This window comes from Gadus macrocephalus, chromosome 15 (assembly GCF_031168955.1).
Source record: "Gadus macrocephalus chromosome 15, ASM3116895v1".
Lineage (NCBI taxonomy): Eukaryota > Metazoa > Chordata > Actinopteri > Gadiformes > Gadidae > Gadus > Gadus macrocephalus.
The window spans coordinates 1,557,639-1,834,330 of record NC_082396.1 but is presented as its reverse complement, the minus strand read 5'-3'; the positions used below and the strand labels follow the sequence as shown (position 1 = coordinate 1,834,330).

Below are 276,692 nucleotides of genomic sequence, written 5' to 3'. Positions count from 1 at the left end.
ATATGTGCTTTGAAAGCAGTTTCTTTTTTTTTTTCCAAACACCCTCACTGGATCCAAACTGCCTTGATTATTAAAGACATGACGTCCTCACATCTTTGACATGTATGTCCGATTTGTGAATGCATACATTTTCTGTAGTAAACCAATACATGTGTTTGGCAAGAAATAAATTCAATCTATTGGTATCTGGTGCGGGTGATAACTGAGTTGTGATACGTCGGAGTTCAGTCTATAGAACTCATTACCCACAAATTAGTTTGGCACAATAAGCTGTAGGGTGTACAGCTTATTATAAAATATAAATAATATAATAAAAATATATTATATTGTTTTTGAAGTGCAAAACCATGAATGTGAAGCTAGGTTAAGCACACAGCATTGACAGCCGTCATAGGACCTGCCAACCATGTCATCCTTCAATCTCTCAATGATCTGCATTTATACGGATCTAGCTTCACAACATTCCCCATGCTTACCGGCATGCTCACACACACACGCACACGCACACACAAACACAAAGACAAACACACACACGGTTCAAAATAGTTAATGGTTTGAAAATTACGTTGAGCTTATCATTAAAGAGTGCATCCTTTTTGTAACAAATTAAATCAACAATAAAACATTCAGCGATGTTCATATTCACTGAAAATATCTAATGTATATGTGAATATGTATGACAATAAAACGCTATGAAGGTATATGTCATTTTAAATAACATTTAAAGCAATTATTATTACCACAACTATATAGATGTTGCAATACAAAATAAAACATTGTCAAAATAATCTGTGGGACTGTATAAATAAAATGTCATACAATTATTAAGAACAGAGTTTGAACTGAAAGAAACCGAAAATGCGTCTAAAAAATGCAGACTATGATGTAGAAAAAGATGAAGGGGATTAAAATCTTCCACAACACAGACAAACATTCCCATGTGTGACTGGTGGGATGTGGACTAAGACTTTGCAAAACCATCCTGTATTTCTGCACGCATAATGCAGAATATAATGCTCTAATCTCTAAATGCCACCAATAAACTGGAGTCGTTACTTAAGGCTCAGTTATGGTTCCACGTCGACGCAACGCAATGACCACGCAGACGCTTCGACGCAGTCGTGAACCTGTATTGGTTCCGTGTCTGGTTTTTAGTAAGCGGACCAATCACAGCCCCTGTTGCTGCGTCTCCTCGACGCAAGGTTACAATTTTTGGGAGGCGCACGTCCGGCCCTTGCGGTGGACGCAAGGAGGGTCCGCAAGGACGTAAGGGGTCCATAAACCCCCTTGCGTTGCGTCGACGTGGAGCCATAACCAGCCCTTCAGTCATCCATCTGCTAGGTATGTCATTTGACACAGGTGCCAGTCACTACAGCCATGTTACTTTCACTCTAACTTTCGATGCATTACTTGTCATGTTTGCTACCACACAACGGTTTTGACGATGCGTGTTGCAGCGTAGAATCACAGCGAGGATCCGTCGGCCCAAACCCCACCAGAGCTCCGACCGGGGGCAGTGCTGTGCGTGATCCCGTTCGGCGGAGGCTCACAGCTCAGAGCTCGTCGCTCTCCAGCTGCGACTCCCGCGGAGAGCTGGAGAACAGGATGGGTCCGCTCTCAGTGGAAGGGAAAGCCGACTTGATGTCCAGCCCCTGGCCCGTGAGGGCTGCGTAGCGGGACCCCGTGCGCGGGGCCGTCTTCATGGGCGTGGGGATACTCTGGTGCCATTGGGCTGCGGACGACAGAGCGGACAACGCGAGGAGTTAGTGGCTTGGAGGGATTCCTCGGTGTTGTAAGAAAACATAACAATTATTTCAGAGTCCATTGCCCGTGTGCAAAAGGTTTGTCTCATATATTTAAGAGCTCAAAAGCTCTTAAACATCATATATAAAGTTCTGTACGAAATTATATATGTTGTTGGTTATTTAAAATTCTTACTGATATCAAAAAGGTAATATTGACCCCGTGTTTATTACGTTTATGTTTCTACAGACCTTTTGCATGTGAGGTGGTGATAGAAGGATAGAGTTTGGGTTTATGGATGTTTACCATAAATGTCTAGTCTGGAGGTGCATGACACTATGCCAGCCTCATTTTTAGCCGAGACCGTGTACCAGCCAGCATCCTCTTTCCTGGTTGGCTGGACTAGGAGACACACGTACCCAGTGGCATCTTGATGCATGCTGGATGGTTAGTATTTAAAAAAAAGCAAATGATCACATTACCTGTGAGTCATTATAATCACTTTTTTTTTCCTCAAAATACTTTTTGAGATTGTATTTTCAACAGCAGAACAGTATTTCCCGACAGACAGGGGATTGGTGCCCCATCTTTACATCCACCTACCTGAATCTGTCCTTATTTCTAGGGATCGTGTCATTGTCCTTCTTCCAGAACAGCGCCGGAGGAGGCATTCCCGACACGCGGCACTCCAGCCTAGCCGGGTTTCCCTCCGGGATCCCGCAGTTCTGCAGCTTCTCCACAAAGTGCGGAGGGTGCTTCACCTCCTTCTCTACGGGGGGACATGACTCGGGTTACACTGCCGTGCCGTTTCAAAACCAAGTGGCGAGTGGCCATGCGGTGACCAAGGCCGTTCACGTGGAGTGGACCCCAGCTATAGTTTCTACAAGGACCTGGGGTTAAAAATGAACCTAGGTTAGTGGTGATCGTACAACATTCTGGCGGTAGCAATTACCTAACACCTTCAGGTCTAGGCAGAAGGAGCTCTGGCCGGCTTTGTTGCTTGCGATGCAGGTGTAGACACCGGCATGGTTCTGCACCACGGGGTCGATGACCAGCGAGTGGACGCCGTTCTCCCGCACCAACATCCTGTGAAATATGTCCGGGTAGATCGGCTTCCCGTTGACCAACCACATCAGCTCCGGGTTGGGCAGGCCGCTCACCTGGGACGCAGAACAGGTGGGCGCTGATGAAGAACTTCCTCAAGGCTAAAAGCTAACCCTCAACAACCTTTAAGGTCCAATCTCCACGAGCTCGGTGCCTACCTTACAGTCGAGTCGGCACAGTCTCCCCTCGTGGGCTACCATGTCCCCCGGAGCCTGCAGGAAGTGAGGCTGAAAGAAGCGTTCCTGGCTCGGCTCGCCGTCCTCTACTTCCTGTATGCGGGTCTTCACCCTGTTACCAACGTAGAGAAAACTGATGTGTTAGGACACGTTACAAACACCTTGGGTCCAAGGAGGATTTGAATTGGGGACCACTGCACACTTAAGCCCAGCTCACCTCTGAGAGTGAATGGGTGTCATCCTGTTCCGGGAAGCACCCGTCTGGACGATCAAATGGCCCGAGCAGCTGATCCTACCCTGGTGGGGGAGAGGAACGAAGAGTCGGTAAGTGCACACAGGGCTGACGGACTGGGGGTGTAAGCTGGACAGGCTTGGGGGGCCCAAGGCAAAGGGGGGGCCCATGGGAAGTTTCAATTATTATTATTTTTTTTTAATCATTTTTTTAATTGTTGTTCAAATAGTTTAAGGGGGCCCCTCAGGACTTCTTGCATATAGGGCCCAGAATTTGGTGCTCCGCCCCTGAGTGAACACCAGTGCCACCGGTTGTTAGCTAACAAACAGGTTGATTAGGATGCAGTACGCTAACCCACAGATCCTGTACGCAGCTCTACCTGGGGATTAGCCGCCATGACGGTGTAGTTCCCATCGTCGTCGTTGGTGGTGCAGTCGATGTGCAAGGCACAGGTTCCGTCGCCCTCTCGTATCTTCTTATAGTGAACGTTCTTTCGCAAGATCTGCTTTCCGTCTTTGAACCAGTACACCTGAAGAGGAGAAGATACTGCTAACTTCCTTCGCATAATTATGGACATCAGAATGTTGGAATCGGTCTCAAAAGTACTCCTAGCTCTGAATGATTTTTTGAGCTGGGGGGGGGATAAGCGTCTAGATTCAGCAGAATGATCTAGAACCTAAACATCTATCTTGATTCCACCCCTCCCGTGTAATCCGTAGGCCCAACGGTGTGCCACAGGGCGTAGTCCTCCTACCTTGGGAATGGGGATCCCCACCAGCTTGCAGGAGAGCGTGACGGGCACCCCCTCCATGGCCCGGAAGTTCTTGAGCTTCTTGTCGAAGACGGGGGCGATGCAGCGGCCCGTAGGGACGGCGTCGTGGTGAACCTCGTCGTCCGACTCCTCCACCGGCGTGCGCTCCAGCCGGAACTCGATCTCGCTCATCAGCCGCTGCTCGAAGTTGGACACTTTGTACGCCTGGAGAAGAGGAGCGGTGTGAACCAGCACCAAGTCAGGAGGACGTCGGACATACTCTGAGCACTTTCAACGCTTTCTTTCGTGGCTTGAGATGAGGAATTAGTGGCATAAAATCATTGCATTTCCTGGTAATATTATAGGAAAACTGAAGGAAAACAATACAGATATAGACCCAAATTACAATCATGCTTAAAAACATATATACAACCGAAAATAGAGAGAACCCTTTGGTTTAAAGAAAAGGTAAAGCACAGTTAGTTATAGACACTAACAATACTTCATAGACCTTATTCCTCTAAAAACGAGATGGGAGGAGCAAAGGGTTTAATTTGTGGTGAAATGTTCGCCACAAATTAAACTCACTGGCTCACTCGCTGCTGGGGTCAGGCTCAATCCATCACGGTGAGCTGTGCAGGCTGCGTCTGGCTCCTGGCTGCCTGTGCACGGGCTCAGCCATCCCGTACACAGCTAGGACCTCTATATAAGGACTGGGCTTTGGCCGAGGAGCAGCGTACTTACCTTGTGACCTTCATTAAGATGACATGTTGCATAGTTTTCTCATTGTTGACCTCTTGGTTTTACTTTCTTGATTGAGAGGTTAACGATAGATGATGCCCTCAAAAGATAGCTAAACTAGCTACTGCTGACTGAATAAGGGGTGACATTGTACATTATTTTGACAATAAACAGAACTGTTAATTTCTGTAAATTTCGATTATTTGTTTCGGATTATTCATGCTTGTGATCAATTAGGTGAGGAAAGCTGCTATGCTTGATTAGAGCTATGAATTAGTCATGGTGAATAAAAGATAAGTCAACGGCAGTATTCCCACTATTTATAACAGACTGCATTTCAAACTCGTTCTGCCTTCCAACAGGTCAGTGCGAAGCATAGCTCTGGACAGAACACGGTCCGTGTACCTCATCATAGTTAAAGACATGGGCAGGAATGTTTGGTCCAAGGGATCGGCTGGCTGGTTTCCCCTCATTTTTCAGCTTCTATGGGATGACATGGATGAATGATAAACGCCCAAATAGCTGCACACACAATGTGAACGGATGAAAACACACCAGCAGACCACCACATTACACCACGCAGCCATGATCAGGTGTTAATACACCGTCGTGTGTTAATACGTAGCATAGACACATGGATGAAGGATGGATGAATGGATGAACGGACACAGCATGGAACAGTGACATCGAAGGGCCATGACGACCGACTATGGTAAACGGATGACAGTGACAGTGAAGGGAACAGTGATTTGTGATGTAATTGTCTCAAACCTAGATGGAGGGGGTTTAACGCTGGCTCTAAGGCTCGGATTGTGACAATCCTTGGCTCAATTTGAGTGACACGGATGTTGTATAAAATGTTTTTATACCTTAGAGTTTCGGTCACCATTGCATCAAACAATAAGCATTCATTCATGTGCATGTTCAGATGAGCCAGTGGAACTCAGGTAGGAAGAAGGCTGATACCACACTGCTGAGATGCGGATGACCTAGTACCTGTTGAAATCCAAAAGGTGAAGAATTATCGTTGAAGCGATTGGCGTTGAGCCTCCTTTCGATGTCGTTGAGGATCACCTCTTTGCTGGCTCTGATATCTTCAGAGGATGGCGTCCGCGATTTGGGTAGCCTCCTCAACTGCCTGCGTCAACAATGAGTCATCGAGTTAAACATCACCTCAGCCGCATGCACCAGTGGTTTCAGGTTATCATGTCACTCTGTGGTGTGGCATATCCTATGATGATCACTTCTACCGATTTGTGATATGACGCTCTATTTGCGAAGCAAAACATCTCCAGCTGCTATGCAATCTGTCCTGCACAATGGAACGGACTCAGTCTGACATCCGAGTCCGAGCATTCATATCTTTATATAGATATCACACACTTTAAACCCAGATCACTGTGATATGTGCTGCAGAACAAGAGCCTCCTGGAAATCGGCTTCATACTGAGTCAGGCCCATTTTCAATTCTAACTTTGGTTAACCTTTAATACTTTCCTGTTAAAAAAAAAAAAATAAAAATAAAAGATGGATTCATCCCATAATAATAACAACCCTACCCTGCCGGGGCGCTCTTGGGCAGCCCCATGGAGTTGGTTCCCTTGGCGATGTGCAGCGAGGGCAGGACGGAGCTGAGGAAGGCCACGGGGTTCTGGATGGGGCTGGGCGTGGAGCTGCTGGAGGCCGGGGAGGCAGCCTGCGGCGGCGACTGCGTCCGCCCCGCGAACACCGAGTTGAGGTACGGGGCGGAGATCAGCGTCGGCGAGGACGTCACGGACAGGGGGCTGGCGGGCGACCGGAGCACCCGCGTGGGGAAGACGCGCGGCGGGGAGAACGGCGGCAGGGTCGGGGAGCTGGCCGCCGACGACGAGTTGAACTCGGCCGCCAGCTCGTTGAGCAGCGGCACCGGGGACTCGGTCGGGGACGGGCTCGTCACCGGCGACAGCAGCCGGGCCGCCACGAACTCCTGGGGCCGGGAGTAGGCGGAGCTCGGCGCGGCGGGGCCCAGGTTCATGAGGGAGGCGTAGCTGCTCCTCAGCATGGGGGTGGGGGAGGTGACCTCCTGCAGGGAGGAGGAGAGGCTGCCCTGGGTGGTGTCCGAGGGGGTGGCGTGGAACTGGGGTGGGGGGGGAGAGCTGAAGTGGCCGGGGGGCGTGGACTTGGAGAGGGCGGCGAGGGACAGGTTGAGGTGGGAGGCGTGGATGGTGTTCGTTGGAGTGGCGGCCGCGGCAGGGGCGTCGTACAGGGACGTCGGCGTCGACAGCTGGGGCCTCGCAGGCGGAGCCATCTTAAGCTGCGGAGGGGAGGGGCGGCTGGTGGCGGGAGCGGGAACGCTGTTCGGCTGGGCTGCTGGGGCGGTGGGAAGAGTCGCCGCCGGACCGGAGGTCAGCGTTGGCATTGTAGGAGCCATGGCGTAGGCTGACACGGGGACCTGGGACTGCGTGGTTACACCGGTGTGAGCCATGGCGTAGGCTGACACAGGGACCTGGGACTGCGTGGTTACACCGGTGTGAGCCATGGCGTAGGCTGACACAGGGACCTGGGACTGTGTGGTTACACCGGTGTGAGCCATGGCGTAGGCTGACACGGGGACCTGGGACTGCGTGGTTACACCGGTGTGAGCCATGGCGTAGGCTGACACGGGGACCTGGGACTGCGTGGTTACACCGGTGTGAGCCATGGTGTAGGCTGACACGGGGACCTGGGACTGCGTGGTTACACCGGTGTGAGCCATGGTGTAGGCTGACACAGGGACCTGGGACTGCGTGGTTACACCGGTGTGAGCCATGGCGTAGGCTGACACGGGGACCTGGGACTGCGTGGTTACAGCGGTGTTGGTGTACAGCAGGAAGTGCTGCGGAGTTGGTTCCCGAGGCAACCTGGGAGACCAAACCACAGACTCTGATGAGATCTGAGGCTGCGATTGGGTCTGGACCTGGCTCTGAGCTGGTGGCTGGCATTGGGTTAGAGACTGGGTGTAAGGTGCTGGCTGATACTGGGACTGGCTTTGTGGTAATGGCTGGGATTGGGTCAGGGACTGGGCTTGAGGGGGTGGCTGGTATTGGGAGTAGATCTGAGGCTGTGATTGGCTCAGGGCTTGAGGAGGTGGCTGGTATTGGGACTGGGTGTGAGGCGCTGGCTGCGATTGTGTCTGGGACTGAATTTGTGGTGGTGGCTGGTACTGGGATTGGCTCAGGGACTGGGATTGGCTCAGGGACTGGGATTGGCTCAGGGACTGGGATTGGCTCAGGGACTGGGATTGGGTCCAGGGTGGAGACTGGGGTCGGGCTTTGCTGTGCGAGTGTGAGTCCCCATCTTGCTGCTGCTCGAGGAGAACCTGGTTGTGTAAGATCTGGAGCTGAGCTGGGTCCCTGACAACCAAGGACAAAACAAGAAGGCAAAGAATGAGTGACCTTAAATATTAACAAGGGCCGTCTTGTAAATAATCGAAGGTATCCAGGCACTCACCTTATAAGCTTTACAGTAAATACCAGTTGAGCCAGAAAAAAAAAGATTGTGCCTCTTGATAAATTGTCAGCCCATTTATGGTATACTACCAGCAAGCAGCTCCCAAATCAAATATCTCCCATGCCCAACATTGTCTCACTTTTACAGTCTAAAGAACCGCATTCACTCATCGAAGCGTCTCGATATAATGTGTTATCATTTTAAATCCCATCAATCTGAATCCAGAAAGGTCAGTCTCTGCTTCAAGAACAAAACACAACACCATAGAAACGTTGTACTACATCATCAAATACCTGCTTATATCTGAAACATAACCCAAATCGCCGCACATGCATAAATCCACAAATGACTTACAAATAGAAAATGCCATCCTTTGTTTTTGAAAGCTGGAAGGTCCACATGGCTGTGTCCAGGGTGCCTGCGCTGCTAGTGAAGTGTGTGTGTGTTATCACGCTGCATGTGGAGTACCCCTAAGAGGAGGAGCCCACCCAGAGACACATCCCTCGATACGGAAAATGACAGAACCAAGAGATTTCATATGTGATATGTATTATTACTAGTATAAGGTTGTTTTTTCGTCAACACCCTGCTGCACCGGATTCTGGGCTTCGCTCCTGAAAGCAAACACGGTTCTAGATGAACCACATTTTATAGGATGAGCGGAAACGCCGTACTTAGTTTGGGTTTAGTCACCATAACACTCGGGATGAGCGGGAACGCCGTACTTAGTTTGGGTTTAGTCACCATAACCCTCGGGATGAGCGGGAACGCCGTACTTAGTTTGGGTTTAGTCACCATAACCCTCGGGATGAGCGGGAACGCCGTACTTAGTTTGGGTTTAGTCACCATAACCCTCGGGATGAGCGGGAACGCCGTACTTAGTTTGGGTTTAGTCACCACAACCCTCGGGATGAGCGGGAACGGCGTACTTAGTTTGGGTTTAGTCACCATAACCCTCGGGATGAGCGGGAACGCCGTAGTTAGATGGGTTTAGTCACCATAACCCTCGGGATGAGGGGGAACGCCGTACTCACAGCTTGGGTTTGGTCAGCACGGGCGGCGGTCCCCTGGCCGCCAGCCCTTCCTCGTACGGCCAGCCGGACGGGTCACACGGCTCCTCGTCCTCCTCGTCCTCCGGCAGCCGGAAGGTGACGCGGAGGCCGGCCTTGGCGCTCGGCCGCGGCTCCCTGGGGTTCGTCGGAGCGCTCGACTTCAGACACGAGTTGGCCGGGGGGTCGGGGAGCGGCACCACGGCGGGGGGCGCCCTGACCTTAGGGGGCGGGCCCTCGGGGGCGGCCGGGCCGGGCGGGGCGGGCCGGTACGGGGGCGGCTCCGGCTCCGCCGTGAGGCCGAAGGGCTTCAGGTAGAACGGGGCGCCGTGGTCGACGCCGAGGGGCCCGGGGGCCGATTCCCCGGAGCCCGGGGGGTTCAGGTGCTGGGGGGTCAGGTACTGGGGGTCCAGGCGAGGGGTGCTGGTGTAGCTGATCCTCTCGCGGGAGCTGCCGCCCAAGGCCTGCGGGTCGAGGCTGGGGAGGCTGACGCTGCCGCTCATGCTGCAGCTGAGGGGGTCCAGACGGAGGGTGCTGGAGCTGAGGGGGTCCAGACGGAGGGTGCTGGAGCTGAGGGGGTCCAGACGGAGGGTGCTGGAGCTGAGGGGGTCCAGACGGAGGGTGCTGGAGCTGAGGGGGTCCAGACGGAGGGTGCTGGAGCTGAGCGGTTCGAGGCGGATGGAGCTGGAGCTGAGTGAATCAATGCGGTTGGAGCTGGAGTTCAGTGGTTCCAGGCGGACGGAGCTGGAGCGGGGCTTGACACTGGTGGTCACGGTCACCTCGGGGCGGTGCTGGGCGGCAGCCGAGACCTCGTGGAGGAAAGATTCCCGGACTTGGCCGGACTCCATCGCTGCGCCGCTCAGAGTGCTCGCATCGCCACCGCCACCGCCGCGGACGTTGCCTGACGAGAGAACGACAGAAAGACACGGCTGGCTCAACACACTCTCCGGTGGGTTGGCGTGTCTCCCTTTGCGATGCGACGGTACCTTTGACCCGCAGCCGCCCGAGACTCGACACCGTGGCGTACTTGTTGCTCGCCGTGCAGGTGAACATCCCGGAGTCCTCGGGGAACACCTCGGCGATGACCAGCGTGCAGATCTCCTCTGGAGGGGAAACACTTTAGACTCTTTACACATCACAGCATTGAGAGGATCGTCACAAACTAGGAACTTCGAATCTGATGCACCCTTTAAGTTCAATAGATACAGGTCAAAGCAGTGCAGTTGTTTGCAACCTTCTTATGGGGAGAGGGTAGGGGGGGGCTTTTTTTGATGTATTATATTTATGGCTGTTTGTCCAAGGTTGAGGGACTACCTTATATGGTCCTGTTTGGGGATGTGTGGCCCTGGCTTATGCTCAGGGTCTATAAACACTTGACAGTACTATGCGCTCAGAAGCACCAGAAGCTGCAGGAGAGACACTTTCCCCGTTCAGTCCTTTCTCTCTACTTGCATCTGGAAGAAAACGTTTTGAGTGTGAAGGCAAAACGCTTATTTACCTGATTCAGTGTGGGATCTGGGTTCTGTGAAGAAAACAAACGATCATCAAGAAACTATTTGATGCCACACATTTGTATGGGTGTTCTAATAAACACATTTTTAGCTTAAGCCAGGCTTTTATCATTTGCTCTGTTGGTTTGCATTTGAGACTTTGTACTTCTTCAATAGGAAATAATTACAGGTTGTCAAGTAATAAATATAATAAATAAGTTCTTCCGGCTGAACTCTAGCTGTTCAACATAAGACTAATAGTTTTTAAGGAAATTAATCCAAAGTGTAATGTCCAAAGTAACCTTGCATTAACTTGATTATATATACACATATAAACACATTTTATTAACACTTAGTGTTAATACAATAAGTTGTAAACATAATCCAGTTAAAACAAGGTTTTAACTTGTAAGAGAAGTAAAGAAACACAATATAACATTAATGCTTGATCCATAAAAAATATTGAGGGTAACAATGATTCCTTCTTATTAAAAGTCACATATTCGACAACACAACATAAAAACAATAATACTACATCCCAACAACATCAAACAGCAAGAAACAATCAAAACAGCAGAACCGAAGGAACACCTACTTTTCTGGAGTATCCTGAAATCAGGGGAGTCCTCTATGACTGTTCCCTCTCTGTACCACTCCACCCTGGGGGAGGGCACGCCCTTCATACGGCACTCTAGCACCACCAGCTGGCCTTCCAGGGCACTGACCTCCTGGAGGCTCTGCGGGGACAAGAGGGGCATAGCCTCAGTGGTGGGTTAGTACCCCAGAGGTAAATGAAGTGGGAAATAACGCTGTAAAATACAGAACTTTCAAAATAAGAGCACCATCTTTTAAACATTATGTGATGCATTGAGTATGTTATTATTCAGTGTTATGATCCCATAGTACAGAAAGCTGAAAATGATATTTTATTATAGTGCTGTCTCAATTATCACATCCAGCAGTAACCGGAACCATAAAAATGCACACACACACACACACACACACACACACACACACACACACACACACACACACACACACACACACACACACACACACACACACACACACACACACACACACACACACACACACACACACACACACTTTTTACACACCCAAATTTACAAAGAAGGAGAATAAGATCCAAACATTTTGCTCATCTAGATTCCAAAAGGCAGACGTGTCCTAGCTCAGAGAAGCGAGTCTCACCTTGGTGAACACGGGAGCAGCCATGATGGGCCGTACGTCCTGCTCCTGATGGGACAGCTGGGTGGAGTTCTGATTCTACAGAAAAACATCCAACAAATAATCAGAAACGGAAAATAGTTGGAAAATGGAAGACGATTAAAAAAAAGATACAATTACTAAATCACCTCAATCAATCTCTGCCTTATAGCAAAAGTAAAACAGGAACGTTAGGACTTTATTATTTCTCTGATGTGTTTTTATCAATTCTGCATATTAGCACTGAGGGGGGGGGGGGGGGGGGGGGGAGGGGGTCAAATGTACCAACATCAATAAAGAGCAGGCATTACAAATGCAACATGTACACCTTCTACCATTCACCTCCACGGTGAGAGTCTGTGACGGAGCCCCGTGACCGTAGGCCTCCGCCGGGGTCACCTCCACCAGACCCAGCGGCTGAGGACCCGCCCCGGGGAGGGGTTCAGGAACCGGCTCCTCCGGGGGCTCTGATGGCGGGGGGGCGGGGGCACACGGCGGGGGGGCGACGGGGGCCTCGGAGGGCTCCCCGTACAGAGACGGTGTGGCTGTGGTGGAGGAGCACTCCGGGGCCGGAGGAGGAGCTTCGGGCTGGACGCGGGACTCCTCTCTCAGCGTCCCGACGGGGGGGTGCTGATAGGGCTGATCCTCCTCTGCTGTGGGGGTGGAGGCGGCGGCGGCGGCGGCGGCGGCGGCGGAGGTGGGGGTGATGGAGACGATGGTGGTTTGACTTGAGGCGTCTGAGTCATCGGCTCCAACGTCGGCTGCCTGGGGGGACGGCGTGGCTGGATGCGTTTGTGCTTTCTGTACTTGACTGAGAAAAAACACACAAGCGGCACAATGTAAATCGTAAATTTTTTCCACGCGTAAACAACACATGTTCATCAGATTTCCGTGAAATCCGGTTCTGATCCGATCAAGTCTGCAGAGGAAGAAAGGAGGTCGACGGGGGCCGGGAACTCACCGGGGCACGTGTTCAGCGGGCGGCTCTCCCTCCGAGTCCGTGGACGAGGCGCCTGCGTGGGACAGAAACAGAACCGGAGGTTTTTAGTGAGCCGACCAATCACAGCTCTAGCTGCTGCGTCGCCTCGACGGAAGGTAAACATTTTTGGGAGGCGCACGTCAGGCCCGTGGCGGTGGACGCAAGGAGGGTCCGCGAGGACGTAAGGGGTCCGTCACCCCCCTTGCGTTGCGTGAACGTGGGGGCGTAATCAGCCCTTAAGAGGGCGGAGGACCCCCGGGCCTCACCCTCCACGTAGATCTCTGCCGACGTGGAGTCGGTGCCGTAGTAGTTGGAGGCGAAGCAGGAGTAGCGGCCGGTGTCTTCCTCGAAGGCCTCGGCGATGACGAGGGAGTGGCGCCCGGCGAGGGTCAAAATCTGGATGTCCGGGCTGTTCTCCAGCTCCTTGCCCTCGCAGAACCACCTACACACACGCACGCACGCACACACACACACACACACACACACACACACACACACGCACACACACGCACAGACACACGCACAGACACACACACGCACACACAGACACAGACACAGACACACACACACACACACGCACACACAGACACACGCACAGACACACACACACACACACACAGACACACGCACACACACACACACACACACACAGACACAGACACGCACATTTAAATGCTTTTATTTGGATCCAAATTTACAAAGAAGGAGAAAAAGATCCAAACATTTTGCGAAGAAATATTGATAATGTAACAGGTTCGAAGCTCACATGCCTTTACACACACACACACACTCACACTCACCCACACACACACACACACACACACACACACACACACACACACACACACACACACACACACACACACACACACACACACACACACACACACACACACACACACACACACACACACACACACACACACACAGTGCCGCATGGACACATATTAGGAATTCTGTTTGTTGAGGATTTCTCCGCTGATCAAATGACGGATACATTTTCAGATTTTCCGAGAATTTCATATCAGCAATTGTAAGAAATTTGCTGATCTAAAATGTTTGGTTTCAGATTGCATTCATAAAAGGTCTATGGGCTTCCCAATACAAATTTCAGGCATTCTAAATCTTAAATACAGCTTTACCAACGAAATGTGTCATTTTTTTGGTTCAGATGTTCGAGTTTGGTTCGGTTAACCACCTGTTGATACCATAAACCATCCTCAATAGAAAGCTCTAGCGTGTTATGCACTCTACACTCAGCAGTCCAGTAATACGGACGGGCTGACCACCAGTACATAGAGCTACATAGAGGTCAAGCGAAAGGAAGTGTATGATGAGCCAGGCCTATCAATTTACCCAGTATAACAGGAAACCTTGCTTACCCCCTTGCTGGTTATGAGATAAGGTATTTAATACTTAGGATCAGTGTATCATACTTGAGAACTGTTCCTCTGGCTGAATTAGTGGGAAGTTCATATTTTACACTTCACTTTTCACTGGCTACCTTTGTATTCCAATCGATCGTTTATTGACGAGTTCATTAACATGATTTAATCTTGTTTCCAAGCACACGTCACATTGATCCACCCTCTCTGCATTAACTATGATGCCGTCAATCGAGGCCTTTACAGCTTCCAGCCTTGCTGTCCTCATTCAACATTGAGCATCGCATGGGAGTGACTTTTTCGATGAACATAAGCTCTACAGTTTAATAGCCAACCCAGAGTGTATCACAACAACTCCCCGCTCTGGATTTTGACCAATGACGCACACCGTCCACCAGTGCCACGGGTCTGAGCGGGGTCTATTCTGAGGAGGTCGTGATACTGTGTCAGATGTACCCTGTAAACAGGCAGGATCACAGCAATACGCTATTATGTGGTCACTGTGAACAGCACCCAATGCTCCCTGGCTTACCCCTTCATAGAAGCATCCATACTGGGTCATGGGTGGTAGAACAATGGATTGATGCAAAATATTGCGTTTCGAAGAGGAGTTACGTTCAAATTTTCCCAGACTGTATCTGATACGTCTCCATGTTCGGTTTCCTGAATTTGAATTTGGGTCGCCTTTTAAATGCTATACATTGAGGGGGTATATTAAGTATCTACCCCCAGCCCACACAGACCCCCCCCCCCCCCCCCCCAGCCCACACAGACCCCCCCCCCCCCCCCCCCCAAGCCAGACAGCAAAGTCTCAGCTCATTCAGTTGACCTGTGACGTCACCCGACCTGCGTCCGAACACGCACATCTCGCACTCCCGTTTCACGGCAGCACGGCGACGCTTCGAGGAAGCTCTGGTGACGCGACCCCAACCCCAGCGAGCAGCGCTCAGGGCCGGCTCCACGGAGGGCCGTCCAGGCCGCCCGCAGCGCACGTCCTCCTGGTTCAGAGAGGAGGACCGGTTCAGGGGGGTGACGGCACCTCGCTGCACCTGTCACATGCTGCCTAGCAGACCCCCCCAAACAGCACCCCCCACTCACCGACCCCCACTCTGCTAACCCCCCCAAACCCCACTCAGCCCCCCTAGCACCCCCTCTCACCCACCCCAAAGCCCCCCCCAGCCCCCCCCCCAGCAGAGTGGAGGAGATCCCTGGAGCAGGGGGGGCTCATGGTCTCTACGCAGCGGGCTAAAGATAGACGGTGGATATGCACAATGCTATCCCCTGACGCACCAGCGCCGCTTAGCCCTCCAAGACAGGATGTACGCGCCAAAGTATGCGGACAACCGTCTGGCGTGATGGCCTGGTCTGGTCTCCTTCTCAGCCTCGTTGTAATGTGGCAACGGACTACATGTGATAAGTACACACATGGCACACAACACCCAATTCCTTGTTTTGCTTTTTACGCAGGAAGAAGGTCAAGCGGTTCACGGAACCACTTTTTCGGCAGAGCGAAAAAAAACGTAGGAAAAGAAAAGAGGAAACGAGGACTGTGTACTATGTCTTCGCAGGTTCTACTTCACCAGGGTGTTTCCTTCCACTTCCCCTGCTATTGCTGTATCAGATGGGACTCCATTGCTCTGTGGTTGTCCTCGCTAAAAATGGCAGAGAGCTAAATTCTCCCCACCAGAATACGTTAGCAGCTAAACAATGTTCAGCAGGTCCGGGTCCTACTGATGTGACCCCCTCAGAGCTTCATTCCCTCCCCATCAAGGTTTAGATCCGCTAATGGTGCCCACAGACGAGATCCCAACAGTCTCCTCGAAACCTTTCAGTTTGTACGATTGGTCCTGATGTAACAGCTTTTTAACCTCATTCTTGGTCCATGTTTGTGATCAGTAGCAATGCATGTAACCTGAACGCTGCTCGTGAAATAACCTGGAGCTTGTAGCGCACGCACGCACACACACACGCACACACACTTGTACATACACAAACACAAACGCACACACACATACCTAACAGCTGTTGGATATCGTCACTTGTCACCTTTTTCTGAGTGGCCTCAGAACCTTAAACACATCATTCATCTCAACTCACACCTCTGAAGGGACACGGTATTCATTCAAATCACTTGAGGCAGCAGCAGTGTGTTCCGTCTCTCCTTTACTGACAGCTTGTCAGTAAAGATATCAGGTAGGTCCCCAATGCCATGGATCCAGCAGCTCAGCCCGCTTCCAAAACTCGCTTTGACTTTCAAAACCCTTTGCATAACAATAATGAAACGCGTGGCTCTCGCGGTATGCAGCAATCGAATGCCATAGACTATTTATGAACCTGTGCTCCCGCTATACCACATTCTGAAAGAGTAATATCGAGACGCCACCCTCTTACCCTAGACACGGTGGCCTTCTCCATCCCGTCCTACCGCCTTCCCACGGAGATACATCCAAAGTGAGCCGGAGGAACACTTAATATAAATAATCTGGTCGGATACTGACCCACCACACATCCCAGCAGAGGGGACCAGAGGGAGTTGTACGTTGAAGCGACTTACCCCTGGTGCACCTGGTGGAGTGTTGAACTACAGTCAGCCAGCAGCTGACTTGATAACAATCACAAACACAAAACACACTCTGCGCACGCGGAGCCGGAACGGCCCCGTGCTGGCACTAGCCTCCCCCCGGTCGGTGTGGCGGGTGGTTCCCTTACCGGACCTCGGGAACGGGCAGTCCTGTCACGGTGCAATCCAGCTGGACCTTGCTGCCCTCCAGAACCTCCCGGCTCTTCAGCTTCTGGACGAAGCAGGGAGGCTCGCAGACGGGCTCCTCTGAGTATGGGGGCTCCGTCGGGGCAGGTCTCCCCGCTGCCCCCTCCTCCTCCTCCTCCTCCTCTCGCTGCCCCCCCCCCCCCTCCTCCTCCTCCTCCTCCACCTCCACCTGCTGGGAGGGAGGGTCACCGTGGGTCTGCTGCGCCCCGCCCGCTGGGCCGTCCTGCTGGGGGGGCAGAGGTTGGGCAGCCTCCCGCTCCGGCGGGTAGGGGGCGGTCCCCGGGCTCGGCCGGCGGCTCTCCACGGCCGCCTCCTCCGGGGGGCCGGGGGCCTCGACCGGGCGGTCCCGGTCCTCGGGGTCCTTCTGAGCGCGGCTCTTGTGCGTCTTGCGGCCGGACCCTTGGGGCCGGACCCTCTTGGTGCTGTTGGCCTTGAACAGGGAGGACAGCTCCTCGATGAAGTCCGCCGCCTTGTTCAGGAACTCCTTCTTGGACTGGTTCTCCACGCCGAAGCCCGGGGGGCCCCTGGCCGAGCGGGCGGGGTCGGGGGCGGGGGCCTCGCCCGGCGGCTTGCTGTGGCTCATGCCGTTGGCTGCCAGAGCCGGAGCGCTCTCCGACTTAGTGTCCGCTCTGAACGCCGCCGCGTGTGGGAGCTGGGAGGGCTCCTTCCTCACGGGGGCCGCCGGGGGGAGGACAGCAAAGGAGGAGGAGGAGGAGGAGGGGGGGGAGGGTGCAGAGTGAGGGACGGAGACAGAGAGGGATGAGGAGGAAGGAGGGACGCTGAAGGAGGAGGATGAAGGAGCAGAAGGAGGGACCGTGAAGGAGGAGGATGAGGAAGGAGGGACCGTGAAGGAGGAGGATGAAGATGCAGAGGGAGGGACGGTGAAGGACGATGATGAGGAGGGAGGGACTGTGACAGTGAAGGACGAAGACGAAGAGGCAGAGGGAGGGACGGGGAAGGAAGACGACGAAGGCGCTGAGCAGACGGTCGCCGTGGGGACGGCCGAGGAAGGCGTCGCCGCGGTCGGCGCAGAACGGGCCGCGCCTCGAGGGGCCTTCCTCTCCGCCGCCCTCTCCTCGCGGGGCTTGTGTCCGATGGCCTGGCACGCCAGGTTGACGCTCTCGTCCAGCTCCTCCTGGCTGAGGAAGGCCGACAGGTCGGGCCCCGGGGGCTCGTCGGGGGCCTCCTTGAGCCCCCCGTAGACGAGGCGGCGGGAGCTGCTGGAGTCGGAGCGGCTCATGTCGCTGTGGCGCTGCTGGGCGCGGGCCTCTGCCAGGTAGCTCTCCCTCAGGAGCTGCTGCGGCGGCTCGGCGCCGTTGTGGTCCTGCATGCTGGGGAGGGGGGGGGGGGGGACCACACGGGGCAGGTGATTGGTCGGAACAACTGGTGTAGGATCACAGCAAGGCTTAAGGGCGGATTACGGCTCCACGTCGACGCAACGCAAAGGGGGTGACGGACCCCTTACGTCCTCGCGGACCCTCCTTGCGTCCACCGCCAAGGCCTGGCGTGCGCCTCTCAAACATCGTAACCTTCCGTCGAGGCGACGCAGCAGCTAGGGGCTGTGATTGGTCGGCTCACTAAAACCCGACGCAGAACCGTAACGGTTCACGACTGCGTTGAAGCGTCAGCGCGGTCGTTGCGCTGCGCGAGCGTGGGCCCGTAATCAGCCCTTTACGCCCGCTGGTCTTCTTTCTGAATCACTGCACGCTTTTAGAGGCCCAATAAACATGTCGGTACGCAGTGAACAACAACAACAACAACAACAACAAGGAATATAACATATGAAGGATATGTAGTTTAACTCTTTTTAATGACTTCCAGTGTCAGTACAAAAATTAGCAAGCTGGAAAATACGGTGACAAAATCTGAAAAAGATTTTATAAAGGCTGCTAAATAAACAACTTGAAGTTGTAGACAGCTGATGTATTAAACCTTTACTCAAAACCATTACAAATACATTAAAAGTTAAAGTAAATGAATAAGGAATGTTATTAATATTTGTGCACCAGGACTGATTTTTTGTTCCCTGAATAGAATAAAATAGAAGCCAAGTCGAAATAAATTAGAACTATATTTCTATTTTGGCTCATTTAACCTCACACATTTCCTCAGCCAGGGGATATCAGTTTCTTAGCACTAGAACTCATGAAACGCAGACAGAAGTTACACCTCCCTGACAGCCTTTTCAGAAATTCTAGAAATGAACACTTTGCCAGAAGCCTTGAGTTCTTATTCAATGTAGACACCAGAGATGGAACACATTTGCGGCTGACACTCAAATCAGCTCAATTAAGGGAGGTAGCAATGCCCTCCAACAGATCTGTAGCCGTCACTGCAGCTGTTGTGTACATTAATCCTTTGCAAACAGCCTCCAAGCCCACCAAGTCCCATCTAATAATAGTAAGGGCTCAGTTTACATGAAGAAAATCAAGTAAAAGCAATTCCTCTCATCCTCTTCACTCCTATTAACAGGATCTTTGATCATCAGCCACACCAAGGATTAAGTTAAACTGCACAAGCAGAGTGGTTATATTATTAATTAAGTTTTAGAAAAGGGAGTGGGGCGGCTGGTGAGGTAAAACGGCTTTATGGTTCACTGTGAGTGAATAGACTCAGACTAGGAGCTGAATAGGCTACTCCCAGATGAGTCCAAATTAAATTAGGTAAAACAAACACTTTCGACTAAAAATAGAAGCCACATGCCTGCCAGTGGGTCATTGTGAGAGACAATTTGGAGGCGACGCACAGCTTTGATGTGGCTGTTGCTAAATGACGGGATATTTAGCTTGATTTACCTTACCTAATAAGCCCCCCAGCTGGCCCCGTCTAGGAGCGGCAAATCCTCACAGCAAACCTGGTCTTCCGGTGGCACCCACCTTGGGGAAATCCTTACGGTGGCAGCTGCCCGGCCTCTCACACGGAGAGAACCTTGGAGTTTACCGGAAAAAACATGGGGGCAAGTCGCTAGGGTAGGGTAACCCTGTCAGCAGTAAAAGTAGCAACATTTGTCAGCGCTGTAGTCTCAGGTTATTTTGGGGCGGCCTTGCCATGTGCTTGGGTGCTGTGCGTGCTCATTGGTCATGGGGGGCGGCTCTGAAAGGGGATTCCTCTCGGAGTGTGCGGCTCCTATGGGGGTCTGTCGTCCAAAAGCACCACTCCTCTGGCACACGGAGACAGACAAGTGGAGTGAGATTTACTGGTACGTGAAAGAAATACGTCTTCTGAGTTGCTGCAGAATCACTATTCATTTTATCAGTTGTGTTTGTATTTATTTAATATGGTTGAAGGTTATCCTTTGCTTCACAATATATATGCTATTGATTTTTTTAATATTCACAATAAATGTCAACCCATGAGAAACGACCATTTAGATTTTTTCTTTTTATTATTTGTGAAACAACCTGTACACAAAGAAACGTCAGAAACAATCTCCAATTTCCCCAGAATGAATCAAACAATATACAGCCAACCTGAGCATCCAATCAATTACACCTAAAACAGTGTAAACGAAAAACAGTAAACATGTAAACAAGCTGGCCAAATGGATCTGGAGCAGCAGCTAGGGTTTGCTGTCTGCCTTCCATGCACAGAGTAGTATTTACAATGCTTTACTAGCGTGTTAAACAATCACTGCATGTGCAAGCACAAAAAAGCAGAGTCGAATTATACACACGCACACAGAGACACACACACACACACACATTTATTGTGGAGCAACACAGAAAGGTAACCTGGATAGTAAGAATACATTTCTGCCAATTTCCGAATCTGTCTGGCACCTGATTGGACAGCCCTCAATGCCAACCGATCAGTCGGCAAGGTGAGCAAAGCCAATGGTTAATTGATTTTACAATTAGTTTCCAACTCAGTTCTGCGTGATAAGAAGACTGATCCTGTTAGTTTGAAAACAGCTCAGTAACATGTGACTGGCTACACAGCGTAGCCAGTCAGTGACCAGGAGAACACCAGACTCACGCATCACATGAACGCCAGTGTCATTATGAAAAGGAAATAATGGCACACTGTGAGATAGTCTTTGGGATTTGCCTGGATAAGGGTTTAACCAAGATAGTGAGGCGGAATTATCAGCAGTCAATGCAAAGTCACTAACTGTGCAGCTTCTGTATTTTTGCCACAGTATTTTTGTCACAAAACATAATTGGTCTATACACACACGACAGCAATCAAATTCAATGGAATAAGCTTGATATGACCCATTCTGTAAGCCCGCATTAGCAGTAATGTTGTTATGAACGGTAAAGGAAGAATCATCACTTTCAATTTGTACAAAACTATTATATGAATGAAAAATATTGAGTAGTATTTTGAAAAAATATTCTTAGTAGCGATCTTTCTAGCAGCAGTTAAGAGTCATTATCAGGGTGTTAAATTGAGAAAAAAACGTACGGAGATCAAACAGAGTTCATTTGAACTGAGAAATACCATCAAGTCACCCTACGGCGTGAGACCTGATTCCAAAGACAGACATGGAAGGCACTACTCCAAATGAACAACAAAAGAGCAGGGCAAAATCAACCCCAGCATGCACAGTAGTTCCCAACACACGACTACAGTTGGTGTGTATCCTAAATATGACTAAGTTTGCATGGAGTTCACGTTTGGAGGCGCTCCCGGAAGGTATGTGAACATTTTATTTGTGTTCAAGATAGCAACCCCCCTATACTTTGTGTGTCGTTCACAGTCACTTTGTGGGCTTAGGTTCCTGGCAAATGGACGCAACACAACGCTGACACACATGTATGTACCTACAATGAGTCAGTTTCCCGTCTTGGACACGGGAGCACACTGGGCAGATTGTGTTTTTAACTCGGACGCCACTGACTCGGCCTCTCGGTGTTAGGAGTCCTCACTGGACCGCTTGCGAGACTGGTCACCACTGGGAAGCGAGAATGAGAAGCTTGTGGTTAAAATGTGAAGGGCACAAGTCTCATGGCTTGGAGAGAGAAAGAGCCGTTTAGCAGCATAACATCCATTCAGATGTTTTGAATTTTCTGATTACAACAATTAGGTTTGAGTGTTGGGCATCCTTTTATAAAATGTTGCAACTAAAGGAAAAACTGATCGGATGTCCATCACCTGCAACTGACACAAAACACAAAATCTTGACAATAGAGATATGTAAAAAGACTCTCCCTGTGATTGACGCTTATGGTAAATCCTTAAGGGGGACCTATTATGCTTTTTTGACTTTTATGATCTATAAACGTTATTATAATGATTGATAGTCATGTTTAACCATACTAAAGTGTCAAATAATGACGTACATGCATTTCAACGTATTCCCTGCTGACAGTCTGGGGTGGCTGTGCAGAGCGCTAAACACTCGGGACAACGTTTGCGATTCACTTGTTCACATTTCCGGTAAATCATCTACGTAGAGGCACTCCTGCCGCGCCCCCCATATGCCTGGTCACATCTGCCCACGCGCGCTTCAAGGAAGGTAACCAATCACAACGGAGTTGGGTTGGCAGGAGGGGGGCGAGGGGGCGGAGAAGGACGAAACCGAGCGTTGACAGAGAATGCTGAAACCGCCCAGATGAGAGGAAGGGTTTCCCGAAAATCTACATCGTTTTTTGTGCTGTGATTCGTGTCAGGTTGCGCTATAGGAGTCATTAATAAGAAATTAAGACCAGAAAAGTAGTATAATAGGTCCTCCTTAAACCAAGCAGGTCTCGTAGCTCCACACCTGCAGCTCCAGTCACTCACCGTGGGAAGCCGTTCATGGAAAGCTCCAGCTGCAGCTTCTGGTCGTGGGCGGCGTAGTGGGGCAGCTGGGACACCGTGGCGGGGGGGTGGATTTGGGGAATGAATCCAGAGAAGAGGGCTGGGGCCAACTGGGCCCACTCTAGAGAAGGAATACACGTTGATTACACCTTGATGACCAGAACGGGTTGAATTTGGCTTGCTAGTTTAGTATTAGAGACATGGAGCACATGTATGTCATGCATGTCCCCAATACCATGTATTAGGTTAAATGGAAAAGTAAAACAGAAGTGATTACACCTTTATGACCTGAACAGGTTGAACTGTCGATTTGGCTTGCTGGTAAAGAGACTAGTATTAGAGACATTCAGCTCATGTAGGTCCCTGCTTGTCCCCCCAATACCATGTTTTGGGTTACATAGAAAATTAAAACAAAGTAATGGCTATATTAGCAATGATATAGAAAAGGGTTCTAAAAAGTAATGGCAATATAAAAAAAAATGTATGTGCATCGGTCTTCTATCTGACATTCATCAGTGCCACCAGCTCTATAGAGCCGTAACAACACATGGCTGGGCTTCCTTCAGAAGTGCATCCTACCTGGCCGGAGGCTGTAGAGTCCCTTAACCACGTTGGCCATCGTTGACGGTTGGACTTGGAAGGGCATGGAATGAGCTCTGGTGAGGAGAGCTGGGCAGGACAAATACATATGTACAAATTCATAAGCGTTATATGCCAAACCAAAAAGACAAGGCGAGGTTCTTAACCTTTTGCAGGAAAGGTAATCAAGAGTGATCTTAGATAACTGCGAGCTGAACTAAAAAAATAGTCACGAGCTGTACTACTCACGCATCAGGGTCTTGACATGTTTTTCTGCAACATAGTCAGCAAACCACTTCATCAGCTCCTCTCCCAGGTCCCTGTTTAACTTTGCCTCGATGTAGAATTTGTTCTTCGAGAATCACATGGGGAGGAATAATGGTGAACTTCAGGATAATACTCACAAGACCCGCGGCTGTGCAAATGTTGTTGAATGCACTCTGCATTTCAGGTAGTAACAAAAAGGTTCCCCTAGGGCAAAGGGTTGACCATTTAGCATACCAGACCATAAATACTGATACTATCGGCTTGAAGTGGTACATACCATGTACATGAATACTGGAACGATGCATTGTAGAGATGCTGTGTATTGGCTCAGGGCCAGGTTGAAGTTCTCTATGAAGTCCTCTGGTCGACTTACCTGGGGGTCAGAGGTAGACGTGAGTTAATAATGCATTGTGAAGTTATATATTCCAATACATTTGGCTCTAAGTCGATTTATTCCTTACTTCTAGACGTGAGGAGACCTGATTCAGATGAGAAATTATTTTCTGCGTCAAATCCTTGTACAGAAGCTCTGAATGTTGCTGACACACACACTTGTAGACGTAACTACAAGAGAAAATAAGCAAATTGATTACTGATCACAATTTAATTAGTGAATTAATACCATGTATCAATATCTCACCTGTATATCTGTGCATACGAGATGGAGATGTGGTCTGTTGGCTTTTGAATCAGCAGCAGATCAATGGCCTTCTCAAGATTTGGCCAGTGGTTTTTGCGGTAATCATCTACCGCCATAGCATTTAAAACTGAAAAGGATATGATGGGGAACATTTAGCTGATTTAGGTCTAGACATCAAGGTAACGTGTGTTTCGTGTGTGTGTGTAGAATAAGCAACATGAGGGTTGACACGCATCTGACTATCTGGTAGTTCAGACAGTTGAAAGGGCGCCTTATGGATCATTCAATATGCCCATTTGATGAAAACTTACGAAACTTTGAGGTAGAGTTGGTGCTCATTTTGTCTGCACCAGAAGCGGCCGAAGCTGGGATGTCTGACTCGCACACTTCACTACCTTCGCTGCTGGAGTCCGAGTCCATTAACTGCGAGTTGTTCGTGGCCTTCGGATGATTCTTTTCTCTATTCTCTGGTCTTTCTCGCACTCCACGGGCAGGTAAGTAAGGTAAAGGCTGAGGGAACGATGACGTTACATCTGTCAGCTGGCTCTTCCTAATGTCTGTGTGGACATCCCCACCGGCGGGCGCACAATAGTTGTGATTATGATCATCACTTACTTCAAACCTGTCTTCTTCCATGGACTCCATGTTTGTAATTAATCTTATGTTAAACCTGACATATATTCCGTCAAATTGGAAATCACACTATGAAAAAAGTGCTAACTGTGTTCTCCTTCCACCTTGCTTGTGTTGTTGCCTTTTGTGGCTGTCGGAATTTTTTGCGACGTGTCGCAAAAATGCATATACCGAGAAAATAGGGTGATGTAGTTCTGTATGCGTTGTAGTTCTTTAAATATTGACTCAACTGTACCATGGCCCATATCTCAGTAGGGTTTATTTGTAAAGAACTACAATAAAGTCTGTGGGTGTGTTAGGGTAGATAACACTATGTTCCAATGGAAATGATGGATACAAGTTAATGGCAAGGTGCATATGAAAGTAAATGCGTAATCAGTGTTTAAAGAGGCTTTTTACTTATATAATAATCATAATAAACCCAATTAGACATAATGAACAGCTCTAATATGTAGAACAAAATGTATTCCCTTGAACCGTAAACAAAAAATATATATATTTAAATAAAATGGCAGGTAAAATTATGTTGATGTAGACATGTATTTAAAACACTGGTTCAAATATTCAAATATCGAGCCAGTAACAATACTGAATATTGCGGGAAGCAGGATCCCGCATCTTATAGAACAATTTACCTTTCTGCTTTATCAAAAGTGAAAAGGGCAAAAAACCTGTGACATTCCAAAGTCCTTGTACTTATTACAAGATGGTTTGAGTTTCTTAAAGATTTAAAATGTCACCTACTCTTTCAGGAGTATGTCTCATGTTAAAGAGTATAAAAATAAGAGGCTTGACCGTAAAAAGTAGCTGCCACGTCAGAAAAAAACAAACCAGTATAGCGCCCCCCCCCCCCCCCCCCCCCCCACAAGGCGTAAATGACATGTTAAAACACAGAAATAATGTATAACTTAAAAGGCTGAGGAAGTGTTCTTTGGTTTTAGATTGGAAATCTGTATTTATCACCAGGGCCACCCTTTGACTGTATTGCAGCTTAAGACAACGCATTCAACTTAAGCCACCTGGGGACGCTTCACGTCTGGGTTATCTCATAATACCTGCTCTCTCACAGGCAGCAGGCTGAGAACGTTTCCTTGGGTCATGTCCATAAACAAGATGCAGTTGCAGAAAACAGATGATGGCACATTGTGGATTGATTTTGGTGGGGTTTGTTTCACTCTGTACTCTGGGCTGCATGTTGAATTTGCAATGGATTTAAGCTTATTCTACTTTCGCAATGGTTTTTGTTTGCCCCGCAAAGGGCACGCCAACACACACCATAGATGAGATGAACTACTGCTGCATCCGTTACCCAGTAGTCCACAGTATGAGCCTTCAGACAACATATGTGACCAAACCGGGCACAAAAAGGAACAAGTACATATTTGCTGCATATTCACACAAAATTGTCGTTCTAACTCAATTTATACAAAAATGAAAAGCAAGGTTGATGAGTCGAAAAAAGAATAAAGATAAGGAGGAAGAAGAAAAAAAGACAACTAGTGCTTTGTGGACTGGGTCGTTTTTACACCTCCAGATGTGTGGAGCTCTGAATGTTGCTTTCACAAGCGTTGTCCGTCTGCGCCTTCGCCGTGCCCTCGCTGGCGAGCGTGTAGTGCGTTATCGTGTCTCTGAGGCCCGGCTGGTCGCCCGGGGCCGGCGTGGCGGCGGCGGCGTCGGCGTCGTCCTCGGTGCCGGTGCTGTCCTCCTCGGGGTCGTCGCGGCTGCAGCTCGACTCCTCGCTGTCGCTGTCGCAGGAGCTGGACGACTCGTCCTCCGAGTCGGAGTAGACCTCGGCGCCGTGGAAGATGTAGTGATTGGGTGCTTGGAAGAGGTACTGGCACGCTGGAGGGAGGACAAGGACGACAGAGCATAGAGCGTTAGAGCGTGGCGTACGGGATGGATACCGTTTACATGTCGAAGCATTTTCTATTAAGACGCTGAAATGTAACATGTTTGCACGATTCTACAGACACTTTGCCTTTCATTCATACACACTCATTCATTCATTTTCTAGCAACATGGCAGTATATTTATAGTACATCGACTACGGGGATGATGTCACAATCTAGGGCTGGGCGATTTATCTAATCATGATTGCTATTTCGATTTTAGCGTCAAACGATCACAGAACTAATATAATCGAGTTAGATTTTTTTTCAGCTGGATACATATCGGCACATTATTTTAGATTTGAACATTTTATGTTTGACCATTTTGTGGGGAATGATATTTCTAAGGCGAAATTTCAAAGTTCTCGGTTACAAAGTGTTTTTTGGGGGAGAAATGCTGAATAAATATGTCATGCTTTCAAACTCAAGAACAATCGTTTAAATAATCGTGATTTCAATATTGACCAAAATAATCGTGAATACGATTTCTTCCATAGCCGAGCCGCCCTGCCACAATCCCAGGCTTACTCTCAAGGCGCTTGCTGATCGGGCTCCTGCCGAGACGACTCATCCAGCATCTCCTGCGAAGATCCAGGTTTGAGCGGCGGCGTCTGGGCTCCGCCTCCTCTTCCTTTGGCGTGTCCTCCGTCGGGTCCTCCGGGGACTCCGCGGTCGTGGCGGCGGCGGCGTTCTGGAGGGGTTGTTCTGCCGCCGCCGGACACGGCTCTGGAGGCGCGTGGTCGGCGGCGGGGACTGAGGCCTCGGCGACCGTCCCCCCCGCCGTCTCCTCTGAAGGCGTGGGCGGCGCGGGCGCGGCGCCCCGAGCCGTCTCCTCCTGCGGCGTCTTGTCCGGTTCGGAGGTCGTCGTCGTCGTCGTCACGGTCTCCACGGCGGCGTCGTCCGGTAACCGCGGCGGCTTCTCTGTGATCTCACTGAGTCTTAAGGTCTGGTCGCACAGCTGCTCGAAGTCTCCGCCCAGCCGGTGGCAGAGCTCGTTGACGATGACGTCACAGTCGCCCAGCAGCTCCACGTCGAAGTTCAGGTGGGGGAGCTGCTCCCGGTTGATGAGGATCTGTGGCACGTCGTGAGGGATGGAGTCTGGCGGCGGCACAAGGGGAAGGCGTTAAGGGCAGTCAGTGGTCAGCTTGGACAGGCCCAGGGAGAAACACATGATGGGCTACGTTAGGGATGCTACAGAAAAACCACAACATTTGTTTGGCGAACATACTTGGGATAAGAGCGACCGGTCGCACTTTAAGTGAGGAGCCGATGACTATCAACAGGTCCACTTCGTCTTTGTCTTGTTTCATGGCTCTGTGGAACAATTCTGGAAGATTCTCTCCGAAGAAGACGATGTCTGGTTTCATGATTGCCAAGGGGATATCTGCACAGTGTGGACACCGAGGAACCACCTGCGAGAGGAAGCTTTGTTTATTTGTGCAACTCTTAAAAAGGCATGCAAATGATATGGGCATGGTTCAATGCACCCCGTTTTGTTTTTTTGCATCAGATATTTGTATGCATGTAATTTATAATTGTTGAATACAATTTGAATACATTTTGACCATTTGTGACAATGTTCAAAATGTGCGGGATTAATACATTGGTTTGTGATTCTAGAGTTACCATTATATTTGTGGATATTGAGACTCTGGGTTAATTTGAATCACTGCGGTATGACTCCGATTTTTGTTTGTGAGGGATACCTGGTTGAAGATGTCTTCCCGGATAGCCTCACAGTCAACCGAGTGTTTGCAGACCAGACAGGACGCCGTTGCAAATGAACCTGCAGGAAAAACAAGCTTATTTGTTACGGGCCCACATTACTGTAGAACATGGTTGTGCAATCGACTGGGGTCAATCTCAAAGGCAACTTACCATGGCACTGAATAATCCTTTGTACACCTGCCACTTGTTCCAGTGTGTCAATGTTCTGGGTGTAATTGCGCAAAAGCTTCTCCTTCTTATCCAGCATGGATATGAATTTGTGACAGGGTGATGGCTGGAACTGACCGGGGTAGATCTCCTGCAATAGACACATGAAGTGAAAGCATTAAGTTATAGTTATAACATTGTAGACTAAATAGATTGTGGTCATCATCCCAACGGTCAAACGTAACGAGAACGGGAATTGAAATTTGAAACGGTAACGACATGGTGGACAAACCTTGGCAAACTTAAAGAAGGGTCGCGGATCTCTTCGAAAGTATTCAATGTCAAACATGGATTGAGGATCTGGAAGATCAGGGAAGTCCACAGCAAGCCTTGCATAAATACCATCGCGGGATCGGAAGTCTGGAATTCCACACGACACAGACACCTAGAAGAAAGTTACAAAAGTTAAATCAGACAAAGTGTCCCAAGTGAACCATACATTTATGTAGAGTACAAGAGGAAAACAACATGTTAATGCCAGTACATACCCCAGCACCGGTCAACACAAGGATCCTTTTACTTTCATGGAGAAGCCTAGCCACGTCCTCTAGCGTGTTAATATCCTTCCGCTTCTTTCTTTTCGGCGGCTCCGAGATGTTTATGATGATCTGCCACAACGTCATGTCATCCAGGTCTGGCGGGAGAGTAGTCTCTGGAAGCAGGTCCTTGAGAATGGTCCTAGGATCCGTCTCTCTCATTATGTGTTGCTGAATGAAACTGTAGGAACCTGGTTAAGACAACATGACACCAGCTGTAGAACAACACTTCCCAAGTTCTTAACAGTTTTCATTTTTGTGTTATTATTTACAGTTTGTGTTGAATGGGACTACCTACCTATTTGAGGTTGAGGTGTCCAGTCGCTGGAACTTGCGTGTGAAGACCTGTCATCGTCTTCGGGGGAGTCGCCCAACCCGTTGGAGGGAAGACCAAGAACATCTGACGCAAAGCAGAGTCGTTAGAATATGGGCCGCTAACTTCACCGCTTTCAAACGCCCAGAAGTCATGTAATACAAGTTCAATCACGCAAATAAGGTTGGTGCCAAACAAATCACGAATGCTGCTTCCAAACTCAGAAAGGTCGGAAGTGTTAACATCCTAGGGTACGATTCCCACCAAAACCATTGAGAGAAACGCTCCAAAGAACACGGGTTGTGTGTCTGGAGGCATCGATACTGGTCGCCTATCTACATTTGACAAATTACCCGGATAACCCAATAGCCCTTGCGCAACTCTTGCAGTCCCACGCACTGGTAGTTTACTATATTAGCCTGCTAGCCATGGTAGCTATTCAGAGGCTAGCTGCCTCACCGGCAAGTTAAAACAATAAGTTACTTGGACAACCAGGACAGCAGGACACATGGGCTTAAACACGACACCGCGGCCACCGCCTACCTGGGGTCTCGGCGACGATCCCGAGCGCATGGTTCTCGTCTGGTTTCACGTCTGTTTTGTCCGGCTCCAGGATCAGCAGGGCGACCCCATTGTCTCCGCCTAGTGCTACTGGGGCCTGCTCTACCGCCATCACCGGCTCAACCTCCTTCTCTGCTGGCGGCGGCGGCTGCTGCTGCACGGAATTCACCATCGCCTCCCAGCTGCCTGTCGCCTCCAACACGCAGGATATATGCTCGGTCTCGGCCACTTTGAATCCATAGTTGGAAATCATGTTGATTTTGGACTTTTTTGCAGCGGGCTCCTCCGTATCAGCGGCGCTAGCGCAGGCGCTGCCGAGAATGTTCTCTCCGTCCGCCATCTTCAGCCGTGTCGCCGCGGAGAGCCGTGTGGTGGTGGAGGGGAACAAAATTCTTCTACGCTCGACAGCTGGGTTATTTGCATGTCCCACGTGACCGGCTCCCCACCAATGGCGGCCGCCCAGGGTCCACCTCGGTAGGTCGATGACGTCAAACCATAACAAAATGTGTCATGTGGTTATTTTTTATTTCCTCATTTGAGAATCAATCCAATATCTAACGAAGCAGAACATACGAATCATTGTATCACGACCCCTACTATTTCATGCCAAGTTGTTCATGCCACAGCAAGGCCAATGCGCAGAGATCATGAAAATATGCTAAGACGTCGTTTGCTTGTGTTTTTTTTTTTGCATAAGGACTGAATATTGGTGTTTACGTCGTGCTCGTCGTTCAATGACGTCAATGAACCTCATGAGTCATTCGTTTCTGACGTCTTTCCTGACATCATGACTCATCCTCGCAGCGTTGCACGCGAGGGAAAGTGAGACCACCTGATGCTGACCATCAGTAAACAGAAGCCGCAGCGAGCCGTAGCAGTCAGCAGGGATTTGATAGGTACGATCTTAAAGTAGCAAATTTTTGCATTTATACAAACATTGGCCGAGTTGAGCCATATTCTGTGCATTTTATGGAGGCCGTTTTGAACAGTAAACGAGAGGACTTTGAGGATTACTACGGGTTACTGGGTTGTGACGAATTATCTTCGGTAAGTTCTGGTTGCACAGGCCCACTCTATTTGCTGGAAGTTTAAATGTTGAAACATTTCTCACAGATTAAAATAAGATTGAAGGTAAAGTAGCCCAGAAAAAGGGCCTTTATAAAAATGTATTATACCAGCAGTGATCGCCTGTAATAGTGCGGTTTCATTATTGTTTCGGTTAATAGCCAGTAGGCTACTACTACTTCTTGATTGCGTTTGTGAAAAGAGTGCACGTGATTTAAATCGATTCCAATATGTATATTCATCTAAAATGTACTACAGACCGAACAAATAACCAACGAATACAAAATCCGAGCCTTGACCTGCCATCCTGACAAACAGCCAGAGAACCCCAAAGCTGGTAGGACATTTTTCGTAAAACAAATGATGTGCAAGGTACATTTGGGATCTGTCCATCTGTTTTAATTAAAGACTATTAAGAATTAAGTAAGTAACGTGCATGCTTAGGAGCGACCATGTGCAAAAACCATATAGGCCAATAATGTAGGCCTACCTAATACTGCTATAACGTCCTAATTGTATTTTTGTTGTGTGGGAAAAAAACAGTTGCAGATTTTCAAAAGCTGCAGGAAGCTAAAGAGGTTTTATGCCATGAAAGCAAAAGAAAAAATTATGACCTTTGGACACGAAGTGGAGTCACTATTTCATTCCACGACTGGCAAGCCTTGAAGGACTCTGTGAAAACGGTAAGTACCTCCAACCAAGAACCCCACAACCTCTCTGTATCAAACAGAGACCTTCTTTCACGTTTCACACCCCTTTTTCAGTCAATGCACTGGGCCGTGAGAGCTAAAAAGGAACCTATGTTGGAAGAGGCGAAATCTGAATTTGCAATGAACTCCCAAGCCGAAGAAATACCTGTTGAGCAAAATGCATCAGAAGAGGACTCCCATGAACCGGTGTCGTCCTTTGGTAAGTGCACATACATTATGTCATATGTGCCAGCCCTTAATTGCTTATCATCAGCTTGCACAATCATAGCAACATGTGTTGCATTTGTTTTTTGTTCATTCATTTGTAAAACCTCAAACTGTGAATGCCTTTTCTACATCGTTGTCCAGGTGTCCACCACCGTTTCAGATGGGCTTCGGACTCCCCCTCTACTCTGCTTCAGAAGTTTAGGAACTATGAGATCTAAAAGTTCATCCCAGAGTCTCTGTATGTGTGGTTATGGTTACAATTACAATGTATCATATTACAAAGGTCACTGTTATATTCAACTATAACACACATTTTGTACGTTTTAAATGTGGACCAAATTTGCTTTTTTCAGTAATTCAAGTATTGTATATCGTTTTGTATATGCTTTGAATATTTATCAGCCGTTGTTTTACTGTGGTACAGCAGGTGGTACAATTAGGCAGATGAGGGTTTAGAATATATTAAATCATAATTGTTGTCATCATTAATTATGTCGAACACTGTGAAGTGAAGGGATGTATTGTTTCCTCTCCCAGAGACATGACTCACCAATGTGTAATACAGATTGAGCAGATATATTCCATTTTGCAAACATAATTAGAGGCACTGAGTCACCTCATCAATTCAACGACGTCTTAAGAAGCGCAGCATCCTTTAGGTGGATTAGGTAAAGGTTAACAAGGGGAATAGTGTTTTCAAATAGAAGGCTTTGACTACCCTATAAATGTGTACATTTTTCAATGAATCTACAAATGTTGCATACTTGTGACAAGTAGGCCTATAAGTTTCATAATAACAAAATTATCATTCATTTATTCAGCCAAAGTGTACTGTAATAACACACAATTACTTCAGTAGGTTCATACATTTAAAAATAATCTGACAGTCATTGATAATTATTTTGATTTTCATCTAGGATTTACATTCAGTGCTCACTACAGACTTGGTGTATTGTTATATTTTATGTAAACTGTTTGTAATATGCATATAACATACTTCAAGCGAGACCTGAATGGTTCATAATGTTGCCAGCAAACCAATGTTTACTTCCATAGCACAATAAGCACATTATTATTAACATTATTAAATACAAATTATTATTCCAATCGTTTTTGTATTTTTTTTTTAGACTTTAGTATTGATTATTTACAATGCCTTTTGTCATTGCTTACGAAATGTTTCACAATATGCATTCAGATGTGTCAACCTGTAATTTATAGCACATTGGGCCTACTTGTAATTTAGGTATCCTGAAGAGCTCCGTATTCCGTCATCGTCCACCCATTTGTCATTGGCCCGAGCAGCGAATTTTGTGATTTGACTGGACGATTGTCTGTCATTCAGCGGGTGGGCGGCGGCTATACGTTTGCTTCAGCCGCCAGAGTTCATTTGAGCGACTTGAGTTGACCCGCAGTAACAGAGAAGTTCCAGCATGGCAGGACGACATTTACTCCGAGCGTGTACAGCATTGCGGTTGGTGAATCAAAATGTTGCCGTTAGACCACTACAGCGGACCATGGGCACTCTGAAGGGTAAGGGCTATAGCAACAGTACAGAAATAAGTGCAAGTGTGAACCGAATGCAGGAGGGGAAAAAAACACCTGTTGCATTCATCGTCAAAATTATAAATACAACGAAATACAGCACTGGATAGCTGTAGTGTACACGGTGTCTCAGCGAGAGGCTCCGTTTCATATCGTACATTTCTTCAAACGACTATTATTTCCGTCGCCAAATAGAAGAGCCTTACAAGGAAATATGAAATAGATTGTGGCAACCTTATTTGCCTGCCTTTTGATAAGTTCCAAATAAAAATAGGTAGGCAAGTATGACTACTACAACGTTCAAATGTAATAACAAGGTCATTCGGGATTTTACCCAGAGGCCTGTGATAGACCCACCTCTTCTGGCACAACTTGTTGATCTGGTGCCAGTAGCCTGGGAAAGGGCATACGTAGCCTTATCTATTACTGCGCCCTGTTGAGTGGTGCGTACGTGCAGCACGCTCAGCGGCGATAGAGCAGGTAAAGCAAATCGAATCACAAAGTAAAACCTATTTCACATGCCAAATGCATCATTGACGCACACGCTACAATCCAAACGATTGATTTGAGTTTTGCACTGTGGTACAAATCCAGGGATACCAACTGATGACGAACAGGCCACTGGACTGGAGCGACGTGCCCTTCAGGCCCTCAAGAAGGGAAAGGTACCAATTAATTTTCACACACACACACACACACACATACTTTGATTGCATGTGTGTACTGATATTATCCATTTCAGGACCCGTACAGCATGCTGAAGCCCATGGAGTACGCGGGAACCAAAGCAGAACCTCACATCGTCCCCTGCATCGGCGCCAAACGGCTGGTGGGCTGCCTTTGTAAGTGCGATGCGATGGGAGTGTTTGCAGTATTACCCACTGGGCATGTGATGGATTGACCAGAGGTGGCTTTACTCTCTCTCCTCCTCCTCCTCCTCCTCCTCCTCCTCCTCCCCCCCCCCCCCCCCCCCCCCCTAGGCGAGGAGGACAACACGGCGATCGTGTGGTTCTGGCTTCACGAGGGAGATGCCCAGCGTTGTCCGTCGTGTGGCTCTCATTACAAGTTGATCCACAGCGAGCTGCCCCACTGAAACGTCAGCGTCGGACCAGGGACGATCTCCAGTCTCCTTATACTTTACCACATGAACCATAGCGTGTGTGTCGTTGCTGTTCCCCCTTCATTAAAATACAAACCTGAATGTTCGAATAATCCTATATTCTTCTTTTTTGTGGAGCTCTTGGACCTAAGCTACAAAAACCTCCTCGTCAATTGAATCAGAATCTTCCTGAATCAACATGCTACCTGAAACGTGGGAAAGCCTTTACACCATGCTGCTGGAAAAGGGGGAGGTATACATCAGGGCTTTAGGTCAAATGTATGCACACAAGGACAAAGCATCAAATTATAAGTTGTTGGGAGCACATGAGCATACCTTTTAATGGTGTGCCTCTTTAACGCTGTACTTCACATCATCTGGCTGATGAGGAATATTATGACAACGTAATAATTAACTGATGGCAGTGGTAAGTAGTGATAAAGCAATGCATTCTTAGCAGTTTCAAATAATCCCCCAAAATCCTACATTTCCATGGCCACACTATTATTTGTGGCTTGTTTAATTAAGTCTTATGCTTGCTGGATTTTCTTGGCTATAAGTATTAAGTATACATGACCACACTGTGTGGGGAACAATCGTCACAGTAGGGTTTATGTGATACCTAAAAAGAGCGCCTCTGTGTCAAAGTATATACCAACGTCATCAAACTATTCTTATCCACATGTGAATAAAAGTATATCTACAATGAATTTATCAAAGTATGTATCGTTGCTAAAAACTCAATTTAGGCAAGCATCAAAATACTGCAGGGGTGGAAAAAAAAAAAAAGCAAATACCTGCACTATTGCATAATACTATGCAATTTAAGCTTCATTTGGAAGTTTCCTCTCATAAGCATATAGTGAGTTACTGTGCTTCCCCCTGCAATGTTTTCCTTGGACAGCAGGGGACAGCCCAAGACCAAGGTCCGACCAAGCCCTGGATGCTAAAGCGTTGTCCTTCCTCAGGCGAGGTTGAAGCCTTGGTTGTGATCGATGGCCTGAAGGAGCTTGTCGCGGAGGCTCTCCATGCTGGGGTACTTGGGCAAGTCCAGCAGGTTAAAGCAGGTGTGTGCGACGGGCAAGTAAAGCTGTCCTCCACCAGTAGGCTGGATCACCAGCTTCAGGCTCTTCATCCCCAGAATGGGTATGCGGTCACTTCCCGTGAGAAATACTGCATACAAAACACGCATGTGGTGTTGGTATTCATACTGTGCCAAACAGACATGCTAGAACTCGTGTTAGGTCTGTAGTCCTACTTACATAAAAACTGTTTCTTCTTTTCCAAAGGTAGATTGTGGAATACATCCCAAAAAAACTTGATGGTAGGGTGTTCAGCCCAGTATTCGCCTTTGTATTCAGTCGTCTGAAGGTAGAATTAATGCATTTATTCAATACTCATTTTTGACTGGTTGGAGGTTTTTGAGGTTGAGAAAAGGACAAAAGTAAAAGTGATGAATTTACTCATGTTTGTACTTCGGTTGCTTTCGATACATAATTTTAAAAGCCAACTTAACCCACATAAAAGCGTTAGAAACCACGGCACTAGTACTGTACTATAAAACTGTTCGTAGATATTATCAAGAAAAAATAATCAAGAGCGTCAGTTTCTATTTTTATGTCAAAGGAAGAAGTGAGTTGTGTTTGATACCCTTTCAAGTTCCTTCCAGTCATAGTTGGTGTTGCCAATGACCATGGCCTGCAGTTCATTGGGCTGGAACAGCTCCAGAACCTTCCCACCACACACTTTGTGGAACCCTGCGTGGAAGGACTCAAACAGCGGGGCCACGGAGCGGTTGAACACGTAGTCCACATACGCCTGGACAAAATCCTGCCTGTGGGCAGAAGAGGGAATAAACAAAGTGCAGTGAATGAATCATTGGCCCAACAGATTGGATCAAAGTCCAAGTGGGTTAATGTCAAACATGCATAACAATTTAGCACGTTCGTTCTGGAGAGTGAAACTCTTCTGCTATAATTCAAATTTATTATCCAGAAGAGATTAAATATGAGTCATTTAGAAGGCAATAAATCAGCATTTACAAAATAGAGGCGTTGTAATAAAGGCACTTTTTTGAGAAAGCTTAAGATTTAAAAACAGACCAGAAAATTACGATAGGAAATGGAAAGAATGCAAAGTGTGGGCCTTTACCTGTTTGATTTATTAACATTGATATCGTCCCCGTTGGGCACGAGTTCCAATACTTCAGTTGCCCCAAAGTTTTCCTCTGTGACCTGAAAAGCAGTGAGTTTGCCATTTTCAACCGGGCTTCAAGAAATACCCATCTGTAAAGCTCTATCATTTCACTGTAAACCTAGGCGCTTAACCTACAGTGAAGTTTAGACAGAACGTATCCTCAAGGTCATCTTCTGTGTAGTCCAGGAGATGCTGCAGACTCCTGGTGTAAAGGGAAATAAGAGAATGGATGCCTTAAGTACACTGTCCTCTCCCATATCAGAATACCAAGGCCCAAAAAAGAGCATCATGGTTACACTTTGACAAAAGGTTCGGTAAAAAGGAAAAAGGTACATTCAAGTCCACAAACAAGGGCTAGTTCTGTAACCTTACCTTCCCACATCCGGCATCATCTCCTTCAGGTCGTCCAGTGTTGGGTTCCGCTTCAGCAGCTTCTTGTAAAGGGCCACGGGGAAACTGAGCTCCACGATAGTCAGGTTGTAGATGGCCAGGCCGCAGACCACACCGATGAGATGGAACAGGTCGATGTCCTCGAACGTCTGCAAGGAACCATACTCTTCAAGGATGTGCATGTTTTTTGTGCACAGAGTCGGTGTAGCAGTTACCAACTCAATCAATAAGGCCAACGCATCCTGGTCGTCTAAACCAAGACATCACATACATTATGGCCAGATCTGGCTTTGGTGTTCCAATGCTTACCTTATTCGAGAACCAAATGAGCCGGGACTCCTCGTGGTAACGGAACATCCCGTACTTGGGGTCCAGCAGTTCCCTCATGATGAGGAGGAAGAACTCTTTCCTTACGCCGCCCGCGTCGACCGCCTCCTCTCCCACGAAGATGACCTGCCACGAGCAGCGGAGCAGAAACACCAGCGTCACATTGATGTTATCCCCGTACACTAGGCCTGGCCCGAATACGCAATTTCAAGCTTCGGCCTCTAGCTTAATGGCTTGAGTGTCCTCATACCTCAAGGCAGCCGTCAAGGAATATTTGCTACCGGAATATTGGAATAATGTTTGAATATCCAAAACTAACGAGTGATGATTCGTGCGTTGATGTGAAGTGTCGATGTGAAGCATTCTCAGACGTCTAGCTCCCTTGCTTATATATTGACGAAATGTAGCTTAGCCTTCTAACCGCAGTCCCCAAGTATGCATAGTAGTATATTGCATTTACATTTTCTCATCAAAATAAAATGAATATCCGAATACTGAATTGAGATCAGAATACCTACCTAACCAAAAACCTTAAAAAAAAAAAGTATATAGATAAATCAAAGCGGTATTCCATACAAATAACCCATAAAGGGTTGTTGTAACTTTTAGAGGATTCAGAAACACATCTTGCCATTGTTACTCAAGTCACCCCCTATAGCCCCTTCAGGGGGTTGTTGTAGTCCACGTTCTTATCTCACCTTCAGGGGCTTCTTGTAGTCCACGTTCTTGGACTTCCGCAGAACCTCCATGGTGTCCTCCACGATGTTCTCCCTCCGAACGATGAGGATGAGGCAGGGGTTCACCGACTCCACCACGGGCATGAACATGGAGCTGTAGTTCTGCCTCTGGGCCTGGTCAACTGCCATCTACACGTTGGTACACAACATCTTAATGTGTTATCGTGCCTTTTTTTTTTTTTTTTGGTTATTTTGTTTTTCGGTTTCTGTAGCACTTTGAGATTATTTCACGAAAAGTGCTTTACAAATAAAATGTATTATTATTACTATTATGATTATTATCTAGAGACAGCATGCACCACAAATCAACCATAGCCGTCATCTCCCCTGTGGTACTACAGCCAGAGTCCTACAGGTAGGGTGGGTTACCTGCATTTGTATGACGGCGTCGGTCTGAAGCAGGGTGGTCTTGGCCTGGGCGTCGAACACAAAAGGATATCTGCACAGGGTGACCGAGCCCTCGTGGCCCTGTCGATACGACACACAAAGACATCAGAGTCATCTGAATGAATCGTGGACGTAAAAATGCCAGTTAAGGTGAAATATGCCATCTAACTGGTCATGCTAAAAATGTAATATTGAAATAGTTAAGCGACAGGTTACAATGTAATGGTCAACTTTACAAAAATGGAAGGTGTCTATGTATATCGGTCTGTCTGTCCATCTGTCCCATTGATTGTCTCGTGTAAAGTTGTTTGGAAGAGCATTTCTCGACAACGCTGCAAGCAGCAATACCGGAGTCCAAGCATCAGCCCGTTCCCAAAGTGCCCATTTTGATTTGGTACTGCCCTAGTGTTATTAAAGTATTCGCTATGAAAAGTCTCACCTGGGGAAACATCTGCTGCTGGATCCACGTGACATAGTCGTTCCTGATGTCTATCAAGTCGTCCAACTCGTGGATGTAGAACTTATCATACTGGATGATGTGTCCCGCCCTCTCGCTGACCTGAGAGCAACACACGACATCGTTCAGTTTCTAAAGATGTTGCGCTGCTGAACACAGGACACACCGGTGGTACGCGGTGAACGAACGCAGATCTGTCTCCGCCGCCCACCGCGTGCAGGATCTCCAGGAGCCGGAGGGACGTGTGCAGGAAGCAGGTGAAGATCCTCTGCTCCGCCTGGGGGATCCCCACCTTGTGCATCTTCAGCAGGTACACCACCACCTCCTTGTACAGCCCCACCAGCCTCTGGAAGACCGTGGGGTCCAAGGCCGACCACCATCTCCCTGGAGTACAAAACACAACAACAGTGCTTGAGATTGTTGAGCTCCCAGTCCCTCCCCTCCCTCCACCCTGCCCCCCCGAACTCTGGGCTCTGAAACCCCCTCCCATTCGCCCCCAAGAACCCTGGACAATTCACTATTTTAACTTTATTGTATATATACAGTTTTCTGCTGCCTACCTTTGAACCTTTTACCTTTGAATTATTTTTGCACTATTCAGAATTTATTTTGCACTATTTAGAATGTATCGATTGTAAATATTACTTATTTCATTTCACCTAATTTTCTTATTGCACCGTGGGTCAGAGACAAAACCTCCATTTGTCCGTCACACATTTTGGAATTGACAATAATGCAGACTTTTGACTTTTGACTTTTTTTTTGTTGGCAAAAGTTTGGATAAAAGTCAGCGACGGAATGAGAGAAGCCAAACGTCCCTAATGGACCTACCCAGGACCTACCCAGGACCTTCAGCGGCGCGTCCTTCAGGCTGACGAGGGCCTTGGCGAAGGGGATGGCCAGGGTGACGTAGGTGCTGGGGTCCCTGAAGAGAGGGCACTCGGGCAGGCTCAGGTAGAGCCTCAGGGCCTCGATGTCCGGGGGAGAGCAGCCCAGCCGGGGGATCAGGTTCTTCTCCAGACTCGCTGCGACCTGATAGGACAGGAGCGGGGAATTGCCTCTAAAGTCTACAATGAAAATGACCTGTTTTGCCAACTCAACCATAAACCATAATACTTGTGTGTAATTCACAAGGGTGCAATGTTTAAATGGTGTATTGCTTGGAGGAGATGATGATGGGTCATTTACTGGGTTTTGGACATTTGTTCCATATAATTATCATAACTATTATTAGTTCTAGCAATAAAAACTAGTAATCCATGATTACACTTAACAGTGGGAGTTGCTTACTCATGTTAGAGTAAGCAACTCACTTGTAGAGCAGGGGAAGATTAAATGCAACTACTCGCCATTATTCATTTACAAAACTGTGGCGAGTCGATCCGAAGCAAGCACCACAAACTCGGTTGCCCCTGAAAACGTACAAAAATCGAAATAACTCTAATAAAAATGTGGAGGCATGCATCGCCATGTTAATACAGCTTGTCAGAGCTGTATTGAAAAGTGAAAGTGAAAGTGATGAAAGAGACCTCGAAATTGGGGACAAAAAACAACAAGGGACTAAGATGAGTAACCCAATAAGCTTGGGTTATTTACCCCTAAAAAGCATGCATTAGGTCCGAGCTCACCTGTTGAGCTACCTCCGGGTGGTCTGGCTGGATCAGTTTGTGGTACATGAGCCGGGCCATGTTCATATCCACCCCAGAACATTTACTGCTGGTGGTGTAGTGGTCTGGATGGCTGTGGAGGACAGAGACGTTCGTCATCCGCTCAGAATCAAGCACACATTACTTTGTTGCACTTATAAATGCATCGCAATGTTCAACAACATACTGAACTGCCTTGTTTAGAACGTGATATTAATGAGATTACCTTGCAGCCAAAAAGGATCCATTGAGGCAACTTGCTGAGGAGAACACCAGGTCGATTTCACTGTAGGAGGTTAGAGATTGAAACCAAAGAAAACGATTAGAATGGAGCCACATTGACGTAGTTTGTGACATTGTTAGCAGAGTAGAACAGGTGAGGTCTGTTTGACCGAGCTCTTACTTGGAGGTTTCCTGAGGGAGTCTTCCAGGTGACGGACTCAGCCATTTGTCTATTAGCTGAGGAGTCAGTGTGCAAATTGTCGTGCTCCCGTTCTTGATCCTCCCATTGTCTGGGCTCTTGCGGTCCTAGGATTCATGAAAATATACAAACATGCTTATAGAGTCTATAAGGTCTATGACACATATATAAATATATAAAGATGATGAACCTACAACTGTAAAATTGTTGTACAAATCAGCAGAGTCGTAGTGAGCGAAGCTCTGGTCCCCGCCTGCATAGATCCTCTTCACGCAGTAGGCCTGCTTTGTGCCTGCAAAACAAAACAAACAACCCCACAAAAACCAACCAATTACCTCTCTGCCTGGAGCTCCAGTTAATTGAAGTGCATGCACCAACCTATTCAACTAATTGACCTGCCGGGATGGGTCACCATAGACCAGTGTAATCACCTTCATCTGTGGTGACGGGGCCGTTGGTGTCGGCCCAGGAGCCCTTCACAGGTGCGGGGCTTTTCCTGTTGCAAGTGGAGCGTGTCCCGAGCTGCCCGTTCCCTCCCAGGCCGAATGAGTCCATCTTCCCAGTGGAGGGAATGAACGCCAGGGTGTGTTGCCTTGAAGAGGCGAGGACGAAAAACAGATTTTTTTTACGGCCTTATTTGATTGATTGATTTCAGAGGCTTTCAATGAAGGGTGTGAATCTTTAGAAAATATTTGATTTAAATCCTAGACCCCCTACTTTCAATCTACGCTGCTCTGGTTGTTAACTTACTATTTCTGATGAATGACTCATGACTCACACAAAACAGTGTGCAGGAATAGCTCATGTAGCAACATGCAAATTAAATGCATGATTGGGATTTTACCTTCCACATGCAATCTGTGTGACTTCATTTCCCATCAGCTCAAACACTTTCCTGGGGTTGATCTCATGATTCGTGGAATTGTGTCCGAGCTGTCCATAACCGCCTGCTCCAAACGTAAACACACCTCCTTCCTGTAATCCAACACAACCCCTATGTTATGTTACAGGTATGAAAGGATTGCATTATGCAACACCCTAACTTGGTTATTGGAGAAGGAGGTGACTTTCTGTAAAGATTCCAAACCAAACAAGGAAACTTCTTGATGAATGACAAAAGATGACAAAGATAAATGTATCTATTCTTAGAGTAAAGGCTCATAATGAGGAGAAATCCATCCTCCACTACACACACTACAAATGTAAAACAACTATCGCCGAAATATACAATATTACAAAAACATTTATTAACCATATGCAAATATGGCACATTTTTCCACTCAGCCTCAATGCAGACGACACAGTGCTACCAAAGCGGGGCTCACCTTGGTCAGTGCGGCCGTGTGGTCCTCTCCACAGCACACGTATATAACCCTCTGAGACCTCAGGGACTTCAGCAAGGTCGGGCTGTGTCGATCTGAAACCCACCTTTAGAAGATTAGTTTGTCATAAAAAAAGCTGATTGATTCTCTCGTGACTTTAGATTGCGAAAATTAGATCGCGAGCGGTTTGGTTTACCATTGTTATCGTTGAGGCCCAGTTGTCCGAACTTGTTGCGGCCCCAACCGAACACAGCTCCCGACTGGGTTAGGGCAAAGCTGTGAGCGCCTCCTGCCGTGACCTGGGAAAAGGGAATGCCCTGTAAAGACTGCACGTGTTGGGGTGTGGGAAGGCCTTGCCTGTCCGTTCCAAGCCCCAGCTGTCCATATCGATTCTGACCCCAGGAAAAGACTTGGCCGGCTAGACATAAAAAATAATGTGAGGTAGATAGAGAAAATGAACAGGAGTGAGTCAATTATAAATGTACAGGAGAGAATAACCTCATGGTTTAAGTTGCTACGCTTACCTTTTGAAAGAGCGTGGGAATGCCAGTATCCACAGGCTACCTGAGTGATTTGTACGTCTGATAAACTCTTGATGTTTCTTGAAGTTGAAAAGGAAAAACTATTATGATACAATTATATTTGAAGTAAACAACAACAGTCTTACACTGAATAATGTCGATGCTGGGAAAAAGGGTGCACCACAAAGAAAAGTAGGATCAACCTTTCTGTAGAATGTGATAAATGGGCAAACAAAACATTAAATAAATAATGGCTTCATGCCAATAAGAACAAATTAGATTACCTTGGCACACGGACACATTCTTCAAAGTTATTAAGACCCAGTTGCCCATCAGAGCCCAGTCCCCAGGAGAAAACCTGTGCCTTGTCATTCAATGCAAGCGTGTGGGATTCTCCACAGGACACAGCCACAATGTTCTGCGCATCCAAGGCCACTACCTGTTCTGATGGACAACACAAATCTTAACCAAAATGCATGCATGACTGATTTTGTAGCGTCCAGGTGTCATGGTTTCAACCAACCTGGCTTTTTTCGCGACCTATCGTGTCCTAGCTGACCCAGGTCGTTGCAGCCAAACGTGTAAACAGTCCCATCTTCCAGCAAAACAGTGGTGTGTCTTCGGCCGCAGCCCACGTCACACACCTGCTTCCCGTGAAAGAAGTCACATTTACGAGGCTCTATGACTATCTCCTCGTCAATTCCACCCAAACCCAATTGCCCATAGGAAGCATTGCCCCAACACAACATTGTTGTTCTGTCCGTTGGCTAACCACACCAACCGGGTATCCGATTATCTGGAAAGAAATGACACACTTTATGTGGCTTATGCGTTTAAAAACTGGATGCAGACAAAGATTTTGTTGTCACCAAAGATAAACAGTGGCTGTTTTTCTGCTTACATGACATGTAACCATCATAATAAAAAGCGATAATGAATGTTCACTATACAACTGATGAATTGAACCATCTGTGTGACTGTACACCGTTGCTAAACCTCCCAAAGCTAACGAACTCGTTTCATCCATTTTGCTGAAGGGCACTACAAGCATGTTGACACTTGTACCAAGTCCCAATAGCCCATTCTTCCAGACATATTTCACCTGGCTGTAGTACAGTGGTCTTAGTTAGCTCAATCATTAACAAACCCCACCACCACCACCGCAACAGCCCTCAACACCAGCCCAGTGGTGGAACTTTGCTACCTAAGTTCACTAAGAGGTGACAGCGAGTCCCTTGTAAAAGCAGGTCTTACGTGAACATTACCTGTTGCAGTAGGTGAGCCCAGCGGGTTAAGACAGCTAGCTAACATTAGCTGTCTTGCAGCTTTATGGCATGTCTTGCCACAGTCAAACTGTTATGTTCACTCTCACGTCACGTGTTAGCCCCAGCGAGTCACAGCAGAGCATGGTATGCTAGATATGAGATAGTATTCGCCCTGGTCGCTCAGAGCTATGAGCCATGGACGATCTAACGCCTAAATTGGGGACTCCAGCTCTGGTGTCCTCCTGTCAACAGCAACTGGCACAAGTGCAGCCAGACGAACGTGAAGCTAGCGAGAGAGCGGACACGCGTGCGCATTGGGTTCGTGTCCCGTTTACAGTAAAGGTTCTTCATTCAAGGTTTGTATTCATATCTACGGGTCAAAATAAATGAACACCATAAAAAAATAAAAATATGTTCATCTTAATACAATTAGTCTTTATTTAAATAATGAAAATGTTTATATATTTCCGTTTATATTTTGACCGCTTTTATTTTGAAGGTAAAACTAATGTGCTACAGAAGCAACAACACTGCTGCAAATACTTGACAGAAGTGAAGAAAAGTCGCGAAGCTTGGAGAACCAACAAGATCTACTAATTCTAGATCTAAATTGGGTTAATTATCAGATTTGAAGTAAACGTTCATTTGAAGGCTGCTGTGTCTTGGGTTATTTACCCCTGGAAAACATATGAATTAATCATAATTGTATTTGATTTTATAATTATTACATTGCACTTGCCATGATTAAAAGAAGTATTGGCCTACTATATTTTTGAAAAACAAATAGGCTGTAATATATTGCTTCTAGTGTGTTGGGAATATTTGCAATGATCTTTCTTTAGACTGTATTTGATTGTTTACTTTAACTTTTACTTTAACATAGGCTACATATGAGATCTCTACCAATATCTGTGGTAAAGAAACTTTGTCTATCCTATATGTATATGTCCATTCAAGGAACATTATGGTTCATTATCGTTCCTAGATTAAATGAAATATAATATTTGTCTCCCTCTAGTGGAGCGAGTCAATACATACAATCATAAGAAACGGTGTAAAATTCATGGACAGGTTCGGGAATTAAATACGCCTATTCTGCTGTGCCCTCTGAATTAATTAATTAATTTAAAAGGATTGATCGAAAACCTTTCAGACTGTTGAGGTTGAACCTCTGAATGTAGTACCTAGGCCTATCTGAAAAATAGTGTTTTTATTATTCTAATTCTGGAGAGAATCTTATCAAAAGGGCGTCAATATGTGACTTTTTATGTTGGTCATGGAACAATCCGGCCCTCGTGATTGTTTGCATTCCACAAAGTCCACAAAGCCAAAGGTGTATCTGCGTAATAGCCTTCGTCACCTGTTTTATCAAGACATCTTAAGCTGTAGAAATACAGGCGACTGGAATGCTGCGTGTCTTGTATTTCTGGTTCTTTCTGCGTGTAGTCGTTTCCAGACGGTAGTATCTCCAGTCACAGTTCCTTGTTGTCTAGCAGTGTTTGCTAACCTCACACACGCACACACACATACGATTCAGAGTTGCGCTCACGGATAGGCGAGAGCCAAGAAGAATACAAATGCTTTACCTACTAGGAGTAAGTGCTTTGTTCCTTTCCTCTTGCTCTTTCTAGGTGTGTGTGTGTGTGTGTGTGTGTGTGTGTGTGTGTGTGTGTGTGTGTGTGTGTGTGTGTGTGTGTGTGTGTGTGTGTGTGTGTGTGTGTGTGTGTCTAAATCAGTGTTCAAATGTGACTAAATTACTAATGGCCGCTGTTTTCCCTGTCTTCCTCAGATCATCATTGGCATCATTTTCATCATTATGTGCTTTTCAAACGCCCTGAAGCCGGTAAGGAGTGAAGATTGTGTTCTGTAACATTTATGCAACTCGATTTCATTTGTGGTCCTGTGTCTTTCATTGATGAGCAGTTGACCCTTCATATCGTTGGCTTTTACATAGATGATTAACTGTTTTTTAATGTTTCAATGTTTTTTGGAGAGTTTATGTATAGGCCTACCTTATAAGACCACTCTTCATGTGCGATGCAGTTCTTATCCTATAATAATAGAAAATAAACGCACAAAAAAATAAATTAATAATAACTACTAAGCAAAAATCCAGGACGAAGATAATTAAAAAACAGGATTCTAATCCAACCAGCATCTAAAATAAGGAATTTGTAATCTGTTAAGTATAACATGTCTTTCCATATCACAGGGAAAAGGCAAATCGGATTATAACTCGGTCAACAGCAGAAAGGTAAGAAGCCCAGCAGAGAAGCTGTTGAAATGATTCATGTTCATATCCGACACAGACATTAACACAAACATATTTTCATTTCGGTAGAGGGATTTAAACGAAGAGGATCTACACTTGTTGGCTAAAATCCTATCGGTTGGACTGGTGGATGCAGATCCCAACTACCTTCAACATCTCAAGTGCTTCAGGGACTTGCATGGAGGATCTACCTGATCACATTACACTGGAGCTTACGGGAAATCATCAATCTTCTGGAGGAAGTGGCGCATAGATCATGTTTTACAGATCGGCGGATATGAGACGAAACATACAAAACAGGTTGAACCAACTAGCACTGTACACTGCTGTGCACTGTGTTATTGCAAATCCAGCTGTTAAACTAACCCACGTGCTATTGGCAGAACAGGCTAAATGTGGGCAGAAGCCTTTGCCTTGATCAATAATGTCCCTGTCAATGAAGTGGGACCAGGGACTTAATGCTGTAGGCCGACTCAAATTGGTCCAGCTTGAGTCTGTAGATCTACTATGGCCTCTGCCTCCTAGTGTTATTGATGTGTAATTGATCACTGATGTGTAAATATGTAAAACACTTCACATTTGTGTAAATGCTGGTTCAATATCTGCATTTAGAAAAAAATATAGCAACATATGAATATGCACAGTAGGAGATGAGTAATTCAGCACTCAATTGGACATGGTTTATTCAATTGCTCATGCTATTTATAATGAAATGATTTGTACATCTTCAACCCTTTTTATGAAAGTTGGATATAACTTCAGAGGTATACATGTTCAAGCTATTCCTTATTTTTATTTATGAATGGCCACAAAATCTTGAGGTAATGCAGCAAGTTGATAAAGTCAAACCAGAAGTCTTGGAAAAACATGCAACGTTGTGCAACAAATTCATCAGATTGTAAATAGAAGCTCACAATCACTTTTGTTTAGTCATTGAATTCTCCATTAGTTCACCTAGAAGTGAAGAGAATAAAGAACATGTGAGAAATGAAACACAGAGAAATAAGTTATTTATATGTTTTACACAATTAAATTGTCTGCCCTATACATTTTTGACTAGGAGTCAGTTGTGCTTTCTGTTGTTGGAGGATAGTAAGTGACTTACCCCAGACACAGTAGTTGAGCTTTTCCCCCAGCAGGTAGAGCAGGGTAACCACAGACATGTTAAAAACGAAGAGGCACAGCAGTCCACCGTGACTGAATAATCCCAGCAGGGGATACACCCAGATACCGACTGACAAGTACACCCAAATCACCCTGCAGAACAAGTTCACAGCCGCATAAAATGTGTTAATAATGTTTGTTTCTTATCAAAAAATGTAAGTGAAACATAAACTTGTTTAAAATGATGATCAATTGTATTTTAACCTCCCTGCATGAAAGCCTGAGTCTGTGATCGTGTGGTGGTAAAATGTTGATTTTATAAAACATACTCTGTTTATATTAACATTTACAGCTATTTTTTCTATGTTATGGAAGCCATGGCAATAACAAGATGGTATGTAGTAAGCAAAGTGCCTTTAGTGCACCGAAAGCCTAGGCACGCACGAGTTCAAGAACAGTGGGTGTTACAGTATGTTTTAACCCCCCAAGCTCTTTGCAGTATTAACCAGTAATAACCAGTAGTAACTGGTCTGTTGGGCTTGCCTAGACCTATGAGCTTACAATCTAAAAACACTGTTTTGAACGACTTGAGGAAGAGTGTAACATGATCATCATCATAATTATCCTCATCATCACCACTGTATTAGGTGACATCTAAACCCAATATGGGTTTGTTCATGTGCGTGTGTGTGTGTCGTGCAACATACCAGCTGAGGTAAGATAAGCCCACGACTCCCAATGCTACTAGGCCATGCTTGGTCTTTGGGTAGACATGGGGCTGGACCAAGAACTCTCCCAGTAAGATAGGAAAAACAAACGTGTGCTGTGTATGCAGAAACACGCTTTAGGTTATTATTATGAAGTGGAAACAGAAGAGCAGAATGTTTTTTGCTGTGAGTAAGACTCGTCACTGTCACGGACCATGGAGTGATTCATCCAGGGAGGGAAGAAGGTATCGATGCTGGCTGGGTACACAAGCTCCCTGTCATAGGCAAAGATCATCCAGAACAGCAGGACGACAAACTAAAGAAAAGCAGAGAAAAACAAAACCAATCAAAACACATCGCCGACGTCAACATCTTCATCGTCAGCTTCAGCATCGGCATCAACAGCATCATCAACATCAAATTTTCGTCATTGTGTCCAAACTTTGTGTTGCATTGTAAAAGTGGTTTGCCGTGGATTCTCACCATGCCAACGGGGAATACAAACACAGAGAAAAGCAGATCTTTACATCTGTTGAGGATCTTTGACGATTTTTTTCCAGCCTGAAGATCAGTCACAGCAGCCAGGCCAAAGAATACCAATTGCAATATCTAAGAAAAGTGAACAATTCATCCATTCATATAATTCGAATAGATTCCGAATACAGTTCAGTGAACACACAGAACGACAGACAACACAACAGTACTTACCAAATTCAAAAAGGTGAGGTACTTCCATGGTCCCCCATAGACAAATATCCCAGGAGGTAAGTCCTCTCCATCTTTGGCAGCCAGGGACATTACGACAAAGGCATACCAGCCGAAAGCAATGACGTGGTACACCGTGCTCACCGTAGGCTTCATTTGGACGTGTTTTTAAAAAAATAAAGTAATAACACTGCAGATAATACTCTGCTGGAAAGTCCCGAAGACAAGCGACCTAAAGCTAAATTTGAATACATAAACAATCCTTGTTTAATTTGCTATAGTCTCTCGCTTCACAGTGTGTACCCTTTATTCATGCAAGCAGAGAAAGTCTATAGGACTGGAGGTTTTAAAATAGAAAGGCTTGTTATTTGAAGATTAGTGAAATATGCCATGGGCTTATTAGGGTATTTAATAGCAGTGAGAGGGAAAATCCTTCTGAGACAAGAGGTCGACTGTTGCTTATGACGCATTGGATTTCTTGTTGTTTCACAACCATTCAGCTTAAGTCTGGGCATGTTCTGCAAATTCAATGGTTAGATTTCCCTTTTACTAACATACTTTATTATACCGCTGGCTGTTGACTTATTACAGTGCCACAAATATGGACAGAATGTTCGAAAAAGCATATGTAACACTTAACGTTTCAACTAAGACCAAGAAAAAAATGTGCAAATAAAGGTTTATGTTGGATTTAAATATTGCACATTTTGCCTATTCCCCCTTAGGCCCAAATAGGTATAGAGTCAAGATGCGGAATCTAGACTCAAGAATTTTGTTTTGCATTTTTTAATTGCAAACAATACTTATCTCTACATTTCATTCCTTGGACCAACTGTCTAAAAATCCAGATCAAGCCAAGATTAGAATCTGCAATAGGACTAGAATGTAATGAATGCAAAAGCTTGTATGTTATGATTGGTAGGTTGATCTCCCTCAAACCTGTTGGAAGAATCCTTCAGTCAATAGCATTGTCATTAAATTATTCTTTAAAGTAGAGAAGAATGGCATATTGGCATAAGAGTCTATGGCTTAACTACCGATGTTTCACTATGTGACATTTCAATAAAACACATGCGACATTGCAATAAGTACAATACATCTACCTTGCACACAGGCAGGGAAGAAGAAAAGTGACCTTTGGGCAGGCTTATATTTAACGGAAGTTTTATTTACAAATAAATTGCATATTTAGTAGACAAAGAAAGTTATAATTAATCAAATGTATCTTCTAAAATATATGTAACAAAAAAAAGCCATAAAGAACAACAAAACATCCATAACGGTCATGCAAAATGTATGCAGCATTTGCAAATTCAGAAATGGAAAGTCATTACAACAATACAGGTTCTGGCTTTAAGGTAGAGAACATTAAGTACAGCTTGGAGGACAGCTTTGGCAAAGTAAGACAATGTTTGGAACTGAACTTCACACAATGTTTATGGCAGGAAATCAAAAAACACAAAAAAAACGCATAGTGCTTAGATATGTACAGCCTAATACGTGTTTTTTTGTTTGAATGTCAGGTTAAACATTTTTTTTTTTTTTCCATCATTACAAATAATTTCACACTGCCAATATTTCAAGAACTTAACTACGAACTAGAGATCCCATGTTTTTTTGTATTGGCCCATATTGACTATCATATAAGTAACCAGCACTAAAAATGAAATAAAAAATCGTATTGTTTATAAAAAAAGATCATAAACATGTGCAACGGGTATCAAAACGATACCACTTCCACCACATTCAGTGGTGCCAACCACATTACATTGCACTTTACCCGTGCAGTCTTGAGAATTGATTTCATCATACATCACTTTGTCTTTCCCTTTCGTGCCACAGCATTCGCCCCGTACACCGATAATTGCCAGATCCACAGTAGAAGGCCCGTATTCATCCATCTGATGCGTTCAGTACTGCATGCTTCGATCCCAGTTAGCACACATGATAAATATCCATAAAAAAATCTGAAAAGATTCTCACAATTTGAACCAATGTTTTTAAAGCACCTATTATTTCATGTCTCGAGTGATGCAGTCCAGACGTTGTTGTTGGATTATTGCCACAGATATGCATCCCTTCTTTAACCTTCTTGCTTGATCCCCTGCTATTTTGGAGTCTATTAAAAAAGTAGAGAAAGGCATTAGGTCAATCTGAGCTAAATTAACATGCAGAAGTCTCTAATGATATTAGGCTCTTTACAAGCAGCTACACACAAACATTGCGTACCTCAAACCGGCTGTACACTTTCCTCTCCTTTCGCATACTTTGGATCTTTTGAAGCAGCACTTCACGTTCCTCTGCCGTCTTTGTTGATCCTCTGACTTTATACTTGGAGCCTCCATCTTTTTGGCCTTTAGCCTTCTTGTCAGCCTCGGATTCCTTATCGTCATCTGTGACTGGCTGCTCCTTGGTGGGTTCGTTCCTGTTCTGGCTGTTGGCAGATATCTGTCCTAAGAGCAGCTTTGTGTCATCTCTGAGGTTGCTGCTCGAGATCACGCTGGCAGTTGAGGAGTGGTAGCGGGACTGGGAGGCTTTGGGCTGCTTTGACAGGGGGGACACAGGAACGGGCTCCTCTGTCGTAGTTGATTCTTTTTCAACTTCACAGGGGTCGCTAACCATGCTCTTCTCCATTGCTACTATTGGTTCTGATGGACAGCTTTCAGAAGCTGTCGGTTTTAATTCTATGGTGGTTTCATCAGCCCCTGTGAGTTTGGTTTGGTCTGGAGTTTGGGTGAGAATCACTTCTAATGCAGGTTTAGTTTGGTTTTCGGACAAAGTTTGTAATACCAGAGCGATTGGAGATTCTTCGGATAAAGTGGGTATAGGGGGCACTGAGCCACCTGAGTCAGGCGCAAGGGTAGAAGATGGTAAAACTGTTTCTTCTATCTTAATTTCATCAGCTGCATTCGACTTTGGTGAATCAACTGGTTCTTTTTCGACGTTATATATCGATGATTCAGAGCTTTCTGTTGGGTCAGCTGAGCATGGTTGTGGTAGGCTAATGCTAAGCGATGCATTGGTTATATCTTCAACGTCCTCCTGGGATGGACGCGCTGCAGTGGGAGAAGATGACTCCAGAGCAACAGAGTTGGATTCTGTTGGCGGAAGTTCATCTTCTGAACTGGGAGCACATGGTTCCTCCGGTAATGTCTCTGAGGGGGTCTGGATCGAGGTTGGCTTTGAATCGCTTTCACAAGCTTCAGAAGGAGCATCGGATTCTACATCTTCTGAAAGTGTTTCGGGGATCTCAGTTGGGAAACTAGTGGATTCGGGTTTCATGGGTTCCACGTCCGAAGATGATTCAGTTTTCGCAGGTGAGGACTTTGTAGCATCGTCCTCTGGGGTTTCGCTGCCGGTTGTAGGCGAGTCCAGGGAAGGGGGACAGGCAGCCTCCGCTGGCTCTCTTGTGTCTACGGATTTGTTATCCGTTGAGTTGGATTCTAATGTAGTGGAAGGAGCCATGGTAGATAACGGTTGACTCAAAGAGGGGGTTGGATCAGTAGGGGTGTTCTGCGAGGTCCTAGAATTAGCCGCAGTACTGGTTTCCGTGGGGGTAGGGGCGGGGGGGACTTCCAGTGATTGGCTGGAGATGGTTGACGGAGATTGATCCGGGGTGCTAGTAGATGCTTGTCTTTTAATTTTCTTCAGCTCAATCTTCTCTGAATCAGTAGTCACGCTGCCTCGCTCACTCTCACAGCCAGCCATGGGAACAGGTCCATTATCGTCCTCAACTGTCGTGGATACCGTTGGAGTTAATTGTGCTATATCCTTTGTGAAATATTTCTCCAAGGCGGTTTTATGTAATTTAGTTTCGCCTTCCTTGGAATGACCAGTGCCCTCTGCATCTAGTTTCTGAGCGGCAGGTTCCTCATTGTGCAACATGTCGATTTTAGAATTCGAGTGAGTCGCCAGCGAAACTGCGGCTGGGTCGTTTGTTCCTTCAGCCTTCTCAACTTTTCGTTTTGCTGCCAACTCTTTGAAAAACATCAGCCTGTTATCAGCATCCGTCATGTCTACTGTTGATTCGCCCGGCAAAGGTTGAGGTTGAACCAGCTGGTCTATTTTGGATAGCTCACAATGAGAGGAGCTAGGTCGCAGCACACATTGTGGAATAGCCAGTTCTACATCTGCAGCCTTTGATGCTGCCTTGCCAACACTGTTTTCTGGATGTTCAACTCCAGAGGAGTTCTCAGTTGTATCCACAGTGTCTCTCTTTTTAATAGTGGTATCAAAGATGGCTGACCTTACGTTACGGTTCCACTTGAAAGGTTCTCTTACAATGATGGGTCGAGTAGGATAAATGGTGACGCGTTTTGAAGGGTCAACATCAGATTGGATTTGCTCAGAAGAGCTTGACACTAATGGAACTGAAAGAGACAAACTTGAGTCTACTCCAACAGGGTTATGAGCAACGCTGGATTCAGATGAGTCGGGAATTGATGAAGATTTAGAAGATGCCGGTTGTTCTACACAACTGGGGTCACGGATAGAAGACTCCATCAGGGAAGATTCAGATTTAACTGACAAACTAGGGTCTTGTGTTTGGGTTTGGGTTTTCTTCAGCTCCAACTTCTCTGAATCTGTTGATACATTGCTCTGCTCCTTTTCACAGCTAGCCTCGACAACAGGATCACGCTGTGGTTTTTTCTGCGTAGGCTGCTCAATTTTCACAGTGGCGGTCTTTGGATCCATTTGAGTCTTCAGTACAACTTTGTCTGTGTTCGCATTTGCTGATTCTGAGACTTTCTCTGCTTTTCTCTTTGCAGCTAATTGTTTGAAAAACATGAGCCTGTGATCGGCATCACTCATATCTACAAAGGGGATTTCCATTAAAGAGTCAGAAAGCTGTCTAGGCTGGTCTATTTTCGACAGCTCGCAATGGGATGAGCTCGGTCGCATCAATGCATCCATAGGCGTTGATGCTGTCACTAGATCAGTGTTTTTATGATTATCTTTCAAAGGTTGAGTTCCTGAAGTGTTCTCTATGCCCTCTTTATCTCTGACATCATCAGAGTTTGAAGCGTCTGTCAGAGAGCTATCAAAAGTGGCTGATTTTGCAAGACGGCTCCAATCAAAAGGCTCTTTTACAAACGTCTTTCTATGACCCAAAACCTGTAAGGCAAAGGGCAATCTCGACTCAGAACCCTCAACCTTATCCGTGTCCTCGTCCTGTCTCCCTGTGGTAGTTCTGATATCTTGAGAACCAGGCTGGTCAAGTTGAGAGCCGAATAACAGAGAAGATCTTAGCCTGGAGCTTCTTGGCACCGCTGGATTAAATCTTCTACGGAACGACTCCTCTTTTGGTTCTTGTTCATCCATTTCATCCGTCTTATCTGCTTCGGTTAATGAAGACTCCGAAGTGGATGGAGTTAATTTGGCTTGTGCTGGAAGCGTCAGGAAATCCTCTGGGTAATGCTCAGTGAGATTGGATTTCCTGTAGCTGGGATAAGGTCTGTGCGGGACCTTGAATTCCAGAGTATTTGGAGGCTTAGCGGTGAATAAATCAGGGCCCGATACTGTGTCGTATGAGGGGTTAGGGGTCTCGTCAAAGGGGTCCGAGGCCTGATGAGTTGGCAGTGGCATGTCCTCCTCTCCTGCATTGTCACACGTGCTGAGGTAAGATTTAATTCTCCAATTCCTTAGCCCCTGCCTCACTGTTGGATCCTTGCGGTCCACGTTAGACCCCTGCTCAGGTTGGTTGGGAGGCGAAGGAGAGGGCTCACGGCCCTGTGGTTTGCCAAGACTTAGCCTTTTAGGACGAGATGAACCTGTCGACAATTCAGCCGCAGGGTTGAAATTGTCAGACATCTTGTCCATCTCTACGTCGCTTGTTGATGACAAGTAGTTAAGAACCAGGTCGTAGCTTTCAGGCTGTTCCATCTCATGTGGTAAGCCGGGCTCAGGGTGCTGATCCACTTGAGGATAAGCGTGGTTCTTGAATTTATCATAGGCACTGTAGACCGCATCAGTCCGCCTTCCCTGACCTTCAACGCGTGGCATTCCTGGTTGCTGCATTGGTTGATATGATGTTTGTTTGCCTTCAGCATAACTGTGTCGTTTGTAGTTGTGACCTTCCATCAAATTTGAAGGCTGGCCCATTCTCAATTGCTGGCTGGGGTTCATGTACATGTCTTCATGCCGGTTATGAGGCATATTTTTCCAGTCTTTATCCCCCCTTTCATCAAAATTGTGTCTAGACCTTTCATCTGGACCTGGGTTGTCTACTGTAGCATTTTTCCTGGACTCTCTGACCGACCTGTCAGTTAAATATTGCCTCTCAGGTAAAGGAACAAAGCTCTCTTTTGGAGCGGGTAAATTGTCCATTGTCATTGGTTGGGACTGGGCATATAAAATCCGGAACTCTTCATCAAAGTTAGAAACTAGTTGTCCAAGGAAGAGGTGTGCAAAACAGCGGTGTAGTTTCTCAAAAGACCACATGAAGCTGTATGGAGACAGATACAAGTATGAGTCAATTAAATCTGAAAGACTTGATAGCAATGATAAAATATCAAATTGATATGAATTGATTAAAAAAAAAACTGAAAACCACAACATCATAAACAGCCCAATCCCAATAAAATGAATTGATAGTAAATAGTCAAAAGGTAGTAAACAATACGGTAATCGGTGCTAATAAATACAGCTATCCCCAGTCCTATGTATCAACACCCTGTAACCTGTTACCTGTAGTTTCCACTGAGTACCGCCCTGCTGTCCGTCAGCAGGAAGCGACTCATCACCTGACCTTTGAGCAGCTTCCCCGAGCGGCATTGGTAGGAGATGCCGGACACTGTCCTGACACGCAACGACTGGGGACATCAAAGGAACAGCATGCTCAACAAACATTTCTGGAATTATCTAAATCCCAGATAGGTGGCAGCATTGCACAAGCAGTTCAAGCCATTAGGTACAAATTAGCCAAAATGGCCGAAATGCTGGCTCTTTTTCAGTAGACTTTTAACACATCCACTGATAATAAGGATAGTATAAAGGGAAAGGGTTGTTGTCTTTTAAACTTACTTTGATGCAGTCCAGGTTGACACGACAGTTTGAGAGCATGTTGACGAAATGATGAGCGTTCAGTTCATCGAGTAGGATATAGACGGCCACATTCCGCATTGCAGCATCAAGTATTTCCGCAAATATGTCAACGTCTGTAAACATGTCCATCACTATGGCAACCACCTGCAAAGAAGAAAACAAGGCTCCGATGTTTCAACATGATCCATGTTACTTTCACATCGCAACGGTAACAATAATACAAATGAATGATGTTGATTCTGATTTTCCATGGGTGGCACAGGCCGTATTCTTTGGACACTTTTGTTTTTTCAAATAATTATGAAACATAAATGATAGCCTCAGTGAAAAGTGTCAGTTCAGTTCAGTGATAACTGCAGTGCACTTCTAGATCGTTGTTCAATGAGGCTAATAAACTGAATATTCAGAAATAGTTTGAAGTGAAAGATATATTTTAAGATAGAAAGATAATATAAAATGTACTACGTTGTCCAAGACAGATGATCTTTCCCTAATCATAAATAATAAACAAGATAAACACTTTGTTATCCATAAAGGGCCTATAACATTCACAAAATGATCTATAAATTTGCTTCTGGCTCAATAAAAGCATTGGCCTTGCCTACAACATAGTTATGAGTCACTTATGTCTACAACTGTTCCGAGCTGCCCCCATGAAGTGACCCAGTGCCCGACCTGCTGGGAGGACCTGATCATCCTCCGGGCCTGCTCCTTGATGCTGGGCATGTCGGGCTCCGGCGGGTTCACCAGAGTGGTGACCTCGGTGGGGCCCACGAAGCGGTTCAGCTGGGGCCAGCCCAGGTCCAGGTCCGGGGCGTCCAGGTCCGAGTGGACCGGCCAGTAGGTGTCCGAAGAACTGTCCCCTCCAGAACCAGGCGGGCACCGCTGCTGGTCTCCATCGTTAGCCTCCCGGGGCGCCTGCACGGCGTTCTGGATGAACTCGATTTCCTGCGAGCACAGGAAGTCCACCACGTCCGCTCTCTGCAGGAAGTGGTAGTAGCCCTCGAGGTCCTCCTCCACGAGGGAGTCGATGGCCAGGCGGTACTCCTCGCGGTAGTGCGGCGGCAGGTAGTTGGGATCCAAGGGATTATCCCCAGCAGAGGAACACTGCGAGCGATGAGCCATTATTATTTGTTCTGAAACCCAAAATAGATTGAGAGGTCAGCTGTGCACAATGACAAACACACCTTCAGAATTGACATTGATTGATTAAAGTTTCTCCAAATAACACATTGATTTTAGCCATGATGCAATAACAAAACTTGGGCTCAAGATTTCTTCTTTCCCCTGTTGGGGGCTTGGGTCAAGGGGGGTGTCATGAATATTTGGCCTTTTAAGCCCTTTGAGACTGTAATGGTGATTAAGGGCTATACAAATAAAATGTAATGTCATTTAAACTATTCAATCTTTTTGACTCTGTAATCCATTAATTTGGTTTGAGCAAAGTTAGTAACAGTGTGACCAACAAAAGTAAATTGTAACATTTTCCACACAAGAGCGCCATATACATGAAAAGAAAGATAATATCCAACACAAGATACATGGATATGGGTGGGGCTTCGCCCGCTGGTCAAAAAAGCCGAGTCTCCATTTGCAAGTTAATTCCACTTGTATGCATTTCGCCAAAGTTGGAAAGAACAACAATAGCTATCTATTTCAACAATCCACACATGTAATGTCTTGGCAGATAAGATCGTGTCCCTCAGAAGAATCACAGCTGGTTATTTCGGACGTCATTGTTTACTATCAAATGAAGGCTATATGTCTGATATAGGCTACACAAGTTTTTTTTCGCACGATGATCGTCAGATCCAAGGAAGGCAAACATATGTGCCGCTTGGATTTTATTGCAAAAGTTAATACAACTTTCGTTCTAGACTAGAAGTCCTATTCGAGGTTCTAAATGTTCCACTTTTTTTGCATTACCTTGTATTACACGTAATCTTCGAGTTTTCCCTTAGTCCATCCCAAATCGGGCATTATCGGTCCCTGCTTTTAGTCCACCGTTTTGCTTCGCAGTCTCTTCGAAACGTGTCCCGTTTCTAGTCCAAGCGGCGCCCGTCAAAGAAGTTTCTGCTGCATTGCTTTCTGATCATCCCACAAAACCTGTTTATTGTCAGGCTCCAGGCATGTTGGCTAGAATGTTTGCAATGCGTACGACACAAAGTCAGAGAGCGACCCTGGTCCTGAAAAACTCTCTCGCCCCGCCTCGAACAAGACTCGCACAGATATTTTTCGCATACTGTCCATATCTTCCTCTCAGTTTAACTCTGCCCATCTGCGTTCTCGTGACGCCCGTCCTCTCAGATCAATGACACGTTCGGTGCGTCATATCAACTCTTTTTGCATAGTTAGTTGGCTCATTAAAAATATACATATATAATATTAGATATGGGCCCATATATTTCACTGAAATAAATAAATAAAATAAATAATAATACAAATAATACAAAAATAATGAAAAATGTAAAAAAATATACTTGTGAAAAACACAAGTTATAGACCGAAATGTAATAGTGACTGAATATTATTTATCTTTTTGCTTGTTATTATCAATATACTTTTGACCTAACGCGTGTGCTCCGCTTGACCGCGGTTGCCATGGAAACTTAAACAACGTCCCCGACACGCAAAGAGGACCCGACCTTCTTATTTCCCATTCATTCAAGTCTAAATTAATATGCCTCATGGTTTGACTAATAATGAGCACCCGCAACGCAAAACCATATCCAACAACTGAGCCAAAGGCGCAGAAAGGAGCAAAGAAGGCAGGTGAGTTGTGCTACTGGTTAGGGCCTGCCTATAGGTTGCAACATATACTGTGGCCTTTAACAAGAATCCACTGCGATTAGGATGATAGGGTTGATTGACATCCTAACAACAATGTGGTTGTGTGTTAAGGACCCGCCATTAATCGTGTACAAAGCAAGAAGTCAGAGGCGCCCCGAGGTGTTCATCGCGGAGTGAATTCGCCCGTGCCTGCGGGCAAAGCGACTCCTGCCAAGATGCATGTGCCGACGACGAATGCAAGTAGGCGATGGTTAATCACTTCCATGCGTTGCAAAATGTGTCCTCCAAAGGTTACTTTCTCACTCGTTATCTTCTGGGAAAATTTAACTTAAAGGCCAGACAGATGATGAACACACCCATATATGATAATTTACGCTGATCTCAGAGCCTCAGTCTCCAGTTTCCTTTATGAACTCTGTCACATAACGAATGGTATGCGGCAGAAAAAAGGCAGAGAAAATAAAGAAAAGGCTGCAGCATGACTAGAGAGTTTAACGCCACTAAAGAAAATGATGCAACTCCCGCTGTCAAGCCAGGACTTGAGGACAATCCCTCATTGTTTGGTCCCTGGCATGACCTACAGTACAGAGCAACTGCAAATAAAAGCATGAGTTACATTGTACACTTTTAGCTTCTAAAAAAAATTAAGATAATGGTATAAATCACAGCCTACCCCAAGGAAAGGTTATCCGTCTTTACCCCTGTGTCCGAAGCAAGTCACTACCCTGCACACTTTGCATGTACTACTCTGCCCATCTGCAGTCAGAGTCGGCAGTGATTACGAAACGCGTGCTTGTCTCAACAACTCTTTGATTTGAAAGGAACGGTTTTAGCCTTGATATCAACTCTGAATGTTCTTGTTTAAATACACACACACACACACACACACACACACACACACACACACACACACACACACACACACACACACACACACACACACACACACACACACACACACACACACACACACACACACACACACACACACACACCGGGACAAAATGGAGCTGTTGGGTTGTTGAGTTAAAGGGACGCTTATCGCTTAGTGCAAACAGGCCTCCTAGAGCAACAAAGGGGTGTACAATACAGCAGAACAGAACCCCTATCAAGGCCACATTCCCCGTAACAAACTAGCATGATTTCACTGAGTAACAACTTCTCTATGGGTTCCCAGAGGCAGTGCCTAGCACCAGAGAGGACTTGGCTGCTTTGGCCCTCCAGTGTGCCATGCGCCAACTCCTGGCCAGGCGGGTGCTAGCTCAGAAACGGAGGGAGAAGCAGGATCACGAAGAGCTCATGGATCGCTTGGAGAAAGAGGTCAGTGTGAACGCAAAGGGACGGGAAATCCTGATGAACTCTGATGAATATACACTGTTTGGTTGCTTAGAGGCTTTCCTTCACCTCACTTTGATCGATTGATTGATACACTTGAATGAAACCAAGAGTAGCATGTGCCTACTTGTATACGTGATTCAAACAAGTAGGACGATTGACACGCAAGACCATAGGAATTAAAAACACAGGTAAACAGCCTCCGAGGAGTGTCAAGTAGACTCAAAATCTGAGTCCGGAGGTGTTGTTGTGAAACGCTGGGCGCTGTGGTCACGTGGAAGACAGGAAGCAGTACTTTTTTAAAACTGAGGTGACTCAAAGGGGAACCAGATGACTGGTACAAGAAACAGCGACGCACAGTAGCGAGAGAAGGCCCATTACTGTCGGACCATAAAACACTGCTGAATGGGCGTGACCAGCCAAGAGTAGATTGGTGTAAGAGTGGATCTAAAGCAATCCAAACAGTGGCTATGTTGACCGTTTCTTTCTTCACACACAACTATCAAACATATTTCAGACCGCATTTTGAGTCCTACATTGTCCATTTCTAATGTGAACCTCAATGAATCCAATGGATTGACATCTGCCTCGATATTGTGTGTGTGTGTGTGTGTGTGTGTGTGTGTGCGTGCGCACGCTCGGTGTGTGTGTGTGTGTGCACGCGCGTGCGTGTGTGTGTGGGTGTGTTTGTGTGCACCACGCCCGCGAAGGCCTTTGTGGCGTTGGTGCGGAGAGAGCGAGAGGCGGCCGAGCGACAGCGGAAGGAGGAGGAGGAGGAGAGGAAGAGGAAGAGGGAAGAGCAGCAGCGACTCAAGCGCCTGCTGGAAGCCTCGTTTGACGGAGTGCTAAAGGAAGTCCTGGCCGTTCTCAAGGAGGTGAGATCACGGTGGGCCCGGCCATGAGGTCATAGCCTGGTCGATGAGCGCAGGCACCGGGGGAACAACAACACGCGTCTTTGTGTTGGTGACAGTGCCTCGATACACCCTTGATACACACACAGACTGCCGTGACACAATGAAGCCAACATCCTTTTAGTTTTCAGACAATAGGACACTGCAGCATGATAAGCGCCTAAGTGGACTGGATTCATACAGCGGGTTTAACCTCCTGTGGTCCAATCAAAGCGCTTAAATGTATGCCAAATGTATTCCTCACATTCAGTGATTGGTGCACGCATTTGGCCGCTGACGGCAGGTGTGAACTATGCAAGGCAACTACACGTCACACCCATGTTTTAATTGTACGCTATAAAAATACAAACAAAAAAGCCATCACTCCATGATACATGTACTCCACATTTCGAAGGCCTCCTTCTATGTTCCGATGCTGCGTTGGTCTGATCCCGACGCAGGTCTCCGAGAGGGACACGGAGAACGCCGTGGGGTTCGACGAGGCGGGAAGACGCCAGCGGCGGCTGAGCCAGCTGCGCGCGGTAAACACAACAGACGCCCATGGCAACAGCGCCGTGTCCGAGGCGGCGGCCGGCGGTCAGACGCATATTATCACCCTGTTGGCGGCGAAAGGCGCGGACGTTAACGCCAGGGTGAGAGACACCTTGGCTCCAAGAAGGCAGATGAGGCGCTATAAATACAACGGCACACGGGGTAGTTAACGCGTCGCACACGCGCGCGTGGGTAATGAGATTTCTTTCGGGGCTCTAGGGTGCGTTTGGGCGAACGCCGCTCTTCAGAGCTGCCTTTGGCGGCCATTTGGAGGCGGTGCAGACTCTGCTGCAGCTGGGCGGGGATCCCAGGCTCCGGGCAGGGGACGGTTGTACTCCAGAGCAGGTTACTGTTTGCATATGATTTGTTTATCTTTGGGCTTTTTCGTCTGCACTTGTTGTTGTGGTCCGGCCTGCGGAGTCCGTCTCCTTTACACACAAAGGGTTCAGTGTGTGGGGAAAGGGGGGGTATTTAGAGGTGACCTGTGGGTTTGCTTTATGGTGGGCGAGCGGCGACGCCCGCAGGTGTGTGTTTGGACTGCCTAGGAACCCCTCGCTCACACCTCATTCGCTTCATCGACAATCGATATCATCATAAGTGAATGCAAGTGCATTATTATTAATGTTAAAGCTATACTGTACGATGTGAGAGAGCTAGCATGATTTGAAATTAGCTTCTCTTCGGAGTTCCGTTTAACTCCTCCCCCACCCTTCAGGACTCCCTGCCCCAACCCCTCGACACAGAGCCGTGCACGAGCGCTAATGCTGCTTACGGCTTACTTCAACGGCAACCATTGCGTCACTTTTCAGGCCATTCAACTCCCTCAGCTGTCGCCATCGCTGAAAAGCAAATCCAATATTTATTCTTGTTTTTCCTCGAGCATTCACACAGAGGGGAGAGTACACAGAGGGGAGAGAACGCGCAGGCTTGTGATTGGTTCTTTAGATTCGGGTACAATGTCTCCGATTGGTAAGCATTTTAACAGGTTTATAGCAGATACAGAATTCGTTTTTTTTCTCGCTTCTTTTTCATTGCCCATAAGTTATTTATTAACATATTAAAAAGTGCATATCACTGAAAATCGTACAATATGCCTTTAATCAATATCACTATGAGTATGATTAGGGTTATTACTATGACTAGAAAGCATTAATAATTAATTTTACAGTTGTTGGTTTTATAACAGATAAAGGTAACGGGACAAAGTTTCATGACCTTCTAGAGGCATAAATATAAAGGCCTGTAGGCCTTTGAGACTGGCAATCCGGGCTATATAAATAAAATGTACTAGACTTGAATTGTCTAGTTAAACATTTAGTTGTACATTACGGTTTTATGAAGGTTTACTTGATCTGTACCGGATTTGAACACAAATGTGCTTTTATGGTCAGTGCGTGGACACGAAGCACGAAGCAAGTGTGAAACTAAAGTTGGTATTGGGACAGGTCCTAGGGCAGGTCGGATGGGAGGAAACGATGACGCAATCTCTGTAATTGTGTAACCAATGTCACCGTATGGCATTTTGGCCTTGTGAGTCTGTGTGTGTGTGTGTTTGTGTGTGCGCGCGCCCGTGTGTGTGTGTCAGGTGGCGCCAGAAGAGTCTGTGGCAGGTGTACTGCGTGGCTGGGACCTGAGCCTCACCGACTCTATGCTAACGACCATGGAGGCAGAGACACAGCGGAGAGCAGAAGAAGAGCAGGAGCACGAGGGGGCTTTGACTGATGGGTGAGAGCGAGACACAAACACTGCTGCAAAACTCCCTCTGGCCTATCCCCGGCCCATGCGCGGTAGAAGCATTCCTCAAGCCCTGTTCATAGTTTCCTCCCATTAAGAGTACAAATGTACACACAGTCACAATCCACTATGTCGCAGTTATTGCTGTCTGACAGTCGTAAAGCACAGCGCTGAAAGGGCACGGCAGTCACTCATGGCCCCGGTTGTGTTGTGCTTCTTCCGCTGAATCTGTCCATTGTCCTTTTCACTTGTTGTTTCTACCCTGCGAGACCTCCTTCCAGGCCTATTGTATTCTATAGCCCTTACACTTCCGCACGTCCCGGCTTGTAATGCCTGTGGAACAGTCCAGCACTGTAGAGGCAGAGCCAGAATGCCAAGGTGTTGAGTCAGGCACGGTGGCTAAGAATAGCCAGCGTTTCGTCTGTTTCACCGGCGAGCAACCCTCCACAACACACTCCAACTATGGCCTTCGCTCTCCCCCCAGTCTCAAGCAGGGGCTGGAGCTGGTCCAGAAGGAACACGAGCGGTGCCAGAGAGAGGTATTATGCACATCTGGAATCCAAAACGGAGTTCAGGCTACTGGCTCTCTGTCATCCGTCTGACCTCTGGTGTCACACGGCCATCTTTGGTGTGGGCAGCTGCAAAGGGCCCGCACCCAGCTGAGCAAGCGGATCAGTGAGCACGACGCCTGCTCCGGGAAGGGGATGGAGCCAGTCACCCTGCAGGTTAGTATGCTTCCGGGACCTGTGCCAGTAGTAGACGTAGTAGTCCTGTGCTCGGGAGGTTGAAATGACCTTTAAGTTGATAATGACAAGGCGTGGGTGTGTGTCTCTCTTTTGTGCTCCACGCTTTCATGAGACGGTTCACGGTGCCGAAGGCGTGCTGTCAGACGCCCGGGAGGCAGCGCGGCGCGCCTCGGATCAGCTGTCCCTCGCCAAGTTGGCAGTCAGAGAGCGCTCTGGCGGAGGTACAGGCCTGCGCTGTGCACATCACGACGCAATCACAGCATGTGGCCGTTCTGTTCTGCGCCTCGGTTGGTCGTTAAGGTTTTACGTGACTTTAGATTCCGTCACGGAGAACGGAGGCGTGCTCTGCCGCGTGCGAGATCTCGACGACGTTCTCTTCAAAGACGTCGGAGGCAAGATCAGACATGACGGCAGGTCAGGGAGACGTGTGAGCTCTACTTAGGTGCTGTGTCCTTAACTAAACCGGCCCACTCATCCTGATGGAAAGAGCAAACAAAGGAAAGATGTTCAAGATGCTACATGTGTGTGTGTGTGTGTGCGTGCTTGCATGTGTGCATCTGTGCGGTGGTGTGTGTGTGTTTGTATGTGTGTGTGTTTGTGTGTGTGAGCGTCTGTGTGTGTGTGTGTGTGCATGCGTGCATCTGTGTGGTGTGCGTGTGTGTGTGCGTCTATGCGTGCGTGTGTGCATGTGATGTTTTTGTGTGTGTGCATGTGTGCGTCTATGTGTGTGTGTGTGTGTATGTTTGTGCGTGCGCCGTATGCGTGTGTGCGCACGTGTGTGTGTGTGTATGCGTCTGTGTGTTTGGTGTTTGTGCGTCTATGTGTGTGTGTGTGTGTGTGTTTGTGCGTCTGTGTGTGTGTGTGTGTGTGTGTGTGTGTGCGTGCGTGCGTGCGTCTATGTGTGCGTGCGTGCGTGCGTGCGTGCGTGCGTGCGTGCGTGCGTGCGTGCGTGCGCGGTCTGAGGGCAGGTGGCCCCTGGTGGTGGACCCCGGCGGTCAGGCTGCCTCGTTCCTCCGCTACAGAGACACCAACTACCTGGACGCTGTCAGCCCTGGGGGCCTGCAGGCTGACCGGCTGAGGGTCTCTCTCCTGGGGGCTATCAGGTAGCACCACGGCAACGCCTTCCCACCCCTCCTGCTGTAGATCACCCTCTCGCTGCTATGACCGTTGCTATGTTCTCTATCAATTGATCGAATCGTTGAGGCGTTGACGCAATCTTTCGGGCCTGCGACCCCGATGTAAGGTCAGAAAATGATTGTGACTTCAACCCTGTTCTGATTCCTATCTGCTCTCCAAGCGACCTATAGACCTACGTACACTACTGGTTGCTATTCATTTAGAATTGGGCCAATGGCCTGATGATGGTGTATAGGATATGGGCCTCACTTAACCCTCTCTCAGTCGTGCCTCATGCAGCGAGTGAAGACGAGCTTAGACTATGTCCTTCCACCAAAGCATCCTAGCTATTAAGAGGGACAATGATATTGACTTTCACATACTTGGGTAGTGAAAGTTTGTTAAACTTGAGAAACCGATACTGATGCTGCATCGTTTGTGCTTTTTCGGCATCAATTGACGGTGGAAATGTATTCATTTATAAATAATGGAAAACAAAAAGTTAACAGAAGAACAGAATACAACGCATTAAGGCTCTCAGGCCTTCTGTAGGGCTACCGCGGTCAAATATGTATTCTCCGGTAGATCCTGTCGATTACTCATGCATTATTATCCCTGCTGAGTCAACACACAGAAAGCCAGCTCTTTTGTGCTCTTTTGTGACTTTTGTTTGGGGAATTGTGCGTGCGTTCTGATGGGAGTAAAACACCTAGTGGTTAAAGATCTGCCCCTTGGCGGAGGCATTGTTTCGTCTATGAGTAAAGTTATATGTGTTTTTTTCTATATAAAAGTCACTGTTTCTAACTGGGGCTGGCAACCACTGCATCCAACCCAAAAACTACGCCCATGATTTCCACCCTGTGACCCAGGTTGGGAAGCCCTGCGCTGACTGGAGTGATTATTGTTTGACAGATTTGGTAAGCCCCTGGTCATTGATATGAAGGAGGCGGAGCTGTTTGACTCGGTGCTGAGTCAGCTGGACCAGGTCATGCCAGGACTCGGCAAAGAATTGTTCAGTAAGGAACTTCTCCGGAAGGAAAGGTATGTGGCAACCAACCGCGGTTGGAAACCTACAGGTCATTCATTCATTCTGTGTGTGTGTGTGTGTGTGTGTGTGTGTGTGTGTGTGTGTGTGTGTGTGTGTGTGTGTGTGTGTGTGTGTGTGTGTGTGTGTGTGTGTGTGTGTGTTAATTTGTGTGCTGAATATCTTATCTCGCAATGGACTCTGCCCAATGACACATCGTAATCAACTATCATAAAATAATAGTGGCATAATAATTGATGTTATGACAATAAACGGTTTTGTGGTCTTGCTTTTGTTACAGGTATTTGAGCTTAGTCCGCTCCTCTGACGGCCCAAGTTATGCCAGAACTGAATTCCGGTCGGACCGCATTGAAAACTTCGCCCTGATAATTATTACTAAACAGCGCCACCCACAGGAACATTTACTAAAAACATTCTACCCCATTGAGGTCGAAAGCTAATTGTAACCTTTAGTAAGTGTAGTAACAGACAATGACAGTTTCCGACATGTGTGGAAACCAGTTTCTGTTGCAACCGTTTTTTGATTTAATGCTAACGTGTATAGCAACACCACAAAACCAGCAACCCTTCTTTTTTTTTAATAAATCAAATGTGTCATAACACTTTGGAATGTATGATTCAGTGGCCGACCCTTTGCACTGGTTAACCATTCACATTTTTCTTTCATTGATTGCAACTATAGAAGTTGTTTTGTTCAACAATGTCTATCTATGTTATAATTATTCTATTGTAATTGTAATGTTATTTGTATAGCCCTTAATCACACTCACAGTCTCAAAGGGCTTATCAGGCCACATATATATGACAAAACCCTAGCCCTAGCCCCCAATAGGGGAAGAAAATAGTCCCTTAAGAAGCAAGGTAGGATTCTTGAGAAGGAACGCAGAGCGGGGGATCCCTCCTTCCAGGGATGGTTTGGATTGCAATGAGTGCCGTAAGTGACACACATACAAGCAAACATTTTATATAATTTAGTTAATAACAATTCATTGAAATAGTGTCTATGGTGAGCGCATGCTGGCCGGTTACTTACACTGATACAGCAATTAAAGAACAGAATATGTTATACATTTAAGTATTAATAATCCATTTGACTACATACAGTATATTTACCACATAAAGAGTATTGGTGTATCTTAAATATTGAGACCTTATAGTCATTTTGTATGGTACCTTCTGTAGGGTTTCTCTCCTGTTTAGTTACGGATAACCAATGGTGACAGGCTGGCCATATTTACACACACACTGACTCTGGTCAATCTGCTAGCTGGGGCTTTCTTTGCGGCTCAAAGTCAAGTTTACATTGTGCCGACCTGGTTTGGTAGGTGGCGACACTTGCTAATGGAGTGTGTTGCCTAATAGGGTGTAGTAGGCATTTTTTGGTCATCAACACACAACAATGACATAGCATAATTAAGAATAGCATGCTGATGAAGCCTGTGTAGAAAGCAGGACAGATTTCATGGTTCTCTAACTCACCTAAGGTACACCTAAACGGAATACCTGACTTCTGCTTTGATTCTACTTCTGATGTACTTACTCAAACTATTCAGCAACTATCCTATGTCAGCCCACTTCACATCGGTACGGGGTGGCTAATATATAATTGGCCTTAGAAATGTGCGTGAGTGTTTGTTTGCGTGTGTTATTTTTATTTATAATATGATACTTCACTGTATGAAATAGAATAACCTATTTACCAAATGGCATGCCAACCACTAGATGGCCTCATGGTGTTGGGCAGAAGACGGAGCCAGACTGGACCACCTCATGTGGTTTTTAAACAACCATATCTCTAAATCATTCAGGAGTTGGGATTATGAAAATACAACCATGGCTCCGCACACGCTCTATGAACCAGAGGTCCTTCGGAAAGACGCACGTGTGGACTTACTGTACGCAAGAGGAGGCCGGTCGTCAGGGCAACCAGACGTCAGGCTGGCTCACAGCAGCCATGGATGGTGCAGCAGGCCCCCCAGGGCCAGGCGGCCCCCAGCCCTCTTGTTAAGACACCTCTTCAGGAAGTCCTTGCAGTCTGGAGGAGAAACGACCCGGGTTACAGTGGCGTCAGCCCCTGGCTGTGTGACAGGATGCCTGGCTTCGTGGGGTTCATGGATGCGTGCGTTTTGTTTGGATGCTTGCTCCAATGCGAGCTCATGCTTTTGTTTGTTTGTGTTTGGTTGTGTGTGTGTGTGTGTGTGGGTGTACGCACGTGTCTGCGTGTGTGTGCGTGCATGCAAGTGTGTGTGCGTGTGTGTGATTGTGTGTCTCACTTGGTGATATGTTACTCTTGATGCATGGAACCATTTTCCAGATGATTTGACCGCTGGTCTGGAAAGGGACGTCTCCCGTGAGCAGTTCGTAGAGCAGCACTCCCAGCTGCCACACCGTCATGGGGTCGGCTCTGTAGGACTGCATCGTGAACCACTCTGGGGGGATGTACGAGGCGGTGCCTGGAACACACAGGGTATAGCGTCACCACCCGGCTCCCAGGGCTGGGACAGGGGACCCCCACACAGGACAGAGGGGACCCCCACACAGGGGACCCCCACACAGGACACAGGGGACCCCCACACAGGACAGAGGGGACCCCCACACAGGGGACCCCCACACAGGACAGAGGGGACCCCCACACAGGGGACCACCACACTGTGGACCCCCACACAGGTCACAGGGGACCCCCACACAGGGGACCCCCACACTGGGACCCCCACACAGGGGACCCCCACACAGGGGACCCCCCACAGAGGACCCCGCTCCAGTGGACGGGCCCCTCAGGTTAAACGAGGCCCACCTGGGCGCCCAGGCCCCACCTCTTCAAGGGGGGGCCCAGCATATCGCCGTCTCTCCTTCTCTCCTCGTCCCCCCAGAACACTGACCCTCATCCATGCAGCACACACTCCTGACTTCAGCGTTACACACCTCGTTGAACCGTATGAGCCGAGTTTGGGATTAGGATGAATAAATGGTTTCAGTTCATATGGGATCTACTTTGTGGGATCTCTTTGAGGGGATATATAGATATACATATATATTTTTTCTTTTCAAAAGCCAGCTCTACTCTTTGCTGCTCTCTCTCTTCAAACCCTCTAAAGACCCCAGATGTCGCTACGGTGGCGAGTCAAACCACATGTTGTAGCCAGAGCCAGTATGAGTTTGAAAAGCTCACCGCTGAACTCTGAATACACCCCGCTGTTGTGGTGGCAGCCGCACCCCAGGTCTATGACCCGGACCCGGGGCGTCCCGGAGCCTGTCTCCACCAGGAGGTTCTCAGGCTTGATGTCGCGGTGCAGAACGCCTCTGGAGTGGAGCCCTTGGATCCCTTCCACCACTTGGTGCAGAATCATCTGATACAGAGAGAGAGAGCGCATGCACGCACACACACACGCACACGCACACACACACACACACTGTTCAGTCATCCTCCTGAACAGTGAACACACCTGAACACACTACTATCTGGATGTGTCCATCGTGCTGGGTGGTCCCGGCCCCCTGCCTGGAGCCCCATGAAGGCTGAACTGAACCCCCGTCCAGGCTGAGCCCCACACACCTTAGCGTCCTGCTCCTGCAGCCTGCCCCCCTTGCTCTCCATGTAGGAGAGGAGATCCACGCAGGCGCTGGGTCTCTCCTGGACCAGGATCAGCTCCTGGTCCAGCTGGAACCAGTCCAGCAGGAGGACCACGGTACCGGGGCCCCCCGGGTCCGGGCGGTCTTCAGCGGCCCTCAGCATCAAAGACACCTCCAGCGGGAAGTCCGTCAGCCGCCCTTCAACCGTCTGAACCACAGAGAGTAGATAGACAGAGGGAGCTAGTCCTGAAACACTCAAACCCAGCTGGTCTCGGCTACAGAGCCAAGACCAGGAGAACGGCAGTCCTCCCAACAGGTTGATTGATTCAACATGAGCATGTGATCGCCATCATAAGCAGAGTCGGAACATTACTGTAGGTAATAACACGATTAAAGCTACTCACCTCCTGTGTCATTGTGACCTTGGCCATGGGGATGTGCTTTATAGCGACCTAAGCAACAAAGACACAAGCTCACTGCTTTAGTGTTTAACAGAGGAGGCCGTGAATCAGACACATATGTGCTTCCACAGAGTGTGGCTTTCTGGCGTCACTCTTACAGGCAGACGGTCCTCTTTCCGGTAGCCAGCAAAGACACTCCCGAAGCCTCCCTGTCCCAGCTGCTGCAGCTCCTCGTACAGAGCGTCAAAGTCGGCTGAAACAACACAGACCGTTAGTGAGTCTATTAACCCATCCATCCCTCCGTTCAGCCCTTCATATCTAACCCTCCATCTGTCTGACCTGTGCTGCAGGTCGTCAGGCGGGTCCTGCAGGAGGAGGAGATACGGGGGGAGCTGTGGTCGGAGCGCTCAACACCTCCAGACGAGCTGAGTCCTCTGTCAGCTCTGTCTGTGTCCCGGGATCCGGCCGGAGACCCCGGCACCCCCGGGTCTACACGGGCCTCAGAGGGGTCCTCCGGCCCCCCCACAGCCTCCACATGGGGAGGTTGTTGCCCGTAGCTGGTCCTCAACCTCTTGGAGGGGCTTGGGCCTTCCTCGGGATCCTCTCTGCTCCTCTTCCTCTGCCTCACTCCACCCTCCTCTGAAGGAGGCGCGATGGTGAGCGAGGGAGAGGTTTCTGGTGTTTTAGGGACACAATAGAACCCGGTCTCCAGCAGAGTCCGGACCAGCGGCCGATAGGCCCGCTGCCCTGCGGTGGTCCTCAACCTCTTGGAGGGGGTCGGGCCTTCCTCGGGATTCTCTCTGCTCCTCTTCCTCACTCCTACCTGCTCCGAATGAGGCTTGATGGTCAGCGTGGGAGAGGTTTCTGTTGCTTCAGGGAAACAGCAGAACGGTGGCTCGGACCGAGTTCGGACGAGCGGCCGATAGGCCCCCTGCCCTGCGGTGGTCCTCAACCTCTTGGAGGGGGTCGGGCCTTCCTCTGGATCCTCTCTGCTCCTCTTCCTCACTCCTACCTGCTCCGAATGAGGCTTGATGGTCAGCGTGGGAGAGGTTTCTGTTGCTTCAGGGAAACAGCAGAACGGTGGCTCGGACCGAGTTCGGACGAGGGGCCGAGGGGCCCGCTGCGGTTGTTTGGCCATGATATGGATGAAGTGTGTTAGGTCTAGCGACTCAACAAACTCAGATCCGTATATAGCTAATAGTACTTATATTTCTCTCTGAAAATTGCAATGCAATGTCGCTCGTCAAGGTATATAAGTGCTTATGCCAAACATGTCAGTAACTATAGCGACCTGAAAAAGGTTTAGTTCTATGTTCTAAAATTTTAGCTGTGATGTCATAGAGCACGACGATTGTTCCATTTCAATTTGAGGAGTGTGCTTCCAATGTTCCAAATTGGCTGTTGACTAGCAACAGACAATATAAAAAAACAATAATTTTAATGCAATTGCATTCATTATAATTATAATCATCATGATATATCATATATTATATTACATATATTTTATACTTGCTTCCTGTTTTAAATACAGAAATACAAAAAAATATTTCAACTCATGTGTGTCAGTCTTAGTGTAGAGGCAGAAAAAACTCATTTTATTTCCTTTTCATACGTCCTTTATATTGCAATACATAGTATATATGGGCATATGGAAGGGTTCGATGTCAACAGCAGCAGAACTAAATGCTTATACATAAAATAACATAGGCCTACATAACAACCAATATACTAAATTACAATCAGGCAAATTTCATTACGTTTTTTAAGCAGGGATTTCAATGTAATGAAGAACATGTATGCATGGCAAATTGTGAACGACCACTACCTGCTTTCAATGACCCATTCACAACACAATCCCATTAGACAAGACTAAAATAAAACCAAATACACATCCCTATTCAACGGCAGACCCAACACACAGTCTGATGTTAGCACCATGCCTTTGATTTATGCAATGTTAAGATTGAATTACTCTATCCCCCCTTCTATAATCTCTAAATATAATATATAACCTCTATTCTATAAACTTCAATTAAAATATATTGAAATGATTGCGGCAGTAAAGTGCCAATGACTTGACAATAGTTATTGCTGGCTAATTGGGGATGACTAAACAAATCAAGCACTTCAGTGTAATGGGCCTAATAATTACATGCATTCATAGTGTTATGACATGCACCAATAATGTTGCTTAATGGTGATGGGTACAGCCAGTTCTGGCGGCACACTGTTATGTCACGCTCCCAAGCTGACTGCGGCCACGCCCATCAGGTCCACGGAGGACCTTCCATCTCGCGCGCCTCGGATGCTGAGCTCCACCAGTTGCTTCCAGGCTGAGCTACGTCGACCCCGGCTTCTGCCGATGTCTGTATGTCCGGCTTTGTCCTGCAGCTGGGAGCACAACCATAGGACTCCACACTCAATTGCCATTCAAAGTATTAATTGCTATATTATAGTCTTAAAATTTGTAATAAAATACTAAGTAATTAAACCTAGTTGAGTGACGTAAGTGATTAGGCGGCTAGCTTGCATCAGCTTATGCTTTTCAACTAGTGTTTGTTTACAATATAGCCGCTACAGCCACAACAGACGATTAGGGCAAAGACAGTAAGCAAAAATGGTAGTTGACACACCTGATTCTGAACATCTTTGCAAACACGCACATACACACGCACGCACGCGCACGCACACGCACGCACACGCACACGCACACACACACACACACACACACACACACACACACACACACACACACACACACACACACACAATGTTGCGTCTTAATTATCAAATGCTGAAACATACCAATCATTATCGTTTCTTCTTGCTAGGAGTAGAACCTCTCTACTTGCATGCGTTATGCATGCTTGAGAACACAACTTTATTACATTGGTATTGGTAAAACTTGAACTCTAAATCTCGTGGTTCTCTAGCGACCTGACACTGCCACCTACTGTCATGCATATGTAATAGCCGATCTATGTGCGCACAACCCAGTATCACGCTAGCCCCCAAAGCACATTCGAAGAGCATTATCACAGAATGCTGCTGTAACTTAATCAATGCATTATATAGATTGTTTAATGATATAATTATTTCTAATATTAATCCTGCTGCTATCTGTCATCTATCAAACTCAATCTGGAAAAAACGGCGGCGTCACTGCCCTCGAGTGGCCTGCCTTGGACAGTTCCCTTTATAAAGTAGATCATGTTGGTAAATTCGTTGGGACCTTGATTAACATTAGAAATCACGAGACAGCAGTAAAAAAAAAAGCGACCGGCAGAATCACTGTTATCCGGATATTGTGAGTAAGGGAGAAAAAAAGGAGGCGTGTGCAGAAGGCCGGGTTATTTCCCTCCCCAGGATTCAATGAAGCATTAAGCCGAAGTTTCTGAACGGGTGAAGATATACAGTTTGGACTACTAGGAATAAAACATGCAATACTTGGATTATTTAATATGTCTATACATCTTCTTTGGGGGTAAGTTTGTCATAACTACAATTTTCACTCTGATTTGTGTTAGTGTGAATTACATGTATTATCTTCAGTGGCCACTCAAGTGGAAATTCATCTTTGGTTTCACAGAAATACATACACTTATAAACTTAAAAAAGACATAGACACACAAACGAATCTTTCATGGATAACAATAGCCTACATAAGATAAACATTTAACATGAGTAAGTGGACCTGAAATAATAAACGTTTGGGTGGAAAGAACATGTGTTAATTATGAATCGTAAAGACTGCAGCAGTCACTAATATGTATATTTTTTCGGATGACAGAAGACGGAAAATCTTTAATATCTTTATTTTTCTTTTTAATTCGATCTTTCTCTTATTAATGCATGTTTTTCTAGGGACGTGTGTGGACAGCCTAAAGAAACTACCTCATGTGATCAAATATGAAACAATTACGCCTCAAAAACTACATAAACTATCTCAAACAAATACAGAACAACAGGTAGGCCTACACTCCCTAACATTTATTCGATTTTCTCTAATCTTTAATTTACTGTTGTCTTTGTCTGTATTCCAATATTTGCCTTCATGTCCCCCTTGTTTCTCTGTGTGTCATGTTTGCAGAAAACCCCTCCAATAGTCACATTCTCACTGGCCATAGATGGGCTGAACAGGACTCTCCACTTGGAAAGAAACATGTAGGTTACATGCCGTTAGAAATCGTGATCAAACTGGCCCCTATTTTCGTTTTAAAGCTTCGATCCCATAGCGATTATATGTAATCGGCCACATTTGTTTCCATTGTAGACATCTTATTGGGAGAAACTTCACTGTTGTACATTATTCTGACCAAGGCACTGCAGAAACAACCATACCAGATTATAAGGTAATAATGTCTAAACTATCCATCTATCTTTACATTTTATTATTTTGCTGTTCGTACGGTGTATCATCAGGCTTTTATTTACCCATAGCGTTTGTGACTGTTTAAAGTATACATCAGAAAAGTAGGCGGAAAAGTTTATCCACAGGTTAATAAAATATGACCAAGTTAAAACCACATAACGGATGTGGTAACTCATGCTGCATGTTTCGGGTGTGTGGGTCAGGATATCCTGGGTCTAACGTTTAACCTGTCATTAAGTCTCGTCAGAGTACACCCATCAGGTCTTCCTGCACACAGCCTTTTTAGGCTCTTAAATGATCAGATCTGATGTTCAATCAGCCGCTGTATTCTCTGTGAGTAGCATGAATAGGTGTGTCGACCGCACCGGGCTGTCAGTTATGACCACATTACAACAGCCCTTAAATTACTATAGGTCCTTGCCCCACGCTAAGGCAGGCCAATCCATAAGCAGACTTTAGTACCAACATTGTAATAATTATGTTTTTAATTTCTTCACGAATGATGAAGTATATATATTTGGCCTTGTCTCAGTGTCTCTTATTGAACCCTCCCCAGGACCACTGCTACTACCATGGGCGCATCGTGGAAGTGGAGGACTCCTCGGCCAGTATCGACCTCTGCTCAGGAATCAAGTGAGTGAAGCGTTCCCAAAGTGTCTTGTGTTCAGGGGAAATCCCCATCTGATCAGAATCCATGGTTTACTGCATGAAGGGAGACCCAGACGACCTCTGATAGCACCGTCAGGTCTGTGTTGGACCGTCCCTGAAGGTCTGTAAGCCAATCACCTGCTCACGTTGCCAAGGCGATGGCACTGAGACCAGGCATGCATGGCTTCTGACGAGGACTGCTGTAGTAAACCAAAGAACTCTGATGAATCCCTCTCAATTATTGTGAACAGAGTTAGGGATAGGATAGAACCATAAGGAAAAAAATGTATACTTTTATTTTTCATTAAATTGAATGCGAATCCTTTTGTACTTTTTACTATTTAGCAGCTCAGACAAACCTTAGAGAATACCTATAAGGTCATTAAGAGGCCGGTAGGAATGAGGCGTCTATCAAAGGGATGCCTACAGCTTGGTAGTAGACAGTGGAGATCGAACCCAGTGCCCTTTGTCTGGGGGACCTAACACCCCACCCAGACACTAAACGGATATCTCAGTCTGACCTCCAGCGTCCTCTCTCTGCCGCCACAGCGGGTACGTGCGTATCGAGGACCAGTCGTACCTCATTGAACCCCTCGCAGAGGAAGGGGAGACGGACCAGCAGGAAGGCACCGGAGAAGGGGAGGGGCTTCACGCCGTGTACAACTCCAGACACCTGAGACGGAAGAGGAGCTCCTGTGGCCATGACAACGAGGAGACCGTCTTTGACCACGGGTCGATCCCCTCCGGACTGTTCCGTCTCAGTAAACCGGTACATTTAAAACGTTGGCCAATCGAAACACAGGTTTATGCTAAGACTCGATGAAGACAGATTTTTTTATTGTTTCAATGTGTTTGCTTAAAGATGATGGAATCTTCCCTTCTTTTTCAGCAACATTACAATATTCATCACACTCTTACGAAACACTTACACAACAACTTCCCCTTGTTGTGTAACATTGTTATTTCAAAAGGCTTTTATGTGCGTCTTTTATTTATTCATTGCTTGTGCAGTTCCTTAATCATATTGTATTTTAACAGCTGAAATATTAAAATAAATGAAAGACAGAACATGAAAACTAAACATGAACAACCAAATATGTGCAACTTTCATTTCATTATTTAGAAAAGCTCTCAGCAGATGAAGAAGTTCCAGATCAGCAGAACCAGAACAGTGGAATTGGTTCTGGTGGTGGACCATGCAGAGGTATGGCCGCTGTTCCTAACGTGTTCTCATATTACTGTGATTATAACGGGTCACCCTCAATATTCATTCTCGTTTTGTGCTTCATTTCTAGTACAAGAAGTACGGCAGCAGGCAGACTGTGGCAGCGAGGATGCTTGCGGTGGTGAACCACGTGGACAAGGTACCAGCTGGGGGCAGCAGGGCCCTCCGGCCCAGACTGTATGAGGGGCTTTCTACTGTCCACTGTTTAGTGGTTGACAGTTATTAATCCACAGCGTTTTAAAATAAATTCAGAAATGGGCTTATGGATTGACTTGAACTACAAGCAAACCAAAGAAAAGTGGTTTGAAATTGTTCAAGGGAAGTTGAATGAAAATCGTTGCTGTTAGACGCTTTTATCAAAAGCTGCTAACAGTGGATTCAGATACTGTCATTCAGGAGCAGCTAGGAGTTTAGGGCGTCTTGCTCAAGGATTCCTCCTTGTAGACTGCACCCCTCTGGAAACTAAACCCAGTTCCCTTTGGGCAGGAAGTCAATCACCCCATGCCATCCTGCCCAGTGCCCCATGCTTATGATCCAAGCCTCTTAACGTGGACAGGAGAGTCTTCAGTACTTCCTCTGACATGTTCTGCTATGGTGTGCAGCTGTATCGTAGCCTGGGTATCCGCGTGATGCTGGTGGGTCTGGAGATCTGGACCTACCGAGACCAGATAGAGGTCAGCCCCGATCCCAACATCACATTGGAACGCTTCATGGCCTGGCGCCAGCAGACACTGTTACCGAGGACCAAGCATGACAACGCTCAGTTCATCACGTAAGACCCGCCGTGTTCATCTGTGAGTGTGACGTGGATATGATCCATCTGTTCATATTGGTATTAGGGTTATGGTCATGTTGAAACATCTCCCCTCTCTGATTGGTCCAGGAAGGTGGATTTCATCGGCAATACCGTAGGCCTGGCGTTCACCGGTGAAATATGTACCAGCCGTTCTGTGGCCGTCAACGAGGTAGAGAACCGTCGTTTCAACACATAGAAGCAGAGACTAGAGCCAGGCCCCATCGGCTGACGTTCCCCACTGAATGGTACTCAGCCGAGCGTCTGACTCATGAGGAACGTGCTGATCCCTTCGTTGGTTGGCTTTCTCCTCCAGGATCATGACGATAACGCCATCGGGGTGGCGACCACCCTCGCCCACGAGATGGGGCACAACCTGGGCCTGTCTCATGATGCTCCAGGCTGCGTCTGCCGGTCCTCCCAGCCTCAGAGCGGCTGCATCATGGCCCCGTCACACGGGTAGGGAGATCACCTGCCTCCTCAGAGCCCTCAGCACCACACGCGACGCCACAATAAGAGCTACTCCATCCTCAATTGGGTCTCCAGTTAGTCACGGGGGCAATAACACGAGACGGTTTACAATAATAACTGACTATAGTTTGTCTGTCTGTCTGTCTGTCTGTCTGTCTGTCTGTCTGTCTGTCTGTCTGTCTGTCTGTCTGTCTGTCTGTCTGTCTGTCTGTCTGTCTGTCTGTCTGTCTGTCTATCTATCTATCTATCTATCTATGTATCACCCTCAGAACCAAAATAAGGCCGATTTATACAAATGGTAATTTAGGTAAAAAAAAATATTTTGTCCCCTGAATGAAAAGTCCTGTGACAAAGGACTGTATGTGTTAGTGTGGGAGTCAGGTCTATGGTCTCTTCTTCGTGCAGGCATTTCTATCCAGAGGTGTTTAGCACATGCAGCCTGGACCAGCTCGCCCAGTTCCTGGAGCAAAAGGACCCTGCTTGTCTGCTGGAGACCCCCTCTACTGACCGCATCTTTGGAGGCCCCGTGTGTGGAAATGCCTTTGTGGAGCCTGGAGAAGAATGTGATTGTGGCACTGTGACGGTATGTTCATGGGGTGCATACTACTACTAGTAATTTACGATGTATTCATCTCAAAGCACCCTAGCCATTGCACTACCTTTCTTGTCACAGATACAACCACACACACACACACACACACACACACACACACACACACACACACACACACACACACACACACACACACACACACACACACACACACACACACACACACACACACAGGATTCTCCATCTCTCCAATTCACTTATTTTTAGTCTCTCTTGAAATTGGTCTTTCAGGAATGTAAGAATCCATGCTGCAATGCCACCACATGCAAACTCAACGCAGGGTCCAAATGTGCAGAGGGAGAGTGCTGCAGTAATTGCCAGGTAATGAACACGCATGATTGTGCGCACACACACGTAGTATAAATTCTACATGGTACACTCACACGTCTCACTTATGAACATATCAGAGCCGGTTCTAGCCGGTTTCATCTGAACGTAAATTCTGTCAGTATTACAGAACCGAAGAACCGAGATAGGCAGAGTTTGCCAGGCTATCTCGGTTCCCTTCCCACAGCCGGGGGCCATAACCTTGTCCTCTTCCCCCTCTCGGTGGCTGCAGCTGCAGCCGACTGGCACCAGGTGCAGAGTGCAGGCCACAGAGTGTGATATGGCCGAGTTCTGCACCGGCTTCTCAGCCGCCTGCCCCAAGGATGCCTTCACCCAAAACGGCCGGCCCTGTGACCGCGGGAGTGGCTACTGCCTCAACGGACAGTGTCCCTCCCGGGAGCAACACTGCAAGAGACTTTGGGGCCCAGGTAGGATTTAGGACGGATCAGAAGTCTGTACGTCACGCCCAATGTACGGTAGACCGTCGACCGATTGCTCTATGAATTGGATGCCTGCAATCACAGCACTTACTGATGATTTATCATTTATTTATTATTGTAGATGCTCAGGAGGCATCGGCGCGTTGCTACAGCGTTGCTGGCAAGTAAGTACTCATTTACAAAAAATGAAGATGCACGTCACTAGCACTCAATAGCCCATATTAATGGTACACTGTATGGGGAGATAAAACTGTGGATTTCTCCTTGCAGGGATCAAAAGTGTGGGACGCTGATGTGCTCAGGAGGCTGGAAATTCCCCCTCACTAACTCACGGACCACTTACTCTGTTCCCAATGGAGAGCCATGCTACGAGGCGTCCATAGATCCTAAGGACAACTTCCCAGCCGATTTGGTGAAGATTCCTACTGGGACCAAATGTGGAAGCAACATGGTATGCAGCACGGTGCTCTTCCAGTACGCCCGCTCAGAGAACAACGCTGAATCCTTTCGTTGCATAACAACACCAAGTTGGACCAACAGGGTTGTGTGGGTCAACTGTGTGTGACCAGGTCTTGCGTCTGTGTCTCAGGTCTGCTACGAACAGAGTTGTCAAAACAAGAAGGACATAGTGAGTGTCTACGGAACGGAGGAGTGCTCGGATAAGTGCAACGACCGCGGGGTACGGAAAACTTTTCACTCCGTGTTAACGGTATTCATCTCGCTGTAGCAAGGTCCCGCACAGTAGGAGTGACCGACGTGTGTGACCTCTTCCACAGGTGTGTAACCACGAGAGGCAGTGCCACTGTGACCCCGGTTGGGCCACGCCCTACTGTGATGTGAAGCTCACAGAAGGGTCTCCAGGTACCGTACTAACTGCTATGTACTAACTGTGCCTACTCGCCCCTGCTTTAATGAGCACAGACATTAATAAGCAGATAGGAGTTATTAGGCATCTTGCTCATGGATGGCTAAAGTTAGACTTGGGTTTGACCCTTGAACCCAAATGTATGTAACCATATAAATATGTTTTGTTATACGGAACCACTCTTTAGTACTGTACTCTACTGAAGACCTTATGCACATAAGTAATGTACTGTAACAAATTACAAAACTGCACAGTATCTTATGCTTTGTTTTGTTTAGGTCTTGTTTATGACCTCAGGGAAATGTTTGTGGTTGCCGGTTTTTTGTCTGCACATTCCCGACTATCAATAGCTGCATAGTTCTGTGTGTGTCACACGCTGCTTTGTATTCTCGAGACATGTATTTAACGATTTTCATTGCTCATTGCACCCTTTAAAACCCTTTTGTGTGTGTTCATGCAGGGATGAAACCTTCTGTCGCTATTGGTTTGTCCGTGGCCGCAGTGCTGGTTCTTCTGTTCGTCGGGTTCTTCGGAGTAGTGCTGTGGCGCAAAAAGAGCAGAGGCTCCCAAAAGAGGTGATCAAATATCCCCTTGCTACGCTCCGTTCCAACACTGTCTTCTTTTACCAACATTTGCAAATGCAGATTATACACTGACTTGCAAGTGTCACCCATGTCTGATTCGGGGGGTATCGTTTGTGTGTGTTTCCACGCAGACCTCGCCACACCTCCACTGGAGAGGTCAACCCCGTGTTTCAGTCAGGACAGGGAAGCCCTCGTCCCAGGCCACCGTCGATCGGCAAGCCCAAGTTTGTGACGTCTACGGCTTCTCAAGTCTCTCGACCGGCGACTCAGCCTCTCAGGGGGGGGTTAGTGCCCAGCAGAGCTGCCCCGGAGGTGAGAACCACCGCCAGTTGGTTTGCACGATCAGGTTAGGAAAAGGCTGATCTAGTGATTAGAAAGAGGATCCTTCATGAGAGTATCCGCTCTGCTGAAGTGTCCCTGAGCGGGCAGTAGAAGCTTCAAGGCAATGAACCCCAGTCCACTGACTGTAGGGCCCCAGTGTGAGTCCCTGTGGGTCATTCCTCTGAGCAAGCAGAATCAAGCAAATGAATCATCCGGCCGTTACATTTTAAATCAATGACACCTCTTTTTGTAAAAATGTTTTCCCAACGTCTTTAGAACAGTTCAGTTAGAAATTGCAAATGTGGTATTAAATAAAGAGGACAGATTTCATTGACATCCACTCTGTCTCCACCCAGCCTCCCAAGAAAATGGCCTTTGTGGCTCAACCGCCTGGGGTCCAACAGGTAGCCTGCCACACACCCTGTCTTCACGTGTTCTGGTTCTCGTCTGTTGAAGTTTACTGACAGTTCTTCCTTTCGTTTAGATGGTGAAGCTTTCACCAAGGGTCCCAAGCCAGGATATTGATTTAAAGGTGAAAATACATTTTGAAAATATCAATAGCAAATGTTCGGCTATTTGTATCTACATTTTTTGTTTGTTGATGATTCACCAATTCCAACGCATTTTATCTTCTTATCTATGTGTGGATTCAATAATGTATTAATGAATATTCATTCACTTGTTCCATAGAACAAACCGCCCCCACCAGCCAGACCGCTCCCACCGCTTCAAAGCAAAACGGTTCGGTTATCCCCCACACACACAGACACACGGACACACACGCACTCGCCATCTTGTATATTAAAGTGGCCGAATCTCGATTCTTCCCCTTGCCCCTTTTGCTTTATCTTTGTCTTAACCAAGACAAAGACAAAGACAAAGCAAAAGGGGCAAGGGGAAGAATCGAGATTCGGCCCAAGTGAGCTCTCAAATCATCTTAAAAATAAGGGGTACATAGCACTCAATCTTATCCCTTAATCTTGATCAAATTGGGTATTGAGATACCACTAGCTCTCGCATGAACGCGCAACTTCAAGGGTAAGGGGGAAGATAAGGGGTAAGGGGAAGTATTGAGATTGGGCCTTACTTTCTCTTCCTATGTAGGTCACAAAACCAACACCCCCAGTACCTCCCAGTAAGCCCTCTGGTTCCCCATCCCCGTGGACACATAATCAACTGGTATGTATTGAAAGTGGCTTATTTGAAACGGTTCCTTGGTAAATCTGAATTGAAAACACAAAACCTGCATGATTTATTTTTACCACATTTCGTTGTTTTTTATGTCCTTGTGAAACACTTCCTTTTCATTCCCACTTTCGACAATAAAGAAATTCCTTGTGTGAGTTAGTCAGCAAGTAGCTCTGGTTACAAATACATTTAAAATGGTGCGTCTCTGTCTGTGCTTGTGTGTCTGTCTCCGTCTGTGTGCGTGCGTGCGTGCGTGCGTGCGTGTATATCTTCTTCTTCACAGCCTGCCGCCAGAGCTGCTCTGAAGCCTCCCACCCATCTGCGATGAATGCCGGAGCGGTTGCGTTCCTCCGTCATGAGGAGACCTCTCATAGTGCTTCTTACGTTTGACTCATCCTGCGCCTTGGGTCTTGCTCATTCCTTCTCCGGATCTCATCGCACCCGGTTTATGGGAACCGCTCGGCGGGAAAGATCCTAACCTCGGCACATTGTGGCTATGGTGATTTTCAAATTCCTAAGGTGCTTGTGTGTGTTTTCTTTCAAAGGCGATGCTCAGAAGGAATACAGAATCTTTAATGTGACATCCGGTCCAACCGGACATGAGCACGGGGGAGGAATGAGATTTAATCAGCTGGATTGGTTACTTCTAAATAGGTCAGGGTACAACTGTGTTATGATTGGTTGACACAGGACTTTTGAGAAGAACATTTCAGACCGTAAAAACTGGATCTTGCTAAATAGATGATTGGGGTTAAACAGCCAAGGCAACATTTGAAAGATTTTTAACATTCGGCTATTTTTAAGGCTGTCAATCATTTATCTGTCTTGCTTTTTCTATGACTGCATTGCGAGTAAATGGGATTTCTGTAACATACCAGAATTGTTATGTACTTTTTTCTATGAATGATTTTTTTCTAATTTTCCCTTTTTGGTTAAAGAGATAATTTTTTTTTAAGTTGACGATGCCATGCACTATGACTGGAAGTATTAGACATTTATTTTGATGAAATTTGGTAGCTTTTGTTTTACTTTTTATATGACATTGGATGCAATACGTTTCCAACATTGAGTTGAAAATATATGGTGATGCTATAAAGCCTAATATAATATGTATGTATTATTTATGTTTAATATGCAACTGTACCTGGTTGACTGGGAAAGGGAATAAAATTGAAAAATGTGAATTTTGAACTCGCTTTGACTTCATTATCTAACTCGATTATGATCACTGAATCATTTCCCATGTCCTGTCGTCGTGCCTCGGTTGCGTAGCAACGGATATCAACAGACCAGTGGAGGAGATAGCAGCGGGCTAACTTGCACACATAGAGTCGAAGCATCTGAAACGCACCAAATGTCGTGATTACATTATGGATCACGAGTTAAATGAAGAGCAATTGCAGGATTTGTACGCATGGATAGACCAAATACCTCTGTCAAGACCCAAAAAGCACATTACACGCGACTTCAGCGATGGAGGTAGCCTTTCACTTTACTTTGAATGAAGGCGAGGGGGTCGACGCAGATGCTGCCCCTACAATAAAATGTCTCTGTTAACTAAAATACTGTAGTTTGGGTGCAATTGGAGACTTATGAACACTTCACTAAAGTCGTTTGTTTTCAATGAACACTCTTTAGTGATGGCTGCAGAGGTTGTAAAGCATTTCTTCCCGAAGATTGTTGAGCTGCACAACTACAGCCCTGCAAACTCCACCCAGCAGAAGATGAGTAACTGGAGCATTCTCAACAGGCAAGAGATGATCGGTGACATGACCACATGAGCTTTGTCTTACTGGGTCTTTCTGGTGCTGGTTACCATAGCCAGAGTATAGGCCTCTTATTCTGAATGTCTGTACTGTCTGTATGTATTCCTTTCTTATTTGTAAAGCGTCTTTGAGTATTTAGAAAAGCGCTGTAAATTATTGTATCAATTATTATTATTATTATTCATGGCAGACTTCAATTATATTTGAGGTCATAAACTCTGGCCTAAGAGGCGGCCGATATGGTTGTTGTTTAAGTGATCTATCCATATTTCTATCCATAATCCATGATCTGTGTATGCATCAACCCCAGTCCAAAAATAAATAAAATCAATTATTATAAAAATAATTATAAGTTGTATTATTATTATTATGCATTATTTCTCTAAAAAACATAAAGACAGAAATAAACAATAGCGCTGGCAGGCAGGAGGAAGCAAAGACAGACAAGAGCAGATATTTCTTAATACTGAGTAGGCCAATGGGTTTTGGTGAGAGATTTAAGCAATGTCCAAGATGGTGTCACATCAACTCAAAGTTAGCATTGCAGTGCAGCCTGAGAAACGTTGAATGGAGCCAAGAGGAAATGTCATCAGCAACACTGGGAGACTTGGATTGTATTCTCTACATGTTGCTGTTGTATAAGTGATGGTGTTAAAGGTCCTCGCAGTGATCCGTGAGAACCCATTTATTACACTCCCACTCGCTCCGTCCCTGGCCGCTAACACGGCCCACGGCCAACCTGAGATTTATAGTGAGTCTGTGTTGTGTACTGATCCACCCAGAACCCTCCTTTAGGGTTCAGGGTGGGGGGAACTGAATGCAGCAATCCCCATTCAGCTCCCACACCTAGTCAGCGTTTAGATCCAAGATGGCCTCCAGATGAATAAGGCCAAACCCCGAAGTAGTATCCCATCCTAGCCATGTGTTTCCCATTCCAAACAAAGACTCTGATCAACCCACATTCTCCCTCTCCTTCTGTGTGTCTAGGAAGGTGTTTTCCAAGCTCGACTTTGATGTCGGCGAGGAGAGGATCAAGAAGATAGCGCTAAGAACTGCAGGAGTGATAGAGCCAGTTCTGTTCTCCCTCAGAGAGAAGATAGACCTCAAACTGGAGCAAGTCACGGAAAACACCTTGGTGTGTGTGTGTGTGTGTGTGTGTGTGTGTGTGTGTCTGCCGGTGTGTGTGCGTGTGAGGGTTTGTGTGTGTGTTGGTGTGTGTGGGAGGTGCATTATCTTCCCCCCACAGATGATAACCATCCTTTGATCTGATTGTCAGGAACTTGAGTACCACAACGTCAACAACATCAAGAACCAAGAGACACTTCCACCAGGTAGCATATTTTCCTTTTACCTTCAATTCAAGTCTGCAGTCTGCCTCGATCATACTGACCTAATTCTTATCCCCAACTGTTTGTACACACGTCTGTGATCATCGCCGCTACATTCAGTGGGTGAGGTAACAGTGTGTTGTGGAATCACTGTGTTCTGCGCTGGTGGAACATTAGGGTGTAACTGACCTCCTGCAATCAAACCAGTGTGGGAAATGTATAAGATAACGACCACTGTGAGGAAAACCTAATGACCCTATATATATATATATAATATATATAAGCATATATTCTGCAACCTCTAACACCATATGGTGGGTGGTTTACTGACCTGAAGTTATCAGTTAAACAGGCAGTCCCAGGGATTACCGTGGCCACACACACACGGCTGGCACACACACTCACACACACACACACACACACGGCTGGCATGCACATACGCACACACACACACACACACACACACACACACACACATAGAAGCATTACACACACACACACACACACACACACACACACACACATACACACACACACACACACACATAGAAGCATTACACACACACACACACACACACACACACACACACACACACACACACACACACACACACACACACACACACACACACACACACACACACACACACACACACACACACACCGGCTGACACAGGAAGGGGAGCCAGTGACCCGTCTCCCTTATGTTTCCCCGCACCTCGTCTGTCCACCGGGGCCCTCCCCTCACGTTGACCTCGGGGTGGCTGCCCCCCCTTCCCTGCCCCGCCCCCCCCCCCCACCCCCCGGCCCCCCCTTCCCTTTCTCAGACACAGAGCCCTGGTGCTCTTATCGCGGTTCGTCACCAGCACCCCCCCCGTCACCAGCACCAAGCCCCCCTCTCCCCGCCCCGTCACCAGCCCCCCCGACCAGGCCAGACGCATTAAAGCTCCTCTGTTGCTGCTTCCTCCTCTGCTCTCCCGTGCCGCTCTGTTCTTCCTCTGCCCTCTCCGGATCACGACCGGATGCGTCGGCTCTTACTCATCCCCCCCCCCCCCAGACCTGGTTGTGGGGTTCGGGGGTTCTTCTATAGGTCATGTCAAAGGAGAGTGCTCCTCTGGTGCCCCCGTAGTGTGGTACAGGGTGGGTCATGCCGTCCTGGTGTGCACCGATTGGTCATTCCACGTTCCAACTGCTGTGAGACGGGCCGGTTCCCGGACTCAGCGACAGGGCCTTCTTCTGATGCTTTGTCTGCTGTGCTCGTCAGAAACACATGTACTGGAGGCCCTCATTCAGGCTCAGATGAAAGCCGTGGAGGGCAGCAAAAGAATCCAAAGGTTCCCGGTGAATGGCAGGTATTTACTGAACAGAATCCCTTTACGTCAGAAGAGAACAACTAGCTCCGCTAACGTCAGTGCTTGGGGCTTCTTTTGTTGCTCGACAGTAAACCCAAGGCCTTGGAGCGCGACGTCACAGAGATGGACCCTGCACTCCGGTTAATGCTGCAGGAGAAGGAGAGGGCTGTGAGGACGCTGCAGGAGACTGTGGAGGTATACTCACAGGCATGGCACACGCACACACACAAGCACAAACAAGCACAAGCACAAGCACAAGCACAAGCACAAGCACAAGCACACACACACACACACACACACACACACACACACACACACACACACACACACACACACCAGATTCCCTCTTCAGTTGCAGATGTAACATTCAAAGTGACATACAAGCTCTACTCATCCACTGGTTCAATCCAAGGATGTAACATCTCTCCACCTCTTTGTATTCTGTACACAAATAGCTGTCTGGGAAAGTTACGACCAGACACATTTTAAGGATTGTAGATGACTCGCTCAGAGTTGGCCTGCAGAAGGGGGTGAAACAAGGTCAGCCGCCGGGCGATGGTGGCTTGGTGTCTTGGTTTAGAGTCTTTTCTTGAACTGAATGTGTCAAATACTAAAAAAAGCATTTTGTGTATGATGATAGGTTCCTCTTTCAGAATAGTGCTGAGGCCATTTCCAAGCAGGTACATCAATGTCTGTATTCCTCTAGAAAAGAGAATTGTTTTTAATATCTGCACCAAAATGATGATCTTTTCTAGAGAACTGAATCGTCTTGTTTGACAGTATCTGACCAATACGATTGGCTTAGTTGGTATTTGAGTGGCCAGCAAAGCTTTCGGAGTGAACCAATCTCATCTCTTTGACCTTTGCGATCGACGAGGTCGTAATTATGGGCCATGCCATGCTGGAGTGTACTGACCAACCCCTGAAGCTCCTACCTTCATCAGAAGATACAGGGTTCCAACTGAGTCTTCTATCTCCAAGCAGACGATGAAGTTTTAACACAAGTGAAAAAAAAAATGCATAGGCTATTCTGTTTGTACTTAATTTGAAGGCTGCATATGCACAACTGATTACACTCAGTATATTTTTGCTCTCTGCAATTTGCTTACTTTCATGTTGTAATCATGATGGATTGAAAGTGTTTGTAATACCTGGCTGCAACCAAATTTTCTCCAGTGGCATAATAGCATTTTACCTGACTGGACCGAGCAAACGCACATTAGAACATACAGCCTTTACTAAAAATATACCACTGCTGACCGTTGGAATCTGCAAATAGACTTTGTTCTAATTCTGTGGTTAGTCTGTGCCTTGTGATACTTTAACGTTTAAAAGAGACAAAATGCTTGAGTTTGTGTGTGTGTGTCATCTGCTGCGTTGGCAATGGTCAAGAAGTGAGACGTGGTAAAACAGATTGATGTTTTAATCTGTAACGATTCTGTAATGCAAGTTGCACTCAGCTGTGAGATCATTTAATTTCATCAAGTTTCTCAGCCTTCCGGTAAACTATATACATGTGCCTTGTAGTGTATGTGTGAGTGTGTGTGTGTGTGTGTGTGTGTGTGTGTGTGTGTGTGTGTGTGTGTGTGTGTGTGTGTGTGTGTGTGTGTGTGTGTGTGTGTGTGTGTGTGTGTGTGTGTGTGTACATTTGTGTGTTTGTGTGTGCAAAATGTGGATGTCCAACATGTGTCATTAGCTGTGGTCTATGACTCACTGAGTGTTGAGCGGACGTGACTCTTACCTCCTCAGAGGATGAAACGTCCGTCTGTCGAAACCGGGGGAGCTTTCAGCTGGAGGTGTCATCAGCACTACATGACATCTCACAAATCGCTGAGACTATTTCTACTATTTCCCTTTTTGTCCTTTTGTGTGGCTGTGTGTGTGTGTGTGTGTGTGTGTGTGTGTGTGTGTGTCTGTGCCTATGAATGTGTTTGTGTCTATACCTGTGTGTGTGCCTGTGGGTGTGTGGGTGTGTGTGTGTGTGTGTGTGTGTGTGTGTGTGTGTGTGTGTGTGAGTGTGTGTGTGCCTATGAATGTGTTTTTGTGTCTATACCTGTGTGTGTGGCTGTGTGTGTGTGTGTGTGTGTGTGTGTGTCTGTGCCTATGAATGTGTTTGTGTCTATACCTGTGTGTGTGCCTGCGTGTGCATGTGTGTGTGTGTGTGTGTGTGTGTGTGTGTGTGTGTATGTGTGTGTGTGTGTGTGTGTGTGTGTGTGTGTGCGCCTCTGAATGTTGCCCTGTGTGTGTTCGGCGTGTTTGCGTGTGAGCGCGTGTGTGTGTGTGTGTGTGCGTGCGCTAGATCCTGCAGATGAAGGTGAACAGGCTGGAGCACCTTGTGCACCTGAAGGACGTGCGCATCGGGGACCTGACCCGGCATCTGGACTCGTACAAGGCCCAGGCCGGACCCGGCCGACCCTGAGGAACCTCCGCCTCCACTCACACCTCACCAGCGACGGCAGCAAGAGGAAGAGGACACCCATAGCATGGCTATTATGGCTAAGAGAAGTCGATCCACGTAAATGTATAAAACAAACCACGTGTGGCTCCTGCATGGCGATCAGTCGTGCATATGTCATCTAAATGAAGAGTTATCAACGATTATGCCGCATTATTGTCATGCTTCCTAACTGAAGCAGGCCTACTTGTTGCTATAAGTGGCTGTTTTGGACGTTCAGCCACGTACAGGAGTGTTGCGTACGATTAGTACAGTTTTCAACATGTTGGTGAATAACAAGTTAAGCTAAAAATGCAAAAGAAAGAGTGAAACAGAACCTTTTCATGATGTACCTAATTTCTGGATTTATTTAAATTAAACGGGTGTAAAAGTGAAAAAGAAACAAGGGGGTAACAGGTACCAGACTGAAACTTATTTGCGTTCTTAAACCTGAATGTAATACCGTACATTTACCATATTCTTAGCAAAGGCATACCAGTAAAGGGTACTGTGAAATCATTTTGTAATAAGTGGCTTTTTAAGCATTGAGAAATGTTCTTAAATGAATAAATGTGTTACCATACTTGGACATAAAATGTCAGATTCCCTGATATGACGTCTTTGGACCTAATGCGGAAGATGACGCTTATTTGGAATTATACAAAAAGGAAGTGTTACACAAAGTACCGCTTCTATCCTCTTAAACCTCTTACCTCTTTAAAAGTTACACGTAAATTGATTTGACACTGGAGTATTAATTATCAGAAGAAAAAACTATGTTGGATGGGGTGGATTGAACAAACTATTATTCACAACGGGTGAATGCGGGAATTGTGGCTTGTGAGATGAGGGGCAGCCATGTCAAGTTCAGACAAGCACGCTAACCAATAAGAAGACACGTCAGGCCCTGAGTAATGGTCGATGGGAGGAGGCCTGTATGTATGATTTACAAGGTCACATTAAAACAAAAAGTGTCCACACGCACACGGATTGACTGCTTCCTTCCTTTGTGAACAGCTGACGGGCCAAGTGAGAGGATATTGGGCCGAGGGGTCTGTCTCCTGGAGAATCAGCACACACACCAAAAATACACAAACAGCTTTGTCTGCAGGGTTAAGATTCCAGCTATTTGGGTCAGCATAACAAACAAGAGGCTGTGTGAAAGCTTGAGTGGATATGCATTGTATTTGTACTGAATCATTGCCATGGATTCAGATCCATCTAGCGTCATATCTGAGACTCATGAAACGCTAAAGCATGACCATTGTAGGCCAAGTCAAGCCAGGTCTTCCAAATTGCTTTGTTATAGGACCACTCACATTTGTGACATACCTGTATATGTCATGCATATAACAACAATCCAGACCGACTGGGGATTCATTTATTACTTAGAATTTGTTTAGCAATGGCTCAGCAGTAAGCTGAAGCCAAATAGAACAGTGACTAGATGTTTGTTTAGTCTTCTCTTTATCTGGCATGATCGAACGGACACACACATTGCCTGAATTTAATATAAGGGTCTGAATCCCCCCCCCCCCACGGCTACCCCCCTGAAAAATCCAGCTTTTTAAAAAAAAAAAATTGGCAAATTGGGACCATTATAGTGTCTATTTGAGTTTTGCCTATCGGTTGGTCAAGCCTTTCTTACTACACGCGTATTATTTGTTAACTGATTAATTACAACGTTGTTTTCTCAAACCCTACATCGACAAAAATGGGGAGGGACAGAAGTGTAAGCGCGCCCCCTTCTGGCAGCTATAGGTATGTTCAGTTTTCAGAAGGAAGAGAAAAATCGTGTCAAAAGTGTTATTAAAATAGCCTAGATTTTACTTTACATTTGACAACATTGTCCAACTGCATGAAATCATTTTCCATATAAACCTTTAAAAAAAGGAGACAATGTTTCCATTTAGGAAAGTGCACAAAAGAATCATTCACAAAAAGAACGTGAATCATGATCTTAACCAAATCACAAGGACAATCGTAACGACAAACGTCAACAAAACCCTCAATCTTTCACACACATACACGCACACTAGTCTGTTATTTTCGTTTCCTTATTAATTTTATTGTATGGCAATGTCTCCAATGTTTAGGCTCGTCAGTAGTCTTACTAGGCCACCACTTGAGTCAATATTCCACTAGTTTGTGCAAACCAGGCGACTCCTTGTGAAGTGGTTCCCCATTATTGTCGCTCTCTCCAGGTGGACTGGATATGTTAAGGCTTGAAATCTAAATGTGTCAGGCTATTTAAGTCCAACATGAAAGGCAAAGCGCTGCACATTTTGAAGAACAATGACACTAGGCAGAATGTAAACCACCTCCAAATTGCCAAACGTTTTGCCACGTAGCCTATATAATATCCTACTTTGGCAAGTAAGCCATAATTTAACATTTTGCATAAATTAAAGTACAAGCTTTTGGATAATTAGTAGCCATGTAAAGTACATTGCAATGGAAATCCTGACTGCACTTCTGCTATAAAAATCATGGATTAATTTTCAGATATAATATGATAGATATCTATGTATAATATGATATTATTTAGATATAGAGCTCCAGGACTCCCGCCGGAGCACCCGGTGTGAATATATTCACAGAACACGGCCAAAAGCTGAGTGCGCCTCGCCATTGCGATGCACCCCCTGTAAACACGAGCGCGCATGGTCCCGTGGCCTCAAGCTGCTCAGCTGCTCGTCCGCTGGTCCACAAAATCGTAGCTATGCTCTGATTGGAGGGGAGTGGGGAAGTGGGAGGTAATATTCAACTGTGCCGAAACTTACTCGCTCGTTTGGTAACTGTAGGCGGGTTACTTTCAGAAATGCATATCAATCTCACCCAAGAAATAATGTAGGCCTACGGCTTTTTCTGTTCCATTACCACATATATCCTCCAACACTGTCTAACCCCTCCCTGATCCATTGCCACATATATCCTTAAACACTGTCTAACCTGCACCCTCTTCCATTACCACATATATCCTTAAACACTGTCTAACCTGCACCCTCTTCCATTACCACATATATCCTTAAACACTGTCTAACGGTTAGACAGTGTTTAAGGATATATGTGGTAATGGAACAGGGAGGGGTTAGACTCTAACCTACATATTTCCTCCAACACTGTCTAACCCAAACCTGTTCCCACATTTATCATTAAGCACTGTTTATCCCCACCCTGTCCTGGCAGTTTGCATACAAATGTCAAACACAAGGAGGGTTTACATGTGAGGGCTGGCCGTCGGTCCACAGCCGCAACAAATCATAAAAGGCCACATTTACAGAAGAATAAGGCGGAGTTTGGATTTTTATTTATTTCTCTCTTAATATTATGACTTCAGTATCATTAATATCATGCATTTCGATTTCTCCATACAGTTATTAAGGACATAACTAGTGAAGTAATATGTGTATGGGGGAGGGAGGGTTAATATCATCAATTAACTTGTGAATAAAGTTCTCCACGTGCAGAGCTCGAGGAAACGCGCGGCGTCGTGTTGCGTTATTCAGAAAAGGTACTCCAGTCAGGATCGCTTTTTGCTCACTTCATTTGGCCTGGTTTCGGTGTGGTAAACATGAAACAATAGGAGGGGAATTGTATACACACGCGGAGCATCCGAGGTTAACCTGCCTCTAGTATCTCTGACCTCTTCTGGGACCTGCTCTGTATGGAGTAGGCGTGGCCTATATGACGTCCTACGTCCTCTGATTGGCTATGGTTTTGAGAGCCCGCCTCCGGTCTCCTCATTTGTGTAATGATGCTGCCATCTTGTTGTCATGAGCAGTAATTACAGCTTATATGTTTGGTGCGCCTCCCTTTTGGCTATGTGCAGATATTGCAGCTTATGTGCTTATTTGAGTCACAGTTCTCACATGTTGCTGCTCCACGCGATCCCCACCATACTTTTATTAACAATACAGTAAATCTTCCATCTTAAAATTAGTAAATTTTCAAGGTAAACCTATTTTTAATTCAGTGGAATTAACTGCCGTTCATTGCATTGCCGTGGGTACTACGGTGACGGCAGTGGTGTAGTGGTCCCTGGAGAAGTGGGTATACTCTAAATGTTTGCCCTTTTTTCAACGCAGCCCAGAAAAACGCCCTGTATTAGAAACAGTTACATGTGAGACTACTCTATTTAGCTTACCCAAAAATCCTTCAGTAGTATTTGTTCATTGTCACATAATTTCTGCTGCTTGATCTCAGGGAGGAAGGATTATGAAACTAAATCAATACTGGCCCACAGACTAGTGACAGACAACTATGCATTTTGAGTGACCTATTCCTTATTCCTGGAATGACAGCTATTCTCTCACTTGGCAAGTCAGTAATTTATTTTGTAAACTGTGTCTTTGAACAGCTGATTTGCAACACAGCATGCGCCGGAGTGGGCCACTATTATAAAATTAACATGACTTGATCAGGAGCAGTTTGTAGCTATTACTGGTCACACAGGCAGCCTGCATGAATGTAAAATATAGATGAGGCAAACATGGTGTTTCAGTAATTTTTTGAACATTTATTTAAATAAAATACTTCAGATCTGAATTTGACAATGCATCCTTGTTCATATTTCACCTTAGATTAAAAAAACGCACATCATTCTCTTCCACATCAATCATCTCGTTAGATATATATAATATCGGTGTATATATAAATATCATATGATGATTGAACATCATCATTCAAATTATTCAACAATCAAATCAGTAAAGGCAGCGAGTATTAGCCAATAAGAGGCAGAGTAGCGTGGGTCATGGCACACAGGGCTTTTGGCCGTGATATTATATATACTATTATATTATATACTATTATATATATAGAGCTCCGGGAGTCGCAAACGGCAACATTCACTTTCTCCTCCATGCTGCAGTTCACCCCAGACTGCACTGAGTTTGACGGTTGAACGCCGATTGCCTGTTACGTTACATATGTCACTCAGTGGCCACGCTGTTGAACACTGATTGGCTGTCATCACGCGAAATTCGCGTTAAAGTTTAAATATTTCAACTCGAGCGAATTTGTCGACGGCGAAAGTGTGACGCGACAAATCAAAACTTGTCGCCGGTTTTCTCTCGCGAAAAATTCGCCCGATACGCGTCTCTACGTTCACTTGTATGGGATCTTGTCGCCCCGTCGCGTTTGGTGTACGGTGAACGCAAAAAAGTGGGCAATTTGGCTGGCAGATACTACTGAATGGTGCGCATCTGGGGGGATTCAGAAGTGGGTATACGCAATGATGACTGAAAAATAAGTGGGTATACGCCGTATACCCGCGTATACCCTGGACTACACCAGTGGGTGACGGTTTCGGTGCGCCCTTATGGCACCACCCGGGCGTTTTCAGCTCCGTACCGGCTCCCGCGACTCCGGCCCATGCCATGAGGTCCCGCCCACCCTGGTTTGTGTTGTGATTGACAGCACTGTCAGGGCTCTCTGAGCCAGTCAGCCCATGATTGATTGACAATGACAAGCATAGACCAATAATATGCGTCGATGCTGGCAACACACTGCTAGCTCTCTGTAGCCCATTGGCCGGCCCAATTGGAGGGAATTTAGAGAGAGAGGAAAAAAGAAAACATAGCGGACCGGACCGGCCCACATTGGGTCAACGGCCCACCGGGACGATGCCCGGTATGCCAGATGGCCAGTCCACCCCTGCGTTAAGTTGAAGAAGCTGTTGCGAGCGGATAATCTACCAATGAGGGGACAGAGAAGGTCGAGATGAGGAGGAGCATGTGTGAGTAGTAAATCACATACTTTTACTTTCACTACTTTTGATCGGGCGTACTTCCAATCCCAGACAGGAAGTAGTTGGGCCTCTGTGCCAGATGTGTGTGTGTGTATGTGTGTGTGTGTGTGTGTGTGTGTGTGTGTGTGTGTGTGTGTGTGTGTGTGTGTGTGTGTGTGTGTGTGTGTGTGTGTGTGTGTGTGCCATGCCTGTGAGTATACCTCCACAGTCTCCTGCAGCGTCCTCACAGCCCTCTCCTTCTCCTGCAGCATTAACCGGAGTGCAGGGTCCATCTCTGTGACGTCGCGCTCCAAGGCCTTGGGTTTGCTGTCCAGCAACAAAAGAAGCCCCAAGCACTGACGTTAGCGGAGCTAGTTGTTCTCTTCTGACGTAAAGGGATTCTGTTCAGTAAATACCTGCCATTCACCGGGAACCTTTGGATTCTTCTGCTGCCCTCCACGGCTTTCATCTGAGCCTGAATGAGGGCCTCCAGTACATGTGTTTCTGACGAGCACAGCAGACAAAGCCTCAGGAGAAGGCCCTGTTGCTGAGCCCGGGAACCGGCCCGTCTCACAGCAGCTGGAACGTGGAATGACCAATCGGTGCACACCAGGACGGCTTGACACCCCCCCCCCCCCCCCCCCGCTCCACACTACGGGGGCACCAGAGGAGCACTCTCCTTTGACACGACCTATAGAAAGATCCCCGAACCCCACAACCAGGTCGGGGGGGGGGGGGGGATGAGTAAGAGCCGACGCATCCGGTCGTGATCCGGGGAGGGCAGAGGAAGAACAGAGCGGCACGGGAGAGCAGAGGAGGAAGCAGCGACAGAGGGCCTTGATGGGTCTGGTCAGCAATCTCTGGGTGCCCGATCCGGGCGTGTCCGACCATAAGGCCATCTCAATGGAGCCCCCCCCCCCCCCTCAATAAGCCCAACAGATAATCAGTTTCAGGAACCTTAAAAACATCAACCCGGTCCCCATGACTACTGACCTCCTCCGTCTCTCGCTGCCAGCCCCCCTTCAGTCACTGAATCTGTGGATCTCTACAATCCATCCCTCAGCCCCCTCCTGGACCGCCATGCCCCAGTCCAGCCCAGAACCGTCCCCTTCCCACGCTCAGCCCCCCGGTACACCAGTGAGCTACGACTGCTGAAGAGAACGGGGCGTGTCCTGGAGCGGCGTTTAAGGACTCAGGACCGGCTGTTCACAAACTAGCCTAGCGGGAACATCAGAAGGCCTACAGCGAGCCCCTCAGTGACACGGCCCCGGTTCTACCCCCCCATGATCAACCACAGCCCAGGTAACTCCAAGCAGCTTTTATCAACCGTACATCATCTCCTCAAACCTCAGCCCCTACACTCAGACAACACGCAGCAGCCGTGCAACAGCTTCATCTCCTTCTACACTACGAAGGGAGACAACGTCCATCCATTTTACTTTGCTTTACATTTTTAGCATCCACTTCCCATATTTACCATCTATAGTTTACTTTGTAAACCAATGTGTTTCAGTAACTGTGTAAATACAAAAAAAAGGGGAATTCCTTCATCCAAACAGTCTTTTTTCCTTTCATCACTTTAGTGCTTCAGAACTGCATTATTTAGCTCACACTGCCATCTATTGGCTCAGACACGCAACAGCATAATAACTAAGAAAATAAAGGTCACAGAATCTTGGACAGGACAAAAGAAAAATCGTGAATAATATAATACTACATAATACTACATTCACAACAGTGTTGTCTTTAACTCAGATGAAAAGGTTGAGTTATAAACAATTTATTTCTTCTTTAGAATAGAATAGATTAGAATAGAATAGAAAGCTTTATTGTCATTGTACCAAGTACAACGAAATGCAATGAGCAGCTCCATAAAAGTGCACACATGTTATTGAATATATAATATATAATAATATACAAAAGCAATATATAATATAAATAAATAAATAATTTAAATAAATAAAAATTTAAATACACAGTAAAACTTAAATACACAGTAAAGACCACAAACATCAGTGCAGATCTGAGTTCAGTATGGTGACAGCTTTGGGAGAGGAGCTGTTCCTGAGTCTATTTGTTCTGTCCTATATGGACCTGAAGCGCCTGCCAGAGGGCCACAGGTTGAGGAGATGGTAGCCGGGGTGGGGGGGGTCCTTCAGGATGCCTCTGGCCCTGCTGAGACAGCGGGAGCCCTAGATGGTGCTTCAGGAAGGCAGAGGGCGGCCAATGACTGCCTCTGCAGTCTCTTCCTGTCGGCCTCCGTGCAGCCTGAGGGCCACACTGACACAGCGCAGGGCAGCAGGCTCTCGACGGTGGACCGGTGGAAGGTCACCAGCGGCCGTGTGTTTAGATGCTCCCTCCTGAGCGCCCTCAGGAAGTGTAGCCGCCGCTGGGCCTTGTTGACCAGCGCCGAGGTGTGGACCGACCAGGAGGGATCAGCAGAGGACGTGGACTCGCTCCACACCGTCACCGTTGATGTACAGGGGGGGCAGGGGGGGCTCTGCTCCGTCGGGAGTCCAGGATGAGTTCCTTGGTCTTGGTGATGTTCAGTGCCAGGTTGTTAGAAACACACCGCTCACCAAGTTTAAACTTTAAGAGCTAGAGACGAGTTTAACTGAGGTTAAACTGTTACAAAAGGTCTGTGCTTTTCTGATAATAAACCAGCAGACTGTTAATAAATATACAATAGATGAACGTGGGTGGAGTAGCTCTTATTGTGGCGTCGCGTGTGGTGCTGAGGGCTCTGAGGAGGCAGGTGATCTCCCTACCCGTGTGACGGGGCCTTGATGCAGCCGCTCTGGTGCTGGGAGGACCCGGCAGACGCAGCCTGGAGCATCATGAGACAGGCCCAGGTTGTGCCCCATCTCGTGGGCGAGGGTGGTCGCCACCCCGATGGCGTTATCGGTATGATCCTGGAGGAGAAAGCCAACCAACGAAGGGTTCAGCACGTTCCTCATGAGTCAGACGCTCGGCTGAGTACCATTCAGTGGGGAACGTCAGCCGATGGGGCCTGGCTCTAGTCTCTGCTTCTATGTGTTGAAACGACGGTTCTCTACCTTGTTGACGGCCACAGAGTTGCTGGTACATATTTCACCGGTGTACGCCAGGCCTACGGTATTGCCGATGAAATCCACGTCCCTGGACCAATCAGAGAGGGGAGATGTTTCAACATGTACAAATGGATCATATCCACGTCACATTCACAGATGAACACGGCGGGTCTTACGTGATGAACTGAGCGTTGTCATGCTTGGTCCTCGGTCTCCGTAGGTCCAGATCTCCAGACCCACCAGCATCACGCGGATACCCAGGCTACGATACAGCTGCACACCAAGGCAGAACATGTCAGAGGGAGTAGTGAAGACTCTCCTGTCCACGTTAAGACGTTTGGATCATAAGCATGGGGCACGGGGCAGGGTGGCATGGGGTGTTTGACCTCCTGCCCAAAGGGAACTGGGTTTAGTTTTAGGGGTGCCTTGAGCAAGATGCCCTAAACTCCTAGCTGCTCCTGAATGACAGTATCTGAATCCACTGTTAGCTGCTTTTAATAAAAGCATCTCTTAAACAGCAATGATTTTCATTAAACTTCCCTTAAAGGTCCTATGGCATGAAAATGTCACTTTATGAGGTTTTCTAACATTAATATGAGTTCCTCTAGCCTGCCTATGGTCCCCCAGCAGCTAGGAATGGTGTTAGGTGTAATACGAGCACTAGGTATCCTGCTCTGCCTTTGAAAAAACAAAGGTCAGACTCGACGATTTGTAATTTTCCCTGTATGTAGTCACACGGGGACATGTTACCTCCCCTTTCACTGCTTTGCCCGCTCTCATAAGCCCGCTAATGACGCCAAACGTCGGGTTCTCTACGACGTCTCTGGTATGTCCACAACGAGACTCGTAGTGGGGGTTATCTCAGCTCGTAGTGGGGGTTATCTCAGCTCGTAGTGGGGGTTATCTCAGCTCGTAGTGGGGGTTATCTCAGCTCGTAGTGGGGGTTATCTCAGCTCGTACTGGGGGTTATCTCAGCCATGGTTGAGAAGGAATTGGGGGAAAGGAACATTGGCTCTGGCTCCTTGAAGTACATGAACCGCGACATGGAGGAGAAAGGGATTGTTGCCCGCGCTTGTCTCCCGCCGGAGCCCCGCTGCCCGCACCGTGGCGGTGGTGCCTCGGCAGCGGGCAGCGGGCGCTCTCTGCCCCCACGGGGCTCTGTGACCCCCGTGGGGGCAGAGAGGACACTGGAGGTCAGACTGAGATGTCCGTTTAGTGTCTGGGTGGGGTGTTAGGTCCCCCAGACAAAGGGCGCTGGGTTCGATCTCCACTGTCTACTACCAAGCTGTAGGCAACGCTTTGATAGACTCCTCATTCCTACCGGCCCCTTGATGACCTTATAGGTATTCACCAAGTTTCGTCTGAATTGCTAAATAGTAAAAAGTACAGACAATTCTCATTCAATTTAATGAAAAATAAAAGTAGATATTTTTTCTTATGGTTCTATCCTATCCCTAACCCTGTTCACAACGATTGAGAGGGATTCATCAGAGTTCTTTGGTTTATTACAGCAGTCCTCGTCAGAAGCCATGCATGCCTGGTCTCAGTGCCATCGCCTTGGCAACGTGAGCAGGTGATTGGCTTACAGATCTTCAGGGACGGTCCAACACAGACCTGAAGGTCCTATCAGAGGTCGTCTGGGTCTCCCTTCATGCAGTAAACCATGGATTCTGATCAGATGGGGATTTCCCCTGAACACAAGACACTTTGGGAACGCTTCACTCACTTGATTCCTGAGCAGAGGTCGATACTGGCAGTGTTGTTATTGTGTGTGTGTGTGTGTGTGTGTGTGTGTGTGTGTGTGTGTGTGTGTGTGTGTGTGTGTGTGTGTGTGTGTGTGTGTGTGTGTGTGTGTGTGTGTGTGTGTGTGTCTATGCCTGTGTGTGTAGTGGTGAGCGAGTTCAACTCCAAGCTGAAAGGTTCTGGGTTTGATCCCCAATGTCTGCAGCCTAACCTGTTTTATCCTATAGAGCAAGACGCCCCCTAACCGCTCCCTGATCCATTACCACATATATCCTTAAACACTGTCTAACCCCTCCCTGTTCCATTACCACATATATCCTTAAACACTGTCTAACCCTATATGAGGGCGGGTCGTCGGTCCACAGCCGCAATAAATCATAAAGAAATGAACCACTAAACCACAAACTTTATTTTTTACCCGGAGTCACTGTGTCGGGTCATTTTAAGGTTGAACATATTGAATGTCGCAAAGAAGAGAGAACATATCAACGCATTTTAACCTGCCTTTACTGAATGCGCCCACATTCAGGGTGTGAAGTGAACGTTTGAAACGTCGGTAAACCGTGGGGGCGGAGCCAGGTGTTAGGGGAGGAGCCTGGTGTTAGGGGAGGAGCCGGGTGTTAGGGGAGGAGTCAGGTGGTACGGAGAGGACGTCTTGTTCAGGAAACGAAACTTAAGGTTAATAGAGACCAAAGCCAACCGACGTGGAAGCAGTTCTCTCTTTCAGCAGAAATAGTTTGGAACAAATAGTCTGACAGACAGTATCAACTAGGTAAGTTAAAGCACACAACTTTGAGGCGTAGTTAAAACCTTGAGTTTATCATCTTGAGTTTGGATTTTTATTTATTTCTCTCTTGATATTAAGACTTCATTATCACTAATATCATGCATATAGATTTCTCCATACAGTTATGAAGTACTTTAATATGACATGTGATTGAATATTTATATCAGGAAGGGGGGGGGGGGGTATATTGCCACCATACTGTTATAAACAATACAGTAAGTCTTCCATCTTATACTTTGTGAATTTTCGAGGTAAAACTATTTTTAATTCAGTGGACTTAACTTCCGCGTTGCTGTAAGTGTTTGTTGGCTCTGACTGAAGGTGAACTCGTCGGCCTGGTTCGTCTGCCCGACCCCGAGTCACATGACTTGGTGGTTTTATGAGGTTAAGGTCTGGAGTCAAGCCTTTTTTAACTGCCAGTGTTAACTTAATATGAAATAATGATCTATAATGGCTCAATACATGAACCTTGTCCTCTGTGTCTAGGAATGGCCTGTGCTAACACTTCCTGGTCTGAAGAGAACTTTTCATGTTCCATCTGTCTGGATGTGTTCATCAGTCCAGTTACCACCACATGTGGACACAACTTCTGCAGAACCTGTATTAAAAAGTTCTGGGATGAACAAGTCCAGTACAAATGTCCTATTTGCAACGAGATTTTCCATACAAGACCTGATTTACGGGTCAATACCTTCTTATCAGAGCTGGCTGCTCAGTTTAGAACAACCGTACGAGTAAAAGAGCAGCCTTGTGTTGAACCAGCAGAAGTTCCCTGTGACGTCTGTACTGGGACCCAGCAGAAGGCTGTGAAGTCCTGCCTAATGTGTTTTACCTCTTACTGCCAAACCCACCTGGAGCCACATCAGAGAGTCGCTCGCCTGCAGAAACATCGGCTGGTCGAGCCTATGGACCGTCTGGAAGACAGGATGTGTCAGAAACACGACCGACTTCTGGAGCTCTTCTGCCAGACTGAACAGGTGTGTGTGTGTCTGTTGTGCACAGTGACAGACCACAAGTCCCATCCTGTTGTACCTCTAAAGGAGGAATATGAAGTGAAGACGGCCCAGCTGGGGAAGACGGTGACAGACGTTCCGCAGAAGATCCAGGAGAGAAAACAAAAGATTAAGGAGATCAAGAACACAGTGGAACTGAGCAACAAAGACGCAGACAGAGAGATAGCCCAAGGTGGGCAGGTCTTCACTGCTCTGATAGGCTGTGTTGAAAAGGGCCGGGATGAATTCAACCAAACGGTTCAAGAGAAACTGAAATCCACAGTGAAACAAGCTGAGGACCTCATCAAAGAGCTGGAGCAGGAAATAGAAGATCTGACCAATAGAAGCTCAGAGGTGAAGCGGCTCTCACAAACTGAAGACCACCTCCACTTCCTCCAGACCTTCAGATCCCTGAAGGATCCTCCACCCACCAGGGACTGGACCACGGTGGAGGTCCGTCCTCCGTCATATGTAGGGACCTTGAGGAGATCCCTGGATCAGCTGGAGGAGACACTGAACATGGAGATGAAGAAGTGTGATGCTGAACTGAAGAGGGTCCAGCAGTATGAAGTAGATGTGACTCTGGATCCTGATACAGCTCATCCCTGGCTCATCCTGTCTGAGGATGGGAAACAAGTACATGATGGAGGTGTGAGGAAGAAACTCCCAGACAACCCTAAGAAATGTACAAGGTATACATTTGTTCTCACGAGGCAGAGCTTCTCCTCAGGGAGATTTTACTTTGAGGTCCAGGTTAAAGACAAGACTGGATGGTGGTTAGGAGTGGCCAGAGAGTCCATAGAGAGAAAAGATATGACAGAGTTGACCCCTGAGACGGGTTACTGGACTCTTTTGTACTGCAATGGTCTGTTGTTATTTTATGATGACCCTGTTGTCGATCTCCCTCTGAGAGCTGAGCTCCAGAAGGTGGGGGTGTTTGTTGATTATGATGAGGGTCTGGTCTCCTTCTATGATGTGGAAGCCAGGGTTCATATCTACTCTGCTACTGGCTGTACCTTCACTGAGCCTCTCTATCCAATCCTCCGTCCACATTTACATAAAGAAGGTAGAAACTCTGCCCCCCTGATCATCTCACCTGTCAATCAATCAGACTAGGACCTTTGTTTGATAATAAAATAATCAAACGACCAAAACAACTAATGTTGTTTCCTGAATTAGAATCTCTACTATGTGAGATCTGAGAGATCTGCATTAATGTCATACTGCTGTCGTTTAACGCGGAGAATATTTGTATGAATTAACCCTGCAGTTGTGTAATATAACCCTTTATAAAGGGTTATATTACACTCCATTTATGTGACTGTTTTCCCTTTATTTATTTTACATGTTTAAAGATATACAATTGGTTGCAGTTATGTAGAACATGTTTAGAGGATTAACATGTATATATAATTATTTTTTTTAACAATCCTATTGGTTTTAATTTCTGATTATGTAACGACCAAACAATTCAATGTTCTGACACATTTTTTTTATTTTGGATTTTAATAAAAAGAAAAGGCAAATATTGTGTGTAGGCATACATTATAATTGTAATGGATCATTTCAGGGAAATAGAGACATTCCAGTCAAATAGTGTTCAGTATAAATACTGTTTCTGTGATAAAAAAAAGTGTGATACAAATAATAAAATTGTTTATTTCTAAACCCTTAATTTCGTGCGTGTGTGTGTGTTTGCGCGAGTGTGTGTGTTTTCAAAGATGTTCAGGTGTGTCGACAATTACAATTATTGTTTTTAATATAGTTGTGGATTATCTGTTGCCAGTCTACGGCCCATTTAGAACATTGGAAGCATATTCCTCCAATTGAAATGAAGTTAAGTTAAGTTAAGTTAAGGTATCCTTTATTCTCTTCTCTGCTCTTGACCCATCCGGGAGCTGGTGAACACACACGTGTAGGGGGGGGGGGGGGGCGGGGCCGGGGTCTCCGGCCGGATCCCGGGACACAGACGGAGCTGACAGAGGACTCAGCTCGTCTGGAGGTGTTGAGCGCTCCGACCACAGCTCCCCCCGTATCTCCTCCTCCTGCAGGACCCGCCTGACGACCTGCAGCACAGGTCAGACAGATGGAGGGTTAGATATGAAGGGCTGAACGGAGGGATGGACGGGTTAATAGACTCTATAACGGTCTGTGTGGTCTCGGCCGACTTTGACGCTCTGTACGAGGAGCTGCAGCAGGCTTCGGGAGTGTCTTTGCTGGCTGCCGGAAAGAGGACCGTCTGCCTGTAAGAGTGACGCCACAAAGCCACACTCTGTGGAAGCACACACGGGTCTGATTCACGGCATCCTCTGTTAAACACTAAAGCAGTGAGCTTGTGTATTTGTTGCTTAGGTCGCTATAAAGGACATCCCCATGGCCAAGGTCACAATGACACAGGAGGTGAGTAGCTTTAATCGTGTTATTACCTACAGTAATGTTACGACTCTGCTTATGATGGCGATCACATGCTCATGTTGAATCAATCAACCTGTTGGGAGGACTGCCGTTCTCCTGGTCTTGGCTCTGTAGCCGAGACCAGCTGGGTTTGAGTGTTTCAGGACTAGCTCCCTCTGTCTATCTACTCTCTGTGGTTCAGACGGTTGAGGGGCGGCTGACGGACTTCCCGCTGGAGGTGTCTTTGATGCTGAGGGCCGCTGAAGACCGCCCGGACCCGGGGGGCCCCGGCGCCGTGGTCCACAGCCGCAACAAATCAAAAAAGGTCACATTTAAACAAAAGAATAAGGCGGAGTTTCGATTTTTATTTATTTCTCTCTTAATATTATGACTTCAGTATCATTAATATCATGCATTTCAATGTCTCCATTCAGTTATTAAGGACATTACTAGTGAAGGAATATGTGTATGGGGGTGGGAGGGTTAATATCAATTATTTGTGAATAAAGTTCTCCATGTGCAGAGCTCGAGGAAACGCGTCGTGTTGCGTTATTCAGAAAAGGTACTCCAGTCAGGATCGCTTTTAGCTCACTTCATTTGGCCTGGTTTCGGTGTGGTAAACATGAAACAATAGGAGGGGAATTGTATAACATCGAGCATTCGATGTTAACCTGCATCTAGTATCTCTGACCTCTTCTGGGTCCTGCTCTGTATGGAGTAGGCGTGGCCTATATGACGTCCTACGTCCTCTGATTGGCTATGGTTTTGAGAGCCCGCCTCCGGCCTCCTCATATGTGTAATGATGCTGCCATCTTGTTGTCATGAGTAGTTATTACAGCTTATACCACGGTCTGCGGGAATACTCGATTCTGATTGGATGCAGGGTGTGCATTAACTCCTGATATACGGACACCTGGACAAGTAGTTCCGTCAAATTGTCTGTTTACCGTTCTCAATAAATGAGCTAGCTGGCGTATCGTCTCTAAAATAGTAGTAACCATAGCAACGGGAAACAAAACAAAGCTCAGCGGACTATAATACCTCCCGCTACCTCCCGTTCTAAAGTCGTAGCTATGGTCCGTCCTAATTACTGGAGGAGTGAACAACGTTTCCGTTGCATGAGAACCCAACGGGCGTGTAATGGTGGTTCCGGGTATTAGTCGGACCCTCAGGCGTAACCAGGGAAACAAATGTATGTTTTGTAGAAAACTTTATATTCAGATTGTAAAACGCATGAAAATATAAATTAATGGTCTAAATTTGGTCACCGTTGGCAAGTGACCGTGGTATAAGCGGGATAATGCCCTTCGAGGTGTCCATTATCAGGAATTAATGGACTTCGCGGAGGCAACCGTCCTCCGCTTCGCGTCGGATGGTTCACGCCTCCACGTCGTCCATTAATTCCTGATAATGGACACCTCGTCGGGCATTATCCCTTACTTATACAACGGGGGGCCTGAATCCAGCGATCTGATTGGTTCCTAACTGTTGTATAATGAGCGTATACATAACTGCTATGACGCCCAATCATTTTGTGAAAGTATCACTCCGCGCCTTGAAGTGGAAAGTGTCAAAGAATACAACCGTATTTTTACTAGTGTGTGTGTGTGAAGTCATTTTGCCATAATTTTAACAGTTGTATAAAAGCAATAGCACAGTTCACTGAAGTCTAAAATCGGCGAGTGAACTGCTCCATAGGATAAATTGCCGGCGAACCGCTCTATCGGAGCCTTCTCTCGGAGGGACGCTAAAGTGTGTTGCATAGCGACCGTAGATGCATAGCGGCAGCCAGGAGGGACTACTTTTTGGTAGTCTTTAATAAAACGGCTACTTTGACTTTCTTGGTTTCTTTTTAAATGTAGTGTGTCTATGACTTTCGTTTCGCCATAACAGTAACCGTTGTATATTCACCGGCACGGCACGGAACCGTCCCCAAACCGAAACTTCGTTTACGATACTTGCCTCTTCAATTTCTGAAAGTTGCCGGTTCGCTGCCGTGTCTCAGAACACGACTACAGCCAATCAGTTTGCCTTTGCTCATGAATATTCATGAGCTCACATCGATCCCTATACAATTCACAGGGTATTGTATTATACAGTCTATCTATGGTATCAATTAGGGCTGTAACGATACACAAATTCACGATTCGGTTTGTATCACGATTTTTGACCCACGGTTCGATACATCCCACGATTCTTTTAAATTTAAAAAGCATTTTATTTAAACAACACTTAAATACCAATTATCTTAATGTAACATTTAATAACAAATAATTTGGAACACTGAACAGATTTGAACCGAAAGAATACTATTAAAGTATAGCTAAATTAATAAAGAAATAACCAAAGATTGCAGTTGGAGGATGCTTTTTTCTGGTAGGCATAATAGGGCCCCTTTAACTGTTTGGTTGGTTTATTCAAATATCCTTATTAGCGCTTCTTATTAGGCTATGTAGCTTAAATAATGACATAATCAGGCCGTATAGAATGCAACATGTTTAATAGCCTAACTTTCAATAGATGAGGAAAAACATGAACGTCGCAATAGAGTGGCGAAGTCACGCCCCTTCCGGTAGGGCTCATGGGACCTATGAGATCGAAAAATATGAATGGGTGTCAATGGAGAGAAAATAATTATTTTCTGGTCCCGGTCTTTATATGCCCTGGATTACACATATGTTGTTTGTGGATTTAAAGGATAATTTTTCATGCAAAGAGTTCGACCGTTTATTGTGCAATTGTTCAGATAAAGGCTGCAGAGAAAACACAACGAGAAAGACTACACGGCTCGTATGTGACGTCACGCTCCCTGCGACTGGCGTGGAGAAGACCGACAATCTTCCCATCGGCATAACTGAAACTCTGCACGTGCCCCGACTTATAATGGTTTTCACCTCTTTCGATGCTTTTATCCTCCCCTTGGAAAAAGCGGTGAAGTGGGGCAGAGAGATCGCCATCTCTGTGCCGAGTTCCTAGGGCGGGTGTGGCGACGTATATCATATGCGTCGAGAGCAGCGAAGAGCGGTAGTTCACAAAGCGGCCTCACATAAAACCTAAAATTATCAAACTTCTTCACGAACATTTTTAGTTTTCTTTGCATGAAAGATTATCATTTAAATCCACAAACAACATATGTGTAATCCAGGGCATATAAAGACTGGGACCAGAAAATATTTATTTTCTCTCCATTGACACCCATTCATATTTTTCGATCTCATAGGTCCCATGAGCCCTACCGGAAGGGGCGTGACTTCGCCACTCTATAACGAGGCATGGTGTTACGAGTAGCATACAGTGGTGTAGTCTACGTGATACGCAGGTATACGCCGTATACCCACCAGGAACGCACCAGGATTTGCGTATACCCACTTAAAAATATGCACGGATACGTATCAATCGTCTTGTGACAGATCTTTCACTTCTGTGTTTATTTTTCGCAAATATCGGTTGTGTATAACTGCAATAAAATACTTTAAGCAGGGGAAGTTATCTCCTACATTCACACATTCATAAGATTCCCCCTGCGCGCTCGCGCTCTGCCCTGTCTCTGTTACGAAGCGCGAAGCTGCCCCTGCATCTCTGCACGTTAGTTGGCGGGCCGAGCCCCTCCTTCTCGCGTGTGTGTGCGTGTGTGTGTGTGTGTCCAGTCCTCCCATATTAATGTGTAAACCACATAACAAGTAGTCAACAGAAGACAATGTTTTAATCCCACTTTATATCTCCTTGTTACTTTTAGATGAGAACCCCTGGCCAGCCTTTCGGACTGGGTGTCAGGCTAGGGAATTTAAAAACAGGCATCCTTGGTTAGAGTGGAGGGAAAACAAGTTAGGTAAATGTCAGCCAACATACAGTTGGTATACACAATTGAAATTCATAATGTTAATCACTATGCAAATGAGAGTATAGCTAATTCATGGTCATTTTTAAGGTGCAGTAATTTCACACTTTTACACAATTCAATTACTGTATGGTATGTTAGATAACAGTAAGAGCTCAAATTAGAGCAATTGAAAGTGTGAAACATTAGTCTCCTGTCATCTCCTTCTCATAGCCATGGTTGTAAACAGTTCATTAAATTATTTTGCGTAGATTTTGTCCTTGTTTAGCATGTGCTATTGCTACTATAGATATACAAAGGACAACTTGTCATTGTTGCCTTCTATTTGTTCATACTGTTATTAAAACTGATAAACCTACTCAGCTTTCCATGATTGTTGATAATCGTTATAGGTCAGAGGGTTGTAGACCCCTGCGTTGGTGAGTGTGGTGCGACATCCCATAAGTGCCACACACGTACACGTACCGGTGGGACGGGTTTGTACGAGGCTGGGAGGGAATCATCACAGTATACCCACTACAATAAAATAAGACTACACCACTGGTAGCATATGTGTGTGCGGGAGAATGGCAGTGTGCGTATGCGTGTGTGAGTGACGTCAGCGAGTGAGTGGACGAGCGAGGAGAGCGAGCGGTAGCGCGTGTGTCTAGTGAAGAAGCGAACGAGTCCGGTAGAATAAAGTACCCATCCTGTCAATAATCGGTGGCCGCTTCATTCCGACCTATAAGCAGACAAACTGCCAGTCAAATCACACAAAACAATAGAGACAGGATTACATTTTTTTTCGCGCTTGGCCCACTCTGGATAAATGTCGTTCATATCGCATATGAGGACTTCGACGGCTGTGGAGAAATGCAATCCTCCGTAGCCACGGAGAGCTGTGATCACAGAGAGGGCATCTCGTCACATATTTACGGCATCGATAGGAGGGGGCGCTGTCAGCAGACTATGATTTAGACAAATTATTAGCAAATTTCAATCTGACAATTTGACCGAAGAGTTAGAAAGGGCATATCGCGCTTCTGCCTTCTCACACCGCGAGACAGGTTCGTGGCTTTGAGTATCGCGATTTTCGGTTTGATACGCGTATCGTTACAGCCCTAGTATCAATAGCTAATCAGTGGCAAAGAATAAATCAAAGTCTGCGTCGATGCCTCGCAAGTCCAGTGTCGCGAGTGGACGTTGCCATGACATCTAGAAAGCATAGGTCTACCGTATTTAATGGGTTATAATATTGATGCATATATATTATGTAGGGTTTGAATATAACTCGTGAATAATATTGTATGAATAATTATTATAATTATGTACGTCTTGAGCAGCCATAGTCGGAACGTGTCCGTGCCGCTTCCAGTGGGGATTGCACTACGGAACACGACACAGCCGGTTCGCTGCCGTGCCGCTTCCTATGAAGGTATTATTGTAGCAAAAGTCTTTAGCACCTGTAACTGCAGAATTTGAATGCGTACACTAAAGTCACAGTAAATTTGAAGTCGTATATATTTATTTTGCATGTGTACTCTAAAGTCACAAATGTGTAACAGTACATTTGTAGTCGTAAAAAAATATAAATATTTTTTATACCATTGTAAACACTAAATAGGGTCTACGAGTACGCTAATCTGTGTTACAGGTGCACAAATCCTTTTGCTACAATTATTGCAGCGCAGTTGGTGCAAAACACATTCGCACACCCGTGTTTCATAATCTGAGAACATGCCCAAAAGGTGTGCATTCGTAAACCCAAATTTGAACAAATGCATCAGAAGTTGCACATCTGTGAACGCTATGTTAATTCAGCATTTTAATGAGCGAGCACAAAACCATTTTACAACTGCTCGAATCTGCTCCTGCAAGTCTCAGCTGTGGGGTTTTTTGCAGGTTGTTTTGCAACACCCCTAGGTGGTAAATGTGTAGCAAAAGTATTCGTATCCGTAGATGACAGAGCGTCCGTGAGCGGGACAAAATAGTCCCGCCCATAATTTCCTAATCCAATGAAAATCGCCGGCAGGGATGCATTTCTCAAATTACACTGGGACCCACCCCGTGCCAGCCATGGAGCTATAAAGATCGCAGCATACTCAGCACGGGATACGTTTCTTTCTGGAGAAGTGAAGAGGGCGTCCTACTGAACGGAGATGGGTATCCTACATTATGTTAAATAAAATGACTTAGTTCAAGTGAATTCCCCCCAAAGTATGGGGGGAAGGATACCCACCTCCGTTCAGTAGGACGCCCTCTTCCGACGCCCTCTTCTGTAGGATACCCACCTCCGTTCAGTAGGACGCCCTCTTCACTTCTCCAGAAAGAAACGTACCCGCGCTAAGAATGCTGCGATCTTTATAGCTCCATGGCTGGCACGCGATGGGTCCCAGTCAGGGACGGCTGGTATAAATGGGCTAACAGGGCTAAGCCCTCTTACAGTGAAAATAAAAAAAATATTATTAAAAACTTAGAACATATTGTTTTAAATTTTGGTAGAACCTAAAGGAGCAACAGCACCAAAAAGTGACAGAAAAACCCAGGATATATATATCTTCGTTTTTTTCCTGTGAATGGGCTAAATGTATTCAGCCCAAGCGCAGTAGCGTAAGCTTCCATTGACGTTTGATTGACAGGTGCCCTGACACGCCCCCTTCATATGCTTCCCATTTGGGCTAAATTAGTTTAGCCCAAAGGCTGACCTAGCACAGTAGCTACAGTACAGTGTCCTTCGACTAATCACAGCACAGTAGCGCAAGTGCAGTATGGCGGGCGTTAGCATGAAAATGAATGAAGTGGATTATTTACTTTCTAATCGGTTTTCTTTAATGTCTTTGGAGGAAAAATTGGAAGTGAAAAGATTGGGGACACATCAACCAAACGATGTACAGATTTACTGTCAGGAGTGCGGTCAGAATATGGCCGGTAATAGTGCATTTGTAAGCGGGTCAACTACGTTTCGTATCGAAACATTAAAAAAGCTGTCTAAATAACCCAACATGACGTGACAAGTGTGTAGAGATAGTGGCCCCTCTCCAAACTGCATTTCAGCGACAGGCAGTAACAATAAGGTTCTCTAATGCCGCGTTTCCACTGCAGGGTGCGGAACGGATCGGATCGCAAAGGGGCGGTAGGGAGGGGGCAGTATAGCCCAGCTCAGTTCCGAGGTCGCGTTTCCACTGCCGACAGTACCCTTGGTGGTAGGCCGGATGTCAATCGCCGCGGCAGCTACGTAAACATCGTAAACAACGTCTTCCTCCGCAAGAATGCAGACGAACGTCTCCACCTCCTTGTTCGCCCAAGCAAGCTTTTTACGCGACATGTAAATTGTAAAGAATAATACCTTGAGGCTACTGTTTGTTTGTTTTTATCCCCGCGTCACCCGGAAGTGACGATTCTGTCGACCAATCAATGGAGGGGGGGTGTAGCTAGAATTCCAGGGTACCCTTTCAGGCGTCTGGTCTCGTTTTGGGTACCGCAACGGAGGAGTCCCTAGAATGGGGTCGGAACGGGTACGGCAAAGTCCGGGTCACGCCCACTTTTGGCGGTGGAAACGCGATCCGACCCGCACCTTTGCGATCCGATCCGTTCCGCACCCTGCAGTGGAAATGCGCCATAAGGAATCGGAAATGATCTCATTTAATGTTGCATACAACATTGCCAAAGAGGAGTTGCCATTCTCAATTTAAATCCGAAATTATTCTCATGAAGAGAAATGGATTAAACATCAACCCGACGTAGGCCTATAGCAATGAGATGGCATGTGCACAATTCATTGCAGTAGGCCTAATGGGCGACACCTTAAAGCAAAAGACAGCTGCGGACGTCGGAAACGCCACATAGGCCTACATGTCCTTCATGATTGACGGCGACACAGACGTCTCTACCAAAGAGTGTGTGATCGTCTACAGCCGCATTTTGCGCAAAGGGAGACCAGTCAACATTTTAATTGTGTAATACTTTAAGCACAATTTTTTTTTTTTTTTGCTTAATGGTTTAGTTCGAAATGTTCAATTTCAGCTCAGTGAAGCACTTTAAACACCTTATTTTTCTTTTTATTTATAATTGTGCTTCAAATAAAGAAATGCCTTTCTCTACACCTTAATCTTGTTTAAAAATCATACACATTATATGAAAGTTATGAACAGAGATATAAAGGTGACCTCATGGCGTCTGGAGCCCTGTGAAGTATTGATAAATGTAATGCATTCTTTAGCCCACCCACCCAAAATCACCACCAGCCGTCACTGTAATTTGAGAAATGCATCCCTGCTGGCGATTTTCATTGGATTAGGAAATTATGGGCGGGACTATTTTGTCCCGCTCACGGACGCTCTGTCATCTACGGATACGAATACACATTTACCACCTAGGGGTGTTGCAAAACAACCTGCAAAAACCCCACAGCTGAGACTTGCAGGAGCAGATTCGAGCAGTTGTAAAATGGTTTTGTGCTCGCTCATTAAAATGCTGAATTAACATAGCGTTCACAGATGTGCAACTTCTGATGCATTTGTTCAAATTTGGGTTTACGAATGCACACCTTTTGGGCATGTTCTCAGATTATGAAACACGGGTGTGCGAATGTGTTTTGCACCAACTGCGCTGCAATAATTGTAGCAAAAGGATTTGTGCACCTGTAACACAGATTAGCGTACTCGTAGACCCTATTTTGTGTTTACAATGGTATAAAAAATAAAAAAAATTTACGACGACAAATGTACTGTTACACATTTGTGACTTTAGAGTACACATGCAAAATAAATATATACGACTTCAAATTTACTGAGACTTTAGTGTACGCATTCAAATTCTGCAGTTACAGGTGCTAAAGACTTTTGCTACAATAATACCTTCATAGCTTCCGTGCCGATTCCAGTGGAAATTGGCCTTAAAGTGTGTTGCATAGCGACCGTCGTGCATTTTGAAGGCAGCCAGGAGGGACTACTTTTTGGTAGTCTTTAACAAAACGGCTACTTTGACTTTCTTGGTTTCTTTTTAAATGTAGTTTGTCTATGACTTTCGTTTCGCCATAACAGTAACCGTTGTATAAAATACCACTGTGGTAGGGGGTGTGAAGGGGGTCGCCGGCCCTCCGCTGCGCGTCGGGGCCGGACAACGCCCCTTAACAGTGGTATAATGAGCACATACCACAGCCTGGCGTGATCTATTGCTTGATTATATGTTTGGTGCTCCTCCCTTTTGGCTATGTGCAGATATTGCAGCTTATGTGCTTATTTGAGTCACAGTTCTCACATGTTGCTGCTCCACGCGATCCCCATCATACTTTTATTAACAATACAGTAAATCTTCCATCTCATAATTTAGGAATTTTCTAGGTAAACCAATTTTAATTCAGTGGAATTAACTGCCGTGCATTGCATTGCCGTGGGTACTACGGTGACAGTTTCGGTGCGCCCTAACAGTTGCTCCCGCGCCCCCTCCCTTCTCCGTTTGTTTCGTGTTTTTATATTAAGACTGTGGAGAAAATACTAGGCACAGTCAAAATCAAGTCAAATGTATTCTTACAGCTCTTACTCAGTTCGTCGCAACACAACTCACCACTGAATCAAAAAAAATATTTTTTTCCCGGGCTCTCTTTGTCCAATCTTTTTAGGGTTGAACATATTTGAATGCCGCAAAGAAGAGAAAACATCAACGCATTGAAGTAGCCTACACAGTGCGTGAATGCACCAAAGTCTGAGTGTGTTCATGGGGGCGGAGCCAAGGGTTAAGGGAGGAGCCATGTGTTAGGGGAGGAGAGGATGTCATATTGAGGAAACGAAACCAAAGCAACCCACGTCGAAGCTGTTCAACCGTTCAGGAGAAAAATAAAAGGCATTTTGGAACAAAAAGTCTGACAGTAAGAACAAGTAAGTAAAACAGCACAACTTTGAAAAAGTTAAATCCTCTCTTCCCATTATCGAATTAGAAATCTATAATTGCTCAATACATGAACCTTGTCCTCTGTGTCTAGGAATGGCCTGTGCTAAGACTTCCTGGTCTGAAGAGAACTTTTCATGTTCAATCTGTCTGGAAGTGTTCAACAGTCCCGTTACCACCACATGTGGACACAACTTCTGCAGAACCTGTATTACAAAGTTCTGGGATGAACAAGTCCAGTACAAATGTCCTATTTGCAACGAGATTTTCCATACAAGACCTGATTTACGGGTCAATACCTTCTTATCAGAGCTGGCTGCTCAGTTTAGAACAACCGTACGAGTAAAAGAGCAGCCTTGTGTTGAACCAGCAGAAGTTCCCTGTGACGTCTGTACTGGGACCCAGCTGAAGGCTGTGAAGTCCTGCCTAGTGTGTTCTACCTCTTACTGCCAAACCCACCTGGAGCCACATCAGAGAGTCGCTGGCCTGCAGAAACATCGGCTGGTCGAGCCTATGGACCGTCTGGAAGACAGGATGTGTAAGAAACACGACCGACTTCTGGAGCTCTTCTGCCAGACTGAACAGGTGTGTGTGTGTCTGTTGTGCACAGTGACAGACCACAAGTCCCATCCTGTTGTACCTCTAAAGGAGGAATATGAAATGAAGACGGCCCAGCTGGGGAAGACGGTGACTGACGTTCCGCAGAAGATCCAGGAGAGAAAACAAAAGATTAAGGAGATCAAAGACACAGTGGAACTGAGCAACAAAGACGCAGACAGAGAGATAGCCCATGGTGGGCAGGTCTTCACTGCTCTGATAGGCTGTGTTGAAAAGGGCCGGGATGAATTCAACCAAACGGTTCAAGAGAAACTGAAATCCACAGTGAAACGAGCTGAAGACCTCATCAAAGAGCTGGAGCAGGAAATAGAAGATCTGACCAATAGAAGCTCAGTGGTGAAGCGGCTCTCACACACTGAAGACCACCTCCACTTCCTCCAGACCTTCAGATCCCTGAAGGATCCTCCACCCACCAGGGACTGGACCACGGTGGAGGTCCGTCCTCCGTCATACGTAGGGACCTTGTGGAGATCCCTGGATCAGCTGGAGGAGACACTGAACATGGAGATGAAGAAGCTGCCTGATGCTGAACTGAAGAGGGTCCAGCAGTATGAAGTAGATGTGACTCTGGATCCTGATACAGCTCATACCAGGCTCATCCTGTCTGAGGATGGGAAACAAGTACATGATGGAGGTGAAGAGAAGGAACTCCCAGACAACCCTAAGAGATTTACATGGTATACATCTGTTCTCACGAGGCAGAGCTTCTCCTCAGGGAGATTTTACTTTGAGGTCCAGGTTAAAGACAAGACTACATGGTCGTTAGGAGTGGCCAGAGAGTCCATCAACAGAACAGATGCGACCTGGAGGATCCCTGAGACGGGTTACTGGACTCTTCGATACTACAATAATGTGTTGGTATTTAGAGATAACCCTTTTGTCCGTCTCCCTCTGAGAGCTGAGCTCCAGAAGGTGGGGGTGTTTGTTGATTATGATGAGGGTCTGGTCTCCTTCTATGATGTGGAAGCCAGGGTTCATCTCTACTCTGCTACTGGCTGCACCTTCACTGAGCCTCTCTATCCAATCCTCGATCCATGGTCCAACTCTGCCCCCCTGATCATCTCACCTGTCAATCAAACAGACTAGGACCTTTGTTTGATAATAAAATAATCAAACGACGAAAACAACTAATGTTGTTTCCTGAATTAGAATAGAATTAGAATCTCTACTATGTGAGATCTGGGAGATCTGCATTAATGTCATACTGCTCTCATTTAACGAGGAGAATATCTTTAAGAATTAACCCTGCAGTTGTGTAACATAACACTTTATTAAGGGTTATAATACGCTCCATTTATGTGTCTGTTTTCCCTTTATTTCTTTTACATGTTTAAGGATATACAATTTCTTGTAGTTATGTAGAAGATGTTTAGAGGATTAACATGTATAAATAATAATTTGAAAATTGAATATATATAAGAATATTGAATGACAAAACAATCCAATGTCATACATTTGGGATTTTAATAAAAAGAAGGCCTGCCTTATCATGTGATGGATCATTTCAGGGGAATAGATAGATTCCATTCCAAAAGTGTAATAAAAAAAAGTGTACTACAAAAAATAAAATTCCTTATTTCTAAAACCCTTATTTTGATGATTTCGAGATTGATGGAACTTTTTAAATCATTGAAGAAATGTAAAAGTTTGTAGTTGATGAACCAGTAAATTAATCTCCAATATACAACAACCCAACAACAACCATACTTTCACTTTTGATCGCTCGTACTTCCGGTCCCAGACAGGAAGTAGTGGGGCCTCTGTGCTGGATGTGTGTGTGAGCCGGAAGTGTGTGTTTGGATGTGTGTGTGTGTGTGTGTGTGTGTGTGTGTGTGTGTGTGTGTGTGTGTGTGTGTGTGTGTGTGTGTGTGTGTGTGTGTGTGTGTGTGTGTGTGTGTGTGTGTGTGTGTGTGTGTGTGTGTGTGTGTGTGTGTGTGTGTGTGTGTGTGTGTGTGCGTGTGTGTGCGTAAGTGTGTGTGCTGCTCCAAGCAGCGTGTGCGTGCCATGCCTGTGAGTATACCTCCAGTCTCCTGCAGCGTCCTCACAGCCCTCTCCTTCTCCTGCAGCATTAACCGGAGTGCAGGGTCCATCTCTGTGACGTCGCGCTCCAAGGCCTTGGGTTTGCTGTCCAGCAACAAAAGAAGCCCCAAGCACTGACGTTAGCCAGGGTTGCCAACAGTCACGCCCCTGGCGTGACTCTCACGCTTTCACCATCAATCTCACGCTGTCACGCACACGCAAGAAATGTCACGCCAAAATAAAAAATCCTCCCGTTCATTTTCTGCGGGAGCAGACAGCTGTAACATCTGCCTACCTACAACGTGATCACGGCAGTATTCTCTGATCGTTGATTCGCTGAAAACCACGCACCTGATACTAAGTTGCGTTTGAAAAGGTCAGAGAGAGTTCAGAGCCGGAGTCGGAGCCCACTGATGCGCGTTTGGGGATGGGTCGGTCGCGACCGATTCGTTCACAACGAACGAATCCCGAACGTGAACGACAAGAACTTGTTCCCCAAAACAAGAACAACTGGTTCTTTGATAACATAAAACAAAAATATGGTCACTTAAATAAAATATACAAACGAACAGAGCTTCGTCTCCCCGCGACCTTTTATCGATTGAGTCTACAACGTTCTCAAAGATTCAGCCAATGAGAGGTAGCAATGGTGTTGCCATGGCACCTGGGTAAACAAATGACAAGGTGGTACCGTCGAATTTGCGCGCTTTCTCTGTCTGACGTATCTTGGGTCATACCATTCGACGTGGGGCCACTCATATATCCCCCTACATTTCCGAAAATAGACTTGACCTCCATCTGTTTATTGGATAAACGCATTTCCCAATCCTAGGAGCCTTTGCTCCATTCTACGTCAATTGAAGAACAAACAAAGAAATTAAACTGCAGTTCGTATTTTTTATTTATGACCATGAAAGTTCTGTAATGCCTGAATTATGAAGAATTAAATGTAAAGTAAAATAAAAATTATAAATATAAAACCATGAATGACATATAGAGAGTAAGCAAGTGGTATAAATATTGGTGGACGTTTGATTATACTATATAGTATATCTTGTCGATTTTCACGGGGGGTAGAGCCTAGCCCTGGGTATATCTTGGAAATCTTAAGAATCGGGCAAGTGGCACTTTTAAATTCCCCAAATTATTCAAGGTGGCCCAGATTGTGTTGAGCATGTCTCACTCAAATGCAAATGCTGAGCGAACATTTTCATTGATTGGCCTAAACAAGACTGACACCAGAAACCGACTGTCCCTTGAAGGCACCCTGTCGTCAATTATGACCATGAAAATGAGCAGCCTTGAACCCTAATTCAGATACGAACCTCCTGCAGAGGTTGTGAAGCAGGCCAAAACTGCCCCTGTGGCATACAACAGGCCTAATATGTAACTTCTATGTTCTGCCTCTCCTGCGGAGTACACACACACACACACACACACACACACACACACACACACACACACACACACACACACACACACACACACACACACACACACACACACACACACACACACACACACACACAGCCCCCCACACACAGCCCACCACAGCCAGCCAGCCAGCTCTGGGGTAACTATTGTGTCCCTTTTTTTTTTTCTCTGTCTTTATTTGAGATGCCTGTCTTTATTTTGTAATACTGCAATCAATAAATGAATTGTACATTTTGAAAAAGCATTTCCATTCTTTAACTTTTTCTCATAGATGAGGGTTTATACTTAGTAAACGAGGACTATTTTGTATAAAACATTTTTTTAGGGTTAAGGGTTGTCCAAAAAATTTGCCGTTCACACTAATATTTTAGAGTCTCACTCCAGCCAAAGTCCCGAAGTTGGCAACCCTGCGTTAGCGGAGCTAGTTGTTCTCTTCTGACGTAAAGGGATTCTGTTCAGTAAATACCTGCCATTCACCGGGAACCTTTGGATTCTTTTGCTGCCCTCCACGGCTTTCATCTGAGCCTGAATGAGGGCCTCCAGTACATGTGTTTCTGACGAGCACAGCAGACAAAGCCTCAGAAGAAGGCCCTGTCGCTGAGTCCGGGAACCGGCCCGTCTCACAGCCAGGTCAGGGGGGGGACGGGGGACGGGGGGGGGAGACGAGTAAGAGCCGACACATCCGGTCGTGATCCGGGGAGGGCAGAGGAAGAACAGAGCGGCAGAGGGCCTTGATGTGTCACCAGCACCCCAGTTCATTTAAACTTTACTTAATTTAAATGAAGTTAAGTTAAGTTAAGGTATCCTTTATTCTCTGTCTCTGCTCTTGACCCGTCCGGGAGCTGGTGAACACACACACACAGAGGAGTGACCTTGTCCACACACACGGGGGCACACACACACACGGGGGCACACACACACACGGGGGGTACCCCGGCGTTCCCGGAGCAGTGGGCGGCCGCAGTGCAGCCCGGGGGCTTCAGGTGCCTTGCTCAAGGGAACCTCCTCTGTGGACGAGGACGGAGGAGAGTGCTGCACAACGACTCCCCCCGTCCACATAGCTCACCTACCGGTCGGGACTCGACCCGGTCACCCTCCGGTTACCGGTCCACCTCCTTAACCAGTAGCCCCCGGACGCTCAGAGGGAGGGGCAGTATATAGAAACACTGAGGAGCCCTATCACAGATAACATGTTTAGGGAAGTGAAAGTCCTGCTCTGAGGGAGCTAGTGTGCTCCGTGTGCGGATATGAAGGTATTATTGTAGCAAAAGTCTTTAGCACCTGTAACTGCAGAATTTGAATGCGTACACTAAAGTCACAGTAAATTTGAAGTTGTACATATTTAATTTGCATGTGTACTCAAAAGTCACAAATGTGTAACAGTACATTTGTAGTCGTAAAAAAAAAAAATATATTTTTTATACCATTGTAAACACAAAATAGGGTCTACGAGTACGCTAATCTGTGTTACAGGTGCACAAATCCTTTTGCTACAATTATTGCAGCGCAGTTGGTGCAAAACACATTCGCACACCCGTGTTTCATAATCTGAGAACATGCCCAAAAGGTGTGCATTCGTAAACCCAAATTTTAACAAATGCATCAGAAATTGCACATCTGTGAACGCTATATGTTAATTCAGCATTTTAATGAGCGAGCACAAAACCATTTTACAACTGCTCGAATCTGCTCCTGCAAGTCTCAGCTGTGGGGTTTTTTGCAGGTTGTTTTGCAACACCCCTAGGTGGTAAATGTGTAGCAAAAGTATTCGTATCCGTAGATGACAGAGCGTCCGTGAGCGGGACAAAATAGTCCCGCCCATAATTTCCTAATCCAATGAAAGTCGCCGGCAGGGATGCATTTCTCAAATTACAGTGACGGCTGGTGGTGATTTTGGGTGGGTGGGCTAAAGAATGCATTACATTTATCAATACTTCACAGGGCTCCAGACGCCATGAGGTCACCTTTATATCTCTGTTCATAACTTTCATATAATGTGAATGATTTTTAAACAAGATTAAGGTGTAGAGAAAGGCATGTCTTTATTTGAAGCACAATTATAAATAGAAGAAAAATAAGGTGTTTAAAGTGCTTCACTGAGCTGAAATTGAACATTTCGAACTAAACCATTAAGCAAAATAAAACTTTTTTTGTGCTTAAAGTATTACACAATTAAAATGTTGACTGGTCTCCCTTTGCGCAAAATGCGGCTGTAGACGATCACACACTCTTTGGTAGAGACGTCTGTGTCGCCGTCAATCATGAAGGACATGTAGGCCTATGTGGCGTTTCCGACGTCCGCAGCTGTCTTTTGCTTTAAGGTGTCGCCCATTAGGCCTACTGCAATGAATTGTGCACATGCCATCTCATTGCTATACGTCGGGTTGATGTTTAATCCATTTCTCTTCATGAGAATAATTTCGGATTTAAATTGAGAATGGCAACTCCTCTTTGGCAATGTTGTATGCAACATTAAATGAGATCATTTCCGATTCCTTAGAGAACCTTATTGTTACTGCCTGTCGCTGAAATGCAGCTTGGAGAGGGGCCACTATCTCTACACACTTGTCACGTCATGTTGGGTTATTTAGACAGCTTTTTAAATGTTTCGATACGAAACGTAGTTGACCCGCTTACAAATGCACTATTACCGGCCATATTCTGACCGCACTCCTGACAGTAAATCTGTACACCGTTTGGTTGATGTGTCCCCAATCTTTTCACTTCCAATTTTTCCTCCAAAGACATTAAAGAAAACCGATTAGAAAGTAAATAATCCACTTCATTCATTTTCATGCTAACGCCCGCCATACTGCACTTGCGCTACTGACTGTGCTGTGATTAGTCGAAGGTCACTGTACTGTAGCTACTGTGCTAGGTCAGCCTTTGGGCTAAACTAGTTTAGCCCAAATGGGAAGCATATGAAGGGGGCGTGTCAGGGCACCTGTCAATCAAACGTCAATGGAAGCTTACGCTACTGCGCTTGGGCTGAATACATTTAGCCCATTCACAGGAAAAAAACGAAGATATAGGCTATATATCCTGGGTTTTTCTGTCACTTTTTGGTGCTGTTGCTCCTTTAGGTTCTACCAACATTTAAAACAATATGTTCTAAGTTTTTAATAATATTTTTTTTATTTTCACTGTAAGAGGGATAGCCCTGTTAGCCCATTTATACCAGCCGTCCCTGACTGGGACCCATCGCGTGCCAGCCATGGAGCTATAAAGATCGCAGCATTCTCAGCGCGGGTACGTTTCTTTCTGGAGAAGTGAAGAGGGCGTCCTACTGAACGGAGGTGGGTATCCTACATTATGTAAAATGAAATGACTTAGTTCAAGTGAATTCTCCCCAAAGTATTGCATTAACATTTCTGAATTTATGTTATGGCGACCATTAAAATACATTCAAGGACATTTGCGGCATGTTAATGAAATACTTTGGGGGGAATTCACTTGAACTAAGTCATTTCATTTAACATAATGTAGGATACCCATCTCCGTTCAGTAGGACGCCCTCTTCACTTCTCCAGAAAGAAACATATCCCGCGCTGGGTATGCTGCGATCTTTATAGCTCCATGACTGGCACGCAGTGGGTCCCAGTGTAATTTGAGAAATGCATCCCTGCCGGCGATTTTCATTGGATTAGGAAATTATGGGCGGGACTATTTTGTCCCGCTCACGGACGCTCTGTCATCTACGGATACGAATACTTTTGCTACACATTTACCACCTAGGGGTGTTGCAAAACAACCTGCAAAAAACCCCACAGCTGAGACTTGCAGGAGCAGATTCGAGCAGTTGTAAAATGGTTTTGTGCTCGCTCATTAAAATGCTGAATTAACATAGCGTTCACAGATGTGCAACTTCTGATGCATTTGTTCAAATTTGGGTTTACGAATGCACACCGTTTGGGCATGTTCTCAGATTATGAAACACGGGTGTGCGAATGTGTTTTGCACCAACTGCGCTGCAATAATTGTAGCAAAAGGATTTGTGCACCTGTAACACAGATTAGCGTACTCGTAGACCCTATTTTGTGTTTACAATGGTATACATTTTTTTTTTTTTTTTTTTACGACTACAAATGTACTGTTACACATTTGTGACTTTAGAGTACACATGCAAAATAAATATGTACGACTTCAAATTTACTGTGACTTTAGTGTACGCATTCAAATTCTGCAGTTACAGGTGCTAAAGACTTTTGCTACAATAATACCTTCATATGCGGAGGGCTAGTGAGGGGGCAGAGGAGCAGAGAGGATCCCGAGGAAGGCCCAAGCCCCTCCAAGAGGTGGAGGACCACCACAGGGCAACACCCTCCCCATGTGGAGGCTGTGGGGGGGCCGGAGGACCCCTCTGAGGCCCGTGTAGACCCGGGGGGGGGGGGGGGGTCTCCGGCCGGATCCCGGGACACAGACGGAGCTGACAGAGGACTCAGCTCGTCTGGAGGTGTTGAGCGCTCCGACCACAGCTCCCCCCGTATCTCCTCCTCCTGCAGGACCCGCCTGACGACCTACAGCACAGGTCAGACAGATGGAGGGTTAGATATGAAGGGCTGAACGGAGGGATGGATGGGTTAACAGACTCAATAACGGTCTGTGTGGTCTCAGCCGACTTTGACGCTCTGTACGAGGAGCTGCAGGACAGGGAGGCTTCGGGAGTGTCTTTGCTGGCTGCAGGAAAGAGGACCGTCTGCCTGTAAGAGTGACGCCACAAAGCCACACTCTGTGGAAGCACATACGGGTCTGATTCACGGCATCCTCTGTTAAACACTAAAGCAGTGAGCTTGTGTCTTTGTTGCTTAGGTCGCTATAAAGCACATCCCCATGGCCAAGGTCAAAATGACACAGGAGGTGAGTAGCTTTAATCGTGTTATTACCTACAGTAATGTTACGACTCTGCTTATGATGGCGATCACATGCTCATGTTGAATCAATCAACCTGTTGGGAGGACTGCCGTTATCCTGATCTTGGCTCTGTAGCCGAGACCAGCTGGGTTTGAGTGTTTCAGGACTAGCTCCCTCTGTCTATCTACTCTCTGTGGTTCAGACGGTTGAAGGGCGGCTGACGGACTTCCCGCTGGAGGTATCTTTGATGCTGAGGGCCGCTGAAGACCGCCCGGACCCGGGGGGCCCAGGCGCCATGGTCCACAGCCGCAACAAATCAAAAAAGGTCACATTTAAACAAAACAATAAGGCGGAGTTTGGATTTTTATTTATTTCTCTCTTTATAATATGACTTCATGATCATTAATATCATACATTTTGATTTCTCCATTCAGTTATTAAGGACTGTAATATGACCAGTGAAGAAATATTTGTATCAGGAAGGGTGGGTTGTTTCCCAAGCATACTGTTATGAACAATACATTAAGTCTTCCATCTTATAATTTGTGAATTTTCGAGGTAAACCTATTTTTAATTCAGTGGAAATAACTGCCGCATGGCTGCAAGTGTCCACACGAAGCCGAAACGGGCGAAACCGTTACGGTTTCGATCTATCCGGTTTCGAAGTATCTCCGTAAAGACGAAGCCAAGCGAAACCGGATAGATCTGTAGAAACGCTGTAGTAAACATTCCAGGCCCATAAGGGGCGCTGCTTCTGGTACACAAATCCAGAAGAAGAAGAGGCGAGCATGCGCATAAAGGCTGCCCCCCGAACCACTAACAACACAAACAAACAGCTCTTCTACGATGGCGAACTAGATTCTCAATAAATAATGGCTTAGCAACCCAACAAGGGACATGATATGCTGCAGAACGATTACAAGCTTGTAGTCCGCCATCATCTTTTTTGTTGTGATTTCTGAGACTCCGCGGGCTTAAGAGCCATTGGCTAGGAGGTCGAGGGGTGGGGCGATGACGTCATGGTTTGCGGTTTCAGTCGGTTTCAGGCGTCCACACGAAACCAAAACGAAACCGGAAAGATTTGAAACCACCTCCGAGGGTGGTTTCAGAAGTTTGCGGTTTCGGTCAGCGGATTCGCCGGCTTCGTGTGGACGGAAGGCCGAACCGTACAAGACCTTTGCGGTTTCGCCATGAAATCGGCTTCGTGTGGACGGGTTAGTTGGCTCTGACTGAAGGTGAGCTCATCGGTATGGTTCGTCTGCCCGACCCCGAGTCACATGACTTGGCGGTTTTATGAGGTTAGAAGCTGGGAGAGAATCCTTATACAGTATCACTACAAGTGTTAACTTAATAGACTGTGAAGAATATACCAGGCACAGTAAAAAAAAATCAAAAATCAAATAAAGTCAAATGTGTTTGTACAGCTCTTACTCAGTTGCAAAGTCACAAATCACCACTGAATCACAAACTTTATTTTTTACCCAGAGTCTATGTGTCGGGTTGAACATATTTGAATGCCGCAAAGAAAAGAGAACATGTCAACGCATTTTAAGCAGCCTTTACTGAATGCGCCCACATTCAGGGTGTGAACGTTTGAAACGTCTGTAAACCGTGGGGGCGGAGCCAGGTGTTAGGGGAGGAGCCAGGTGTTAGGGGATGAGCGGAGAGGACGTCATATTGAGGAAACGAAACTTAACATTCGAAACCAAAGCAACCCACGTCGAAGCTGTTCTCCCGTTCAGGAGAAAAATAAAACGCATTTCGGAACAAAAAGTCAGAGACAGTAAGAAGTAAGAAGTAAGTAAAACAGCACAACTTTGAGGAGCAGTTGAATATGATAAGATAGATAAGATCATTTATTTATTGTCATTTCAGCCATATACACAGTAGGCTATACAGTGAAATGAAATAGCGTTTCCCAAGAACATAAGGTGCAACATAGAGCGACAATAATAACATCACCAACAACAACAACATGCTACATATAACTGCAAACCAGTAAAGTGACTGTGTGGAATTTGTAGTGCGGGAATAAAAATGTAAACATGACTGTGTCTGAGTAGTGCGGGAATATAAATATGAATATAATAAATATGAATATAAAACAAAAGTGCAATAGTGCATAAACCAAGGGCAACAGAGATGATCAGATCGCAGTCCCTTAGAGTTGAGGAGTCGGATGGCCTCGGGTAAGAGGCTGTACTGTAGTACTGTAGTAAAACCTCTCTTCCTGTTATTGAATAAGATATCTATAATTGCTCAATACATAAACCTTGTCGTCTGTGTCTAGGAATGGCCTGTGCTAACACTTCCTGGTCTGAAGAGAACTTTTCATGTTCCATCTGTCTGGATGTGTTCAGCAGTCCAGTTACCACCGCATGTGGACACAACTTCTGCAGAACCTGTATTACAAAGTTCTGGGATGAACAAGTCCGGTACAAATGTCCTGTTTGCAACAAGCTTTTCAACACAAGACCTGATCTACAGGTCAATACCTTCTTATCAGAGCTGGCTGCTCAGTTTAGAACAACCGTACGAGTAAAAGAGCAGCCTTGTGATGAACCAGCAGAAGTTCCCTGTGACGTCTGTACTGGGACCCAGCAGAAGGCTGTGAAGTCCTGCCTAGTGTGTTTTACCTCTTACTGCCAAACCCACCTGGAGCCACATCAGGTAGTCGCTCGCCTGCAGAAACATCGGCTGGTCGAGCCTATGGACCGTCTGGAAGACTTGATGTGTAAGAAACACGACCGACTTCTGGAGCTCTTCTGCCAGACTGAACAGGTGTGTGTGTGTCTGTTGTGCACAGTGACAGACCACAAGTCCCATCCTGTTGTACCTCTAAAGGAGGAATATGAAGTGAAGACGGCCCAGCTGGGGAAGATAGAGGCTGACGTTCCGCAGAAGATCCAGGAGAGAAAACAAAAGATTAAGGAGATCAAAGACACAGTGGAACTGAGCAACAAAGACGCAGACAGAGAGATAGCCCAAGGTGGGCAGGTCTTCACTGCTCTGATAGGCTGTGTTGAAAAGGGCCGGGATGAATTCAACCAAACGGTTCAAGAGAAACTGAAATCCACAGTGAAACGAGCTGAAGACCTCATCAAAGAGCTGGAGCAGGAAATAGAAGATCTGACCAATAGAAGCTCCGAGGTGAAGCGGCTCTCACACACTGAAGACCACCTCCACTTCCTCCAGACCTTCAGATCCCTGAAGGATCCTCCACCCACCAGGGACTGGACCACGGTGGAGGTCCGTCCTCCGTCATACGTAGGGACCTTGAGGAGATCCCTGGATCAGCTGGAGGAGACACTGAACATGGAGATGAAGAAGCTGTGTGACGCTGAACTGAAGAGGGTCCAGAAGTATGAAGTAGATGTGACGCTGGATCCTGATACAGCTTATCCCATGCTCCTCCTGTCTGAGGATGGGAAACAAGTACATGATGGAGGTGTAGTGAAAGAACTCCCAGACAACCCTAAGAGATTTACATACTATAGATGTGTTCTCACGAGGCAGAGCTTCTCCTCAGGGAGATTTTACTTTGAGGTCCAGGTTAAAAACAAGACTGCATGGTGGTTAGGAGTGGCCAGAGAGTCCATCAACAGAAAAGATAAGACAGAGAGGACCCCTAAGACGGGTTACTGGACTCTTTGGTACGACAAGCATGGGTTGGTATTTAGTAATGACCCTGATGTCCGTCTCCCTCTGAGAGCTGGGCTCCAGAAGGTGGGGGTGTTTGTTGATTATGATGAGGGTCTGGTCTCCTTCTATGATGTGGAAGCCAGGGTTCATATCTACTCTGCTACTGGCTGCACCTTCACTGAGCCTCTCTATCCTTTCCTCAATCCACATCAACATTATGGAGGCAGAAACTCCGCCCCCCTGATCATCTCACCTGTCAATCAAACAGACTAGGACCTTTGTTTGATAATAAAATAATCAAACAACCAAAACAACTAATGTTGTTTCCTGAATTAGAATTAGAATCTCTACTATGTGAGATCTGAGAGATCTGCATTAATGTCATACTGCTGTCATTTAACGAGGAGAATATCTTTAAGAATTAACCCTGCAGTTGTGTAATATAACCCTTTATATAGGGTTATATTACACTCCATTTATGTGTCTGTTTTCCCTTTATTTATTTTATGCTTAAAGATATATAAAAAAAAAAAAGGTTAAAATAAGTGTAATACAAAAAATAAAATTGTTTATTTCTAAAACCCTTATTTTGATTATTTCGAGAGTGATGGAACGTTTTAAATCATTGAAGAAATGTAAAAGTTTTAGTTGGTGAACCAGTAAATTAATCTCCAATGTACAATAACCCAACATGTGTTACACACTTACACAAAGGTCACATTGACTACATGTAAAGATACTCCCCATGTGTGTGAGTACTGTGACTTTGTCTTGTCAGCTCTCCTCTCTCCATCCTCTCCTCTCTCCATCCTCTCCTCTCTCTTCTCCTCCTCCTCTCACTTCTATCTGCTCTTCTCTCTAGCTCAGTGGTGGTTCCTTAGAGGAAAAATAATTGTCTGTTTGTAATAGGAAATCAGGCATGTTATATTTCCTTCATGGTACCCCCGTTTGGGAAAATCAGAAAAGGCTGATTTGGAAAAATTATTCACAACACACAAAAAAATCTGTCCGACTGCCTGCAGGCTAAAATTTCGAACCTACACTGTTGTATGCATATCGTTTACTCTGTCTTGGTTGTTCAGGGATCGCTGTCCCATTCAATGTTAGTTTAATGTTTTGGTTTTCTAACGAAAATAAACGAGTCACGCATTCGTGTGCTCAACGTGAGAAATTGTCTCTTTCCATTTAATGCAATTTCCACAATATTATATTTATATGATTGGAAGATACGTGTCGTTGACCCTGCACGCTGCCATGCATTACATTTAAGCAGCACGCACCATGAATGAACTTTACTTCATGAAGTTGAACTTTGTCTGCACATTTGATTAAAGTTTAGAAGCATTGCACTCTGCTGATACACTGTTAAGTGTCTAGTTTATTTTAGTTATAAAAGTTGGGTAGGCCTACGCTTTAGAAAAGACATGCATGTGCGGGTGCACTGCGAGCGTTCATAAATGCACGTTCATGTTTGCCTCCCTGGTGAGCTCGGCCAGGAACCGCTAACTGCTCCGGTCTCACCCCCTCCAAGCCCACTGCTGATGTTTTCCCCGCCACAGATCACTCCCTCCTCACTTTCAAAGCTGTACTCCGCCTCTCCACAATCAAGTTGCCCCGCCTCATTTCATTTCGCGATATCAAGAACATTAACATTGCCACCCTCTGCTCCCTCATTGACAGTTTTCCAACCACCGACTCTACCTCAAACCCTGATGAACTCGTCACTCTTTACAACACCTGCCTCACAAACACTCTCACCTCTATCGCCCCCCTAAAAACCCAGTCTGTTTCCTTTTCCACATCTGCCCCCTGGTTTACCCCCGAGCTCAGGTCCATGAAAGCTAAAAACCGTCAACTTGAGCGACTTTATAAACGAACCGGTCTCACCATCCACAATGACATGTACACCTCCCACATTGCACAATATAAGGACCTCATATCCCTGACCAAATCCACCTACTACTCCGGCCTCATTTTAACCAATGAAGGTAACTCAAAAACCCTCTTCTCGGTTCTCAAAAAAATCCTCCACCTACCCAATTCTCTCCCCTCCCACTTGTACTCCACTGAATCCTACAATTCCATCTTGGACTATTTCAATCTGAAAATCCACACCATTCATCAGCACCTGCATCCCAATTCCCCCCCTCTCTCCCCACCTGCACTTCCCCCTACTTGCCATCTCTTCGCCAGTTTTCTTCTCCCCACTGCCTCCGACCTCTCCGTTCTCATTCTCAAATCTAAGCCCACCACCTGCCAGCTTGATCCCCTCCCCACAACCCTAGTCAAATCCTGCCTCCCCTCCCTCCTCCCTCTCATCACCGCCATCATTCACTCCTCACTCTCATCTGGAATAGTCCCCTCACTTTTCAAAACTGCCGCTGTCACCCCCATATTAAAGAAACCCGGTTCAGACCCCAACAACTTCAGTAACCTCCGCCCCATCTCTAACCTACCATTCATTTCCAAAACCCTAGAAAAGATTGTCGCCTCCCAACTTCACTCCCACTTATCCCTCCACTCCCTCTACGAGCCTTTCCAGTCCGGTTTCCGCCCCCGTCACAGCACAGAGACCGCCCTCATCAAAATCACTAACGATCTCCTCATTGCAGCTGACTCTGGTTCCTTCTCCATCCTCATCCTCCTCGATCTGAGTGCAGCGTTCGACACCATCTCACACCCCATCCTTCTCAGCAGACTCTCCTCGATTGGCCTCTCCCACACCCCCCTCAGTTGGTTCCACTCCTACCTCACAGGCCGCACCCAGTTCATCCAGCTTAAATCCTTCACCTCCAATCCCTCCCCAGTCACTACTGGTGTGCCCCAGGGATCTGTCCTGGGGCCTCTTCTATTCATCATCTATCTCCTCCCCCTCGGCCACATCCTCCGCAAATACAATATCCAGTTCCACTGCTTCGCGGATGACACCCAGCTCTACCTTTCCTGCAAACCCACTTCCTCACTCCCACCCCCCTCCCTCACCGACTGTCTCTCCGAAATAAAAACCTGGTTCGCCTCAAACTTCCTTAAACTAAACTGCAATAAAACTGAAATGCTCCTCCTCGGCACTAAATCCACACTAGCGAAAGTCAATACCTTCTCTCTCACCATCGACAGCTCCTCAGTTTCCCCCTCCCCTCAGGTTAAGAGCTTGGGTGTCATCCTCGATAGCACACTTTCCTTCCATTCTCACATCAACACCATTACCCGCACTGCATATTTCCATCTCCGCAACATCAACAGACTCCGCCCCTCCCTCACCCCCCACACCACCGCCATCCTTGTTCACAGCCTCGTCACCTCCCGTCTGGACTACTGCAATTCTCTCCTCTTCGGCCTCCCTCACAAGTCCCTCCGCAAACTACAACTGGTCCAAAACTCTGCCGCCCGCATCATCACAAAGACCCCCTCATACCATCACATCACCCCTGTCCTCCAGCAGCTCCACTGGCTCCCCGTAACCCACCGCATTAACTACAAACTCCTAGTGTTTACATTCATGGCCATCCATAACCTCGCCCCTCCCTACCTCTCTGATCTCCTGCACATTAACATCCCCACCCGTTCCCTTCGATCCTCCTCCTCCATCCACCTCTCTGTGCCCCCTGCCCGCCTCAGCACTATGGGGGGCAGAGCCTTCAGTCGCTCTGCTCCCCAGCTCTGGAACTCTCTACCACCCGACCTCCGAAACTGTGACTCTCTCCCCATTTTCAAAGCACAACTAAAAACCCACCTGTTTCGGACTGCCTACTCTCTCTAACCTCCATGCTTCCTGCCATTCTGCCCTATGTATTTTAACTTATGTTGTCCTTTCTATGTCTATTTTATCACGTTTTTTGTATATTTCATTGTGTGTTTTATTGTGTGTGATGTACAGTGTCCTTGAGTGACCTGAAAGGCGCTTTTCTAAATAAAATGCATTATTATTATTATTACTGACCATATAAGGTCATCTCAATGGAGCTCCCCCCTAACTTAGATGAAGTGGTTAAGTTATAAACAATTTATTTCTTCTTTAGAATAGAATAGATTAGAATAGAAAGCTTTATTGTCATTGTACCAAGTACAACGAAATGCAATGAGCAGCTCCATAAAAGTGCACACATGTTATTGAATATATAATAATATACAAAAGCAATATATAATATAAATAAATAAATAATTTAAATAAATACATTTTTAAATACACAGTAAAACTTCAATACACAATAAAGACCACAAACAGACAACAAACCTCAGTGCAGATCTGAGTTCAGTATGGTGACAGCTTTGGGAGAGAAGCTGTTCCTGAGTCTATTTGTTCTGCCATACATGGACCTGAAGCGCCTGCCAGAGGGCAACAGGTTGAGGAGATGGTAGCCGGGGTGGGGGGGTCCTTCAGGATGCCTCTGGCCCTGCTGAGACAGCGGGAGCCCTAGATGGTGCTTCAGGAAGGCAGAGGGCGGCCAGTGACTGCCTCTGCAGTCTCTTCCTGTCGGCCTCCGTGCAGCCTGAGGGCCACGCTGACACAGCGTAGGTCAGCAGGCTCTCGACGGTGGACCGGTGGAAGGTCACCAGCGGCCGTGTGTTTAGATGCTCCCTCCTGAGCGCCCTCAGGAAGTGTAGCCGCCGCTGGACCTTGTTGACCAGCGCCGAGGTGTGGACCGACCAGGAGGGATCAGCAGAGGACGTGGACTCGCTCCACACCGTCACCGTTGATGTACAGGGGGGGCAGGGGGGGCTCTGCTCCGTCGGGAGTCCAGGATGAGTTCCTTGGTCTTGGTGATGTTCAGGCCCAGGTTGTTAGAAGCACACCGCTCACCAAGTTTCAACTTTAAGAGCTAGAGACTTTTAACTGAGGTTTAACTGAGTTTTACTGAGTTTAACTGAGGATAAACTGTTACAAAAGGTCTGTGCTTTTCTGATAATAAACCAGCAGACTGTTAATAAATATACAATAGATGAACGTGGATGGAGTAGCTCTTATTGTGGCGTCGCGTGTGGTGCTGAGGGCTCTGAGGAGGCAGGTGATCTCCCTACCCGTGTGACGGGGCCTTGATGCAGCCGCTCTGGGGCTGGGAGGACCGGCAGACGCAGCCTGGAGCATCATGAGACAGGCCCAGGTTGTGCCCCATCTCGTGGGCGAGGGTGGTCGCCACCCCGATGGCGTTATCGTTATGATCCTGGAGGAGAAAGCCAACCAACGAAGGGTTCAGCACGTTCCTCATGAGTCAGACGCTCGGCTGAGTACCATTCAGTGGGGAGCGTCAGCCGATGGGGCCTGGCTCTAGTCTCTGCTTCTATGTGTTGAAACGACGGTTCTCCACCTCGTTGACGGCCACGGAGTTGCTGGTACATAATACACCGGTGTACGCCAGGCCTACGGTATTGCCGATGAAATCCACCTTCCTGGAACAATCCGAGAGGGGAGACGTTTCAACATGACCATAACCCTAATACCAATATGAACAGATGGATCATATCCACGTCACATTCACAGATGAACACGGCGGGTCTTACGTGATGAACTGAGCGTTGTCATGCTTGGTCCTCGGTAACAGTGTCTGCTGGCGCCAGTTCCTGAAGCGTTCCAGTGTGGCGTCTGGATCGGGGCTGACCTCTATCTGGTCTCCGTAGGTCCAGATCTCCAGACCCACCAGCATCACACGGATACCCAGGCTACGATACAGCTGCACACCAAGGCAGAACATTTCAGAGGGAGTACTTAAGACTCTCCTGTCCACGTTAAGAGGCTTGGATCATAAGCATGGGGCACTGGGCAGGATGGCATGGGGTGTTTGACCTCCTGCCCAAAGGGAACTGGGTTTAGTTTCCAGAGGGGTGCAGTCTACAAGGAGGAATCCTTGAGCAATGACCTTATAGGTATTCACTAAGTTTCGTATGAATTGCTAAATAGTAAAAAGTACAGACAATTCTCATTCAATTTAATGAAAAATAAAAGTATATATTTTTTTTAGAGCTGTCAGTTAAACGCGTTATTAACGGCGTTAACGCAAACCAATTTTAACGGCGTTAAAAAAATTATCGCGCGATTAACGCAAATATTTTATTTACAAAAAAAATAAATAAAAAAAAAATCTTTGGCTCAAAACAAAGAAGCAGTAGCCTGACTGCTATGTTCAAATGTCATTTGTTCAAAGCAGTCGTTTAATTGCACTATAGGCTCTTTTTTTGTATCGTCCTGTTTTGATCAGTATATGCCAATGTTGTTATCAATAAAAAATCATTTGCACAAGACAAGCCGATGCACTTCACCATGTTGATAAGAGAATTAAAATGAGAAGAATTATGGGACAAAAAAATCAAGGGATATTTAGCATAGAAAAATAATTTGCGATTAATCGCGATTAATCGTGAGTTAACTATGACATTAATGCGATTAATCACGATTAAATATTTTAATCGCTTGACAGCTCTAATTTTTTTTCTTTTGATTCGATCCTATCCCTAACTCTGTTCACAACGATTGAGAGGGATTCATCAGAGTTTTTTGGTTCATTAAAGCAGTCCTCGTCATAAGCCATGCATGCCTGGTCTCAGTGCCATCGCCTTGGCAACGTGAGCAGGTGATTGGGTTACAGATCTTCAGGGACGGTCCAACACAGACCTGACGGTCCTATCAAAGGTCGTCTGGCTCTCCCTTCATGCAGTAAACCAGGGATCCTGATCAGATGGGGATTTCCCCTGAACACAAGACACTTTGGGAACGCTTCACTCACTTGATTCCTGAGCAGAGGTCGATACTGGCAGTGTTATGTTATTGTGTGTGTGTGTGTGTGTGTGTGTGTGTGTGTGTGTGTGTGTTCCACTACCACATATATCCTCCAACACCCAGTGGTTCCCAACCTTTTTTGGGCTGTGACCCCATTTTGACATCAAAAATCTCTGGCGACCCCAGAGCCAAAAAAAATCCCGATTTTTTTTTTGAACGTCTTTGTTATACTCTGAACAAATACAGAGTAGCCAGGATAAGTGCACAAATTGAACATTTTCCAAAGATGTCCGGTATATATGCAAGGAGGCACATTTTCTGCTGGTAACCTCTCGACAACCACCGTGCCTCTGTGTGAAATAGTACGTTTTCATATTCAGAGCCCTTGTCGGCGCACAGTGTTGCAAACAGACGTGCGCGCAGAGGATGTGGCTTGATGTAGTTCACTGTGGTCACGACCTGGTGCAGTATGTCTGCTGCTGTTAATTTGCATACAAATGTCAAACACAAGGAGGGTTTACATATGAGGGCGGGCCGTCGGTCCACAGCCGCAACAAATCATAAAGAAATGACACATTTAAAACTCTTCAAAATCCTCTCAGAGACACCTGGGGACATGTTGAAGCAGAATGAGGCGGAGTTTGGATTTTTATTTGTTTCTCGCTTGATATTATGACTTCATCATCACGAATATCATGCATTTTCATTTCTCCATACAGTTATTAAGGACTGTAATATGACAAGTGAAGGAATATTTGTATCAGGAAGGGGGGGGGGGCGATGTTATATCCCCACCATACTGTTATAAACAATACAGTAAGTCTTCTGTCTTATCATTTGTGAATTTTCTAGGTAAACCTATTTTTAATTCAGTGGAATTAACTGCCGCAGGGCTGCAAGTGTTTGTTGGCTCTGACTGAAGGTGAACTCGTCGGTCTGGTTCGTCTGCCCGACCCCGTGTCACATGACTCAGCGGTTTTATGTGGTTAGAATCTGGGAGGCGCAGGCACAGTCAAAATCAAGTCAAATGTATTTGTACAGCTCTTACTCAGTTGGTCACAAATCACCACTGAATCACAAAATTTACTTTTTTCCCTGGATCTCTGTGTCCCGTCTTTTTAAGATTGAACATATTTGAATGCCGTAAAGAAGAGAACATATCAACACATTTTAAGCTGTCTTTACTTTACTGAATGCTTCAACATTCAGGGTGTGAAAGTTTGAAACGTCAGTGAACGGTGGGGGCGGAGCCAGGTGTTAGGGGAGGAGCCATGTGTTAGGGGAGGAGCCAGGTGTTAGGGGAGGAGAGGAGAGGACGTCATATTGAGGAAACGAAACTTAACATTCGTAGAAACCAAAGCCACCCGATGTGGAAGCAGTTCTCTCTTTTAGGCGAGAAATTAAAACGCATTTTGGAACAAATAGTCGGACAGACAGTAACAACTAGGTGAGTAAAACAACACAACTTTGAGAAGTAGTTAAAACCTCTCTTCCTGTTATTGAATTAGAAATATATAATTGCTCAATACATGAACCTTGTCGTCTGTTTCTAGGAATGGCCTGTGCTAACACTTCCTGGTCTGAAGAGAACTTTTCATGTTCCATCTGTCTGGATGTGTTCAGCAGTCCAGTTACCACCGCATGTGGACACAACTTCTGCAGAACCTGTATTACAAAGTTCTGGGATGAACAAGTCCAGTACAAATGTCCTGTTTGCAACGAGATTTTCCATACAAGACCTGATTTACGGGTCAATACCTTCTTATCAGAGCTGGCTGCTCAGATTAGAACAACCGTACGAGTAAAAGAGCAGCCTTGTGTTGAACCAGGAGATATTCCCTGTGACGTCTGTACTGGGACCCAGCAGAAGGCTGTGAAGTCCTGCCTAGTGTGTATTATCTCTTACTGCCAAACCCATCTGGAGCCACATCAGAAAGTAGCAGGCCTGAAGAAACATCGGCTGGTCGAGCCTATGGACCGTCTGGAAGACAGGATGTGTAAGAAACACGACCGACTTCTGGAGCTCTTCTGCCAGACTGAACAGGTGTGTGTGTGTCTGTTGTGCACAGTGACAGACCACAAGTCCCATCCTGTTGTTCCTCTAAAGGAGGAATATGAAGTGAAGATGGCCCAGCTGGGGAAGAGAGGGGCTGAAGTTCCGCAAATGATCCAGGAGAGAAAACAAAAGATTAAGGAGATCAAAGACACAGTGGAACTGAGCAACAAAGACGCAGACAGAGAGATAGCCCAAGGTGGGCAGGTCTTCACTGCTCTGATAGGCTGTGTTGAAAAGGGCCGGGATGAATTCAACCAAACGGTTCAAGAGAAACTGAAATCCACAGTGAAACGAGCTGAAGACCTCATCAAAGAGCTGGAGCAGGAAATAGAAGATCTGACCAATAGAAGCGCAAAGGTGAAGCGGCTCTCACACACTGAAGACCACCTCCACTTCCTCCAGGCCTGCAGATCCCTGAAGGATCCTCCACCCACCAGGGACTGGACCACGGTGGAGGTCCGTCCTCCGTCATACGTAGGGGCCTTGAGGAGATCCCTGGATCAGCTGGAGGAGACACTGAACATGGAGATGAAGAAGCCTGATGATGGTGAACTGAAGAGGGTCCAGCAGTATGAGGTAGATGTGATTCTGGATCCTGATACAGCTTATCCAAAGCTCATCCTGTCTGAGGATTGGAAACAAGTACATGATGGAGGTTTGAGGAAGAGACTCCCATACAACCCTAAGAGATTTACAAAGTGTATATCTGTACTCACGAGGCAGAGCTTCTCCTCAGGGAGATTTTACTTTGAGGTCCAGATTAAAGACAAGGCTAAATGGTGGTTAGGAGTGGCCAGAGAGTCCATCGATAGAAAAGGTCTGACAGAGTGGACCCGTCAGACGGGTCACTGGACTCTTTGCTACCGAAATAATGCGTTGATGTTTTTTGATAACCCTGATTACAGTTTATTTTTCCCCGTGAGAGCTAAGCTCCAGAAGGTGGGGGTGTTAGTTGATTATGATGAGGGTCTGGTCTCCTTCTATGATGTGGAAACCAGGGTTCATATCTACTCTGCAACTGGCTGCACCTTCACTGAGCCTCTCTATCCATTCGTCGGTCCATGTGATCATCAAGATGGTCGAAACTCTGCCCCCCTGATCATCTCACCTGTCAATCAAACAGACTAGGACCTTTGTTTGATAATAAAATAATCAAACGACCAAAACAACTAATGTTGTTTCCTGAATTAGAATAGAATTAGAATCTCTACTATGTGAGATCTGAGAGATCAGCATTAATGTCATACTGCTGTCATTTAACGCGGAGAATATCTTTAAGAATTAACCCTGTAGTTGTGTAACACAACCCTTTATAAAGGGTTATATTACACTTTTTTTTAACATTTCTATTGGTTTTAACTTCTGAATATTGAATGACAAAACAATTCAATGTTCTTACTTTTTTTTATTAAAAAGAAAAGGCAAATATTGTTATGCGTAGGCCAACATTATCATTGTAATGGATCATTTCAGGGGAATAGATACATTCCAGTCAAATAGTGTTCAGTATAAATACTGTTTCTGTAAAAATAAGTGTAATACAAAAAATAAAATTGTTTATTTCTAAAACCCTTATTTCGAGATTGATGGAACGTTTTAAATCATTGAAGAAATGTAAAAGTTTTAGTTGATGAACCAGTAAATTAATCTCCAATATACAACAACCCAACATGTTTTACACACTTACACAAAGGTCACAGTGACTACATGTAAAGATACTCCCCATGTGTGTGAGTACCCTGACTTTGTCTTGTCAGCTCGCCTCTCTCCATCCTCTCCTCTCTCCATCCTCTCCTCTCTCCATCCTCTCCTCTCTCCATCCTCTCCTCTCTCCATCCTCTCCTCTCTCCATCCTCTCCTCTCTCCATCCTCTCCTCTCCATCCTCTCCTCTCTCTCCATCCTCTCCTCTCTCCATCCTCTCCTCTCCATCCTCTCCTCTCTCCATCCTCTCCTCTCTCCATCCTCTCCTCTCCATCCTCTCCTCTCTCCATCCTCTCCTCTCCATCCTCTCCTCTCTCCATCCTCTCCTCTCCATCCTCTCCTCTCTCTCCTCCTCCTCCTCTCTCCATCCTCTCTCTCCTCCTCCTCCTCTCTCCATCCTCTCCTCCTCTCTCCTCCTCCTCCTCCTCTCTCTTCTCTCTGGTCTTCTCTCTAGCTCAGTGGTGGTTCCTTAGAGGAAGATAATGGGCTGTTTGTAATAAGAAATCAGGCATGTTATATTTCCTTCATGGTAACCCCGTTTGGGAAAAACAGAAAAGGCTGATTTGGAATAATTATTCACAACACACACATTTTTTTCGTTAATTATATCGTAGTGAATACATTTATCATAATTCACCTTCACCTATGTTGTTAAGTGTTGTTCTAGAATCGACACTGTTGTATGCATATCGTTTACTCTGTCTTGGTTGTTCGCTGTCCCATTAAATGTTAGTTTAATGTTTTGGTTTTCTAACAAAATAAACGAGTCACGCATTCGTGTGCTCAACGTGAGAAATACTCTCTTTCCATTTAATGCAATTTCCACAATATTATATTTATATGATTGGAAGATACGTGTCGTTGACCCTGCGCGCTGCCATGCATTACATTTAAGCAGCACGCACCATGATTGAACTTTACTTTATGAAGTTGAACTTTGTCTGCACGTTTGATTAAACGTTTAGAAGCATTGCACTCTGCTGATACACTGTTAAGTGTCTCGTTTATTTTAGTTATTATCCTCTCTAACGGCGCCTCCAAATGACGCGTCACGTGAGTATGTTTTTTTTAAAGTTGTGTAGGCCTACGCTTTAGAAAAGACATGCCTGTGCGGGTGCACTGCGCGCGTTCATAAATGCACGTTCATGTTTGCCTTTCTGGTGAGCTCGGACAGGAACCGCTACTGACCATATAAGGCCATCTCAATGGAGCTACCCCCCCCCCACCCACCCCCCCTCAATTAGCCCAAATGACATCAGTTTCAGGACCTATTATGCTTTTTCTACTATTATGACCTATAAACGTTGTTATAATGATTGATAGTCATGTTTAACCATACTAAAGTGTCAAATAATGACATAAATGCATTTCAACGTATTCCCTGCTGACAGTCTGGGGTGGCTGTGCAGAGCGCTAAACACTCGGGACAACGTTTGCGATTCACTTGTTCACATTTCCGGGAAATCATCTGCGTAGAGGCACTCCTGCCGCGCCCCCATATGCCGAGAAGGGTCCAGCTGCAGGCTTGGGCGTTCCCGTCATGACACAAAAACGCCCATCAGGCGTTCCTGTAGCGTTTCATCGATCAATCAAGAAGAGGTGAGTGAGTTTCGCAAGGCATGCTGGGTATGCTACCCTTCCTTTTTTGGCGGTTTTACGAAAAACGAAAGGGTTATGAAGAGAGATTATGTCAGTAAGTATGAAATTGTTTATTTGACAACATTGGCTGTGAAGTATTCTCATTTAAATCACTGATTTAGCTGTGGTATCGTTGTATCCGAATTCGAATCCGATATAAATACTCGTGACAAGCATGGTTCGGTAGCAGCAAATGCTATGCTATCGTCCATAAACGTTGCATAATACTATTCAGAAATCAGCAACGTTTAAGACGGTTTGTAGGTAGAGGGTAAAGTTTGCAGCGAAGGCTTTGCCGATTATTTTACTGTGAGGTTAACATTACCAAAGTACATTGTTAAGTTGGATGTTAAGGTGTCTGCTGGCATGGTAAGAGGCATGAAATCGCAGCCACTCTGCTTCGTTGTGGTGACACACACAACGAACAGAGACACCTGGGGACAGGTTGAAGAAGAATAAGGCAGAGTATGGATTTTTTTTTTATTTCTCTCTTGATATGACTTCATTATCATTAATATCATGCATTTTGATTTCTCCATACAGTTATTAAGGACTGTAATATGACAAGTAAGTGAAGGAAAGTTTGTCTCAGGAAGGGGGGGGGGGGGTTGTATCCCCACCATACTGTTATAAACAATACAGTAAGTCTTCCATCTCATACTTTGTGAATTTTCTAGGTAAACCTATTTTTAATTCAGTGGAATTAACTGCTGCACGGCTGCAATGTTAGTTGGCTCTGACTGAAGGTGAACTCGTCGGTCTGGTTCGTCTGCCCTACCCCGTGTCACATGACTTGGCGGTTTTATGAGGGTAGAATCTGGGAGAGAAGCCTAATATCACTACAAGTGTCAACTTAATATGAAATAACCATAATCCCACAGGTTATCTGGGCACACATGGAGAGGGTTGTTTTTATATTAAGTCTGTGGAGAAAATACCAGGAACAGTCAAAATCAAGTCAAATGTATTCTTACAGCTCTTACTCAGTTAGTCACAGCACAACTCACCACTGAATAACAAAGTTTATTTTTTTCCCGGGCTCTCTGTGTCCAATCTTTTCAAGGTTGAACATATTTGAATGCCGCAAAGAAGAGAAAACATCAACGCATTGAAGTAGCCTACACAGTGCGTGAATGCACCAAAGTCTGATTGTGTTCGTGGGGGCGGAGCCAAGGGTTAAGGGAGGAGCCATGTGTTAGGGGAGGAGAGGACGTCATATTGAGGAAACTAAACTTAACGTTCGAAACCAAAGCAGAGCCCGTCTACGAATATTAGACATTCTCTGACCAAAGCAACCGACGTTGAAGCTGTAAAATAAATCGCATTTTGGAACAAAAAGTCTGACAGTAAGAAAAAGGTAAGTAAAACAGCACAACTTTGAGAAAGTTTACAAACTCTCTTCCCGTTATCGAATTAGAAATCTATAATTGCTCAATACATAAACATTGTCGTCTGTTTCTAGGAATGGCCTGTGCTAACACTTCCTGGTCTGAAGAGAACTTTTCATGTTCCATCTGTCTGGATGTGTTCAACAGTCCAGTTACCACCACATGTGGACACAACTTCTGCAGAACCTGTATTACAAAGTTCTGGGATGGACAACTCAAGTACAAATGTCCTGTTTGCAACAAGCTTTTCAACACAAGACCTGATCTACAGGTCAATACCTTCTTATCAGAGCTGGCTGCTCAGATTAGAACAACCGTACAAGTAAAAGAGCAGCCTTGTGTTGAACCAGCAGAAGTTCCCTGTGACGTCTGTACTGGGACCCAGCAGAAGGCCGTGAAGTCCTGCCTAATGTGTCTTATCTCTTACTGCCAAACCCACCTGGAGCCACATCAGAGAGTCGCTCGCCTGCAGAAACATCGGCTGGTCGAGCCTATGGACTGTCTGGAAGACAGGATGTGTAAGAAACACGACCGACTTCTGGAGCTCTTCTGCCAGACTGAACAGGTGTGTGTGTGTCTGTTGTGCACAGTGACAGACCACAAGTCCCATCCTGTTGTACCTCTAAAGGAGGAATATGAAGTGAAGACGGCCCAGCTGGGGAAGACGGTGACTGACGTTCCGCAGAAGATCAAGAAGAGAAAACAAAAGATTAAGGAGATCAAAGACACAGTGGAACTGAGCAACAAAGACGCAGACAGAGAGATAGCCCATGGTGGGCAGGTCTTCACTGCTCTGATAGGCTGTGTTGAAAAGGGCCGGGATGAATTCAACCAAACGGTTCAAGAGAAACTGAAATCCACAGTGAAACGAGCTGAAGACCTCATCAAAGAGCTGGAGCAGGAAATAGAAGATCTGACCAATAGAAGCTCAGAGGTGAAGCGGCTCTCACACACTGAAGACCACCTCCACTTCCTCCAGTCCTTCAGATCCCTGAAGGATCCTCCACCCACCAGGGACTGGACCACGGTGGAGGTCCGTCCTCCGTCATACTTAGGGACCTTGAGGAGATCCCTGGATCAGCTGGAGGAGACACTGAACATGGAGATGAGGAAGCTGAGTGATGCTGAACTGAAGAGGGTCCAGCAGTATGAAGTAGATGTGACTCTGGATCCTGATACAGCTCATCCCAGGCTCACCCTGTCTGAGGATGGGAAACAAGTACATGATGGAGGTGTAGTGAAGATACTCCTAGACAACCCTAAGAGATTTATAGAGGATATATGTGTTCTCACGAGGCAGAGCTTCTCCTCAGGGAGATTTTACTTTGAGGTCCAGGTTAAAGACAAGACTGAATGGGGGTTAGGAGTGGCCAGAGAGTCCATCAACAGAAAAGGTGAGACGGAGTGGACCCCTGAGACGGGTTACTGGACTCTGGACTACGACAATGATGGGTTGATATTTAGTGATGAACCTGATGTCCGTCTCCCTCTGAGAGCTGAGCTCCAGAAGGTGGGGGTGTTTGTTGATTATGATGAGGGTCTGGTCTACTTCTATGATGTGGAAGCCAGGGTTCATATCTACTCTGCTACTGGCTGCACCTTCACTGAGGCTCTCTATCCAATCCTCTATCCATATTTAAATATTGATAATGAAAACTCTGCCCCCCTGATCATCTCACCTGTCAATCAAACAGACTAGGACCTGTGTTTGATAGTAAAATAATCAAACGACCAAAACAACTAATGTTGTTTCCTGAATTAGAATAGAATTAGAATCTCTACTATGTGAGATCTGAGAAATCTGCATTAATGTCTATTAATGATACTGCGGTCATTTAACGAGGAGAATATTTGTAAGAATTAACCCTGTAGTTGTGTCAAATATATATATATGTATATATTACACTCCATTTATGTGTCTGTTTTCCTTTATTTCTTTTACACGTTTAAAGATATACAATTTTTTACAGTTATATAGAACATGTTTAGAGGATTAACCTGTATAAATAATAATTTGAAAATTGAATATCTATCAGAATATTGAATGACAAAACAATTCAATGTTCTTACATTTGAATAAAAAGAAAAGGCAAATATTGTAATGCGAAGGCCTACATTATCATTGTAACGGATCATTTCAGGGGAATAGATACATTCCAGTCAAATAGTGTTCAGTATCAATACTGTTTCTGTGATAAAAAAAGTGTGATACAAAAAATAAAATTCTTTGTTTCTAAAACCCTAATTTTGATGATTTCGAGATTGACGGAACGTTTTAAATCATTGAAGAAATCTAAAAGTTTGTTGTTGATGAACCAGTAAATTAATCTCCAATATACAACAACCCACCCTGTGTGACACACTTACACAAAGGCCACAGTGACTACATGTAAAGATACTCCCCATGTGTGTGAGTACCCTGCCTTTTCTTGTCAGATCTCCTCTCTCCATCCTCGCCTCTCCTCTCCTCTCTCCATCCTCTCCTCTCAATCCTCTCTTCTCATCCCCCTCCCTCTCTTTTCTCCTCCTCCTCCTCCCTTATCTCTGCTCTCTTCTCTAGTTCATCTAGGATTGAGTTCATTATTGTCGTACATCACTCATTAAGTGATGTACGACAATGTCAAAGGTCACCCCATTTAGATTGCGTGTGTGTGTGTGTGTGTGTGTGTGTGTGTGTGTGTGTGTGCGCCATGCCTGTGAGTATACCTCCACAGTCTCCTGCAGCGTCCTCACAGCCCTCTCCTTCTCCTGCAGCATTAACCGGAGTGCAGGGTCCATCTCTGTGACGTCGCGCTCCAAGGCCTTGGGTTTGCTGTCCAGCAACAAAAGACGCCCCAAGCACTGACGTTAGCGGAGCTAGTTGTTCTCTTCTGACGTAAAGGGATTCTGTTCAGTAAATACCTGCCATTCACCGGGAGCCTTTGGATTCTTCTGCTGCCCTCCACGGCTTTCATCTGAGCCTGAATGAGGGCCTCCAGTACATGTGTTTCATCTGAGCCTGAATGAGGGCCTCCAGTACATGTGTTTCTGAGGAGCTGTGATAAGAGCACCAGCGCTTTGTGTCTGAGGAAGAGCGACTCATCGCTACGTCATCGGCCATTCTGCCGGCGCTTTGAATTCGCCTTTTTGTATTCTGCAGAAGGGTCTGGAGAAGAGCAATACATTTCTTTCTGCTTCAGATACGTTTTTGCGGGAGCCAATCACCAAGCTGGCTTTTCCCCATGGCGCGCTATTGGCTGATTTAACACATTGACGACAAGCAGCCAGTTGCGTAAAGAGTCATTTGAACTAGGCCCGTCGATCACGCCTCTTGTGCTGAAGACAGATCTATGATTGAGCTTTGTCTGGCAATAGCCAGGCTAAGTCATCGCTGCTAAGAAGTGGTGTGTGATGTGTCTGTTTGTGTGTGTGTGTGCGCATGCACGCGTGTGTGTTTGAGCGAGTGTGTGTGTTTTCAAAGATGTTCAGGTGCGTCAACAATTACAATAATTGTTTTTAATATTGTCGTGGATTATCTGTTGCCAGTCTACAGCCCATTTAGAACATTGAAAGCATATTCCTCCAATTTAAATGAAGTTAAGTTAAGATAAGTTAAGTTAAGGTATCCTTTATTCTCTGTCTCTGCTCTTGACCCGTCCGGGAGCTGGTGAACACACACACACAGAGGAGTGACCTTGTCCACACACACGGGGGCACACACACACACGGGGGGTACCCCGGCGTTCCCGGAGCAGTGGGCGGCCGCAGTGCAGCCCGGGGGCTTCAGGTGCCTTGCTCAAGGGAACCTCCTCTGTGGACGAGGACGGAGGAGAGTGCTGCACAACGACTCCCCCCGTCCACATAGCTCACCTACCGGTCGGGACTCGACCCGGACACCCTCCGGTTACCGGTCCACCTCCTCAACCAGTAGCCCCCGGACGCCCCGCGGACGTTCAGAGGGAGGGGCGGTATATAGAAACACTGAGGAGCCCTGTCACAGATAACATGTTTAGGGAAGTGAAAGTCCTGCTCTGAGGGAGCTAGTGTGCTCCGTGTGCGGAGGGCTAGTGAGGGGGCAGAGGAGCAGAGAGGATCCCGAGGAAGGCCCAAGCCCCTCCAAGAGGTGGAGGACCACCACAGGGCAACACCCTCCCCATGTGGAGGCTGTGGGGGGGCCGGAGGACCCCTCTGAGGCCCGTGTAGACCCGGGGGGGGGGCGGGGTCTCCGGCCGGATCCCGGGACACAGACGGAGCTGACAGAGGACTCAGCTCGTCTGGAGGTGTTGAGCGCTCCGACCACAGCTCCCCCCGTATCTCCTCCTCCTGCAGGACCCGCCTGACGACCTACAGCACAGGTCAGACAGATGGAGGGTTAGATATGAAGGGCTGAACGGAGGGATGGATGGGTTAATAGACTCCATAACGGTCTGTGTGGTCTCAGCCGACTTTGACGCTCTGTACGAGGAGCTGCAGCAGCTGGGACAGGGAGGCTTCGGGAGTGTCTTTGCTGGCTGCCGGAAAGAGGACCGTCTGCCTGTAAGAGTGACGCCACAAAGCCACACTCTGTGGAAGCACATACGTGTCTGATTCACGGCATCCTCTGTTAAACACTAAAGCAGTGAGCTTGTGTCTTTGTTGCTTAGGTCGCTATAAAGCACAGCCCCATGGCCAAGGTGTCAATGACACAGGAGGAGAGTAAGTAAGTACGCTAAGGTGTGTGGGGCTCAGCCTGGACGGGGGTTCAGTTCAGCCTTCATGGGGCTCCAGGCAGGGGGCCGGGACCACCCAGCATGATGGACACATCCAGATAGTAGTGTGTTCAGGTGTGTTCACTGTTCAGGAGGATGACTTGTCTGTCTGTCTGTCTGTCTGTCTGTCTGTCTGTCTGTCTGTCTGTCTGTCTGTGTGTGTGTGTGACTACCACATATATCCTTAAACACTGTCTAACCCCTCCCTGTTCCATTACCACATATATCCTTAAACACTGTCTAACCCCTCCCTGTTCCATTACCACATATATCCTTAAACACTGTCTAACCCCTCCCTGCTCCATTACCACATATATCCTCCAACACTGTCTAACCCCTCCCTGTTCCATTACCACATATATCCTTATACACTGTCTAACCCCTCCCTGTTCCATTACCAAATATATCCTTAAACACTGTCTAACCCCTCCCTGTTCCATTACCACATATATCCTTAAACACTGTCTAACCCCTCCCTGATCCATTACCACATATATCCTTAAACACTGTCCAACCCCTCCCTGTTCCATTAACACATATATCCTTAAACACTGTCTAACCCCTCCCTGTTCCATTACCACATATATCCTCAAACACTGTCTAACCCCTCCCTGATCCATTACCACATATATCCTCCAACACTGTCTAACCCCTACCTGCTCCATCACCAACTATATCTGTCACAACCTCAGCAAGGCTTTAGTTTTTCAGTTGTCTGTTTCCTGTTTTGCCACACTAACTCCTGTCATTTCAGACTCTGCCATTCCCTCCTGCTCTGCATTACCTGCTGTTTTCATTCACCTGGCCGGCCCCACCCCCATACTCACCTGCTCCTCATCCGCTAATCAGCCCCTCAGTATATGGACCGGTCCATTTCCCTCAGTTCTCTGCCAGATTGTCTAGTGTGTTACCTAGCTCTCCCGCGTCTTCTCATTCTGATCCTGAACCTGCCTGCTCGTGTATCGACCTGCCTTTTTGGACTGTAAATGTAAATGTGACTTTCGACCTTCCTTTTTGCCTGCTCCTACTGGATAGACCTGCCTACTGGATTGACCTGCCTGTTTGGACTTTGGACCTTCCTTTTTGCCTGCTCCTACTGGTTTTATTTGCTACACGGATTGACTACCTGGTTTGACCTCTGCTTGGAATAAACACTGTTCCTTCACCTGAACTGGTTCTCTTGTCGTGCTATTGGGTTCTCGCCATTTTGTGAAACCTGACAATATCCTTAAACACTGTCCAACCCCTCCCTGCTGCTGTTAATTTGCATACAAATGTAAAACACAAGGAGGGTTTACATATGAGGGCGGGCCGTCGGTCCACAGCCACAACAACAAAAAAAGTTAGAATTTGTATTTATTTGTCTCTTAATATTATTACTTCACTATCATTAATATTATGCATTTTGATTTCTCCATGCAGTTATTAAGGACTGTAATTTGACAAGTGAAGGAATATTTGTATCAGGAAGGGGGGGGGGGGGGGGGGGCGATGTTAAATCCCCACCATACTGTTATAAACAGGGAGAGGGAAGCCTTATATCACTACCAGTGTTAACTTAATATGAAATAACTTTTTTTCCCGGACTCACTGTGTCCAGTCTTTTTAAGGTTGAACATATTTGAATGCTGCAAAGATGAGATCGTATCAACGCATTTTAAGCAGCCTTTAAAGAATGCTTCAACATTCAGGGTGTGTACTGTGGGGGCGGAGCCAGGTGTTAGGGGAGGAGCCAGGTGTTAGGGGAGGAGCCAGGTGTTAGGGGAGGAGAGGACGTCATGTTGAGGAAACAAAACTTACGGTTCATAGAGAACAAAGCCAACCGACGTGGAAGCAGTTCTCTCTTTCAGGAGAAAAATAAAACACATTTTTGCAACAAATAGTCTGACAGACAGTAACAACTAGGTAAGTAAAAGCAAACAACTTTGAGGAATAGTTAAAACCTCTCTTCCTGTTATTGAATTAGAAATATATAATTGCTCAATACATAAACCTTGTCGTCTGTGTCTAGCAATGGCCTGTGCTAACACGTCGTGGTCTGAAGAGAACTTTTCATGTTCCATCTGTCTGGATGTGTTCAGCAGTCCGGTTACCACCGCATGTGGACACAACTTCTGCAGAACCTGTATTACAAAGTTCTGGGATGAACAAGTCCAGTACAAATGTCCTGTTTGCAACGAGATTTTCCATACAAGACCTGATTTACGGGTCAATACCTTCTTATCAGAGCTGGCTGCTCAGATTAGAACAACCGTACGAGTAAAAGAGCAGCCTTGTGTTGAACCAGCAGAAGTTCCCTGTGACGTCTGTACTGGGACCCAGCAGAAGGCTGTGAAGTCCTGCCTAGTGTGTCTTATCTCTTACTGCCAAACCCACCTGGAGCCACATCAGGTAGTCGCTCGCCTGCAGAAACATCGGCTGGTCGAGCCTATGGACCGTCTGGAAGACTTGATGTGTAAGAAACACGAACGACTTCTGGAGCTCTTCTGCCAGACTGAACAGGTGTGTGTGTGTCTGTTGTGCACAGTGGAAGACCACAAGTCCCATCCTGTTGCACCTCTAAAGGAGGAATATGAAGCTAAGACGGCCCAGCTGGGGAAGATGGAGTCTGAAGTTCCGCAGATGATCCAGGAGAGAAAACAAAAGATTAAGGAGATCAAAGACACAGTGGAACTGAGCAACAAAGACGCAGACAGAGAGATAGCCCATGGTGGGCAGGCCTTCACTGCTCTGATAGGCTGTGTTGAAAAGGGCCGGGATGATTTCAACCAAACGGTTCAAGAGAAACTGAAATCCACAGTGAAACGAGCTGAAGACCTCATCAAAGAGCTGGAGCAGGAAATAGAAGATCTGACCAATAGAAGCTCAGAGGTGAAGCGGCTCTCACACACTGAAGACCACCTCCACTTCCTCCAGACCTTCAGATCCCTGAAGGATCCTCCACCCACCAGGGACTGGACCACGGTGGAGGTCCGTCCTCCGTCATACGTAGGGACCTTGAGGAGATCCCTGAATCAGCTGGAGGAGACACTGAACATGGAGATGAAGAAGCTGCCTGATGATGCTGAACTGAAGAGGGTCAAGAAGTATGAAGTAGATGTGACTCTGGATCCTGATACAGCTTATCCCACTCTCATCCTGTCTGAGGATGGGAAACAAGTACATTATGGATATGAGCAGGAACTCCCAGACAACCCTAAGAGATTTACAGAGTATATATCTGTTCTCACGAGGCAGAGCTTCTCCTCAGGGAGATTTTACTTTGAGGTCCAGGTTAAAGATAAGACTGCATGGTGGTTAGGAGTGGCCAGAGAGTCCATCGACAGAAAAAGTCAGATCGAGGCAACCCCTGAGACGGGTTACTGGACTCTTTGGTTCGACAAGGAAGGGTTGGTATTTAGTGATAACCCTGCTGTCCGTCTCCCTCTGAGAGCTGAGCTCCAGAAGGTGGGGGTGTTTGTTGATTATGATGAGGGTCTGGTCTCCTTCTATGATGTGGAAGCCAGGGTTCATGTCTACTCTGCTACTGGCTGCACCTTCACTGAGCCTCTCTATCCAATCCTCTGTCCATATTTACATGAAGAAGATAGAAACTCTGCCCCCCTGATCATCTCACCTGTCAATCAAACAGACTAGGACCTTTGTTTGATAATAAAATAATCAAACGACCAAAACAGCTAATGTTGTTTCCTGAATTAGAATAGAATCAGAATCTCTACTATGTGAGATCCGAGAGATCTGCATTAATGTCATACTGCTGTCATTTAACGCGGAGAATATCTTTAAGAATTAACCCTGCAATAGAAACCTTTATAAAGGGTTATATTACACTGCATTTATGTGTCTGTTTTCCCTTCATTTGTTTTACGCTTAAAGATTTAAAAGATTAAAGATATAAAATTTGTTGCAGTTATGTAGAACATGTTTAGAGGATAAACATTTATAAATAATAATATATATATTTTTTAACATTTCTATTGGTTTTAACTTCTGAATATTGAATGACAAAACAATTCAATGTTCTTGCATTTGTGATTTTAATAAATAGAAAAGGCAAATATTGTAATGCGTGGGCCTACATTATCATTGTAATGGATAATTTCAGGGGAATAGATACATTCCAGTCAAATAGTGTTCAGTATAAATACTGTTTCTGTAAAAATAAGTGTGATACAAAAAATAAAATTGTTTATTTCTAAAAACCCTTATTTTGATTATTTCGAGATTGATGGAACTTTTTAAATCATTGAAGAAATGTAAAAGATTGTTGTTGATGAACCAGTCAATTAATTAAGCAATAGATCACGACAGGCTGTGGTATGTGCTCATTATACCACTGTTAAGGGGCGTTGTCCGGCCCCGACGCGCAGCGGAGGGCCGGCGACCCCCTTCACAGTGGTATAATGAGCACATACCACTGACTGAAGTGATCAATTGCTTTTATACAACAGTTACTGTTATGGCGAAACGAAAGTCATAGACACACTACATTTAAAAAGAAACCAAGAAAGTCAAAGTAGCCGTTTTGTTAAAGAATACAAAAAAGTAGTATTTTTTTACCCCACCTCGGGGTCAGAGCGGACCCCCACCTGACCTCTGAGGCCCACGTTAAACACCTTCGCAAAACCTGAGGCTTGAAATCTAAATGTTTTGAGGCTATTTGTGTCCAACATGAAAGGCCAAGCGCTGCATATTTTTATAAATAATGACACAAGCAGGCAGAATGTTAACCGCATATATCAGTGTTTCCCATACATAGACCATTGTGTGGCGCGGCGCCACAGAATCAACATCGAGCGCCACGAATTGATTCTGTCATTTTTTTTTTTTATATATATATTTTTTTAATAACGCGATTTGGAAATCTAAAAATCGTTCCGTCCATTCATCTCTGCATAGCACTCGTTCTCCCTGTCATTCTCACACACACACAACGAGAACGACGATGCTAACACATGAACCCACCGATGTCCGATGTCCCCCCCCCCCCCCCACCACCACACATTGGTCCTTGGTCTGTGGGAAACACTGTATATTCCAAATTGCTAAGCGTTTTGCCGCTAATATTAATATCCTACTATTGAGAAGAATTTTAACATCTTGCATAAATTAAAGTGCAAGCTTTTGGATAATTAGTAGCCATGTAAAGTAAACAGCAGTGGAAATCCTGACTGCACTTCTGCTATGAAAACCATGGATTAGTTTTCAGCGCTGCCCGCGAGGCACCACCACCACCACCACCATCACGACCACCACCTCCACCACCACGGCGGTGGTTGTGCCTCGGCGCTGCCCGCTTCGGAGGCGGTGGTGCCTCGGCAGTCGTTTGAGATTCATAATGTCGTCTGGAGGCGCACACAGCTTTTGGCCGTGATAATATCTATCATATGATATAGATAACTATGTATAATATGATATTATTTAGATATAGAGCTCCTTTACCCCGCCAGAGCACCCGGAGCGTTCTAGAATATTTACAGAACACGGCCAAAGGCTTTGTGCGCCTCGCCATTAAGATCCATCCACTGTAAACAGAGCGCATGGTCCCGGGGCCTCAAGCTGCTCAGGGCCACACCCCCACCCCCACCTCCACCCTCCACCCTCCACCTCCACCCCCACCCTCCACCCCCACCCTCCACCCTCCACCCCCACCCTCCACCCTCCACCCCCACCCTCCACCCCCCACCCCCACCCCCCACCCTCCACCCCCACCCTCCACCCTCCACCCTCCACCTCCACCCCCACCCTCCACCCCCACCCTCCACCTCCACCCCCACCCTCCACCTCCACCCTCCACCTCCACCCCCACCCTCCACCCCCACCCTCCACCCTCCACCCCCACCCTCCACCTCCACCCTCCACCCCCACCCTCCACCCTCCACCCCCACCCTCCACCTCCACCCTCCACCCTCCACCCCCCACCCTCCACCTCCACCTCCACCCTCCACCCTCCACCTCCACCCTCCACCCTCCACCCTCCACCCCCACCCTCCACCTCCACCCTCCACCTCCACCCCCCACCCTCCACCCTCCACCCTCCACCCTCCACTGACAGAGGACTCAGCTCGTCTGGAGGTGTTGAGCGCTCCGACCACAGCTCCCCCCGTATCTCCTCCTCCTGCAGGAACCGCCTGACGACCTGCAGCACAGGTCAGACAGATGGAGGGTTAGATATGAAGGGCTGAACGGAGGGATGGATGGGTTAATAGACTCACTAACGGTCTGTGTGGTCTCAGCCGACTTTGACGCTCTGTACGAGGAGCTGCAGCAGCTGGGACAGGGAGGCTTCGGGAGTGTCTTTGATGGCTGCCGGAAAGAGGACCGTCTGCCTGTAAGAGTGACGCCAGAAAGCCACACTCTGTGGAAGCACACACGTGTCTGATTCACGGCATCCTCTGTTAAACACTAAAGCAGTGAGCTTGTGTCTTTGTTGCTTAGGTCGCTATAAAGCACATCCCCATGGCCAAGGTCACAATGACACAGGAGGTGGGTAGCTTTAATCGTGTTATCACCTACAGTGATGTTACGACTCTGCTTATGATGGCGATCACATGCTCATGTTGTATCAATCAACCTGTTGGGAGGACTGCCGTTCTCCTGGTCTTGGCTCTGTAGCCGAGACCAGCTGGGTTTGAGTGTTTCAGGACTAGCTCCCTCTGTCTATCTACTCTCTGTGGTTCAGACGGTTGAAGGGCGGCTGACGGACTTCCCGCTGGAGGTGTCCTTGATGCTAAGGGCCGCTGAAGACCGCCCGGACCCGGGGGCCCCGGTACCGTGGTCCTCCTGCTGGACTGGTTCCAGCTGGACCAGGAGCTGATCCTGGTCCAGGAGAGACCCAGCGCCTGCGTGGATCTCCTCTCCTACATGGAGAGCAAGGGGGGCAGGCTGCAGAAGCAGGATGCTAAGGTGTGTGGGGCTCAGCCTGGACGGGGGTTCAGTTCAGCCTTCATGGGGCTCCAGGCAGGGGGCCGGGACCACCCAGCACGATGGACACATCCAGATAGTAGTGTGTGCAGGTGTGTTCACTGTTCAGGAGGATGACTTGTCTGTGTGAGTGTGTGTGTGTGTGTGTGTGTGTGTGTGTGTGTGTGTGTGTGTGTGTGTGTGTGTGTGTGTGTGTGTGTGTGTGTGTGTGTGTGTGTGTTCCATTACCACATATATCCTTAAACACTGTCTAACCCCTCCCTGTTCCATTACCACATATATCCTTAAACACTGTCTAACCCCTCCCTGTTCCATGACCACATATATCCTTAAACACTGTCTAACCCCTCCCTGATCCACTACCACACATATCCTTAAACACTGTCTAACCCCTCCCTGTTCCATTACCACATATATCCTTAAACACTGTCTAACCCCTCCCTGTTCCATTACCACATATATCCTTAAACACTGTCTAACCCCTCCCTGTTCCATGACCACATATATCCTTAAACACTGTCTAACCCCTCCCTGATCCACTACCACACATATCCTTAAACACTGTCTAACCCCTCCCTGTTCCATTACCACATATATCCTTAAACACTGTCTAACCCCTCCCTGTTCCATTACCACATATATCCTTAAACACTGTCTAACCCCTCCCTGTTCCATTACCACATATATCCTTAAACACTGTCTAACCCCTCCCTGCTCCATTACCACATATATCCTTAAACACTGTCTAACCCCTCCCTGTTCCATTACCACATATATCCTCCTACACTGTCTAACCCTATATGAGGGCGGGCCGTCGGTCCACAGCCGCAATAAATCATAAAGAATAAACCACTAAACCACAAACTTTATTTTTTACCCGGAGTCACTGTGTCGGGTCGTTTTAAGGTTGAACATATTGAATGTCGCAAAGAAGAGAGAACATATCAACGCATTTTAACCTGCCTTTACTGAATGCGCCCACATTCAGGGTGTGAACGTTTGAAGCGTCAGTAAAACGTGGGGGAGGAGCCAGGTGTTAGGGGAGGAGCCTGGTGTTAGGGGAGGGGCCTGGTGTTAGGGGAGGAGCCGGGTGTTAGGGGAGGAGTCAGGTGGTACGGAGAGGACGTCTTGTTCAGGAAACGAAACTTAAGGTTCATAGAGACCAAAGCCAACCGACGTGGAAGCAGTTCTCTCTTTCAGGAGAAGAAGTTTGCAACAAATAGTCTGACAGACAGTATCAACTAGGTAAGTTAAAGCACACAACTTTGAGGCGTAGTTAAAACCTCTCTTCCTGTCATTGAATTAGAAATCTATAATTGCTCAATACATAAACCTTGAGTTTATCATCTTGAGTTTGGATTTTTATTCATTTCTCTCTTGATATTAAGACTTCATTATCACTAATATCATGCATTTTGATTTCTCCATACAGTTATTAAGTACTTTTATATGATAAGTGAATGAATATTTGTATCAGTAAGGGGCGGGGTGAGGTTATATCGCCACCATACTGTTATAAACAATTCAGTAAGTCTTCCATCTTATCATTTTTCTACGTAAAACTATTTTTAATTCAGTGGAATTAACTTCCGCATTGCTGCAAGTGTTTGTTGGCTCTGGCTGAATGTGAACTTGTCGGTCTGGTTCGTCTGCCCGACCCGGTTAGAATCTGGGAGAGAAGCCTAATATGACTAGCAGTGTTGACTCAATATGAAATAACCATAATCGCACAGGTTATCTGGGCACACATGGAGAGGGTTGTTTTTATATTAATACTGTGGAGAAAATACCAGGAACAGTCAAAATCAAGTCAAATGTATTCTTACAGCTCTTAATCAGTTAGTCACAACACAACTCACCACTGAATAACAAAGTTTATTTTTTTCCCGGGCTCTCTGTGTCCAATCTTTTTAAGGTTGAACATATTTGAATGCTGCAAAGAAGAGACAACATCAACACATTGAAGTAGCCTACACAGTGCGTGAATGCACCAAAGTCTGAGTGTGTTCGTGGGGGCGGAGCCAAGGGTTAAGGGAGGAGCCATGTGTTAGGGGAGGAGAGGACGTCATATTGAGGAGACGAAACTTAACCTTCGAAACCAAAGCAGAGCCCGTCTACGAATATTAGACATTCTCTGACCAAAGCAACCGACGTTGAAGCTGTAAAATAAATCGCATTTTGGAACAAAAAGTCTGACAGTAAGAAAAAGGTAAGTAAAACAGTACAACTTTGAGAAAGTTAAATCCTCTCTTCCCGTTATCGAATTAGAAATCTATAATTGCTCGATACATAAACCTTGTCGTCTGTGTCTAGGAATGGCCTGTGCTAACACTTCCTGGTCTGAAGAGAACTTTTCATGTTCCATCTGTCTGGATGTGTTCAACAGTCCAGTTACCACCGCATGTGGACACAACTTCTGCAGAACCTGTATTACAAAGTTCTGGGATGGACAAGTCAAGTACAAATGTCCTGTTTGCAACAAGCTTTTCAACACAAGACCTGATCTACAGGTCAATACCTTCTTATCAGAGCTGGCTGCTCAGATTAGAACAACCGTACGAGTAAAAGAGCAGCCTTGTGTTGAACCAGCAGAAGTTCCCTGTGACGTCTGTACTGGGACCCAGCAGAAGGCTGTGAAGTCCTGCCTGATGTGTTTTACCTCTTACTGCCAAACCCACCTGGAGTCCCATCAGAGAGTCGCTGGCCTGCAGAAACATCGGCTGGTCGAGCCTATGGACCGTCTGGAAGACAGGATGTGTAAGAAACACGACCGACTTCTGGAGCTCTTCTGCCAGACTGAACAGGTGTGTGTGTGTCTGTTGTGCACAGTGACAGACCACAAGTCCCATCCTGTTGTACCTCTAAAGGAGGAATATGAAGTGAAGACGGTCCAGCTGGGGAAGACGGTGACTGACGTTCCACAGAAGATCCAGGAGACGAAACAAAAGATTAAGGAGATCAAATACACAGTGGAACTGAGCAACAAAGACGCAGACAGAGAGATAGCCCAAGGTGGGCAGGTCTTCACTGCTCTGATAGGCTGTGTTGAAAAGGGCCGGGATGAATTCAACCAAACGGTTAAAGAGAAACTGAAATCCACAGTGAAACGAGCTGAAGACCTCATCAAAGAGCTGGAGCAGGAAATAGAAGATCTGACCAATAGAAGCTCAAAGGTGAAGCGGCTCTCACACACTGAAGACCACCTCCACTTCCTCCAGACCTTCAGATCCCTGAAGGATCCTCCACCCACCAGGGACTGGACCACGGTGGAGGTCCGTCCTCCGTCATATGTAGGGACCTTGAGGAGATCCCTGGATCAGCTGGAGGAGACACTGAACATGGAGATGAAGAAGCTGCGTGATGCTGAACTGAAGAGGGTCCAGCAGTATGAAGTAGATGTGACTCTGGATCCTGATACAGCTCATCCCACGCTCATCCTGTCTGAGGATGGGAAACAAGTACATGATGGAGGTGTAGCGAAGGAACTCCCAGACAACCCTAAGAGATTTACATGGAATACATTTGTTCTCACGAGGCAGAGCTTCTCCTCAGGGAGATTTTACTTTGAGGTCCAGGTTAAAGACAAGACTGCATGGTGTTTAGGAGTGGCCAGAGAGTCCATCGACAGAAAAAGTTCGACAGAGAGGACCCCTGAGACGGGTTACTGGACTCTCTGGTACTACAATAATCGGTTATTTTTTAGAGATAACCCTTTGGTCCAACTCCCTCTGAGAGCTGAGCTCCAGAAGGTGGGGGTGTTTGTTGATTATGATGAGGGTCTGGTCTCCTTCTATGATGTGGAAGCCAGGGTTCATATCTACTCTACTACTGGCTGCACCTTCACTGAGCCTCTCTATCCATTCCTCTGTCCAGGTTTCCATAAAAAAGGTAGAAACTCTGCCCCCCTGATCATCTCACCTGTCAATCAACCTTTGTTTGATAATAAAATAATCAAGCGACCAAAACAACTAATGTTGTTTCCTGAATTAAAAAATAATTAGAATCTCTACTATTTGAGATCTGAGAGATCTGCATTAATGTCATACTGCTGTCATTTAACGAGAAGAATATCTTTAAGAATTAACCCTGCAGTTGTGTAACATAACCCTTTATAAAGGGTTATATTACACTCCATTTATTTGTCTGTTTTCCCTTTATTTCTCTTACACGTTTAAAGATATACCGTTTTTTGCATTAATGTAGAACATGTTTAGAGGATTAATATGTATGAATAATAATTTGAAAATGTAATTTATATTTGAATATTGAATGACAAAACAATCCAATGTCTTACACTTGTGATTTTAATAAGAAAGAAAAGGCAAACATTGTAATGTGTGGCCTTCATTATCATTTAATCGATCGTTTCAGGGGAATAGATCGACTGTGTAGCTGCACCCATCCTGCCGGCGATGGAGAAGAACAATACATTTCTTTCTGCTTCCGATACGTTTTTGCCACGTTAAGACCAACGTGCAAACTACGATTGAGCTTGATCTGGCAATAGCCAGGCTAGGGAATAGATACATTCCAGTCCAATAGTGTTCAGTATAAATGCCGTTTCTGTAATAGACGAAGTGTATTACAAAAAAAATAAAATAATTACTTCTAAAACCCTTATTTTGATTATTTCAAGATTGATGGAACGTATTAAATCATTGAAGAAGTGTAAAAGTTACAACAACCCAACATGTGTTACACACTTACACAAAGGTCACATTGACTACATGTAAAGATACTCCCCATGTGTGTGAGTACTATGACTTTGTCTTGTCAGCTCTCCTCTCCTCTCCATCCTATCCTCTCTCTCCTCCTCCTCTTTCCTCTCCCCTCTCTTCTCCTCCTCCTCCTCTCTTATCTCTGCTCTCTTCTCTAGCTCATCTAGGATTGTGTTCATTATTGTCGTACATTACGCATTAAGTGATGTACGACAATGTCAAAGGTCACCCCATTTAGAGTGGTGAATCTACAATATATGTAGTACAACAGAACTCCCACTGGGGGAGCTGCACACCTTGCATGTTATGTGTCCCTTTGATTTTACAAGGCTTGAGGAACATGGTTCACTAATAAATCCAATCAAATTAAAGCATAATCTCCTTAATCCAGGAAACGCGAAACCTTTATGGATTTCTCGCTATTGGAAAATGCCTTGTAAACTCTCTGTTGCCATGTTTAGAACCTGAATCTTTAGAGTTTACTTTTAGTTGAAGAAGCTGTTGCGAGCGGACGTTCTACCAATGAGAGGACAGAGAAGGTGGAGATGAGGAGGAGCATGTGTGAGTAGTAAATCACATACTTTGCCTTTCAGTACTTTTGATCGCGCCAACTTCCGGTCCCAGACAGGAAGTAGTGGGGCCTCTATGCCAGATGTGTGTGTGTGTGTGTGTGTGTGTGTGTGTGTGTGTGTGTGTGTGTGTGTGTGTGTGTGTGTGTGTGTGCGTGTGCGCCATGCCTGTGAGTATACCTCCACAGTCTCCTGCAGCGTCCTCACAGCCCTCTCCTTCTCCTGCAGCATTAACCGGAGTGCACGGTCCATCTCTGTGACGTCGCGCTCCAAGGCCTTGGGTTTGCTGTCGAGCAACAAAAGAAGCCCCAAGCACTGACGTTAGCGGAGCTAGTTGTTCTCTTCTGACGTAAAGGGATTCTGTTCAGTAAATACCTGCCATTCACCGGGAACCTTTGGATTCTTCTGCTGCCCTCCACGGCTTTCATCTGAGCCTGAATGAGGGCCTCCAGTACATGTGTTTCTGACGGGCACAGCAGACAAAGCCTCAGAAGAAGGCCCTGTCGCTGAGTCCGGGAACCGGCCCGTCTCACAGCAGTTGGAACGTGGAATGACCAATCGGTGCCCACCAGGACGGCTGGACCCCCGCTCCACACTACGGGGGCACCAGAGGAGCACTGTCCTTTGACATTACCTATAGAAGAACCCCCCCTCAATAAGCCCAACAGACCAATCAGTTTCACGAACGTTAAAAACATCAACCCAGTCCCCATGACTACTGACCTCCTCCGTCTCTCGCTGCCAGCCCCCCTTCAGTCACTGATTCTGTGGATCTCTACAATCAATCCCTCAGCCCCCTCCTGGACCGCCATGCCCCAGTCCAGCCCAGAACCGTCCCCTTCCCGTGCTCAGCCCCCGGTACACCAGTGAGCTACGACTGCTGAAGAGAACGGGGCGTGTCCTAGAGCGGCGTTTAAGGACTCAGGACCGGCTGTTCACAAACTAGCCTAGCGGGAACATCAGAAGGCCTACAGCGAGCCCCTCAGTGACACGGCCCCGGTTCTACCCCCACATGATCAACCACAGCCCTGGTAACTCCAAGCAGCTTTTATCAACCGTACATCATCTCCTCAAACCTCAGCCCCTACACTCAGACAACACGCAGCAGCCGTGCAACAGCTTCATCTCCTTCACAACGAAGGGAGACAACATCCGCCCCCTTCTCTCCAGCCCCTCCCCCTCTCCTCCTCCCCCCCCCCCGCCCCCTCTTCTCCCCAGCCCCTCTGCCCCCCCCCCCCCCTTAATCTCCAGTCACATCCACAGACTCTCAGTTCGGGACTGCTAATTTTTACTTTGTCTTCACATTTTTAGCATCCACTTCCCATATTTACCATATATAGTTTACTTTGTAAACCAATGTGTTTCAGTAACTGTGTAAACACAAAATAAGGGAAATTCCTTCATCCAAACAGTCTTTTTTCCTTTCATCACTTTAGTGGTTCAGAACTGCATTATTTAGCCCACACTGCCATCTATTGGCTCAGACACGCAACAGCATATAGTAACTAAGAAAATAAAGAATCACAGAATCACAGAATCTTGGACAGGACAAAAGAAAAATCGTGAATAATATAATACTACATAACACTACATTCACATAAGTGTTGTCTTTAACTCTAATGAAAAGGTTAAGTTATAAACAATTTATTTCTTCTTTAGAATATAATAGAATAGAAAGTTTTATTGTCATTGTACCAAGTACAACGAAATGCAATGAGCAGCTCCATAAAAGTGCACACATGTTGTTGAATATATAATATATAATAATATACAAAAGCAATAAATAATATAAATAAATAAATAAATAATTTAAATAAATAAAAATGTAAACACACAGTAAAATTTAAATACACAGTAAAGACCACAAACAGACAACAAACATCAGTGCAGATCTGAGTTCAGTATGGTGACAGCTTTGGGAGAGAAGATGTTCCTGAGTCTATTTGTTCTGTCATATACGGACCTGAAGCGCCTGCCAGAGGGCCACAGGTTGAGGAGATGGTAGCCGGGGTGGGGGGTGTCCTTCAGGATGCCTCTGGCCCTGCTGAGACAGCGGGAGCCCTAGATGGTGCTTCAGGAAGGCAGAGGGCGGCCGATGACTGCCTCTGCAGTCTCTTCCTGTCGGCCTCCGTGCAGCCTGAGGGCCACACTGACACAGCGCGGGTCAGCAGGCTCTCGACGGTGGACCGGTGGAAGGTCACCAGCGGCCGTGTGTTTAGATGCTCCCTCCTGAGCGCCCTCAGGAAGTGTAGCCGCCGCTGGGCCTTGTTGACCAGCGCCGGGGTGTTGACCGACCAGGAGAGATCAGCAGAGGACGTGGACTCGCTCCACACCGTCACCGTTGATGTACAGGGGGGGCAGGGGGGGCTCTGCTCCGTCGGGAGTCCAGGATGAGTTCCTTGGTCTTGGTGATGTTCAGTGCCAGGTTGTTAGAAACACACCGCTCACCAAGTTTCAACTTTAAGAGCTAGAGACGAGTTTAACTGAGGTTAAACTGTTACAAAAGGTCTGTGCTTTTCTGATAATAAACCAGCAGACTGTTAATAAATATATCCAATAGATAAACGTGGATGGAGTAGCTCTTATTGTGGCGTCGCGTGTGGTGCTGAGGGCTCAGAGGAGGCAGGTGATCTCCCTACCCGTGTGACGGGGCCTTGATGCAGCCGCTCTGGGGCTGGGAGGACCGGCAGACGCAGCCTGGAGCATCATGAGACAGGCCCAGGTTGTGCCCCATCTCGTGGGCAAGGGTGGTCGCCACCCCGACGGCGTTATCGGTACGATCGGTTATTTGGATAACCGTGCTGCTGTACTTCCACAACGAGACTCGTACTGGGGGTTATCTCAGCTCGTAGTGGGGGTTATCTCAGCCATGGTTGAGAAGGAATTGGGGGAAAGGAACATTGGCTCTGGCTCTCTGAAGTACATGAACCGCGACATGGAGGAGAAAGGGATTGTTGCCCCCGCTTGTCTCCCGCCGGAGCCCCGCTGCCCGCTGCCCGCACCGTGGCGGTGGTGCCTCGGCAGCGGGCAGCGGGCGCTCTCGGCCCCCACGGGGCTCCGTGACCCCCGTGGGGGCAGAGAGGACACTGGAGGTCAGACTGAGATGTCCGTTTAGTGTCTGGGTGGGGTGTTAGGTCCCCCAGACAAAGGGCGCTGGGTTCGATCTCCACTGTCTACTACCAAGCTGTAGGCATCCCTTTGATAGACTCCTCATTCCTACCGGCCCCTTAATGACCTTATAGGTATTCACCAAGTTTCGTCTGAAATGCTAAATAGTATTGGTACAATTAGTACAATTCTCATTCAATTTAATGAAAAATAAAAGTATATATTTTTTTCCTTATGGTTCTATCCTATCCCTAACTCTGTTCACAACGATTGAGAGGGATTCATCAGAGTTCTTTGGTTTATTACAGCAGTCCTCGTCAGAAGCCATGCATGCCTGGTCTCAGTGCCATCGCCTTGGCAACGTGAGCAGGTGATTGGCTTATAGATCTTCAGGGACGGTCCAACACAGACCTGACGGTGCTATCAGAGGTCGTCTGGGTCTCCCTTCATGCAGTAAACCAGGGATCCTGATCAGATGGGGATTTCCCCTGAACACAAGACGCTTTGGGAACGCTGAACTCGCTTGATTCCTGAGCAGAGGTCGATACTGGCCGTGATATCTTATTGTGTGTGTGTGTGTGTGTGTGTGTGTGTGTGTGTGTGTGTGTGTGTGTGTGTGTGTGTGTGTGTGTGTGTGTGTGTGTGTGTGTGTGTGTGTGTGTGTGTGTTAGGGATGAGTCGGTCGCGACCGATTCGTTACAGCGAACGAATCCCGAACGTGAACGACAAGAACAGGTTCCCCAAAACAAGAAGAACTGGTTCTTTGATTCTTTTCTTTTAACATAAACCAAAAATATGGTCACGTAAATAAAATATACAAACGAACAGAGCTTCGTCTCCCCGCGACTATTGATTGAGTCCACAACGTTCTCAAAGATTCAGCCAATGAGAGGTAGCAATGGCGTTGCAATGGCACCTGGGTAAACAAATGACAAGGCGGTACCGTCGAATATGCGCGCTTTCTCTGTCTGACGTATCTTGGGTCATACCATTCGATGTGGGGCCTCTCATATATCCCCCTACATTTTTTCGAAAATAGACTTGACCTCCATCTGTATATTGGATAAACGCATTTCCCAATCCAAGGAGTCTTTGCTCCATTCTACGTCAATTTAAGAACAAACAAAGAAATTAAACTGCAGTTCGTATTTTTTATTTATGACCATGAAAGTTCTGTAATGCCTGAACAATGAAGAATTAAATGTAAAGTAAAATAAAATTATAAATGTAAAACCATGAATGAAATATAGAGAGTAAGCAAGTGGTATAAATCTTGGTGGGACGTTTGGTTATACAATATAGTATTTCTTCTTGATTTTCACGGGGGTTAGAGCCTAGAAGTGGTTTATATTATGCTCACGGCCGTCTCGCGGGGGGGGGGGGGGCAGACACCAAATGACATAATCTGACGTAACGAACGAATCAAATAAACGAATCGTTTGAACTGAACTGGAAACTAGTTCCCGGAAAATAATCATTTTGCCCATCCCTAGTGTGTGTGTGTGTGTGTGTTCCATTACCACATATATCCTTAAACACTGTCTAACCCCTTTCTGGCAGTTTGCATACAAATGTAAAACACAAGGAGGGTTTACATATGAGGGCGGGCCGTCGGTCCACAGCCGCAACAAATCATAAAGAAATGACACATTTAAAACTCTTGAAAATCCTCACAGAGACACCTGGGGACAGGTTGAAGAAGAATAAGGCGGAGTTTGGATTTTTATTTATTTCTCGCTTGATATTATGACTTCATTATCATTAATATCATGCATTTTGATTTCTCCATACAGTTATTAAGGACTGTAATATGACAAGTGAAGGAATATTTGTCTCAGGAAGGGGGGGGGGGGTTCTATCCCCACCATACTGTTAGAAACAATACAGTAAGTCTTCTGTCTTATCATTTGTGAATTTTCTAGGTAAACCTATTGAATTCAGTGGAATTAACTGCCGCACGGCTTCAAGTGTTTGTTGGCTCTGACTGAAGGTGAACTCGTCGGTCTGGTTCGTCTGCCCTACCCCGTGTCACATGACTCTGAGGTTTTATGAGGTTAGAATCTGGGAAAGGCAGGCACAGTCAAAATCAAGTCAAATGTATTTGTACAGCTCTTACTCAGTTAGTCACAAATCACCACTGAAACACAAAGTGTACTTTTTTTTCCCGGGCTCTCTGAGTCCAGTCTTTTTAAAGTTGGACATATTTGAATGTCGTAAAGACGAGAACATATCAACCTATTTTAAGCGGCCTTTACAGAATGCGCCCACATTCAGGGTGTGAACGTTTGAAACGTCAGTGAACCGTGGGGGCGGAGCCAGGTGTTAGGGGAGGAGCCAGGTGTTAGGGGAGGAGCCAGGTGTTAGGGGAGGAGAGGAGAGGACGTCATGTTCAGGAAACGAAACTTAACATCCATAGAAAGCCACCCGATGTGGAAGCTATACTCTCTTTTAGGCGAGAAAATAAATGCATTTTTGAACAAATAGTCGGACAGAAATTAAGAACGAGGTGAGTAAAGCAACACAACTTTGATGAGTAGTTAAAACCTCTCTTCCCGTTATTGAATAAGAAATCTATAATTGCTCAATACATGAACCTTGTTGTGCGTTTATAGGAATGGCCTTTGCTAACACGTCGTGGTCTGAAGAGAACTTTTCATGTTCCATCTGTCTGGATGTGTTCAACAGTCCAGTTACCACCGCATGTGGACACAACTTCTGCAGTACCTGTATTACAAAGTTCTGGGATGAACAAGTCCAGTACAAATGTCCTGTTTGCAACGAGATTTTCCATACAAGACCTGATCTACAGGTCAATACCTTCTTATCAGAGCTGGCTGCTCAGTTTAGAACAACCGTACGAGTAAAAGAGCAGCCTTGTGTTGAACCAGCAGAGGTTCCCTGTGACGTCTGTACTGGGACCCAGCAGAAGGCCGTGAAGTCCTGCCTAATGTGTTTTACCTCTTACTGCCAAACCCACCTGGAGCCACATCAGAGAGTCGCTCGCCTGCAGAAACATCGGCTGGTCGAGCCTATGGACCGTCTGGAAGACTTGATGTGTAAGAAACACGAACAACTTCTGGAGCTCTTCTGCCAGACTGAACAGGTGTGTGTGTGTCTGTTGTGCACAGTGACAGACCACAAGTCCCATCCTGTTGTACCTCTAAAGGAGGAATATGAAGTGAAGACGGCCCAGCTGGGGAAGACGGTGACTGAAGTTCCGCAGATGATCCAGGAGAGAAAACAAAAGATTAAGGAGATCAAAGACACAGTGGAACTGAGCCACAAAGACGCAGACAGAGAGATAGCCCATGGTGGGCAGGTCTTCACTGCTCTGATAGGCTGTATTGAAAAGGGCCGGGATGAATTCAACCAAACGGTTCAAGAGAAACTGAAATCCACAGTGAAACGAGCTGAAGACCTCATCAAAGAGCTGGAGCAGGAAATAGAAGATCTGACCAATAGAAGCTCAGAGGTGAAGCGGCTCTCACACACTGAAGACCACCTCCACTTCCTCCAGACCTTCAGATCCCTGAAGGATCCTCCACCCACCAGGGACTGGACCACGGTGGAGGTCCGTCCTCCGTCATACGTAGGGACCTTGAGGAGATCCCTGGATCAGCTGGAGGAGACACTGAACATGGAGATGAAGAAGCTGTGTGATGCTGAACTGAAGAGGGTCCAGCAGTATGAAGTAGATGTGACTCTGGATCCTGATACAGCTCATCCCAAGCTCATCCTGTCTGAGGATGGGAAACAAGTACATGATGGAGGTGTAGTGAAAGAACTCCCAGACAACCCTAAGAGATTTACATACTATAGATGTGTTCTCACGAGGCAGAGCTTCTCCTCAGGGAGATTTTACTTTGAGGTCCAGGTTAAAGACAAGACTGTATGGTGGTTAGGAGTGGCCAGAGAGTCCATCGACAGAAAAGGTCGGACAGAGTGGATCCCTGAGAAGGGTTACTGGACTCTTTGGTACGACGAGGATGGGTTGGTATTTAATGATGACCCTGCTGTCGATCTCCCTCTGAGAGCTGAGCTCCAGAAGGTGGGGGTGTTTGTTGATTATGATGAGGGTCTGGTCTCCTTCTATGATGTGGAAGCCAGGGTTCATATCTACTCTGCTACTGGCTGCACCTTCACTGAGCCTCTCTATCCAATCCTCGATCCATGGCTCAATAAAGAAGGTAGAAACTCTGCCCCCCTGATCATCTCAACCAGTGGCGGCGCCAGGGGGGGGCTAGGGGGTGCTAGAGCACCCCCTAGATTGGCCATAGCACCCCCATAGCACCCCCAAGAAAATAATGGTTTATTTACTATTGTTATTTAATTTCATTCTGAGTTCTTAATAAATTGTATTGTGTGATAATAATATTTTAATCACAAAAGAAAATAACAGATTGAAATAAACAGATTGTTCACGTAGCACGACACAGACACGTTGCGTGCGTGAACGTGATTGTGCTAAGTAACAGTAATCCTGGCGATCGGTCAATTTTAAGTCAAGCGTTCACAAAATCACGAAAATGGATCGGCTCTTTTTGAAAAGCATTTCTGACTCTTTGCCTGTGTAAATTAATCTATCTGACATTCTAATCTGCCGTCTTTAGTTAGAAGTGTATTGAACTTGGTATGTTTAATTTAATTTGTCACTCATGGTAGTGGTGACCTGGTAGTCATCTGGCGCAAACCTTAATCAACACACAAGAGGTAAGCGAAGTATTTGGGATTACGTTATCTATAACATGCTGCATCCATTTTGACCGTCGGAGATGAACGCGGCTTTGTGCGCGTCCGTCAGAAGTAGCCTAATGACAATAATAATACGATCGATTTGAATGGCGCTTTTTATGTAGGCCTTCCCCAAAGACCCGTTAGAGAGCAAACGTGTAAACATATGTGAAGATATGGTGGGGAGGTGTTGTAGTAGAGAAAAATGAGACTCATATGCTATCACCCTAATTTCATAGCACCCTCAGTAAAACGCCGAGCACCCCCATAGCACCACCAGAAAAAAATCTCTGGCGCCGCCACTGATCTCAACTGTCAATCAAACAGGACCTTTGTTTGATAATAAAATAATCAAACGACCAAAACAACTAATGTTGTTTCCTGAACTAGAATAGAATTAGAATCTCTACTATGTGAGATCTGAGAGATCTGCATTAATGTCATACTGCTGTCATTTAACGAGGAGAATATCTTTAAGAATTAACCCTGTAGTTGTGTAACATAACCCTTTATAAAGGGTTATATTACACTCCATTTATGTGTCTGTTTTCCCTTTATTACTCTTACACGTTTAAAGATATACCATTTTTTGCAGTAATGTAGAACATGCTTAGAGGATCAATATGTATGAATAATAATTTGAAAATGTAATATATATTTGAATATTGAATGACAAAACAATCCAATGTCTTACACTTGTGATTTTAATAAAAAATAAAAGGTTAAATATTGTAATGTGTGGCCTGTATTAGCATGTAATGGATAATTTCAGGGGAATAGACCGACTGTGTAGCCGCACCCATTCTGCCGGAGATGGAGAAGAGCAATACATTTCTTTCTGCTTCCGATACGTTTTTGCCACGTTAAGACCCTCGTGCAAACTACGATTGAGCTTGATCTGGCAATAGCCAGGCTAGGGAATAGATACATTCCAGTCCAATAGTGTTCAGTATAAATGCCGTTTCTGTAACAAAAGAAGTGTAATACAAAAAATACAAAAAATGTACTTCTACTTCTATTTTCATGATTTTGAGATTGATGGAACGTTTTAAATCATTGAAGAAATGTAAAAGTTACAACAACCCAACATGTGTTACACACTTACACAAAGGTCACAGTGACTACATGTAAAGATTCTCCCCAACTGTGTGAGTACTGTGACTTTGTCTTGTCAGCTCTCCTCTCCTCTCCTCTCTCTTCTCCTCCTCTCTCTTATCTCTACTCTCCTCTCTAGCTCATCTAGGATTGTGTTCATTATTGTCGTACATTACGCATTAAGTGTGTTCACATGTCCAAAGGTCACCCCATTTAGATTGGTGAATCTACAATAGATGTAGTACAACAGAACTCCCACTGGGGGAGCTGCACACCTTGCATGTTATGTGCAGAGCCGGACAGTAACGGAGTACATTTACTTGAGTACAGTACTTAAGTACAATTTTGAGGGATCTGTACTTTACTCGAGTATCATTTTTTGGGAGTACTCATGACTTTACTCAAGTACATTTGAGAGGCAAATATTGTACTCTTTACTCCGTTACACCGTGACAGTGCGTCATCTGATAACATTTCGGATTTCCTGGTTGTCGTTGCAGCTCACATTGGGATTTGCTTTATTTTTTCACACAATTCATCCCTTTGTTTACCTTCAAGTAACGTCTCGGCAGCGGCGTTCAAGCACTCCTTCACAACAGTCGTGTCACTGCAAGTTCTTTTATGTTGCCCCAAAATCCATGCAATCTTAAGTGAGCATTCATTTGCACGTTGCTGGCCTGTAAATGAGTGTGTGAAGACATGCATAGACCTCTCATACTGAGCTCTCAGCCCGGATATTTTCCACGCTCTTACTTCTGACTTCTGGGGATGCTTTTTCCTCGAAGGATCTGTGTTTGGATTCGTAATGCCGCTTAATATTCCTGCTTTTTAACAGCGCCACGGTTTCAACACATAAAAGACACAACAAAGGTTTTGTACTGCCTTGCGGGAGAATGAACATGAATTGGTCAGTCCATTCATCTTTAAAATGTCTGTTTTCGGGGTCAAATTACCGAGCAAGCCATTTTCTCATTCCAAATCGCTCTTCCGGTAAACAAAAAATTTGATTGGCTATTTTTTGAGTGACGCTGTTACGCACATGCCGTGACAGACGGAGGGAGGGGGGAGTTCGGTGAGCATGATCTTCGCTCGGTGAAGATCATTGCTTTTTGCTGTTTTTATGCTGTACTACAGACTATTCTGCATTTCAATTTGTATTTCAGTGAGAAATGATTTTATTAACATAATCATGCTTTGTATAGTGAAATCATTTTTATTTTATTTTATTATTTTAAATTGGTCATGGGTCCGGATAGGACCGCCACTTGGTCCGGAACCGGACCGCGGTCCGCAGTTTGGAGATGCCTGGTCTACTGTGTTACCTAGCTCTCCCGCGTCTTCTCATTCTGATTCTGATTCTGAACCTGCCTGCTCGTATGTGCGTACTTTTTGCCTGCTCCTACTGGATTGACCTGCCTACTGGATTGACCTGCCTGTTTGGACTTTGGACCTTCCTTTTTGCCTGCTCCTACTGGTTTTATTTGCTACACGGATTGACTACCTGGTTTGACCTCTGCTTGGAATAAACACTGTTCCTTCACCTGAACTGGTTCTCTTGTCGTGCTATTGGGTTCTCGTCTGCCATTTTGTGAAACCTGACAATATCCTTAAACACTGTCCAACCCTTCCCTGCTGCTGTTAATTTGCATACAAATGTAAAACACAAGGAGGGTTTACATATGAGGGCGAGCCGTAGGTCCACAGTCACAACAACAAAAAAAGTTAGAATTTGTATTTATTTGTCTCTTAATATTATTACTTCACTATCATTAATATTATGCATTTTGATTTCTCCATACAGTTATTAAGGACTGTAATTTGACAAGTGAAGGAATATTTGTCTCAGGAAGGGGGGGGCGAGGTTATATCCCCACCATACTGTTATAAACAATACATTAAGTCTTCCGTCTTATAACTTGTGAATTTTCTAGGTAAAACAATTTTTAATTCAGTGGAATTAACTGCCGCACGGCTGCAAGTGTTTGTTGACTCTGACTGAAGGTGAACTCGTCGGTCTGGTTCGTCTGCCCTACCCCGTGTCACATGACTCTGTGGTTTCATGAGGTTAGAATCTAGCAGACGCAGGCACAGTCAAAATCAAGTCAAATGTATTTGTACAGCTCTTACTGTTTACTAACTTACTTACTTACTTTTTTTTAAATATTTGAATGCAGTAAGAGAGAACATATCAACGCATTTTAAGCTGCCTTTACTGAATGCTTCAACATTCAGGGTGTGAAAGTTTGAAACGTCAGTGAACCGTGGGGGCGGAGCCAGGTGTTAGGGGAGGAGCCAGATGTTACGGGAGGTCGCAGGTGTTAGGGGAGGAGCCAGGTGTAAGGGGAGGAGCCAGGTGTTAGGGGAGGAGCCAGGTGTTAGGGGAAGAGAGGAGAGGACCTCATGTTGAGGAAACGAAATTTAACATTCAAATAAACCAAAGCCACCCGATGGGGAAGCAGTTCTCTCTTTTAGGTGAGAAAATAATCTGCATCATAGAACAAATAGTCGGACAGACAGTAATAACTAGGTGAGTAAAACAACACAACTTTGAGGAGAAGTTAATACCTCTCTTCATGTTATTAAATTAGAAATCTATAATTGCTTGATAAATAAACCTTGTTGTCTGTGTCTAGGAATGGCCTGTGCTACCACTTCCTGGTCTGAAGAGCAGCCTTGTGTTGAACCAGCAGAAGTTCCCTGTGACATCTGTACTGGGACCCAGCAGAAGGCTGTGAAGTCCTGCCTAATGTGTTCTGCCTCTTTCTGCCAAACCCACCTGGAGCCACATCTGAGAGTCGCTGGGCTGAAGAAACATCGGCTGGTCGAGCCTATGGACCGTCTGGAAGACAGGATGTGTAAGAAACACGAACGACTTCTGGAGCTCTTCTGCCGGACTGAACAGGTGTGTGTGTGTCTGTTGTGCACAGTGACGGACCACAAGTCCCATCCTGTTGTACCTCTAAAGAAGGAATATGAAGTGAAGAAAGCCCGGCTGGGGAAGAGAGGGGCTGAAGTTCCACAGAAGATCCAGGAGAGAAAACAAAAGATTAAAGTGATCAAAGACACAGTGAAACTGAGCAACAAAGACGCCGACAGAGAGATAGCCCATGGTGGGCAGGTATTCACTGCTCTGATAGGCTGTGTTGAAAAGGGCCGGGATGATTTCAACCAAACAGTGAAAGAGAATCTGAAATCCACAGTGAAACGATCTGAGGACCTCATCAAAGAGCTGGAGCAGGAAATAAAAGATCTAACCAATAGAAGCTCAAAGGTGAAGCGGCTCTCACACACTGAAGACCACCTCCACTTCCTCCAGGCCTTCAGATCCCTGAAGGATCCTCCACCCACCAGGGACTGGACCACGGTGGAGGTCCGTCCTCCGTCATACGTAGGGACCTTGAGGAGATCCCTGGATCAGCTGGAGGAGACACTGAACATGGAGATGAAGAAGTGTGATGCTGAACTGAAGAGGGTCCAGAAGTATGAAGTAGATGTGACTCTGGATCCTGATACAGCTCATTCCCAGCTCATCCTGTCTGAGGATGGGAAACAAGTACATGATGGAGGTGTGAGGAAGAAAGTCCCACGCAACCCTAAGAGATTTACATGGGATACATGTGTTCTCACGAGGCAGAGCTTCTCCTCAGGGAGATTTTACTTTGAGGTCCAGGTTAAAGACAACACTGACTGGTGGTTAGGAGTGGCCAGAGAGTCCATCGACAGAAAAGGTGGGACCTGGGGGACCCCTGAGACGGGTAACTGGACTCTTTGGTACAGCATGGCTGGGTTGGTATTTAGAGATAACCCTTCTGTCCGTCTCCCTCTGAGAGCTGAGCTCCAGAAGGTGGGGGTGTTTGTTGATTATGATGAGGGTCTGGTCTCCTTCTATGATGTGGAAGCCAGGGTTCATATCTACTCTGCTACTGGCTGCACCTTCACTGAGCCTCTCTATCCATTCCTCTATGTTGGTAATATAAACTCTGCCCCCCTGATCATCTCACCTGTCAATCAAACAGACTAGGACCTTTGTTTGATAATAAAATAATCAAACGACCAAAACAACTAATGTTGTTTCCTGAATTAGAATAGAATTAGAATCTCTACTATGTGAGATCTGAGAGATCTGCATTAATGTCGTACTGCTGTCATTTAACGAGGAGAATATTTGTAAGAATTAACCCTGCAGTTGTGTAATATAACACTTTATAAAGGGTTATATTACACTCCATTTATGTGTGTGTTTTCCTTCTATTTATTTTACCCGTTTAAAGATATAAAATTGGTTGCAGTTATGTAGAACATGTTTAGAGGATTAACATGTATATATAATAAAAAAAAATATCAGTTCTATTGTTTTTTTATTTTCTGATCATGTAATGACCAAACAATTCAATGTTCTTGCACATTTTTTTTTTTGGATTTTAATAAAAAGAAAAAGCAAATATTGTTATGTGTAGGGGCATACATTATAATTGTAATGGATCATTTCAGGGAAATAGATACATTCCAGTCAAATAGTGCTCAGTATAAATACTGTTTCTGTAATAAAAAGTGTGATACAAAAAATAAAATTGTTTATTTCTAAACCCTTAATTTTGATGATCTGAGATTGATGGAACGTTTTAAATCATTGAAGAAATGTAACAGTTTGTTGTTGATGAACCAGTAAATTAATCTCCAATATACAACAACCCAACATGTGTTGCACACTTACACAAAGGTCACAGTGACTACATGTAAAGATACTCCCCATGTGTGTGAGTACCGTGACTTTGTCTGGTCAGCTCTCCTCTCCATCATCTCCTCTCCTCTCTCCTCTCCTCTCCATCATCTCCTCTCCTCTCTCCTCTCCTCTCCATCATCTCCTCTCCTCTCTTCTCTATCCCTCTCCTCTCTTCTCCCCTCCATCCTCTCCTCTCTTCTCTTCCTCCTCTCCCTTCTCTCCTCTCCTCTCTCTTCTCCTCCTCTCTCTTATCTCTGCTCTCCTCTCTATCTTATCTAGGATTGTGTTCATTAGTGTTATACATTACACATTAATGTTTATGTTTATCATTGATTAATGTAGATGAGTAAGAGCCGACGCATCCGGTCGTGATCCGGGGAGGGCAGAGGAGGAAGCAGCGACAGAGGAGCTTGATGTGTCTGGTCTGGTCGGGGGGGCTGGTGACGTTGTTGTGCAATTAATTGTGCAATTATTGTAATTGCACAATTACAATTATTGTTTTTAATATTGTTGTGGATTATCTGTTGCCAGTCTACAGCCCATTTAGAACATTGGAAGCATATTCCTCAGATTTAAATGAAGTTAAGTTAAGTTAAGTTAAGGTATCCTTTATTCTCTCTCTCTGCTCTTGACCCGTCCGGGAGCTGGTGAACACACACACACAGAGGAGTGACCTTGTCCACACACACGGGGGCACACACACACACGGGGGGTACCCCGGCGTTCCCGGAGCAGTGGGCAGCCGCAGTGCAGCCCGGGGGCTTCAGGTGCCTTGCTCAAGGGAACCTCCTCTGTGGACTACAGAGCTGCTTTTAATAAAAGCATCTCTTAAACAGCAATGATTTTCATTAAACTTCCCTTAAAGGTCCTATGGCATGAAAATGTCACTTTATGAGGTTTTCTAACATTAATATGAGTTCCTCTAGCCTGCCTATGGTCCCCCAGCAGCTAGGAATGGTGTTAGGTGTAATACGAGCACTAGGTATCCTGCTCTGCCTTTGAAAGAACAAAGGTCAGACTCGACGATTTGTAATTTTCCCTGTATGTAGTCACACGGGGACATGTTACCTCCCCTTTCTCTGCTTTACCCGCTCTCATAAGCCCGCTAATGACGCCAAACGTCGGGTTCTCTACGACGTCTCTGGTATGTCCACAACGAGACTCGTAGTGGGGGTTATCTCAGCCATGGTTGAGAAGGAATAGGGGGAAAGGAACTTTGGCTCTGGCTCCCTGAAGTACATGAACCGCGACATGGAGGAGAAAGGGATTGTTGCCCGCGCTTGTCTCCCGCCGGAGCCCCGCTGCCCGCACCGTGGCGGTGGTGCCTCGGCAGCGGGCGCTCTCGGCCCCCACGGGGCTCTGTGACCCCCGTGGGGGCAGAGAGGACACTGGAGGTCAGACTGAGATGTCCGTTTAGTGTCTGGGTGGGGTGTTAGGTCCCCCAGACAAAGGGCGCTGGGTTCGATCTCCACTGTCTACTACCAAGCTGTAGGCATCCCTTTGATAGACTCCCCATTCCTACCGGCCCCTTAATGACCTTATAGGTATTCACCAAGTTTCGTCTGAAATGCTAAATAGTATTAGTACAATTAGTACAATTCTCATTCAATTTAATGAAAAATAAAAGTATATATTTTTTTCCTTATGGTTCTATCCTATCCCTAACTCTGTTCACAACGATTGAGAGGGATTCATCAGAGTTCTTTGGTTTATTACAGCAGTCCTCGTCAGAAGCCATGCATGCCTGGTCTCAGTGCCATCGCCTTGGCAACGTGAGCAGGTGATTGGGTCACAGATCTTCAGGGACGGTCCAACACAGACCTGACGGTGCTATCAGAGGTCGTCTGGGTCTCCCTTCATGCAGTAAACCATGGATTCTGATCAGATGTGGATTTCCCCTGAACACAAGACGCTTTGGGAACGCTTCACTCACTTGATTCCTGAGCAGAGGTCGATACTGGCCGTGATATCTTATTGTGTGTGTGTGTGTGTGTGTGTGTGTGTGTGTGTGTGTGTGTGTGTGTGTGTGTGTGTGTGTGTGTGTGTGTTAGGGATGAGTCGGTCGCGACCGATTCGTTACAACGAACGAATCCCGAACGTGAACGACAAGAACAGGTTCCCCAAAACAAGAAGAACTGGTTCTTTGATTCTTTTCTTTTAACATAAACCAAAAATATGGTCACGTAAATAAAATATACAAACGAACAGAGCTTCGTCTCCCCGCGACTATTGATTGAGTCCACAACGTTCTCAAAGATTCAGCCAATGAGAGGTAGCAATGGCGTTGCAATGGCACCTGGGTAAACAAATGACAAGGCGGTACCGTCGAATATGCGCGCTTTCTCTGTCTGACGTATCTTGGGTCATACCATTCGATGTGGGGCCTCTCATATATCCCCCTACATTTTTTCGAAAATAGACTTGACCTCCATCTGTATATTGGATAAACGCATTTCCCAATCCAAGGAGTCTTTGCTCCATTCTACGTCAATTTAAGAACAAACAAAGAAATTAAACTGCAGTTCGTATTTTTTATTTATGACCATGAAAGTTCTGTAATGCCTGAACAATGAAGAATTAAATGTAAAGTAAAATAAAATTATAAATGTAAAACCATGAATGAAATATAGAGAGTAAGCAAGTGGTATAAATCTTGGTGGGACGTTTGGTTATACAATATAGTATTTCTTCTTGATTTTCACGGGGGTTAGAGCCTAGAAGTGGTTTATATTATGCTCACGGCCGTCTCGCGGGGGGGGGGGGGGCCGACACCAAATGACATAATCTGACGTAACGAACGAATCAAATAAACGAATCGTTTGAACTGAACTGGAAACTAGTTCCCGGAAAATAATCATTTTGCCCATCCCTAGTGTGTGTGTGTGTGTGTGTTCCATTACCACATATATCCTTAAACACTGTCTAACCCCTTTCTGGCAGTTTGCATACAAATGTAAAACACAAGGAGGGTTTACATATGAGGGCGGGCCGTCGGTCCACAGCCGCAACAAATCATAAAGAAATGACACATTTAAAACTCTTGAAAATCCTCACAGAGACACCTGGGGACATGTTGAAGAAGAATAAGGCGGAGTTTGAATTTTTATTTATTTCTCGCATGATATTATGACTTCATTATCATTAATATCATGCATTTTGATTTCTCCATACAGTTATTAAGGACTGCAATATGACAAGTGAAGGAATATTTGTCTCAGGAAGGGGGGGGGGGGGGTCTATCCCCACCATACTGTTAGAAACAATACAGTAAGTCTTCTGTCTTATCATTTGTGAATTTTCTAGGTAAACCTATTTTGAATTCAGGGGAATTAACTGCCGCACGGCTTCAAGTGTTTGTTGGCTCTGACTGAAGGTGAACTCGTCGGTCTGGTTCGTCTGCCCTACCCCGTGTCACATGACTCTGAGGTTTTATGAGGGTAGAATCTGGGAAAGGCAGGCACAGTCAAAATCAAGTCAAATGTATTTGTACAGCTCTTACTCAGTTAGTCACAAATCACCACTGAAACACAAAGTGTACTTTTTTTCCCCGGGCTCTCTGAGTCCAGTCTTTTTAAAGTTGGACATATTTGAATGTCGTAAAGAAGAGAACATATCAACCCATTTTAAGCGGCCTTTACAGAATGCGCCCACATTCAGGGTGTGAAAGTTTGAAACGTCAGTGAACCGTGGGGGAGGAGCCAGGTGTTAGGGGAGGAGCCAGGTGTTAGGGGAGGAGAGGAGAGGACGTCATGTTCAGGAAACGAAACTTAACATCCATAGAAAGCCACCCGATGTGGAAGCTGTACTCTCTTTTAGGCGAGAAAATAAATGCATTTTTGAACAAATAGTCTGACAGAAATTAAGAACGAGGTGAGTAAAGCAACACAACTTTGATGAGCAGTTAAAACCTCTCTTCCTGTTATTGAATAAGAAATCTATAATTGCTCAATACATGAACCTTGTTGTGCGTTCATAGGAATGGCCTTTGCTAACACGTCGTGGTCTGAAGAGAACTTTTCATGTTCCATCTGTCTGGATGTGTTCAACAGTCCAGTTACCACCGCATGTGGACACAACTTCTGCAGTACCTGTATTGCAAAGTTCTGGGATGAACAAGTCCAGTACAAATGTCCTGTTTGCAACGAGATTTTCCATACAAGACCTGATCTACAGGTCAATACCTTCTTATCAGAGCTGGCTGCTCAGTTTAGAACAACCGTACGAGTAAAAGAGCAGCCTTGTGTTGAACCAGCAGAGGTTCCCTGTGACGTCTGTACTGGGACCCAGCAGAAGGCCGTGAAGTCCTGCCTAATGTGTTTTACCTCTTACTGCCAAACCCACCTGGAGCCACATCAGGTAGTCGCTCGCCTGCAGAAACATCGGCTGGTCGAGCCTATGGACCGTCTGGAAGACTTGATGTGTAAGAAACACGAACAACTTCTGGAGCTCTTCTGCCAGACTGAACAGGTGTGTGTGTGTCAGTTCTGCACAGAGGCAGACCACAAGTCCCATCCTGTTGTACCTCTAAAGGAGGAATATGAAGTGAAGACGGCCCAGCTGGGGAAGATAGGGACTGAAGTTCCGCAGATGATCCAGGAGAGAAAACAAAAGATTAAGGAGATCAAAGACACAGTGGAACTGAGCAACAAAGACGCAGACAGAGAGATAGCCCATGGTGGGCAGGTCTTCACTGCTCTGATAGGCTGTATTGAAAAGGGCCGGGATGAATTCAACCAAACGGTTCAAGAGAAACTGAAATCCACAGTGAAACGAGCGGAAGACCTCATCAAAGAGCTGGAGCAGGAAATAGAAGATCTGACCAATAGAAGCTCAGAGGTGAAGCGGCTCTCACACACTGAAGACCACCTCCACTTCCTCCAGTCCTTCAGATCCCTGAAGGATCCTCCACCCACCAGGGACTGGACCACGGTGGAGGTCCGTCCTCCGTCATACGTAGGGACCTTGAGGAGATCCCTGGATCAGCTGGAGGAGACACTGAACATGGAGATGAAGAAGCTGTGTGATGCTGAACTGAAGAGGGTCCAGCAGTATGAAGTAGATGTGACTCTGGATCCTGATACAGCTCATCCCAAGCTCATCCTGTCTGAGGATGGGAAACAAGTACATGATGGAGGTGTAGTGAAAGAACTCCCAGACAACCCTAAGAGATTTACATACTATAGATGTGTTCTCACGAGGCAGAGCTTCTCCTCAGGGAGATTTTACTTTGAGGTCCAGGTTAAAGACAAGACTGTATGGTGGTTAGGAGTGGCCAGAGAGTCCATCAACAGAAAAGGTCAGACAGAGTGGATCCCTGAGAAGGGTTACTGGACTCTTTGGTACGACGAGGATGGGTTGGTATTTAATGATGACCCTGCTGTCGATCTCCCTCTGAGAGCTGAGCTCCAGAAGGTGGGGGTGTTTGTTGATTATGATGAGGGTTTGGTCTCCTTCTATGATGTGGAAGCCAGGGTTCATATCTACTCTGCTACTGGCTGCACCTTCACTGAGCCTCTCTATCCAATCCTCGATCCATGGCTCAATAAAGAAGGTAGAAACTCTGCCCCCCTGATCATCTCAACCAGTGGCGGCGCCAGGGGGGGGCTAGGGGGTGCTAGAGCACCCCCTAGATTGGCCATAGCACCCCCATAGCACCCCCAAGAAAATAATGGTTTATTTACTATTGTTATTTAATTTCATTCTGAGTTCTTAATAAATTGTATTGTGTGATAATAATATTTTAATCACAAAAGAAAATAACAGATTGAAATAAACAGATTGTTCACGTAGCACGACACAGACACGTTGCGTGCGTGAACGTGATTGTGCTAAGTAACAGTAATCCTGGCGATCGGTCAATTTTAAGTCAAGCGTTCACAAAATCACGAAAATGGATCGGCTCTTTTTGAAAAGCATTTCTGACTCTTTGCCTGTGTAAATTAATCTATCTGACATTCTAATCTGCCGTCTTTAGTTAGAAGTGTATTGAACTTGGTATGTTTAATTTAATTTGTCACTCATGGTAGTGGTGACCTGGTAGTCATCTGGCGCAAACCTTAATCAACACACAAGAGGTAAGCGAAGTATTTGGGATTACGTTGTCATTAGGCTACGAAGTAGCCTAATGACAATAATAATACGATCGATTTGAATGGCGCTTTTTATGTAGGCCTTCCCCAAAGACCCGTTAGAGAGCAAACGTGTAAACATATGTGAAGATATGGTGGGGAGGTGTTGTAGTAGAGAAAAATGAGACTCATATGCTATCACCCTAATTTCATAGCACCCTCAGTAAAACGCCGAGCACCCCCATAGCACCACCAGAAAAAAATCTCTGGCGCCGCCACTGATCTCAACTGTCAATCAAACAGGACCTTTGTTTGATAATAAAATAATCAAACGACCAAAACAACTAATGTTGTTTCCTGAACTAGAATAGAATTAGAATCTCTACTATGTGAGATCTGAGAGATCTGCATTAATGTCATACTGCTGTCATTTAACGAGGAGAATATCTTTAAGAATTAACCCTGTAGTTGTGTAACATAACCCTTTATAAAGGGTTATATTACACTCCATTTATGTGTCTGTTTTCCCTTTATTACTCTTACACGTTTAAAGATATACCATTTTTTGCAGTAATGTAGAACATGCTTAGAGGATCAATATGTATGAATAATAATTTGAAAATGTAATATATATTTGAATATTGAATGACAAAACAATCCAATGTCTTACACTTGTGATTTTAATAAAAAATAAAAGGTTAAATATTGTAATGTGTGGCCTGTATTAGCATGTAATGGATCATTTCAGGGGAATAGACCGACTGTGTAGCCGCACCCATTCTGCCGGAGATGGAGAAGAGCAATACATTTCTTTCTGCTTCCGATACGTTTTTGCCACGTTAAGACCCTCGTGCAAACTACGATTCAGGTTGATCTGGCAATAGCCAGGCTAGGGAATAGATACATTCCAGTCCAATAGTGTTCAGTATAAATGCCGTTTCTGTAACAAAAGAAGTGTAATACAAAAAATACAAAAAATGTACTTCTACTTCTATTTTCATGATTTTGAGATTGATGGAACGTTTTAAATCATTGAAGAAATGTAAAAGTTACAACAACCCAACATGTGTTACACACTTACACAAAGGTCACAGTGACTACATGTAAAGATTCTCCCCAACTGTGTGAGTACTGTGACTTTGTCTTGTCAGCTCTCCTCTCCTCTCCTCTCTCTTCTCCTCCTCTCTCTTATCTCTACTCTCCTCTCTAGCTCATCTAGGATTGTGTTCATTATTGTCGTACATTACGCATTAAGTGTGTTCACATGTCCAAAGGTCACCCCATTTAGATTGGTGAATCTACAATAGATGTAGTACAACAGAACTCCCACTGGGGGAGCTGCACACCTTGCATGTTATGTGCAGAGCCGGACAGTAACGGAGTACATTTACTTGAGTACAGTACTTAAGTACAATTTTGAGGGATCTGTACTTTACTCGAGTATCATTTTTTGGGAGTACTCATGACTTTACTCAAGTACATTTGAGAGGCAAATATTGTACTCTTTACTCCGTTACATTTCTATCCATAACCGTGAGTACCCGTTACTCCTTCTGAAAAATAAAAAATAAAAGGAGAAAAGAAAAATCACGGAAACCCTCAATTTGTTGTTTCCCTCTCAAACGTGATTCCCTCTCAAACTGATTAGGACAGCCTTCAGCCTATCAGCAATCACCTTCGCTTTCCGCCAAAGCCAACTCCATGGTCAGAATTAGATGAGAGACGATTATTGATTTGATTGATAAAAAAACGGAGAAACTCACACATACATAGAATTGTTAGCTGAATTTTGTTTTCTGATATTGCATATTTATGTAAGCTGAGCAATTGTTTTTATGTTCTTGAGTATACTGTTATACTGTACTATTGTGCTATTGCCATGGTAAAAAGATGAAAATTACTTGATTTTACTTTCAATTCCTTTTACATTCTCCAAGGTGTTAACATTTTTCATAACTCCATGTAGGACGTTTCTATACATAAATGTAAGCACTGTGGCAGTAGTAATGCAATCTTTAGAAAACATACTCTTGTACTCTTGATACTCAAGTACTTTTAAAAACAAGTACTTCAGTACTTTTACTTAAGTAGACATCTGACTGTAGTACTTTTACTTGTACTTGAGTAAAATTTAGCAAGGGGTATCTGTACTTTTACTCAAGTAAGGAAGCTGTGTACTCTGTCCGCCTCTGGTTATGTGTCCCTTTTATCTTACAAGGCTTGAGGAACATGGTTCACTAATAAATCCAATCAAATTAAAACATCCTTATCCAGGAAATGCGAAACCTTTATTGATTTCTCGCTTTTGGAAAATGCCTTGTAAACTCTCTGTTGGCATGTTTAGAACATTAATCTTTAGAGTTTACTTTTAGTAGAAGAAACTGTTGCGAGCGGACGTTCTACCAATGAGAGGACAGAGAAGGTGGAGATGAGGAGGAGCATGTGTGAGTAGTAAATCACATACTTTCACTTTCACTACTTTTGATCACGCCTACTTCCGGTCCCAGACAGGAAGTAGTGGGGCCTCTGTGCCAGATGTGTGTTGGATGTGTGTGTGTGTGTGTGTGTGTGTGTGTGTGTGTGTGTGTGTGTGTGTGTGTGTGTGTGTGTGTGTGTGTGTGTGTGTGTGTGTGTGTGTGCCATGCCTGTGAGTATACCTCCACAGTCTCCTGCAGCGTCCTCACAGCCCTCTCCTTCTCCTGCAGCATTAACCGGAGTGCAGGGTCCATCTCTGTGACGTCGCGCTCCAAGGCCTTGGGTTTGCTGTCCAGCAACAAAAGAAGCCCCAAGCACTGACGTTAGCGGAGCTAGTTGTTCTCTTCTGACGTAAAGGGATTCTGTTCAGTAAATACCTGCCAGTCACCGGGAACCTTTGGATTCTTTTGCTGCCCTCCACGGCTTTCATCTGAGCCTGAATGAGGGCCTCCAGTACATGTGTTTCTGACGAGCAGAGCAGACAAAGCATCAGAAGAAGGCCCTGTCGCTGACGTTAGGGGGGCTGAGGTTTGAGGAGACGATTTACGGGTGAGAAAAGCTGCTTGGAGTCACCAGGGCTGTGGTTGATGTGGGGGTAGAACCGGGACCGTGTCACTGAGGGGCTCGCTGTAGGACCCCCCTCTCCCCAGCCCCCCTGGCCCCCCCCTCTTCCCCCCCCCCCCCTCTTCTCCCCAGCCCCTCCGCCCCTCCTGCATCTCCAGTCTCATCCGCAGACCCTCAGTCCGGGACCACTCAGCTCCTTTGCTGTTCCACGGACATCACTCAGAACTAGGGCTGGGATAAACGATTATTTTTTAATCGATTCATCTAACGATTCATTTTTTCAGTCCGATTCGATTTCGATTCGATTCGATTCTCGATTATCTCCCCATTAATTGACTGATAGCAATTTATACATGTTGATTTACTTATCTGAATGAAAAAAATATGAATTCCTTAACATTGCAATACGTGTTTATTGCCTTTAAATTCCAAAATAAAAGTGCAAAGTAATGCATTCTTAGAATTCTACGGTGCTCAGTCATCTGCAGCTGCTACCGGGTGGCGCCTCTTCAGGTGCTGGTGAATTGCCGTAGTGCTAGAATGGAAAGTCATCTCCATTTTGCAAAGACGACATATCACGGAATCGTTTCCTTTCACATTAAAGAATTCCCATACTTTAGAGGAACGAGTGCGTGGCGCCTTGCACTTATGAAAGTCTGAGGAGCCACTCGCGTTGCCACTACGCTCCGGCGCCGCCCATCTTTTTTTTAATTTCTTTTTTTATCGCCGCGCATTTTTCGCGTCAACGTAATTTATGCGACGACGTCATCGATTACGTCGACGCGTCGTCCCAGCCCTACTCAGAACCCGAACCCTCACCCATCCTAAGGAAGACGAAGCCCTCCCCCTGGGACCTGGACCCATCTCCCTCAGCCCTGATAGGAAGTCACTGCAGTGAGTCCCATGATCCCCCAAACCATCAACCAGTCCCTCCGGCCCGGCCGCGACCCCACGCCTCTGAGAACTCCTTCCATCAGGCCACTACCCAGAAAGCCCAGCTCTGACCCCGCAGCACCTGCCAACTACCGCCCCGTCTCCATGAACCGGACGCGCACGTCGGCATTGAATGTCTTTCGACTGCTACGCTGATGACACCCAACTCCACGTCAAAACAAAGCCCCCCCCCCTCTGCAGCCCTATCCACACTCCGGCCTGGAGGAGACAAAGGCCTGGATGACGGCTCACTTCCTGTTACTCAATAGCTCCAAGACGGAAGCCATCCTTGTTGGCCCTCCACGCCCGACCCGGTCACCCTCCGTCACCAGCACCACCTTCTGTGGCCTCGACATCCACCCCTCCTCCTCAGGCCCCCACCTCGGGGTCAGAGCGGACCCCCACCTGACCTCTGAGGCCCCCACCTCGGGGTCAGAGCGGACCCCCACCTGACCTCTGAGGCCCCCACCTCGGGGTCAGAGCGGACCCCCACCTGACCTCTGAGGCCCCCACCTCGGGGTCAGAGCGGACCCCCACCTGACCTCTGAGGCCCTCACCTCGGGGTCAGAGCGGACCCCCACCTGACCTCTGAGGCCCCCGTTAAACACCTTCGCAAAACCTGAGGCTTGAAATCTAAATGTTTTGAGGCTATTTATGTCCAACATGAAAGGCCAAGCGCTGCATATTTTTTTAAATAATGACACAAGCAGGCAGAATGTAAACCGCCTATACTCCAAATTGCTAAGCGTTTTGCCGCTAATATTAATATCCTTCTATTGAGAAGAATTTTTACATCTTGCATAAATTAAAGTGCAAGCTTTTGGATAATTAGTAGCCATGTAAAGTAAATAGCAGTGGAAATCCTGACTGCACTTCTGCTATGAAAACCATGGATTGGTTTTCAGCGCTGCCCGCGAGGCACCACCACCTCCACCACCACCACCACCACCTCCACCTCCACCACCTCCGCCACCACCACCACCACCACGCGGCGGGGGTGGTGCCTCGGCGCTGCCCGCTGCCCCCTTCGGGGGCGGTGGTGCCTCGGCAGTCGTTTGAGATCCATAATACCGTCTGGAGGCGCACACAGCTTTTGGCCGTGATAATATCTATCATATGATATAGATATCTATGCATAAATTGTATTATTTAGATATAGAGCTCCAGGACTCCCGCCGGAGCACCCGGAGTGTTCTAGAATATTTACAGAACACGCCCAAAGGCTGCGTGCGCCTCCCCATTAAGATCCATCCACTGTAAACAGAGCGCATGGTCCCGGGGCCTCAAGCTGCTCAGGGCCACACCCCCACCCTCCACCCCCACCCCCACCCCCACCCTCCACCCCCACCCTCGTCATTCCATAAAACCGTTTCTGAATTCACTGTAAGACGCTGTGGATTAATAACTGTCAACAACTACACAGTGAGCAGTAGAAAGCCCCTCATACAGTCTGGGCCGGAGGGCCCTGCTGCCCCCAGCTGGTACCTTGTCCACGTGGTTCACCACCGCAAGCATCCTCGCTGCCACAGTCTTCCTGCTGCCGTACTTCTTGGACTAGAAATGAAGCACAAAACGTGAATGAATACTGAGGGTGACCCGTTATAATCACAGTGATAGGAGAATACGTTAGGAACAGCGGCCATACCTCCGCATGGTCCACCACCAGAACCAATCCACTGTTCTGGTTCTGCCGATCTGGAACTTCATCTGCTCAGAGCTTTTCTAAATAATGAAATGAAAGTTGCACATGTATTGTTGTTTTGGTCTAGTTTTCATGTTCTGTCATAATTTATTTAAATTATTTAGCTGTTAAAAAAATACAATGTGATAAAGGAACTGCACAAGCCATGAAAACACTATGTGAACAACAACTTGTTTGAGATAGTTTATATCGTTTTTGAGGTGTACTTTTTTCATATTTGATCACATGAGGTAGTTTGTTCAGGCTGTCCACAGATTTCCCTAGAAAAACATGCAATAAATAAGAGAAAGGACGAATTAGAAAGAAAAATAAAGATATTAAATAATTTTCCATCTTCTGTCACCCGGAAAAAAAAATGATGTTAGTGACTTAATCCTAAAAAAATAACGTGAACGGTCCAAGGCAGGCCACTCGAGGGCAGTGACGCCGTTTTTTCCAGATTGAGTTTGATAGACAGACAGCAGCAGGATTAATATCATGAAATATTATATCATTAACCATTCTATATAATGCATTGATTAAGTTACAGCAGCATTTTGTGATAATGCTCCCCGAATGCACTTTGGGGAAAACACTAGCGTGATACTGTGTTGTGTGTGCATAGATCGGCTATTACATATGCATGACAGTAGGTGGCAATCTCAGGTCGCTAGAGGACCACGAGATTTAGAGTTAACGCATGCTAATCGAGAGGTTCTACTCAGACCCTGGGTTATACCGAAGTATTTCGGTATGGTGACTGAAGCGACAGGGGGGGAAGTACTTGTACTTTACTGGTATATACAGTAAAGTACAGTATATACAGTACTGTTGTCGCGTTCTTGAAGAAAGTAGTCCAATCCGGGTCGCTTTTAACTCACTTTATTTGTTGAAGTATTTCGGTATGGTGACTATGAAGCGACAGGGGGGGAATTGTATCCAACACGCGTGGAGAGAAAATACCGTAGAGCTACTTCAAGCCCCGGGGCATAGGCCCGAGGCTCTCTGCGGGTCTGCCTAATGCCGCTTTTCCACCGCACATGTAGCTCGACTCGACACGACACGACTCGACACGGTAGCAGCACGGGTGCTTTTCCACCGCAAATAGTACCTCCTGGACGTGGGCGGGGTCGGCTGCGCGAAAGGGCCGTGACGTATTTTTGTACGCGACGCAAACAAGACCTACGCAACCCACACATGGACAGAACCCACATAACAACAATGGAGGACATCGATAACATTACTATTATTAGCTGGCATGTTGAAGAAGTTGAAGAAGTGGAATATGTTGGCTGCGGCGCTGCTATGGCTGTTACCAGCATGGTTGCCATGTCGCTCTCGTGACTTCGTCACACTCTCTGGCCAATCAGTGGCCGGCCGTCTGCCGACGTCACCTTTTAGCATCGGCTCAGCTCGCTTGGAACCTAGAGCGAGGCGGTACTAGAAAAAGCAGCCACTTCAGGTACCAGGTACCATGTTTTCGCGGTGGAAACGCAAAAAATGCGAGCTGAGTCGAGTCGAGTCGTGTCGAGCTGGTACCATGCAGTGGAAAAGCGGCATATGATTCTCTCCCCTCCAATCTCATTCCCGCGCTGGTTAGTATCAAGTGGGAGTGGCCTATGTGAAGTAGGCGTGGCTTGTGTGACGTAATGGCTCCGCCCTCCTCACCTGTCCAAAGGTGCTGCCATCCGTGGCTGGAGTAGTTATTGCAGCTTATATGTTCGATCCTGCTTCCTAGTGGCTATGTGGGGCTAATGCAGCTTGTGTGTTCGATCCTGCTTCCTAGTGGCTATGTGAGGGTAATGTCGATAGTGTTTAAATGTGGTCGATAGTGTTTAAATGTGGTCGATAGTGTTTAAATGTGGTCGATAGGGTTTACATGTTTAAATGTGGTCGATAGTGTTTAATTGTGGTCGATAGTGTTTAATTGTGGTCGATAGGGTTTACATGTTTAAATGTGGTCGATAGTGTTTATATATGGTCGATAGGGTTTACATGTGGTCCATAGTGTTTAAATGTGGTCCATAGTGTTTAAATGTGGGCGATAGTGTTTAAATGTGGGCGATAGTGTTTAAATGTGGTCGATAGGGTTTACGTGTGGTCCATAGTGTTTAAATGTGGGTGATAGTGTTTAAATGTGGTCGATAGGGTTTACATGTTTAAATGTTTAATTGTGGTCGATAGTGTTTAATTGTGGTCGATAGGGTTTACATGTTTAAATGTGGGCGATAGTGTTTACATGTGGTCGATAGGGTTTACATGTGGTCCTAGTGTTTAAATATGGTCGATAGTGTTTAAATGTGGTCGATAGTGTTTACATGCGGTCGATATTGTTTAAATGTGATCGACAGTGTTTAAATATGGTCGATAGTGTTTAAATATGTTCTTTTCCCTCACTCTCCACCTCATCCCTAACTCTCCACCTCAAGCTGGTGTGTAGTGAGCGTTCTGGCACCGATTGGCTGCCGTGCATCACCCAAGTGGGTGCTACATATTGGTGGTGGTTAGTGAGGTCCCCCCTTCACTTTAGGCGTCTTTGAGTGTTATTAATTATTATTATTCTTCATGTTTAACCTCTGTTTTCCTTTTATTCCTAGTCTGTTTTACATAGTTTTGATTGATGACTATATGCTCTGTAAGGTGACCTTGGGTGTCTTGAAAGGCGCCTCTAAATTAAATGTATTATTATTATTATTATTACTCCTAACAAGAAGATATGTTGATATGTTTCAACATTTGATAATTAAGACACAACATTGTGTGTGTGTGTGTGTGTGTGTGTGTGTGTGTGTGTGTGTGTGTGTTACGTACAGTGTTCTGTATGTCTTATATGTTATGCATGGTATAGGCCTATATGTATTGTGTTCTGTTTTGTGTAGTATGTTTGTGTTGTTGTTCTGTCTCCTCCTCCTGTTTTCATTCTCCAAGTTCTCAGATGTGCGCACCTGGTCCCGATCACCAAATCACCACACCTGTTCCAGATCTCCCATCAACCATTCCCCTTTAAATAGTCCTGTGTTTGTTTGTCAGGGGGGAGTGCTTTGGTTTGAGCTGTGGCAGAGCTTTGGTTGAGCTCTGTTTGCTAGTGTTTGCTAGTGCTTGGTTTCTTTGTTGGTTTATTGTATTTAGTTGTTACACGTTTGTTTAAACCTTACTACTTTAGTTGTTAGCAGCCTACTTTAGTTTTGTCTTTGTCTTTGTTAATTATTTTGTTGTGCACACAGGGTCAATAAGGACAGGTAAGATACCCTGGGGTTTACATATTTCATACACGTAGGTTTACCCGTTGTTAATACCCTAGGTTAGAGTGAGCACCACCCACTGTACTTTTTCGGTGCAAAGCACCTGTCAATGGGGGGTTGGGTTTTGTTATGTTCTTTTCTTTGGTGCCACTGACAGTCCTTGTTGATCCCTGTGTTGCCTTTTTTGTACATAAACACTTTATATTGAATTCACCTTTTGTCTTGGATTTTGTGTGACTGCACCCTCACTTGCCCAAACCTGTTGCCCTTATGTTGCGTCCTACTCCGAGCCACCAGGGGGGGGGCGTAACAGTGTGTGTGTGTGTGTGTGTGTGTAGGAGGGTTTTGTGAGGGCAGGACGTCGGTCCACAGCCGCAACAAATCATAAAAAAAATGCCACATAGGCCTATAAAACTCTTGAAAACCCTCCTCCTGGGGACATGTTGACTAAACGTTGCTGTTATAAGTAAGTCTTCCATCTTATAATTTCTGCATTTTCTATGTAAACCTATTTTTAATTCAGTGGAATTAACTGCCGCACGGCTGCAAGTGTTTGTTGACTCTGACTGAAGGTGAACTCGTCGGCATGGTTCGTTGCCCTACCCCGAGTCACATGACTTGGCGGTTTTATGAGGTCAAAGCCTGGAGAAGCCTTTTTTAACTGCCAGTGTTAACTTAATATGAAATAATAACCATAAAGGTTATATGGGAACACATGGAGAGGGTTGTTTTTATAAAGACTGGAAAAAATACCAGGAACAGTCAAAATCAAGTCAAATGTATTTGTATCTCTTACTCAGTTTGTCACAAATCCCCACTGTATCACAAGCTTTATTTTTTTCTCTGTGTCCAGTCTTTTTAAGGTTGAACATATTTGAATGCCGTACGGAATAGAACATATCAACACAATTTAAGCGGCCTTTACTGAATGCATCAACATTCAGGGTGTGAAAGTTTGAAACGTCAGTGAACCGTGGGGGCGGAGCCAGGTGTTAGGGGAGGAGCCAGGTGTTAGGGGAGGAGCCAGGTGTTAGGGGAGGAGCCAGGTGTCAGGAGAGGAGCCAGGTGTTACGGGAGGAGAGGACGTCATGTTGAGGAAACTAAACTTAATATACATCGAAACCAAAGCCACCCGATGAGGAAGCAGTTCTCTCTTTTAGGCGAGAAAATAGAACGTATTTTGATACAAATAGTCGGAAAGACGGTAACTAGGTGAGTAAAACAACACAACTTTGAGGAGCAGTGAAAACCTCTCTTCCTGTTATTGAATTAGAAATAAATAATTGCTCAAAACATAAACCTTGTCGTCCGTTTCTAGGAATGGCCTGTGCTAACACTTCGTGGTCTGAAGAGAACTTTTCATGTTCCATCTGTCTGGATGTGTTCAACAGTCCAGTTTCCACCGCATGTGGACACAACTTCTGCAGAAGCTGTATTACACGTTTCTGGGATGGACAAGTCAAGTACAAATGTCCTGTTTGCAACAAGCTTTTCAACACAAGACCTGATCTACAGGTCAATACCTTCTTATCAGAGCTGGCTGCTCAGATTAGAACAACCGTACGAGTAAAAGAGCAGCCTTGTGTTGAAAAAGCAGAAGTTCCCTGTGACGTCTGTACTGGGACCCAGCAGAAGGCTGTAAAGTCCTGCCTAATGTGTTTTACCTCTTACTGCCAAACCCACCTGGAGCCACATCAGAGAGTCACTCGCCTGCAGAAACATCGGCTGGTCGAGCCTATGGACCGTCTGGAAGACAGGATGTGTAAGAAACACGACCGACTTCTGGAGCTCTTCTGCCAGACTGAACAGGTGTGTGTGTGTCTGTTGTGCACAGTGACAGACCACAAGTCCCATCCTGTTGTACCTCTAAAGGAGGAATATGAAGTGAAGATGGCCCAGCTGGGGAAGACGGAGACTGACGTTCCGCAGAAGATCAAGGAGAGAAAACAAAAGATTAAGGAGATCAAAGACACAGTGGAACTGAGCAACAAAGACGCAGACAGAGAGATAGCCCATGGTGGGCAGGTCTTCACTGCTCTGATAGGCTGTGTTGAAAAGGGCCGGGATGAATTCAACCAAATGGTGAAAGAGAAACTGAAATCCACAGAGAAACAAGCTGAAGACCTCATCAAAGAGCTGGAGCAGGAAATAGAAGATCTGACCAATAGAAGCTCAGAGGTGAAGCGGCTCTCACACACTGAAGACCACCTCCACTTCCTCCAGACCTTCAGATCCCTGAAGGATCCTCCACCCCCCAGGGACTGGACCACGGTGGAGGTCCGTCCTCCGTCATACGTAGGGACCTTGAGGAGATCCCTGGATCAGCTGGAGGGGACACTGAACATGGAGATGAAGAAGCTGTCTGGTGATGCTGAACTGAAGAGGGTCCAGCAGTATGAAGTAGATGTGACTCTGGATCCTGATACAGCTCATACCAGGCTCATCCTGTCTGAGGATGGAAAACAAGTACATGATGGAGGTGTAGAGAAGGAACTCCCAGACAACCCTAAGAGATTTACAAAGTATATATTTGTTCTCACGAGGCAGAGCTTCTCCTCAGGGAGATTTTACTTTGAGGTCCAGGTTAAAGACAACACTGCATGGTGGTTAGGAGTGGCCAGAGAGTCCATCGACAGAAAGGGTCAGACAGAGTCGACCCCTGAGACGGGTTACTGGACCCTTTACTCCGACCAGGGCGGGTTGGTATTTAGTGATAACCCTTCTGTCCGTCTCCCTCTGAGAGCTGAGCTCCAGAAGGTGGGGGTGTTTGTTGATTATGATGAGGTTCTGGTCTCCTTCTATGATGTGGAAGCCAGGGTTCATATCTACTCTGCTACTGGCTGCACCTTCACTGAGCCTCTCTATCCATTCCTCTGTCCATGGCTCAATGAAGAAGGTAGAAACTCCGCCCCACTGATCATCTCACCTGTCAATCAAACAGACTAGGACCTTTGTTTGATAATAAAATAATCAAACGACCAAAACAACTAATGTTGTTTCCTGAATTAGAATAGAATTAGAATCTCTACTATTTGAGATCTGAGAGATCTGCATTAATGTCATACTGCTGTCATTTAACGAGAAGAATATCTTTAAGAATTAACCCTGTAGTTGTGTAACATAACCCTTTATAAAGGGTGATATTACGCTGCATTTATTTGTCTGTTTCCCCTTTATTTCTCTTACACGTTTAAAGATATACCATTTTTTGCAGTAATGTAGAACATGTTTAGAGGATTAATATGTATGAATAATAATTTGAAAATGTAATCTATATTTGAATATTGAATGACAAAACAATCCAATGTCTTACACTTGGAGAAGAGCAATACATTTCTTTCTGCTTCCGATACGTTTTTGCCACGTTAAGACCAACGTGCAAACTACGATTGAGCTTGATCTGGCAATAGCCAGGCTAGGGCACGGATACATTCCAGTCCAATAGTGTTCAGTATACATGCCATTTCTGTAATAAAAGAAGTGTATCACAAAAAAAAAAAAAAAATTACTTCTAAAACCCTTATTTTGATTATTTCAAGATTGATGGAACTTTTTAAATCATTGAAGAAATGTAAAAGTTACAACAACATGTGTTACACACTTACACAAAGGTCACAGTGACTACATGTAAAGATACTCCCCATGTGTGTGAGTACTGTGACAGCTCTCCTCTCCTCTCCATCCTCTCCTCCTCCTCTTTCCTCTCCCCTCTCTCTTCTCCTCCTCCTCTCTTATCTCTGCTCTCTTCTCTAGTTCATCTAGGATTGTGTTCATTATTGTCGTACATTACGCATTAAGTGATGTACGACAATGTCAAAGGTCACCCCATTTAGATCGGTGAATCTAAAATAGATGTAGTACAACAGAACTCCCACTGGGGGAGCTGCACACCTTGCATGTTATGTGTCCCTTTGATCTTACAAGGCTTGAGGAACATGGTTAACTAATAAATCCAATCAAATTAAAACATAATCTCCTTCATCCAGGAAACGCGCGTGTGTGTGTGTGTGTGTGTGTGTGTGTGTGTGTGTGTGTGTGTGTGTGTGTGTGTGTGTGTGTGTGTGTGTGTGTGTGTGTGTGTGTGTGTGTGTGTGTGTGTGTGTGTGCCATGCCTGTGAGTATACCTCCACAGTCTCCTGCAGCGTCCTCACAGCCCTCTCCTTCTCCTGCAGCATTAACCGGAGTGCAGGGTCCATCTCTGTGACGTCGCGCTCCAAGGCCTTGGGTTTGCTGTCGAGCAACAAAAGAAGCCCCAAGCCCTGACGTTAGCGGTGCTAGTTGTTCTCTTCTGACGTAATGGGATTCTGTTCAGTAAATACCTGCCATTCACCGGGAACCTTTGGATTCTTCTGCTGCTCTCCACGGCTTTCATCTGAGCCTGAATGAGGGCCTCCAGTACATGTGTTTCTGACGAGCACAGCAGACAAAGCCTCAGAAGAAGGCCCTGTCGCTGAGTCCGGGAACCGGCCCGTCTCACAGCAGTTGGAACGTGGAATGACCAATCGGTGCACACCAGGACGGCTGGACCCTGTACCACACTACGGGGGCACCAGAGGAGCACTCTCCTTTGACATGACCTATCGAAGAACCCCCAAACCCCACAACCAGGCCAGGTCGAATGGGGGGGGGGGGATGAGTAAGAGCCGACGCATCCGGTTGTGTGTGTGTGTGTGCGCAGGAGTGCGTGTGTGTGTTTTCAAAGATGTTCAGGTGTGTCAACAATTACAAATATTTTTTTTTATATTGTCGTGGATTATCTGTTGCCAGTCTGCAGCCCATTTAGAACATTGGAAGCATATTCCTCCAATTTAAATGAAGTTAAGTTAAGATATCCTTTATTCTCTCTCTCTGCTCTTGACCAATCCGGGAGCTGGTGAACACACACACACAGAGGAGTGACCTTGTCCACACACACGGGGGCACACACACACACGGGGGGGGTACCCCGGCGTTCCCGGAGCAGTGGGCAGCCGCAGTGCAGCCCGGGGGCTTCAGGTGCCTTGCTCAAGGGAACCTCCTCTGTGGACGAGGACGGAGGAGAGTGCTGCACAACGACTCCCCCCGTCCACATAGCTCACCTACCGGTCGGGACTCGACCCGGTCACCCTCCGGTTACCGGTCCACCTCCTCAACCAGTAGCCCCCGGACGCCCCGCGGACGTTCAGAGGGAGGGGCGGTATATAGAAACACTGAGGAGCCCTATCACAGATAACATGTTTAGGGAAGTGAAAGTCCTGCTCTGAGGGAGCTAGTGTGCTCCGTGTGCGGAGGGCTAGTGAGGGGGCAGAGGAGCAGAGAGGATCCCGAGGAAGGCCCAAGCCCCTCCAAGAGGTGGAGGACCACCACAGGGCAACACCCTCCCCATGTGGAGGCTGTGGGGGGGCCGGAGGACCCCTCTGAGGCCCGTGTAGACCCGGGGGGGGCCGGGGTCTCCAGCCGGATCCCGGGACACAGACAGAGCTGACAGAGGACTCAGCTCGTCTGGAGGTGTTGAGCGCTCCGACCACAGCTCCCCCCGTATCTCCTCCTCCTGCAGGACCCGCCTGACGACCTACAGCACAGGTCAGACAGATGGAGGGTTAGATATGAAGGGCTGAACGGAGGGATGGATGGGTTAATAGACTCACTAACGGTCTGGGTGGTCTCAGCCGACTTTGACGCTCTGTACGAGGAGCTGCAGCAGCTGGGACAGGGAGGCTTCGGGAGTGTCTTTGCTGGCTGCCGGAAAGAGGACCGTCTGCCTGTAAGAGTGACGCCACAAAAAGGTGTATGTCATTTTAAGTTTATAAGTTTATGTATTTTTGTGAAGCCAAAGATGAATTTCCACTTGAGTGGCCACTGAAGATAACACAAATAAATCACACTGACTGAGTGAATTACCCCCGAAGAAAATTTATAGACGTATTAAATAATCAAAGTATTGCATGTTGTATAGTAGTCCAAACTGTGGATCTTGACCCGTTCAGTAACGTTGGCTGAATGCTTATTGAATCCTGGGGAGGGAAATAACCTGTCCTCCTGCACACGCCTCTTTTCTTCTCCCTTACTCACAATATCCGGATAACAGCGTTTCTGCTGGTCGCTTTTTTTTCTTTTTACTGCTGTCTCGTGATTTATAATGTAAATCAACTTCCAAACGAATTCACCAACATGATCTACTTTATAATGGGAAGTGTCCGAGCCAAACCACTTGAGGGCAGTGACGCCGTTTTATCCAGATTGAGTTTGATGGACAGATGGCAGCAGGATTAATATTATAAATCATTTTATCATTAACAAATCTATATAATGCATTGATTAAGTTACAGCAGAATTTTGTGATAATGCTCCCCGAATTCACTTTGGGGAAAACACTAGCGTGATACTGTGTTGTGTGTGCATAGATCGGCTATTACATATGCATGACAGTAGGTGGCAGTCTCAGGTCGCTAGAGGACCACGAGGTTTAGAGTTCAAGTTTTACCAATGTAGTCAAAATTGTGTTCTCAAGGTTAACGCATGCAAATAGAGAGGTTCTACTCATAACAAGAAGTTACAATAAATGTTGGTATGTTTCAACATTTGATAATTAAGACACAACTGTGTGTGTGTGTGTGTGTGTGTGTGTGTGTGTGTGTGTGTGTGTGTGTGTGTGTGTGTGTGTGTGTGTGTGTGTGTGTGTGTGTGTGTGTGTGTGTAGTGGTGAGCGAGTTCAACTCCAAGCTGAAAGGTTCTGGGTTTGATCCCCAATGTCTGCAGCCTAACCTGATGTATCCTATAGAGCAAGATGCCCCCTAAGCCCTCCCTGTTCCATTACCACATATATCCTTAAACACTGTCTAACCCCTCCCTGTTCCATTACCACATATATCCTTAAACACTGTCTAACCCCTCCCTGTTCCATTACCACATATATCCTTAAACACTGTCTAACCCCTCCCTGTTCCATTACCACATATATCCTTAAACACTGTCTAACCCCTTCCTGTTCCATTACCACATATATCCTTAAACACTGTCCAACCCCTCCCTGTTCCATTACCACATCTATCCTTAAACACCGTCTAACCCCTACCTGCTCCATCACCAACTATATCTGTCACAACTTCAGCAAGGCATTCGTTTTTCAGTTGTCTGTTTCCTGTTTTGCCACACTAAACACTGTCCAACCCTTCCCTGCTGCTGTTAATTTGCATATAAATGTAAAACACAAGGGTTTACATATGAGGGCGGGCCGTCAGTCCACAGCCGCAACAACATAAAAAAATATAGAATTTGTATTTATTCGTCTCCTAATATTATGACTTCATTATCATTAATATCATGCATTTTAATTTCTCCATAGTTATTAAGGACTGTATTATGACAAGTGAAGGAATATTTTTACCAGGAAGGGGGGGGCGAGGTTATATCCCCACCATACTGTTATAAACAATACATTAAGTCTTCCGTCATATAACTTGTGAATTTTCTAGGTAAACCAATTTTTTATTCAGTGAAATTAACTGCCGCACGGCTGCAAGTGTTTGTTGGCTCTGACTGAAGGTGAACTCGTCGGTCTGGTTCGTCTGCCCTACCCCGTGTCACATGACTCAGAGGTTTTATGAAGTTAGAATCTGGGAGACGCAGGCACAGTCAAAATCAAGTCAAATGTATTTGTACAGCTCTTACTGTTAGTCACAAATCACCACTGAATCACAAACTTTACTTTTTTTCCCAGGCTTTTTTTTAAATATTTGAATGCAGTAAGAGAGAACATATCAACGCATTTTAAGCGGCCTTTACTGAATGCTTCAACATTCAGGGTGTGGAAGTTTGAAACGTCAGTGAACCGTGGGGGTGGAGCCAGGTGTTAGGGGTGGAGCCAGGTGTTAGGGGAGGAGCCAGGTGTTATGGGGGGTCGCCAGGTGTTAGGGGAGGAGCCAGGTGTTAGGGGAGGAGCCAGGTGTTAGGGGAGGAGAGCAGAGGACGTCATGTTGAGGAAACGAAACTTAACATTCAAATAAACCAAAGCCACCCGATGTGGAAGCTGTCCTCTCTTTTAGGTGAGAAAATAAAACGCATTTTGGAACAAATAGTCAAATGAGTAAAACAACACAACTTTGAGGAGCAGTTAAAACCTCTCTTCCTGTCATTGAATAAGAAATCTATAATTGCTCAATACATGAACCTTGTCGTCTGTGTCCAGGAATGGCCTGTGCTAACACTTCCTGGTCTGAAGAGAACTTTTCATGTTCCATCTGTCTGGATGTGTTCAACAGTCCAGTTACCACCGCATGTGGACACAACTTCTGCAGAACCTGTATTACAAAGTTCTGGGATGAACAAGTCCAGTACAAATGTCCTGTTTGCAACGAGATTTTCCATACAAGACCTGATTTACGGGTCAATACCTTCTTATCAGAGCTGGCTGCTCAGATTAGAACAACCGTACGAGTAAAAGAGCAGCCTTGTGTTGAACCAGCAGAAGTTCCCTGTGACGTCTGTACTGGGACCCAGCAGAAGGCTGTGAAGTCCTGCCTAATGTGTTTTACCTCTTTCTGCCAAACCCACCTGGAGCCACATCAGAGAGTCGCTCGCCTGCAGAAACATCGGCTGGTCGAGCCTATGGACCGTCTGGAAGACAGGATGTGTAAGAAACATGACCGACTTCTGGAGCTCTTCTGCCAGACTGAACAGGTGTGTGTGTGTCTGTTGTGCACAGTGACAGACCACAAGTCCCATCCTGTTGTACCTCTAAAGGAGGAATATGAAGTGAAGAAAGCCCAGCTGGGGAAGAGAAGGGCTGAAGTTCCACAGAAGATCCAGGAGCGAAAACAAAAGATTAAGGAGATCAAAGACACAGTGGAACTGAGCAACAAAGACGCAGACAGAGAGATAGCCCATGGTGGGCAGGTCTTCACTGCTCTGATAGGCTGTGTTGAAAAGGGCCGGAATGATTTCAACCGAACGGTTCAAGAGAAACTGAAATCCACAGTGAAACGAGCTGAAGACCTCATCAAAGAGCTGGAGCAGGAAATAGAAGATCTGACCAATAGAAGCTCAAAGGTGAAGCGGCTCTCACACACTGAAGACCACCTCCACTTCCTCCAGACCTTCAGATCCCTGAAGGATCCTCCACCCACCAGGGACTGGACCACGGTGGAGGTCTGTCCTCCGTCATACGTAGGGACCTTGAGGAGATCCCTGGATCAGCTGGAGGAGACACTGAACATGGAGATGAAGAAGCTGCCTGATGATGCTGAACTGAAAAGGTTCCAGCAGTATGAAGTAGATGTGACTCTGGATCCTGATACAGCTTTTCCCAGTCTCATCCTGTCTGAGGATGGGAAACAAGTACATGATGGAGATGTGTGGAACAAACACCCAGACAACCGTAAGAGATTTACAACGTATAGATTTGTTCTCACGAGGAAGAGCTTCTCCTCAGGGAGATTTTACTTTGAGGTCCAGGTTAAAGACAAGACTGCATGGTGGTTAGGAGTGGCCAGAGAGTCCATCGACAGAAAAGGTCGGACAGAGATTACCCCTGAGACGGGTTACTGGACTCTTTGGTACTCCAAAAATGTGTTCTTATTTAGAGATAACCCTTCTGTCCGTCTCCCTCTGAGAGCTGAGCTCCAGAAGGTGGGGCTGTTTGTTGATTATGATGAGGGTCTGGTCTCCTTCTATGATGTGGAAGCCAGGGTTCATATCTACTCTGCTACTGGCTGCACCTTCACTGAGCCTCTCTATCCATTCCTCAGTCCATGGATACATGAAGAAGGTAGAAACTCTGCCCCCCTGATCATCTCAACTGTCAATCAAACAGACTAGGAACTTTGTTTGATAATAAAATAATCGACCAAACGACCAAAACAACTAATGTTTCCTGAATTAGAATAGAATTAGAATCTCTACTATGTGAGATCTGAGAGATCTGCATTAATATCATACTGCTGTCATTTAACAAGGAGAATATCTTTAAGAAATAACCCTGTAGTTGTGTAACATAACTTTATAAAGGGTTATATTACACTCCATTTATGTGTCTGTTTTCCCTTTATTTATTTTGCATGTTTAAAGATATACAATTTCTTGTAGTTATGTAGAACATGTTTAGAGGATTAACATGTATAAATAATAATTTGAATGACAAAACAATCCAACGTCTTACACTTGTGATTTTAATAAAAAGAAAAGGCAAATATTGTAATGTGTAGGCCTGCATTATCATGTGATGGATTATTTCAGGGGAATAGATAGATTGCATTCCAAAAGTGTAACAAAAAAGTGTAATACAAAAAATAAAAATCCTTATTTCTAAAACCCTTATTTTGATGATTTCGAGATTGATGGAACTTTTTAAATCATTGAAGAAATGTAAAAGTCTGTAGTTGATGAACCAGTAAATTAATCTCCAATATACAACAACCCAACAACAACCATACTTTCACTTTTGATCGCTCGTACTTCCGGTCCCAGACAGGAAGTAGTGGGGCCTATGTGCCGGATGTGTGTGTGAGCCGGAAGTGTGTGTGTGGATGTGTGTGGATGTGTGTGTGCGCGCGCACGCGTGTGTGAGTGCGTGTGTGTGTGAGTGTGTGTGCTGCTCCAAGCAGCGTGTGTGTGCCATGCCTGTGAGTATACCTCCAGTCTCCTGCAGCGTCCTCACAGCCCTCTCCTTCTCCTGCAGCATTAACCGGAGTGCAGGGTCCATCTCTGTGACGTCGCGCTCCAAGGCCTTGGGTTTGCTGTCGAACAACACAAAAAGCCCCAAGCACTGACGTTAGCGGAGCTAGTTGTTCTCTTGACCAATCGGTGCACACCAGGACGGCTGGACCCCCCCCCCCCCCCCCCGCTCCACACTACGGGGGCACCAGAGGAGCACTCTCCTTTGACACGACCTATAGAAAGATCCCCAAACCCCACAACCAGGTCAGGGGGGGGGGATAAGTAAGAGCCGACGCATCCGGTCGTGATCCGGGGAGGGCAGAGGAGGAACAGAGCGGCACGGCCGGGAGAGCAGAGGAGGAAGCAGCGACAGAGGAGCTTGATGGGTCTGGCCTGGGGGGGGGGGGGGTGTTTTCAAAGATGTCGGGTGCAATTACAATTATTGTTTTTAATATTGTTGTGGACTATCTGTTGCCAGTCTACAGCCCATTTAGAGCATTGGAAGCATATTCCTCCAATTTAAATGAAGTTAAAGGCATATTGTACGATTCCAGTGATATGCACTTTTTAATATGTTGTTGAAATTGGTTTTTACATCCTGACAGCAATAAATAACTTATGGGCAATGAAAAAAAAGCGAAAAAAAAAGCGAATTCTGTATCTGCTATAAACCTGTTAAAATGCTTACCAATCGGAGACACTGTGCCCGAATCTAAAGAACCAATCACAAGCCTGCGCGTTCTCTCCTCTGTGCACGAGCCTGAGCGCGTTCACGGAGGGCAAAGAAAGCGTTGTTGTCATAGCAGTTCATGACAGTGGACTAGACCTAGTGAGCCTACAACGTTAACACGATGGGAGAAAAAAAACAGAAGTTACCACTGCCACCGTTACTTGCCCCGGTTCATCCTTTTAAAAAGGCAAGAAAAAGAAAGACAGAAAATGAAAAGGCAGCAACAAAAAAAAAGTTGGAGAATGCTCGAGGAAAAACGAGAATAAATATTGGATTCACTTTTCAGCGATGGCGACAGCTGAGGGAGTTGAATGGCCTGAAAAGTGAACCAATGGTTGCCGTTGAAGTAAGCCGTAAGCAGCATTAGCGCTCGTGCACGGCTCTGTGTCGAGGGGTGGGGGCAGGGAGTCCTGAAGGGTGGGGGAGGAGTTAAACGGAACTCAGAAGAGAAGTTAATTTCAAATCATGCTAGCTCTCTCACATCGTACAGTATAGCTTTAAGTTAAGTTAAGGTATCCGTTATTCTCTTTCTCTGCTCTTGACCCATCCGGGAGCTGGTGAACACACACACACACACACAGAGGAGTGACCTTGTCCACACACACGGGGGGGGTACCCCGGCGTTCCCGGAGCAGTGGGCGGCCGCAGTGCAGCCCGGGGGCTTCAGGTGCCTTGCTCAAGGGAACCTCCTCTGTGGACGAGGACGGAGGAGAGTGCTGCACAACGACTGCCCCCGTCCACATAGCTCACCTACCGGTCGGGACTCGACCCGGTCACTCTCCGGTTACCGGTCCACCTCCTTAACCAGTAGCCCCCGGACGCCCCGCGGACGTTCAGAGGGAGGGGCGGTATATAGAAACACTGAGGAGCCCTATCACAGATAACATGTTTAGGGAAGTGAAAGTCCTGCTCTGAGGGAGCTAGTGTGCTCCGTGTGCGGAGGGCTAGTGAGGGGGCAGAGGAGCAGAGAGGATCCCGAGGAAGGCCCAAGCCCCTCCAAGAGGTGGAGGACCACCACAGGGCAACACCCTCCCCATGTGGAGGCTGTGGGGGGGCCGGAGGACCCCTCTGAGGCCCGTGTAGACCCGGGGGGGGGGGGGGGGGTCTCCGGCCGGATCCCGGGACACAGACGGAGCTGACAGAGGACTCAGCTCGTCTGGAGGTGTTGAGCGCTCCGACCACAGCTCCCCCCGTATCTCCTCCTCCTGCAGGACCCGCCTGACGACCTGCAGCACAGGTCAGACAGATAGAGGGTTAGATATGAAGGGCTGAACGGAGGGATGGATGGGTTAATAGACTCTATAACGGTCTGTGTGGTCTCGGCCGACTTTGACGCTCTGTACGAGGAGCTGCAGCAGCTGGGACAGGGAGGCTTCGGGAGTGTCTTTGCTGGCTGCCGGAAAGAGGACCGTCTGCCTGTAAGAGTGACGCCACAAAGCCACACTCTGTGGAAGCACATACGTGTCTGATTCACGGCATCCTCTGTTAAACACTAAAGCAGTGAGCTTGTGTCTTTGTTGCTTAGGTCGCTATAAAGCACATCCCCATGGCCAAGGTCACAATGACACAGGAGGTGAGTAGCTTTAATCGTGTTATTACCTACAGTAATGTTACGACTCTGCTTATGATGGCGATCACATGCTCATGTTGAATCAATCAACCTGTTGGGAGGACGGCCGTTCTCCTGGTCTTGGCTCTGTAGCCGAGACCAGCTGGGTTTGAGTGTTTCAGGACCAGCTCCCTCTGTCTATCTACTCTCTGTGGTTCAGACGGTTGAAGGGCGGCTGACGGACTTCCCGCTGGAGGTGTCTTTGATGCTGAGGGCCGCTGAAGACCGCCCGGACCCGGGGGGCCCCGGCGCCGTGGTCCACAGCCGCAACAAATCAAAAAAGGTCACATTTAAACAAAAGAATAAGGCAGAGTTTGGATTTTTATTTATTTCTCTCTTAATATTATGACTTCAGTATCCTTAATATCATGCATTTCAATTTCCCCATTCAGATATTAAGGACATTACTAGTGAAGGAATATGTATGGGGGTGGGAGGGTTAATATCAATTATTTGTGAATAAAGTTCTCCACGTGCAGAGCTCGAGGAAACGCGTCGTGTTAAGTTATTCAGAAAAGGTACTCCAGTCAGGATCGCTTTTAGCTCACTTCATTTGGCCTGGTTTCGGTGTGGTAAACATGAAACAATAGGAGGGGAATTGTATACACACGCGGAGCATCCGAGGTTAACCTGCCTCTAGTATCTCTGACCTCTTCTGGGTCCTGCTCTGTATGGAGTAGGCGTGGCCTATATGACGCACTACGTCCTCTGATTGGCTATGGTTTTGAGAGCCCGCCTCCGGCCTCCTCATATGTGTAATGATGCTGCCATCTTGTGGCCATGAGCAGTTTTTACAGCTTATATGTTTGGTGCTCCACCCTTGGGGCTATGTGCAGATATTGCAGCTTATGTGCTAATTTGAGTCACAGTTCTCACATGTTGCTGCTCCATGCGATCCCCACCATACTTTTATTAACAATACAGTAAATCTTCCATCTTATAATTTGTGAATTTTCTAGGTAAACCTACTTTTAATTCAGTGGAATTAACTGCCGTGCATTGCATTGCCGTGGGTACTACGGTGACGGTTTCGGTGCGCCCTAACAGTTGCTCCCGCGCCCCCTCCCTTCTCCGTTTGTTTCGTGTTTTTATATTAAGACTGTGGAGAAAATACTAGGCACAGTCAAAATCAAGTAAAATGTATTCTTACAGCTCTTTCTCAGTTAGTCGCAACACAACTCACCACTGAATCAAAAAGTTAATTTTTTTCCCGGGCTCTCTGTGTCCAATCTTTTTAAGGTTGAACATATTTGAATGCCGCAAAGAAGAGAAAACATCAACGCATTGAAGGAGCCTACACAGTGCGTGAATGCACCAAAGTCTGAGCGTGTTCGTGGGGGCGGAGCCAAGGGTTAAGGGAGGAGCCATGTGTTAGGGGAGGAGAGGACGTCATATTGAGGAAACGAAACCAAAGAGCTGTTCTCCCGTTCAGGAGAAAATAAATCGCATTTTGGGACAAAAAGTCTGACAGTAAGAACAAGTAAGTAAAACAGCACAACTTTGAGAAAGTTAAAACATCTCTTCCCGTTATCGAATCAGAAATCTGTATTGCTCAATACATAAACCTTGTCGTCTGTGTCTAGGAATGGCCTGTGCTAACACTTCCTGGTCTGAAGAGAACTTTTCATGTTCCATCTGTCTGGATGTGTTCAACAGTCCAGTTTCCACCGCATGTGGACACAACTTCTGCAGAACCTGTATTACAAAGTTCTGGGATGAACAAGTCCAGTACAAATGTCCTGTTTGCAACAAGCTTTTCAACACAAGACCTGATCTTCAGGTCAATACCTTCTTATCAGAGCTGGCTGCTCAGTTTAGAACAACCGTACGAGTAAAAGAGCAGCCTTGTGTTGAACCAGCAGAAGTTCCCTGTGACGTCTGTACTGGGACCCAGCAGAAGGCTGTGAAGTCCTGCCTGATGTGTTTTACCTCTTACTGCCAAACCCACCTGGAGCCACATCAGAGAGTCGCTGGCCTGAAGAAACATCGGCTGGTCGAGCCTATGGACCGTCTGGAAGACTTGATGTGTAAGAAACACGAACGACTTCTGGAGCTCTTCTGCCAGACTGAACAGGTGTGTGTGTGTCTGTTGTGCACAGTGACAGACCACAAGTCCCATCCTGTTGTACCTCTAAAGGAGGAATATGAAGTGAAGACGGCCCAGCTGGGGAAGATAGAGGCTGAAGTTCCGCAGATGATCCAGGAGAGAAAACAAAAGATTAAGGAGATCAAAGACACAGTGGAACTGAGCAACAAAGACGCAGACAGAGAGATAGCCCATGGTGGGCAGGTCTTCACTGCTCTGATAGGCTGTGTTGAAAAGGCCCGGGATGACTTCAACCAAACGGTTAAAGAGAAACTGAAATCCACAGTGAAACGAGCTGAAGACCTCATCAAAGAGCTGGAGCAGGAAATAGAAGATCTGACCAATAGAAGCTCAGAGGTGAAGCGGCTCTCACACACTGAAGACCACCTCCACTTCCTCCAGACCTTCAGATCCCTGAAGGATCCTCCACCCACCAGGGACTGGACCACGGTGGAGGTCCGTCCTCCGTCATACGTAGGGACCTTGAGGAGATCCCTGGATCAGCTGGAGGAGACACTGAACATGGAGATGAAGAAGCTGCGTGATGATGCTGAACTGAAGAGGGTCCAGAAGTATGAAGTAGATGTGACTCTGGATCCTGATACAGCTCATCCCAGGCTCGTCCTGTCTGAGGATGAGAAACAAGTATATGATGGAATTGTGAGGAAGAAACTCCCAGACAACCCTAAGAGATTTACAGAGGATTCATGTGTTCTCGCGAGGCAGAGCTTCTCCTCCGGGAGATTTTACTTTGAGGTCCAGGTTAAAGACAAGACTGCATGGTCGTTAGGAGTGGCCAGAGAGTCCATCGACAGAAAACGTGAGATAGTGGGGTCCCCTGAGACGGGTTACTGGACTCTTTGGTACATCAATGATGGGTTGTTATTTAATGATTGCCCTGGTGCCCGTCTCCCTCCGAGAGCTGAGCTCCAGAAGGTGGGGGTGTTTGTTGATTATGATGAGGGTCTGGTCTCCTTCTATGATGTGGAAGCCAGGGTTCATATCTACTCTGCTACTGGCTTCACCTTCACTGAGCCTCTCTATCCAATCCTCTGTGATGGTGATATGAACTATGCCCCCCTGATCATCTCACCTGTCAATCAAACAGACTAGGACCTTTGTTTGATAATAAAATAATCAAACGACCAAAACAACTAATGTTGTTTCCTGAATTAGAATAGAATTAGAATCTCTACTATGTGAGATCTGAGAGATCTGCATTAATGTCATACTGCTGTCATTTAACGAGAAGAATATCTTTAAGAATTAACCCTGTAGTGGTGTAACATAACCCTTTTATAAAGGGTTATATTACACTCCATTTATGTGTCTGTTTTCCCTTTATTTCTTTTCCACGTTTAAAGATATACCATTTTATGCTGTAATGTGGAACATGTTTAGAGGATTAATATGTATGAAGAATAATTTGAAAATGTAATATATGTTTGAATATTGAATGACAAAACAATCCAATGTCTTACACTTGTGATTTTAATAAAAAAGAAAAGGTCAAATATTGTAATATGTGGCCTACATTATCATGTGATGGATCATTTCAGGGGAATAGATCGACTGTGTAGCCGCACCCATTCTGCCGGAGATGGAGAAGAGCAATACATTTCTTTCTGCTTCCGATACGTTTTTGCCACTTTAAAACCAACGTGTAATCTACATTTGAGCTTGATCTGGCAATAGCCGGGCTAGGGAATAGATACATTCCAGTCCAATAGTGTTCAGTATAAATGCAGTTTCTGCAATAAAAGAAGTGTAAAAAAAAAAAAAAAAAAAAAAAAAAATTCTAAAACCCTTATTTTGATTATTACGAGATTGATGGAACGTATTAAATCATTGAAGAAGTGTAAAAATTACAACAACCCAACATGTGTTACACACTTACTTACACAAAGGTCACAGTGACTACATGTAGATTCTCCCCATCTGTGTGAGTACAGTGACTTAGTCTTGTCAGCTCTCCTCTCCTCTCTCCATCCTCTCCTCTCTCTCCTCCTCCTCTCCTCTCCCCTCTCTCTTCTCCTCCTCTCTGTTATCTCTGCTCTCTTCTCTCTAGCTCATCTAGGATTGTGTTCATGATCGTCATACATTACGCATTAAGTGTGTTCACATGTCAAAGGTCACCCCATTTAGATTGGTGAATCTAAAATAGATGTAGTACAACAGAACGCCCACTGGGGGAGCTGCACACTTTGCATGTTATGTGTCCCTTTGATTTTACAAGGTTTGAGGAACATGGTTCACTAATAAATCCAATCAAATTAAAACATAATCTCCTTAATCCAGGAAACGCGAAACCTTTATGGATTTCTCGCTATTGGAAAATGCCTTGTAAACTCTCTGTTGGCATGTTTAGAACCTGAATCTTTAGAGTTTACGTTTAGTAGAAGAAGCTGTTGCGAGCGGATGATCGACCAATGAGAGGACAGAGAAGGTGGAGATGAGGAGGAGCATGTGTGAGTAGTAAATCACATACTTTCACTTTTACTTATTTTGATCGTGCGTACTTCCGGTCCCAGACAGGAAGTAGTGGGGCCACTGTACCAGACGTGTGTTTGAGTCGGATGTGTGTATGTGTGTGTGTGTTTGTGCGTGTGTGTGTGTGCTTTTGTTTGAGTGCGTGTGCGTTGTGTTTGTGCATGTGTGCGAGTGAGTGCGTGTGTGTGTGTTTGTGTGTGTGCGTGTGCGTATGCATGTGCAATGCCTTTTGAGTATACCTCCACAGTCTCCTGCAGCGTCCTCACAGCCCTCTCCTTCTCCTGCAGCATTAACCGGAGTGCAGGGTCCATCTCTGTGACGTCGCGCTCCAGGGCCTTGGGTTTGCTGTCCAGCAACAAAAGAAGCCCCAAGCACTGACGTTAGCGGAGCTAGTTGTTCTCTTCTGACGTAAAGGGATTCTGTTCAGTAAATACCTGCCATTCACCGGGAACCTTTGGATTCTTTTGCTGCTCTCCACGGCTTTCATCTGAGCCTGAATGAGGGCCTCCAGTACATGTGTTTCTGACGAGCACAGCAGACAAAGCCTCAGAAGAATGCCCTGTCGCTGAGTCCGGGAACCGGCCCGTCTCACAGCCAGCTCGGGGGGGGGGGTGTCAACAATTACAATTATTGTTTTGAATATTGTTGTGGATTATCTGTTGCCAGTCTACAGCCAATTTAGAACATTGGAAGCATATTCCTCAGATTTAAATGAAGTTAAGTTAAGTTAAGTTAAGGTGTCCTTTATTCTCTGTCTCTGCTCTTGACCCATCCGGGAGTTGGTGAACACACACACACAGAGGAGTGACCTTGTCCACACACACGGGGGCACACACACACACGGGGGGTACCCCGGCGTTCCCGGAGCAGTGTGCGGCCGCAGTGCAGCCCGGGGGCTTCAGGTGCCTTGCTCAAGGGAACCTCCTCTGTGGACGAGGACGGAGGAGAGTGCTGCACAACGACTCCCCCCGTCCACATAGCTCACCTACCGGTCGGGACTCGACCCGGACACCCTCCGGTTACCGGACCACCTCCTTAACCAGTAGCCCCCGGACGCCCCGCGGACGTTCAGAGGGAGGGGCGGTATATAGAAACACTGAGGAGCCCTATCACAGATAACATGTTTAGGGAAGTGAAAGTCCTGCTCTGAGGGAGCTAGTGTGCTCCGTGTGCGGAGGGCTAGTGAGGGGGCAGAGGAGCAGAGAGGATCCCGAGGAAGGCCCAAGCCCCTCCAAGAGGTGGAGGACCACCACAGGGCAACACCCTCCCCATGTGGAGGCTGTGGGGGGGCCGGAGGACCCCTCTGAGGCCCGTGTAGACCCGGGGGGGGGGCCGGGGTCTCCGGCCGGATCCCGGGACACAGACGGAGCTGACAGAGGACTCAGCTCGTCTGGAGGTGTTGAGCGCTCCGACCACAGCTCCCCCCGTATCTCCTCCTCCTGCAGGACCCGCCTGACGACCTGCAGCACAGGTCAGACAGATGGAGGGTTAGATATGAAGGGCTGAACGGAGGGATGGACGGGTTAATAGACTCACTAACGGTCTGTGTGGTCTCGGCCGACTTTGACGCTCTGTACGAGGAGCTGCAGCAGCTGGGACAGGGAGGCTTCGGGAGTGTCTTTGCTGGCTGCCGGAAAGAGGACCGTCTGCCTGTAAGAGTGACGCCACAAAGCCACACTCTGTGGAAGCACATACGTGTCTGATTCACGGCATCCTCTGTTAAACACTAAAGCAGTGAGCTTGTGTCTTTGTTGCGTAGGTCGCTATAAAGCACATCCCCATGGCCAAGGTCACAATGACACAGGAGGTGGGTAGCTTTAATCGTGTTATTACCGACAGTAATGTTACGACTCTGCTTATGATGGCGATCACATGCTCATGTTGAATCAATCAACCTGTTGGGAGGACTGCCGTTATCCTGGTCTTGGCTCTGTAGCCGAGACCAGCTGGGTTTGAGTGTTTCAGGACTAGCTCCCTCTGTCTATCTACTCTCTGTGGTTCAGACGGTTGAAGGGCGGCTGACGGACTTCCCGCTGGAGGTGTCTTTGATGCTGAGGGCCGCTGAAGACCGCCCGGACCCGGGGGGCCCCGGTGCCGTGGTCCTCCTGCTGGACTGGTTCCAGCTGGACCAGGAGCTGATCCTGGTCCAGGAGAGACCCAACGCCTGCGTGGATCTCCTCTCCTACATGAAGAGCAAGGGGGCCAGGCTGCAGGAGCAGGACGCTAAGGTGTGTGGGGCTCAGCCTGGACGGGGGTTCAGTTCAGCCTTCATGGGGCTCCAGGCAGGGGGCCGGGACCACCCAGCATGATGGACACATCCAGATAGTAGTGTGTTCACTGTTCAGGAGGATGACTTGTCTGTGTGTGTGTGTGTGTGTGTGTGTGTGTGTGTGTGTGTGTGTGTGTGTGTGTGTGTGTGTGTGTGTGTGTGTGTGTGTGTGTGTGTGTGTGTGTGTGTGTCTATGCCTGTGTTTGTAGTGGTGAGCGAGTTCGACTCCAAGCTGAAAGGTTCTGGGTTTGATCCCCAATGTCTGCAGCCTAACCTGTATTATCCTATAGAGCAAGATGCCCCCTAACCGCTCCCTGATCCATTACCACATATATCCTTAAACACTGTCTAACCCCTCCCTGTTCCATTACCACATATATCCTTAAACACTGTCTAACCCCTCCCTGTTCCATTACCACATATATCCTTAAACACTGTATAACCCCTCCCTGTTCCATTACCACATATATCCTTAAACACTGTCTAACCCCTCCCTGTTCCATTACCACATATATCCTTAAACACTGTCTAACCCCTCCCTGTTCCATTACCACATATACCCTTCAACACTGTCTAACCCCTCCCTGTTCCATTACCACATATATCCTTAAACACTGTCTAACCCCTCCCTGCTCCATTACCACATATATCCTTAAACACTTTCTAACCCCTCCCTGTTCCATTACCACATATATCCTCCAACACTGTCTAACCCCTCCCTGATCCATGACCACATTTATCCTTAAACACTGTCTAACCCCTCCCTGTTCCATTACCACATATATCCTTAAACACTGTCTAACCCCTCCCTGTGCCATTACCACATATATCCTTAAACACTGTCTAACCCCTCCCTGATCCATTACCACAGATATCCTTAAACACTGTGTAACCCCTACCCATAGGCGTCGATTACGGGGGGGACGGGGGGGACATGTCCCCTCCACTCTTTGAAATACGAATTTTGTCCCCACCACTTTTAAAAATGTGCAAACCAATTGCGACTGAAAAAATTCCCACATAGCCTACTCAACCGAAATCGTCGAGTCTAAAATCATGCGATAGGCGCGCACGAAGACATCATTTATTAGATAGACCTACCTAATAAACCGTTGGAACACACAAGACCGGAACCCATAGCAACGCCGGTAAACAAACCCCGACTCCCGAGAAGCCCAATCCCTATGAGCTCCCCGCGCTACGGCCATCCGGAGGCGCACAGAGCTTTTGGCCGTGATTTATATATACAATTAAATTATATTATATTATATACTATTATATATAGAGCTCCGAGAACCGCAAACGGCAACAATCACTTTCTCCTCCATGCTGCAGTTCACCCCGGACTGCACTGCACTGAGTTTGACGGTTGAACGCTGATTGGCTGTTACGTTACACATGTCACTCAGTGGCCACGCTGTTGAACGCTGATTGGCTGTCATCACGCGAAATTCGTGTCAAAGTTGAAATATTTCAACTCGAGCGAATTTGTCTGTGCACGGCGAAAGTGTGGCGCGACAAATCAAAACAAATCAAAAAAATCTGCCCGATACCCGTCTATACGTTCACTTTGTATGGGATCTTGTTGCCCCGTAGCGTTTGGTGTGCGATGTTTCAAGACAGACAGCCAAAATTGACATTTTTATTCAGAAAATAGCCGGTCCTTTTGCTTCCTGTAAAAAGCATGTTTGTGACACGATATGGATACATCATCTAGCCTGCATGTGGAGGGCCACATAAGGTAAGGAATTGGTTTACGTAAACTTTGCTGCTGGTTCTGTTTGCTTGTGATGACCTGGCCAAAGGTCCTAAGCGATTGTGATCTGATTCTGGGTGGTGCTCCAGCTAGTATGCATTGTATCGATTGCAGCTAGTAGCAGCTACACACGGTGCGATTGCTATGCCAATGCGGTTATAGTTGTTTTGTCTGATTGAGATATGTGACGACTTGGAGCCTGGTAGGCCTATCCTGACATAAATATGTTCTTGCATAACCTGTGTGATTATCCTAAACTGTAGGGGATTTTATTTGCGGGCAATTTGCTTGTTGTAACGAGTGAAGTCTACATTGGTCCTTCGCAAGTGTTTACTGGTGGTCAGGATTTGACAGATGCAATTCTCCTCTGGGCGCTTGTTTTTTTCAATGCAGCAGAACATATGCTACCAGCAGCCCTTGCTCGTCTTCAAAAGGCTGATGCTCAGTACCTCGTTTCATTTCGTACCCCCTTTACAGTCTGGCATTGTTTGTCTGGTAAACTTTGTTGATGTCAAGATAAGTGTTAAATTGCCAACACTGTTCTTTGTCCTGTGTGTATTAGTATTACATATCCCGAGCCAATACCCTGGTGTTTCCAACGCCGTTTTGCAAAACAAGCCAAAACACAAACTGTGTTTTCAACTTATTGTTCGAATAGTATTTTCAACACCTGACTATACACTGTAGAGCATATTGTAATGCAGCGTTGAATGGATGAATAGCTTACATAAGGGTACCCAGCACTTTTCAAACCACACTCAAGCTTATGGTTATTGTCCCCACCACTTCTAAAAACAAACTGACGCCCTTGCCCCTACCTGTTCCATTACCACATATATCCTCCAAAACTGTCTAACCCCTCCCTGCTTCTGTTAGTTTGCATACAAATGTCAAACACAAGGAGGGTCTATATGAGGGCGGGCCGTCGGTCCACAGCCGCAATAAATCATAAAGAATAAACCACTAAACCACAAACTTTATTTTTTACCCAGAGTCACTGTGTCGGGTCATTTTAAGGTTGAACATATTGAATGTCGCAAAGAAGAGAGAACATATCAACGCATTTTAACCAGCCTTTACTGAATGCGCCCACATTCAGGGTGTGAACGTTTGAAACGTCGGTAAACCGTGGGGGCGGAGACAGGTGTTAGGGGAGGAGCCTGGTGTTAGGGGAGGAGCCGGGTGTTAGGGGAGGAGTCAGGTGGTACGGAGAGGACGCCTTGTTCAGGAAACGAAACTTAAGGTTCATAGAGACCAAAGCCAACCGACGTGGAAGCAGTTCTCTCTTTCAGGAGAAATAGTTTGGAACAAATAGTCTGACAGACAGTATCAACTAGGTAAGTTAAAGCACACAACTTTGAGGCGTAGTTAAAACCTGTCTTCCTGTCATTGAATTAGAAATCTATAATTGCTCAATGCATAAACCTTGAGTTTATCATCTTGAGTTTGGATTTTTATTTATTTCTCTCTTGATATTAAGACTTCATCGTCACTAATATCATGCATTTAGATTTCTCCATACAGTTATTAAGTACTTTAATATGACATGTGAATGAATATTTGTATCAGGTGAGGTTATGTCGCCACCATACTGGTATAAACAATACAGTAAGTCATCCATCTTATACTTTGTGAATTTTCGAGGTAAAACTATTTTTAATTCAGTGGAATTAACTTCCGCGTTGCTGTAAGTGTTAGTTGGCTCTGACTGAAGGTGAACTTGTCGGTCTGGACTCTGGTTCCTCTGCCCGACCCTGAGTCACATGACTTGGTGGTTTTATGGGGTTAAAGTCCGGAGCCAAGCCTTTTTAAACTGCCAGTGTTAACTTAATATGAAATAATGATCTATAATTGCTCAATACATAAACCTTGTCGTCTGTGTCTAGGAATGGCCTGTGCTAACACTTCCTGGTCTGAAGAGAACTTTTCATGTTCCGTCTGTCTGGATGTGTTCAGCAGTCCAGTTACCACTGCATGTGGACACAACTTCTGCAGAACCTGTATTACAAAGTTCTGGGATGAACAAGTCCAGTACAAATGTCCTGTTTGCAACAAGCTTTTCAACACAAGACCTGATCTACAGGTCAATACCTTCTTATCAGAGCTGGCTGCTCAGATTAGAACAACCGTACAAGTAAAAGAGCAGCCTTGTGTTGAACCAGCAGAAGTTCCCTGTGACGTCTGTACTGGGACCCAACTGAAGGCTGTGAAGTCCTGCCTAATGTGTTTTACCTCTTACTGCCAAACCCACCTGGAGCCACATCAGAGAGTCTCTGGCCTGAAGAAACATCGGCTGGTCGAGCCTATGGACCGTCTGGAAGACAGGATGTGTAAGAAACACGACAGACTTCTGGAGCTCTTCTGCCAGACTGAACAGGTGTGTGTGTGTCAGTTCTGCACAGAGGCAGACCACAAGTCCCATCCTGTTGTACCTCTAAAGGAGGAATATGAAGTGAAGACGGCCCAGCTGGGGAAGACAGTGACTGACGTTCCGCAGAAGATCCAGGAGAGAAAACAAAAGATTAAGGAGATCAAAGACACAGTGGAACTGAGCAACAAAGACGCAGACAGAGAGATAGCCCATGGTGGGCAGGTCTTCACTGCTCTGATAGGCTGTGTTGAAAAGGGCCGGGATGAATTCAACCAAACGGTTCAAGAGAAACTGAAATCCACAGTGAAACGATCTGAAGACCTCATCAAAGAGCTGGAGCAGGAAATAGAAGATCTGACCAATAGAAGCTCAGAGGTGAAGCGGCTCTCACACACTGAAGACCACCTCCACTTCCTCCAGACCTTCAGATCCCTGAAGGATCCTCCACCCACCAGGGACTGGACCACGGTGGAGGTCCGTCCTCCGTCATACGTAGAGACCTTGAGGAGATCCCTGGATCAGCTGGAGGAGACACTGAGCATGGAGATGAAGAAGTGTGATGCTGAACTGAAGAGGGTCCAGCAGTATGAAGTAGATGTGACTCTGGATCCTGATACAACTTATCCCAGTCTCATCCTGTCTGAGGATGGGAAACAAGTACATGATGGAGGTGAAGAGAAGGAACTCCCAGACAACCCTAAGAGATTTACAGAGTATACATGTGTTCTCACGAGGCAGAGCTTCTCCTCAGGGAGATTTTACTTTGAGGTCCAGGTAAAAGACAAGACTGCATGGTGGTTAGGAGTGGCCAGAGAGTCCATCGACAGAAAAGGTCTGACAGAGGGGACCCCTGAGATGGGTTACTGGACTCTTTCCTACTACAATGATGGGTTGGTATTTAATGATGACCCTGATGTACGTCTCCCTCTGAGAGCTGAGCTCCAGAAGGTGGGGGTGTTTGTTGATTATGATGAGGGTCTGGTCTCCTTCTATGATGTGGAAGCCAGGGTTCATATCTACTCTGCTACTGGCTGCACCTTCACTGAGCCTCTCTATCCAATCCTCTGTCCACATTTACATGATGAAGGTAGAAACTCTGCCCCCCTGATCATCTCACCTGTCAATCAAACAGACTAGGACCTTTGTTTGATAATAAAATAATCAAACGACCAAAACAACTAATGTTGTTTCCTGAATTAGAATAGAATTAGAATCTCTACTATGTGAGATCTGAAAGATCTGCATTAATGTCATACTGCTGTCGTTTAACGAGGAGAATATTTGTAAGAATTGACCCTGCAGTTGTGTAATATAACCCTTTATAAAGGGTTATATTACATTCCATTAATGCGTCTGTTTTCCCTTTATTTATTTTATACGTTTAAAGATATACATTTTTTTGCAGTTATGTAGAACATGTTTAGAGGATTGATATGTAAATAATAATTTGAAAATTGAATATATATATCTGAATATTGAATGACAAAACAATCCAATGTCTTACACTTGTGATTTTAATAAAAAATAAAAGGTTAAACATTGTACTGTGTGGCCTACATTATCATGTAATGGATCATTTCAGGGGAATAGACCGACTGTGTAGCCGCACCCATTCTGCCGGAGATGGAGGAGAGCAATACATTTCTTTATGCTTCCGATACGTTTTTGCGGGAGCCAATCACCAAGCTGGCTTTTCCCCATGGCACGCTATTATGAAGGTATTATTGTAGCAAAAGTCTTTAGCACCTGTAACTGTAGAATTTGAATGCGTACACTAAAGTCACAGTAAATTTGAAGTCGTATATATTTATTTTGCATGTGTACTCTAAAGTCACAAATGTGTAACAGTACATTTGTAGTCGTAAAAAAAATATAAATATTTTTTATACCATTGTAAACACAAAATAGGGTCTACGAGTACGCTAATCTGTGTTACAGGTGCACAAATCCTTTTGCTACAATTATTGCAGCGCAGTTGGTGCAAAACACATTTGCACACCCGTGTTTCATAATCTGAGAACATGCCCAAAAGGTGTGCATTCGTGAACCCAAATTTGAACAAATGCATCAGAAGTTGCACATCTGTGAACGCTATGTTAATTCAGCATTTTAATGAGCGAGCACAAAACCATTTTACAACTGCTCGAATCTGCTCCTGCAAGTCTCAGCTGTGGGGTTTTTTGCAGGTTGTTTTGCAACACCCCTAGGTGGTAAATGTGTAGCAAAAGTATTCGTATCCGTAGATGACAGAGCGTCCGTGAGCGGGACTAAATAGTCCCGCCCATAATTTCCTAATCCAATGAAAATCGCCGGCAGGGATGCATTTCTCAAATTACAGTGACGGCTGGTGGTGATTTTGGGTGGGTGGGCTAAAGAATGCATTACATTTATCAATACTTCACAGGGCTCCAGACGCCATGAGGTCACCTTTATATCTCTGTTCATAACTTTCATATAATGTGAATGATTTTTAAACAAGATTAAGGTGTAGAGAAAGGCATTTCTTTATTTGAAGCACAATTATAAATAAAAAGAAAAATAAGGTGTTTAAAGTGCTTCACTGAGCTGAAATTGAACATTTCGAACTAAACCATTAAGCAAAATAAAACTTTTTTTGTGCTTAAAGTATTACACAATTAAAATGTTGACTGGTCTCCCTTTGCGCAAAATGCGGCTGTAGACGATCACACACTCTTTGGTAGAGACGTCTGTGTCGCCGTCAATCATGAAGGACATGTATACCTATGTGGCGTTTCCGACGTCCGCAGCTGTCTTTTGCTTTAAGGTGTCGCCCATTAGGCCTACTGCAATGAATTGTGCACATGCCATCTCATTGCTATAGGCCTACGTCGGGTTGATGTTTAATCCATTTCTCTTCATGAGAATAATTTCGGATTTAAATTGAGAATGGCAACTCCTCTTTGGCAATGTTGTATGCAACATTAAATGAGATCATTTCCGATTCCTTAGAGAACCTTATTGTTACTGCCTGTCACTGAAATGCAGCTTGGAGAGGGGCCACTATCTCTACACACTTGTCACGTCATGTTGGGTTATTTAGACAGCTTTTTAAATGTTTCGATACGAAACGTAGTTGACCCGCTTACAAATGCACTATTACCGGCCATATTCTGACCGCACTCCTGACAGTAAATCTGTACATCGTTTGGTTGATGTGTCCCCAATCTTTTCACTTCCAATTTTTCCTCCAAAGACATTAAAGAAAACCGATTAGAAAGTAAATAATCCACTTCATTCATTTTCATGCTAACGCCCGCCATACTGCACTTGCGCTACTGTGCGGTGATTAGTCGAAGGACACTGTACTGTAGCTACTGTGCTAGGTCAGCCTTTGGGCTAAACTAATTTAGCCCAAATGGGAAGCATATGAAGGGGGCGTGTCAGGGCACCTGTCAATCAAACGTCAATGGAAGCTTACGCTACTGCGCTTGGGCTGAATACATTTAGCCCATTCACAGGAAAAAAACGAAGATATATATATCCTGGTTTTTTTTGTCACTTTTTGGTGCTGTTGCTCCTTTAGGTTCTACCAAAATTTAAAACAATATGTTCTAAGTTTTAAATAATATTTTTTTTATTTTCACTGTAAGAGGGCTTAGCCCTGTTAGCCCATTTATACCAGCCGTCCCTGACTGGGACCCATCGCGTGCCAGCCATGAAGCTATAAAGATCGCAGCATTCTTAGCGCGGTACGTTTCTTTCTGGAGAAGTGAAGAGGGCGTCTTACTGAACGGAGGTGGGTATCCTACATTATGTAAAATGAAATGACTTAGTTCAAGGGAATTCTCCCCAAAGTATTGCATTAACATTTCTGAATTTATGTTATGGCGACCATTAAAATACATTCAAGGACATTTGCGGCATGTTAATGAAATACTTTGGGGTGAATTCACTTGAACTAAGTCATTTCATTTAACATAATGTAGGATACCCATCTCCGTTCAGTAGGACGCCCTCTTCACTTCTCCAGAAATAAACGTATCCCGTGCTGAGTATGCTGCGATCTTTATAGCTCCATGGCTGGCACGGGGTGGGTCCCAGACAGTGTAATTTGAGAAATGCATCCCTGCCGGCGATTTTCATTGGATTAGGAAATTATGGGCGGGACTATTTTGTCCCGCTCACGGACGCTCTGTCATCTACGGATACGAATACTTTTGCTACACATTTACCACCTAGGGGTGTTGCAAAACAACCTGCAAAAAACCCCACAGCTGAGACTTGCAGGAGCAGATTCGAGCAGTTGTAAAATGGTTTTGTGCTCGCTCATTAAAATGCTGAATTAACATAGCGTTCACAGATGTGCAACTTCTGATGCATTTGTTCAAATTTGGGTTTACGAATGCACACCTTTTGGGCATGTTCTCAGATTATGAAACACGGGTGTGCGAATGTGTTTTGCACCAACTGCGCTGCAATAATTGTAGCAAAAGGATTTGTGCACCTGTAACACAGATTAGCGTACTCGTAGACCCTATTTTGTGTTTACAATGGTATAAAAAATATTTATATTTTTTTTACGACTACAAATGTACTGTTACACATTTGTGACTTTAGAGTACACATGCAAAATAAATATATACGACTTCAAATTTACTGTGACTTTAGTGTACGCATTCAAATTCTGCAGTTACAGGTGCTAAAGACTTTTGCTACAATAATACCTTCATACGCTATTGGCTGATTTAACACTGTAGTGACTAAGCCCTAAACTTAGTACTACTGGTTGTTGATTCCGTTTATAGTTTCCGACGTGCGCCCAGCGCGCTCCAATTACCGCAAAAACGAAGACAGTTCAGTTTATTTTGCTGGTTTATTTTCCTTCCAATAATACACAGCCGCAGTAATTCTAACTCAAAATATATGTAACAAAACAATAAACCCGAATTCCTCACTAAACTAAGATGCATTAACAAACGGGGACACGGGCACACGGGCACAGTCGAAAAACTGTTTGCTTCCCCATCAACAACAACCTGTGATCAGGTTCAATCAGGTTAAATGCCTCACTCTGCTGACCCGAGGTCAACTGAACCACACAGCCCCCTATTGGCACGGGGTAAAATTACACGAAAATAAAGCACATTTAATATGGCTCCTACACACCAGCCCCTAATTGCGTCTGCTAGAGCAATTACACCAACAATTTTAAATGAGCCATTTGTGTGTTGAAGTCCCTCATGAGCTGCTTGAGAGAATAGTTTTGCTTTATTTCCAGATCTTCCAACTCCAACTTCAAATTCTTGTCACTCTCCTCCGCCAACTCCTTCTTGAGGTGCTCGAGATCCTGCTCATGCTCCCTCCTCAGCGACCGGAAGTCCTTCTGCAACCTGGTGAAGTCTTTCTGGATCTTCAGTTTCTCGTTCTTGACCTCAGTCAGCTTCTCCTTCAAGGACTCCAGAGACTCTCCGTCTTCATCTCTCTGGTCCGTCGTCTCCGGTCTCGGCGCCTGCACTGCGCTGCTCTGTTTGTCTACCTTAGTATTTCTCTTTTTTTTACTCTTCTGCTGCTTATCGTCGACGACGCTCACCTCCTGGGCTACCTCGACCTTGAGGGAATCCTCTCTTTTCCCCGCCTTTATTACCTTTTTCTTCTTTGGCTTTGGACCATCTTCCTCCACGACCACAACACTACTGGACCCTTTCTTCCCTTTGATAGGCTTGGTTTCCTCCTGCTTTCCTTTCTTTTTCTGGACAGTTTCGAGCGTGTCCTTGCCCATTTCTAAATGCGCTCTACTCTTCTTGGCCTTCTGATCGACCCCCTGGGATTCTTCCTCACTGGCTATCGTCTTGGTCACAGATGTTTTAGATCCCGTCTTGTTCTTCTTTGTCTTCTTCTTCATCACAACGACCTCCTCCTCCTCACTTTCGTCTATATTTATCACCTCACTTGGATTCTGGGCCTTGACCTTTTTAAACTTGATCTTTTTCGTAGGCAACACTTCTTCTTCCTCTGCTTTGGACTGAACCGATTTGTGGTTGGTTTTCTTGAGCTTCTTCCGTTTCTTTCCAGAAGGTTCTTCCTGTTCTGCAGAAGCTCGGTCATTGAAGTCATAGTTATATTGGCTAATTAACAGTTCTTCAATATGGTCAATGGCAATTCTATTTGTACAAAATGAAGGGTGGTCACTTCCACAGTCGTCACTTCCCCCTAACGGGCCATTTATTACCCACCCCAGTAGGGTTCTGATCGCGTAGGGTCCATCTTCACCTTCACGACTGTTAATGACCTCCCAAGGCTCCATCAACTTGGAGGCGTTTGTGCCAATTAACAGATCCACGTCAGCGTTTATGTGTTGAATGTTTACATTGTCTAAATAATGCCATTTTCTCAGCTCCCTTTCACTGATTATGTTGGCTGTAGAGACGGGCATTTCTTTCTGGGTAAACACTTTGGGAAGTGGATGGAAGCTCTCACCAGACAATCCGGAAATCTCCAGACTGTCAACGATAGAACTTTCTATTGAGTTGTTATGGCCCAAGGTGCGGATATGAATTTTGCATTTGCGTCCTTCCATGTTCAACCTGTCGACAAGCTTCCTGGTGCAGAAAGTTCCTGTACTCCCTGGGTCCAGAAAAGCGTAGGTTTCAATAACCCTGTTTCCCTTTGCGCACTTCACCTTAACAGGCAAAATGGGAAGAATACCATTGCAGTGGCCAGCCCCTGTAAGACCACAAGCGGAGGATGTTGTGCGGCTCTCAGATGTTTTTGACCGCTCACTGTTCTTCTCATCCTTTGAAGAAACCCTTTCTTTCTCTTCAATGTGCAAAACACTGGGGTGCGTTTGGTTGCACTTTTTGCAAGTGATGCGCCTGTCGCAATTCCTGCTCAAGTGTCCTGTGCACAAACAACTGAAACACAGACCTTTCTCCTTTAGATAGTCCAGTTTCTCCCTGTGTGGTTTTCTTCCCAGTTTAAAACATTGATCTAAAACATGACCACCAGCAGCACAATACTGGCAGAAGACAGAAGTAGTTTTAGTGAAGGTGGTCACTTTGCCGAGAGCCTTTTCCCTCTGGTCACCATCTGGTCTGCTGTATCCGTCCTCATTCCTGTGAGTGTCTGCTTTATATCCATCCTCAATGACCACCTGTGTTGCAAAGCTGTTTCTTCTCAGCTGTGGCGTCACCTGTATCTTGCTCACTTTTGTAGCTCCTTTGAGCACAGGTGAAGTGTCCTGTATATCACCAAAGACTGGATCTGAAATGATTCTGACCTGGCACTCAATGAACTTGACAAGGTCTGAGAATCGTGCCCTTCGACCAGTTTTCTCCAGTACGTCACATGCCTTTGATCTCCACTTGTCTCTTAGTTTATACGGAAGCTTCTGACTAAGAATCTTCATGTTCGCTGGCATGTTAAGTTCCTCCAAATATTGAAGATCTTCCATAGCGTTGGAACACTCACGGAGGAAAAGCCCATAAGCTTTGAGCGCTTTGGCGTCTTCAGCTTTGATGCTTGTCCATCCTGTGACCTTTTCTATGTAGGCCGCTGTTATTTTGAACTCGTTTCCAAAGTGCTCCTTTAGTAACCTTTTAGCGACAGCAAATCCTTTGTCTGCAGTCATGTGAAGGCAGCTGCGTACAATATCTCTAGGCTGCCCCCTAGTGAATTGTTCGAGATAGTACAAACAGTCTCCTTTACAGCCAGTCTTTGCTTCCACGCAGTGCTCAAATGCCCTCATAAATGTGTTGAACTGCAAAGGGTCTCCATCATAAGTTGGAATTTCTCTGCGCGGCAGCAGATGTGATGTTTGCATTTGAACAAGGAGAGCCGTTATGTCATTCTGTTGTTGCAGCAGATTGTAAAGACCTGCTGTCTGATTTTGGTCTTGCAGGGGTTGCTGCACATGTTGGCCTAGAGTGGGTTGAAAGCTTTGACTGAATGTTGGCATTGATTGCAAGTGAGGCAGTTGAGAGCCATGACTGACAGTTGGCTGTGGTTGTGATGCAAAATGCATGGACAAAGATGCTGAAACTATTGAAGTTTCAGCATTGCATTGTTGTGGTAAAGATTCACGCTGCTGTGCGGGTGGAGCCACATATATTGAGGCCTGTGGATTGAGAGAGGTGAGCTTAGATCTAGCCCCTTTTCTGAAGTAGGAAGCCATTCCATCAGATTGCCTTGAATGGATGCTGCTCCCCATCTATAGCACTGCTAGCTTTGCAGAAGTGGCAGCTATCTCAGTGTCCAGCTCAAGCTTCTCCCTTTTTCTCCTCAAGAGAAGTTCCTGCTCCTCCAAAGCATGTTTAGCCTTTAAAGCAGCAGCTCGGGCCAAGAGTGCGGCCCGTTCCGCCCTGCCCTGCGTCTGGCTGATGAAGTGGAGAATCTGCTACTTGACGATCTGTTTGAGCCATGGTGCCTTGACTGCACATTTGAAATGCTGTCTTGAGGTCCAATCTCATTTTCACTTTGGACAGTTTGAGATTGTTCAGTTTGACCCAGTAAATCATCATTAACCTCATCATCATGATCATCACCCACTTTAGTAGCTGGACAAGCAGCAGTGTCAGACAACCATTGATTTGTACCCACAAGAAACTCCTTTACATTCAACATTTTAGCTTGGTACCATATTTCATGTTTGCTTGCTTCCTCAGCAGGCAATAAACCCAATAAAGATGCATGCACCTGCTGTATTGTGTTACACAACTCATTAAAAACGGTTAGCTCATTTTCAACCTTATTCACATGTTCTTTATCACCCATGAATTTAAGAATAGAATGTTTTACTTTAGACAGTTTACCAAAGTTAGACTTTCTTTCCTTTTCTAAAATGCTTATTTTTTCCAACAAAGCTTTATGTGTTAATTTACCAACACGTTTTTCAGTTACAGATTTTACCTCTGCACCCGCAAGCTCAGTCTCAAGGCCCAGTTGGCCTGTTTCCTCTTCAGCCATAATGACGACAAAGTCAGTTGGCTTTATTAGTCCGCAAAATAGTTTGTGTTGCGCAAACAACTCGTCTCGACGAGAAAGTTATTTTTAGTCGGTTGCGAGTCTGCTACCAATGCATTGGGTTTACGCGAATGTGTGCACACAAATGCCATGGCCATTCATATCAGCGCTGATCCACACAAACATAAACCTGCATGCCCCCAATCGAGCGTTGGCCGGCTTTGATGAATGATGTCCCGGTGAGATGATGCTGTCGCTGACACGTAGCTCACTCCGGTAGCTCCAGCTCCGTAAGCGATCGGCAACTCCAAACACAGGGGCGGCTGGCCCCTGGTGGGCGATAGTGCCCCGCCCACCCTCACATCCGTGGTTTCCAAAGAAGACGTTAATCCACAATGTAACAAGTCGGCGTCTTCTTGGTGAACGTTCTCCAAATCGAAGCAGTTTTTCGACCTAAATGTAGTGACTAAGCCCTAAACTTAGTACTACTGGTTGTTGATTCCGTTTATAGTTTCCGACGTGCGCCCAGCGCGCTCCAATTACCGCAAAAACGAAGACAGTTCAGTTTATTTTGCTGGTTTATTTTCCTTCCAATAATACACAGCCGCAGTAATTCTAACTCAAAATATATGTAACAAAACAATAAACCCGAATTCCTCACTAAACTAAGATGCATTAACAAACGGGGACACGGGCACACGGGCACAGTCGAAAAACTGTTTGCTTCCCCATCAACAACAACCTGTGATCAGGTTCAATCAGGTTAAATGCCTCACTCTGCTGACCCGAGGTCAACTGAACCACACAGCCCCCTATTGGCACGGGGTAAAATTACACGAAAATAAAGCACATTTAATATGGCTCCTACACACACAATGACGACAAGCAGCCAGTTGCGTAAAGAGTCATTTGAACTAGGCCTGTTGATCACGCCTCTTGTGCTGAAGACAGATCTATGATTGAGCTTTGTCTGGCAATAGCCGGGCTAAGTCATCGCTGCTAAGAAGTGGTGTGTGATGTGTCTGTTTGTGTGTGTGTGTGCGCATGCACGCGTGTGTGTTTGAGCGAGTGTGTGTGTTTTCAAAGATGTTCAGGTGCGTCAACAATTACAATTATTGTTTTTAATATTGTTGTGGATTATCTGTTGCAAGTCTGCAGCCCATTTAGAACATTGGAAGCATATTCCTCCAAGTTAAATGAAGTTAAGTTAAGTTAAGTTAAGTTAAGGTATCCTTTATTCTTTCTCTGCTCCTGACCAATCCGGGAGCTGGTGAACACACACACACACAGAGGAGTGACCTTGTCCCCACACACGGGGGCACACACACACACGGTACCCCGGCGTCCCCGGAGCAGTGGGCGGCCGCAGTGCAGCCCGGGGGCTTCAGGTGCCTTGCTCAAGGGAACCTCCTCTGTGGACGAGGACGGAGGAGAGTGCTGCACAACGACTCCCCCCGTCCACATAGCTCACCTACCGGTCGGGACTCGACCCGGTCACCCTCCGGTTACCGGTCCACCTCCTCAACCAGTAGCCCCCGGACGCCCCGCGGACGTTCAGAGGGAGGGGCGGTATATAGAAACACTGAGGAGCCCTATCACAGATAACATGTTTAGGGAAGTGAAAGTCCTGCTCTGAGGGAGCTAGTGTGCTCCGTGTGCGGAGGGCTAGTGAGGGGGCAGAGGAGCAGAGAGGATCCCGAGGAAGGCCCAAGCCCCTCCAAGAGGTGGAGGACCACCACAGGGCAACACCCTCCCCATGTGGAGGCTGTGGGGGGGCCGGAGGACCCCTCTGAGGCCCGTGTAGACCCGGGGGGGGGGGGGGGTCTCCGGCCGGATCCCGGGACACAGACGGAGCTGACAGAGGACTCAGCTCGTCTGGAGGTGTTGAGCGCTCCGACCACAGCTCCCTCCGTATCTCCTCCTCCTGCAGGACCCGCCTGACGACCTACAGCACAGGTCAGACAGATGGAGGGTTAGATATGAAGGGCTGAACGGAGGGATGGATGGGTTAATAGACTCACTAACGGTCTGGGTGGTCTCAGCCGACTTTGACGCTCTGTACGAGGAGCTGCAGCAGCTGGGACAGGGAGGCTTCGGGAGTGTCTTTGCTGGCTGCAGGAAAGAGGACCGTCTGCCTGTAAGAGTGACGCCACAAAGCCACACTCTGTGGAAGCACATACGGGTCTGATTCACGGCATCCTCTGTTAAACACTAAAGCAGTGAGCTTGTGTCTTTGTTGCTTAGGTCGCTATAAAGGACATCCCCATGGCCAAGGTCACAATGACACAGGAGGTGAGTAGCTTTAATCGTGTTATTACCTACAGTAATGTTACGACTCTGCTTATGATGGCGATCACATGCTCATGTTGAATCAATCAACCTGTTGGGAGGACTGCCGTTATCCTGATCTTGGCTCTGTAGCCGAGACCAGCTGGGTTTGAGTGTTTCAGGACTAGCTCCCTCTGTCTATCTACTCTCTGTGGTTCAGACGGTTGAAGGGCGGCTGACGGACTTCCCGCTGGAGGTATCTTTGATGCTGAGGGCCGCTGAAGACCGCCCGGACCCGGGGGGCCCAGGCGCCATGGTCCACAGCCGCAACAAATAAAAAAAGGTCACATTTAAACAAAACAATAAGGCGGAGTTTGGATTTTTATTTATTTCTCTCTTTATAATATGACTTCATAATCATTAATATCATACATTTTGATTTCTCCATTCAGTTATTAAGGACTGTAATATGACCAGTGAAGAAATATTTGTATCAGGAAGGGCGGGTTGTTTCCCAAGCATACTGTTATGAACAATACATTAAGTCTTCCATCTTATAATTTGTGAATTTTCGAGGTAAACCTATTTTTAATTCAGTGGAAATAAAGTGTTAGTTGGCTCTGACTGAAGGTGAGCTCATCGGTATGGTTCGTCTGCCCGACCCCGAGTCACATGACTTGGCGGTTTTATGAGGTTAGAAGCTGGGAGAGAATCCTTATACAGTATCACTACAAGTGTTAACTTAATAGACTGTGAAGAATATACCAGGCACAGTCAAAAAAAATCAAAAATCAAATAAAGTCAAATGTGTTTGTACAGCTCTTACTCAGTTGCAAAGTCACAAATCACCACTGAATCACAAACTTTATTTTTTACCCAGAGTCTATGTGTCGGGTTGAACATATTTGAATGCCGCAAAGAAAAGAGAACATGTCAACGCATTTTAAGCAGCCTTTACTGAATGCGCCCACATTCAGGGTGTGAACGTTTGAAACGTCTGTAAACCGTGGGGGCGGAGCCAGGTGTTAGGGGAGGAGCCAGGTGTTAGGGGATGAGCGGAGAGGACGTCATATTGAGGAAACGAAACTTAACATTCGAAACCAAAGCAACCCACGTCGAAGCTGTTCTCCCGTTCAGGAGAAAAATAAAACGCATTTCGGAACAAAAAGTCAGAGACAGTAAGAACAAGTAAGTAAAACAGCACAACTTTGAGGAGCAGTTGAATATGATAAGATAGATAAGATCATTTATTTATTGTCATTTCAGCCATATACACAGTAGGCTATACAGTGAAATGAAATAGCGTTTCCCAAGAACATAAGGTGCAACATAGAGCGACAATAATAACATCACCAACAACAACAACATGCTACATATAACTGCAAACCAGTAAAGTGACTGTGTGGAATTTGTAGTGCGGGAATAAAAATGTAAACATGACTGTGTCTGAGTAGTGCGGGAATATAAATATGAATATAATAAATATGAATATAAAACAAAAGTGCAATAGTGCATAAACCAAGGGCAACAGAGATGATCAGATCGCAGTCCCTTAGAGTTGAGGAGTCGGATGGCCTCGGGGAAGAGGCTGTACTGTAGTACTGTAGTAAAACCTCTCTTCCTGTTATTGAATAAGATATCTATAATTGCTCAATACATAAACCTTGTCGTCTGTGTCTAGGAATGGCCTGTGCTAACACTTCCTGGTCTGAAGAGAACTTTTCATGTTCCATCTGTCTGGATGTGTTCAGCAGTCCAGTTACCACCGCATGTGGACACAACTTCTGCAGAACCTGTATTACAAAGTTCTGGGATGAACAAGTCCGGTACAAATGTCCTGTTTGCAACAAGCTTTTCAACACAAGACCTGATCTACAGGTCAATACCTTCTTATCAGAGCTGGCTGCTCAGTTTAGAACAACCGTACGAGTAAAAGAGCAGCCTTGTGATGAACCAGCAGAAGTTCCCTGTGACGTCTGTACTGGGACCCAGCAGAAGGCTGTGAAGTCCTGCCTAGTGTGTTTTACCTCTTACTGCCAAACCCACCTGGAGCCACATCAGGTAGTCGCTCGCCTGCAGAAACATCGGCTGGTCGAGCCTATGGACCGTCTGGAAGACTTGATGTGTAAGAAACACGACCGACTTCTGGAGCTCTTCTGCCAGACTGAACAGGTGTGTGTGTGTGTGTGTCTGTTGTGCACAGTGACAGACCACAAGTCCCATCCTGTTGTACCTCTAAAGGAGGAATATGAAGTGAAGACGGCCCAGCTGGGGAAGATAGAGGCTGACGTTCCGCAGAAGATCCAGGAGAGAAAACAAAAGATTAAGGAGATCAAAGACACAGTGGAACTGAGCAACAAAGACGCAGACAGAGAGATAGCCCAAGGTGGGCAGGTCTTCACTGCTCTGATAGGCTGTGTTGAAAAGGGCCGGGATGAATTCAACCAAACGGTTCAAGAGAAACTGAAATCCACAGTGAAACGAGCTGAAGACCTCATCAAAGAGCTGGAGCAGGAAATAGAAGATCTGACCAATAGAAGCTCCGAGGTGAAGCGGCTCTCACACACTGAAGACCACCTCCACTTCCTCCAGACCTTCAGATCCCTGAAGGATCCTCCACCCACCAGGGACTGGACCACGGTGGAGGTCCGTCCTCCGTCATACGTAGGGACCTTGAGGAGATCCCTGGATCAGCTGGAGGAGACACTGAACATGGAGATGAAGAAGCTGTGTGACGCTGAACTGAAGAGGGTCCAGAAGTATGAAGTAGATGTGACGCTGGATCCTGATACAGCTTATCCCATGCTCCTCCTGTCTGAGGATGGGAAACAAGCACATGATGGAGGTGTGTGGAAGAAACTCAACAACCCTAAGAGATTTGCATACTATATATCTGTTCTCCCAAGGCAGAGCTTCTCCTCAGGGAGATTTTACTTTGAGGTCCAGGTTAAAAACAAGACTGCATGGTGGTTAGGAGTGGCCAGAGAGTCCATCAACAGAAAAGATAAGACAGAGAGGACCCCTAAGACGGGTTACTGGACTCTTTGGTACGACAAGCATGGGTTGGTATTTAGTAATGACCCTGATGTCCGTCTCCCTCTGAGAGCTGGGCTCCAGAAGGTGGGGGTGTTTGTTGATTATGATGAGGGTCTGGTCTCCTTCTATGATGTGGAAGCCAGGGTTCATATCTACTCTGCTACTGGCTGCACCTTCACTGAGCCTCTCTATCCTTTCCTCAATCCATGGTATCAAAAACAAGGTACAAACTCTGCCCCCCTGATCATCTCACCTGTCAATCAAACAGACTAGGACCTTTGTTTGATAATAAAATAATCAAACAACCAAAACAACTAATGTTGTTTCCTGAATTAGAATTAGAATCTCTACTATGTGAGATCTGAGAGATCTGCATTAATGTCATACTGCTGTCATTTAACGAGGAGAATATCTTTAAGAATTAACCCTGCAGTTGTGTAATATAACCCTTTATATAGGGTTATATTACACTCCATTTATGTGTCTGTTTTCCCTTTATTTATTTTATGCTTAAAGATATATATAAAAAAAAAAGGTTAAAATAAGTGTAATACAAAAAATAAAATTGTTTATTTCTAAAACCCTTATTTTGATTATTTCGAGAGTGATGGAACGTTTTAAATCATTGAAGAAATGTAAAAGTTTTAGTTGGTGAACCAGTAAATTAATCTCCAATGTACAATAGCCCAACATGTGTTACACACTTACACAAAGGTCACAGTGACTACATGTAAAGATACTCCCCATGTGTGTGAGTACTGTGACTTTGTCTTGTCAGCTCTCCTCTCTCCATCCTCTCCTCTCTCCATCCTCTCCTCTCTCTTCTCCTCCTCCTCTCACTTCTATCTGCTCTTCTCTCTAGCTCAGTGGTGGTTCCTTAGAGGAAAATAATTGGCTGTTTGTAATAGGAAATCAGGCATGTTATATTTCCTTCATGGTACCCCCGTTTGGGAAAATCAGAAAAGGCTGATTTGGAAAAATTATTCACAACACACAAAAAAATCTGTCCGACTGCCTGCAGGCTAAAATTTCAAACCTACACTGTTGTATGCATATCGTTTACTCTGTCTTGGTTGTTCAGGGATCGCTGTCCCATTCAATGTTAGTTTAATGTTTTGGTTTTCTAACGAAAATAAACGAGTCACGCATTCGTGTGCTCAACGTGAGAAATTGTCTCTTTCCATTTAATGCAATTTCCACAATATTATATTTATATGATTGGAAGATACGTGTCGTTGACCCTGCACGCTGCCATGCATTACATTTAAGCAGCACGCACCATGAATGAACTTTACTTCATGAAGTTGAACTTTGTCTGCACATTTGATTAAAGTTTAGAAGCATTGCACTCTGCTGATACACTGTTAAGTGTCTAGTTTATTTTAGTTATAAAAGTTGGGTAGGCCTACGCTTTAGAAAAGACATGCATGTGCGGGTGCACTGCGAGCGTTCATAAATGCACGTTCATGTTTGCCTCCCTGGTGAGCTCGGCCAGGAACCGCTAACTGCTCCGGTCTCACCCCCTCCAAGCCCACTGCTGATGTTTTCCCCGCCACAGATCACTCCCTCTTCACTTTCAAAGCTGTACTCCGCCTCTCCACAATCAAGTTGCCCCGCCTCATTTCATTTCGCGATATCAAGAACATTAACATTGCCACCCTCTGCTCCCTCATTGACGGTTTTCCGACCACCGACTCTACCTCAAACCCTGATGAACTCGTCACTCTTTACAACACCTGCCTCACAAACACTCTCACCTCTATCGCCCCCCTAAAAACCCAGTCTGTTTCCTTTTCCACATCTGCCCCCTGGTTTACCCCCGAGCTCAGGTCCATGAAAGCTAAAAACCGTCAACTTGAGCGACTTTATAAACGAACCGGTCTCACCATCCACAATGACATGTACACCTCCCACATTGCACAATATAAGGACCTCATATCCCTGACCAAATCCACCTACTACTCCGGCCTCATTTTAACCAATGAAGTTAACTCAAAAACCCTCTTCTCGGTTCTCAAAAAAATCCTCCACCCACCCAATTCTCTCCCCTCCCACTTGTACTCCACTGAATCCTACAATTCCATCTTGGACTATTTCAATCTGAAAATCCACACCATTCATCAGCACCTGCATCCCAATTCCCCCCCTCTCTCCCCACCTGCACTTCCCCCTACTTGCCATCTCTTCGCCAGTTTTCTTCTCCCCACTGCCTCCGACCTCTCCGTTCTCATTCTCAAATCTAAGCCCACCACCTGCCAGCTTGATCCCCTCCCCATAACCCTAGTCAAATCCTGCCTCCCCTCCCTCCTCCCTCTCATCACCGCCATCATTCACTCCTCACTCTCATCTGGAATAGTCCCCTCACTTTTCAAAACTGCCGCTGTCACCCCCATATTAAAGAAACCCGGTTCAGACCCCAACAACTTCAGTAACCTCCGCCCCATCTCTAACCTACCATTCATTTCCAAAACCCTAGAAAAGATTGTCGCCTCCCAACTTCACTCCCACTTATCCCTCCACTCCCTCTACGAGCCTTTCCAGTCCGGTTTCCGCCCCCGTCACAGCACAGAGACCGCCCTCATCAAAATCACTAACGATCTCCTCATTGCAGCTGACTCTGGTTCCTTCTCCATCCTCATCCTCCTCGATCTGAGTGCAGCGTTCGACACCATCTCACACCCCATCCTTCTCAGCAGACTCTCCTCGATTGGCCTCTCCCACACCCCCCTCAGTTGGTTCCACTCCTACCTCACAGGCCGCACCCAGTTCATCCAGCTTAAATCCTTCACCTCCAATCCCTCCCCAGTCACTACTGGTGTGCCCCAGGGATCTGTCCTGGGGCCTCTTCTATTCATCATCTATCTCCTCCCCCTCGGCCACATCCTCCGCAAATACAATATCCAGTTCCACTGCTTCGCTGATGACACCCAGCTCTACCTTTCCTGCAAACCCAATTCCTCACTCCCACCCCCCTCCCTCACCGACTGTCTCTCCGAAATAAAAACCTGGTTCACCTCAAACTTCCTTAAACTAAACTGCAATAAAACTGAAATGCTCCTCCTCGGCACTAAATCCACACTAGCGAAAGTCAATACCTTCTCTCTCACCATCGACAGCTCCTCAGTTTCCCCCTCCCCTCAGGTTAAGAGCTTGGGTGTCATCCTCGATAGCACACTTTCCTTCCATTCTCACATCAACACCATTACCCGCACTGCATATTTCCATCTCCGCAACATCAACAGACTCCGCCCCTCCCTCACCCCCCACACCACCGCCATCCTTGTTCACAGCCTCGTCACCTCCCGTCTGGACTACTGCAATTCTCTCCTCTTCGGCCTCCCCCACAAGTCCCTCCGCAAACTACAACTGGTCCAAAACTCTGCTGCCCGCATCATCACAAAGACCCCCTCATACCATCACATCACCCCTGTCCTCCAGCAGCTCCACTGGCTCCCCGTAACCCACCGCATTAACTACAAACTCCTAGTGTTTACATTCATGGCCATCCATAACCTCGCCCCTCCCTACCTCTCTGATCTCCTGCACATTAACATCCCCACCCGTTCCCTTCGATCCTCCTCCTCCATCCACCTCTCTGTGCCCCCTGCCCGCCTCAGCACTATGGGGGGCAGAGCCTTCAGTCGCTCTGCTCCCCAGCTCTGGAACTCTCTACCACCCGACCTCCGAAACTGTGACTCTCTCCCCATTTTCAAAGCACAACTAAAAACCCACCTGTTTCGGACTGCCTACTCTCTCTAACCTCCATGCTTCCTGCCATTCTGCCCTATGTATTTTAACTTATTATGTTGTCCTTTCTATGTCTATTTTATCACGTTTTTTGTATATTTCATTGTGTGTTTTATTGTGTGTGATGTACAGTGTCCTTGAGTGACCTGAAAGGCGCTTTTCTAAATAAAATGCATTATTATTATTATTACTGACCATATAAGGTCATCTCAATGGAGCTCCCCCCTAACTTAGATGAAGTGGTTAAGTTATAAACAATTTATTTCTTCTTTAGAATAGAATAGATTAGAATAGAAAGCTTTATTGTCATTGTACCAAGTACAACGAAATGCAATGAGCAGCTCCATAAAAGTGCACACATGTTATTGAATATATAATAATATACAAAAGCAATATATAATATAAATAAATAAATAATTTAAATAAATACATTTTTAAATACACAGTAAAACTTCAATACACAATAAAGACCACAAACAGACAACAAACCTCAGTGCAGATCTGAGTTCAGTATGGTGACAGCTTTGGGAGAGAAGCTGTTCCTGAGTCTATTTGTTCTGCCATACATGGACCTGAAGCGCCTGCCAGAGGGCAACAGGTTGAGGAGATGGTAGCCGGGGTGGGGGGGTCCTTCAGGATGCCTCTGGCCCTGCTGAGACAGCGGGAGCCCTAGATGGTGCTTCAGGAAGGCAGAGGGCGGCCAGTGACTGCCTCTGCAGTCTCTTCCTGTCGGCCTCCGTGCAGCCTGAGGGCCACGCTGACACAGCGTAGGTCAGCAGGCTCTCGACGGTGGACCGGTGGAAGGTCACCAGCGGCCGTGTGTTTAGACGCTCCCTCCTGAGCGCCCTCAGGAAGTGTAGCCGCCGCTGGACCTTGTTGACCAGCGCCGAGGTGTGGACCGACCAGGAGGGATCAGCAGAGGACGTGGACTCGCTCCACACCGTCACCGTTGATGTACAGGGGGGGCAGGGGGGGCTCTGCTCCGTCGGGAGTCCAGGATGAGTTCCTTGGTCTTGGTGATGTTCAGGCCCAGGTTGTTAGAAGCACACCGCTCACCAAGTTTCAACTTTAAGAGCTAGAGACTTTTAACTGAGGTTTAACTGAGTTTTACTGAGTTTAACTGAGGATAAACTGTTACAAAAGGTCTGTGCTTTTCTGATAATAAACCAGCAGACTGTTAATAAATATACAATAGATGAACGTGGATGGAGTAGCTCTTATTGTGGCGTCGCGTGTGGTGCTGAGGGCTCTGAGGAGGCAGGTGATCTCCCTACCCGTGTGACGGGGCCTTGATGCAGCCGCTCTGGGGCTGGGAGGACCGGCAGACGCAGCCTGGAGCATCATGAGACAGGCCCAGGTTGTGCCCCATCTCGTGGGCGAGGGTGGTCGCCACCCCGATGGCGTTATCGTTATGATCCTGGAGGAGAAAGCCAACCAACGAAGGGTTCAGCACGTTCCTCATGAGTCAGACGCTCGGCTGAGTACCATTCAGTGGGGAGCGTCAGCCGATGGGGCCTGGCTCTAGTCTCTGCTTCTATGTGTTGAAACGACGGTTCTCCACCTCGTTGACGGCCACGGAGTTGCTGGTACATAATACACCGGTGTACGCCAGGCCTACGGTATTGCCGATGAAATCCACCTTCCTGGAACAATCCGAGAGGGGAGACGTTTCAACATGACCATAACCCTAATACCAATATGAACAGATGGATCATATCCACGTCACATTCACAGATGAACACGGCGGGTCTTACGTGATGAACTGAGCGTTGTCATGCTTGGTCCTCGGTAACAGTGTCTGCTGGCGCCAGTTCCTGAAGCGTTCCAGTGTGGCGTCTGGATCGGGGCTGACCTCTATCTGGTCTCCGTAGGTCCAGATCTCCAGACCCACCAGCATCACACGGATACCCAGGCTACGATACAGCTGCACACCAAGGCAGAACATTTCAGAGGGAGTACTTAAGACTCTCCTGTCCACGTTAAGAGGCTTGGATCATAAGCATGGGGCACTGGGCAGGATGGCATGGGGTGTTTGACCTCCTGCCCAAAGGGAACTGGGTTTAGTTTCCAGAGGGGTGCAGTCTACAAGGAGGAATCCTTGAGCAATGACCTTATAGGTATTCACTAAGTTTCGTATGAATTGCTAAATAGTAAAAAGTACAGACAATTCTCATTCAATTTAATGAAAAATAAAAGTATATTTTTTTTTTAGAGCTGTCAGTTAAACGCGTTATTAACGGCGTTAACGCAAACCAATTTTAACGGCGTTAAAAAAATTATCGCGCGATTAACGCAAATATTTTATTTACAAAAAAAAAAAATAAAAAAAAAAACTTTGGCTCAAAACAAAGAAGCAGTAGCCTGACTGCTATGTTCAAATGTCATTTGTTCAAAGCAGTCGTTTAATTGCACTATAGGCTCTTTTTTTGTATCGTCCTGTTTTGATCAGTATATGCCAATGTTGTTATCAATAAAAAATCATTTGCACAAGACAAGCCGATGCACTTCACCATGTTGATAAGAGAATTAAAATGAGAAGAATTATGGGACAAAAAAATCAAGGGATATTTAGCATAGAAAAATAATTTGCGATTAATCGCGATTAATCGTGAGTTAACTATGACATTAATGCGATTAATCACGATTAAATATTTTAATCGCTTGACAGCTCTAATTTTTTTTCTTTTGATTCGATCCTATCCCTAACTCTGTTCACAACGATTGAGAGGGATTCATCAGAGTTTTTTGGTTCATTAAAGCAGTCCTCGTCATAAGCCATGCATGCCTGGTCTCAGTGCCATCGCCTTGGCAACGTGAGCAGGTGATTGGGTTACAGATCTTCAGGGACGGTCCAACACAGACCTGACGGTCCTATCAAAGGTCGTCTGGCTCTCCCTTCATGCAGTAAACCAGGGATCCTGATCAGATGGGGATTTCCCCTGAACACAAGACACTTTGGGAACGCTTCACTCACTTGATTCCTGAGCAGAGGTCGATACTGGCAGTGTTATGTTATTGTGTGTGTGTGTGTGTGTGTGTGTGTGTGTGTGTGTGTGTGTGTGTGTGTGTGTTCCACTACCACATATATCCTCCAACACCCAGTGGTTCCCAACCTTTTTTGGGCTGTGACCCCATTTTGACATCAAAAATCTCTGGCGACCCCAGAGCCAAAAAAAATCCCGATTTTTTTTTTGAACGTCTTTGTTATACTCTGAACAAATACAGAGTAGCCAGGATAAGTGCACAAATTGAACATTTTCCAAAGATGTCCGGTATATATGCAAGGAGGCACATTTTCTGCTGGTAACCTCTCGACAACCACCGTGCCTCTGTGTGAAATAGTACGTTTTCATATTCAGAGCCCTTGTCGGCGCACAGTGTTGCAAACAGACGTGCGCGCAGAGGATGTGGCTTGATGTAGTTCACTGTGGTCACGACCTGGTGCAGTATGTCTGCTGCTGTTAATTTGCATACAAATGTCAAACACAAGGAGGGTTTACATATGAGGGCGGGCCGTCGGTCCACAGCCGCAACAAATCATAAAGAAATGACACATTTAAAACTCTTCAAAATCCTCTCAGAGACACCTGGGGACATGTTGAAGCAGAATGAGGCGGAGTTTGGATTTTTATTTGTTTCTCGCTTGATATTATGACTTCATCATCACGAATATCATGCATTTTCATTTCTCCATACAGTTATTAAGGACTGTAATATGACAAGTGAAGGAATATTTGTATCAGGAAGGGGGGGGGGGCGATGTTATATCCCCACCATACTGTTATAAACAATACAGTAAGTCTTCTGTCTTATCATTTGTGAATTTTCTAGGTAAACCTATTTTTAATTCAGTGGAATTAACTGCCGCAGGGCTGCAAGTGTTTGTTGGCTCTGACTGAAGGTGAACTCGTCGGTCTGGTTCGTCTGCCCGACCCCGTGTCACATGACTCAGCGGTTTTATGTGGTTAGAATCTGGGAGGCGCAGGCACAGTCAAAATCAAGTCAAATGTATTTGTACAGCTCTTACTCAGTTGGTCACAAATCACCACTGAATCACAAAATTTACTTTTTTCCCTGGATCTCTGTGTCCCGTCTTTTTAAGATTGAACATATTTGAATGCCGTAAAGAAGAGAACATATCAACACATTTTAAGCTGTCTTTACTTTACTGAATGCTTCAACATTCAGGGTGTGAAAGTTTGAAACGTCAGTGAACGGTGGGGGCGGAGCCAGGTGTTAGGGGAGGAGCCATGTGTTAGGGGAGGAGCCAGGTGTTAGGGGAGGAGAGGAGAGGACGTCATATTGAGGAAACGAAACTTAACATTCGTAGAAACCAAAGCCACCCGATGTGGAAGCAGTTCTCTCTTTTAGGCGAGAAATTAAAACGCATTTTGGAACAAATAGTCGGCCAGACAGTAACAACTAGGTGAGTAAAACAACACAACTTTGAGAAGTAGTTAAAACCTCTCTTCCTGTTATTGAATTAGAAATATATAATTGCTCAATACATGAACCTTGTCGTCTGTTTCTAGGAATGGCCTGTGCTAACACTTCCTGGTCTGAAGAGAACTTTTCATGTTCCATCTGTCTGGATGTGTTCAGCAGTCCAGTTACCACCGCATGTGGACACAACTTCTGCAGAACCTGTATTACAAAGTTCTGGGATGAACAAGTCCAGTACAAATGTCCTGTTTGCAACGAGATTTTCCATACAAGACCTGATTTACGGGTCAATACCTTCTTATCAGAGCTGGCTGCTCAGATTAGAACAACCGTACGAGTAAAAGAGCAGCCTTGTGTTGAACCAGGAGATATTCCCTGTGACGTCTGTACTGGGACCCAGCAGAAGGCTGTGAAGTCCTGCCTAGTGTGTTTTACCTCTTACTGCCAAACCCACCTGGAGCCACATCAGGTAGTCGCTCGCCTGCAGAAACATCGGCTGGTCGAGCCTATGGACCGTCTGGAAGACTTGATGTGTAAGAAACACGACCGACTTCTGGAGCTCTTCTGCCAGACTGAACAGGTGTGTGTGTGTCTGTTGTGCACAGTGACAGACCACAAGTCCCATCCTGTTGTACCTCTAAAGGAGGAATATGAAGTGAAGACGGCCCAGCTGGGGAAGATAGAGGCTGACGTTCCGCAGAAGATCCAGGAGAGAAAACAAAAGATTAAGGAGATCAAAGACACAGTGGAACTGAGCAACAAAGACGCAGACAGAGAGATAGCCCATGGTGGGCAGGTCTTCACTGCTCTGATAGGCTGTGTTGAAAAGGGCCGGGATGATTTCAACCAAACGGTTAAAGAGAAACTGAAATCCACAGTGAAACGATCTGAAGACCTCATCAAAGAGCTGGAGCAGGAAATAGAAGATCTGACCAATAGAAGCTCAGAGGTGAAGCGGCTCTCACATACTGAAGACCACCTCCACTTCCTCCAGACCTTCAGATCCCTGAAGGATCCTCCACCCACCAGGGACTGGACCACGGTGGAGGTCCGTCCTCCGTCATACGTAGGGGCCTTGAGGAGATCCCTGGATCAGCTGGAGGAGACACTGAACATGGAGATGAAGAAGCTGCCTGATGATGCTGAACTGAAGAGGGTCCAGAAGTATGAAGTAGATGTGACTCTGGATCCTGATACAGCTCATCCCCATCTCATCCTGTCTGAGGATGGGAAACAAGTACATGATGGAGGTGTGAGGAAGGAACTCCCAGACAACCCTAAGAGATTTACATACTATATATCTGTTCTCACGAGGCAGAGCTTCTCCTCAGGGAGATTTTACTTTGAGGTCCAGGTTAAAGACAAGACTGGATGGTGGTTAGGAGTGGCCAGAGAGTCCATCGACAGAAAAGGTGAGACAATGTGGACCCCTGAGACGGGTTTATGGGCTCTTTGGTATGACAATGATGGGTTGGTATTTCGAGATAACCCTTCTGTCCGTCTCCCCCTGAGAGCTGAGCTCCAGAAGGTGGGGGTGTTAGTTGATTATGATGAGGGTCTGGTCTCCTTCTATGATGTGGAAGCCAGGGTTCATATCTACTCTGCTACTGGCTGCACCTTCACTGAGCCTCTCTATCCTTTCCTCAATCCACATGTAGATGAAGAAGGTATAAACTCTGCCCCCCTGATCATCTCACCTGTCAATCAAACAGACTAGGACCTTTGTTTGATAATAAAATAATCAAACGACCAAAACAACTAATGTTGTTTCCTGAATTAGAATAGAATTAGAATGTCTACTATGTGAGATCTGGGAGATCTGCATTAATGTCATACTGCTGTCATTTAACGAGCAGAATATCTTTAAGAATTAACCCTGCAATTGTGTAATATAACCCTTTATAAAGGGTTATATTACACTCCATTTATGTGTCTGTTTTCCCTTTATTTCTTTTACATGTTTAAAGATATAACATTTCTTGTTGTTATGTAGAACATGTTTAGAGGATTAACATGTATAAATAATAATTTGAAAATTGTATATATATAAGAATATTGAATGACAAAACAATCCAATGTCATACATTTGGGATTTTAATAAAAAGAAAAGGCAAATATTGTAATGTGTAGGCCTGCCTTATCATGTGATGGATCATTTCAGGGGAATAGATAGATTCCATTCCAAAAGTGTAATAAAAAAAGTGTAATACAAAAAATAAAATTCCTTATTTCTAAAACCCTTATTTTGATGATTTTTTGATGATTGATGGAACTTTTTAAACCATTGAAGAAATGTAAAAGTTTGTAGTTGATGAAACAGTAAATTAATCTCCAATATACAACAACCCAACAACAACCATACTTTCACTTTCACTTTTGATCGCTCGTACTTCCGGTCCCAGACAGGAAGTAGTGGGGCCTCTGTGCTGGATGTGTGTGTGTGTGTGTGTGTGTGTGTGTGTGTGTGTGTGTGTGTGTGTGTGTGTGTGTGTGTGTGTGTGTGTGTGTGTGTGTGTGTGTGTGCCATGCCTGTGAGTATACCTCCACAGTCTCCTGCAGCGTCCTCACAGCCCTCTCCTCCTCCTGCAGCATTAACCGGAGTGCAGGGTCCATCTCTGTGACGTCGCGCTCCAAGGCCTTGGGTTTGCTGTCGAGCAACAAAAAAAGCCCCAAGCACTGACGTTAGCGGAGCTAGTTGTTCTCTTCTGACGTAAAGGGATTCTGTTCAGTAAATACCTGCCGTTCACCGGGAGCCTTTGGATTCTTCTGCTGCCCTCCACGGCTTTCATCTGAGCCTGAATGAGGGCCTCCAGTACATGTGTTTCTGATGAGCACAGCAGACAAAGCATCAGAAGAAGGCCCTGTCGCTGACGTTAGGGGGGCTGAGGTTTGAGGAGACGATTTACGGGTGAGAAAAGCTGCTTGGAGTCACCAGGGCTGTGGTTGATCATATGGGGTTAGAACCGGGGCCGTGTGTCACTGAGGGGCTCGCTGTAGGCCTCCCCTCTCTCCAGCCCCCCTCTCCCCTCCCCCCCACCCCCTCTCCCCAGCCCCCCCGCCTCCCCCCCTCTTCTCCCCACCCCCCCCTCTCCCTAGCCCCCCCTCTTCTCTCCAGCCCCCCCCCCCCTCTTCTCCCCGCCCCCCCCCCCTCCCCCCCCCCCTTCATCTCCAGTCTCATCCGCAGACCCTCAGTCCGGGACCACTCCCGGACTGAGGGAGGAGCTGTTCCTCCCGGGACCAAGGAACAGCTCCTTTGCTGGTCCACGGACATCACTCAGAACCCGAACCCTCACCCGTCCTAAGGAAGACGAAGCCCTCCCCCTGGGACCTGGACCCCTCTCCCTCAGCCCTGATAGGAAGTCACTGCAATGAGTCCCATGATCCCCCAAACCATCAACCAGTCCCTCCGGCCCGGCCGCGACCCCACGCCTCTGAGAACTCCTTCCATCAGGCCACTACCCAGAAAGCCCAGCTCTGACCCCGCAGCACCTGCCAACTACCGCCCCGTCTCCATGAACCGGACGCGCACGTCGGCATTGAATGTCTTTCGACTGCTACGCTGATGACACCCAACTCCACGTCAAAACAAAGCCCCCCCCCTCTGCAGCCCTCTCCACACTCTGCGCCGGCCTGGAGGAGACAAAGGCCTGGATGACGGCTCACTTCCTGCTACTCAATAGCTCCAGAACGGAAGCCATCCTTGTTGGCCCTCCACGCCCGACCCGGTCACCCACCGTCACCAGCACCACCTTCTGTGGCCTCGACATCCACCCCTCATCCTCAGGCCCCCACCTCGGGGTCAGAGCGGACCCCCACCTGACCTCTGAGGCCCCCACCTCGGTGTCAGAACGGACCCCCACCTGACCTCTGAGGCCCCCACCTCGGTGTCAGAGCGGACCCCCACCTGACCTCTGAGGCCCACAGTCTTCCTGCTGCCGTACTTCTTGTACTAGAAATGAAGCACAAAATGTGAATGAATACTGAGGGTGACCCGTTATAATCACAGTAATATGAGGATACGTTAGGAACAGCGGCCATACCTCCGCATGGTCCACCACCAGAACCAATCCACTGTTCTGGTTCTGCTGATCTGCTCAGAGCTTTTATAAATAACGAAATGAAAGTTGCACAATTATGGTTGTTTTGGTCTATTTTTCATATTCTGTCATAATTTATTTAAATAATTCAGCTGTGAAAAAAATACAATGTGATAAAGGAACTGCACAAGCCATGAAAACACTATGTGAACAACAACTAGTTTGAGATAGTTTATATCGTTTTTTAAGGGTATTTGTTTCATATTTGATCATTTGAGGTCGTTTTTTCAGCCTGTCCACACATGTCCCTAGAAAAACATACAATAAATAAGAGAAAGGACGAATAAGAATGAAAAATAATGATATTCAATATTTTTTTATTTGTCATCCGAAAAAAAAAAATATGATGTTAGTGATTTAATTATAAAAAAATACTGTCCAAGGCAGGCCACTCGAGGGCAGTGAGGCCGTTGTTTCCAGATTGAGTTTGATAGACAGATGGCAGCAGGATTAAAGTTATAAATCATTATATCATCATTAACCAATCTATATAATGCATTGATTAAGTTACAGCAGCATCTTGTGATAATGCTCCCCGAATGCACTTTGGGGAAAACACTACCGTGATACTGTGTTGTGTGTGCATATGTTACGGCTGCGGATTGACGCCCCGCCCTCATGGTTGCAATCCTCAGTTGCTAATGATGATGTGTTTGCCCCGCGTGTGATTGGCTGTGAATTATGTTAATTTGAATGTGCCTTTCCCCGGACGTGATTGGCTGCCGCACCGGAGGGCCGAGGATCCGGGAGGATAAAGAACAGCCGAGCTCAACATTCAAGGCGGCTGGCCTCGGAGATGCAGTTTGCCACGTTGGGTCTTGGAACGAGCGTTGTTTGATTGAGGCTCTAGTTGATTGAGGTTCTAGTTTACTACACGGGGACTGGGCCAGAGTTTTGTTTAGGGGTTATCGTACACTGACTTGCAGCTATAATTTGTTATACACACTAGACGCAGGGGTGCTGTTCCACCCTTGTATTTTGGGAGCTACTTCTTGGTTGTATTCGTTTCTTTGATTTGGACAGCACCCAATGGTCCTTTTCCTTTTGTACTTTTGCCTCCTATGTTTGTTAAGTTGATTATCACTGTCTCCGGGCTAAATAAACGCTTTCAGTTAAACCAACTACACCTGGTTTTATGTTGCCACCCCTTCCCCTAGCGGGGGACGTAACAGCATAGATCGGCTATTACATAGCCTATGCATGACAGTAGGTGGCAGTCTCAGGTCGCTAGAGGACCACGAGATTAAGAGTTCTTTTACCAATGTATTCAAAGTTGTGTTCTCAAGGTTAACGCATGCAAATAGAGAGGTACTACTCATAACAAGAAGTTACAATAAATGTTGGTATGTTTCAACATTTGATAATTAAGACACAACATTGTGTGTGTGTGTGTGTGTGTGTGTGTGTGTGTGTGTGTGTGTGTGTGTGTGCGTGTGCGTGCGTGCGTCTATGCCAGTGTTTGTAGTGGTGAGCGAGTTCAACTCCAAGCTGAAAGGTTCTGGGTTTGATCCCCAATGTCTGCAGCCTAACCTGTTTTATCCTATAGAGCAAGACGCCCCCTAACCCCTCCCTGTTCCATTACCACATATATCCTTAAACACTGTCTAACCCCTCCCTGTTCCATTACCACATATATCCTTAAACACTGTCGAACCCCTCCCTGTTCCATTACCACATATATCCTTAAACACTGTCTAACCCCTTCCTGTTCCATTACCACATATATCCTCAAACACTGTCTAACCCCTCCCTGTTCCATTACCACATATATCCTTAAACACTGTCTAACCCCTCCCTGTTCCATTACCACATATATCCTTAAACACTGTCTAACCCCTCCCTGTTCCATTACCACATATATCCTTAAACACTGTCTAACCCCTCCCTGATCCATTACCACATATATCCTTAAACACTGTCTAACCCCTCCCTGATCCATTACCACATATATCCTTAAACACTGTCTAACCCCTCCCTGTTCCATTACCACATATATCCTTAAACACTGTCTAACCCCTCCCTGTTCCATTACCACATATATCCTTAAACACTGTCTAACCCCTCCCTGTTCCATTACCACATATATCCTTAAACACTGTCTAACCCCTCCCTGATCCATTACCACATATATCCTTAAACACTGTCTAACCCCTCCCTGTTCCATTACCACATATATCCTTAAACACTGTCTAACCCCTCCCTGTTCCATTACCACATATATCCTTAAACACTGTCTAACCCCTCCCTGTTCCATCACCAACTATATCTGTCACATCTTCAGCAAGGCTTTAGTTGTTCAGTTGTCTGTTTCCTGTTTTGCCACACTAACTCCTGTCATTTCAGACTCTGCCATTCCCTCCTGCTCTGCATTACCTGCTGTTTTCATTCACCTGGCCGGCCCCACCCCCATACTCACCTGCTCCTCATCAGCTAATCAGCCCCTCAGTATATGGACCGGTCCATTTCCCTCAGTTCTTTGGCAGATTGTCTAGTGTGTTACCTAGCTCTCCCGCGTCTTCTCATTCTGATCCTGAACCTGCCTGCTCGTGTATCGACCTGCCTGTTTGGACTGTAAATGTAAATGTGACTTTGGACCTTCCCTTTTGCCTGCTCCTACTGGATTTGTTTGCTACACGGATTGACTCCCTGGTTTGACCTCTGCTTGGAATAAACACTGTTTCTTCACTCTTGTCGTGCTATTGGGTTCTCGTCTGCCATTTTGTGAAACCTGACAATATCCTTAAACACTGTCCAACCCCTCCCTGCTGCTGTTAATTTGCATACAAATGTAAAACACAAGGAGGGTTTACATATGAGGGCGGGCCGTCGGTCCACAGCCACAACAACAAAAAAAATATATAATTTTTATTTATTTCTCTCTTGATATTATGACTTCATTATCATTAATATTATGCATTTTGATTTCTCCATACAGTTATTAAGGACTAATATGACAGGTGAAGGAATATTTGTATCAGGAAGGGGGGGGGGGGGCGAGGTTATATCCCCACCGTACTATTATAAACAAAACGTTAAGTCTCCATAATTTGTGCATTTTCTAGGTAAACCTATTTTTAATTCAGTGAAATTAAATGCCGCACGGCTGCAAGTGTTTGCGGCCTTTACTAAATGCTTCAACATTCAGGGTGTGTAAGTTTGAAACGTCAGTGAACCGTGGGGGAGGAGCCAGGTGTAAGGGGAGGAGCCAGGTGTTAGGGGAGGAGCCAGGTGTTAGGGGAGGAGCCAGGTGTTAGGGGAGGAGAGGAGAGGACCTCATGTTGAGGAAACGAAATTTAACATTCAAATAAACCAAAGCCACCCGATGTGGAAGCAGTTCTATCTTTTAGGTGAGAAAATAATCTGCATTATAGAACAAATAGTCGGACAGACAGTTACAACTAGGTGAGTAAAACAACACAACTTTGAGGAGTAGTTAAAACCTCTTTTCCTGTTATTGAATAAGATATCTATAATTGCTCAATACATAAACCTTGTCGTCTGTCTAGGAATGGCCTGTGCTAACACTTCCTGGTCTGAAGAGAACTTTTCATGTTCCATCTGTCTGGATGTGTTCATCAGTCCAGTTTCCACCGCATGTGGACACAACTTCTGCAGAACCTGTATTACAAAGTTCTGGGATGAACAAGTCCAGTACAAATGTCCTGTTTGCAACAAGCTTTTCAACACAAGACCTGAACTACAGGTCAATACCTTCTTATCAGAGCTGGCTGCTCAGATTAAAACAACTGTACGAGTAAAAGAGCAGCCTTGTGTTGACCCAGCAGTAGTTCCCTGTGACGTCTGTACTGGGACCCAGCAGAAGGCTGTGAAGTCCTGCCTAGTGTGTCTTATCTCTTACTGCCAAACCCACCTGGAGCCACATCAGAGAGTAGCAGGCCTGAAGAAACATCGGCTGGTCAAGCCTATGGACCGTCTGGAAGACAGGATGTGTAAGAAACACGACCGACTTCTGGAGCTCTTCTGCCAGAATGAACAGGTGTGTGTGTGTCTGTTGTGCACAGTGACAGACCACAAGTCCCATCCTGTTGTACCTCTGAAGGAGGAATATAAGGTGAAGACGGTCCAGCTGGGGAAGAGAGGGGCTGAAGTTCCGCAGAAGATCCAGGAGAGAAAACAAAAGATTAAGGAGATCAAAGACACAGTGGAACTGAGCAACAAAGACGCAGACAGAGAGATAGCCCAAGGTGGGCAGGTCTTCACGGCTCTGATAGGCTGTGTTGAAAAGGGCCGGGATGAATTCAACCAAACGGTGAAAGAGAAACTGAAATCCACAGTGAAACGAGCTGAAGACCTCATCAAAGAGCTGGAGCAGGAAATAGAAGATCTAACCAATAGAAGCTCAAAGGTGAAGCGGCTCTCACACACTGAAGACCACCTCCACTTCCTCCAGACCTTCAGATCCCTGAAGGATCCTCCACCCACCAGGGACTGGACCACGGTGGAGGTCCGTCCTCCGTCATACGAAGGGACCTTGATGAGATCCCTGGATCAGCTGGAGGAGACACTGAACATGGAGATGCTGAAGCTGCCTGATGATGCTGAACTGAAGAGGGTCCAGAAGTATGAAGTAGATGTGACTCTGGATCCTGATACAGCTCATCCCTGGCTCGTCCTGTCTGAGGATGGGAAACAAGTACATGATGGAGGTGTGTGGAAGAGACTCCCAGACAACCCTAAGAGATTTACATTCTATGCATGTGTTCTCACGAGGCAGAGCTTCTCCTCAGGGAGATTTTACTTTGAGGTCCAGGTTAAAGACAACACAGGATGGTGGTTAGGAGTGGCCAGAGAGTCCATCGACAGAAAAAGTTCGACAGAGAGGACCCCTGAGACGGGTTACTGGACTCTTTGGTACTACAATGATAAAGTGTTCTTATTTAGAGATAACGCTCTTGTCAATCTCCCTCGGAGAGCTGGGCTCCAGAAGGTGGGGGTGTTTGTTGATTATGATGAGGGTCTGGTCTCCTTCTATGATGTGGAAGCCAGGGTTCATATCTACTCTGCTACTGGCTGCACCTTCACTGAGCCTCTCTATCCATTCCTCAGTCCATGGGTACATGAAGAAGGTAGAAACTCCACCCCCCTGATCATCTCACCTGTCAATCAAACAGACTAGGACCTTTGTTTGATAATAAAATAATCAAACGACCAAAACAACTAATGTTGTTTCCTGAATTAGAATAGAATTAGAATCTCTACTATGTGAGATCTGAGAGAACTGCATTAATGTCATACTGCTGTCATTTAACGAGGAGAATATCTTTAAGAATTAACCCTGCAGTTGTGTGACATAACACTTTATTAAGGGTTATAATACGCTCCATTTATGTGTCTGTTCCCCCTTTATTTCTTTTACATGTTTAAAGATATACAATTTATTGTAGTAATGTAGAACATGTTTAGAGGATTAACATGTATTAATAATAATTAAAATATTGAATATATATCAGAATATTGAATGACAAAAGATTCCAATGTCTTACAAATGTGATTTTAATAAAAAGAAAAGGCAAATATTGTAATGTGTGGCCTGCATTATCATGTGATGGATCATTTCAGAGGAATAGATAGATTCCATTCCAAAAGTGTAATAACAATAAAAATCTGCTGATGATTTTTTGATGATTTCGAGATTGATGGAGGGGAGCCGACGCATCCGGTCGTGATCCGGGGAGGGCAGAGGAAGAACAGAGCGGCACGGGAGAGCAGAGGAGGAAGCAGCGACAGAGGGCCTTGATGGGTCTGGTCTGGTCGGGGGGGCTGGTGACGAGGAGGGGAGGGGGGGGGGTGTTTTCAAAGATGTCAGGTGCAATTACAATTATTGTTTTTAATATTGTTGTGGATTATCTGTTGCCAGTCTACAGCCCATTTAGAACATAGAAGCATATTCCTCCAAGTTAAATGAAGTTAAGTTAAGTTAAGTTAAGGTATCCTTTATTCTCTCTCTGCTCTTGACCCGTCCGGGAGCTGGTGAACCCACACACACGGGGGCACACACACACGGGGGGTACCCCGGCATTCCCGGAGCAGTGGGCGGCCGCAGTGCAGCCCGGGGGCTTCAGGTGCCTTGCTCAAGGGAACCTCCTCTGTGGACGAGGACGGAGGAGAGTGCTGCACAACGACTCCCCCCGTCCACATAGCTCACCTACCGGTCGGGACTCGACCCGGACACCCTCCGGTTACCGGTCCACCTCCTCAACCAGTAGCCCCCGGACGCCCCGCGGACGTTCAGAGGGAGGGGCGGTATATAGAAACACTGAGGAGCCCTATCACAGATAACATGTTTAGGGAAGTGAAAGTCCTGCTCTGAGGGAGCTAGTGTGCTCCGTGTGCGGAGGGCTAGTGAGGGGGCAGAGGAGCAGAGAGGATCCCGAGGAAGGCCCAAGCCCCTCCAAGAGGTGGAGGACCACCACAGGGCAACACCCTCCCCATGTGGAGGCTGTGGGGGGGCCGGAGGACCCCTCTGAGGCCCGTGTAGACCCGGGGGGGGGGGGGGGGCCGGGGTCTCCGGCCGGATCCCGGGACACAGACGGAGCTGACAGAGGACTCAGCTCGTCTGGAGGTGTTGAGCGCTCCGACCACAGCTCCCCCCGTATCTCCTCCTCCTGCAGGACCCGCCTGACGACCTGCAGCACAGGTCAGACAGATGGAGGGTTAGATATGAAGGGCTGAACGGAGGGATGGATGGGTTAATAGACTCACTAACGGTCTGTGTGGTCTCAGCCGACTTTGACGCTCTGTACGAGGAGCTGCAGCAGCTGGGACAGGGAGGCTTCGGGAGTGTCTTTGATGGCTGCCGGAAAGAGGACCGTCTGCCTGTAAGAGTGACGCCAGAAAGCCACACTCTGTGGAAGCACACACGTGTCTGATTCACGGCATCCTCTGTTAAACACTAAAGCAGTGAGCTTGTGTCTTTGTTGCTTAGGTCGCTATAAAGCACATCCCCATGGCCAAGGTCACAATGACACAGGAGGTGGGTAGCTTTAATCGTGTTATCACCTACAGTGATGTTACGACTCTGCTTATGATGGCGATCACATGCTCATGTTGTATCAATCAACCTGTTGGGAGGACTGCCGTTCTCCTGGTCTTGGCTCTGTAGCCGAGACCAGCTGGGTTTGAGTGTTTCAGGACTAGCTCCCTCTGTCTATCTACTCTCTGTGGTTCAGACGGTTGAAGGGCGGCTGACGTACTTCCCGCTGGAGGAGTCTTTGATGCTGAGGGCCGCTGAAGACCGCCCGGACCCGGGGGGCCCCGGCGCCGTGGTCCACAGCCGCAACAAATCAAAAAAGGTCACATTTAAACAAAAGAATAAGGCGGAGTTTGGATTTTTATTTATTTCTCACTTAATATTATGACTTCAGTATCATTAATATCATGTATTTCAATTTCTCCCTTCAGTTATTAAGGGCATTACTAGTGAAGGAATATGTGCATGGGGGTGGGAGGGTTAATATCATCAATTATTTGTGAATAAATTTCTCCACGTGCAGAGCTCGAGGAAACGTGTCGTGTTGCGTTATTCAGAAAAGGTACTCCAGTCAGGATCGCTTTTAACTCTCTTCATTTGGCCTGGTTTCGGTGTGGTAAACATGAAACAATAGGAGGGGAATTGTATATAGGCCTACACGTGGAGCGACGCTTAGCGGAGCATCCGAGGTTAACCTGCCTCTAGTATCTCTGACCTCTTCTGGGTCCTGCTCTGTATGGAATAGGCGCGGCCTATATGACGTACTACGTCATCTGATTGGCTATGGTTTTGAGAGCCCGCCTCCGGCCATCCTCATATGTGTAATGATGCTGCCATCTTGTGGCCATGAGCAGTTATTACAGCTTATATGTTTGGTGCTCCTCCCTTTTGGCTATGTGCAGATATTGCAGCTTATGTGCTTATTTGAGTCACAGTTCTCACATGTTGCTGCTCCATGCGATCCCCACCATACTTTTATTAACAATACAGTAAATCTTCCATCTTATAATTTGTGAATTTTCTAGGTAAACCTATTTTTAATTCAGTGGAATTAACTGTCGTGCATTGCATTGCCGTGGGTACTACGGTGACGGTTTCGGTGCGCCCTAACAGTTGCTCCCGCGCCCCCTCCCTTCTCCGTTTGTTTCGTGTTTTTATATTAAGACTGGAGAAAATACTAGGCACAGTCAATATCAAGTCAAATGTATTCTTACAGCTCTTACTCAGTTCGTCGCAACACAACTCACCACTGAATCAAAAAGTTATTTTTTTTCCCGGGCTCTCTGTGTCCAATCTTTTTAAGGTTGAACATATTTCAATGCCAAAAAGAAGAGAAAACATCAACGCATGGAAGTAGCCTACACAGTGCGTGAATGCACCAAAGTCTGAGCGTGTTCATGGGGGCGGAGCCAAGGGTTAAGGGAGGAGCCATGTGTTAGGGGAGGAGAGGACGTCATATTGAGGAAACGAAACCAAAGCAACCCGCGTCGAAGCTGTTCTCCCGTTCAGGAGAAAATAAATCGCATTTTGGGACAAAAAGTCTGACAGTAAGAACAAGTAAGTAAAACAGCACAACTTTGGGAAAGTTAAAACATCTCTTCCCGTTATCGATTTAGAAATCTGTATTGCTCAATACATAAACCTTGTCGTCTGTGTCTAGGAATGGCCTGTGCTAACACTTCGTGGTCTGAAGAAAACTTTTCATGTTCCATCTGTCTGGATGTGTTCAACAGTCCAGTTACCACCGCATGTGGACACAACTTCTGTAGAACCTGTATTACAAAGTTCTGGGATGAACAAGTCCAGTACAAATGTCCTGTTTGCAACAAGCTTTTCAACACAAGACCTGATCTTCAGGTCAATACCTTCTTATCAGAGCTGGCTGCTCAGATTAAAACAACTGTACGAGTAAAAGAGCAGCCTTGTGTTGACCCAGCAGTAGTTCCCTGTGATGTCTGTACTGGGACCCAGCAGAAGGCTGTGAAGTCCTGCCTGATGTGTTTTACCTCTTACTGCGAAACCCACCTGGAGCCACATCAGAGAGTCGCTGGCCTGAAGAAACATCGGCTGGTCGAGCCTATGGACCGTCTGGAAGACAGGATGTGTAAGAACCACGACCGACTTCTGGAGCTCTTCTGCCAGACTGAACAGGTGTGTGTGTGTCAGTTCTGCACAGAGGCACACCACAAGTCCCATCCTGTTGTACCTCTAAAGGAGGAATATGAAGTGAAGACGGCCCAGCTGGGGAAGATAGAGGCTGAATTTCCGCAGTTGATCCAGGAGAGAAAACAAAAGATTAAGGAGATCAAAGACACAGTGGAACTGAGCAGCAAAGATGCAGACAGAGAGATAGCCCATGGTGGGCAGGTCTTCACTGCTCTGATAGGCTGTGTTGAAAAGGGCCGGGATGAATTCAACCAAACGGTGAAAGAGAAACTGAAATCCACAGTGAAACGAGCTGAAGACCTCATCAAAGAGCTGGAGCAGGAAATAGAAGATCTGACCAATAGAAGCTCAGAGGTGAAGCGGCTCTCACACACTGAAGACCACCTCCACTTCCTCCAGACCTTCAGATCCCTGAAGGATCCTCCACCCACCAGGGACTGGACCACGGTGGAGGTCTGTCCTCCGTCATACGTAGGGACCTTGAGGAGATCCCTGGATCAGCTGGAGGAGACACTGAACATGGAGATGAAGAAGCTGCCTGATGATGCTGAACTGAAGAGGGTCCAGAAGTATGAATTAGATGTGACTCTGGATCCTAATACAGCTCATCCCAGGCTCATCCTGTCTGAGGATGGGAAACAAGTGCATCATGGAGATGTGTGGAAGAGACTCCCAGACAATCGTAAGAGATTTACAAAGTATTCATTTGTTCTCACGAGGCAGAGCTTCTCCTCAGGGAGATTTTACTTTGAGGTCCAGGTTAAAGACAAGACTGTATGGTGTTTAGGAGTGGCCAGAGAGTCCATCGACAGAAAAGGTGAGACAGAGTGGACCCCTGAGACGGGTTACTGGACTCTTTGGTTCAACGAGGATGGGTTGGTATTTAATGATGACCCTGATGTCGATCTCCCTCTGAGAGCTGGGCTCCAGAAGGTGGGGGTGTTTGTTGATTATGATGAGGGTCTGGTCTCCTTCTATGATGTGGAAGCCAGGGTTCATATCTACTCTGCTACTGGCTGCACCTTCACTGAGCCTCTCTATCCAATCCTCTATCCAAGTTTACATGAAGAAGGTAGAAACTCCGCCCCCCTGATCATCTCACCTGTCAATCAAGCAGACTAGGACCTTTGTTTGATAATAAAATAATCAAACGACCAAAACAACTAATGTTGTTTCCTGAATTAGAATAGAATTAGAATCTCTACTATGAGAGATCTGGGAGATCTGCATTAATGTCATACTGCTGTCATTTAACGAGGAGAATATCTTTAAGAATTAACCCTGTAGTTGTGTAACATAACACTTTATAAAGGGTTATAATGAGCTCCATTTATGTGTCTGTTTTCCCTTTATTTCTTTTACATGTTTAAGGATATACAATTTCTTGTAGTTATGTAGAAGATGTTTAGAGGATTAACATGTATAAATAATAATTTGAAAATTGAATATATATATAAGAATATTGAATGACAAAACAATCCAATGTCATACATTTGGGATTTTAATAAAAAGAAGGCCTGCCTTATCATGTGATGGATCATTTCAGGGGAATAGATAGATTCCATTCCAAAAGTGTAATAAAAAAAGTGTACTACAAAAAATAAAATTCCTTATTTCTAAAACCCTTATTTTGATGATTTAGAGATTGATGGAACTTTTTAAATCATTGAAGAAATGTAAAAGTTTGTAGTTGATGAACCAGTAAATGAATCTCCAATATACAACAACCCAACCATACTTTCACTTTTGATCGCTCGTACTTCCGGTCCAAGACAGGAAGTAGTGGAGCCTCTGTGCTGGATGTGTGTGTGAGCCGGAAGTGTGTGTGTGCGCGCGCGTGTGTGCCATGCCTGTGAGTATACCTCCACAGTCTCCTGCAGCGTCCTCACAGCCCTCTCCTTCTCCTGCAGCATTAACCGGAGTGCAGGGTCCATCTCTGTGACGTCGCGCTCCAAGGCCTTGGGTTTGCTGTCGAGCAACACAAAAAGCCCCAAGCACTGACGTTAGCGGAGCTAGTTGTTCTCTTCTGACGTAAAGGGATTTTGTTCAGTAAATACCTGCCATTCACCGGGAACCTTTCGCTGCCCTCCACGGCTTTCATCCGAGCCTGAATGAGGGCCTCCAGTACATGTGTTTCTGACGAGCACAGCAGACAAAGCCTCAGAAGAAGGCCCTGTCGCCGAGTCCGGGAACCGGCCCGTCTCACAGCAGTTGGAACGTGGAATGACCAATCGGTGCACACCAGGACGGCTTGACCCTGTACCATGTACATGATCAGCAGCTCGCGGATTTCACTTACACCGAAACAGCCTGCCCTGGCAATCATATCCCTTCTTTTCCGGGTAGGCTATGCTAGGTTATTACCTTATCCTGGAAATGATAATAGTATATTAAACAAATCCCAGCACCACACCAAAAGGAGGCAGCAAATCAGAGCTAAACATATCTATCTGCTCATTTCCACATGGTAAGAGAGCAACACAAAACAGGTTTATAATATTTGGATGTTTTATTTTCTTTAAATCAAGCAGGTTACATTTCATTCGTTTTTACACAATCTGATATTTGGAGGCATTTGCAAATATGCTCATAAATTACATGATTTGTAATCCCAAAGAATGAGGTGGTTAATGATCAATATTGGGATCAACAGTGATCACCCTACTAATGTAGGTATTACGTATGCAGGCAGAAAAAGAAAAGTTCCCATTAAGGTCTCATGTGAAACACCACAGGTCTGAAATACTCAGGAACACATGAAAATGGCACAAAAAGGAATTTCACTCTCCAACCTTTTGCTAAAGAGACGTTGACAGGCCCACAGAGACCCTGGAGCTCACGGGACAACATTCACACACATTCTGCTTCATGAAGAGGTCAGATTATCGTCAGACCATAGACATTACATGTAAGGAGACTGAACATTTGGCCGGATTACACATAGAAATGCAATCCAAAATAAAATGGGTAAAGATAAAGCATGTTTGTTGATGCGGCAAACAAAGGTTCAAATATCCTCCAAAGCACTTCAAGCCCTCAAAGAATGAAACTCAAAACGCAGATGAGGTAAAAGAAGAAACTTCTAAATTAAAGTGGAGCGACCCAGGGACAAGTCTGGTTTGGGTTAAAGATTATGGATTTTTAACTTTGTGTAACGTGTTTGGACAAGCAAGTTTAGGTTTTAGGCAAGCGACTTCAGATATAAGGCATGCGACTTCAGGCAAGCGAGTCAAGCTAAGCGAGTTTAGGTTTTATGCAAGCGAGTTTAGGTTTTATGCAAGCGAGTTTAGCCAAGCGAGTACAGGCAAGCGAGTCAAGCTAAGCGAGTTTAGGTTTTATGCAAGCGAGTTTAGGCAAGCGAGTTTAGGCAAGCGAGTTCAGGTATTAGGCAAGCGAGTTTAGGCAAGCAAGTTCAGGTATTAGCAAGCGACGCGAGTTTAGCCAAGCAAGTTCAGGTTTTATGCAAGCGAGTTTAGGTTTTATGCAAGCGAGTTTAGACAAGCGAGTTTAGGCAAGGAAGTTTAGGTAAGAGAGTCAAGTTACTTTAGGCCTCACTTTATTTGCGGTTAAATTGCGGCATTAGGTTTAGAAAGAAGGTTAAGATCCAGGCTCAGGTTTGCTTCCAGCCTCGTCCCTCTAGTCGCTCCCTATGAAGAGGGTTCCCAGCTACCGTGTTAAAATACAACAGCTGGGATTACAGATATGGAGTACAGAAATAAATGACAAAGATTGATTCAAACATTCTTCCCCCAAAATGTGGTGCAACATAAAATGGAGAAAATAATTACCTTCTCTCCATTGAAACCCAGTCATATCTTACGATCTCACGAGGTCCCGCCGCAAAGGGCGGACTTACAAGCTATATAGAGTGTGCACTGCGTGTTGATGTTGGGTGTGGATTAATGTGCTGTTGTAGCCATCCAGGGATCCTCAGGGTTTATGGGAGTAGGACACACTGGTGTAGTTCAGTACTGTGAAGTAAATTGATGCAAAAAGTAGAATCAGTGTCAAGGGCAATCAAATGTCTATAAATGCAGGAACAGCCCCATCTGGTCTCAATCAGCATTTGATTTCATAGACTTAAATTAGCAAAAAAAAACAAGCATTTATTTACCGCAACAGTCCTAGTGCTGGAGAACGAGGTTTAAAAAAAATTCAATACGAGCCTCCAGGTGCATTGGAGTTACTGCATTTAATTAACTTTAATTTAATTAAGAGCACACTAGTCAGTGGAGATGTTCACAGAAAAGACTTGTCTTCAGACCTTTATAAAGATCAGGAGGGATTATATAATTGCTGTTTGACGCTTTAGGTCTGTTCAAGGAGGAAGTAAATATTTACCAGCGTTGGGTCTCTGCACCATGACACCCAGCTGCCGCACATCTGGTCTCCCTTTAAGTCGCCTGAAGGAGAGGTCAACTTAATTGAACCTAAGGGGAATGGGTCACAAGAAAAGGTAAGGATAAATCAAAGCTAAACATAGAAAGGATGAAAACAAGCATTGTCCAACATGGGGTTCGGCGATATTTCGATGTAAAAACATTTAGATGTACGATCCAACCATCAAAAACAGGCTCTTCTTATGTTTCCAATGTACCCCGAGTTGCTACGCCCTCATCAGCCACCAGGTGGCAGACTTAATTTTTTTGGCAGAAGGAGCAAAATAGCCATCCAGCTTGATTACAGCAATAGTAGAGGAGCGAGTCAAAAGAATGCGTTTGAGCACCTTCAGCCATTGGCTCTTGTTCAAGGACATCCCGCTGATTGGCTGAAGTCAGATCTTATTCTCGAGAAAGTTTGTTACAGAAGAAGCCCCTAGTATCAAAGCAACATACCCGCCAAACAAAACTAACCTTGTTGAATAAATGAAAATGTCTTCAAGATGGTCAATCCAGTATCTTACCGGTTCCACATGGAGTCTCTAGTCGGCTGCGCTGCGGGCCTTAGGTCCGTCCTCTGCACCGGGACGAGGTCTTGAGTATAAAGAACCAGTCAGTCATCAAGCTGCTTGGTCTCTTCAAAGAGGTGGAGGTTTGACCGCCTGCACCATGAGGACGCTGTGGATACGGTATGGGACCATTTATCAGCGGATCTGAACTGCAGAACTTTAATCACATCAGCTGTAGATTTATGTACCTTCTCCGGAAAGATGAGTGGTCGTCAGCCCCTGAGCAGTGATCTTCATCCCCAGTGACTCCTTCAATCCTGCTGGAGCAAACACTCAGTTACCATTTGGAGATGACCCAGCTACCCTAGTGTACTCACTACTAAGTGATACAACCCGGTTCAGTGTTTCCCCCAGACAATGTCTTAGTCAAGGTGGGGGGGGGGGGGGGGTCTTCGGTGAGGGTTTCAGTTCGCAATACATACAACCGCCTTTTCAATTGCATTCAAAATGCTTTATGGCACGACTATTGTTTTGAACAGTATACAGTAGGGCTGTCACTTTTTATTCGAAGTTCGAATATTCGTTCGAAGGTGGGGTGAAAAATTCGAATTCGAAGTGTAATTCTCCATTCGAACTGTAAAAATGCGCTATAAAGAAGAGAGCGGCGAGTGGCTTCTCCTCAATAAAGCGGCCCTCCTGGATCCCCGCTTCTCCCGGTTAGTCCACCTTTCCCCTGCACAGAAACATCTCGTGACTGAAAGCCTCTCACACGAGCTCACTGAAACGGAGACCGACACTGATCGTCGCACACGACAGGGAGAAAAGTCCGCTGCTGCGCTGGGCGCGATGGGCAGCCTGTTTGGGGACTTATACAGCACGGCTGACAGAAGCAGCTGCAACGGTAACGGAGAGCTGCGAGACTACTTGTAATTTTCTTTCCGTAAGGAATAAAACGAGCAGCATGCCGTGTTGGAGGTCGGCCTCACAGATTGTTCGTTTATATAGGCTGCGACGCTGCGTGCCATGGACGACATGCGCTCCGCATATCGCGCTCCGAGCAGTTATTGTTAATGTGTAAAAGACAGCCGCACTTGTGTGTCGGAGCTTCCTCTTGTTGTGTTTACAAATGTGTTATCAAAGATGTGTTTTTATCCTGTGCTGTTATGAATTCAGTAGGTATACGTGATTTCCACAAGAAATCGTGTCGTGTTCTATGGGGGGGGGGGGGGGGGGGGGTCTCGAATGTATTCGAATTAATTATGGACATTCGAAATTCGTTCGAATTTCATTTTTGGAAAAAGTGACAGCCCTAGTATACAGTATTACCGACAAATTATTTATCTATATTTTTTGTACTTGAGGAAAGTATGTTTTCTTTCCCTACGAGTTTTGCACTTTGTTATTGCATAATTATTTTTTATATATAATTTTTCTACATTGGTAGTCAAGGCGGGGCCCTACTGTTAAGGCGGCCTTAACCACACAGTGCTGGGGGAAACACTGCAGTTACTCGAGTTAAACATTAGAGTTTAGTCCCCACATGGCGATACCACCAGTTCATGGCTGCGCTCTTTGATTTTCTCGTTGATCAGATTGACCTGGAGAAAGAGCTTACCTTCCATGGGTGAGGAGCTGGTTGGTCTAATCACGACCCGCCTTCGGACCTCCACCGCCGGACCCCCCAGCCGTCCTCCACCGCCGGGACCGTCTCCTCCAGGACCTCCACCGTGCCGACCGCCTGGACCTCCGCAACGTCGCCTCATTTCTTCTGAAATGAGACACACGTGCCATTTGCACCCCGGACATTCCTCCCCGTTCATGATGCACTGGAGAAGAGTTTAGCTTTACTGGATGAGGAGCCGCCGCTTCCGCCCGGGCCCTCCATGCCGCCCCTTCCAGGTTGGACGCCTCCAGGACCTCCAGGCCACCGCCGCCTCCAGGACCTCCGCCTCAGTCCTTCTGAAAGGCGAATGACACGTTCCATTTGCACACTGCACATTTCTCCCCGTACATGATGCAGATAATCAACCCCTCCTCTGCTTTAGCTCCCACAGATCTCACTGATGCCCTACTGTGCAGTCTTGAGTGAGGTATTATTTAACCCAACAGCCAGCCACACACACCTAGCCTACATCCTGGAGCTGGTCCTAGTGGCTGAGAATGCATCTGACATTTTTCAGAACACCTCAGAGTTGCTGTGGCTGCATGTCAAAGTTTTAATTCTAAACAATTCACCAAGCCTAGAAAAAATGTGCAGCTGTGCAGTTCCGTGTCTCACCGTTCTGCATCCGTTGGGCTGCACGGCTCCCGGCCTTCCCTCCACCTGCAGCGAGTGCCTCCAGACGACCGCCATGGACCTCACGGCGAGCACCTCCAAACGACCGCCACGGACCTCCAGACGACCGCCTCCATCACCTCTACTGAAACAAGACAAAATCTATTCAAACACTGGAGATTTTTTCCCGCCCTTCCCTCCACCTGCAGCGAGCGCCTCCAGACGACCGCCATGGACCTCACGGCGAGCACCTCCAGACGACCGCCACGGACCTCCAGACGAGCACCTCCAGACGACCGCCTCCATCACCTCTACTGAAACAAGACAAAATCTATTTAAACACTGGAGATTTTTTTTCTCCTCGCTCACTCAGATGTCAATAGCTTATCTTCTCCCATTCTGTGCGTTCTTGAGAAGTATCATTTCCTATAAACTCCCAAACCCAGCCACACATCTAATCTTCATAAGGACACTAGTCCTAAGGCTGAGAACGCTTGGCTAATAAGCCAATCACAACCAATGACTGAATTCCAGTTTTATTCTGAACCGTTTGACCACGCCAAGGTGGAGTTTATAGGATGTCTAGTTCCACGGCTCACCCGTCTGTTCCTGTAGGACTGAAAGGCTCCTGGCCAACATCCACCTGCAGCTCCCAGCTCCAGACCCGCTCTGTTGAAGCCTCTGGGAGTACAATCCGCTCCTGAACAAAAACAACTGTTCATAAATCATTTGGTACTCTGCAATCCTTGGAAATATTATGAAGCATGAGCTCGAATATAAAATGTTCAAATCCTGTATAATGATTAATTGTTGTACAAATGTGTATAGTTCTATTGATTATTTTTTTTACTTCTATAAAACATTTAATGAATAGTGGGAAACTACACAAGAAAAGTAAATGAATGCTGTTTTAACGCGGTTACATTAGTAAAGCAAGTCTTACCCAAAAAGTCAATAAATGGTGACCACATTTTATCATTATTATTATTAACTATTTAGTGCTTCACTAAATTCCTATAGCAAGTGGAAACGTTACTCTCCTTCATTGGTGATGTTCATGTTCCTCGATATCTTCCAATGGACTCGTTGTGAAATCCTTCTGGATCCTCTGCGTTGAAGTGCGTTTTTCAATTTCCAAGGGGCGTGTCCTAACGGGCGCGATCTAAAATGGGTCGATGCTATGCTATTGGATAGGCCTCGACTAATCATAGCATTGGAACGGGTGATGCAGAAATACATATTCCTCAAAATCTTTGAGCTGTAGTCGTTCGTTCTTTTAGTGAGCATGTACAGTCTTTAGTTCACTAACTTCCATCTTTGTTGTTGAAACACCTCTACATGTTGCGTATATCCAACCTCACATTAGATAGCCTAAAGGGTTGCTATTGGTCGGTCTATTTAGTACCGGGCAGAACGTTATATAACGGAGGGGCGCCTGACCGCATATTTGAAGAGCCAATTATATACGAGGTCCGTCTAGTTCCGAAGCTATTGGTGAAAAATACGCAAAACGAATATTGAAATGTTAATTTTGGCATTTAATTTGAATCTACATTTTGCCAGTGAAGGAGTTTAGGTTTGCAAATCCGAGGTCTAACAGGCAGTAAACATGTTCATTAAAATACAAATGCAAAGTCCACAGAACATACGCGAATAAAAACCACATTGCACACCAGCGGTCAACAGCAGCAAGTGTATTGAAAGTAGTAAAGAGCAGAATAGAATTGGGAGAGTGGTGTGCAAGTCAGACACCGCATCTAACCCAGGACCACCTTGCAGATCACAAGCAGCAAACCTTCTACCACTACCAGACCAACCAAACACACATCAACAGGCCCCCAGTCAGTAGGGTCAGTCAGACAGGTTTCCACAGAAGGGCTCAGTGGGGTTATGGGTTGAGCAAAAACCAGACCCCTTTCTTCCTTCCACAAGTTTCCATCCTGGATTTTCCGGACATGTGGAGTCGGACATGTTTCAAGTTATCCGTGGATTCCTGAGGGCAGTGAAGTATCTGCAGAAGGTGACGTCCAGGTCCAGCGGTCTGCCGCATTGACCACGAGATCTTTAACCGAGTGGGACCGCCTCGGTTTGTAGTAGGCCTAGAACAGTTTGTGTTCAACAGCGTGGAGGTCCTCGTTTCCATCAGAGTTGCTGCAGTTCTTCCATGCTGCTTCCACAGTGAGCAGATGACACTTCCCAGTGTGGTGGTCGGTGCTGTAGCGGTCCGCAGCGTTAGTTAGTCAGTCGATCCCATAGATAAACCACTCAACACAAACTACCACTTCCATCAGCAAATCCACATTAACCTCCAGCGGTAAAACATGTACAATAGAGGGGCGAGAACAGACGACAGGAGGAGATGGGCAGAGTGTAACATGTGCAGTGCTCATGAAGGAAGTACCCCGCGTTACTCACTGCGTGGGTCTCGGTGGCGGGGGTCCACGTCGGTGGCCACGATGTCCGGATTGTTCAGCCCACGCAATCCAACGCAAAAAAAAACGATTAACATCCGTCACGGTGGGGGCGCTTTATGAGGAGACGGGGGAGACGCAGCTGAAATCAATTAAGAACTAGTGACCTCCAGAAGAACGTGATTGGTTGTGAGCGAGAAGCTCAAGACGAGAGACGGCAAAGGCCTGCGTATTGGTTAGAGCATAAATTCAGGCACTGACTGATATGACCATATCAACCGGTGTGCTGATTACTTGAGCTAGAGACGAGTTTAACTGAGGTTAAACTGTTAAAAAAGGTCTGTGCTTTTCTGATAATAAACCAGCAGACTGTTGAAAAATATACAATGTGTTGGATGGATAGATAAATAGGTAGATTTACCCCCCATCAGAATAAATGTAGGAACTCCAGCAGGTCAGCCTAAAATCACATCAACGATATTCAGGCACACACATTGCCCCCCCCCCCCCCCCCCCCCACCCCCGAAAAAGCCAGCCTTGTTTTAAAAATAGGCAAATTGGGACCATTATAGTGGCTATTTGTATTATTCCAAACGGTTGGTCAAGCCTTGCTTTCTACAAGCGTATTATTTGTTATCCGATTAATTAAAACGTTGTTTTCTCACCCCTACACCGACAAACATGGGGAGGCCAAGTGCAAGCGCGCCCCCTTCTGGCAGCTATAGGTATGGTCAGTGTTCAGAAGGAAGCGAAAAACCGTGTCAAAAGTGGTATCAAAATAGTTTTTATTTTACATTTGACAACATTGTCCAACTGCATGAAAACATTTTGCATATAAACCTTTAAAAACAAGGAGACAATGTTTCCATTTAGCAAATTGTACAAAAGAATCATTCACAAAAAAAACGTATTAAGTAAATCATGAACTCATTTGCATCGTAATATTAACCAAATCACCAAAGCACAAGGGCAGTCTTAACGACAAATGTCAGCAAATCCCTAAATCTTTCACACACACACACTAGTCTGTTATTTTTTTTCTTATTAATTTTATTGTATGGCAATGTGTCCAATGTTTAGGCTCGTCAGTAGTCTTACTAGGCCACCACTTGAGTCAATATTCCACTAGTTTGTGCAAACCAGGCGACTCCTTGTGCAGTGGTGCCCCATTATTGTCGCTCTCTCCAGGTGGACTGGATATGTTAAGGCTTGAAATCTAAATGTATTGAGGCTATTTATGTCCAACATGAAAGGCAAAGCGCTGCATTTTGGAGAATAATGACACAAGTACTCAGAATGTAAACCGCCTATATTCCAAATTGCTAAGCGTTCTGCCGCTAATATTAATATCCTACTTTCGAGAATTTGAACATCTTGCATAAATTAAAAGTGCAAGCTTTTGGATAATTAGTAGCCATGTAAAGTAAATTGCAGTGGAAATCCTGACTGCACTTCTGCTATGAAATTCCCAAAACGTTTTTTTTTAACATAATTATCTCATCAGGCGTATTAATCCCCATAAGTAAGAGACATTCTGGTTGTAGGAAGACAGTTCCATAGCTTTACAGCTTATGTAGGGGCATTCCAGGTCATTGGTGGACGCAAACGGTTAATTCTGCCAGTTTCCTGAGATAAATAAGCACATCAAGCTATAAATATTGAAGCACTAATGAGAATATGATCAAGTAAGCATCGCAATAGGCGTCTATGCAAATTAACTGGGAGTTTCGACAATAAAAAGGGCGCTAATAACCAACTGACTGGTAATGAAAAGGGCATTATATAAATACCAGGGTCAGGACATTGAATTTATTCTGAAGCAGCCCTGGATTCTTCCTTCTTTGTTGATTTCACAGTTTAGTGCAGTGTTTAAGACTCAGTTTGAAGGACACCCATTTAAATCAATAACACTAAACATGACCAGTCTAACACAGAAAAATCAATCATCAACAACACTGGCTTCAACTGCAGCCTCGGTTTTCATTCAACACCGCTTGCTGGAAGCCCTTTTATATTAAAAACAGAATTACGTGTCGGTTGTGTCGTTCATGCAGGTTCTGACGTCAATTGACTCGTCTGATAATTTCACTGTGACCACAGGACGTGGGGAAATGGGCCAAGGGTTCATGTCTGATTTGGTTTTGGATTAATTTCAGAGAACGGAAAGGACCAACTCTTGCATAAGCAAAAACATAATACAACTGATATGCACGCATGCACAACAGTTTTGCATATCACAGGATTCCCTTACCACCATCGAGTTCTTGAAACCTAGGCCTGCTGGATATAAATCTCACTGATCCCCCTTGTTTGACCCATACACCAATTCACCCATTGCATCACTTACATCTGCATTCAAAAATATACAAGTTCAAACCAATACACAAACGTGCCATCAAGCATTTGCACTCAGAGCAAAAGCAAAATTAAGTGTTAAGGCTCCTTCTCTTGTTGAAGAAAGCCAACTAGTAAATCAATGGTTACGAGGGGATGGAGAATGAATGACGCAGCCACCTCATAACAGTCATACAGCACATAGCTCATTAGAATTAGTGTTACCACATGAAGTCCAGTTACGGCCACATAACCAACGACAAATTACCCTCGCCCCAATTTTTCTCTCCTAACAAAATGAAAGCTGTTCCAACGAATATAATAAAAAAATGTCTGCCATTAACGCAAGCATAGCGAAGCAGGAAGTGCTCGTTAGCAGAAGTCCATTTCAGTAAATTCATGCCTCTGAGAACCTTTCCCTGGTAGAATCAACCTTCAATCTATTTTGAATATGGCATCCATCATCCCACTGAAACCACACGCTAAACATTTCTCCAAAGAGAATGCAGGAATTAACCAAAAGGAAATCATATGCGTCTCTCCGCTTTCACTCCTCCTCTTTCTCAGTCATTTTGAAAATCAAGACCAATAGCGTGTTGTCATTCGTCCCTTTAGCTGCAGAAGCCTTCCCCTCACCGATGAGGCCACATCGGCTGGCCCTATGGGACGGCCCGAGCCATCACTGACCCTGGGAGTCAGAGTCCGTGTCGGTCGGCGGCGTGGAGGAGGGCCCCAGCTTGGCCCCCTCCACAAACATGTTGGGGATGTCCTGCCCGAAGTAGATCTTACTGTTGGTCGCTATGGACTGATACTTCATCAGCTCGATGTACTCGGGAGTCAACTTCAACTGTGGAGGGGAGAGAAAGCAGAGACAGAGAGAGAGCAATAGATAGAATGAAGTAGAGACGCAGAGACAGAGAGAGAGAGAGACAGAGACAGAGAGAGAGACACACAGAGACAGACACACAGAGACAGAGAGAGAGCAATAGATAGAATGAAGTAAAGACGCAGAGACAGAGAGAGACAGAGAGAGAGAGAGAGACACACAGAGACAGAGAGAGAGACACACACAGAGACAGAGAGAGCAATAGATAGAATGAAGAAGAGACAGAGACAGAGAGAGAGAGAGACACGGTGACAGAGAGAGAGCAATAAATAGAATGAAGCACAGACAGAGAGAGAGAGGGAGCAATAGATAGAATGAAGTAGAGACACAGAGACAGAGAGAGAGAGCAATAGAGATAGGATGAAGTACAGAAAAAGAGCGGGGGGGGGGGGGGGGGGGGAGGGATGTTAGCATGTGATGGATTATAAACACAACGTTGAAAGGTTGCTTATGCGCGGAGTTCAAATTGACGCCATAGTTTACCGTGTTGGCTTCGGCGAACTTGGCGGCCGTGTAGTATTCCGCATCAGCCCTGGCCTTCTCCCTGGCCAGGAAGCCAGCGTCTGGAACAAAGGAGCAGTGTTGGGAGACGCCGCACATGACGACGCGGAGGCAGAGGACAGCCTGGTGGCGGGGGCCGGTGTTCCCACTGGTTTGGTCAGCACCCCACCAACCCCCACTTTGTGAGCAGAGGAAGTGCCGCCCACCCCTAAACACACATCCATCCCCAGTTGCTGGTAAAAGTTACGTATTCAGGGTTCTTCCCAGGATGTTTGCACGGGGGCCCAGGCCCTCCCACCTACTCGATTTCTTTAGTATAGCCGTGTAAAAAGCAGAATAATGTAGTGAATTATAACCTGTCTGGGTTTATAATGCGATATTGACAGGCTCGCTTTGCATTATCCCATATATAAATAAATAAATATATCGAGGGCAAAATATATCAGCAGCTCTACCGACTAATAATAAGGTATTGGGTAATGTACCAGGATTATTATTTCATTGCTAATGCCTCATCCAGTCATTTAAATTGGATCAGCAGTTAAAGCGTTTATTATTAGGGCATTTAGCAGACGCTTTTATCCAAAGCGACTTACATCAGTTAATACACACATTGACACACCGACGACAGAGTCAACCATGCAAGGCGACAGCCAGCTCGTCGGGAGCAGTTAGGGTTAAGTGTCTTGCTCAGGGACCCATCAACACTCAGCTAGGAGTGCTCAGGGACCCATCAACACTCAGCTAGGAGGAGCTGGGGATCGAACTAGCAACCTTTCGGTTACAAGACAACTGCTCTACCTCCTGAGCTAAGCCGACCCTTTTATCATCCATCTCAGCGCCCTGCCACTCTCACTCCCACTCCGGGAACCACTGGTTAAGGGCGTGTGGCTCACGGTCAGAAAAGGTACCGAGAAGCGCCCACAAAGTGCGCAGCCTGACCTCCTCCGTGCGCGAGAGGCCTATCCCCTACCTGATCAGTAATGATCTGTATCCGAGTTCACTCTGAGTGGATTTGGATCAGAGCGTCTGATAGACGACTGAATCGTAAATAGTTAAATGAGGGCCGGTTGGGCTTTACCCTCTATCTGAGAGATCCGCTTCTCGGTTTCCTTCTCCATCACCTTCTGCTGGAAATGGATCTCCGCGACCTGGGCCTGCTTCTGAGCCTCTGTGTGGGGACAGTCACAGGAACAGAGAAGTATCATTCAGGGTGGTTTGTAGCACTAGAGATGGCGGCAGAGGGACATCGCAATAACACAAGAATGGCCGTTCCGACAATGTTGTCGAGGGGGAAAAGTATACCGTGTACGTCAGGTGGAATGTAGTACAAAAGGTTATAGCTACCGATGATGGCTTTCTTCCTCTCAGTCTCGGCCTCCTTCTCCACCACCTTCTGAGTCTGAGCCGTGATGAGCAGGCGGGTCTTCTCTGCCTCCCTGTGGACACGAGGGCACAGAGTCCAAGCTTTAGCTTCGGCCTGCTTCGACACAAGACTCGTCACTAAGGACACGCGAGGAAGCGGACCCACTTACATGAGTTCAAAGTTCCTCCTGATTGACTCTGGGATCTTGGGTTTGGTAACTCGAACTGCCTAACGGTTAGAGAACGGGGTCGGTGCGACGGGAATCATTGGTTAGAGTTCAAAGATTGTATTGACAGCAGTTACAGTTTGTTGGTTTGGTTTACAGATAAGTTATGGTCTATTTTTTTTTTTTTTAAATGAGTCACTTAAATGTCAATTTATCACCAGTTACCTGAATTGTGAGTCCAGGCGCCATTTCATTAAGATCCTTCTGCAAGGCAATCTTCATATTTTCATCAATGATATCTGCAAGCATAAAAACAAAGAAACACAGATAAACCCATTATTGAGTGACAGTACAACATAGAGCAGCATGCTTCATTTGGGCATGTGTACGTTTCGTTGTGCCAATGTCCACTCACCGAACAACTCAATGTAAACCTCCTGTAGAGTGTGAACGCTGCAGAACTGGTTGAGTTCATGGTGGATTTTGTTAAAGATGAGGGTTTTGTCGTAATCAGCGGTGTAGTTCTTCACTACTTCCACAACTACAGAAAGGGGAAGAAGAGAACACACAGGAATTAATTACGCTTTTGCTGAAACATTGGTTGTTTTGTTTAAAGTATACAAGAACAAGAGCACATACAAGATGGGAAGTGAGCCATGCACAAAGAGTGATTACACAATCTCTGTCCCAGTGGTTTGACTTTAGTCTTTGGTTGCTTTTCAATACCGAAGCCAGAATATAATACGGTCACAAAGGAGCATTTGGAATGTGCATGTAAACCTAAGTGACTTGAAAGGACATGTTATTACCACCAGCTGGGATGTGGATCAGACATTATAATCCATTTCACAATCTAGCCTCAAGTTACCACCAAGATCTATGACAAATAGATCAGTATACCAGTTGGGTCAGTCGCCTGGATAGGCAGAAATATCCATCAAATATCTGGAGGGACACTGCGTGATCATGTGATCATGGCTAATCCACATCTCCCCTGGTGGTAAAATAGGGGATCTTTAAGGGTAAAGGTTAAGAAGTCATTAAAGTTGCTTTTTGTGTAAACATGCTCTATACCTGCCGAGGGGACCAGCATGTTGACTACCTCTATCCTGTCAAAGTAGATCATCACACCACCACTGTGGAAAAAGGAAGACACCAAAAACATTGTAGACTCTGCTCCAAGTTCAGACTTCATTAGAAGCCCGACCACGACTGGCCAAAACCTTACCTAGTTCCACATGGCACATTCTTGATTTCATCAGTCTGAAGCGTAGTCTGAAACCAAAGGGTGCAACAATGTCATCATGTTGCTTTCAGAACATAAACGGCCATGCTTGGTGGCTCGAGCCAAGAGTATGTTTTGCATAGTGAGAATGTGAGGGCACCTGCACTGATCTGAAGGTGGTGATGAAGGGGAGCATAATGTGATACCCAGGGCCATTGGGTGCAGTCAGCAATGCTCCTCCCCTTTCACACACACACACACACACACACACACACACACACACACACACACACACACACACAGTTAGTAGTACTCATAATAAAAAGTTAGATGATTATCTTGAGCATTGTTTGTTCACCTGTCTGCATGCAATTTAGGTCGAATTGAAGTCAACTCTGTCATGAACAGTGGAATCTGAGCTGACTGGTTGTTTGTTCACATGCCACTAAAGTGAGCTATCCTGTTTTTAACCAAACTGCCGACATTATGCAACAAAGTAAAAATACATGAGAAACACACAAGTATATTAATGGACCTAGACCCTGGACAAGAACAGTTAAATATAAATTAACAAGATAACTGCTGTGATAAAACACAATGCTTTAATACCTGTAATAAACCGCAAGATGTCCTTCTTCAATCTTATGAATGGATGAGTGGAGAAGGATGGCCATGAGTCCCGCTACTGTAGCCACTACTGCCCCTACGTGTGCCATAGTCATCCTCTGCTGCACTTACCTGCAGAGACGACAACATTACGAGTTCAAATAAACAAGCATGAAAAGAGTGAAGAGTCGCGTTGTTCAATGTGGCTAGTCATATGGTACTAGCCTCACATGTAACACCCAACCAATAGGGTAGAGTGTATGGTGATAGGATTAGGTGCAGTTTTGTTATCAACTGGTAAGGGTTTACTACTATTAACTACATCAGTACTCGAACCTGTGACGGACTAATTGTGCAACGATATGCCGTCCAGGCCATCTTTAAAGCATGCTAAAGTCTTACAACGAGAATGTGATCACTATATACTTTAAAGAGAGCCCTGCACAGCCTGCTAGCGTTCACTATGTAGGTTAGCCTGTGACGTTAGCTCAATGGGTGCTACACAGTGGTCATTCACTGTCGCTAGCATAGCCGAGCAGTTACACACTTCCCTATATACTTGAAATACAAATTTAATGGACGAGCTAAACACAAAACGCTACTACAAAAGTATCAACTCACTGACAGTGGCGTTCAAGCCCCATGCTGCTATTATTAGAAATGCAGTAGTAATGTTACGATAGCATTGCGAGCTAGGGGCAACTAGCTCCAAGGAGCAGGTTCGGAAGTGAACGCTTCTTATCGATTTCTGTCCTCTTATTGGTCGATGACACTAAACCCGATGTTAAATAAGCGTTGTACAAACGTTTCTCTATTTATGAAAAGGTTGCATGTAAAAAGGCGTTAATTACCACTCCACTGGACACAGTCACCTCTTCTCTCTGTATCATTCAGTTCACGACAGCCTGAACCCATCTCTCTACCGCCGCCTACTGGCTCCTGCTTCTCCCCACTCTGTTCCAGTGTGGTCCTTCTTTGCTGATTTGGGTAGTCATTTGAAAGGGAAATAGTAATTTAAAGGCACCCAGTGCAACTTTATGTAAACATTCAATGAAAAATAAACATTCCATTTCTAGTCTTTTTTACACGTAGTAAGTTTCAATAACTCCATACCATTACATATCGACATTCAAGGAGCAAAGATGAGACGTCGTTGTGTGGTGAGAACTGATAGAAAATCGTAAACAACAACAATCGCCGGTGGGGAGAAGCCATTTTTCCATTGACTGGAAGCCTGCTTTATTTATTGTAGGTTACAAAAAATAAAGAAAATGGCGGCATTGTTGTTGTTATCGATTTTGTATCAGTTCTCACCACACAACGACGTCTCATCTTTGCTGCTTAAATGTCGGTATGTAATGGTATGGAGTTATTGAAACTTACGTGTAAAAAAGACTAGAAATTGAATGTTTATTTTTAAGCCTCGAAAGTTGCACTGGGTGCCTTTAAATTCTGAAAGTAATAAATCTGAAAGTTCCTATATGCTGCCGACTATTTACTATCATTTTGATCGAGCCTATATGGCTGTAATCAAGGTTCCATTCAAATTAGTTTCCTTGTAACTAAAAACAATCCTCAATATACAAACTGACGGACGATAACAAACCAACAGGCATTCTTTATTTATGTAACATTTTGACAAACAAATCGGTATCTAAAAATACATTTTGCACACACAGGTAATACGTTTTGTCAGTCAAATTCTTGTTCTTCACTCCAACAAATAAATACAGCAGACTGGCATTACATTCAAACATGGAATTTAAAATATAAATCCATACATGTAGTTTAAACAGTAGTGTCTTAGCTTATGCTGCTAAATAAATGCATGATATTTTGAGTGTGCATCAGAAAGGATTTAGCCAGTGTATGGTTCTTCATATATTAAGATGAGCACCACCAGGCAGGCTTCATTCATTATATACAACTTTATGAGATCAGAGATTGAGCTTTTCCTGAATCATGCTGTATCCAACTCCAGTCCTCATCCTAGGAAATGAAAGGGGAAAAGGGGCTTTAGGGTTCGTATTGATCAACCGAAGAGCGCTCTTGCCCATATTAAGTAAGGTTTCGAATAAAAGCCACAGAGGTATGACACTTTTCTTTACATGAGTACTGTATATGTCACATTAAATGGATACTGTATATGTTTCATTACATAAATACTGATAACATTTAGTACTGTACCATGACACTGTTTCCAGTCTCTTGAGTCGTGTCCTGAAGCAGAGAAGTCAGTTGACTGAGGTAATGCTGATTCTCTTCCAATAATTGATGAACCGTCTCACTGCAAGACCAGCAGCCATAAGATAAACACATCTCAAGGCTCCGCTCAAAGAACATTCTAGAGCGATAGGTATTCACAGACACCAAGAGAAAGGTTTTCCAGTAATGTTGGTGGGCTTACCTTGCAGTTGTCTTGGGAACAGTTGGTAGTGACGGAGGTTCTGTCTGGGCCTAACAACATTATAAAATAGTTAATATCTAGTAATATAGCAGAACGTTTTTGCTAAAGTCAACAATCAAAGTATATGTTAGATATAAGAGCAAAGGAAATGGTACTTCACAAGCAAAAATCTGAACACATATGGAGCAGTAATACTATTAACAAGAAACAACATTATGGTTTTACAGCTTCCATAGCAATGGCCTTTGTACTTCATATATGCCAAAGTGAGGGAGTTTTATGTTAAGTGAATTTTATTGGGGGTCAGTGGACTCACCCTGGCAATTTTCAACAGATACCAGAACTCTTTCTGTCGCTTCATTTGCATCTGCATCACTGTCGTCTCCGCTGCCTTGATGCTCTCTACCGCCCCCTCCAGCTTAGGGAACAGATCGACGATGCGTTGTTTACACACCAGTATGGTGCTGTCGACGACAAGAGAGCCAAAAACAAAATCAGACATGTTTTCTGGAAATTGTGTAAAGGAGCATTGCATATGTTTTCTGTTGTTGGGCCTTCATGCTAACAAAAAGACGACACATTGGTTAAATATCATTACATTTCTCAATTCGGATGCCTTGCAAGCTATTAGTAATAGTTTCCTTCAAGTCAATTCAGAGCCCATTTACAGTTCGCTGAAGTTACTACTCAGATAACAACAAACAGAAAACGTACATACCAGATGTCTACTTATGTGATCATTAAGTTTATCCCTCTATTACATGACTTAATAAAACAAATATTATATCAAATATATATATAAAACATTTTTTTTCTTCTCTGAACTTTCGTATTAGAATTTTAAGATACGACATATGATAAAAAATGTTGCTGTCCTTCACTCTGCTTAAGGAGTACCTCAGGTGAGTGTATAAGTCCTTCAAGACCCGGTCCTGGTTCTGAACTGTCTGAAGAATAGCCTTCACCATCTCGGAGCTATCGCTGTAACCGTGTGGCGGGTCAGGACCTGCACAGAATATACAAAACCCGTCGTTAATTAAATCCACCAGAGCCATGGCAAGACAATCAGTTACATACACACACAGGTATACACAGGTACACAGGTACACAGTCCACAGATGTGCACAAAACACCTTTAAAAGGTTATACCGTACATATTTCACACTAACTTTTGCATTTGGCTTTCAGTTGCTTGTAGAGTTCAATCGCTTTCTCCTCCCTGGAAGAGAAAACAAACAGTGAAACATGAACGCGCATATTCATCCATTGGAGAATATTACAGTTTCTACAGAATACTGAAATACTGACAGCTGTCCCATAACGTCTCCTTGACTGCGAGCGAATGGACTTCTCCTCAACTCCACAATCTCACAGTGCAGAGAGACAATCTCTTCATCCAGATAACCGACCTCAGCCACCTACAGAAGGAAACAGTAGAGATACAGACCCACGGTATCACTGACCATCCTCTCCGTTGGATTCACGGCAGGAACGTTCAGTGTATATATTGTGGTCGCCATGGATAACATCCCACCTGTGTAAACGCAGCAGCCTTCTCTTCGTTTTCATTCCAGGTCTTCAGCATCTTCTCTGAAGCTGGTGAGACAGTTCCACCAGAAAGAGACGGATACAGGAGAGCCACATGGTTAGACTTCCAGATGAGAGGTTCTGGGTTCGGATCCAAAGTTCCACAGCCTACCTGTAGGCATCCTGAGATCTAATGCATAATCTTTACAAGCAGTGGCTTTGGATAAAAGTATCGGCTTAGTGACTAAATAGTTACATAGTAAATAGTAGACCCATTACTGGGGCAACAACAACAGCCTAAAGTGCACTCACAAATGCCTGTGTGTCTTTGCTCAGAGTAGAGCTCCAGGTCGTTCTGGATGCTGATCTTGAAGAAGGCCAGTTTGGCTCTGAGCTGCTGGGACTGTGAGAACAGCATGTTCTTGTAGCGCGTTAGGTTTGTGTTGTAATGTAGCAGACTCCGCCTAAACCCACACAACGAACATAGAGAGATGCATGATCTTATTTCGGATTTCAAGTCAACATTTGTGTTTGTGTGCAGTCAGTGTGTCTGTGTGTCTCCCCATGATAGGGTTTAACACTTTTAGACACACTTTCCAAACCATATTTAAAAAAAAATTGAGTTCTGATTCTTTGTGTGCTATAATATAATAAACTACCGCCCTACACAAGAAAGTAGTGATTTCGTCAAAAATGGTTACACACAGATGGCTTCGCTTTTTCTAATGAACCCTGAATGGAGTTAAGATCACACAGCATGTACTTGATCATTTGAAAGATTGAATCCGATCTGCGACATGGCTCGACCACGCGTGTGCGGCGCGGGTTCACCTACATGGCGGCCTCCCGTCCCCCGTACAGCCGGACGTAGTCCTGCTTCAGCCCACAGATGTAGCTGACCGCCTCTCCCCACACCTTCCTCAGCGCGGCGAGCGGCAGCTGGGTCTTGGTCTCTCGCACTGTAACGGACCACAGAGCATCACGCCAATGACCGCGACGGCGACACCATCAGCAGTAGGAGAAGCACGAGGTCAGAGCACACCGCTCACCTATGAAGTTGACGCTGTCCGGCAGAGGTCGGGCGGTCAGCGGGCCGGAGTACTTGGTCAGGCTCTTGTCGAAGAGGTACACTATGGACCGGTCCCAGCCGGACTGTGGAGAACAGCACCCACAGTGAGCCAGTGGGCATGAGGTGGCCTCTGTGTATTGTCTAGAGATGACCTGGGGTCCACACCACATGACCATAAGAAGATGTTCTGATAAGAAGATACGCCGCTTGGCTGAATATGTGGAGCACACACCAGGGGCCATTGAGAATAGACAGTGTAGAGTGCCATTGAGAATAGACAGTGTAGAGTGCCACGATCGTGCCACGAATAGTTGCCAACTACCAGCTCTGTGCACATGTTAAGCCCTGCTGTCCAATTCATCCGATCATTTGGGAGCTAAATATATGATCATAGATGCAAAATATATTTTGCATCTTTTATTCAAACAACCAGCTGTGAGGCGCTGCGGGAGGATCACGCCCGCGGCCAGCTGCTTGTCAAGTTGTGTGGCCTCAGCGTTGGTGCAACTGCTCTAAAAAGTAGGTCACGTCCCAACCATCGTTTTCAGTATCGCCAGATAATGGTGTATTCACCGTAACTTTAAGATCGTGTTTGTTACACAGTAGCCGTGAACAGCTCACGCACATCTGTAATTTATGTGGATTCTCATATTATGGCAATTAATATGAGAATCATGTATGATAACGAGTTGAAACGTTCGTTTTGGAGCACAAAAAACGCATATAGATGCTTTCTTCAGTTGGCTGTTTATAGCCGATTCTATCAAAATGCTATAAACTTGGAACAATGGGGGCAGTGGTTATGGTAAAAACTAAATCACTATTTTAAACCATTTAAAAGGCTAAAAGTAGCCCGACACTTCTTTGGTAGTATAATAAGGGTCTTAACATATAAAACGATATAAACATATAAACAATCTGTACACTTACAAAGTTCTCAATGCCTCGTTTTATATGTTAAGACCCTTTCCCACTGCCCCCTTCGTTCCAAGTTTATAGCGTTTTGATAGAATCGGCTAAAAACAGCCAACTGAAGAAAGCGACTATATGCGTTTTTTGTGCTCCAAAACGAACGTTTCAACTCGTTATCATACAAAACATATCCTAAATCCATTTTACACCGGAATTACCCTTTAATCGCTCAATGACCTCAGGTCCAAACGTACCAGCCCCTCTGGGAGGCAGTGGGCGGGGGGCCAGCGGGGGTCCAGCGACACGCCCGTCTCCAGGAGCAGCTCCTGGCAGCGCGGGGGGACGTGTGAGTGGGTGTGGGTCTCCAGCCGCTGCTGCAGGGAGTGCAGACTCTCCTCGGGGCCCAGCACTATGGAGTGTAGCTGGGCCGACGTCATGTCCAGCACGTGGATCACCTTGGTTGGTGGGGGGGGGGGGGGGGGGAGAAGAAACGAGCTGTGTCCGAAATCGTTCCCTATTCACTCACTCACTATTCCCTATATAGTGTTCATGATATAGTGCGCTACGTAGGGAACGAACAAACGAGAATTCGGACACTACGCTGAACGTTTCTAAATGTCATTTGCGTCGGTAAACGTGCCGGGTATTTTTTTGTGACGCAGACAGATGCGCCCACATCATGTAAACAAACCGGGCACTCACGAGGAACGCTGGAGGTTGTATTGATGTTGAATGTTACGTTTCCTTGATTAAGGTTTTTTTTATTAATTTTGAATGTCAAATTTCTATGTTAAATCCCAAATAAATTGTTGACATTTCTAAACGAAAGCCGGAGACTCCGTCATTAAATGTATTCGTTTTCGCGGTTATTCAGCTTCTTCTTCTCCTCCAGAAAAACACGACCGCATTGCATTGTGGTATACGGGAGTAACATGTAGGGTACATCGTATGTACACTCAAATTTTGGGTATTTTAAGTGCATGAAATTAACCACTGAGAATTCGAACACCACTACAAAATGGCGAGCACCCTATATAGTGCACTATATCCGTGATAGGGAGCGATTTCGAACACAGCTACTGTGTTCACAAAGTGTTGAACATCAGCGTCCACTCAAAGCGCCGCACCGCTGAATCAAATCCCACATCCAGCCATGCATGGACGCGTTTGGACAGCGGCGACGGTGTCAAACATGCAAGGAGAGAACCGGCATGGCGGAAGGAGAGAGAGAGAAGTATCTAAGCATCTCGCTCGAGGTTGGACGAACCGAGGATTGATCCAGCGACCCTCCCGTTGCTAGGACTTTCTTCATGGCGTATCGATCGTAATGTAATGACGCATACATGCATAATGTGTGCTTTGGGTCTCTTGAGAAGCGCCAGAGTGTTCACCTTCATGCTGAGGATATTGTGCAATGTAGTGTAAAAGCAGGGATGGTTGCTCTCCGGGTCTGTGCCCCCCCCTCGGGTAGCAGGGTCCCACAGGAGCATCATCTGCAGAAGAGACTCGACAGGCTCCAGTAAGGGTCTACACACACACACACACACACACACACACACACACACACACACACACACACACACACACGATCATGAGTGAGGCGTTTTGGAAACATTTGTACCCAATGTCTCACGAAATATAAGGACGGATTTGGCACCTGCTGAGGTTGTTCGGATAGGGCAGGTGTGTCGAGAACCTGACTTCCCCATTCATGTCCTCGACAGCCATGATATCTTTAGGACCTTTATTCTTCACTTTGCTCGTCCTAAAAGACACCAAAAGTTAATAAACTCCCAACATAACCATGAGAGGAAGTGGTGGCGTGTAGCGTCCTCACCACTGAACAGGCTGCATGTGGTGTAGAAAGGGCCGAAAGCCACACACGCACTCAAATATCATCGTCCCGAAACTCCAGTAATCCACAGTCACCGTGTAGGGCTTGTTCTCAAAGAGCTCTGGAGCCTGAAAGACATAAAAGACAATTTTAAGGGCTGGTTTGCTTAGGCCAGTGTTTTACAACCTGTGGCACAAACAGGTTTTATTTCTGGAAATGTACAATAGAAAAAAGCGATAATTGTTCTGTATTGTTCTGTAAGAAGGAGAAAATAAAAAGAGAGAGTGAATTGGAGGATTCGGGGACCTGAGGGCGTTGTTTGCTAAATAAACAGTTAAACACGCATTAGCAGCATTGCTGACTTATCTTTCCACAGTTTCCAACTGGCCTTGGCCTTTTCTGCTTTAATGATTGTATATCATGGGGCTGCTGGCACTCTTTGCTCGTCTCAGTATTTATCTACTTTTGACCTTTTGCATAGGAGATGGTCCACTTCAGGGCTCGATGACAATTAAGTGGTCCACCGAAACCCAAAGGATGGTGACCATTGGCTTAGAGCCTCAGTTCGCATTAAACCAGACATATTTGCCAAGATGCTTACCAGATACTGCAGAGTACCCACAAAGGATGTGCAGAGGCTACCCTGGTCCAGGTCCTTTGCATAGCCCAGATCAATGATTTTGTGGACGAGCTGTGGTCAAAAACATCAAGCACACACAAGAACCGCAATGAGGACCGCAGGACTGCAGAGTCGCTCACTATCTTCTGAAAAAGACTCAAGACTCACCTGTTCAGAGTCCACCTCGACTCTGCATAGCCACCCTCCCCCCCCCCTTCTGGCCACCATTGTACACTGTATTGCAATGTATTGTGTTGTATTGTATTATAGTACTTAACTGTGTAGCAACTGCAGTAGCTGCTATCATTGCTGTAACACAGGGAATTAGTTAGCCTAGCGATTGTTGTACTTGCACTTGGTTCTATGAACATCCTTTCTGTACCGACAGCGATATAGTGTTGCACTTCTTATGACAAATGTACTTATTGTAAGTCGCTTTGGATAAAAGCGTCTGCTAAATGCCCTAAATGTAAATGTAAATGTAAAAGAGAACACGCACAGAGCAGGACCATGGACCATATGCTTATGTAGGATAAGGAGAGCGCACCTTCCCCCTGACATCCTGAAGGACTATGTTCTCTGGCTTGAGGTCCCGGTGGATGATCTTGTTGGCGTGGAGGTACCGGATACCAGAACCTGTGTGAGTTACGCAGAAGGCAACATCATTACCATTGCTGCGTATGCCGTTAGATATCATCCTCGCGCAACTGTCAGCTACACACGGCAACCAGCCTTGCTATTTCCATTTGACGCGTGTTGAAGAATTTAAAAACACACCTATGTCACTGAGCAGTGAGAGAACCTCACTTTCCTTAAGCCCACAACAATTTTCTGGCTTGTTGAGCATCTGAAAGAAGAATTAATTTTTAGACTTCCATCTGGAAACCTTTAAAATATGTGTAACACATAGATAACAGAAACCCCATCCCTACAATTCTAATGAGTGGTGTATGCAGTTGTAGCCTACCTTGCGTAGATCTCCTTTGGAGCAGTACTCCATGGCCAGTAGTGGTAGGTCATTAAGTCCGATGGAACTCAGTTCTAATGGAACTTCTCTTGCTTCCACTACATTCACATGACTCAGCCTGCGGTTGGAGATTTGTTGATACACAGGAAACAGTTTAGTTTAGTTTGTTCCGTAGTCCACTATTTGTATACATATTGTCCGCATGCTGGCCTATCAAAAATGGGAGGGACACAAGCCATAATTACTTTTTCATTATTTGTATCTCTCTGCTCCAGCGATCTTTGTTCTTTTGGTTCAATTCTAGGCGGCAAAGTTTCAAAGCAATCTTGTCTCCCGTCTCCTATTCCAAGAAACACATAAAACATGTACAAATAAGGAATAGATAAACAATAAATAAAGGACACACAACTTTAACATTACGTAATTCAGCTGACGCTTTTATCAATAGCCACTTACAAGCGAGGTAATCATAGCCTGAAACTAAAAGTGTAACTATAACAATTCATAAAAGTGCTGAATAACAATGTTTTTTTCAACAACGCAACCCCTAAATTCCACATGTGGAATGTAGGCCTACTTACTAGATGTTGGTAGAGGTTCACATGGCCGAATCCTCCTGTTCCTAGCCGCTCCTTCATCTCCCAGGGACCGCACTGCTGGGTCTGTCTGAGGGCAGCTCTCTCCATGTTCTCTACCTGGTAGACCTGGAAAAAGATAACAACCATTCTGTGAGCATTGGGTCAACGTTTAGGATGATAGCGATCAACCACAATCCGTGCATGGGGCGGGCACACACAAATCGAACAGACTAATAAAGACGTAAATAAAGTGTTTAAAAAGTTGTGTATACGTTATTGGAACGTAATATGCATGTTATTATGTAGTTGCTAGTTCGCCTACTTGAATCCATGTGTGAAATAAGATATCCATGGGTGTTGTGCATTGGGCTCTATGCCTGGTTTTCTTTTCCCTTTGAGTTCTTCGATACTTTTAGATGTTAAACAGGGAAACAAACTGTGAAGGCTTGAGCCTTTCAAACTTACCAATCAGTCAAACTAGTCCCATTCAACTTTCAATACTGTTATTATACATGGAAATCCCCTGGCCAAATTGCATCAACATCGTCCACAAAGTGAAAGTACTATTTACTTCGAACAGACGCACTACGCATGCGTGAATGCGTGGCAGATGCATATGTAACCAGGATAAGCAGCATGCCTGCAGTCTTGGCTGCGTTATTGTTTGGAGATCAGCGGTCACATGACTACGACAAGCGGGCAGTACGAGATTGGGGTTTTCTCTTCATCCCTGCCGATCACGCCCAAACTACGTACACACCAAACGCCACATCGGTTTACACAAAACATAATTACTACTTTGTTATTAGCCTATTAAAATGATTCTGATGTCTGCATAAAAAAACGTAGTTTAATGCTTGTCCGGCAACGAGGGGCAATGTTGTTCACTAGATGGCGCACTGCGTGCAGTTTTTAAAACACGCATGAGTAATTTACTTTATAAAAGGCTACTAATCCACGCTTTTGTAGTCTAGAGTGTAGACTATATTCATGTACGGTAATGCACAGTACTCTTGTTTACCGAGCTCCACTACGAAAAGCCTCAAACGAATGCAGAACTCTGCTTCTAGACTCCTAACCGAATAAAAATCCAAATTAAATTAGCGTTTTTTTATTAATGTGCTGCTTTTATATTTACCATTACTTTAGTCAACATGAAATCCTTTAAACACCAACACAATGAGCAAATGATAAATGAGTTAACTGTCAACTGTTAACTATATCTGTTCATTCTTATTACTGCATGAACTATTATTAATCAATAGTAAGTTAATGTAACCTCATTGAAAAGTGCTTTTGCCAATACTTGATGCTAAAAAAAGTCCTAGTATATATGAATGGCAGTGATAAGGATCAAGATCGTTAATTTACGTGCAATTATGCGCTTCTCGCGATGCCTATTGTGAATCGGGTCATGGTTTGTAATTTTCAGAAGGTGTGTCCCCTGCCGAAATAAGTTGGCAAAACACTGCCAAAGCAAATGCCCAAAACCCAAATGACTGATTCCTAACAACTGGGCAAACAGTGCAGAGCTAACAACTATGGCAACTCAAACATAACAGAACGTTTCATAAATACCACTGAGGATATTACTGTAACCACAGGTTAACAACTCAGCATCGCTTGACCATGAGCCATTTTGCCCAACGCAAAAATACTCACCTCAGATTGTATGAATCTGTGTAATGATGCTGTCTCTATGTTTAGCGTACATCTGGCCCAGATGGCAACGGTTTAAAGATACCTGTTCATTTTTCCATTTGTGACAGTAACTTCTGACCCTCATCCCTTTTTTATCTCTCCTCCATTTTTTTCTTTTCCAGCATTACAAACTCAACAGACGTTATTAAAGAGCAGTAGTAGTCCTTGTCTACTCAAATTGGTGTGATTATTTATTATTATTATAATACAAAAAAACAATTATAAGAAGAAAGTGAATAAATCCCTGGGCCTTAGTTCCTGCCTTCATCCCTCAGCCCTCATTTGCAGCACTGCCGAGAGATCATAGGTCAGAGGTGTCCTACGTGTTCCTGGTCAACCCTGTCCCATCCCACCGTAATGCTGTCCCTGTATTAGTGCGTTGCTGAGCTCGTGACCGGCGCCTGGCCACCCAACCTGACGGCTTTAAGCTAGCTCACTGGGTAGCACCTCATGACCATGGCCAATACTTCGTCTATATTTCTAACCATTCACTTATACTAAAAGTGGTACGCCAATTATGGCACCAAATGCACTCCTAACCAATCGTAGAAGACATGAAATCCCCAATTTGCGTTCCTTCTCTATGTTTTTAGAGAAGGAAGGACATCCCCTAGCTAGTGGGGATGTCCAACATATTTAGCCTGTTAAGCCCTTTGAGACTGTAGCTGTTATATAAAATGGACTTTACTTGACTATTAGTAATAATAATAATAATATTAATACATTTAATTTAGAGGCGCCTTTCAAGACACCCAAGGTCACCTTACAGAGCATATAGTCATCATTCAAAACTATGTAAAACAGACTAGGAATAAAAGGAAAACAGAGGTTAAACATGAAGAATAATAATAATTAATAACACTCAAAGACGCCTAAAGTGAAGGGGGGACCTCACTAGTAGGTTATAACTATACCACTAAAATGGACCAGTACACTGAATGTTTCAACAGTTTCTTGAAAAAGAAATGTAATTATTCTTGAGCAAATCCTGGACCCATTGGGGCCTGTAGCACATTTGCCTAAAGCTATAGCTATACATGAGTCAACAACGCAGGCTAACACATGCGTCTCGTAACTAACGATGTCAGGTCCGGATATGGTGGCTCGGGACTGGACAACCACTCACAGTCAAAGGCTACTGGTTCCGCCCCAATGTACCCAGACCCATACATGTCACCTTGAACGAGATGACTTATGACATAAGTAAGACTCGTGATGTCTCTGGTATATTTACTCTTTATGCTCTTCCTTCCTCATTTTCAACAGACGTCAGCATTTTCGAAATGAATGTATTTAGAAACAAAACAAAACAATTTACTGAAGCTCAGCTGCCCGCGTCTAAAATAATGTATATTTAGTGAGTAAATCGATGAAAGATAATTAGTAAAGAGCACTTTTACGGTGGTAAATAGAAATAGAGTAGTAAAGAAAATATATACATATATATATCCTTCCAGATGCTTGAATCTGTAATAAAACGTATACTTAGGGTTAACCAGAAAATAGACGACACCAATTCCATAACCTTAAAATACAGAAAAAGGGAACGTAAAAGCACCACGAGAAGTTACAATTCACTACGTTGATATAAAGGTATCGATAAACGTTGAAATGAAACATATTTTTGGTTCAGAAACGTTGAGATTCAACGTATCGGTGGTTTGCAGAAACATAGGCCTGAAAATAGCTACCTCTTTCCCTCGGGTGACTGAGTTGCCAGAACCCTAACCATACCCGGGTTGATTGACCAGCATGAAACCCAATCAGCTGGACTTGAACCAGAGAGGTGCAACTGGACCCGATTTCCGACCCCAAGTATTGCAACACATTTGTCGCTAAAATTGATCATCACATTTTTACGCGAAGGAGCGTGCTTGCAAGGTTGCGGTTACCGAACAGAGAGATCGTCATTACCAAGGTGAGCTGGAGGCCTCCTGGAAAATGGTTCAAGTATAAACGAGTCATGGGAGTAAATGATGGATCACAAGTTTGCAGCTGTTATTGAATATATGTTAATCCGTCAATACATTTGTGAATACTTTTCTGTGTACATCCAGGACACGGTTGTGTATATAATATGTTCTTCCACTGTCAACATACAAGTAAGAATCTACAGGCATTCATGTGTATTTTTTCTGTGATTTCTGTGGGAAAATGTAAACATTCAAGTTCAGACTTATGTTCATATGTTCTCAAGTTGTATTCTAAAAGTTCTCACATCAAATAAAAAAGCTTTTTTTTTTGAGTTGCTCCTTGAGTTGTGCGTTCAAGTTGTATCTGTCATGTGTATTTTTTTAATCATTTCATCTCCCTGTAATCTTGGTCATGCTTACCTATCTGACTGAGGTCCTGTAAGAGCACAGACCCAATTATCGTCTAACTCTCGTGTTGTAGGTGTTGTTGTAGGGATACACACACCACACACACTGAACTCACATACACTCTTGCATATACACACAAACACACACACACAAACACAAACCCTCACAAACACACACAGACACAGACACACACACACACACACACACACACACACACACACACACACACACACACACACACACACACACACACACACACACACACACACACACCCACACTCTCACATCCGAGTGCACACAAACACACTCATAAACAAAAAAACACACACTCAAACGCTCATTCCAAGCAATACTTAGTCATAGACCACCTGTGTGTGTTCATGCACCGTGGGATTTTATGTTTCCTAATTTGATGATTGTGACAGGCCGGCCCTTTCGACACTGCATATGTCAGCCTACATTTTACCAGCCCCGAGGGCAGGTAGTGACAGTCTCTCGGGGCATCCCCTGTCCAGCCCAGAGGAAATGTTACAACCTCCTGTATTGGGCCGATTAGCGACTGATGACTTCAATGCAAAAGTTCCCCTTCTTGTGAGTGTGTTTCGCGGTTTCTGTTCCCATCATTTGTGGATATTTTTGAATAAACAGTCTGGCCCAGTGTCTGAATTATAATTATTTCATTGCTGCTTTTGCGGATTCTTGGCTGACCACCGTTTTCTTGGTTTTCAGATGATAGTCAAGTGTTGCGTTAGCATCTAAAAGGTAATTTTTAAACTGAAAATTTAACAAAAGTAACCCTGATCAACTTGGCAGGAACTTTTGTGAGTGTTTCTGCAGCTGCATATACTATGCAGTTAGAGAACTGCACTGTGAATGGAATAATCCCTTTTTGCAGGACTTTGTTATTAGATACAGTACAAGCAGTTAAACAATAATTGTGTTGATACAGTGTAATGGTTATTATGCAATTATATTTTGCCATGCATATGTTGTCATCGTAAACAAGTGGCCATATATGGTGGCTTCTTTGGAAATGCATGATTCAATTGGCAGACAACAGCGGAAGTGCTCTGAATCAGATGACATGACGTCTTCCCCTTGTAAAGTTGTGTTGAGGCCTTATTTGATGTGGCTGCTCCGAATCACTCAAACATAAGCAGTTGTCCTAAGCCCCTCCCACTCACGGCCCCATGGTTTTATAAGTTGAAATCCCAACAGACAAGACAGT

General features: G+C 45.9%; 27 protein-coding genes and 3 long non-coding RNA genes across 45 annotated transcripts in view; 17 read left to right on the top strand and 13 right to left on the bottom strand.

Annotated features, from left to right (window-relative positions):
• The window catches only part of mypn (myopalladin), a 20,202-nt gene extending 30 nt beyond the window's left edge, over positions 1–20,172 (bottom strand). Inside the window, exons 1-21 of one of the 4 annotated variants that reach the window (XM_060074051.1) lie at positions 19,913–20,166; positions 17,055–18,443; positions 13,227–13,402; positions 12,943–12,994; positions 12,324–12,792; positions 11,967–12,041; positions 11,350–11,491; positions 10,763–10,786; positions 10,251–10,367; positions 9,250–10,165; positions 6,307–8,118; positions 5,744–5,885; positions 5,153–5,230; positions 4,010–4,231; positions 3,635–3,784; positions 3,241–3,320; positions 3,006–3,135; positions 2,696–2,903; positions 2,347–2,512; positions 2,050–2,183; positions 1–1,732 (exon numbers count right to left, since the gene is read on the bottom strand). The exon at positions 1–1,732 is cut by the window's left edge and continues 30 nt beyond it. In XM_060074051.1, the coding sequence (XP_059930034.1) occupies positions 1,554–1,732; positions 2,050–2,183; positions 2,347–2,512; positions 2,696–2,903; positions 3,006–3,135; positions 3,241–3,320; positions 3,635–3,784; positions 4,010–4,231; positions 5,153–5,230; positions 5,744–5,885; positions 6,307–8,118; positions 9,250–10,165; positions 10,251–10,367; positions 10,763–10,786; positions 11,350–11,491; positions 11,967–12,041; positions 12,324–12,792; positions 12,943–12,994; positions 13,227–13,402; positions 17,055–18,442 (6,660 nt within the window). In that variant the 5' untranslated portion in view covers position 18,443; positions 19,913–20,166 and the 3' untranslated portion in view covers positions 1–1,553. Of the gene's footprint in view, positions 1,733–2,049; positions 2,184–2,346; positions 2,513–2,695; positions 2,904–3,005; positions 3,136–3,240; positions 3,321–3,634; positions 3,785–4,009; positions 4,232–5,152; positions 5,231–5,743; positions 5,886–6,306; positions 8,119–8,569; positions 9,064–9,249; positions 10,166–10,250; positions 10,368–10,762; positions 10,787–11,349; positions 11,492–11,966; positions 12,042–12,323; positions 12,793–12,942; positions 12,995–13,226; positions 13,403–17,054; positions 18,444–19,912 lie in introns of those variants that run through there. The other 3 variants (XM_060074053.1, XM_060074052.1, XM_060074054.1) reach the window with 3 other exon arrangements.
• A 306-nt stretch (positions 20,173–20,478) lies between these two features.
• cacul1 (CDK2 associated cullin domain 1) lies at positions 20,479–25,132 on the bottom strand. Of its 2 annotated transcripts, XM_060074077.1 has the most exons (9): positions 24,959–25,132; positions 24,655–24,853; positions 24,344–24,470; positions 24,165–24,267; positions 23,981–24,076; positions 23,686–23,788; positions 23,437–23,526; positions 22,840–22,978; positions 20,479–22,009 (listed from the first exon to the last, which is right to left on the bottom strand). In XM_060074077.1, exons 1-9 carry the CDS (start codon positions 24,986–24,988, stop codon positions 21,970–21,972), a joined length of 927 nt encoding a protein of 308 aa, XP_059930060.1. In that variant the 5' UTR covers positions 24,989–25,132; the 3' UTR covers positions 20,479–21,969. The 2 variants fall into 2 exon arrangements, with proteins under 2 accessions (XP_059930060.1, XP_059930059.1); XM_060074076.1 differs by having other exon boundaries at positions 24,655–25,131.
• Positions 25,133–25,351: 219 nt separating this feature from the next.
• Positions 25,352–30,664, bottom strand: sirt1 (sirtuin 1). The gene is made up of 9 exons (XM_060074059.1): positions 30,193–30,664; positions 29,635–29,736; positions 29,289–29,527; positions 29,033–29,185; positions 28,744–28,891; positions 28,572–28,651; positions 28,094–28,277; positions 27,394–27,963; positions 25,352–26,818 (listed from the first exon to the last, which is right to left on the bottom strand). Exons 1-9 carry the CDS (start codon positions 30,548–30,550, stop codon positions 26,499–26,501), a joined length of 2,154 nt encoding a protein of 717 aa, XP_059930042.1. The 5' UTR covers positions 30,551–30,664; the 3' UTR covers positions 25,352–26,498.
• A 57-nt stretch (positions 30,665–30,721) lies between these two features.
• On the top strand, positions 30,722–33,299 carry dnajc12 (DnaJ (Hsp40) homolog, subfamily C, member 12). Its single transcript, XM_060074081.1, has 5 exons — positions 30,722–31,257; positions 31,534–31,612; positions 31,819–31,958; positions 32,040–32,184; positions 32,334–33,299. Exons 1-5 carry the CDS (start codon positions 31,180–31,182, stop codon positions 32,408–32,410), a joined length of 519 nt encoding a protein of 172 aa, XP_059930064.1. The 5' UTR covers positions 30,722–31,179; the 3' UTR covers positions 32,411–33,299.
• Positions 33,300–33,565: 266 nt separating this feature from the next.
• Positions 33,566–34,949, top strand: LOC132473807 (cytochrome c oxidase subunit 5B, mitochondrial). Its single transcript, XM_060074084.1, has 4 exons — positions 33,566–33,725; positions 34,332–34,402; positions 34,480–34,579; positions 34,718–34,949. The coding sequence occupies exons 1-4, from the start codon at positions 33,626–33,628 to the stop codon at positions 34,828–34,830; spliced, it is 384 nt and encodes a 127-aa protein (XP_059930067.1). The 5' UTR covers positions 33,566–33,625; the 3' UTR covers positions 34,831–34,949.
• A 193-nt stretch (positions 34,950–35,142) lies between these two features.
• herc4 (HECT and RLD domain containing E3 ubiquitin protein ligase 4) lies at positions 35,143–44,813 on the bottom strand. The gene is made up of 24 exons (XM_060074056.1): positions 44,506–44,813; positions 43,764–44,036; positions 43,525–43,684; positions 43,244–43,320; positions 42,916–43,137; positions 42,723–42,814; positions 42,242–42,372; positions 41,829–41,989; positions 41,592–41,689; positions 41,380–41,504; positions 41,203–41,262; positions 40,959–41,070; positions 40,173–40,362; positions 39,542–39,714; positions 39,313–39,432; positions 38,856–38,954; positions 38,448–38,615; positions 37,732–37,875; positions 37,405–37,571; positions 37,168–37,234; positions 36,988–37,070; positions 36,487–36,670; positions 36,099–36,201; positions 35,143–36,009 (listed from the first exon to the last, which is right to left on the bottom strand). The coding sequence occupies exons 2-24, from the start codon at positions 43,987–43,989 to the stop codon at positions 35,801–35,803; spliced, it is 3,171 nt and encodes a 1,056-aa protein (XP_059930039.1). The 5' UTR covers positions 43,990–44,036; positions 44,506–44,813; the 3' UTR covers positions 35,143–35,800.
• A 1,098-nt stretch (positions 44,814–45,911) lies between these two features.
• Positions 45,912–48,144, top strand: LOC132473810 (uncharacterized). The gene is made up of 4 exons (XR_009529479.1): positions 45,912–46,100; positions 46,295–46,348; positions 46,718–46,759; positions 46,847–48,144. It is a non-coding gene; the product is annotated as an uncharacterized LOC132473810 (long non-coding RNA).
• On the bottom strand, positions 47,444–49,449 carry LOC132473803 (androgen-dependent TFPI-regulating protein). 2 transcript variants are annotated; one of them, XM_060074080.1, is made up of 6 exons: positions 49,297–49,449; positions 49,072–49,197; positions 48,803–48,904; positions 48,589–48,704; positions 47,883–48,034; positions 47,444–47,731 (listed from the first exon to the last, which is right to left on the bottom strand). In XM_060074080.1, exons 1-6 carry the CDS (start codon positions 49,447–49,449, stop codon positions 47,694–47,696), a joined length of 687 nt encoding a protein of 228 aa, XP_059930063.1. In that variant the 3' UTR covers positions 47,444–47,693. The 2 variants fall into 2 exon arrangements, with proteins under 2 accessions (XP_059930063.1, XP_059930062.1); XM_060074079.1 differs by having other exon boundaries at positions 47,444–48,034.
• Positions 49,450–50,442: 993 nt separating this feature from the next.
• On the bottom strand, positions 50,443–58,565 carry LOC132473788 (protein FAM83H-like). Its single transcript, XM_060074055.1, has 6 exons — positions 58,264–58,565; positions 57,013–57,473; positions 56,317–56,481; positions 55,981–56,105; positions 51,523–55,738; positions 50,443–51,412 (listed from the first exon to the last, which is right to left on the bottom strand). The coding sequence occupies exons 2-6, from the start codon at positions 57,460–57,462 to the stop codon at positions 51,401–51,403; spliced, it is 4,968 nt and encodes a 1,655-aa protein (XP_059930038.1). The 5' UTR covers positions 57,463–57,473; positions 58,264–58,565; the 3' UTR covers positions 50,443–51,400.
• A 189-nt stretch (positions 58,566–58,754) lies between these two features.
• LOC132473793 (IQ motif and ankyrin repeat domain-containing protein 1-like) lies at positions 58,755–69,531 on the top strand. 2 transcript variants are annotated; one of them, XM_060074061.1, is made up of 13 exons: positions 58,755–59,109; positions 60,305–60,447; positions 61,173–61,337; positions 61,814–62,005; positions 62,124–62,249; positions 63,490–63,629; positions 64,123–64,177; positions 64,277–64,363; positions 64,497–64,605; positions 64,702–64,798; positions 65,353–65,487; positions 66,413–66,541; positions 66,826–69,531. In XM_060074061.1, the coding sequence occupies exons 1-13, from the start codon at positions 59,040–59,042 to the stop codon at positions 66,983–66,985; spliced, it is 1,608 nt and encodes a 535-aa protein (XP_059930044.1). In that variant the 5' UTR covers positions 58,755–59,039; the 3' UTR covers positions 66,986–69,531. The 2 variants fall into 2 exon arrangements, with proteins under 2 accessions (XP_059930044.1, XP_059930043.1); XM_060074060.1 differs by having other exon boundaries at positions 64,497–64,798.
• On the bottom strand, positions 68,489–70,638 carry LOC132473604 (serine/threonine-protein kinase pim-2-like). Its single transcript, XM_060073810.1, has 6 exons — positions 70,520–70,638; positions 70,099–70,323; positions 69,643–69,892; positions 69,098–69,246; positions 68,819–69,008; positions 68,489–68,580 (listed from the first exon to the last, which is right to left on the bottom strand). Exons 1-6 carry the CDS (start codon positions 70,544–70,546, stop codon positions 68,489–68,491), a joined length of 933 nt encoding a protein of 310 aa, XP_059929793.1. The 5' UTR covers positions 70,547–70,638.
• Positions 70,639–73,843: 3,205 nt separating this feature from the next.
• Positions 73,844–83,554, top strand: LOC132473790 (disintegrin and metalloproteinase domain-containing protein 8-like). 2 transcript variants are annotated; one of them, XM_060074058.1, is made up of 25 exons: positions 73,844–74,000; positions 74,381–74,484; positions 74,607–74,680; positions 74,790–74,868; positions 75,445–75,521; positions 76,086–76,305; positions 76,660–76,740; positions 76,832–76,900; positions 77,364–77,533; positions 77,645–77,726; positions 77,871–78,013; positions 78,431–78,608; positions 78,870–78,959; positions 79,198–79,393; positions 79,527–79,569; positions 79,676–79,856; positions 79,995–80,084; positions 80,182–80,266; positions 80,731–80,845; positions 80,986–81,166; positions 81,532–81,579; positions 81,660–81,707; positions 81,866–81,916; positions 82,280–82,354; positions 82,647–83,554. In XM_060074058.1, the coding sequence occupies exons 1-25, from the start codon at positions 73,955–73,957 to the stop codon at positions 82,689–82,691; spliced, it is 2,571 nt and encodes an 856-aa protein (XP_059930041.1). In that variant the 5' UTR covers positions 73,844–73,954; the 3' UTR covers positions 82,692–83,554. The 2 variants fall into 2 exon arrangements, with proteins under 2 accessions (XP_059930041.1, XP_059930040.1); XM_060074057.1 differs by having other exon boundaries at positions 81,866–81,984; positions 82,259–82,354.
• A 147-nt stretch (positions 83,555–83,701) lies between these two features.
• Positions 83,702–90,229, top strand: spef1 (sperm flagellar 1). Its single transcript, XM_060074078.1, has 7 exons — positions 83,702–83,842; positions 84,002–84,113; positions 85,117–85,264; positions 85,406–85,460; positions 86,722–86,809; positions 86,899–87,004; positions 89,109–90,229. The coding sequence occupies exons 1-7, from the start codon at positions 83,734–83,736 to the stop codon at positions 89,226–89,228; spliced, it is 738 nt and encodes a 245-aa protein (XP_059930061.1). The 5' UTR covers positions 83,702–83,733; the 3' UTR covers positions 89,229–90,229.
• A 10,114-nt stretch (positions 90,230–100,343) lies between these two features.
• On the top strand, positions 100,344–148,222 carry LOC132473799 (E3 ubiquitin-protein ligase TRIM39-like). Of its 3 annotated transcripts, none has more exons than XR_009529478.1 (2): positions 100,344–100,539; positions 104,143–104,583. XR_009529478.1 is itself a non-coding variant. In XM_060074073.1 (2 exons), exon 2 carries the CDS (start codon positions 146,444–146,446, stop codon positions 148,064–148,066), a length of 1,623 nt encoding a protein of 540 aa, XP_059930056.1. In that variant the 5' UTR covers positions 100,354–100,539; positions 146,442–146,443; the 3' UTR covers positions 148,067–148,222. The 3 variants fall into 3 exon arrangements, 2 of the variants coding, with proteins under 2 accessions (XP_059930056.1, XP_059930057.1); XM_060074073.1 differs by lacking the exon at positions 104,143–104,583 and adding an exon at positions 146,442–148,222 and having other exon boundaries at positions 100,354–100,539; XM_060074074.1 differs by lacking the exon at positions 104,143–104,583 and adding an exon at positions 101,041–103,221 and having other exon boundaries at positions 100,366–100,539.
• LOC132473794 (E3 ubiquitin-protein ligase TRIM39-like) lies at positions 113,383–141,927 on the top strand. 4 transcript variants are annotated; one of them, XM_060074066.1, is made up of 3 exons: positions 113,383–113,509; positions 134,224–134,366; positions 139,778–141,927. In XM_060074066.1, exon 3 carries the CDS (start codon positions 139,780–139,782, stop codon positions 141,400–141,402), a length of 1,623 nt encoding a protein of 540 aa, XP_059930049.1. In that variant the 5' UTR covers positions 113,383–113,509; positions 134,224–134,366; positions 139,778–139,779; the 3' UTR covers positions 141,403–141,927. The 4 variants fall into 4 exon arrangements, with proteins under 4 accessions (XP_059930049.1, XP_059930045.1, XP_059930047.1 ...); XM_060074062.1 differs by lacking the exon at positions 139,778–141,927 and adding an exon at positions 134,473–136,544; XM_060074064.1 differs by lacking the exon at positions 139,778–141,927 and adding an exon at positions 134,473–136,544 and having other exon boundaries at positions 134,224–134,370.
• LOC132473798 (E3 ubiquitin-protein ligase TRIM39-like) lies at positions 113,507–126,971 on the top strand. 2 transcript variants are annotated; one of them, XM_060074072.1, is made up of 2 exons: positions 113,507–113,633; positions 113,738–116,185. In XM_060074072.1, the coding sequence occupies exon 2, from the start codon at positions 113,740–113,742 to the stop codon at positions 115,345–115,347; it is 1,608 nt and encodes a 535-aa protein (XP_059930055.1). In that variant the 5' UTR covers positions 113,507–113,633; positions 113,738–113,739; the 3' UTR covers positions 115,348–116,185. The 2 variants fall into 2 exon arrangements, with proteins under 2 accessions (XP_059930055.1, XP_059930054.1); XM_060074071.1 differs by lacking the exon at positions 113,738–116,185 and adding an exon at positions 124,856–126,971 and having other exon boundaries at positions 113,509–113,633.
• Positions 123,779–170,168, top strand: LOC132473800 (zinc finger protein RFP-like). Its single transcript, XM_060074075.1, has 2 exons — positions 123,779–124,338; positions 168,209–170,168. Exon 2 carries the CDS (start codon positions 168,211–168,213, stop codon positions 169,594–169,596), a length of 1,386 nt encoding a protein of 461 aa, XP_059930058.1. The 5' UTR covers positions 123,779–124,338; positions 168,209–168,210; the 3' UTR covers positions 169,597–170,168.
• Positions 131,085–238,418, bottom strand: LOC132473805 (disintegrin and metalloproteinase domain-containing protein 8-like). Its single transcript, XM_060074082.1, has 6 exons — positions 238,131–238,418; positions 181,984–182,060; positions 181,824–181,892; positions 131,707–131,876; positions 131,514–131,595; positions 131,085–131,369 (listed from the first exon to the last, which is right to left on the bottom strand). The coding sequence occupies exons 3-6, from the start codon at positions 181,851–181,853 to the stop codon at positions 131,223–131,225; spliced, it is 429 nt and encodes a 142-aa protein (XP_059930065.1). The 5' UTR covers positions 181,854–181,892; positions 181,984–182,060; positions 238,131–238,418; the 3' UTR covers positions 131,085–131,222.
• LOC132473796 (E3 ubiquitin-protein ligase TRIM39-like) lies at positions 145,992–224,391 on the top strand. Its single transcript, XM_060074069.1, has 2 exons — positions 145,992–146,339; positions 222,073–224,391. The coding sequence occupies exon 2, from the start codon at positions 222,075–222,077 to the stop codon at positions 223,698–223,700; it is 1,626 nt and encodes a 541-aa protein (XP_059930052.1). The 5' UTR covers positions 145,992–146,339; positions 222,073–222,074; the 3' UTR covers positions 223,701–224,391.
• Positions 193,346–195,082, top strand: LOC132473797 (E3 ubiquitin-protein ligase TRIM39-like). Its single transcript, XM_060074070.1, has one exon. The coding sequence runs from the start codon at positions 193,431–193,433 to the stop codon at positions 195,054–195,056; it is 1,626 nt and encodes a 541-aa protein (XP_059930053.1). The 5' UTR covers positions 193,346–193,430; the 3' UTR covers positions 195,057–195,082.
• LOC132473808 (serine/threonine-protein kinase pim-3-like) lies at positions 197,860–198,641 on the top strand. Its single transcript, XM_060074085.1, has 3 exons — positions 197,860–198,041; positions 198,149–198,196; positions 198,393–198,641. Exons 1-3 carry the CDS (start codon positions 197,904–197,906, stop codon positions 198,579–198,581), a joined length of 375 nt encoding a protein of 124 aa, XP_059930068.1. The 5' UTR covers positions 197,860–197,903; the 3' UTR covers positions 198,582–198,641.
• LOC132473603 (uncharacterized) lies at positions 199,574–210,897 on the top strand. Its single transcript, XM_060073809.1, has 6 exons — positions 199,574–199,712; positions 199,816–201,428; positions 204,254–204,460; positions 204,568–204,615; positions 204,812–205,036; positions 208,722–210,897. Exons 2-6 carry the CDS (start codon positions 199,818–199,820, stop codon positions 210,339–210,341), a joined length of 3,711 nt encoding a protein of 1,236 aa, XP_059929792.1. The 5' UTR covers positions 199,574–199,712; positions 199,816–199,817; the 3' UTR covers positions 210,342–210,897.
• Positions 199,617–246,593, top strand: LOC132473795 (E3 ubiquitin-protein ligase TRIM39-like). Of its 2 annotated transcripts, XM_060074067.1 has the most exons (3): positions 207,847–208,170; positions 244,009–244,262; positions 244,366–246,593. In XM_060074067.1, exon 3 carries the CDS (start codon positions 244,368–244,370, stop codon positions 245,991–245,993), a length of 1,626 nt encoding a protein of 541 aa, XP_059930050.1. In that variant the 5' UTR covers positions 207,847–208,170; positions 244,009–244,262; positions 244,366–244,367; the 3' UTR covers positions 245,994–246,593. The 2 variants fall into 2 exon arrangements, with proteins under 2 accessions (XP_059930051.1, XP_059930050.1); XM_060074068.1 differs by lacking the exons at positions 207,847–208,170; positions 244,009–244,262 and adding an exon at positions 199,617–199,712 and having other exon boundaries at positions 244,366–246,170.
• Positions 228,391–229,097, bottom strand: LOC132473809 (hemorrhagic metalloproteinase-disintegrin-like kaouthiagin). Its single transcript, XM_060074086.1, has 3 exons — positions 228,929–229,097; positions 228,736–228,817; positions 228,391–228,591 (listed from the first exon to the last, which is right to left on the bottom strand). The coding sequence occupies exons 1-3, from the start codon at positions 229,069–229,071 to the stop codon at positions 228,445–228,447; spliced, it is 372 nt and encodes a 123-aa protein (XP_059930069.1). The 5' UTR covers positions 229,072–229,097; the 3' UTR covers positions 228,391–228,444.
• LOC132473602 (uncharacterized) lies at positions 231,436–241,352 on the top strand. Its single transcript, XM_060073808.1, has 5 exons — positions 231,436–231,600; positions 231,707–233,331; positions 234,974–235,142; positions 235,225–235,457; positions 239,223–241,352. The coding sequence occupies exons 2-5, from the start codon at positions 231,709–231,711 to the stop codon at positions 240,849–240,851; spliced, it is 3,654 nt and encodes a 1,217-aa protein (XP_059929791.1). The 5' UTR covers positions 231,436–231,600; positions 231,707–231,708; the 3' UTR covers positions 240,852–241,352.
• On the bottom strand, positions 241,762–246,928 carry LOC132473806 (uncharacterized). Its single transcript, XM_060074083.1, has 2 exons — positions 246,734–246,928; positions 241,762–242,361 (listed from the first exon to the last, which is right to left on the bottom strand). The coding sequence occupies exons 1-2, from the start codon at positions 246,803–246,805 to the stop codon at positions 242,020–242,022; spliced, it is 414 nt and encodes a 137-aa protein (XP_059930066.1). The 5' UTR covers positions 246,806–246,928; the 3' UTR covers positions 241,762–242,019.
• Positions 246,929–247,361: 433 nt separating this feature from the next.
• LOC132473534 (uncharacterized) lies at positions 247,362–250,164 on the bottom strand. Its single transcript, XR_009529442.1, has 4 exons — positions 250,008–250,164; positions 249,775–249,928; positions 249,213–249,301; positions 247,362–248,842 (listed from the first exon to the last, which is right to left on the bottom strand). It is a non-coding gene; the product is annotated as an uncharacterized LOC132473534 (long non-coding RNA).
• Positions 250,165–255,213: 5,049 nt separating this feature from the next.
• On the bottom strand, positions 255,214–262,512 carry LOC132472786 (erlin-1). Its single transcript, XM_060072559.1, has 12 exons — positions 262,381–262,512; positions 261,533–261,661; positions 261,084–261,165; positions 260,927–260,973; positions 260,773–260,834; positions 260,114–260,239; positions 259,924–259,997; positions 259,702–259,760; positions 259,514–259,605; positions 259,248–259,337; positions 258,149–258,228; positions 255,214–257,626 (listed from the first exon to the last, which is right to left on the bottom strand). Exons 2-12 carry the CDS (start codon positions 261,643–261,645, stop codon positions 257,459–257,461), a joined length of 993 nt encoding a protein of 330 aa, XP_059928542.1. The 5' UTR covers positions 261,646–261,661; positions 262,381–262,512; the 3' UTR covers positions 255,214–257,458.
• Positions 258,634–258,990, top strand: LOC132472787 (uncharacterized). Its single transcript, XR_009529178.1, has 2 exons — positions 258,634–258,849; positions 258,883–258,990. It is a non-coding gene; the product is annotated as an uncharacterized LOC132472787 (long non-coding RNA).
• A 615-nt stretch (positions 262,513–263,127) lies between the features above and the next one.
• On the bottom strand, positions 263,128–272,055 carry LOC132472785 (inhibitor of nuclear factor kappa-B kinase subunit alpha-like). 2 transcript variants are annotated; one of them, XM_060072557.1, is made up of 22 exons: positions 271,908–272,055; positions 271,446–271,568; positions 271,110–271,204; positions 270,865–270,982; positions 270,675–270,744; positions 270,445–270,533; positions 269,880–269,969; positions 269,282–269,406; positions 269,102–269,209; positions 268,836–268,971; positions 267,699–267,899; positions 266,513–266,615; positions 266,299–266,422; positions 265,776–265,927; positions 265,471–265,532; positions 265,245–265,354; positions 265,106–265,155; positions 264,834–264,942; positions 264,253–264,400; positions 263,937–263,986; positions 263,717–263,816; positions 263,128–263,518 (listed from the first exon to the last, which is right to left on the bottom strand). In XM_060072557.1, exons 2-22 carry the CDS (start codon positions 271,548–271,550, stop codon positions 263,459–263,461), a joined length of 2,205 nt encoding a protein of 734 aa, XP_059928540.1. In that variant the 5' UTR covers positions 271,551–271,568; positions 271,908–272,055; the 3' UTR covers positions 263,128–263,458. The 2 variants fall into 2 exon arrangements, with proteins under 2 accessions (XP_059928540.1, XP_059928541.1); XM_060072558.1 differs by having other exon boundaries at positions 263,717–263,749.
• Between the last annotated feature and the right edge of the window lie 4,637 nt (positions 272,056–276,692).

Coding starts and splice junctions, on each gene's coding strand:
- cacul1 (XM_060074076.1), bottom strand. CDS start 24,988: ATGGAGTCCATGGAAGAAGACAGGTTTGAAGTAAGTGATGATCATAAT. Junction 24,077..24,164: donor AGGTCTCCTCACGTCTAGAA/GTAAGGAATAAA, acceptor TCTGACCCCCAG/GTAAGTCGACCAGAGGACTT. Junction 22,010..22,839: donor TCCATGAACGGCTTCCCACG/GTGAGTGACTGG, acceptor CTCGCTTCCCAG/TGGTGACCAGTCTCGCAAGC.
- sirt1 (XM_060074059.1), bottom strand. CDS start 30,550: ATGGCGGACGGAGAGAACATTCTCGGCAGCGCCTGCGCTAGCGCCGCT. Junction 29,528..29,634: donor GACACCTCAACCTCAAATAG/GTAGGTAGTCCC, acceptor TGTCTTAACCAG/GTTCCTACAGTTTCATTCAG. Junction 29,186..29,288: donor TTGTGTTGACCGGTGCTGGG/GTATGTACTGGC, acceptor ACTTTCTTCTAG/GTGTCTGTGTCGTGTGGAAT.
- dnajc12 (XM_060074081.1), top strand. CDS start 31,180: ATGGAGGCCGTTTTGAACAGTAAACGAGAGGACTTTGAGGATTACTAC. Junction 31,258..31,533: donor GTTGTGACGAATTATCTTCG/GTAAGTTCTGGT, acceptor AATGTACTACAG/ACCGAACAAATAACCAACGA. Junction 31,959..32,039: donor TGAAGGACTCTGTGAAAACG/GTAAGTACCTCC, acceptor CCCCTTTTTCAG/TCAATGCACTGGGCCGTGAG.
- LOC132473807 (XM_060074084.1), top strand. CDS start 33,626: ATGGCAGGACGACATTTACTCCGAGCGTGTACAGCATTGCGGTTGGTG. Junction 34,403..34,479: donor AGGCCCTCAAGAAGGGAAAG/GTACCAATTAAT, acceptor TATCCATTTCAG/GACCCGTACAGCATGCTGAA. Junction 34,580..34,717: donor ACGGCTGGTGGGCTGCCTTT/GTAAGTGCGATG, acceptor CCCCCCCCCTAG/GCGAGGAGGACAACACGGCG.
- herc4 (XM_060074056.1), bottom strand. CDS start 43,989: ATGTTGTGTTGGGGCAATGCTTCCTATGGGCAATTGGGTTTGGGTGGA. Junction 42,815..42,915: donor GGGCCTCAACGATAACAATG/GTAAACCAAACC, acceptor GGTGGGTTTCAG/ATCGACACAGCCCGACCTTG. Junction 38,955..39,312: donor AGCAGCAGATGTTTCCCCAG/GTGAGACTTTTC, acceptor TCGTATCGACAG/GGCCACGAGGGCTCGGTCAC.
- LOC132473803 (XM_060074079.1), bottom strand. CDS start 49,449: ATGAAGCCTACGGTGAGCACGGTGTACCACGTCATTGCTTTCGGCTGG. Junction 48,905..49,071: donor TTGTATTCCCCGTTGGCATG/GTGAGAATCCAC, acceptor GCTTTTCTTTAG/TTTGTCGTCCTGCTGTTCTG. Junction 48,035..48,588: donor GGCTTATCTTACCTCAGCTG/GTATGTTGCACG, acceptor CTTGTTCTGCAG/GGTGATTTGGGTGTACTTGT.
- LOC132473788 (XM_060074055.1), bottom strand. CDS start 57,462: ATGGCTCATCGCTCGCAGTGTTCCTCTGCTGGGGATAATCCCTTGGAT. Junction 56,106..56,316: donor TCAACCTGGACTGCATCAAA/GTAAGTTTAAAA, acceptor TGATGTCCCCAG/TCGTTGCGTGTCAGGACAGT. Junction 55,739..55,980: donor GTACTCAGTGGAAACTACAG/GTAACAGGTTAC, acceptor GTCTCCATACAG/CTTCATGTGGTCTTTTGAGA.
- LOC132473793 (XM_060074060.1), top strand. CDS start 59,040: ATGAGCACCCGCAACGCAAAACCATATCCAACAACTGAGCCAAAGGCG. Junction 64,178..64,276: donor ACGAGCGGTGCCAGAGAGAG/GTATTATGCACA, acceptor TGGTGTGGGCAG/CTGCAAAGGGCCCGCACCCA. Junction 65,488..66,412: donor TCTCTCCTGGGGGCTATCAG/GTAGCACCACGG, acceptor ATTGTTTGACAG/ATTTGGTAAGCCCCTGGTCA.
- LOC132473604 (XM_060073810.1), bottom strand. CDS start 70,546: ATGGCCAAGGTCACAATGACACAGGAG. Junction 70,324..70,519: donor AGGTCACAATGACACAGGAG/GTGAGTAGCTTT, acceptor TCTGTGGTTCAG/ACGGTTGAAGGGCGGCTGAC. Junction 69,893..70,098: donor TGCAGGAGCAGGACGCTAAG/GTGTGTGGGGCT, acceptor TCTCTGTATCAG/ATGATTCTGCACCAAGTGGT.
- LOC132473790 (XM_060074057.1), top strand. CDS start 73,955: ATGCAATACTTGGATTATTTAATATGTCTATACATCTTCTTTGGGG. Junction 79,570..79,675: donor TGCTACAGCGTTGCTGGCAA/GTAAGTACTCAT, acceptor TTCTCCTTGCAG/GGATCAAAAGTGTGGGACGC. Junction 81,708..81,865: donor GCCAGGATATTGATTTAAAG/GTGAAAATACAT, acceptor CTTGTTCCATAG/AACAAACCGCCCCCACCAGC.
- spef1 (XM_060074078.1), top strand. CDS start 83,734: ATGGATCACGAGTTAAATGAAGAGCAATTGCAGGATTTGTACGCATGG. Junction 83,843..84,001: donor ACGCGACTTCAGCGATGGAG/GTAGCCTTTCAC, acceptor AACACTCTTTAG/TGATGGCTGCAGAGGTTGTA. Junction 85,461..86,721: donor CCAAGAGACACTTCCACCAG/GTAGCATATTTT, acceptor TGTGCTCGTCAG/AAACACATGTACTGGAGGCC.
- LOC132473798 (XM_060074071.1), top strand. CDS start 124,858: ATGGCCTGTGCTAACACTTCCTGGTCTGAAGAGAACTTTTCATGTTCC.
- LOC132473794 (XM_060074062.1), top strand. CDS start 134,475: ATGGCCTGTGCTAACACTTCCTGGTCTGAAGAGAACTTTTCATGTTCC.
- LOC132473799 (XM_060074073.1), top strand. CDS start 146,444: ATGGCCTGTGCTAACACGTCGTGGTCTGAAGAGAACTTTTCATGTTCC.
- LOC132473800 (XM_060074075.1), top strand. CDS start 168,211: ATGGCCTGTGCTACCACTTCCTGGTCTGAAGAGCAGCCTTGTGTTGAA.
- LOC132473805 (XM_060074082.1), bottom strand. CDS start 181,853: ATGCTTGCGGTGGTGAACCACGTGGACAAG. Junction 131,596..131,706: donor GACAACGCTCAGTTCATCAC/GTAAGACCCGCC, acceptor GGATTGTTCCAG/GAAGGTGGATTTCATCGGCA. Junction 131,370..131,513: donor ACTCCGTGGCCGTCAACGAG/GTGGAGAACCGT, acceptor TTTCTCCTCCAG/GATCATAACGATAACGCCAT.
- LOC132473797 (XM_060074070.1), top strand. CDS start 193,431: ATGGCCTGTGCTAACACTTCCTGGTCTGAAGAGAACTTTTCATGTTCC.
- LOC132473808 (XM_060074085.1), top strand. CDS start 197,904: ATGGATGGGTTAATAGACTCTATAACGGTCTGTGTGGTCTCGGCCGAC. Junction 198,042..198,148: donor GGAAAGAGGACCGTCTGCCT/GTAAGAGTGACG, acceptor TTTGTTGCTTAG/GTCGCTATAAAGCACATCCC. Junction 198,197..198,392: donor AGGTCACAATGACACAGGAG/GTGAGTAGCTTT, acceptor TCTGTGGTTCAG/ACGGTTGAAGGGCGGCTGAC.
- LOC132473603 (XM_060073809.1), top strand. CDS start 199,818: ATGGCCTGTGCTAACACTTCCTGGTCTGAAGAGAACTTTTCATGTTCC. Junction 201,429..204,253: donor CACCTGTCAATCAAACAGAC/TAGGACCTTTGT, acceptor CTCCTCCTGCAG/GACCCGCCTGACGACCTGCA. Junction 205,037..208,721: donor TGCAGGAGCAGGACGCTAAG/GTGTGTGGGGCT, acceptor CTGTGTCTAGGA/ATGGCCTGTGCTAACACTTC.
- LOC132473796 (XM_060074069.1), top strand. CDS start 222,075: ATGGCCTGTGCTAACACTTCCTGGTCTGAAGAGAACTTTTCATGTTCC.
- LOC132473809 (XM_060074086.1), bottom strand. CDS start 229,071: ATGCTGGTGGGTCTGGAGATCTGGACCTACGGAGACCAGATAGAGGTC. Junction 228,818..228,928: donor GACAACGCTCAGTTCATCAC/GTAAGACCCGCC, acceptor GGATTGTTCCAG/GAAGGTGGATTTCATCGGCA. Junction 228,592..228,735: donor ACTCCGTGGCCGTCAACGAG/GTGGAGAACCGT, acceptor TTTCTCCTCCAG/GATCATAACGATAACGCCAT.
- LOC132473602 (XM_060073808.1), top strand. CDS start 231,709: ATGGCCTGTGCTAACACTTCCTGGTCTGAAGAGAACTTTTCATGTTCC. Junction 233,332..234,973: donor CACCTGTCAATCAAACAGAC/TAGGACCTTTGT, acceptor CAGCCCTGATAG/GAAGTCACTGCAATGAGTCC. Junction 235,143..235,224: donor CGTCTCCATGAACCGGACGC/GCACGTCGGCAT, acceptor CCCCCTCTGCAG/CCCTCTCCACACTCTGCGCC.
- LOC132473795 (XM_060074067.1), top strand. CDS start 244,368: ATGGCCTGTGCTAACACTTCGTGGTCTGAAGAAAACTTTTCATGTTCC.
- LOC132473806 (XM_060074083.1), bottom strand. CDS start 246,805: ATGGACCCTGCACTCCGGTTAATGCTGCAGGAGAAGGAGAGGGCTGTG. Junction 242,362..246,733: donor CGCTGCAGGAGACTGTGGAG/GTATACTCACAG, acceptor CCTGTGCTGCAG/GTCGTCAGGCGGGTCCTGCA.
- LOC132472786 (XM_060072559.1), bottom strand. CDS start 261,645: ATGACTATGGCACACGTAGGGGCAGTAGTGGCTACAGTAGCGGGACTC. Junction 259,606..259,701: donor AGGAGGAACTTTGAACTCAT/GTAAGTGGGTCC, acceptor TCGTGTCCACAG/GGAGGCAGAGAAGACCCGCC. Junction 257,627..258,148: donor AGTTCGCCGAAGCCAACACG/GTAAACTATGGC, acceptor TCCCCTCCACAG/TTGAAGTTGACTCCCGAGTA.
- LOC132472785 (XM_060072557.1), bottom strand. CDS start 271,550: ATGGAGAGAGCTGCCCTCAGACAGACCCAGCAGTGCGGTCCCTGGGAG. Junction 271,205..271,445: donor TGAACCTCTACCAACATCTA/GTAAGTAGGCCT, acceptor TTCTTGGAATAG/GAGACGGGAGACAAGATTGC. Junction 268,972..269,101: donor TATCCGAACAACCTCAGCAG/GTGCCAAATCCG, acceptor GTGTGTGTGTAG/ACCCTTACTGGAGCCTGTCG.